Here is a 227107-nt window from a genome sequence, read left to right on the forward strand (position 1 = left end):
TCTCCCAAAGTGCTAGGAAAACAGGCGTGAGCCACCACACCAAGCCATGACTCTCATAAGTGCTTAAATTGGCCAGAGCTAAATGAACATGCCAGCTTCGGAGCTGATTCCAAAGCCTGGTATTTTTCACTACAAGACATTGCATTTATGTGAAAGTATTCATTCATTGTTGTATTCCACTGCTGAATTTTTTTAAATCTGCCTTGAATTATACTTTTGTATATATCTGCCTCTGTCACTAGATTCATCTAAAGTGTATGAAATAGGTCTTTTTTAGGCTGTGTTCTAATATCTCCTACTATAGTTCCTGCATTCAATAGAACTTTTAAACATGTTTATTGAATTAAAAAAGGAATAAGAAGCCGGGCGTGGTGACTCATGCCTGTAATCCTAGCACTTTGGACAGTCAAGGTAGGTAGATCACCAAAGTTCAGGAGTTCGAGACCAGCCTGGCCAACATGGCAAAACCCCATCTCTACTAAAAATACAAAAATTTGAGGGGAGTTGGGAGCAAAAAAAGAAAAATTAGCCAGACATGGTGGCTGATGCCTATAGTCCCAACTACTTGGGAGGCTGAGGCAGGAGAACCACTTGAACCTGGGAGGTGGAGGCTGCAGTGAGCCAAGATTGCACTATTGCACTCCAGCCTGGACGATAAAGTGAGACTCTGTCTCAAATATATATATATATATATATATATATATATATATATATACACACACACACATATATATATGTGTGTATATATATATTTAAATATATGTATATATATAAACTTTAAAAAGATCTGCTTCTTACCTATTCTTCCTTTCAGAGATGAGTTTTGAAACTTGTGGAGGTGAGAATATTGAATTTTCAGAAAATTGTGCCCATGAAGGAATATTGGATGACGCATGTTTTCTCATCCACAGAATAGCTCAAAGGGAATGGACTTTAAAAAAACAAGGAGTAACTAATAATTAAGAAAAACAATAATACTGGTGGCGGAGCGGTGGCTTAGCCTGAGCTGGGCAAAATGGAGTTCGAGGCAGATACACCAGCCCAGTGAACCCAGCTGTCTTCCCCTATCTGACCGTGGTGCTTTTGGCCATCGGCATGTTCTTCATTACCTGGTTCTTTGTTTACGAGGTCACCTCTACCAAGTACACTTGTGATATATATAAAGAGCTCCTCATCTTCTTGGTGGCCTCACTCTTCATGGGCTTTGGAGTCCTCTTCCTGCTGCTCTGGGTCAGCATATATGTGTGAGCGCCCAAGGGTAACAACCAGGTGGCTTCACTGAATCCCTGCTTTTGTAAATTACTTTTTTTTACTATTGCTGGAAGTGTCCCACCTGCTGCTAATAATAAAGGCAGATATATGGCAAAAAGAAAAAAAGAAAGAAAGAAAGAAAAGAAAAACAATAAAAAATAAAAAAACAAGGAGTAATCATATTAGATGTTTGGAAGAAACGGCTGTGCCACATCCAGGAATATCAGGGAGCTCTGTGACCTGGTAAATATTTAGAAAAAGACAGACATTTACTTCTTGGAAATGTTTGAGACCAGGTTTAAATTCTGAACCAAAATAAACACTTCACAGAGGTCCTCCTTGTGATTTATTCTACAATACACTGAGGTGAAATGAGAGGAGACTTCTAAGCCTCAGCCCCTCCCAAGTGAAGTGAAGGTCAGCCTGGAGAATTATGCCACTGAGCCCAGTGTCCCCCTTGGGAAAGAAGAATTTACACATTGTTTACTGCTGGAATTCTGTGACTAGGAAAGTGGGCTTTTCCCATCCTCTCCCCTCCCCAAAGTAACTAAGAGTGAAATTGGAGTGCCAGGATGAGAAACAGAGATTCCAGGAGCAGCCCTGAAGGGTTTTCTGCCTCCAAGAAAAGACCACTGGATGTTCGCTTAGAAATCCAGCAACACCGGGCCTGGCACAGTGGCTCACGCCTGTAATCCCAGCACTTTGGGAGGCTGAGGTGAGTGGACCACCTGAGGTCAGAAGTTTGAGACCAGTTGGGCCAACATGGTGAAACCCCATCTCTACTAAAAATACAAAAATTAGCCAGGCCTGGTGGCATGCACCTGTAATCCCAGCTACTTGGGAGGCTGAGGCAGGGGAATTGCTTCAACCCAGGAGGTGCAGGTTGCAGAGAGCTGAGATTGTGCCATCGCACTCCAGCCTCGGCAACAAGAATGAAATTCCAGGGCCAGGTGCGGTGGCTCATGCCTGTAATCCCAGCACTTTAGGAGGCTGAGACAGGTGGATCATCTGAGATCAGGAGTTCAAGACCAGCCTGATCAACATGGAGAAACCTCGTCTCTACTAAAAATACAAAATTAGCCAGGTGTGGTGGCTCATGCCTGTAATCCCAGCTACTTGGGAGGCTGAGGCAGGACAATTGCTTGAACCCGGGAAGCAGAGGCTGCAGTGAGCTGAGATTGCTCCACTGCACTCCAGGCTGGGCAACAAGAGTGAGATTCCATCTCAAAAAAGAAAAAAGAAAAAAAGAAAGAGAGCGAAAGAGAGAGAGAGTGGAAGTCAGGAAGTTTGGAAGGAAGGAAGGAATAAAGCAATACCTATCAATAGATCAAATTTTTATACCCATAAATTCATCCCACGATAAAAATCCTGGCTTCTATTACACATAATAAACCAGAGTACCTGTGGCAGAGAGCTCCAAATTCAATGTTCTGGACTGTTGAAGTTAAGGCTCATCATGGAGCATCCCTTTCCCTAGATTGGATCCTAAAACTAGATACCATCTAGATGGGACATAGCAGGGTTTACCCTGGTAGGTGGAGATCAGAACACAGAGCCACCCCAAGGTCCCACCCACCTCTCAGAGCCTATATGGGGTAAAGTTAAGCTCAAAAGCTTTACAGACAGCCTACCTGGGTTCAAATCCTGGTTCTCCTGTTCACAAAGCAGCCCTCAGTAGATTCCTCATGATATGTCTACCTCAATTCACTATCTGCAAAGTGGATATAATAATATTTCTTTTTTTTTTTTTGAGACGGAGTTTCACTCTTGTTACCCAGGCTGGAGTGCAATGGCATGATCTCGGCTCACCACAACCTCTGCCTCCTGGGTTCAGGCAATTGTCCTGCCTCAGCCTCCCGAGTAGCTGGGATTATAGGCACGCGCCACCACGCCCAGCTAATTTTTGTATTTTTAGTAGAGACGGGGTTTCACCACGTTGACCAGGATGGTCTTGATCTCTTGACCTCGTGATCCACCCGCCTCGGCCTCCCAAAGTGTTGGGATTACAGGCGTGAGCCACTGCGCCCGGCCAATATTTCTTACTTATAGAATTATTGTGAGAATTAACTGAGATGGTGCATGTTAAGTGCTTACAAGAGTGCCTAGCACTAGTGATCAGTAAAGGTTAGCTAATGTTATTATGAACGAGGAAGGTACCCTAGCCGCTGTCTTGCCTGTCTCTTAAGAGACAAATCAATTCTCTCAGAGGCTTGAGGGCTTGTGTGCCTTGGGTCAGTACCCATTCATCCCCTCGCCTTCCCTTTTCACTCAAGTACTCAGGTCAGTCAGTCGTTGGTTTCCCCAGAGAATCAGTGGACATTTAGAAGCAGGCTTTTTTAGAGACTGACCATCTCACGTTAACTCTTCACATCTTCCTGCTGTCCACCTGTGAGGCCTAGCGTGGCTTCTCCGAAGAACACTGCAGTTGAAAGGAAAGGGAATCAGAAGTTTGACAGCCACACAGTTCCACTTCAGCTTCTTCTCCTCTCTCCCTTCTAGTCCAGAAACCAGCCCACATCCATAAAACAGCAGCTCCTGCTTCAGAGCCATCCACAACACAACAGACTTCCCAGGCCTGGGAATAAAGACTGTAGTCCCTTCATCCTCTAAAGCCTTCCTGGGCCAACTGCCAAGAGCCACCTTCAACCTGTCTGAGCCAGAGCTAGCAGCTCCAACGGACTCTCCTGGTGGGAGCTGCTTGGAGCTGTCTCTCTCAGGTCACAGCCAGCTGCTGCCCAGATTCTATTCATTCTCACATTTCACACACCAAACCTGGCATAGCCAAGCTGAATCTCATATTTCCTTGTGTCTCCCAGGTACCTGAAGTCAGGGACTCAGCTGTCATTATTTCCATGAAGGAGTGGGTATGAAATGCATTCAGTCAATCATCTGCCATTTATCAAGCACCTACTGTATGCCCCTAGCTTCTGTATGAGGAGTTACAGCCCAGTGTGGATAGCTAATATCAGGGTTGTAAGATCTACGAAAAAGGTAATTGCTGGTGTCTGTTTGAATTTTTGCCCTGTTATTTCAGAGTACTGTAAAACTCCTCTGATCCCTAAGCTTTGCATCAGAGGCTTAGACATTCATTATCTCCCTGGGTGGGGGTGGAGAGGTGGGGCATGGTCCAGAACCCAGCATAGTGCCTGGCTCAGGAATGTTGGTTGGGTAAAATCAAAGGTAATATCTTGCTCTCACCAGTTTATTTTATTTTTACTTACTTGTTTGTTTGTTTATTTATTTTTTTGGAGACAGGGTCTCACTCTGTCATCCAGGCTTGAGTGCAGTGGCTTGATCTTGGCTCACTGCAGCCTCTGCCTCCCAGGCTCAAGTGATTCTCATGTCTCAGCCTCCTGAGTAGCTGAGATTGCCGGCATGTGCCCCCAACACCTGACCAATTTTTGTAATTTTAGTAAAGACAGGGTTTTGCCATGTTGGCCAGGCTGGTCTCAAACTCCTGATCTCAGGTGATCTGCCCTCCTTAGCCTCTTTAAGTGCTGGGATTACAGGCTTGAGCCACAGTGCCTGGCTGCTCTCACCAGTTTAGATTAGGTAGCCCAGACCTCATCGATACCAGCTGGGTGTCAGGGGAGGGGTCCTGAGAGGGAGAAGTCATGAACCCTGCTCTTAGGAGGTAGACAAGACAAGAGAGACCCTTATGACAGGTGGGCTCTCAGCTCTAAGCTCAGGTGACAGCCCTGGGGAATAATACAAAAAGTCTTGCTTACCGTATAGTCACTTTTTTTTTTTTTTTTTTTTTTTTTTTTTTTTTTGAGACAGAGTTTTGCTCTCATTGCCTAGGCTGGAGTGCAGTGGCACAATCTTGGCTTACCACAACCTCTGCCTCCCAGGTTCAAACAATTCTCCTGCCTCAGCCTCCCGAGTAGCTGAAATTACAGGCATGAACAACCATGCCCAGCTTTTTTTAAAATTTTTTTTATTTTTGTATTTTTAGTAGAGACAGGGTTTCTCCATGTTGGTCAGGCTGGTCTCTAACTCCTGACCTCTTGATCCACCCTCCTCAGCCTCCCAAAGTGCTGGGATTACAGGCATAAGCCACCACACCCAGCCTAGTCACCTAGCTATAAAGTGTAGATCAAACTATTAATGTTCTGGCATCCTATCCTGATAAGTAAATATATACCTTCATAGTGATGTTGGAGGCCAGGTTTGGATTTAGAACTCCTTGAAGTCCCAAGCTACAATGTGCCCCAGTCCTGGCCCTCAGTCCATTGGCTGCCTTCTCTTCCCTCTCCCCATCTCGCACTGCAAAGGGCCTCACATACATGTGTAGGCACCCCAGTCTACATATCCAAGCTTTGTCACCCAATTGTCTGACAAACAGCTGTCCTTTGGCCACTATGGGCTGAATGTTTGTTTCTCAAAAATTCCTATGATGAAACTTAATTCCCAATGTGATAGTATAGTTGTCCTTTTATATCTGTTAGGGATTAGTTTCAGGATGCCTGAGGATACCAAAATCCACAGGTGCTCAAGTCTCTCATATAAAATCGTGTACTCCAGTCTGGGCAACATAGTGAGACAACCATCTCTAAAAATAAAAATAAAAAAATTAGCCAGGTGTGGTGGCACATGCCTGTATTTCTAGCCATTCGGGAGATTGATGTGGGAGGATCACTTGAGCCAGGGAAATTGAGTGAGCTGTGATCACGGCACTGCACTCCAACCTGGGCCAACAAGTGAGACCCTGTCTCAAGAACACAAAACAAGGCCAGTCGCGGTCAGGAGTTTGAGACCAGACTGGCCAACATGGTGAAACCCCATCTCTACTAAAAAGAAAAAAAAAATTAGCTGGGCATGGTGGCAGGTACCTGTTATCCCAGCTACTCGGGAGGCTTGAGGCAGGAGAATCACTTAAACCTGGGAGGTAGAGGTTGCAGTGAGCCAAGACTGCACCACCGCACTCCAGCCTGGTGAGAGTGAGACGTCTCAAAAAACAAAACAAAACCCACCAAAAACAGCGTAGTATTTACACGTAACCTCCTATGCACATCCTCTTGCATAAACTTATCTCTATATTACTTATAATATCTAATACAATGTAAACACTATGTAAATAGTTATACTATATTGACCTTGTTTGTATTGTTTTTTATTGTTGTATTGGGGGTTGTGTTGTTTTTGTTTTTGTTCAGTCGTTTGTTTGTTTGGAGACAATGTTTCACTCTGTTCCCCAGGCTGGAGTGTGGTAGTGTGATCTCGGCTCACTGCAACCTCCATCTCCCCGGTTAAAGCAATTCTTGTGCCTCAGCCTCCCGAATAGCTGGGATTACAGGAATGTACCAACACACCTAGTTAATTTTTGTATTTTTAGTAGAGACGGGGTTTCACTATGTTGCCCAAGCTGGTCTCAAACTCCGGAGCTCAGGCAATCTGGCTGCCTTGGCCTCCAAAAGTTCTGGAATTACAGGCATGAGCCACCATGCCCAGCCTGTTGCTATTTTTGAATACTCTGTTTTCCATCTGAGGATGCAGACCCCAGGGATATGGAGGGCTGACTGTATTAAGGTGGAGCCTTTTGGAAGGCGATTAGTCGAGTAGGATTAGTGGGATTAGCTTCCTTATAAAAGAGGCCAAGGGAGCTTGCTTGCCCTTCCACCATGTGAGTTTACAGTGAAAAGACACCTGTCTATGAGGAAGAGGGCTTTCATCAGACATCGACCTTGATCTTGGACTTCCAGTCTTCAAAACTGTGAACAAGAAATTTCTGTTGTCTGTAAGCCACCGAGTCTAAGGTACTTTGTTGTAGCAACCAGAGCAGACTAAGATAACCACGTCTTAGACCTACAAGTGTGCACACCAACAGCAGAACTCTTGGAGCCCAGAAAGCAGGGATCCAGGAAGTGGGCTTGGCAGATAATTCTGGGGTCCTAGATATAAGAAAGGTGATCTAAAGTCGGGCATGGTGGCTCATGCCTGTAATCCCAGCACTTTGGGAGGCCGAGGTGGGCGGATCACTTGAGGTTAGGAGTTCGAGACCAGCCTGGCCAACATTGTGAAACCCCATCTTAAAAAAAAAAAAAAAAAAGGTGATCTAAAAGGAGAAAGGACACACCCCATTGGTCCTGTAGACTGTGTGCCCTGTAGGGAAGGTCGTGGTGGCAGAAAGGCTCAAGCAGGGACTTCTGAAGTGGGAATCCAGAGCACTGACCCCTGCTTTCTTGCAATGGGGTTTTCCAGGCTGCAAGCTGACAGCAAAGGCGGTCACTTCCCTGGCCTCTGACACTGGTTCCCTTCTATCTCTACCCTGAGGAGTGAACAGGAAACAAGTAGACCAGACAAACGAAAAAATACTGTTTATTCCACACAACTACATCAAATGCTTCTTCCCCATTCTCCTCTCCCCTTGCCACCCCTCCAGCCCTCAGAAGGCTTTGCCTGTGCTGGGAACAGTGAGAACTTCAGTGTCAGAGCCTGGTCCATGAGGCAGGAAGGAAATCTGGGCATGGGAAGGGAACTGGATTTCCAAGAACACAAAAACGTCAGGGTCTCGCATTCCAAACTCATGTGTTCCTTAGTCCATTTGGCTGAATTATTTCCCTGGACTTCACCTGGATAAAATGCCATGGTTAGAGCAGGGGCAAAGGCCCCAGCTGATTCACCAGGAAAGTTTTGGTCTTTCTTCCATTTAAAACAAAACAAACAAAACCCCACACAGTTAAACCACTTCTGTCCATTCTCCTCTTTCCATAGTAAGGGAGACACTAAGTTCTGGCTTAAGTTCAGAAGATGCTTCCAAAACAAAATGTTTACCAACTCCCTTCAGAACCTGATGCTAACAAAAAAAAAATAAAATAAACCCACTTCCTAGGTGAGAGGTTTGGGCCCGAGCTGCCTCCTGGGGAGTCTTACACTGGGGGAGCAAGGGCAGAAGTCATAGGCCAGCGAGCTCTGCTTTGGGTACACATCAGGAAAACCCTGCACCCCCATGCTTGGGGAATTCAGCCGCAAACCTCCCAGCCCTGCTATTGTTCTTCTGAATGACCAACCCATCATTCCTGCAGAGGAGAAATGGTTTCATTCTAGCTCAGCCTTGGGAAGATAGATTTAAATGAGGGAGGGGCTGAGAAAGAGTGGCCAGCCTTAATTTAGACCAGTGGTTCATGATTGTTTTCCCGTCATAACACAGGACAGATGGCGTCCTCCTGCATGTCCACCACCACAGACACACCCCGGATGATGTGCTATTCCCAGGGTACCAGCTGTGAACCATTTGTCGCTCTCAAAAAAGAAAGCATACCTGAATGCAAGCATCTGAGCATGAAAACCTGCATCTCTCTGAGTTGTTTTTTTTTTTTTTTTCTTTCCCCAAGACAGTCTTGCTTTGTCACCCAGGCTGGAGTGCAGTAGTGCAGTAGTGCAGTCTCAGCTCATTGTAACCTCCACCTCCCAGGTTCAAGCAATTCTCTTGCCTCAACCTCCCAAGTACCTGGGATTACAGGCATGTACCACCACACCTGGCTAATTTTTGTATTTTTAGTAGAGACAGGATTTCACCATGTTGGTCAGGCTGGTCTTGAACTCCTGACCTCAAATGATCTGCCCAGCTCAGTCTCCCAAAGTGTTGGAATTACAGGCATAAGCCACCACGCCTGGCTTAATTTTTTGAAGTGTAAGTCACCAAATCCTTTATAAGCTCTGGAACTTAACTATTCTCGCTGAAAACTAGTTTACAACACCCCTCCCAAATGACTTTGTTATCTCATTGAGGAAGGTCGATAACCCTGAACTAGAGTGTGGAGCCTCTCTGTTGAGACATGCTCTCCTGGGAAGCTGGGTCAGGCAAACTGCCCACTTGCTTCCTCACCTCTGCTACAATCTGGCAGGCATAGTTTGTCCAAATGCAGCAGGCACGCAAGCACGTGTGTGTGTGTGTGTGTGTGTGTGTGCACACGCGGGCAACACTTGCATGTGCTAATTCAGCACACTAAGAGTGTGGCCACGCTGGCATTGCAGGGGCTGGGAGGGACCAACAGTAAGTAAGAAAGGAAGCAGCACACCAGAGGAAGCTAGGCTAGGAGGTGACTGAGCACCAGTGACTGACAGAGGTGGTGATGCGCCCCCGCCTGTCAGTGGCTTCCTCAGGGTCTATTATGGGAGGGGCAGTGGAAGCAGCTGTTAGAAACCAGCCTCTGTGCTGGGCGTGGTGGCTCACACCTGTAATCCTACCACTTTGGGAGGCTGAGGTGGGTGGATCACCTGAGGTCAAGAGTTCAAGACCAGCCTGGCCATCATGGTAAAACCCCATCTTTAAAAAAACCAAACCAAAACAAAACAAAAAACAGCCTCTGTAAGGATAAGAGTACTGAAGAGAGGGGTGGTTGACCCGCATGACTTGGGGCCCTTTACGGATGGTCTACAAAGCCAGCCTGTGCTCATCTAAGCGAATCTTAGTTCTCTCCTGACTTCCTGGAGTTACATACTGAATTTTAGGGGCTGTCCAGCCACAATGAGGCTGGAAACTCACTTAGCAGCTTGGATGAGAGCCAGCCCCCAAGGTACCACAGCTATCTTGTCTAGAGGCATAACCCAACCTGATCTAGGGGTGTTCTTGGCTCAGAGGACACTGAGGGAATTGCTGAGATTTGACATAGTCATGGTCTGAGACTTGACAAAATGAGATTTCTCCTCCAGTATCCAAGGCTTAAAGTTACAAAGAAAATTAGAGTCAAGTCGACTTTCACAAGAGACCTTCCCAGACTCCATCATTTATTCATGGATGCTGTTCTTTCCCCCAGGGCCTTGCTGTCTGGTTTATTGTCTAATTTGCTGCTTTTGAGAAGGCCTCAGCATTGGGTTGGGAATGGGTGTGAGGACAAGAGAAAGTCAGAGAAAGTCAGCAGCCCTTTCCTTATTTATCTCCAGAGTTGCCTGTTTGCTTGGGCAGTGGGATTTTCCAGGCTGCAAGGTTTCTTCACCCAAGATCTTTTTTGTGGGAGGGACGGCCATCAACAGAGATTAGATTAAAATCTGAAAGAATGGTCTTATTTTCTAAATGTCCAACCTGCTGCAGACCCAGGACAACTCCAGGACAGGTACAGTTCACTGCTGCTTCTTCCAACGTGGATTGCAAAAGAACACGTTCTGTTTTAGTGCAAATTTCTCTGCAAAGGGACCAGGGAGAGGTGGGAGAGAAGAGCCCATGTTCTGGCCCCAGGGGGTTGGGAACCTTCTGACCTTGAGGTCAAGGCAGACCTTGAGTCTGACCTTCTGAGCAGCACGTCACACTTTTCTGAATTTTATCTCCTGGGTCCTTTCTGTGCGCCTGCAGGCAAAATGTGTGGGGAAGGGCAGTGTGAGGCTGTGGTTCCACTGGATGAGTTGTTATACCTGCCACACTAACACAGAAGAGCAAAGGAGAAAAGAAGGTGGAAAGAGAATGCCATCAAAAGCCGACCTAATGGCCAGTGGTCCTTAGGAGCTGCTATAGCCCTGCCCCAAAGACAGTGAGTTTCTGGTTCCCCACCAGAATTCACCCATCAGAAACCATGCTAGCAAAGTGCTTCTCTAAGTGACATCACAAATCCTCTTCTTTGGAGCAACCAGTCCAGAACGTGGAGCTCTCATGTGGCCCCGTCTGGCCTCCCCATGATGTGAGATACGTGGGAGAGAAGAGGGACATTGACGCACATGCACACAGTGGAGTCTCATGACCTGGGGCGAGCACAGCTGCACGTGGCAAAATGACAGGTGCTGTCATGGCAGTGGCGGCAGCCGGATGCCAAGGAAAACAGACAAAGTGCTAGAACACAGGGCCGGGGGCTGAGCTCTAAGGGATCTGAAAGACGTTCAGCTTGCTGGTGTTCTTCAGCGTCTGGCGCCGATTGCAGAACCAGACACGCACGACCTCACGGTCATAGTTGAGCTCCTTAGCAATTTCAGTGATCTCCTGGCCTGTGGGCAGCGGGTTCTTCTCAAAATAGGCATTGAGAGCCTCTATGGCCTGGGGAGTGAAGGAGGTGCGGCGTTTGCGTTTCTTGGAGGGCTCGCCTCCTACAAACTCCATCAGGTTCTGCTGGCCTTCCTGGTTCCGCAGTTCTGCTTCATTAAGCCACTTTTCCAGCACTGGCTTTAGCTTCTGGGCACTCTTGGGTGTGATGTCCAGCTTCTCAAACCTGTGGGCAACCCACACCCAGGAAGAGGCAGGCAGTGAGAGCATCTGGGTCTCTCTGGCACACCCCACACCTAAGTGTAGGCTCCAGCCTCAAGGGGCCGCTCCGCTTGGGGCTGGTGAGACCATACCCAGTGCTCCCCTCACCACCTCCGCCAGGATCCCTCTAGCTTGGCCAAGCCCAGAAACCTCAGACCCTCTGATGCCCCCGGTCCTAACAGGGAGACCATTTCCATGACCTTGGCTCAGTCAGTAGTGCAATAATAATAATCCAAATGCTTTATGAACAACCATTCTAGACTGTTCACCTAAATGAATGAAGTCCTTTGAATAGTCACCTTGGGAGGCCGCCAGTCGCACTCCCATAGCGGCATCACTACCAAGTCAGGCCACTCTTTCTGGCTGAGCCTGGATGTGGCAATAGGATTCTCCACAGAATTCTAATGCTCACTCTAGTCTGACCTATGGAGCTGGCAGGCAGATGAAACCTTTCGGCCTCTACCCCTCCTGGTGCCAAAACCAGTTTATAAGTGGCTTACAGAAACCTCAGCTGTGTTACTTTATAGTCAAGCCTTGTAAGAAGGGGGATGAGAGCATGATGAGGTGTGGTGGGTTACAGTTAAGGGCCAGGAGAGAATTGTTCCCACTTCTGCGACTAATTTTACAGGCTGTACTCCTTTCCTGCTAGAATTCCTCAGTGGATTAGGGTCTTGGGTTCCCAAAAGAAGACCATTTTAATGGCCAGGATTGGAGGATAAACTTCATAGAGCCTCAGAAGAATAGGGTCAGTCTTTAACTACCCCAGGTGTTCATATCTACCCTGAAGGCGGTCTTCCTTATCTGGAAGACTGGAGCAAGGGGTCATATGGAAAAGGGGCAGGTGCTCAGGTTCCCATGAGTGCCCAGTGGCACCAGGCAGCTGAGCAGTTCCTAATCCTGTCTAGGGCCGTCTTACTCACCGGCAGATGGCTGACTGGCTGTAGGCTGGACCTTCTGTTGCAGTCAGAGCCTGACCCACCTGGGTCTGTGTAAGGCCCAGAGAAAGCCGCCGTATCTTAAAGTTCTTAGCAAACTCCCGGATCTCTTCTAAATTGATCCCATCCTCATCCAGACTTGGAGTATGTGGCTCTAGGCCAGAGGGAGGGAGCAGGGATGAGTGTGTAAGATGGGAACCATCCTTGCTTATCTAGCTCATTGGTCAGGACTGATGCAGTAGCGAGAGATGAGGACATCTGGCAAAAGGCTCATGCACCCTCAAGACCCTTATTACCTTTGTCCCCAAGACAAGCAAGACTTGAAGAAAAGGGGCCTAAACCCACCTCTCCAGGGGTAAGGAGCTATTTTGAAGTTCTTCCAGCTCTAACTGCTGACCCTCCCCCATTCTCCCTAGGCCTAGGCTCAAACACACCTGTTGGTCACCCACATTCCTCAAATACTGGGTGAGAGACCGCAGTGGAGACAGCTCATGGCTCAGCCTCTCCAAGAGGCAGCCAGCCATCCAGCTAAACAGCCTCCACTGTCATTGTGCCCAAACTCCACCTCAATAGGAATGGAAATAAAAAAGCCCGTGCCTGCCAGGCATGGTGGCTCATGCCTGTAATCCCAGCACTTTGGGAGGCTGAGGCAGGTGGATCACCTGATGTCAGGAGTTAGAGACCAGCTTGACCAATGTGGTGAAACCCTATCTCTACTAAAAATAGAAAAAAATTAGCTGAGTGTGATGGTGCGTGCCTGTAATCCCAGCTACTCGGGAGGCTGAGGCAGGAGAATCGCTTGAACCCAGGAGGTGGAGGTTGCAGTGAGTGGAGTTTGAACCACTGCACTCCAGCTTGGGCAACAAGAGTGAAACTCCATCTCAAAAAAAAAAAAAAAAAAAGCCAGCCCCTCACATTAGGCTTCTGCCCTTCCCATTTGGACCCCAGGATGTTTACCAAGGAGAGCAGCATCTGAAGGGGTTGGGGTGCCCAAATAAATGCCTCCCTACTTGTCCATACTCCTCCTCCAGGAGCCACTTACTGGACACCAACTGGCTGACAGTGGGGGTCTCTGAGCAGGTAATTGGGATAGGAGCAGAGGCAGATGGCTTGGCTGCTGGAGCTGGGCTGGCGATGACCACAGCAGGCTGGGGCACTGTTGGTGTGGGCTGGATGGGCTGCACCTGTGAAAGGAGAGACAACAAGGCTTGCTGCCCTCTGCCAGGCTCAGGGAGCTGGACCCTGGGTGACCACAGGCAGGGCAAAAATAGGCATGAAATCCTCACAAATGCAGGACACTCCCACCCGGGCCCTATCATAAAGCAAGACTAGGCTGGGCATGGTGGCTGACGCCTATAATCCCAACATTTTGAGAAGCCAAGGTGGGAGGATCACTTGAGGTTGGAAGTTTGAGATCAGCCTGGGCAACATAGCAAAACCCTGGCTCCACTAAAAATACAAAAATCAGCTGGGCATGGTGGTGGGCGCCCTTACTAATCTCAGCTACTCAGGAGGCTGAGGCAGGAGAATCACTTGAACCTGGGAGGCAGAGGTTGCAATAAGCCGAGATCGTGCCACTGCACTCCAGCCTGGGTGACAGAGTGAGACTTCATCTCAAAAAAAACAAAACAAAACAAAACCAAAAAAACAGAAACACGCAAGACTAGAAGCTTCTTATTAACACCCACCCAATAATAACGACTCAGTTATACTAAATGAGCACAGCAAACCTGCCCTACCAACGCGGGGCTTCACACCCACCTGTGACACAGGTAGGTGAAAGGCTCAGAAAAGGTTCAGTACACTTGGCAACAAGTGCCCACGCTTGGGATAACTGCTTCCAAATCTCTGCCCTCACAGAAGCAGCCTCAACCTACTTAGAGCCTCTCAGGCCCCAAATGCGCATGAATAGGGAAACTGATAGATGGCTTTTAGTATCTCTCCACCATGAGAGACTGTGTAGACGCCGAAAAGGAGAAGGTATACCTCTTAACTACTCTGATGTCTGAGTCACAACCCGAAGTGAAAAAAGTAAGGTGAAAATCAGTTTTGGCCAGGTATGGTGGCTCATGCCTGTAATCCCAGCACTTTGGGAGGCCAAGATGGTTGGATCAGGAGTTCGGGACCAGTGTGGCCAACATGGTGAAACCCCATCTCTTACTAAAAATACAAAAATTACCCAGGCATGGTGGCATGCACCTGTAATCCCAGCTACTTGGGAGGCTAAGGCGGGATAATCGCTTGAACCCAGAAGGCAGACGTCACAGTGAGCCAAGATTGCGCCACTGCACTCCAGCCTGGGCAACAGAGTAAGACTCTGTCTCAAAAAATAAAAAATAAAAAATTTTAAAAAAGAAAATCAGTTTTTATGGAATAATGCCTTTACAAAATACATACGAATTTCCAGAAAAACAAAATCTTGAGGCATATTAAGTGACCTTTCAAAAGAAATTGTCTCTGGAGATGGAATTAAAAGAGCTTTTTACTGTTTACATTACACAAAATATTAGAATTTTTGTAAAAATCACCTATCATGTTTGCAATCAGGAGAAACAATAAATATATGAAAGTATTTGGTACGATTTAAAAAACAAAAAGCTTTCTAGGAAGTACAGATTTCTCCAGGATGGTCCTGTTTCCTGGATTCTACCCTGGTACGTCTCAAGTCCATTGCTTCTTCATCCCCAGGGCCTTTGCCTTAGTTCAGAGCTCCTTGCCTCTCCCTGGAGCTGTTTAAACTGCCTCACCACAGTCCAGTTTGTGACACCATGTGAATAACAGGGATTTTTTGTTTTGAGATGGAGTCTCACTCTGTCACCCAGGTTGGAGTGCAGTGGTGCGAACTCGGCTCACCACAAACTCTGCTTCCTGGGTTCAAGTGATTCTCCTGCCTCAGCCTCCCGAAGAGCTGGGATTAGAGGCACCCACCACCACACAAAGCCAATTTTGTATATTTAGTAGAGATGGGGTTTCACCATATTGGTAAGGCCGGTCTCGAACTCCTGACCTCAGGTCATCCGCCTGCCTGAGCCTCCCAAAGTGCTAGGATTACAGGCGTGAGCCACAGCACCCAGACTATAAAAGGGATTTTTTTTTTTTTTTTTTGAGACGGAGTTTCGCTCTTGTTACCCAGGCTGGAGTGCAATGGAGCGATCTCGGCTCACCGCAACCTCAGCCTCCTGAGTAGCTGGGATTACAGGCATGCACCACCATGCCCAGCTAACTTTTTTTTTTTTGTATTTTTAGTAGAGACGGGGTTTCACCTTGTTGACCAGGATGGTCTCGATCTCTTGACCTCGTGATCCACCCCCCTTGGCCTCCCAAAGTGCTGGGATTACAGGCTTGAGTCACCGCGCCCGGCCTATAAAAGGGATTTTTTAAAAAAATGCATTATCTCAGCTGGGCATGGTGTTGCATGCCTGTAATCCCAGTATTTTGGGAGGCTGAGGTGGGCCGATCACTTGAGTCCAGGAATTTAAGACCAGCCTGGGCAATGTGGCAAAACCCTGTCTCTACAAAAAATACACAAAATAGCCAGGTGTGGTGGTGCGTGTAGTACCAGCTACTGGGGAGGCTGAGGTGGGAGGATTGATTGAGCCTAGGAGCAGAGGTTGCAGTAAGCCGAGGTCACAGCACTGCACTCCATCACTTTTGGCAGAGCAAGACCCTGGTCTCAAAAAAAAAGCAAATCTGATCAGCCATTTCCTTGCTAAAGCAGTTCCCCACTGCCTGATGATGGTAAAAAACAAGAACTACTGTTTGTTTTTCAAGTGCTTTCTGTGCGCCAGTGTTCATTGCCTATGTATGATATATCCTTTAGTGTTCATAACCTTCTGAAGTTGGTACCCTTATGATCCCTATTCACAGAGGAAGCTAAGAGGTTCTGCACAAAGCTTGGATGTGCATACTACATTTGCAAACCACTGGCCTTATTATCACTTGAGAACTTAGAAATGCAAACTCTTGGATCCCACTTCAGATCTACTAAATAAGAAACTCTGTGGTGGGACCCTGGAATCTTCATTCCAGCAAGCCCTCCAGGGGTTCTGACGCACAGGCGTGAGAACTGCTGCTCTGGCATGCCGTACTTGTTGCAGTTCCTGAAGGTAGAACACTCTCACACCCAACTCCTCCCTTTGTATCTTTAGAGATGGGGTCTTGCTGTGTTGTCCAGGCTGGAGTGGAGTGGCTGTTCACGGCCATGATCATCGTATACAGCAGCCTTGAGCTCTTTGCCTCAAGTGATCCTCCGTCTCAGCCTCCTGAGTAGCTGGGACTACAGGTGAGCACCACCACGCCTGGCTTCGTCTCTTTATGATGGTCCAACGTCCCTTACCTATGAAGCCTTGCTAACTCCCAGGTTTGTAGAGAGCTCTTTTCTCTGGGGCCCCAAACCACCTTATTTGTGTGTCCCTCTGAGTTTTTCTCACTGACTTGTAACTGTCTCTAATATCAAGCTATCTAAGGCTAGGAGGGCATCTTATTCATCAGCACTTGGGAAAAAGCAGGCACTCAAAAAATACTCCTAGAATGAGCAATGAGTAAATCAAAGCCACAGTGCAGAGTGGAGGGGTGGAGGGATGGAGGGGTAGAGAAGGGGGTACAAAACTGACTTTCCAGGGCTTTTCAGAAGGTTGTTCACCCTAAAGCTGATCCTGGCCCAGTCTACTTTGACAATCACCTACCTCCCTGACCTTCTTAGAACAGCACTGGCCTCTGAGGGCACATACACATATTTGATTGTGTGTGAGTAGGGGGTCTCGTGGTGCTGTTTCCCTGGAGATAACCTGTGTGGACACAGGTGGGCTTTCTACTCAGGGACCTCCCCAACTTTAGGAGGTACCTGGCTCTCCTAGGAGTTTCAGAAGACACTGTCTTCTGAAAAAAGACACTGCCTGACAGTCTGGAGGGACACAGCCGTGCCAAATAGCAGAACCTGCCCCACCCCCCACCCCCCCCCAGCCCTTGTACCTCACTCTTAGCAGGGGACTCAGGTGTGCTTGGCTTCCGGACAGCCACAGGTGGAGGCAGGGGGCTGCTGGCCAGGGTTGCAATCACCTGGCCCTGGGCGTTCAACAACAGTTGGGGGGTCACGGCCTGGACCTGGAGGCTTTGGGCTGGTGCTGGAGCCGCCACACTAGCTGAGTTCACTACCCATGGAAGGGTTCCAATAACCTGGGAGGAAATAAGGCAGGGACCCCAGGAGTGAGGATAGCGTCCAGCTCCACCCCAAACCCAAATCCCCACACAGCCAGGGAAAGAGACTAATGGACAAATCACTCAACCCGCTCTGGCCTGTTTCTGCATTAGCAAAATGCACGATTCACACTCTAGAGGCTACTTCCTTTATTACAGCCTCAGAGCTATGGTGGAGCAGGAATATGACTGGATATGGATTCAGAGAGACTCGCCTTGTTCTGCCACATTTTAGCTGTGTGGCTTAATTGCTCTGAACCTCAGCCTTTTGTCCTGTAAGATGGGAATAAAAATCTCCATCTAGCCAGGTGAGGGGGCTCATACCTGTAATACCACCACTTTGGGAGGCTGAGGCAGGTGGATCACGAGGTCAGGAGTTCAAGACCAACCTGGCCAAGATGATGAAACGCTGTCTCTACTAAAAATACAAAAATTAGCCAGGTCTGGTGGTGGCTACTGGGGAAGCTGAGGCAGGGAATTGCTTGAACCCAGGAGGTGGAGGTTGCAGTGAACTGAGATCACGCCATTGCGCTCCAGCCTGGGCAACAGAGTGAGACTCTGCCTAAAAAAAATAATAATCTGCATCTAATAGATTTGTACTCCAAACGAAGTGAGATGATGTATAAGAAAGCACCTAGCACAAAGCCTGACAAGATGGGTGCTCCGGCCGGGCGCGGTGGCTCAAGCCTGTAATCTCAGCACTTTGGGAGGCCAAGGCGGGTGGATCACGAGGTCAAGAGATCGAGACCATACTGGTCAACATTGTGAAACCCCGTCTCTACTAAAAATACAAAAAATTAGCTGGGCATGGTGGCGTGTGCCTGTAATCCCAGCTACTCAGGAGGCTGAGACAGGAGAATTGCCTGAACCCAGGAGGCAGAGGTTGCTGTGAGCCGAGATCGCGCCATTGCACTCCAGCCTGGATAACAAGAGTGAAACTCCGTCTCAAAAAAAAAAAAAAAAAAAAAAAAAAAGATGGGTGCTCCATAAATGAAACCCCCACCTAAAGTGAGTACCTCCAGGACAGGGAGGTTGCTACACCCCTGCCCGGCTTTAGCACTGGCAGAAAGCCACCACACGGGAGATAAGAACAACAGCTTGACATCTGTTCAAGTTTCTATAACCCACAGCCCACATCCTGGCTGTCTTCCCCTGGCCAGCCTCTCCACAGTCCCCACCCTCCAGCCCTGTCTTTGGCCACTTGCCTGTCCCTGAGCATTGGTGAGGATCTGACTGCTGATCCCTGGCATGCTGGGAATGGCGCTGGTAATGACTGGAGCTGTAGTGAGGGAGCCCAGGATCTGGGTCTGTCCCCCAAGTGAAGCAGCACTGATCTGTGGGTGGAGGAAGAGCCTTGCTCAGAAGCCAAGGGGTGAGAAGAGCCCTGGGCAGAGGGAAGAGGGCACTGGGGTAGGTAGATGTGAATGTGGGCTTCAGGCCCATGTCTACTGGCTGGATGGTTTCCAGGGCTAGGGGCTGCAGGGGTCAGCAGGGAAGGGCGGGGCCGCAGTCATGGAAAAATAACTCTGGTTAATCTTTCAGGCCAGGCCTGGGAGGGCAGAAGGGCCATACTGGAGAGGCTGATGTGATCCTAGTCACATCTAACAGCTCCCACTGCCAAGCCAGGAGCCATACTGGACAGACACCAGCATAGAGCTATAAGCTCTGGCTGCACCTTAGTGACAGCCCACAAGTTTTCAATCCTCAGATGTCATCCCACCCTCCAAGCCTGGTCCAGTGGTTGAGGTTCTGAAGAATGTGCCCAGCCCTCTTGGCAGAGGTTGTCTGCTTTTATCTGGGATGGACAGGCTGGCAGCTGCGAGGAGAAGGCCTCAGAGGGAGCCCATCTCTGCTGATGTGTTGGAAAAGGGCTGTTTTCAGGGGGGCTCGTCCTTCACTGTGGGAAGGGTCAGTTCCACCCTTGGCCCGTGAGTCCGTCCATCCCTGGTCAGCCCTGGGTGAGGGCAGCAGCTTACGATTCCTGGGCTAAATGCGAAGCCTGCAGGCTGGACGGTGATCTGTGTGGGGGTGTCCACTGGCTTGGGAGTAGGGGCAGCAGCAGTGGCAGCAGTGGGCTGTGGGAGGATGGCAGGTGTGGTCTGCAGCAGCGGCTGGGTCTGGAACAGCGTCTGGGGCTGGGCTGGTGGCCGGGGTTGGGCCGTCGAGGAGGCCTGTACCGGTGGGGCAGCTTGTACGGGTGCCGGCAGAGCGGTGTTCAGCACAGCAGCTGCTATGGAGCAAGGCAGAGACAGAGGTGCTCAAACACCTAGCCACTGCCCACAGCGGCTCCAATCCCAAGGGATCTGGCACAAGAAGGAGAGGGGGTGGGGGCAGTGGGCACAGTGGGGCAGGCGGCCATGATTCCCTTGATCCTTGAAGGGCTGGCACGTGCCAGCATCTCTCATTCCCCCCTCCCTGGGGCCAGGAGATGCGTAGGTTCAAGAACCAGACGTTGACTCTTCTCGAATTCCTTCCCAGGAGGCTGGTCATGGGGTGAGTTCTGGCGCAGGGGGAGAGGGGCAGTCTCAGACAGCTGGCTGAAGTAAAACAGGCCTGTGGGGCCAGCGTGGTGTCACAGCCTACAGTCCCGAGGTGGTGCAGCAGCTCTGTGGCCAGGTGCCTAAGACACCGGATCCGGACTCCAGGGCGGTTGCCCCGGGTGGGCCGCAGGTTCTGAGTCCAACATGGCAAGCACGCGTGCAGGGGTGCAGTGGAGGGTGGTGGGGGGCCTGGTGCAGTCCTGGGAAGAGTTGCCGTTACCTTGGAGACCGGCTAAAGGTGGCTTGAAAATTCCCCCCGTAGGAGAAGCAGCGGTCAGTCCTGGGAGGGCAGCCACGGTTGCTGTAGGAATTGTCCACACGGCCAGCCCCTGCTGACCAGCCACTTGACCTGCAATACTGATGGGGATAAGAAGAGGTTGAGTAACTGCCCCTGCTGGAACCATAACTCCTGTCAGAACTGTGGCTAAGTTTTCCTGAGTCAAGACCTGCAAAAGCAAACAAGATTTCAAAAAGAAAAGAAAAAAATAAAAAAATCAACATTGACAGCGCGAACACTGGGTCTCTGAGACCCAGCTGAGCACAAACAAAGCATTCTGAGGGCGATGGGGCAAAGGCCACATGAGGACGGGGAAGAGCCAAACCCTAGCTGGAGGCCCAAACGTTTGAGGGGGTGCCTGGTCCGACTGTCCTGCCTCCAGAGAAGTCGCTCAAATCCAGGGCAAGGCGGCCCTGTTCATAGGAAGGGAAGGGGGCACAGGTCTCCCACATCAGAGTCTGCTGCCTGCCAGGCCTTCCTCGGGCCCTTGCTGACAGGCCAGGGAGCAGAGGCTGATGCAACCAGTGGTCAAGGGCCCACAGAGGCCTCCGAGAAGTTTCTGATGGACCAGGCCCTTGGCTGGATGCCTTGGAGTCAGGGCATGCAGGGAAAGGCACAGAGAACGCTGTCTGCCTGCAAGATCCTGAGGGCAGCCTCTCACGGTGCTGGGGCCACTGCCTGGCTCTAAATGAGGACTCTGAACAATCCATTAACTCTTTCTAGGCACCCACTGGAGGGCCGGCAAGGGTATTCATTCAGTCATTCAATAAACAAAAACTCTGGCTGCATGAAAGAGTTAATGTTATTTCTACAATCCTGGCTGGACCCAAGGAGATGATCCGGCAAATGCAGATCCCCTTTTCCAAATGCGCCTGATCTAGGCAGGGGTGAGGCTGGAGGTGCCTAGTAGGAGAGTCCCTCCCTCGAGCCACAGCCCCTTCCCCGTCCTGCCCAGTGAAGTTCCCAGATCCCATGGCTTCCCCATGCTGGCTGTCCCATGCCCCACTCCTGCCCTCGACCCTCTGTCCAGCTCCGGGGGCAGCCCTTACCTGGGGGGCAGCTTGTACAGCCAGTGGTGTCAGGGTCTGCGATGCCTGAGGCTGGCTTGGGGCTTGGCTGAAGGTGGCAATGGCAGGGGCAGGGCTCGGAGGGATCCCCGGGGGTGACTTCACTTCACAAGGCATTGAGAGAAAGAAGGACAAGGATTGAACCTGACGTGAGTGGAAGGGTCACCGCAGCAGTACATGACATCCCATCTGCAGCCTGAAGCAGTGACCCTCCGTCCCATGCTGCATTGCTACAGAGCCCCAGATCGATCATTGGCCTTCCCTGGCCCATGAGACAGCTTCCTGAATGCTACAGTAGTGAGGCTAGGAGGCTGGGGAGCCCTGTGCCAGCTCTGGAAGGTTAACCACCCCTTTCCACATCTAGCTGAAGGAGATATGTGGGTGAGTGTTAGCCCTCATTTCCTGGCCCTGTAAGAACTGTCACATTGTCAACAGAAGGGCCTGAAGCACACAGATGTCAGGGAGGGCTGGAGCTAGAATTGATGGGAGCAGCTGTCTTTGGTTCATCCAGCCACTGAATCACTGTTTGCCCTACCTCCAGGCTACTTTTTGATGCAGCTGCTGGCTTGGGGAAGGTGCAGGAGTTCCTGAAGGGCAAAGTCCTGCAAGCAACAGTCCCTGAAAATTGGTCAGGTCTGTGCTGCACTACAGGATCACAGGGGCTTTCCAGGACAGCCAACTTTTCTCTGCTATTTCCTGAGATCTAAAGTCAAGTGAGCAGCTTCGATGAGCTTCTAAAGGAACTCCCTGTGACCTGCAGCTTTTTGCCTGTTCTTGGTACCTTGGCCTATGCAGGTACTGGGGTACCCCCACCAGGAAACTTCTTCACAGCCACACAACAATGAGGAGAAGGGTTATTATTTAATATATGGTGAGTTAAAAGGAGCCTAGGAGTTGAGTGATGGATATTGGACCAGACAGTGGCTTCTTTTTAAAATTTTTTTTTTTTTTTTGAGATGGAGTTTCGCTCTTATTACCCAGGCTGGAATGCAATGGGGCAATCTTGGCTCACTGCAAACTCCGCCCCCAGGGATCAAGGGATTCTCCTGCTTCAGCCTCTCAAGTAGTTGAGGTTACAGGTGCATACCACCACGCCTGGCTAATTTTTTTCTTGTATTTTTAGTAGAGATGGGGTTTCACAGTGTCGGCCAGGCTAGTCTCAAACTCCTGACCTTAAGTAATCTCCCCACCTCAGCCTCCCAAAGTGCTGGGATTACAGGCATGAGCCACCATGCCTGGCCAGATTAGTGGCTTCTTAACACTGCTAGGCATATATTTCTAGGCTTTAATCTGGGTTTACTGAATCAGAATGTCCAGGAGTGGAGGCTAGTTACCTCGCCTCTCTTTTTTCCTTTAAAGCTTCCCCTGCGATATGGCCAAGAGAGGGAACCACTAAATCACATAACTGCAAGGGTCTGTCCAACCCTGCAGTCCTGGCCCATGTTTCAATTTGGGAAGGTGGCCACCTAACTCAGGACTATACTGTTCACAGCATATAACAATAAAACCCAGGTAGTTTAAGGAATTAAAGAGACACCAACAAAGGCCTTATAAAATAGTAAAAGAAAACAAAATAACAGGTTTATCTCCTCTGTGGAGGGAAGATACATTTCTAACTACTGAAAAAAAACATCAGGCTGGGTGCAGTAGTTCATGCCTGTCATCCCAGCATTTTGGGAGGCTGAGGAGTTGCCAGACCAGCCTGAGCAACAGAACAAGAATGCTATCTCTACGAAAAAAATAAAAATGAATTAAAAAAATAAAACAAAAAAATCAGCAAACATAAAGAGAGCCTGAACATATGAAAAATCTTAAAACATTTTGTTGGACAAAATGCAAGAAAAGATATCAAATGAGAAAATGGGAAAGTGACAAACATAAATGATGAAAGATTACCCTCTAAAGAAGCAAAATATTCGTTTTATTAGGGCATATTTAGCAGGACCACGGAGTCCAAGGTTTTATATACATTAGGGCTTCTACTGCTTCCTGCTAGACTGTACAGAAAGACTAAAGGAACTCACAGAACCATCACCAATGTACCTGCTTCTCCACAGCACCACTCAATAGTTTTATTTGGTTTTGTTTTTTTGAGACAGGGTCTCACTCTGTCATCCAGGCTGGATGGAGTGTAGTGGTGCGATCTCAGCTTCCCAGGCTCAAGTGATCCTCCCACCTCAACCTCCCGAGTAGCTGTAACTATAGGCATGTGCCACCACTCCTGGCTAATTTTTTATCTTTTTGTAGAGTGGGGGTTTTGCCATGTTCCCCAGGCTGGTCTGGAACTCCTGAGCTCAAGCAGTCTGCCTGCCTCAGCTTCCCAAAGTGCTGGGACTATAGGCATGAGCCACCATGCCCACCCACCAATATAGGTTTTATCACCACTTATTTATTTCCTGGCCTAACAGGGATGTCACACTTTAAAGTCAATTACTTTTTTTTCTCATTGATAGCAAGATTTTTTATTTTTCCATGAAATGACTTCCTCCTATGTTAATAATTAATTTCCCTTCAAAGGGAGTTTTATTTATTTTATTGTTATTATTTTTTGAGATGGTGTCTTGCTCTGTTGCCCAGGCTGCAGAGCAATGGTGCAATCTCAGCTCACTGCAACCTCTGCCTCCTGCTGGGTTAAAGCGGTTCTCCTGCTTTAGCCTCCAGAGCAGCTGGGACTACAGGAGTACACCACCACACCTGGCTAATTTTTATACTTTTAGCAGAGATGGGGTTTTACCATGTTGGCCAGGCTGGTTTCAAACTCCTGACCTCAGATCTGCCCGTCTAGGCCTCCCAAAGTGCTGGGATTACAGGTGTGAGCCACTGTGACTAGCCTCAAAGCAAATCTTAGTAGACTATATCACACACAAAATTTTTTAAATGACCAATACAAAAACATTCAAAGCAGCACTGTTTATGAAAATAAAAACCCAGACAATTTGACAATGGCCAAAACCAGAAGCAGGTGTGTGACTCTATGTCAATAAAAGACACACATACATGAAATTATGTGGTGGTGTCATACTACTTAGTCTACCTTTAGTGGCCACACCAATAAAAACATATACGCGTGACAAAGACTGGATAGTAATTTAGAGTGACACAAACCAATAGATTCTGTTTTCATCCTGAAAAAGTTTCCTGTTACTTAGTTTTGTCTTGTTTTATTTTTTATTTTATTTATTTATTTTTGAGATGGAGTCCTGCTCTGTCACCCAGGCTGTAGTAAAGCGGCATGATCTCAGCTCACTGCCACCTCTGCCTCCTGGGTTCAAGTGATTCTCCTGCTTTAGCCTCCCAAGTAGCTGGGACTGCAGGCATGTGCCACCAAACCTGGCTAATTTTTTTGTATTTTTAGGAGAGTCAGGGTTTCACTGTGTTAACCAGGATGGTCTCAATCTCCTGACCTCGTGATTCGCCCACCTCAGCCTCCCAAAGTGCTGGGATTACAGGCATGAGCTACCTCGCCCGGCCTGTTTTGTTTTAATAACAGGAAACCCTTCCTCTTCTTCTGTTGTTTTTCTTTTTTAATTTTTTTCTCACTCTGTCACCCAGGCTGGAGAGCAATGGTGTGGTCTAGGCTCACTGCAACCTCTACCTCCCAGGTTCAAGCCACTCTCCCGCCTCAGCCTCCCAAGTAGGTGTGACTACAGATGGGTGCCACCACACCCGGCTAATTTTTGTATTTTTAGTTGAGACGGGGTTTCACTATGTTGGACAGGCTGGTCTCAAACTCCTGACCTCATGATCCACCTGCCTTGGCCTCCCAAAGTGCGGGGATTACGAGCGTGAGCCACTGCACCAAGCGGGAGACCCTTCTTCACACTGCACACCTAGAAAGTTTCCATCACTCTAAGCTGGCAGCTTAGGTGGTGCCATCAAAATACCTCCCTTAGCTGCTTGATGACACTAAAATTCCTTTACAGAGGAGGAGCCTTTTGTGAAAGGCTTAGACACACAAACCCCTGGAAGAAGACACACACTACACAAACACTCATGAAAATTATTGATTTAGGATCCATTTCGGAGAGCGGATTTGGATAAGGAGCAGAATTCAGGCACCAGAGGAAATGAGCTATGAAGATGGATAAATGGGTGAAAGGGAAGTGAGGGCACAGTGAATACACTTGAGAAACCTCCCCTGTTTTCTGAAAAGGGGTTCCACTCCACAATGACTATGCTGAATGGAAGGACTGGCAGACGCAGGGTCCTTGTCTTCCCTGCCTGTTCTCCAGGGCACTGCCCCTTGGGAACAGGTGATGACCCATCCTGGCCTCAACATGGAAGCAGAGCATTTCCAGGCTGGGGAAAAATGGTCATGTCTCTTGTCATTCCTTTATCCAAAAAGAAAAGAAAATGACTAGGGTTACTAGGGTTCCAAGGAATTCACATACTGATGTGAAGGTAGAGCAAGTAATGTGTGTTCATGCGGTTTTCTTGCTAAGGAGCTGTTGCTCTCTGAGGTTTGCCTGTTCTCACTTGCTTTCTTCTTGGCCCACCCCCACCAGTCCAGATCTCCAGTCAAGGGATGATTTAGGGTGTTCTGGGGAAACTGAAAAAGGAGGCCCAAGGCTTCCTGCAAAAGGAGATGACTACTCTGCAAGTGTTAATGAGGAAGGCTGATGAGAGGGTGCCCCAAGGCCAGGGAGCAGTGCCTGATCCCTCACAGCTCAGCCTCTTCCACAGCCCAGGCTGTCTCACTGAATACTGCAAGAGAATCACGCTCACACCTTAAGGTCATCTTTGGAGAGGGATATCACCTATAAATCGATGGGGTTCTACAAAATCCTACCTAATCTGTATCTTTAATCTGAGGCACGTAAGATGCCCTCCCATCCTCCTCCACTCCTGGGACTTCCCAGCTCTGCTACAAAAAAGACTGAGTTGGAAAGGCTGGCAGGATCCTGAAGGTCCAGTCCTCTCTGCACTGGGCCTCAGAATGCGGTTTAGATCTAGGGCCCCCTGAGGTTGATTCAATCCCCTGAGCTGAGTGCTGCCAGTCTCCTCCCACCTCACCCTGATCCATCCCAGTTGAGGCCTGGAAGTGACTCAAACTAGATCGAAAGCTCCAGAAACAGTGTAGAGGAGCCCTGACAGCTGACCACAGGCACAGACTGTGGCCAGAGGCTGTCCAGTGGGCAGGCAGACAAGACCCTAAAACCACCTGGGCCCCAGGGACTCATGCTGGCTCCCCAGGGACTCATGCTGGCTCCCCAGGGACCATGGGACTCAGGACTCAGGTGGAGCAGTACCAGGTGGGGGCGACGGCCTCGTACCAGTTGCCTCTACAGAGGAGCCCAGGTTGTCTGGCCCAGCTTCACCAGCAGCTTGACCGGCTTCAGCAGGGTCTCCACTCTGGGAGCCCTCAGCAGCCACGCCCTCCAGTCCTTTGCTCTCTTCCTCAGCAGGGAGCTGGGCATCTACTCCAACTTCCAGCACTCGGATGGTCTCATGACCTGACATCACGATGACCTGCAAGCAGAGGATGGAGACACTGCTGGGGGATGGGCTGGTAGAGCCACAGGATCCAAAGCTCTGGGTGTGGCTGGGGGAGAGAAGGGAGGGCACTTCGGGATGTAGACCTTCTGTCCAGAGGGCTGTGTGCTCTGTGAGAATTCCAGGGAAGGAGCTGCTGAAGGAAAGCAGGCCCTGGTGACAGGGAGAAGCTAGAAAATGGCCCGCCCCCAGAGCCAGACCATTTGGGAGCTAATTTCTCTTTGTTCCATCTCTTGGACTCAGTGCAGGGAGTGGTGGATGGCCTATCCTACAACTTGGAAGGATGCCCTCTGGGCAGCTAGGATATTGGCACGTGGCTCTGAGGGCTCCTAACATGGTACCCACAGCTTAAGATGGGCCAGGAAGCAAATCCTTCTTCACTTCCCTTGAAACTATCTGAAAGTTCCCAAAAGATAAAGGGATGGAAAATGAATGCTTTACAATGCTGAGTAACTTTTATGGCCCATGATTCCTTTATTTCCAGAACTCTGGAGTAAAGCCTCAATTTCCCTGCAAGCTGAATTCCTGAAACAAAGGTCAAGAATCCATAAGAGGCAGGCTGTCCTTCTCTGCCTGGCGCCGTTCCTGGACTGCAGCTTTTTATCCTGTGGGCCTGTGGCTCCTGTCCTGCCACCTGCTGTGGGCATGCTCAGACCTCAAGGGCAATCTCCATGCATGAGCAATGCCGGCGAACCTTGAGCCTCCTCAGAACACTCGGTCTCCCTCCCATGCTCAGACGCCCCACACTGGCTCTTCATCAGCAGCACAGTAGCCCTGCCAACTGCGCCATTCAAGAATCAGAGACAAAGTCTGTAAATTAAACAACTTTGTGTCAGGCCTCTCTGCAACTGGCCTGTTCCTGAAATCACTCTCACAACGCGCTCTTGAAGCCTGAAAGTGGATCCAGCCAAACTGGGCTGGAAAAACTGATAATGTGACCCATCAGGAGAATATCAGATGAGTGAATACATCCCAAAAGAAGCTCTTGTGCTGCCTCCAGCTTGCCCTATGAGGGACTTCACTCCAATTTCAGAAAAGTTCATCCTTTTTTTTTTTTTTTGAGACAGAGTCTTGCTCTGTCACCCAGGCTGGAGTGTGGTGGCACGATCTCGGTTCACTGCAACCTCCACCTCCTGGGTTCAAGTGATTCTCCTGCCTCAGCCTCCCGAGTAGCTGGGATGACAGGCATGAACCACTATACCTGGCTAACTTTGTATTTTCAGTAGAGACGGACTTTCTCCATGTTGGCCCAGCTGGTCTTGAATTCCTGACCTCAGGTGACCCACCACCTTGGCCCCCCAAAGTGTTGTGATTATAGGCGTGAGCCACCATGCCCGGTCTTTTTTTCTCCTTTTAAAAAATGACATAGTCATTTGCAAAAAAAACAAAAAAGAAAAACTAAAGAGTAAATTACCTGATGTCAAAACTTTCCCCATGTAAACTTAAACATGTGATGTACATTTTGATTTCACATCTTTTTTTTTTTTTTTTTTTTTTTTGAGACGGAGTTTCGCTCTTGTTACCCAGGCTGGAGTGCAATGGCGCGATCTCGGCTCACCGCAACCTCCGCCTCCTGAGTTCAGGCAATTCTCCTGCCTCAGCCTCCTGAGTAGCTGGGATTATAGGCACGCGCCACCATGCCCAGCTAATTTTTTGTAATTTTAGTAGAGATGGGGTTTCACCGTGTTGACCAGGATGGTCTCGATCTCTTGACCTCGTGATCCACCCGCCTCGGCCTCCCAAAGTGCTGGGATTACAGGCTTGAGCCACCGCGCCCGGCCTGATTTCACATCTTAAAGTCACAGCTTAACTCCCCAAACTCAGGCCCTGAGAAATCTTAAGTGGCAAGTACCTCTGGACAGGTGAAGTGGCCATGAACTCTGGTAAGAAACAGATAATGAGGGGCCCTGTGGAGTCTTCCTCCTTTGCCCACACCCCTCACTCCATCACCCTTACCCCCCACTCTTCCACCCCAGAAGATACCTGCTCATTGACAGTCAGAGATGACTCTGATCCAGCTCCAGGATCCATGGTCACTTGTCAGGGTTGGGTGGGGGCCAGCCCACACCTAGCACATCCTGGGTAAGATGGGATTGGAAAGGCAAAGGCTGATGTAAACACAGTAATACCATTTCTATACCATCTAGAAAAGTCAGAATAGAATCGTAAGAAGACAGAGAAGCTAGGTTCTCCCAAGTATCTGTAGAAGTAAAAAAAAAAAAACCCAAAAAACAGGATTCTTTTTTTTTTTTTTTTTGCAGCAGTGTCTCACTCCGTCGCCCTGGCTGGAGTGCAGTGGTGCGAGCTGTGCTCACTGCAGCCTGAGCCTTCCAGGTTCAACCGATTCTCCTGCCTCAGCCTCCTGAGTAGCTGGGATTACAGCCATGGGCCACCATGCCAGGCTAATTTTTGTATTTTTAGTAGAGATAGGGTTTCACCATGTTGGCCAGGCTGGTCTTGAATTCTGACCTCAAGTGATCTACCTGCCTCGGCCTCCCTGAGTAGCAGGAATGAGCCACCGCACCGGCCAAAAAACAGAATTCTAAGAACTTTAAAGTGCTGCATTTCCTACAGCATCCTAGGAGAATCAACATTGAGAAGAACCAGGAACATCTGGGCTTAAGGTGAGGAGAGTAAAGAAAGGGCCAAGTATCTTCCCTGGGGCTCCCCCAGTCCAATGGGAGAGAGCACACCCAGTAGAACCCAACGTGAATCTGACCCTGACACTCAGAACCTTAGACTCAGGTAAGAAGCAAGACAGAAATCTGGGCAGATTTCCTGGAAGAGATGGTAAAAACATAAATTAAGCCAGGCGAGGTGGCTCATGCCTTTAATCCCAACACTTTGGGAGGACAAGGCAGGTGGGTCACAAGGTCAGGAGCTCAAGACCAGCCTGGCCAACATAGTGAAACCTTGTCTCCACTAAAAATACAAAAAATTAGCCAGGTGTGGTGGCGGGCACTTGTAATCCCAGCTACTTGGGACGCTGAGGCAGGAGAATCGCTTGAACCTGGGAGGTAGAGGTTGCAGTCAGCCGAGATCACACCACTCCACACCAGCCTGGAGACAGTACAAGACTCCATCTCAAAACAAACAAACAAATTAAGTAATTAAATTAAATTAAAATAAATTAAAGTGGTCTCCTGGAGCATTTAGTAAAAATTTTAGTATTTGTATCAAAGTACAGAGTAGGGCGAGACTCAGTCTCAAAAAACAAATAAATGTTCAAAATAGGTAGAGATGGGGAAAAAAAAGAAAAAATATATAAAATAAAGTACAGAGTAATAATTTAAAAATACAAATATAAATGCAGATCCCTAGACCTTTTCCCCTAACTACTCCAAGAGAGTCTGATTCAGTGGAGAAACATCACAGAATCACCCCTCAGGCGACTCTCTGACAGCGGCCCACAGACCACAGTGGCCTGTAAGAGAGGAGGTGAGACATCCCAAATGTGAACAGCCTGCCCTATGCAGTGAGGAGTGGGCAAAGCCCTCATGTGAGGACAGGTTGTCTGGCTGGAGCCACAAACCACAGTCATAAGAAATAAAGAAAATAGGTTGGGCACAGTGGCTTATGCCTGTAATCCTAGCACTTTGGGAGGCCGAGGCAGGAGAATTGCTTGGGTCCAGGAGTTCGAGACCAGCCTGGGCAACATAGTGAGACCCCGTCTATTATTTTAAAAATAAATATAAAAATAAAAATAAAAAATAAAAAAATTAGCTGGGCATTTGTGGTGCATGCCTATAATCTCAGCTACTCAGGAGGCTGAGGTGGGAAGATCGCTTGAAACTGGGAGGCAGAGGCTGCAGTTAGCAGTAATTGGTACACTCCAGCCTGGGTGACAGAAGCAGACCCTGTCTCAAAAAAGAGAGACAGATAGAGAGAGAGAGAAAAAAAATAAATGAGGCAAATAGGTTTAGACACTTTTATAGGAAAAAAGCAATTAACATTTATTTTGAGTGCATCTTGTATGCTAGGCATTTTATGTAACACAAATTGCTTGCTGTATTACTCATGCCAACTCTGGGGGCGTGGGGAATGGGGGACATTATTATCTGCATGCGACAGATGGGGAAACAAAGCCCAGAGGGGTGTTCTGGAGTCACCTTTCCCTTCTGCTATGGTCTGAATGTGTCCTTCCCCCCAAATTCATGTGCTGAAATTCTAATCCCCAAGGTGATAGTATTAGGAGGTAGGGTCTCTGCAAGGTAATTAGGAATGGGATTAGTGACTGTATAGACAAGGCCTGAGGCTGGGTACAGTGGCTCATGCCTGTAATCCCAGCATTTAGGGAGGCCAAGGCAGGTGAACTGCTTGAGCCCAGGAGTTCGAGGTAAGCCTGGGCAACATGGCGAAACCCCATCTCTACGAAAAGTACAAAAGTTAGCTGGGCGTGGTGGTGCGTACCTGTAGTCTCAGCTACTCAGGAGGTTGAGGCGGGAGGATCACTTGAGCCCAGGAGGTTGAAGCTGTGGTGAACTGTGATTACGCCACTGCACTTCAGCCTGTGCAACAGAGCGAGACCCTAGTGTGAGAGAGATATTTTCACCCCTTTGACTATGTGAGGACACAGCAGGAAGGCTCTGTTAATGAGGACATGGGCCATCACCAGACAACAACACCCTGAGCTTGGACTTCCCACCTTTGGTGCTATGATAAATTTCTGTTGTTTGTAAGCTACCCAGTTCATGGTATTTTGTTAAAGCAGTCCAAACAGACTAAGATAAATTCACATTCCATACAATTAACCATGTTAGCCACTTTACAGTGCACCATACAGTGGAATCTGGTACGTTCACGCCTGTGCCAGCATCACCACTGTCTAGTCCCAGAACATTTTCAGCAACCCAAAAGGAAACTCCATATCCAGGAATAGTCTTTCACCTTCCACTGCCACCACCCAAGCCCTGGCAACTACTGACGTGCTTTCTCTACGGAGTGCCCTATTCTGGCTATTTCATATAAATGGGATTAAAGAATATGTGGCTTTCTGTGTCTAGCTTCTTTTACTTAGCATGTTTCCAAGGTTCATCCACGTTGCAGCATGTGTCAGAATTTCATTCCTTTTCATGGCAGAATAATCTTTGCTTTTGAGATGAAGTCTTGTTCTGTTGCCAGGCTGGAGGGCAGTAGTGCAATCTTGGCTCACTGCAACCTCCACCTCCCAAGTTCAAGCAGTTCTCCTGCCTCAGCCTACTGAGTAGCTGGGATTACGAGCGCACGCCACCATGCTCAGCTAATTTTTGTATTTTTAGTAGAGGTGGGGTTTCACCATGTTGGCCAGAATGGTCTTGATCTCTTGACCTCATAATCCACCCGCCTTGGCCTCCCAAAGTGCTAGGATTACTGGCATGAGCCACCATGCCTGGCTGGCTGAATAACATTCTATTGTATGGATATACTACATTTTGTTTATCCGTTCATTGGTTGGTGGATATTTGGGTTGTTCTAACTTTTGGCTAGTGTGTATTACGACTATTAGGGATAATTTTTTTTTGAACACCTGTTTGCAATTCTTTGGGTATATACCTAGGAATGGAATTGCTAGATTATCCCTTGGGGTTTTAGCATCTTCATTGCTTGGCAGGATGTTCCCTGATCAACCAGGTAAGGAGAATCCTGAGGTTCCTTCCCTCCTCTTCCCTCCCTAACCCCTCTAGAGTGGGGGTCAAGGAGAGGGCAAGCAATTCCAGATACCTAACAACTGAAGAAGAAAAGAGGAACTGAGCCTTCCCCTTTCAGGTAGGACCAGGGGGTGCAGGAGGGGCAGAGGAATTTTCTGGAAGAACTGCTGAGCATCCACCTACCTCACTGGGGCTCTAGCCTCCTTCTTGGGTGATGTCTCCCCTCAGATTTTTTTTTTTTTTTTTTGAGACAGGGTCTTGCTCTGTTGCCCAGGCTAGAATGTAGTGGCATGACCATGGTTCACTGCAGCCTCAAACTCCCAGGCCCAAGTGATCCTTCCGCCTTAACCACCAGAGTAGCTGTGACTACCTATGGACAGCTAATTTTTTTTTTTTTTTTTTTGGTAGATATGAGGTCTCACTATGTTGCCAGGGCTAGTCTTAAACTCCGATCCCCCAGATTTTGTACTTGGCAGTCTTCCATGAGTTTTTCAGAGAATTTGGCAATTTACCATCACTTGTGGCTAGGAATTGGGATGAGCTATGAAAGTTGTTAAATATAGAAGTCATTTGCAAAGAAAATAAGAGGACGAGACAAAATTGAAATGAAAGCTATGCAAGGTGAATCTGGGTGCATCACAGCTTGATACATACGTTTCATGGGGAGAAGAATTTTCCAATTCCAGAGAAGGTCACTAGGTGTAAGGCAGCAGTAGCCAATCATCGTAGAGCAGCAAGCCATCTGCTCGAGAGGAGAGTAAAGCCTGCTCATAGTCTCACTGTGGCCTCTGGCTCTTTGCTGCCAACCATGGCCACTCAAAAGAAGTGGTTGAACAGGGGCAAGTGTCCACCTTGTGACTGTGTATAGTAGGATTCAAGTAGTGCTAAGGCTTGGGTGATTTTGATATCCCTCCCACCCTTAAGATTTTATGAGCTATGAGGACCTGAGTCCTTGGTGTCTGGTCCTTTAAGCCAAGGGCAAAGTCCGTCCTGAGACAGAGCCTCTAGCCACACCTAAGCCCACTCCAACCCACCAGCCAGATTTCAGCCCACCAGAAATCCAGGCAGAGCAGAGTCCAAGACCTCCCTTGTTCAGTCCATCTCTCCCTGTCTTACCTTTAGATGGCTCCTATTACACGTGTATGTGATATCACCTCTCTGACAAGTAGACACTTAGCATTTTGACTCTGAGCTGTGCCCTGTGTGTTCCCCTTGCTTCGTATCTATGCAGACTCTCCTCTGAAACTGCTCCCATCTCCTTGTCAGGAACTTTCCAGGTTTTTTTCAAGCCTCAGCTGTGGCTGGGTTCCAGTGACTAGAAAGCCATCTTTGGTTTGCTTTTTGACCATTTCCCCAGTGACTGCATAAATAGCACATCTGGATGGACTCCTCTGAGCCCATGATGCTATGTAGTGCCCACAGCCTGAAGGCCAAGAGGGAGAGACAATCAGCTGTCTGTTTCAAGAGAAGGAGCTCCTGTCCCCGTCCCAGCGGTAGAATCCCAAAACATACACAGATCATAGCAGAGCTGCTCTGGTTAAAGCTGGGGTGGGAAGCAGAGCACGCCAAGGGCCCTCTCCTTTGCCTTCTTTCTCCAGTGAGTTGGGTTTGAAAAACCCCTGGATGGGGCCTGGCAAGGCACTCTGGTTGGCTAGCAAACGGTTCACTTACCCCTTGTTTTCCTTGCTAACATCTAAAAACCCAGGCAGAGCTGAGCACAGTGGCTCATGCCTATAATCTCAGTGCTTTGGGAGGATCATGTGAGTTTAGGAGTTTGACACCTTCCCAGTCTCTACAAAAGATTAAAAAAAAAACAAAAAAAAAAACTAGGCTGGGCGCGGTGGTTCATGCCAGTAATCCCAGCACTTTGGGAGGCCGAGGCTGACGGATAATAAATTCAGGAGATTGAGACCTTCCTGGCTAACACGGTGAAACTCCATCTCCCCTGAAAATACAAAAAGTTATCTGGGAGTTGTGGCACGCACCTGTAGTCCCAGCTACTTGGGAGGCCGAGGCAGGAGAATCGCTTGACCCCCCAAGGTGGAGGTTGTAGTGAGCCAAGATTGTACCACTGCACTCCAGCCTGGGCTACAGAGCGAGACTCCAACTCAAAAAAAAAAGAAAAAAGAACTAGCTGGATGTAGTGGTGCATACCGGTGGGAGGACTGCTTGAGCCCCAGAGGTCAAGGCTGCAGTGAGTTGTGATCATGCCACTTGCACTCCAGCCTGGGTGACAGAGCAAGACTTTGTCCCAAACAAATAAATATAAAAACAAAACCCCAAGCAGTCTCAGGGGTAAAAGGAACTGCGAGTGCTAAGGCATTTGTAAACCCTGAGAATCCAAAGAGGTCCAGGGCCGTGCAGGATTTTCAGTGGGGAAGAATGAACCAGAGAACCTCGTTTTACCTGTCATTCTCCTCTGGACCTGCTTTGAGTTTAGAGCAGTATTCTAAGATACACAGGAGGACTGGGAAATCCCAAACAAATCAGAACTCCCTAAAATAGCCTGAGATCCTAGTAGAAGAAATCCTTAAATGCCTAGGCCGGTGTGGTGGCTCATGCCTTTAATCCTAATACTTTGGGAGGCCAAGGCAGGAGGATCACCTGAGATCAGGAGTTCAAGACCAGACTGGCCAACATGGGGAAATCCTGTCTTTACTAAAAATAGAAAACTTAGCTGGGCGTGGTGGTGGGCACCTGTAGTCCCAGCTACTCAGGAAGTTGGGGCAGGAGAATTGCTTGAACCCCGAAGGTGGAGGTTGCAGTGAGCCGAGATTGCGCCACTACACTCCAGTCTGGGCGACAGAGTGAGACTCCATCTCAAAAAATATAAATAAATAAATAAATAAATAAATAAATAAATAAAATGGTGATTAAATAAGCAAGCCCTATGGGATTATTATGATAAGATCATGTAAATGAAATGCTTAACATGATGCTTTTACCACAATCATCTTCATTTTTTTTTCTTTTCTTCTTTTTTTTTTTTTAAAGACAGGGTTTCACCATATTGGTCAGGCTGGTCTTGAACTCCTGACCTCAGGTGATCCACCCGCCTCAGCCTCCCAAAGTGCTAGGATTACAGGCGTGAGTCACTGCACCTGGCTAATCATCTTCATTTTTATATATATGTACATAGAGGCAGAGAGAGGTCAGGTGACTTGACCAAGGACACTGGAGAGTCAGTGGCAGATTCAAACTTCAAGTCTCTGTCCACCCCCCCAAACCCCATCCTTCTGACACTACACAGAGCCTCCTCTCAGGAAACAGAAGGCTGATGGGGATTGCTCTGGCCCCCAAGACTCAGGAGACACTAGAAAACAGAGGATCTCAATTCTGCTCCAGACCGGCCCCTACTCCTACATCCTGAACCATCAGCAGAGCTAACAGTCTTGCCAAGCTGTTGTCAGACCAGCTAGGCACACACACAGAAGAAAGAAAAAAAGAGTAATGAGGTGACCAAAAAAATAGGAGAGTAGAGCCAAGCGTAGTGGCTCTTACCTGTAATCCCAGCACTTTGGGAGGTGAGGTGGGCGGATCACCTGAGGTCGGGCATTTGAGACCAGCCTGACAAACATGGAGAAACCTCATGTCTACTAAAAAGACAAAATTAGCCAGGCATGGTGGTGCATGCCTGTAATCCCAGCTACTCGGGAGGCAGAGGCAGGAGAATCACTTGAACCTGGGAGGCAGAGGTTGTGGCAAGCTGAGATCATGCCATTGCACTCCAGCCTGGGCAACAAGAGTGAAACTCCGTCTTAAAAAAAGAAAAGAAAAGAAAGAAGGAAGGAAAGAGAAAGAAAGATACAAAAAGAGAAAAAAAGAGAGAGAAGAAAAAGAGAAAAAGAAGAAAAGAGAAAGAAGAAAGAAGGAAGGCAGGAAGGTGAAAAATGAAAAGTTGGTATGTTCCTAGTAGACTGTAAACTTCAGGAAGGCAGGGCGCATGTGCTTACCATCATATCCCTGGTACTTAGGATAATATCTGGTATATAACCGGGTTCCTGAATATGGGCTGAAAACATTTAAGATACGAGGTCATGTCATAGCCACATCACTTAGCCTCTTCATATTTCCTGCCTTTTCCCTCAAAACACACACACCATTTCAAATGTTTTGGCTCCATTTCCCATACTGGGGCTACTTAAAAATGATTTCAAAGACGTAGTATAGGCTGGGCATGGTGGTTCACGCCGATAATCCCAGCACTTTGGGAGGCTGAGGCAGGCAGATTACTTAAGGTCGGGAGTTCAAGACCAGCCTGGCCAACATGGTGAAACTCCCTCTCTGCTAAAAATACAAAAATTACCCGGGGAATGGTGGTGTGTGCCTATATTCCCAGCTACTTGGGAGGCCGAGGTGGGAGAGTTGCTTGAACTCGGAAAGTGGAGGTTGCAGTGAGCCAAGATCATGCCACTGCACTCTAGACTGAGTGACAGAGTGAAACTCTGTCTCAAAAAAGAAGAAAAAAATTCAAAGATGTAGAATTGAGTTCTGGAGAACCCAGGCCACACTGACCCCTTCCTAAAGAGCCCATCCAGTTTCTCATTCCTGGCCTTCCTCCCTTGGCTAGTTTCTCCTGGATCCCACTCTCTTCTGCCTCATAAACCCTCATTTTGACACAGAGCATGGGATTTAAAGGCAGAAGACCCAGCTTGAATACTGCTTCTACTACAGGTAGTCCCTCTAAGCCTCAGTTTCCTTATCCAAAATGGAATCAAATTATAGTAACCATCTCATGGGTTACTATGAAGATTAAATTAATAATATTCACAGAAGGCACTTAAAACAGGGCCTAGAATGAGGCAAACACTATATAAGTGTTATTATCATTGCTATTATTTTGAACTGAAGTAAAGTAGGCACATAAAGATGTTTTAAATTATAAAGCATTTTTAAAATGTAAAAGATGGCTGGGCGTGGTGGCTAACGCCTGTAATCCCAACACTTTGGGAGGCCCAGGTGTTCAAGACCAGCCCGAGCAACACAGTAAAACCCTGTCTCTACTAAAATACAAAGAAAATTAGCCGGGTGTGGCAGCATTCATCTGTAATCCCAGCTACTTGGGAGGCCGAGACAGGAGAATCACTTGAACCCAGAGGTTGCAGTGAGCCAAGATTGTGCCACTGCACTCCAGCCTGGGTGACAGAGCGAGACTCCATCTCAAAAGAAAAAAAGGGAAAGATTACTCCGATAATTTTATGGTGAGTATATCTTGGGGACGAGAATATAAACTTATCCCAAATTCCTTCAAAATGCAGATAAACAAACACTACAATAGCAAATTTCTTCTGACTCACTTTTCTTTTCTTTTTTTGTTTTTGAGACAGAGTCTCACTCTGTTTTCCAGGCTGGAATGAAGTGGCATGATCTTGGCTCACTGCCACCTCTGCCTCCTAGGTTCAAGCAATTCTTCTGCCTCAACCTCCAGGGTAGCTGGGACTACAAGCGAGTGCCACCACGCCTGGCTAACTTTTGTATTTTTGGTAGAGATGGGGTTTCAACACCTTGGCCAGGCCGGTCTCAAACTCCTTACCTCGTAATCCACCTGCCTTGGCTTCCCCAAGTGCTGGGATTACAGGCATGAGCCATGGCACCTGGCCCTTGACTCACTTTTCTTAACTGCCAGGAAGTATTTCCAGGTACAAAACAGAAGAAATGGCTATATATATACACACACACACTCACGCACAATCACTTCATGGTATTACCTTGTTTGTTTTCATGTTTAGCATCTACTTGTCCACCCCCAAAATAAAAACTCCATGATAGAAGTTTTGTCTGAATTGTTCAGAGCATGGCAGTGAGTGGGTACTTTTGTTGAACCAATGAAGAAATGAAGTTCTACAGCAGATAAGCGAAGTACCAGGTAATAAAAGTATCACTTTGAACACCTGGACTTGAATCAAAATGGAATTATTCCTCAGAAGGCCTCTGCCAGTCAATGTTGGCTACCTTAGATTGCCAAACAAGGGGCGTGGGATACATGTATATGAACAATTGGAGACCAGCCCTCTACTTTTGGAACAAGGAATTGGGGAAAGGCAGATGAGGTTAAAAATCTCCGCAAATGGCCGGGCGCGGTGGCTCAAGCCTGTAATCCCAGCACTTTGGGAGGCCGAGACGGGTGGATCACGAGGTCGAGAAATCGAGACCATCCCGGTCAACAAGGTGAAACCCCATCTCTACTAAAAATACAAAAAATTAGCTGGGCATGGTGGCACGTGCCTGTAATCCCAGCTACTCAGGAGGCTGAGGCAGGAGAATTGCCTGAGCCCAGGAGGCGGAGGTTGCGGTGAGCCGAGATCGCGCCATTGCACTCCAGCCTGGGTAACAAGAGCGAAACTCCGTCTCAAAAAAAAAAAAAAAAAAAAATCTCCGCAAAGAGCCTCTTTCCTTTGGCCCAGGAAGGCTTCCTGAACTCTTCTGATTTCCCCCTGCCCAGCAGCAGACGCTATTCTGTGACGGTTTTAGGCTTCCATTCGGGCTAAGCGGGCCATTCTGCCGCGAAAGTGAAGGTTACAGGGTATGCTGGGAGCTCCTTTGGCCTTGCCAGGTGAGCTTGCCCAGAGAGCCTACATCAGGCCTGTTATTATGACTATTTATTAATAATAATATCGTTATTAAATATTTATGAAGTGCTCATGCTCTGCCCGATGGTGACTCTCCCATCACTGCCCCACCCTTCCAGCAACGCCCGGGTCCCTAACCCCGAGTCCCACCGGTCATCCCAGAGTTTGTTCATTCAGGAGAATTGTGACAGGCCACCCTGGCAGCCCCAGCTGTCCCTAACCGCCGGGAACCCAGGCGTCCGTGTTCTCCAGCGGGGCAAGGATCCTCTCGTCGCCGCTGGGTCTGTGTGCAGAGCGTCCCCTGTGGTCCGAACCCCACCAGGGTTCCAGGAACAGAAACGGGGAGGGGCCAGGTCCAGGTTCCCCACCGGGTCCACCTGGCGGCCGCCCTCTCCGCTCCAGGTCCAGGGCGGCCCGCGGGCGGGCGAGGGCGCGGCCCTCGGGTGTCCGGCCCCAGGCGGGCAACCGCGCGCAGTCCGGCTCCCACAGCTCCCCGCCGCCCCGGCCCCGCATCCCGCCGCCCCGGCCCCGCGGCTTCTTTTCTCTTTATCATAAATATATAAATTATGCTAATTACGGGCATTGCATATTAACCAAACCCGAAACCTCCCCTGCCCGGCCCCCTCCCCCTCCGTGCAAACCCCTCCCCGCCCAGGACCCCGCTACTTACCCGAGCCCGAGCCCGAGCCCGAGCCGCCTTCGCCCCGGGTGCCCGGCGGCCACCAATTAGAGATTCGTCTCACAGCCCGGGCCAGGGGGCCGGGGCCGGGGCCACGGCGGCCGCCGCCCGCAGACAAAGAAGCCAGTGCGGCTTGGCTGGGCTCGGCTCGGCCCGGGAGCTGGTCGGGACCCGCCGCCGCCCCCGGGCCCCTAGCCTGGGCTGGGCAGAGCCGAAGGGGGTTCCGCGGGCTGCGCCAGGCGGAGGGGGACGGCCGGGAAGCGGGAAGGGGAAGGCGGGTGGGGGTCGGTCAGGTATATATTTTTCCTCGTTCCCCCCTTCCACGACCCCCCCTTATCCCTCCCCCCCTTTTTCCCTCCTTCTGCTACTTGGATTTTTTTAGCTGCTGCGTCATGAGCATAATTTATGCAAAGAGCTTTGCCGCATGCTGCACCGCCCGCGCCAGCCGCCGGGGGCGGCGGGCTGGGCGGGCGGTCAGGGAAGGGAGGGGAGCGCGGGAGCCGGCAGCGAGGGGTGGGGGTTGGGAGGGGACCCTCGGGCCCTGGCCTAGCGGGAGGCCTGGGAGGCTCTCTCTTGGGACAGGGATGGACGGTCAGTGGGATGGTTACTCAGCACCTTCGAGATGCCGCGGAGGTGGTTTCATTTTGCAAGGTGCCAGAGTGGGAGCTGGAGTCCGGACTGGGGACCCTCCATGCCACAAGGCATTCAGCCGAGGGTTGGGGCGGTGACTCCCTGCCACCGCCTTTCCTCTAGGTAGTCAACTCCTCAACGTTGAAAGTCTAGTTTATGTTTCTCTCTCCCTCCCGAGAAAGGCGGGGGAGTGGGCCAGGCATGGTGGCTCCCGCCTGTAATTCCAGCACTTTGGGAGGCCGAGGCAGGCGGATCACCTGAGATCGAGAGCTCACGACCAGCCTGATCAGCATGGAGAAACCCCGTCTCTACTAAAAATACAAAATTAGCCGGGCATGGTGGCACATGCCTGAAATCCAGCTGCTCGGGAGGCTGAGGCAGGAGAATCGCTTGAACCCGGGAGGCAGGGGTTGCGGTGAGCCGAGATCGTGCCATTGCATTCCAGTCTGGGCAACAAGAGCGAAACTTGGTGCCACTGCACTCCAGCCTGGGCAACAAGAGCGAAACTGCATCTCAAAAAGAAAGAAGAAAAGAAAAGAAAGAAAGAAAAGAAAAGAAAGGCGGGGGAACTCAGACATCCCTCAGCTAACGTGGAGAACCTCTGAACAGCTGTGGCCTGGCACCAAAGCAGCGAAGGGCCCCAGGTCCCTCACCCAGTGGCAGCCCTGGGCTGTGTAGTCTAAAAGCAGCTTTCCGCCCTTCTTGTCCAAGTAGACAAGGAAATGTGAACAGAATGACAAAGTTCGGTGGAATGGTGAAAAGCCTCTGTTAGCTTCTGAAGGTAGAGAGGGGACCAGAAAAGGGATGGATGTGGGGGGCTGAGGGAAAGCAGATTGGAGTAGCGGACATATGAGAGAGGAAAAAGTTGCCAGACCAAAGTGGAAGAGTGGGAATGAGGGGAGAAGAACTGGGAAGGAAGGAGGCTCTATAAATCCAATGAATGTGGATCCCAACACAGAGGCCACCTGCTGTCTCTCTAGGCTGTTTCCCCTCCCACCCTCCCGGGATATTTGGTGGTCTGATGATAGCTAGAGGTAGATGGGTTAGAGGCAGTGTGACAATGTAAGTGGAGGACTCAGTCCTCCCCAGGACTGCTCCGTAAAGCCTCCTGGTGGAAGGGTATTCAATGGCCTGGCCTCCTGGTTAACCTGGCCAGTGGAGCTCAGGCTGTGTCAGCTTGCTGTTTCCATCTGGGAGTGAGCAGGTATTGCTGGCAGCAGACTTATGAGTAACCAACGTATTACGTGCATGTATATATGTATATACTTAGGTTTTAGTCCCAACTCTTCCACTAGCAGTCCAGGCAAGTAATTTAACTTCTTCATTACTTATAAAACAAGTTTGTGAGCCTGTATGTGAAAAAAAGAAAGAAAGAAAGCTGCAAGCTCTATACAATTGTAAGGGTGTCATTCCCTGTCCAGTAGTTTGAACTCATTTTCATGGCCCTGTGAAACTCTACTACGAGACCTGGTATTAAAGTTCTTGGGGTTTTTGTTTTGTCTGTAGTCCCTGTGGTCTCTCTCCCTGAACTCAATTCTTTGAGGGCACTGGTTGTGACTCATTTTTGTACACTTTTTTTTTTTTTTTTAACTGGGGGTGGGCCTGCCTCTGCTGCCCCCAAGGGGGTGGAGAGACGGGGGCCCCCCATGTACAGTACTCTTTATGTGAAGAAGGGGCTCAGTAGTGCTGCTGAACTTTGTCACATGAAGGTTGAAACTTTTAATCTATGTCACTTGGTTTGGTGCTACATAAAGATAGGGCAAAGGCTTTGGATGCCACGGATATTAGCAACAGTTTGAAGAAGGAAATACGGATGTGATCAGAGTAGTTCAGGGAGACATACATAAAAATGTTAATTGGTCAGGTGCTGTGGCTCACGCCTGTAGTCCCAGCACTTTGGGAGGCCAAGTCGGGCAGATCACCTGAGGTCGGGAGTTCGAGATCAGCCTGATCAACATGGAGAAACCCCATCTCTACTAAAAATACAAAATTAGTCGGACATGGTGGCATGTGCCTGTAGTCCCAATTACTAGGGAGGCTAGGCAGGAGAATCATTTGAACCTGGGAGGTGGAGGTTATGGTGAGCTGAGATTGTGCCATTGCACTCCAGCCTGGGCGACAGAGCAAGACTCTGTCTAAAAAAAAAAGTTAATCATGATTTTCTTTACATTGTATACACTTCTGCAATGCTTAATTATTTAATGAGCATATTTTACTTCTTGTTTATTTAATTTCGTATTGGGGCATAACATGTACACAGTAAAATATACAAATTTTATGTATACTGTGACAAATTTTTACATGTATTTACATATTACACGTGTATATATGTGCGTGTATACATATGTACACATATACATACATATATACATGTATATATATACGTATACACACACACACCCATGTAATCCCCGCTGAAAACAAGATATAGAGCCTTTCCAAGACCTGAGAGGATTCCCTTATGTTCCTTCACTGTCCACAAATTCCCAAAGTAATCATTCTGATTTCTATCAGCATAGATTATTTTAGCTGATCCTTGAACTTCTCATAAGTGGAATCAGATAGTATGCACTCTTTTGTGTTTGACTCCTGTCACTCAACAATTTTTTTTTTTTTTTTTGAGACGGAGTGTCGCTCTTGTTACCCAGGCTGGAGTGCAATGGCGCGATCTCGGCTCACCGCAACCTCCGCCTCCTGGGTTCAGGCAATTCTCCTGCCTCAGCCTCCTGAGTAGCTGGGATTACAGGCACGAGCCACCATGCCCAGCTAATTTTTTGTATTTTTAGTAGAGACGGGGTTTTACCATGTCGACCAGGATGGTCTTGATGATCCACCCGCCTCGGCCTGCCAAAGTGCTGGGATTACAGGCTTGAGCCACCGCGCCCGGCATTTTTTTTTTTTTTAGATAGAGTCTTGCTCTGTCACCCAGGCTGGAATGCAGTGGCATGATCTCGGCTCACTGCAATCTCCCTTCCCAGGTTCAAGAAATTCTCCTGCCTCAGCCTCCTGAGTAGCTGGGAATGCAGGTGTATGCCACCACGCCTGGCTAATTTTTAATACTTTTGATAGAGACAGGGTTTCACCATGTTGGCCAGGCTGGTCTCGAACTACTGACCTCAAGTGCTCTGCCTGCCTCGGCCTCCCAAAGTCCTGGGATTACAGGCATCAGCCACCATCCCTGGCCTCAACGTATGTTTTTGAGATTCATCCATGTTGTTGAATGTAGCAGTATTTTTTTGATTGCTGTGCAGTGTTCCATTGCATAATTATACCACCATTTATCTATTCTATTTATGGGCATTTGGTTGTTTCCTGTGTGGGGCTCTTAGGAGTAAAACTGCTATGAGCATTCTTGTACAAGTGTTTTGGTGAATATATGCACTTATTTCTTCTGGGTAAATACTGAGGAGTAGGATAGGTTTGGGGTATATATTTAGCTTTTGTCCATACTGCGAAATAGTTCTCTATAGTGTTTGAACCAATTTATATCTATCAGCAATGTATGAGAGAGTTCTAGTTGTTCTACATCCTCACCAGTATGTGGTATTGGTAGTCGTCTTGCAATAAAAGTATATTACATTTTTAAAAAGATATACTTTTTTTGGTTCACACCTGTAATCCCAGCACTTTGGAAGCTCAAGGCAGGCAGATCACCTGAGGTTAGGAGTTCGAAACCAGCCTGGTCAACATGGTGAAACCTCATCTCTACTAAAAACACAAAATTAGCCAGATGTGGTGGCGCATGCCTGTAATCCCAGCTACTTGGGAGGCTGAGGCAGGAGAATGGCTTGAACCCAGGAGGCAGAGGTTGCAGTGAGTGGAGACTGCACCACTGCACTCCAGCCTAACTCCATCTGAAAAGAGAAAAAAAAAAAAAGCCTGGGCCCAGTGGCTCACAGCTGTAATCCCAGCGTTTTGGGAGGGCTGAGGCAGGTGGATCACGAGGTCAGGAGTTCAAGACCAGCCTGGCCAATATAGTCAAACCCCATCTCTACTAAAAATACAAAAATTAGGCCGGGCGCGGTGGTTCACGCCTGTAATCCCAGCACTTTGGGAGGCCGAGGCGGGTGGATCTCGAGGTCAAGAGATCGAGACCATCCTGGTCAACATGGTGAAACCCCGTCTCTACTAAAAATACGAAAAATTAGCTGGGCATGGTGGCACGTGCCTGTAATCCCAGCTACTCAGGAGGCTGAGGCAGGAGAATTGCCTGAACCCAGGAGGCGGAGGTTGCGGTGAGCCGAGATCGCGCCCTTGCACTCCAGCCTGGGTAACGAGAGCGAAACTCCATCTCCAAAAAAAAAAAAAAAAAAAAAAAAATACAAAAATTATCCTGCTGAACACCCTAGAAAAAAAAAATACAAAAATTAGCTGGGTGTGGTGGCATGTGCCTGTAGTCCCAGCTACTCAGGATACTGAGGCAGGAGAATCACTTGAACCTGAGAGGTAGAGGTGGCAGTGAGCTGAGATCACATCATTGTATTCCAGCCTGGGTGACTGAGTAAGACTCCGTCTCAAAAAAAAAAAATTTTTTTTTAGACTGGGTGGCTTATAAACAACACAGATTTATTTTTCACAGTTCTAGAGGCTGGAAAGTTCCGTATTAAGATCAGTCCACAAGGACTGATCAAGATCAAGGATCAGCTAAAGTAATCTATGTTGATAGAAATCAGAATAATGGTTACTTTGGGAATTTGTGGACAGTAAAGTATTTAGTATCAAAAAAAATTATAGACTAGGTGGCTTATAAACAACCTAGATATATTTCTTACAGTTCTAGAGGCTAGAAAGTTCAGTATCAACATGCTGGCTGATTTGATTTCTTGTGAGGGCCTGCTTCCTGGTTCATAGCCATCCTCACATGGCAGAAGCAGGCTAGGAAGCTCTCTGGGGTTCCTTTTATAAGGGCATTGATCCCATTTATGAAAGCTCTGCTCTCATGACCTAATCACCTCTCAAAGGGCCCACCTAATCCCATCACATTGGGGGCTAGCATTTCAACCTATGAATTTTGAGGGGGACACAAACATTTGGTCTCTTGTAGGCTGGGACACAGCAAGAGGTGGGGAAGAATTGTACAACATGAGGTTGGACAGGGAGGCAGATACCAAATCAGGTAGGCTTGGCCACATATACCTCTAATCTTTCTAATTGGGTCCCTTTTAGCTTTGCAAGCTTTGCAAATTCAAGATTTACCTCCTCCAAGAAGCCTTCCTGTATAATATATACCACATTGTTCTGATTAATGTTATTTATTTATTTTATTTTTTGAGATAGGGTCTCACTTTTTCACCCAGTCTGGATGTAGTAGCCGCCTCATCTTGTCTCACTGCAGCATCAACCTTCTGGGCTCAAGAGATCCTTCTGCCTCAGCCTCCCAAGTAGCTGTGACTACAGGTTATGTGCCACCATGCCCAGCTAATTTTTGTATTTTTCGTAGGGATGAGGTTTCACCATATGCTGCCCAGGCTGGTCTTGAACTCCTGGGCTCAAGTGATCTGCCAGCCTCAGCCTGCTTAAGTGCTGGGATTACAGGGTTGAGCCACTGTGCCCAGTCAATATTACTTTTTAAATTATATTATCGTTCTAATAACTTCACATGTGATTTATAGGCCATTCCTTCCCTCCCTTTCTTTCTCTTGCCTTTTCTTTCCTTTCTCTCTTTCTTTTCCAGACAGGGTCTTGTACTGTTGCCCAGGCTGGAGTGCAAGGGTGTGATCATGGCTTACTACAGCCTCAGCTTCCTGGGCTCAAGTGATCCTCCCACCTCGACCTTGAGTAGCTGAGACCACAGGCACAGGCCACCATGCCCAGCTAACTTTTTTTTTTTTTTGTCGAGACAGGGTCTCCCTATGTTGCCCAGGCTGGACTTGAATGCCAGAACTCAATTGATCCCACCACATCGGCCTCCCAAAGTTCTGGGGTTACAGGTGTGAGCTACCCACACCTGGTCCTTGCTCTGTTTCTTGAGCATATACATTATTCAGCTACCAGATGAATGACAGGGCCATACGTTTTCTCTTTTACCTGATCTCCTCAAGCACTCAGCATATGAGGGATGCTCTGTTGACAGTAAGAGTCCTCCTGGGCACTATACCTAGAAAACTTCTGAAATCAAATCAGATAATCCCTGGGGTCCTATCTTCCTTGGCATGAGAACTGAGCCAGATCCAGGTCTTCATAAACTTGTCATGGGGCAACCAAGTGTTAACCAGAATCCATGGATACTGTCCCAAACACCTTCCTTATCTCCATAGTCAATCTTGTGCCTCGAAGTCTCTAACCAACAGCTAAAGGGCACCCACTGCTGTTGCTAAGGCAATAAAGCTAGGGCATTAAGCAGGGGACTCAGGTTGGTTAGCAGAAAAAACCTCTCAGCTGTGAGGAGAGGAAAGGCAGCAATGCATTTCTAAGGGCCAGTGGGCCAGTTTTCATAAGACAACAAAGCAGTTGTCAGTCTTGGCTGCTCATATTGAAGGCATGTGAAGAGATCGGGCCACGGTGGAGAAGATTCCTGATGCTGTTAACAATGCAAGGATATCTTAAGGTGAGAAGCCAGAGTTTTTGACAACTTATATGTGACAAGGAGTATGCTTGTGCGCGCTCCATTTTTTATAGACCTCCACCTCTCGCCCTGAAATGCATATATTTTAATCTATTTACTTTAATTTTAGCAATGATGTAAAACTGTATTGCTGGGCTGCTGTCATTGTCTCTGACAGATCGCCCTACCACCTCAAAGGGTAAATACGAATTTTTTTCATAATTTTTATACAGTAACAAGGTGAGGAACATTTTAGCTCATAAATTATTTACCAAACCTCACAGGCATAATAGGCCGTGTGCATATTCATCAGGCTATCATCCATTATTCATAAGAAGTTCACTTCAACTGTTGGAAGAAAATGAGGTTGTTGATTGAAATGCCGAAGAAATGTGGGCTTTTGTACTCCCCCCTTCTCTCTCCCATCTGAGTAAGTCTGGAAGTTTCCATCAAAAAATGATATTACAGGGAAAAAAAATGTTATTCCTGACAAGTGAATATGTAGATAGAGGGAAAGCAAACGTGAAGTAGGAAATAAACGGGCAGAATCAACCACTATTCATTGAACTCAAATAACGTCCTCTGACCCCAGCTTCCACATAAACTGTGCCCAAGGGAACCCCTTTCTTGCAACAAAAGATCAGCTTCAGCAAATCTGGTAGAGTTGTTACATATACATATAATAATTGTTTTTTGAGACAGAGTTTCACTCTTGTCATCTAGGTTGGAGTGCAGTGGCGCAATCTCAGCTCACAGCAACCTCCACCTCCTAGGTTTAAGTGATTCTCCTGCCCTCAGCCTCCTTGAGTAGCTGGAATTACAGGCGCTTTCCTCCATGCCTGGCTAATTTTTGTATTTTTAGTTGAGACAGGGTTTCACCATGTTGGCCAGGCTGGTCTCAAACTGCTGACCTCAGGTGATTTGCCCGCTTCGGCCTCCCCACGTGCTGGGATTACAGGTGAGCCACCACACCTGGCCAGTTATTGCTTGTATTAACTAAGATACAGGTTGCATTCTATGGCTTAGGAAGTATTTATTATCTTCTTATTTGACCCTCATGCCAAGTCTGTGAGATAGGAATAATTTTCTTTTCCCTTTTTTTTTTTTTTTTTTTTTGACAGGGTCTTACTCTGTCACCCAGGCTGGAACACAGTGTGCAATTACAGCTCCCTGCATCCTCTGCCTCTCAAGTTCAAGCGATCCTCCCACCTCAGCCTCCTGAGTAGCTGGAACTTCAAGCACACACCACGCCTGGCTAATTTTAATTTTTTTTGTAGAGTATCCCTAAGTTACCCAGGCTGGTCTCAAACTCCTGGGCTCAAGCTATCTGCGCACCTTGACCTCCCAAAGTGTTGAGATTCCACTGTGTCTGTGGAACAATTTTCTTTTTTTTCTTTTTTTTTTTGAGACAGAGTGTCGCTCTTGTTACCCAGGCTGGAGTGCAATGGCACAATCTCGGCTCACTGCAACCTCCGCCTCCTGGATTCAAGCAATTCTCCTGCCTCAGCCTCCTGAGTAGCTGGGACTACAGGCACGCGCCACCATGCCCAGCTAATTTTTTGTATTTTTAGTAGAGACGGGGTTTCACCATGTTGACCGGGATGGTCTCGATCTCTCGACCTCGTGATCCACCCGCCTCGGCCTCCCAAAGTGCTGGGATTACAGGCTTGAGCCACCGCGCCCGGCCGGAACAACTTTCAAGATGCAAAAACAGCCTTAGAAAACTGGGAATGATGAGAAAACTGTGACTCATAAGTTAAGTGATTTGTCCAATGCTGATCAGATTATGAGGAACAGAACTAGGACTGGAACCTAAACTTCCTTCCACATCCCATGTTTTGTTTATTTGTTAGAGTCTTGCGATATTGTCTGGTCTCAATGTAGGCTGGTCTCACACTGCAGGCCTCAAGTTATCCTCCCTGCCTCAGCCTCCCTAAGTGTTGAGATTACAGGTGTGTGTCACCATGCCTGGTCCATATCCCATACTTTTTTTTGACACAGAGTCTCACCCTATCACCCAGGCTGGAATGGAATGGTGCAGTCTCAGTTCACTGCAACCTCTGCCTCCCGGGTTCAAGTGATTCTCCTGCCTCAGCCACCCGAGTAGCTGGGATTACAGGCATGAGCCACTATACCTGGCTAACTTTGTATTTTTCGTAGAGACGGGGTTTCTCCATGTTGGCCAGGCTGGTCTCAAACTCCTGACCTCAGGTGATCCGCCTGCCTCAGCCTCCCAAAGTGCTGGGATTACAGGTGTGAGCCACTGCACCCGGCCTACATCTTGTATTCTTTTTATTCTGTCTTGTGCGGAGGAGGAGGAGGTAGCCTAGAAGCTTCCTTTTCTAGGTAAAGGGGGAAGCAGTGTTGATTCTTTATTGTGTTCTGATAGCCATTGTCACTACACACTTCTTGTGTTTTCATCTTCTCCTGCTGCATTTTAAAGCATTTTCACAGTAAGTAATTTGGCATAATAAAACATCTATATAGCAAAAAAAAAAAAAAAAAAAAAAATCCTCTGGATGGTAAAACCCACCATTCCCAAGATACAGGTATTTTACAGTGTTCTCTATGAACCACTGATTTTATTTTCCTTTTTTAGTATCTTTATTATTTCTGTGGAATACAAAAGCAATATAGGCCTGATCACACTAAACAATACAAAGTTCTGTACAATGGAGAATAACAAACGTCCTAGCTATGGACAGGTGGCATATGGACTGCCTTGACTGCCAACCTCTACAGCCACCTCCATTTCCCAGGAAAAAGTGGGAGATGTTGTGATCAGGTCAGACCCATGGATGTAGGTTCAGATCTGGGCATGGTCACTTACTGGTAAATAAAAAGCCATGGTTTCCTTATTTGTAAATGGGGCTAATGCCTACTCCAGGTTTTTGTGTTAAGCGAGCTAATGTATATAAAATCCAGGTGTCAGCATTTTCCTCCATTTTAAGGGTCACTTTCCTCAAATATATTTAAAGAAGTGGAATGGGAAGCAAGGTTTGTCTCATGCCTTTCCCTCGAGTCTTCCCCCTGACCCTGTCTTCCGTTATGCCTTGGGCCACTTACTTGCCTGCTGGTCACAGCCTAGAACTCCTAGTGTGGTTCTCTAAATGAAAGACACCTATATTCACAGTGGGATGCAGGTGTGAATTCTTTCCATCACAACTGCACAAGGTTGTTCTTTTACTAAAGTGTTGGGGGAACAACTAAAGAGAATTACAATAGTGGAAAGTATTAAAACTTTGTTTTTTTGGTTTTTTTTTTTTGAGACAGAGTCTCACTCTTGTCGCCCAGTCTGCAGTGCAGTGATGCGATCTTGGTTCATTGAAACCTCCAAATCCCAGGTTCAAGCAGTTCTTGTGCTTCAGGCTCCCGAGTAGCTGGGATTACGGGCATGCGCCACCATACACAGCTAATTGTTTCTATTTTTAGTAGAGATGGGGTTTTGCCATGTTTTGTTTTGAGAAAGGGTCTTGTTCTGTCACCCAAGCTGGAGTGCGGTGGCATGATTACAGCTCACTGTAGCCTTGACCTTCCAGGCTCAAGCGATCCTCCTGCCTAGCCTCCTGAATAGCTGGCACCATAGGCGCCTGCCACTATGCCCAGCTAAACTTGTTTTAACTTTCCCAATAATTGAAGTGAAAAGCACCCCCAAGTTCAACCTTTATTAGGGAGTATCAGGCCTAACCTGGCTCTCTGTCCTCAGATCTGCTTCCCTCACTAGGAACTTGACCCTCCATTCTTTCCTGGGAAGCCCCAGGCCCAGGCTTCCTCTGGTTCCTCAGCTATCCCCAGAAACACATTTCCCCAAATCTGACATATTCGGTCTAGATTCTGGATTTAAGACTAGAGGGGTGAGAGTGTGTGTGTGTCCTGGTGCAACAGGGAAAAGGTGCCACAGCAGCCTTGTGGGAATGAGCTTTGGCATACAGTCCCTCCAAGTAGGACTGTCTCAGGGAGGCTGGCACCCCAAGTGCTGATCCCCTCCAGACAGACAAAGACACAGATGAAGCTCTGCTCTTCTGAGTGACCTGGGTAAGCTTTGGTATCGAACTACTGGCCTCAAGCAATCCGCCTGCCCAGACCTCCTAAAATGTTGAGATTACAGTATGAGCCACTGTGCCTGATCTTTCTCTTTTTCTGACTTTTTTTTTTTTTTATTATTTTTTTAGAGTCAGGGTCTCACTCATCACCCAGGCTGGAGTGAGTGCAGTCATGCGATTATAGCACTGCACCTTTGCACTCCTGAATTCATTTAATCCTCTTACCTCAGCCTCCCTAGTAACTGGGACTACAGGCCTGTGCCACCATGCCCGGCTAACTGCTTTATATTTATTATGCAGAGCAGTGTTAGTGCCTCTCCTACAAGGCCTGCCAGGAATAAGAAATGAGGGTCTAGTGTGCGTGATGGAGTTTCACTCCATTGCCCAGTTTGGAGGGCAGTGGCATGATCTCTTCTCGCTGCAAACTCTGCCTCCTGGGTTCAAGCGATTCTCATGCCTCAGCCTCCCAAATAGCTGGGATTACAGGTACATGCCACCACACCTAGCTAATTTTTCTATTTTTGGTAGAGATTGGGTTTTACCATAATGGCCAGGCTGGTCTTGAACTCCTGACCTCAAGTGATCCACTCGCGTCAGCCTCCCAAAGTGCTGTGATTACAGGTTTGAGCCACTGTGCCTGGGCCTAAGCCATATATCTTATAATAGCTGTTCCCTTAGTTACACAAAGACTAGATAAAGCTTTGAAAAAGTTGCTTCAAAGAAGCTGGGTATGGTGTCTCACATCTGTAATCCCAGCATTTTGGGAAGCCGAAGCGGGTGGATCACTTGAGGCCAGGAGTTCGAAACCAGCCTGGCCAACATGGTGAAACCCTGTCTTTACTAAAAATACAAAAATTAGCCAGGTGTGGTGGCAGGCACCTGTAATCCCAGCTATTCAGGAGGCTGAGGCAGGATAATCGCTTGAACCGAGGACGTGGAGGTTGCAGTGAGCCAAGATAGTGCCACTGCACTCCAGCCTGCGTGACAGAGCAAGACTCCGTCTCAAAAACAAAAAAAAAAGTTGCTTCAAGGAGTGACTAGGTTCTTTCACAAAGCTCCACCTCCTTTTCTGGGCTGGGAAATAGGTTGTTTTGTTCTTCTGGTTACATAAGTGAAGAGCACAAAACATGGTAGGTGTTGAATAAAGGTACATAAACAACTGTAGTCAACCTAATTAACTGGGACTAGGGTAAGCTTGTCCAACCCGAGGCCTGCAGGCCACATGTGCCCAGGACAGCTTTCAATGCAGCCCAACACAAATTTGTAAACTTTCTTAACATATTATGAGGTTATGAGATTTTTTGGTGATTTTTTCGTTTTGTTTTTAGCTCATCGACTATTGTGTTAGTTTATTTTATGTGCAGCCCAAGACAATTTTTCCAATGTGGCTCAGGGAAGCCAAAAGATTGGATACCCTGGACTAGGGGGCCCTGCAGGAAGAGTCAATTATCATTCTCTGAGTCCTCCTATCACAGCTTACCCATCTCCAGTGTGGCACTTTCCAAGTGCTGCTGTAATTTTCCTTTCAGCATCTGTCTTGCCCAAGGCACATTAAGATTCATTAGCTGTTGGCTGGGCACAGTGGCTCATGCCTGTAATTGCAGCACTTTGGGAGGCTGAGGCTGGCTACTCCCTTAGCCCAGGAGTATGAGGACAGCCTGGGCAACATGGTAAAACCCCATCTCTACAAAAAAATACAAAAATTAGCTGGGCATGATGGTACGCACCTGTAATCCCAGCTACTCAGGAGGCTGAGAGAGGAAGATGGCCTGAGCTTCTGAGAGCAAGGCTGCAATGAGCCATGATTGTGTTACCGGATTCTACCCTGGGTGACAGAGCGAGACCCAGTCTCAAAAAAACAAACAAACAAAAAGGCTGAGCACAGTGGCTCATGCTTGTAATCCCAGAAATTTGGGAAGCTGAGGTGGGCGGATTACTTGAGGTCAGGAGTTGAGAACCAGCCTGACTAACATGATGAAACCCCATCTCTACTAAGAATACAAAAATTAATTAGCCAGGCGTCATGGCAGGACTGGTAGTCCCAGCTACTCGGGAGGCTGAGGCAGGAGAATCACTTGAAACCAGGAGGTGGAGGTTGCAGTGGGCTGAGATCTTGCCACTGTACTTTAGCCTGGGCAACAGAGCAAGACTATGTCTCAAAAAAAAAAAAGAAAAAAATTCATTAGCCCTCATCTTTGGCTTTTCCCTTTTCCTCGTCCCAACATTTGTCTTTAAAAAACAAAACAAAACAAAACAAAACAAAACAAACAGCCTTACTGAGGTTAGTTGACAAAAAATAAACTGCTCATGTTTAAGATGTATACCCAGCAGGGCGCAGTGGCTCACACCTGTAATTCCAGCACTTTGGGAGGCCGAGGTGGTCAGATCACCTGAGGTTAGGAGTTTGAGACCAGCCTGGTCAACATGGTGAAAACCCAGCTCTACTAAAAACATAAAAATTAGCCAGGTGTGGTGTCAGGCATCTGTAATCCCAACTACTCAGGAGGCTGAGGCAGGCAGAAGAATCACTTGAATTGGGGAGGCAGAGGTTGCAGTAAGCTGAGATCACACCACTGCACTCCAGCCTGGGTGACAAAGCGAGATTCTGTCTCAAAAAAAAGGCACCCCCATGAAACCATCACCACAATCAAGGCAATGAGCATGTATTCATCAGTCCCAGAACTGTCCTACATTCCATTTGTAATCTCCCTCTTGCCCCTCCCGCTTCCCGTCACAGCAACTGCTTTTTATCACTATAGTTTGTATTCCTAGAATTTTATATAAATGGAATCCAAAGGGCACTCATGCCTATAGTCCTAGCTACTTGAGAGGCTGAGGTGGGTTGAGTGCTTCAGCCTAGTTCAAGGCTGCAATGAGCTATGATCACACCTATGTACTTCAGCCTGGGTAATATAGCAAGATCTCATACCTAAAAAAAAAAAAAAAAAAAAAATTCTATAGTATGTATTCTTATTTTTAAAATCTGCTGCTTTTACTGAACATATATTATCCACGTTGTTTTGTGGATCCATAGTTTATTCCCTTCTACTATATAGCATTAAACTTGTTGATCCTTTCACCTATTGGTAGAAATTTTCATTGCTTCTGGTTTTCAGATATGACAAATAAAGTTGTTAAAAATATCCATGTATAATCTTTGTGTGCTCATGTACTTTCATTTCTCTTGGGTAAATACCTAGGAGTGGAATGGCTAGATCATTTGGTATATGTATGCCAAACTGTTTTCCAAAGTGGTTGCACCATTTTATTCTTTAAAAAAAATTTTTTTGAGATGGAGATTCATTCTTGTTGCCCAGCCTGGAGTACAATAACACAATCTTGGCTCACTGCAACCTCCACCTCCTGGGTTCAAGTGATTCTCCTGCCTCAGCCTCCAAAGTAGCTGGGATTAAAAGTGTGCGCCACCATGCCCAGCTAATTTTTGTATTTTTAGTACAGATGGGGTTTCACCATGTTGGCAAGGCTGGTCTCTAACTCAGGTGATCTGCCTGCCTTGGCCTCCCAAAGTGCTGGGATTACAGGCATGAGCTACCGCGCCCGGCTCTGTCTTTTTTTCTTAGGACCAGCAGTTTGCCCTAACAGAGGTTGTATCATTTTAGATTTTAAACAGAAATGTGTGAGAATTTCACTTGCACCACATCCTCTCCAACACTTGATATGGTCAGTCGTCTTTTATGCTTTTTAATTTTTAAAAATGTAAACCGAGATGGGGTCTCACCATGTTTCCCAGGCTGCTCTTGAACTCCTGAGCTCAAGTGATCCTCTTGATTAGAATTATGTGCTAGGATTATGGCTGTGAGCCACTGTACCCTGCCCAGTCTTCTTAATATTAGCCACTGTAATAGGGAAGCCAACATTGCTTTAATTTTTGGACAAGGTAAGTATTCACATGGTTCATTTTTTTTGTTTTTTTGTTTTGAGACGGAGTTTCACTCTTGTTACCCAGGCTGGAGTGCAATGGCGCGATCTCGGCTCACCGCAACCTCTGCCTCCTGGGTTCAGGCAATTCTCCTGCCTCAGCCACCTGAGTAGCTGGGATTACAGGCACGCGCCACCATGTCCAGCTAATTTTTGTATTTTTAGTAGAGACAGGGTTTCACCATGTTGACCAGGATGGTCTCGATCTCTCGACCTCGTGATCCACCCGCCTCAGCCTCCCAAAGTGCTGGGATTACAGGCGTGAGCCACCGTGCCCAGCCAATTTTTTTTTTTTTTTAATGGAGTCTTGCTGTCTCCCAGGCTAGAGTGCAGTGGCACAATATTGGCTCACTGCAACCTCTGCCTTCTGAGTTCCAGCGATTCTCCTGCCTTAGCCTCCTGAGCAGCTGGAATTACAGGTGTGCACCACCACACCCAGCTTATTTTTTGTATTTTCAGTAGAGACAGAGTTTCACCATTTTGACTATGTGGGTCTCAAACTCCTGACCTCAGGTGATCCACCCACCTCAGCCTCCTAAAAGGTTGGGATTACAGATGTGAGTCACCGCACACCTGGTCTCAATTTTTTTTTTTTTTTTTTAGAATTGCTATGTCATCCAGGCAGGAGTACAGTGGTGCCATTATCCTCACCGTAGCCTTGAACTCTTGGACTCGAGTGATCGTCCCACCTCAGCCTCCCAAGTAGTTGGGACTATAGGTATGAGCCACCATGCCATGCTAATTAATGTGGTGTTCTTTTTTTTGAGACAGAGTCTTGCTCTGTTGCCCAGGCTGGAGTGCAATGGTGTGATCAGCTCACTGCAACCTCCGCCTCCTGGGACCAAGCGATTCTCCTGCCTCAGCCTCCTGAGTAGCTGGGATTACAGGCACCCGCCGCCATGCCCAGCTAATTTTTTTGCAGTTTTAGTAGAGACGGGGTTTCACCAGGTTGGCCAGGCTGGTCTCGAACTCCTGACCTCAGGTGATCCACCCACCTTGGCCTGCCAAAGTGCTGGGATTATAGGCATGAGCCACAGTGCCCAACAACTGATGTATTTTTGTGTGTGTGGAGATGGGGTGTTGTTATGTTGCCTAGGCTGATCTCAAACACCAGGCCTCAAGTGATCCTCCTGCCTTGACCTCCCAAAGTGCTGGGATTATAGGTTCAAAAATTTTTATTTTCTCCTCCTCCTCCACCCTCAAATATTTTTAAAAATCTAAAAAGTATATAGTGAAAAATATCACTTCCACCTTTATCTCACATTCTCTACTCTCTCTCCCCTTCTGTAATCATTTTTATAGGTATTTTGTGTCCTTCCAGAATTTATTTACTCAAATTCTAATGAATATTTTTGGTTTTCCTGTTCTTTGACATAAAAAGTATATTGGCCAGGTGTGGTGGCTCACACCTATAATCCGAGCACTTTGGGAGGTGGAGGCGGGAGGATCTCTTGAGGCCAGAAGTTGGAGAGCAGCCTGGCCAACATGGTGAAACCCGTCTGTACTGAAAATATAAAAATTAGCCAGGTTTGGTGGTACACACCTGTAATCCCAGCTACTTGGGAGGCTGAGGCACAACAATCACTTGAACCTGGGAGGTGGAGGTTGCAGTGAGCCGAGATCATGCCACTGCACTCCAGCCTGGGTGACAGAGTGAGACTCTGTACTAAAATAAAATAAAATAAAACATAAAATTTAAAAAAATGTGTCATACTAAGCATATAATTTTGAATCTTCCCGTTTTCATTTAAAAAACACCTTGGAGTACTTTTTCATTCTCTGTTGCGGCCAAATAGTATTTTATTGCATGGATGTACCAAGATTTATTTTTCCTGTTTCCTATCGATGGTGTAGCTCTGGCTACACCAAACTGTTTCATGCCCTCCCCGCTATAAGCCCTCCTACCTCTAGGCCTTTGCATAAGCAGTTCCCTCTTCCAGGAACCCTCTTCATTTGCTTAACTTTCACTTACCCTTCAGATTTCATCTCAACCATCACTTGCACCAGGAAACCTTCCCTGACAACATCAGAATAGAATAGGTGCCTCACTTATGTGTTCTTCTGACACTCCATGCTGTCCTTACATCAGCACTAATCATACTATGTTACCATTATATGTTCACTATTCTGTCTCTTTCATTAGGTAGACCATAAATTCCATGAGAGTAGGGACTATACCTGTCTCTTCATTATTATTTCCCTAGTCCTTGTCACAGGGCCCAGCACATAACAGGTGCTCAAAAAATATTTGTTAATGCAAGAAAGAACATTTGAGGCCGGGCGCAGTGGCTCACGCCTATAATCCCAGCACTTTGGGAGGACGAGGGGGGTGGATCACGAGGTCAAGTAATCGAGACCATCCTGGTCAACATAGTGAAACCCCATCTCTACTAAAAATACAAAAATTAGCTGGGCATGGTGGCGCGCACCTGTAGTCCCAGCTATTCGGGAGGCTGAGGCAGGATAATTGCTTGAACCCAGGAGGGAGAGGTTGCGGTGAGCCAAGATCGTGCCACTGCACTCCAGTGTGGGTAACAAGAGTGAAACTCCATCTCAAAAAAAAAAAAAAGAAAGAACGTTTGATAAACGACCAAATAAACATCTTCGTCTCGTTGGGGACCCATGAGAATGAAGAAAATGTCAAAATTTGGTTCCTGTCCAAGAAAGTAGCCAGTTACTACTACTTTTTTTTTTTTTTTTGGAGAGACGACGTCTTATGTTGCCTAGGCTGGTTTTGAACTCCTGGCTCCAGCGATCCTCCTGCCTAGGCCTCCCAAAATGTTGGGATTATAAGTGTGAGCGGTTGCACCCAGCCACCATTTACTTCTTAATTCTACCTGCCAGAGAAAAGAGCAGCCTGGAATACTTTCATTTTTGCTGATAATCTCATTTGGTTCTGCCCTGGTTTTTCCAATGCCCAGGTCCCACGGTGACAAGCAAAATACCCAACACCCAGTAAAGTAGGCTCTAACAAATCTGAGAGCAGCTTACATGAGACAGAGCTAGGCCTAGGAGAGTTCCTGGGTTCTAAGAGTTAACCCTTTAATTATTGGACAATGGAGGTGGAAGTATCGCTTGAGGCCAGAAATTCAAGACCAGCGTGGCCAAACACAGTAAGACCCTGTCTCTGTATTAAAAAATGAGGCCAGGCCTGGTGGCTCACGCCTACAATCCCAGGGCTTTGGAAGGCTGAGGCAGGCGGATCACCTGAGGTCAGGAGTTTGAGACCGGCCTGGCCAACATGGTGAAACGTTGTCTCTACTGAAAGGACAAAATTAGCCAAGCATGGGGACGGGCACCTACTCGGGAAGCTGAGGCAGGAGAATCACTTGAACCTGGGAGGCGAAGGTTGCAGTGAACCGAGATCACGCCACTGCACTCCAGCCTGGGCCACAGAGGGAGACTCCATCTCAAAAAAAGAAAAAAAAATATTTTTTAAAAAAAACAATAGCTGCCTAAAGGATGCCATCTTTGCCCTTAAGGATAATTAAGTCAGAAAGCAAAGCCATACACAGAGAAAATATGCACAAGGCATCATACAGGTCACCACGGCCACAAGCACTCCATGGGTACTGCGAGTATGTCAGTTTCAGTGCAGTTGTTGCGGACTTTACGGAAAACAAAACCTCTTCCTATAAGTGAAAAAGGCAGCGATAAACGGGAGGACCGGCCGACAGCTTGTCTGGAGCAGACAGGGCGGCGAAGATTCAGTGCGGGTCTCATTCAGGAAAGGATACATGTGAGCTGGACTGGCAAAATAAACCTTAACGGAGCTGAAGCTTAAGCTGGGCTTGGAGAGGAGGGACGCATGATAAACTAAGGTTTGGGGAGCCAATTTCAGGCAGTGCGAGAAATTTGGAGAAATCTAAGCCCCTAGTGGAAGGCTGCCAATGTCAGGTGACCTTGAGTGAACGCGTGTAGGTGGAAAAAGGTTCCGGGGAATGTTAGCACCGTTCTTCCGCAGAGCGTCTAACAGAGCTGGAGACGACAATACCTGCGTTTGGTTTTTCTCCAGCTGAGGGACACCAGTAGGGGGTGAAGGACAGGAACGAGCAGGGGGTAGGGCCAAGACGAGTGGGTGGGACCGCGCGGACCCTCCTGCAGCCGACTGGAAGCCCAGCGCAGGGGCGGAGTTTCCGGCGGCAGCACCACTTGGGCGTCGGGTGACGCTAGGCGGACGGACTATCACGTGACACGGAAGTGGCTCCGAACAGGAAGAGGACGAAAAAAATAACCGTCCGCGACGCCGAGACGAACCGGACCCGCAGCCACCATGAACAGCAAAGGCAAGGACAGAGGGCGGTAGAGGCCGTTGGGGGAAGTACTGCTGGCCCAGAGTGAGCCGGTCCGGGGCCCAGGGTCACCAAACGCCGGGCTTGGGGTGGGCTGCGCCGCGCTCCTCCGCGGGCTGCAGTCCACGGGGCTGCGCCTGACGCCTTCGTCATCTTAAAATTACAGCTGCTGGTTGCCTCCTGGCCCTTTCTCCATAAACTCTGTGGCGCAGTTTGGAACTGCGGGCTCGGGTGGTGGGGGGGCTTGACATGATGGGCATCCGTAGGAGCAAATAGAGCGTTAGCGCAGGCATTCGCATAGGCCAATGGAGAGCCCGCGGAGGCGGGGCGCCGCGCTCCGGAACCCCCCCGGCAGGGCCCGAACTTAACTAGTGAGTTGCTGGAGTTGATGCCGGGGCCGGGGCCTCCCCACGTCTCTTTTCTCCTTACCTTCGCACCCCCTCACGCTTCGCTGGCGGTGTTTCTGTCAGAACATGATTCTCATAACCCAGGAACAGGCTGTTGGGGGTGGGGGGGAAGGAATCGGGGAAAAAAAAAAAAAAACAACAAAACCCCGAACATGATCCCCCGCTTTTTCAGTGAGGACATTCCTCCTCACCCTTCAGCCCTGCACTTTTTTCCCAGTCTCACGGTTCACTTCCATCATTCACTCCCTTTGTTTGGAAGTCGACCTTGAATAGTAATCTGTAAGGAAAATCAGAACTATTGTTGTTACCCACGAAGACTGGTGTGGTTGTAGACAGGCTGTGGAGACTACCTAGAGCAGAGGCACCCTTGGTACGCCAGAACAGCAGCAGGCCAGAACCTCAGGAACAGGTGCACAGACCTGTCCTGCATTCCGGAGGGAACTTGGGCCCAGCTAGACTTTCCCCTTACATCGGAATGTTAGTAAAGGCAGTGAGCAGTGCCTCTCCTGTGGGGTCAGAATCCAGCACCTTCCATTATAAGGGTGCAGAGACAACGCATATTTTCTTAGGTCCGGGAATCAGGCCCTCTGGGGCAGACTATCTGCAAATCCCCTTCCACTTGCTCCTGCTGACCTGCCTCATTTTGGTAGCTCTGTGTAGTTAAGCAACCTACATTTATTTCTTGTCTTCCAGGTCAATATCCAACACAGCCAACCTACCCTGTGCAGCCTCCTGGGAATCCAGTATACCCTCAGACCTTGCATCTTCCTCAGGCTCCACCCTATACTGATGCTCCACCTGCCTACTCAGAGGTGCGTCCAGTTTGCCATACTTGAACTAGCTGAGAATTCTCTTAGAGTGGTCCTTTAGTCCTTGGCTAAGTCTCACTTCACCTATTTACTCTTCACAAACAGAAGAAAATGGTCACACGAATAATCTGAAACACTATGTCATTTGGCAAATTTTGTCGGAGTTGAAAGTGCATTATTTGATGATTTTGTGTTACTTGGCACCAGCTGAGGTGCAGGAGATGAATTCGCATTCTGTAATCCCAACCTTAGCTTTAGCAGGAAGTGATCCAGGAGAATATTAAAGGCCAGTGGAAAGGCAACTTGTATAATCTCACACAAAAAGTATAACCTGCACAAGGAGAACTAAGAATTGGCTTATTTTAAAACAATTCTGTAAGTGTGAGGGGAAAAAAAAAAGAATTGGCTTATTAAAGAGATCTCAAATAGGAATGTCATAAAGTAACATTTTGCCTTCTCTTCTGCCTCTTCTAGCTGTATCGTCCGAGCTTTGTGCACCCAGGGGCTGCCACGGTCCCCACCATGTCGGCCGCATTTCCTGGAGCCTCTCTGTATCTTCCCATGGCCCAGTCTGTGGCTGTTGGGCCTTTAGGTTCCACAATCCCCATGGCTTATTATCCAGTCGGTCCCATCTATCCACCTGGCTCTACAGTGCTGGTGGAAGGAGGGTACGATGCAGGTGCCAGATTTGGAGCTGGGGCTACTGCTGGCAACATTCCTGTGAGTATGACCTCATCAGAAAAAACTCAGCCCTTGTGTGTATTTTAACTTTCTGAAATAACTTCATACTCATTTTCTCACCATTGGATGGTAGTTACCAGTGTTGGTGCAACTACTGACATCCAGTACTCAGAAAGTGTTTGAGGAGGCAGGAGAACTGTGGCAAGTGAGTAACGTCTCACTGGGGACTGCGTGAACCTGATTCTTTTGTTTTCATGTCTATCAAGTCCTGCTTGCTGCTTTTCCAGTTTATTTTGGTACACTGAACTGGTCTAGTAATGCTCATTATTCATTCCATAAGCATTATTCCATATTTGCCATCAGCTTGGTGTTGTACTAGGCACCCTGATAATGAAAAAGTAGAATGTATAATCTCTAGTAGGGAGCTTTTAGAAAGATAGTACCAATTTTAGTTATCATTTTCTCCTACTTAATTCCCCAGTGCATGGGATTTAGAGCCCAAATGGTCCTTGCTAAGACCATCTACTCAGTAACTACATGCTAGAGATGAGGTGAATATGTGTCATTAGAGAGCCTTCAGTTATCCAGTAGTTTATTCAAAAACTATGTAGGGGCTGGGCTTAGTAACACTCACCTGTAATCCCAACGTTTTGGGAGGCCAAGGTGGGTGGAGCACCTGAGGTCAGGAGTTTGAGACCAGGCTGGCCAACATGGTGAAACCCAGACTCTACTAAAAATAAAAAAATAGCTGGCATGGTGGAGGGCACCTGTGATCCCAGCTACTTGGGAGGCTGAGGCAGGAGAAGGGCTTGAACCCAGGAGGCGGAGGTTGCAGTGAGCCGTGATCATGCCAATGCACTCCAGCCTGGATAACAAAGTCAGACTCTGTCTCAAAAAAAAAAAAAAAAAAAAAAAAAATTAGCTAGGCATGGTGGTAGGCGCCTGTAATCCCAGCTACTTGGGAAGCTGAGGCAGGAGAATTGCTTGAACCTGGGAGGCAGAGGTTGCAGTGAGCCAAGCTCCTGCCATTGCACCCCAGCCTGGATGACAGCAGTGAGACTCCATCTCAAAAAAATAAAAATTAAAAAATTAAAAACTATATGGGGACCCTGTGGGATTCTAACATGGACCTGGCACCCTGTCCCTGTTTTGGAAATGTGAGTAGGGCAGTGGTTCCCTACCCTCGAAATGACTGTTGGTCTGGCTGTTCATATTCACAAGGTAGTCCTAGGCTTCATCTTAGAGCTGGAACCCTTTGAATGAGTGGTAGGCTCCCTTTCCTGTTTTTATCTTTGGGTTCACAGAAAATACAGACTTACTTTAGAACTCAAATTGATAGCAGAACTAGCTCCTGAAAATGCTGTTAGCACACTGCCTTATCCTAACAGGTCTTTGCTTCCCCTGTGTCCCCTTCCCTTATATTCAGCCTCCCTGTGCCCATTCTATTATGTCCTTTCTTTTCAGCCTCCACCTCCTGGATGCCCTCCCAATGCTGCTCAGCTTGCAGTCATGCAGGGAGCCAACGTCCTCGTAACTCAGCGGAAGGGGAACTTCTTCATGGGTGGTTCAGATGGTGGCTACACCATCTGGTGAGGAACCAAGGCCACCTTTGTGCCGGGAAAGACATCATATACCTTCAGCACTTCTCACAATGTAACTGCTTTAGTCATATTAACCTGAAGTTGCAGTTTAGACACATGTTGTTGGGGTGTCTTTCTGGTGCCCAAACTTTCAGGCACTTTTCAAATTTAATAAGGAACCATGTAATGGTAGCAGTACCTCCCTAAAGCATTTTGAGGTAGGGGAGGTATCCATTCATAAAATGAATGTGGGTGAAGCCGCCCTAAGGATCTTCCTTTAATTTCTTTGGAGTAATACTATACCATACTGGTCTTTGCTTTTAGTAATAAAACATCAAATTAGGTTTGGAGGGAACTTTGATCTTCCTAAGAATTAAAGTTGCCAAATTATTCTGATTGGTCTTTAATCTCCTTTAAGTCTTTGATTTATATTACTTGTTATTAAATGGAACGCATTGGTTGTCTGCCGTTTCCTTTCCATCCCTTGCCCCACCCATCCCATCTCCAACCTTAGTCTTCCATTTCCTCCCGCCAGTCTCCATTGAATCAATGGTGCAGGACAGAAAGCCAGTCAGACTAATTTCCTTCTTTCCTTGCGCTTCTCCCCACTTGTCATCTTTTAACTAGTCTTTTACAAGGATCCTCTGAAACCCCCTCTGTGCCCCAAGCACAGATCCCATTACTTCTGCTTTCATATCTCCTCAGGCGAAAGTGGAGGGTGCCTTTCGGGCCCTCATAGGTTGTCTCTGCATACACGAACCTAACCCAAATTCGTTTTGGTGCCAGAAAAACTGAGCTATATTTGAACAAAGTTACCGTGCAAACTGTACTGTGAACAACAGTTGGTTTAAAACACGAGGGGCAAGGAGGAGGATGCATTTCAAAAGCCTGATTGATGTGTTTAGAGCCAAATTAAGAGGAGTTTTCAGATCAAAAATTGGTTACCATTTTTTGTCAGTGTCTGATGCAGCCACTCATTCGGCTCCCCAAAATTCCTAGACTGGGTTAATAGGGTCATATTGTGAATGCCTCACTACAAAATGACTTGAGTCCAGCGAAATCTCATTAGGGTTAAGAATATTTCAGGGATCCTTTAATGTTTTGATTTTTGTTTTCTGAAATTGGATTTTATTTTATTTTATCTTATAATTTCAGTTCATCTAAATTGTGTGTTCTGTACATGTGATGTTTGACTGTACCATTGACTGTTATGGAAGTTCAGCGTTGTATGTCTCTCTCTACACTGTGGTGCACTTAACTTGTGGAATTTTTATACTAAAAATGTAGAATAAAGACTATTTTGAAGATTTGAATAAAGTGATGAAGTTGCATTACACCTCACTGCAAGGATTCTTTACTTAGCTTGTTTTTAGACTTCTATTTCTTTATATCCCATCTAGAATTCAGCCAGGTGCTGCTGTTGCTGTTTCCTTTGATAAAGCTTTGAAATAAAGGCAGGAGTACAAGCCTAAGACTTGACCATTTTCATGAATTCCATTCCAGATGTTCAACTTTTCACCATTTTACTTCCTAACCTCTTTCAAATTCTGGAATATAAGACCTAAACTTAGAAATGAGGGAACCATTGATTCTCCTAACTTCCTCTAAAGTTTGGCTTGAAAATGTTCTGGTACAGCAATTTGTATACGTTCAGGATGACCTTCAGTTTCTCCAGTGTTCTATGTGGAGAAATACTGAAAACTCATGGAATCTAGGCTGCCAAGATAGATTCCTCAGCTTATTTATTTTTGAGACAGCGTCTCTCTCTGTCGCCTAGGCTGGAGTGCAGTGGCAGAATCTTGGCTCACTGCAACCTCTACCTCCCAGGTTCAGTGTTTCTCCTGTCAGCCTCCTGAGTAGCTGGGATTACTGGCGCCTGCTACAACACTTGGCTAATTTTTGTGTTTTTAGTAGAGAAAGGGCTTCACCATGTTGGCCAGGCTGGTCTCAAACTCTGATCTCAAGTGATCTGCCTGCCTCAGCCTCCCAAAGTGTTGGGATTACAGGCGTGAGCCACCACACCCGGCCAGATTCTTCAGCTCTTGGTCTTACCTTGGTTGGGTTTGAGCTTGGACAACAGAGGCAATTCATTAAAACTTCAAAGGAGATCTAGCTTAATTCCAAAGTGAACAATATCTGACGAGCTAATAATTTATAATTTAAAATGTGACTTTTAAACATAACTCATTTTGAGACTAAGCAAAATCTAAGAAGCCTCTTGGCTTCATTCTGAGGATACACTGGGAAAGGTCGTAGGTTGATTTTTCCTGGTTTCCTTTGTATATATGTAGATGGGATTCTGGGAAATTCTGGCCCTTGCCAATATGGAGGCTTAAACCAACTCATTTCCCAGGGTACGTTTCTAATAATGTTCCTCTGGGACAAGCTTCTCTGTACCATCTTTTTCTCAAACCCCTGAGATAGTTCTGAAAACTTCTAGAATTTCCCTAGGGTTCTTATTGTTTGGGAGAGAACATATATGTAAAGGAGTTAAATAGGGAAAAGAAAATATCAAAAATGATTTAAGGTAAGTCAAAATGTAAAGGTATTCTTGCACATGAGAATCTCATTTCCGTAGCAATGAAAATTTTAATTTGGATAAAAATCACGTAAGCATGAGGTTGCTGGGGAACATGTGAAGGAGGGGCTCAGATGAGGGGATGTAGCACATTTATCAGGAGGTAAGATCTCCATAGCTTCCTACCCCTCCTGGCCTAGCCTTTTGCTGTGGTATCCAGCCTCTGGGAAGAACTTGTATGGAGAGCATCTCTACTGGAGCTATCATTAGGTGACCAGGTAGGGGACAGAGTGGAGCAGCTGATCATCCTAACTCTCCTCTCCAACCTGGGAAAAAAGATGACTGGGCACATATTCAGCTGTCCCCTGGTATAGTCCCACCTTATTGGCCAGCCACAAACCACCAGCTCTAATAAGACGGCCAGGTTAAAGACACTGGAAGCAGCTTTCTCCACATCCCTGGTCCCTTGAGTCAGTGATGTCAGCATCTGGGACTGCGACCTGGCTGGAGCTTGGATTTGCCCACATCAATCAATGCTTCTCCCTGGCTTCAGAGAAAACTTTCCCGTAATAAGCAGTCAATGAGTTAGTGCTGGAGCCAGGAATAAGCTCCTTGGGGCCTGGGAGTCATTAGATGAAATATTCCTCCTTCTCTCTGCTCTTAACCAAGTCACTCTCCATCTGGACAACAGCACTAGGCTCGCCTTCTGTAGGTTCATAGGTGACGTAGCTGCCTTTGTTCTTGTACAGGTAAAAGAAGATCAAGATCACGACTGAGAGCAGGATGAGGAAGACCACGGTGATAACAACTTGGAAAGGAGAGGGAAAATGTAGAGATGTTTCAGGATTGAGGATGTCTCAGTAATTCCTGGAGCCATCTGTTTAGATGATTTCCTCACTGTTTTCATAAAGATGGTCTTGTTTTCGTTAACTAGTGTCCACTTCCATCCAAACCCATGTTCCCCCACCAACCTTGATTTCCATGGCTCATAACAGCTGGAGTCTCTTGGTGCTTAAGCTAAGGACATATGCTTTTGATTTCTGACAAAACTGAACTCCCTCCCAAACCAGTTCCTGATTCTTACGATAGAAACGGGAAGCAGGAAACAGGAAATAGCTTATCCTAAACAGGAAGTGGTTTCTCTGATCCTCCCCCTCTTCTTCACCCACTCAACCAACCACGTATATCCTTGTCCCTACCCACGTACTCGAGTGTAATGTCCGTATGCGTATCTATTTGTGGCCATCTCCCAACCTATCATTTACTGGCAGTGCCTCTGACAGAACCCTCTGAGTCTTTTATAGCTCTGTGTGTGTGTGTTTTAGATAACTTACAAGCCTGAGTGAGCCCATTAATGGATTTGGTCAGGCTCTCTCTGGTGAGAGATGCCCTTGATCCACAAGGTCCCTTGGAGTTGGCTTAGAGTCTATTACCTGCAATGAGCGCTGTGCTGGCTCCATCTTCCGGGGACAGGGCTTCAGTGGGCCGCAAAATTGGGGTGGTCACCAGTTCTGGAAAATTTAGAAAAGCGGAAAAGGCAATGGAGAGAATTCATTTGTTTGAAAGCGTTATGTTTGGCCTTCAAATTTCACCAGCCCGCCTTCTTCCCTATTCAAAAGTTTATCATTTAACTCCTATAGTAAATCCAAATAGAAAATCCTGGAGAATGGAGGAGAAAACTAACCACCACCCAAAGACAACATGTGGATGGATTTCTCCCTGCATAACATAGTGGTTAAGAGCAGGGGCTATAGAACCTGTCTGACTGGGTTTCACATATGAACTCTGTCCTTTACTCGCTGTGTGACCTTGGGAAAATTACCTAACCTCTATCTGCAAAATGGAGGTAACAACCTACTTTAAAGGGCTGTTGTGACATTGAATAAGCCATCATTAAGAATGCGTATTTCTACATAAGTGAGATCAAATGAGATGTACATGTGCACATAGATTATATAGCATGTACATACATTTAGATTATATAGCATGTGCATTTTCTTGGAGCATTCTTACAAGCTCTTTGTAAACATTATTTTAACATAATGAAATCATGCTCCGCTCCTATTAAAAACCTTTCTCTACACTTCCAGGATAGGCCCTGCAATTTGTTTTTTTTTTTTTTTTTGGAGAAGGAGTTTCGCTCTTGTTACCCAGGCTGGAGTGCAATGGCGCGATCTTGGCTCACCGCAACCTCCATCTCCTGGGTTCAGGCAATTCTCCTGCCTCAGCCTCCTGAGTAGCTGGGATTACAGGCACACACCACCATGCCCAGCTAATTTTTTGTATTTTTAGTAGAGACGGGGTTTCACCATGTTGACCGGGATGGTCTCGATCTCTTGACCTCGTGATCCACCCGCCTCGGCCTCCCAAAGTGCTGGGATTACAGGCTTGAGCCACCGCGCCCGGCCCAGGCCCTGCAATTTGAAAGGTTCTGAAACAGGCCTCTCCCCTACTCTAAAATAGATCCTGTACCCTCTCCTGCTATGGGTTTATTTTTTCTTCAGAATGTGAAAGTCCCACCCTAAAGTCATACCCAGGGACAGAACAGGACAAAATGAGTGGTCTCCAGAAGTCCCTTTTAAGTGTTTACACAGGAAGTCAGGAAGCCCTTCCGTTCTTTCCTATTAGCATTTTAATGTAGCGGTTACTGCAGGATAGAGGTCTCCCGGGGAAAAGCAGCTGGCTGACCCTGGCATCACCCACAGGAGGCACCCGGACCTGACTGGCATCCCATAAATAGCAACACTCACCCACTGCCTCCTCTTTGCTAGGCCCTGTGTTAGATGGAAGGTCGAGCAAAATAGAATGGGCCAGCTTCCCGGGCTCACCCTCCACTGCATCCCACAGCTTGCACAGTTAGGAGCTGCCGTCAGTGCACTTAGGAAAGCACGCGGCCAGCCGAGGGGCCTTATCTAGTCTTCCAGCCAGGAGCGACCTCCCCAGGGAGGAATATCTGAGCTGGGAGCTAAAGCAGGGATAGGAGTTTGCTGGGTAACAGGGATGGGGCAGATTCTAGGCAGAAAAGAGCCTGGGTCGAAGCTGTGAGATGGGGTACTGAAAGGCCAGCATGGCTGGAGCAGAGTGAGCATGACTCCCATCCAGTGCCTGACACATTCAGGTTTCCATCCCGAGCAAGTGAAATGAGGGAATAGGCAGTGGTCTGGCGGGCAGTGCTAAGAGGCACCAAGAGTGTTGAGGGGTCTCTCAGCAAGGGCCTAGGGGAGCCTGATGAACCATCCTGGTCCCACAATAGAGAAAGCAGAGGCAGGCTGTCCAGGGTGCTTCCCCCTCCCAGAGCGCCAGGCCAAACCTTTCTCCACTGGTCCCCACTCTTTGTCTAGGAATGGTGGCACCCTCAGCCACTCTGCGGCCTTGGGCAAATGGTTATTGTGGTGTTTTATACACACACACACACTCTCTCTCTCTCTCTCTCTCTCTCTCTCTCTCTCTCTCTCTCCCTCCAGGTTTTCATCCACAGTTCCTGGCTCTTAATTCCCACAGACCCTGTCAGTCTTGTATTATGATGTGGGTATATTAGAACGCAGGAGTGGGCCTCAGGAAACAGAATCTCTCCAGCCTTCTCCTGCCCTCCCTTCACTTGCCTGAAGACAGGACTCTAATCTTCCCCTGCCTTCCAATGGTGGGTCCTAAGATCCTCATTCCAGAGGGAGAAATTGGGAAAGGAATGCTGACATCATGAAGCTTCCATTAAAAACTTAAGAGGACAGCTGGGCACAGTGGCTCACGCCTGTAGTCTCAGCACTTTGGGAGGCTGAGGTGGGTGGATCAAGAGTTTGAGGCCAAGATGGTGAAAGCCCATCTCTACTAAAACTACCAAAATTAGCCAGGTATGGTGGTGGGCGCCTATAATCCCTGCTGCTCGGGAGGCTGAGGCAGGAGAATTGCTTGATCCTGGGAAGTGGAGGTTGCAGTGAGCCGAGATTGCACCACTGCACTCCAAACTGGGTGACAGAGCAAGACTCCCATCTCCCCCCACCACCAAAAAAATCCAAGAGGACTGGGCTCAGAAAGCTTCAGCATGGCTGGGCAGGGTGGCTCATGCCTGTAATCCCAGCACTTTGGGAAACTGAGGTGGGTGGATTTCCTGAGCCCAAGAATTTGAGACCGGCCTGGCAAACATGGCGAAACCCTGTCTCTACCAAAAACACCAAAAAAGAAAAAAAATTAGCCAGGTGTGGTGGTGTGCACCTGTAATCCCAGCTACTTGGGAGACTGAGGAATGAGAATCGCTTGAGCCTAGGAGTGGGAGGTCATGAGCCAAGATTGTGCCACTGAACCCCAACCTGAGTGACAGAATGAGATCCCACCTAAAAACAAAAGCAAACCCCCCAAAAAACAACTAGCAGAACATGCAGAGGTTCCTGGAGGATGGTGCAACCAGGGAGGGCATGGAAGCTCCGCCTCCTTCTCCATACTCACCCTACCTGTGTCCTCATTTGTATCCAATGCAATAACCTTTATAAAAAACCAGTAAACGCCGGGCGCGGTAGCTCAAGCCTGTAATCCCAGCACTTTGGGAGGCCGAGGCGGGTGGATCACGAGGTCGAGAGATCAAGACCATCCTGGTCAACATAGTGAAACCCCGTCTCTACTAAAAGTGCAAAAAATTAGCTGGGCATGGTGGCACGTGCCTGTAATCCCAGCTACTCAGGAGGCTGAGGCAGGAGAATTGCCTGACCCCAGGAGGCGGAGGTTGCGGTGAGCCGAGATCGTGCCATTGCACTCCAGCCTGGGTAACAAGAGCGAAACTCCGTCTCAAAATAAAAAATAAATAAATAAAAATAAAAATAAAAAAAATAAAAAACCAGTAAACACATTGTTTCCCTGAGTTCTGTGAGCCACTCCAGCAAATCAATTGAACCCCAAAGCCGGCGTTAGCAAGGCTGGGAACTCCAACTTGAAACTGGTTGGTCACAAAATTTGGAGGCCGGGACTTGTGACTAGTGTCTGAAGGGAGGCGCAGCCTTGGGGACCCAGCCCTCAGCCCTCAGTGTTTGTTACTATCTCCAGGTAGATAGTGTTGGAATTGAACTGGAAGACACCCATTTGGTGTCTGCTGCGGAACGGATTGCTTGCTGGTGCGGAGAAATTCTCAAATATTTAGGGGTCACAGAAGTCTTCTATGTTGACTGTTGTGTTGTGAGAACTGAGTAAAAATGATTTTAGAGTTTGTCTGAAACAGTTATACATATATTTTTTTTAGACGGAGTCTCTCGCTCCATTGCCCAGGCTGGAGTGTCATGGTGTGATCTTGGCTCACTACAACCACTGCCCCCTGGGCTCGAGCGGTTCTCCTGCCTCAACCTCCTGAGTAGCTGAGATTACAAGTGTGTGCCACCATGCCCAGTTAATTTTTGTATTTTAAGTAGAGATGGGGTTTGATCATTTTGGCCAGGCTAGTCTTGAACTCTTGGCCTAAAGTGATCCACCAGCCTTGGCCTCCCAAACTGCTGGGATTACAGGTGTGAGCCACTGTACCTGGCCTATACATTTTGATTCATTCATCCATTCTCATCTGTTACCCATAGGAACTACATTAACCAACACTGAAGGTCTACTGTGAAGACTAAATGAGAGAACATGTAAACAACATATAGTAGCTACTACTTAAATATTATTTAAGGTGACTTTGTTCATATGCTTAGCAATTAAAAGGAAAAGCTGGCCAGGCACAGTGGCTCATGCCTGTAATCCTAGCACTTTGGGAGACCAAGGTGGGAGGACTGCTTGAGGCCAGGAGTTTGAGACCGGCCTGGGCAACACAGCAAGCCTCTGTCTACTATATATATATATATGACACACACACACATATGCATTAGCCAGGTGTGGTAGTATGTGCCTGTAGTCCCAGATACTCATGAGGCTGAGGTGGGACGACTGCGTGAGCCCAGGGGGTTGAGGCTGCAATGAGCCAGCACTGCACTGCTGCATTCCAGTCAGTGAAACCCTGTCTCAAAAAAAAAAAACAAATAAAAGGGACAGTTGCTCTGGGTTTGAATTCTACCTAAGCATATGACTAGGTGACCTTGAGGAATTTACTAAACCTCTCTGAACCTGTTCCTTTTTTTTTTTTTTTTTTGGTAGAGACAAGGATCTCACTATGTTGTCCAGACTGGAGTTCAATGGTACAATCTTGGCTCACTGCAGCCTTGACCTCTTGGCCTCAAGCAATCTTCCTGCCTTGGCCTCCCAAAATGCTAGGGTTACAGGCATGTGTTACCAGGCCTGGTGGTAACCTCAGTTTTTTGATCTGTGAAATGGGAGTGTGGTATACAGCTTCTAAGATAGCTCACAATGATTTCTGCCTCCTGGTATCGACACCCTTGTGCATGCCTCTCTTCTCGTATACAAGTTGAACCCAGTGACTTGCTTTTTTTGAGATGGAGTCTTGCTTTGTCACCCAGGCTGGAGTGCAGTGGCACGATCTTGGCTCACTGCAACCTCAGCCTTCCAGGTTCAAGTGATTCTCCTGCCTGTAGTCCCAGCTACTCAGGAGGCCAAGACAGGAGAATCACTTGAACCTGGAAGGCTGAGGTTGCAGTGAGCCAAGATCGTTGTCTTGAACTCCTGAACTCATGATTCCCCCCGCCTCAGCCTCCCAAAGTGCTGGGATTACAGGTGTGAGCCACCATGCCTGGTTATCCAGTGACTTGCATTTAACAGACTATGGCAAAAATGATGGCATGTAACTTCTGAGATTAGGTTATACAATACTGTGACTCCCATCAAAGAGAAGCCCTGAAGTTCACTTTCCTCCCCAAAATCTCCCAGGGCTGCACTCCATCTTCCTACCCTTGATCCAGAGTTCTATACAGTTGTTCCTAGTTTTGTTTTCTTTAAACATTTGAGAATTTAGGATGTACAAAGCATTGAGAAGATTAATGTATGTCAGAAGCTTGAAGATAAGTAATTTCTGCTCAGTTATCAACAATAATTTACTTTGTACATTAGGCTGAGTGTGGTGGCTCATGCCTGTAATCCCAACACTTTGAGAGGCAGAGGCAGGAGGACTGCCTGAGGCCAGGAGTTTGAGACTAACCTGTACCATATAGTGAGACATCATCTCTATTTATTTTTTTTTAAAGAATATATGGAGGAGGCCGGGTGCAGTGGCTCACCCTTATAATCCCAGCACCTTGGAAGGCCAAGGCAGGTGGATCACTTGAGCCCAGGAATTAGAGACCAGTCTGGGCAACATAGCCAGACTCCCATCTCTAAAAAAAAAAAGTTAGCCAGGCATGGAGGCACACACCTATAGTTCCAGCTACTTGGAAGACTGAGGTGAAAGAATCATTTGAGCCTAGGAGGTCCAGGCTGCAGTGAGCTGTGATAGCGCCACTGCACTCCAGCCTGGGTAACAGAGTAAGACCCTGTCTCAAAAGGAAAAAAAAAAAAAAAAAAAAAAAAAAGGATAAAGGTGGGAAGAAACCAGATGATCACAATTAAATACAGACAGTTATGCTACAAAGTGCTGTTTCCATATGAACTAGCTCAACAGTGATAGATAACTTAGGGGAATGATGTCAGTGTAATGCAGAAGTCATGTTGGTTTATATGTAACTTCTTTATTTTTAGTTTATTTTCAGTTATTTATTCTTTAATTTTTAAAACTTGAGCAGCCCCTAAAACCAAAAGTGGTTCAGAGGACTCCCCACCCTCTTTAGCTTTAGTGTTTAACATGATCGGAAGCAAGCTTTCTCACAGTTAGAGAACATTTTAGCAATATAGGAAGACCTTAAGAAAAAAATTAAACAGAATGCCTTGCTGGGATGCAGCTACTGGTTGGTTTCCATTAATATGAAGCCATCTGGTGAAGCAGAAAGTGCAGATGAAGAAAGGTGCAAATAAATTTACCTCAATATTTAAAAAATGGCAAGAAGGCAGACCCTACATCAGATATATATATATATATCTATAGATATATATATCTGTATCTATCTATATATATATATATATATATTTTGAGACGGGGTTTCGCTCTTGTTACCCAGGCTGGAGTGCAATGGCACGATCTCGGCTCACCGCAACCTCCGCCTCCTGGGTTCAGGCAATTCTCCTGCCTCAGCCTCCTGAGTAGCTGGGATTACAGGCACGCACCACCATGCCCAGCTAATTTTTTTTGTATTTTTAGTAGAGACGGGGTTTCACCATGTTGACCAGGATGGTCTCGATCTCTCGACCTCGTGATCCACCCGCCTCGGCCTCCCAAAGTGCTGGGATTACAGGCGTGAGCCACCGCGCCCGGCCTATATTTTTTGGATCTAGAGTCTCTCTCTCTCTCACCCAGGCTGGAGTGCAGTGGTATGATGTCGGCTCACTTCAACCTCTACCTCCAAGGTTCTAGCTATTCTCGTGCCTCAGCCTCCCAAGTAGCTGAGATTATAGGCGCATGCCACCACACCTGGCTAATTTTGTATTTTTTAGTAGAGACAGTTTTGCCATGTTGGCCAGGCTGGTCTCAGACTCCTGACCTCAGGTGATCCACCTAACTCGGCCTCCCAAAGAGCTGGGATTATAGGCATGACCCACCATGTTTCCTTTTTGTAGATGTAGATTCCAGAGAGCCTTCTTTTCTAATAGATACCATTTCATCAAAAATAAAAATCTGGGCTGGGTACAGTGGCTCACACTTGTAATCCCGGCACTTTGGGAGGCCAAGGTGGGCATATCACCTGAGGTCAGGAGTCTGAGACCTGCTTGGCCAACACGGTGAAACCCTATCTCTACTAAAAAATACAAATATTAGTTCCACATGGTGGTGGGTGCCTGTAATTTCAGCTGCTTGGGAGGCTGAGGCAGGAGAATCACTTGGAGGCAGAAGAAATCACTTGAACTCAGGAGGCAGAGGTTGCAGTAAGCCAAGATCATGCCATTGTACTCCAGCCTGGGTGACAGAGCAAGACTCCGTCTCCAAAAAAAAAAAAAAAAAAAAAAAAAGAAAACACACACCCAAGGTTATAGGCTGCAAAGGAATGACTAGGACTCTAGGACTTAAGGTTCATTTAAGGTTAATGCTAGTGGAGATTTAATCTGCCAACATTTTTATTGGGGCTGCTATTGTATTTGTGAGGGCTCTGGTTACAAAGTTCCATAAGTTTCGAGTGGTCTGCCCTAAACCCTGGCTTTTTTTTTTTTCTTTTTCTTGTAAGCCCTCTTATTTTCAGTAATGCGATTTCAGAATGTGAGTCTTTTAAAAAATGCACATAAGGCCGGGCACGGTGGCTCACGCCTGTAATACCAGCACTTTGGGAGGCCCAGGCGGGCGGATCACAAGGTCAAGAGATCAAGACTATCCTGGTCAACATAGTAAAATCCCGTCTCTACCAAAATATAAAAATTAGCTGGGCGTGGTGGTGCACATCTGTAGTCCCAGCTACTCGGGAGGTTGAGGCAGGAGAATTGCTTGAACCCGGGAGGTAGAGGTTGCAGTGAGCTGAGATTGCGCCACTCCACTCCAGCCTGGTACCTGGTGACAGAGCGAGACTCTATCTCAAAAAAAAAAAAAAAAAAAAAAGCACATAACATTTTATAGCAGAAAGGCATATATTAGAGGCCATCAGAGACAAGAATAATGTCAGGAAGCTCTATGTAACTCAAGAGGCAAACACATTTGAAAGACAATTTTAAGAGCATTATATTTGGAATAAGAACAAAGAAAAAGCTAGGCTTGTTGTTTGGGCCTGAAAGGGTCAGGTTGGAGGTAACAGAAAAAGCAGAATTCCCTCAGGCCTTTTCACCTCTGTCTCCTATCAAAGAGAATCTTTTTTTTTATTTTTTGCACTAAGGAGCAGTATAGCCTTAGGGGACATACATACAGTAAGTGAGCTCAAGTGAAGCAATGAAACCCAGCAAGTACCAGGCTAATCTAAAAGGGACCGGATGACAGCCAAGGGCACTGCAAGAACTAAATGGGATTTCTGTTGGTGACACAGGAGCTTCTGAGAAAGAGAAAGGGGTTGGGAACCTGAAGAGACAAGGAAGGAAGGTGAACTGTGTAAAGAAATGGTGAGCTGCCGGTGGCTCACACCTGTAATCCCAGCACTTTGGGAGGCCGAGGCGGGTGGATCATGAAGTCAGGAGTTCAAGACCAGCCTGACCAACATGGTAAAACATTGTCTCTACTAAAAATACAAAAATTAGCCAGGTGTGGTGGCACACACCTGTATTCCCAGCTACTTGGGAGGCTGAGGCAGGAGAATTGTTTGACCCTGGGAGGTGGAGGTTGCAGTGAGCTGAGATTAAGCCACTGCATTCCAGCCTGCGTGCAGAGAACGACTCCGTCCCCCACAAAAAAGAAAAAAAAATGGTGAGCTTTATGTGATTCCCCAGCAAAGTTCCAGGACACATTACAATAGCCTGTTTGAGGGGCTTTGAACTTGAAATAGCAAGCATTAGAAATCAGAATGGGACCCGGGCGCAGTGGCTCAAGCCTGTAATCCCAGCACTTTGGGAGGCCGAGGCAGGCAGATCACAAGGTCAAGAGATCGAGACCATCCTGGTCAACATGGTGAAAATTACTAAATTACAAAAAAATTACTAAATTACTAAAATTACAAAAAATTAGCTGGGCATGGTGGGGTGTGCCTGTAATCCCAGCTACTCGTGAGGCTGAGGCAGGATTATTGCCTGAACCCAGGAGGCGGAGGTTGCGGTGAGCTGAGATCGCGCCATTGCACTCCAGCCTGGGTAACAAGAGCAAAACTCCGTCTCAAGGAAAAAAAAAAAAAAAAAAAGAAATCAGAATGGGAATACTGAGAGCAAGCTGGATCAGACAAGCTGCACAGCCTTCTTAGACTGAGATTTCAGGTTTCTTGTCAGGGTAATTAAACAGGAATTCCACAAGAATGTATTGAGTGTATACTGTGTGCCAGGCTCTAGGCTTCTATCAGTGAACAACACAGGCAAAAACCCTTACCTTCAGAGTTCCTGCAAAGATTAAACAGAATTACCCTGCAGTCTCACTGCTAGGATGCTGGATATGATCCCGAAATCCCACTTCTAGGTGTATTCCCAAAAGAAACAAATGGCCTTCAACTGATACTTATATATCATGTTTATAGCAGCATTATGCAATAGCTAAATAAAAGGTGTAACAACCCAACCCAAATGTTCGTCAAGAGATAAATGGATAAACAAAATGTGGTATATACATATCCTTAAAAAGGAAGGAAATTCTGAAAAAAAAAAAAAAAAAAAAAAAAAAAAAAAAAGGAAGGAATTCAGACATATACTACCACATGGATGAACACTGAGAACATGACACTAAGTAAAATAAGCCAGGCACAAAAGGACAAACATCTCACCCTGGCCAGCATGGCAAAACCCCATCTCTATTAAAAATACAAAAATTAGCTGGGCCGGGTGACAGGTGCCTGTAATCCCAGCTCCTTGGGAGGCTGAGGCAGGAGAATCACTTGAACCTGGGAGGTGGAGGTTGCAGTGAGCCAAGATCATGCCACTGCACTCCAGCCTGGGCAACAGAGCGAGACTCCGTCCTCCCTCAAAAAAAAAAAAAAAAAAAAAAAGAAAAGAAAAGAAAAAAAAAAAAATAGTGAGCTTGATGTGATTCCCCAGCAAAGTTCTAGAACACATTATTACGGCCTGTTTGGGGAGCTCTGAACTTGAAACAGCAAGCATTAGTAACAGAATGGGACTACTGAGAGCAAGCCCAGGCAACAGAGTAAGACTGTCTCAAAAATAAAAACAAAAATAAATGACAAACATTGTATGATTCTACTTATATGAGGTGCTTAGAACAATCAAATTCATAGAGACAGAAAGCACTATGGAGGTTGTAAGGGGCTGGAGAAGGGGAAAATGGGGAGTTAATGTTCAATGGGTACAGAGTTTTAGTTTGGGAGGATGAAAAAGTTCTGGAGATTCATAGTGGTGTTGGTGAAGGTATAGCAACGTGAATGTACTTAATACTGCTGTACTGGACACTTGAAAATGTTTAAAATGGTCAGTTTTATGCATGCATAATTTTACCACAATAAAAAAAAAAACCCTCTCTTTATACAATTAAAGACAGACAATAAATAAAATAAGTAAAAGATATGCTATATTAGATGTTAACTAGCACTATGCAGAAAAATAAGCAGAAAAGGGGATGGAAAGCTGGGAAATGGGTGAGAGTTGCAGTTTTTGTTTTGTTTTGTTTTTTAAGATGGAGTTTTTCTCTTGTTGCCCAGGCTGGAGTACAGTGATGCAATCTCAGCATGACGCAATCTCGGCTCACTGCAACCTCTGCCTCCTGGGTTCAAGCAATTCTCTTCCCTCAGCCTCTGGAGTAGCCGGGACTACAAGCGTGCACTAACATGCCTGGCTAATTTTGTTATTTTTTGTAGAGATGGGGTTTTCCTATGCCCAGGCTGGTCTCAAAACACCTGGGCTCAAATGATCCTCCTACCTTGGCCTCCCAAAGTGTTCGGATTATAGGCGTGTACCACCCTGCCTGGCCCAGGTTTGTATTTTAAAGCAATGTTTCAGGCCAGGCGTGGTAGCTCACACCTGTAATCCCAGCACTTTGGGAGGCCAAGGCAGGTGGATCACCTGAGGTCAGGAGTTCGAGACCAGCCTGGCCAACATGGTAAAACCCCGTCTCTACTAAAAATACAGAAAAATTAGCCAGGCATGGTAGCACATGCCTGTAATACCAGCTATTTCGGAGGCTGAAGCAGAAGAATCACTTGAACCCAGGAGACAGAGGTTGCAGTGAGCTGAGATCACATCATTGCACTCCAGCCTGAGTAACAGGAGTGAAAATCCGTCTCAAAAAAAAAAAAAATAAATAAAAAAGCAATGTTTCTTAAATTTTGTTGTGCATAACAATCTCCTACAGATCTCGTTAAAATGCAGATTCTGATTCAGGAGATCTAGGGTGGGCCTGATTTCCAAAGACCACACTTGTGAAACCTTAAGACCACCATGAGGACAGGAAGCCCAAAGTTGCCTGCTGGAGGATGAGAGGCCTTATGGAGGAAAAGCAAGCACCCCACGCTCAGCTGACAGCTGGCACCAACAGCCAGACATGTGAGGGAGGCCATTTTGGCCCTTCTAACCTAGCAGAGCTTCCAACAGCAATGCATGATTGAAACAGGGATTGATTTGAAAGGATCCCTCTAACTGCAGTGTGGACAATAGGCTGTGGGAAGGTGGGATACACGTAGAAGCAGGCGGTACCTCACACAAGGGCACAGTTGCATCTACCAAAGGGGGTGCCTTTTTCTTTTTCTTTTTTTTTGAGACAGGGTCTTGCTCTGTTGTCCAAGCTGGAATACAGTGGTGTGATCTCAGCTTATTGCAGCCTCTGCCTCCTGGGTTCAAGTGATATTCCTGCCTCAGCTTCCTGAGTAGCTGAGATTACAGGCACGCACCACCACACTTGGCTAATTTTGTATTTTTAGTAGAGATGGAGTTTACCATGTTGGCCAGGCTGGTCTTGTGAACTCCTGACCTCATGATCTGTCCCGCCTCAGCCTCCCAAAGTGCTGGGATTACAGGCATCAGCCACTGCATCCGGGCCCTTTTTCTAATTTGCATGACAGCATTGCTTGCCTTTGCAGCAGCTCAGTGAGAAAGTGGTGGGACTCTGAATATAATCTGAAGTAAAGACTGACAAGATTGGACACGGGGTGGAATCAAGGATGAAGGCATGGAGTTATGTGAGGGGGAAGCCTGTAGAAGGAACACATTTGGAAGAAACATGATTGCTTACTAGATATCAAAGTTCAAATGTCAAGACTAGAATTTTGGGGCCGGGTGCAGTGGTTCACACCTGTAATCTTAGCACTGTGGGAGGCCGAGGCCAGAGGACCACTTGACCTCAGGAGTTCAAGAGCAGCCTGGGCAACACAGTGAGACTTCATCTCTATTTTAAAAAAAAATTATATATACATATGTATGTTATATATATGCGTGTGTGTGTGTGTGTCTGTATATATATATATATATATATATATATATATATATGAGGTTGAAAAGTCATTAGATACTTAAGACCATAGACTGAGTGAGATCACCCAGGAGTAAGTGCAGATAAAGAGGACCCAAGACTGAGCCCAAGGAGACTGGGGAGCAGCAGCCAAACAGCTTTCCCCATGCAGAGATCACAAATGACCTTTACCAGAGACGTTTTGGTGAAGTGCTGAACACAAACCTGTAATTTAGGGTGGGTTCAAGAAAGAAATGGAAGGAGAGGAGCTGGAGGCAGAACATAAATAAACGCTTACACAAAATTGCTCTGTAAAGGTGAGCCAAGAAATGAGGCTGTGACGGGACGGGAAAGGGAGTGGGAGTTCAAGTTCGTTTTTCGGATGGGAGACACGCCAGCATGTTTGCATACAGGTAAGAATGACTCAGGTGAGAGAAACAACTGATGAGGCACAAAAGTCTTTGAAGGAATGAGATCTAGAGCACAGAGGGGCTGGCTGCAGACAGCAGCAGAGATGGTGCCATTAGCAGGAAAAGCTAGAGTATATGGGCACAAATGCAGGCAGCAGGTTCCTGGTAGGGGATGGGAGCCTTTGGCAGTTCTCTCCTGACAACTTTAATTTGTTCAAGAAAATAGGATCTTAACTGGGCCCTTGGCTTGTGCCTATAATCCCAGCACTTTGAGAGGACGAGGTGGGAGGATGACTTGAGGCCAGGAGTTCAAGACCAGCCCGGGCAACAAAGTGAGTCCCTGTCTCTAAAATTAAGATTTTTAAATTTCAGATGGAGTCTTGCTCTGTCACCCAGGCTGGAATACAGTGGTACCATCTCAGGTCACTGTAACATCCCCCTCCCGGGTTCAAATGATTATCTTGCCTTAGCCTCCCAAGTAGCTGGCATAACAGATGCCCGCCACCACACCTGACTAATTTTTGTATTTTTAGTACAGGTGGGGATTCACCATATTGGCCAGGCTGGTCTTGAACTCCTGACCTCAGGTGATCTATCCTTCTTGGCCTCCCAAAGTGCTGGGATTACAGGTGTGAGCCACCGTGCCCAGCCTACCCAGCCTAAAATAAGATCTTAACTGGGCCCAGTGGTTTGTACCTATAATCCCAGCACTTTGGGAGGCTGATGTGGGAGGATCTCTTGAGGTAAGGAGTTTGAGATCAGCCTGAGAACAACATTAGTGAGACCTCTATCTCTACAAAAAAACCCAAAAATTGAAAAAAAAAAAAAAAAAAAAAAAACCAAAAAAACCACCAATAGCTGACCATGGTGATGCACACCTGTAGTTCCAGCAGTTTGGGAGGCTGAGGTGGAAGGATTGCTGAAGCCAGGAGTTCAAGGCTGCAGTGAACTATGATTGTGCAATAGCACTCCAACCTAGGTGACAGACCCTGTGTCTCAAAAAATAAATTAATTAATAATTATAAAATAGGATGTAAGATAATCAGTTGAAAGTGAGGATAGGGAGGGGCTTAAGGAGAACTGAAGTTGCTGCATGAGTAGATAGCATCAGAAAACATAAGATTATTTACAGGCCAGGCACAGTGTTTCACTGTAATTCCAGCACTTTGGGAGGCTGAGTTGGAAGGATCACCTGAGGTCGAGAGTTCAAGACCAGCCTGACCAATATGGTGAAACCAGTCTCTACTAAAAATACAAAAATTAGCTGGGCATGGTGGTGGGCACCTGCAATCCCAGCTACTCGAGAGGCTGAGGCAGGAGAATCGCTTGAATCTGGGAGGCACAGGTTGCAATGAGCCAAGATCACGCCATTGCACTCCAGCCTGGGCAACAAGAGTGAAACTCTGTATCAAAACGAAACAAAACAAAAGACTATTTATAATATTCTTGTGGACAAGGTAGGGAGATACAGCCTGGCTATAAGGCCTAAGTGAGGCAGTAATTGGTTGTCAAGGAAAGAAGTGATGCCAGTCTAGACAGAGATTCTTTCACCGGGGTTTAACCTTAGTTGGTTTTGAACTAATATTGTTATGTCAAATCATGCAAGGGCCAAAATAAGGCCTTTATGTAATTCAAAATAAAAATTATTAAACCATAAAACAAGCATAAGAAAGTCCAAGGCTGGGTGCAGTGCCTCATGCCTGTAATCCCAACACTTTAGGAGGTCAAGGCTGGAGGATTACTTGAGCCCAGGAGTTCAAGGCCAGCCTAGGCAACATGGGAAGACCCTGTCTCTAGCAAAAAAAAAAAAAAAAAAAAAAAAAAGCTGATACTTGAACTGTGAGGAGGGTTCAAGAGGATTGCACCACTGCATGCCAGCCTAGCTGACAGAGTCAGACCCTATCTCAAAAAACATATATTGAACTTAAAATTCTTTTTTTTTTTTTTTTTTTTTTGAGGCGGAGTTTCACTCTTGTTACCCAGGCTGGAGTGCAATGGTGCGATCTCGGCTCACCGCAACCTCCGCCTCCTGGGCTCAGGCAATTCTCCTGCCTCAGCCTCCTGAGTAGCTGGGATTACAGGCATGCACCACCATGCCCAGCTAATTTTTTGTATTTTTAGTAGAGACGGGGTTTCACCATGTTGACCAGGATGGTCTCGATCTCTTGACCTCGTGATCCACCCGCCTCGGCCTCCCAAAGTGCTGGGATTACAGGCTTGAGCCACCGCGCCCGGCGAACTTAAAATTCTTGGCAAGACTTTTTTTTCTTTCTTTTTTTTTTTTTTTTTTTGGTGTTATGCTTTATTGGTGCCTTCTACACAGGCTGAACTGGGCGCCCTTTGGGTAAATGCAGATCCTACAGATCCAGAGAAGATTCAACAATTTTTAAATTTTTTGTACAGATGGGGTCTCATTGTGTTGCCCAGGTTGGTTTTGAACTCCTGGGCTGAAGTGATCCTCCTGCCTCAACAACACGAAGTGCCAGGATTATAGGTGTGAGCCACTGTGCCCGGCCCTGATGAATTTCTTAAAGTCTTCAAAGCTAGAGGGGCAACCAGTAAACTGATACACAGAGACAGATTTCAAATGACTGAAGAAATGCACCAAATTGAACAAGATGAGAATTTAACAAATTCCTCACTCTTAGGTTCAGGAAGCCAGCTACTCACAGAGAATGGGGAAGCTATGGCTTAGCAGCATCATATGTAAAATACTTAAAGGGGGTCCATAAAAAAACCACTGACACCAGAGGATATACTCCAAAACAGCAGCAGCAGCTACTGTGTAATTCTTAATGATTTTAATTTTCTTCTTTTTTTTCGTAGAGACAGGGTCTCATTCTGTCATCTAGGCTGGAAGGTAGAGATGCAATCATAGATCACTGTAACCTCAAACTCCTGGGCTCAGGCAATCCTCCCACCTCAGCCTCCTGAGTAGCTGGGACTACAGGTGTGTGCCACCATGCCTGGCTAAATTTTTTTGTTTGTTTAGATGGAGTCTCGCTCTGTCATTAGGCTGGAGTAGCCCGATCTCGGCTCACTGCAACCTTTGCCTCCTGGGTTCAAGCAATTCTCCTGCCTCAGCCTCCCAAGTAGCTGAGACTACAGGTGCCCACCGCAACTCTGGGCTAATTTTGCCTCGCTAAGTTTTAAAGATTTTGTAGAGATGGAGTCTTGTTATGTTGCCCAGGCTGGTCTTGAACTCCTGGCCTTAAGGGATCCTGCCACCTTGGCCTTCCAAAGTGCTTGGACTACAGGTGTATGCCTGATTTTTATTTTCTTTTATATGCTTTCCTTTATATTCCAAGTTGCTCACAATGATAAATAATTACTTTTATAATCATAAAAAATTAAAAATTGCTGTTATTTTAGGCATCAGCAATATAAACATGGTCTAATAACGGAGGGGATAGTACTGCTCTACTTTGCACCACTCCTAGAATGCTGAGTTCATCTAGGTGTCACGATTGTTTTTTTTTGTTTGTTTGTTTTGTTTTTTTGAGACAGGGTCTCTGCTAACTGTAACCTCCACCTCTTGGGTTCAAGCTATTCTCCTGCCTCAGCCTCTCAAGTAGCTGGGAGTACAGGCGGGCACCCCACCATGCCCTGTTAATTTTGTATTTTTAATGGAAACACAGTTTCACCATGCTGGCCAGGCTGGTCTCAAACTCCTGGACTCAAGTGCTGGGATTGCAGGCATGAGCCACCACACCCAACCTGAGTGTCACCGTTTTGAGGTGAGCAGGCAAACTATATCAGATAAGGAAAGCTTGAAAGAGAAAGCCCAGAGAGAAAAAAAGGGAGTCTAGAACTAAAATTCTGTCTTCCAACACGCCAAGGCATGACCTGTACAAGAGAATGAACAGCAGAAACTGGAAGAAGACAGATGTCTCCCCAACAGAAGGAAGAGCAAAACTGGACAAAAACGAGGTGGCACCTTGGAGAGAGAATTCTTAGTACAGAATGAACTGAACTAGCTAAGCATCAGAGCCCCTCTCAGCCTTAACTTTTGAATTTTTATAAATGGAAAGTGTTCTATTAGAATTCTCATTAAAACCAAATTTTAAAATAAAAAATGTAGACGTACTTAGGATGTCTATCCGAAGAGGAATGATGAAATAAATTACAGGCCATCCATTCTGGAAACAGTTGCTAAAAGAATATGGTAGATCTACAATTTTACTGGGACAAGACATATCATTAGATGAAAAAAGCAAATTGCCAGGTGGTATATGTAGTATAACTCCATCTTTGTTTAAAAAAAAAAAAGAAAGAAAGAAAAGTATCTTGATCTAAAAGTCTTAACAAAAAAAAAAAAAAGTAAATTGGCAGGGTGCAGTGGCTCACGCTCATAATCCCAGCACTTTGGGAGGATTGCTTGAGGCCAGGAGTTTTGAATCCAGTCTGGGGAACATAGCGAGACCCTTGTTCTCTATATATTTTTAAGTAACATTTTAAAAACCCCTATGCATATATATGTTTGTACATAGAAAAGGTCTAGAAAGCTATTTTCTGAGGGGCACGTATTACCTTTTTTTTTTTTTGAGACGGAGTTTCGCTCTTGTTACCCAGGCTGGAGTACAATGGCGCAATCTCGGCTCACCGCAACCTCCGCCTCCTGGGCTCAGGCAATTCTCCTGCCTCAGCCTCCTGAGTAGCTGGGATTACAGGCACGCACCACCATGCCCAGCTAGTTTTTTTTGTATTTTTAGTAGAGATGGGGTTTCACCATGTTGACCAGGATGGTCTTGATCTTTCGACCTCGTGATCCACCCGCCTCGGCCTCCCAAAGTGCTGGGATTACAGGCTAGAGCCACCGTGCCCGGCCACGTATTACCTTTTAAATAAAAGAACACGCTTGGCGAGGTGGCTCACATCTACAATCCCAGCAATTTGGGAGGCTGAGGCCAGAGAATCACTTGATCCCAGGAGTTCAAGACCAGCCTGGAGCCGGGTGTGGTGGCTCAAGCCTGTAATCCCAGCACTTTGGGAGGCTGAGGCGGGTAGATCACAAGGTCAAGAGATCGAGACCATCCTGGTAAACAAGGTGAAACCCCGTCTCTACTAAAAATACAAAAAATTAGCTGGGCATGGTTGTGCGTGCCTGTAATCCCAGCTACTCAGGAGGCTGAGACAGGAGAATTGCCGGAACCCAGGAGGCAGAGGTTGCGGTGAGCTGAGATCGCGCCATTGCACTCCAGCCTGGGTAACAAGAGCGAAACACTGTCTCAAAAAAAAAAAAAAAAAAAAAAAAAAAAAGACCAGCCTGGGCAACATGGCAAAACCCTGTTTCTACAAAAAATACAAAATTAACTGGGAATGGTGGCATGCACCTGTGGTCCCAGCTACTTGGGAGGTGAGGTGGGAGGATTATCTGAGCCTAGAAAGGTTGAGTCTACAATGAGCTGTGATTGAGCCACTGTACTACAGTCTGGGTGAAATTGAGGCCCTGTCTTGAAAGAGAGAGATAGAGATAGAGATAGAGATAGAGATAGAGATAGAGATAGAGATAGAGAGAGAGAGAGAGAGAGAGAGAAAAGAAAAGAAAAGAAAAGAAAGACAAGGCAAGACAGAAAGAAAGACAGACAGACAGACAGAAAGAAAGAAAGAAAGAAAGAACAACCAACAACAAAATAAACTAAGTTCAGGAAAGCTCCTGGCATCAAAGGGGGAAATGCCGTATAACTTTTCTTCCCTTCTCTCCTGTTTCTACCCCGTTTCTTTGTCCAAACAAAGGAATAATTATTAAATGGTGCTACGGTCTTTCCAAACCTTCCCTGCTCAGGTTTGAAAAGACCATAGCACAATTGTAAGTGGAATGTCAAAACAGAGGGACCATAAGAATGAAGGCCCCACCCAAATCCTAACCAACAGCAAATGACCTTCAAGATCTATTCTGTTCACTTACTCATTTTTTTTGTTAACCCAGATACTGGTTGGCTTTTTTGTGGCCCTTGTTCCCAGGCTGAGCTAAATCTCTTATCACTGAGGCATCAGATCTTTTGCCACCTGAGTCTGCCAGCCTACTTATTTGCTCTAGACCTGCCCAACAAAAGGCGGCTCCCCCAGTTCTTTCTGTGGGACGCCACCCGGGAACTCAGCTCCCTTCCTTCTGCTTTCTCTTTCATGCGCACCAGCCAGTGGGGTGGAATGAGACCTTAGAAAGCAGTACACCGTGACAGAAAGAACACAGGCTCCGCAAAAAATCAGACTTGGTGCAAATCCTGCCTCTACCATTACTAGCTGCATGGTCTTGGGAAATTTCTTTCTTTTTTTTTTTTTTGAGATGGAGTTTCACTCTTGTTACCCAGGCTGGAGTGTAATGGCGCGATCTCGGCTCACTGCAACCTCCGCCTCCTGGGCTCAGGCAATTCTCCTGCCTCAGCCTCCTGAGTAGCTGGGATTACAGGCACGCGCCACCATGCCCAGCTAATTTTTTGTATTTTTAGTAGAGACGGGGTTTCACCATGTTGACCAGGATGGTCTCGATCGCTTGACCTCGTGATCCACCCGCCTCGGCCTCCCTCGGCCTCCCAAAGTGCTGGGATTACAGGCTTGAGCCACCGCGCCTGGCCGGGAAATTTCTTTAACCTTTGGAAATTTCATGGTGGCTCATGGTTGTAATCTCAGCACTTTGGGAGGTCAGGGCGGATGGATCACTTGAGGTCAGGAGTTTAAGACCAGTCTAGCCAAATACTGAAACCTGGTCTCTACTATAAATACAAAAAACTGGCTGGGCATAGTGGCGCATGCCTGTAGTCCCAGCTACTCGGGAGGCTGAGACAGGAGAATTGCTTGAACCCGGGAGGTGGAGGTTGCAGTGAACCAAGATCGCGCCATTGCACTCCAGCCTGGGTGACAAGAGCAAAACTCCATCTAAAAAAAAAAGAAAGAAAGAAAAGAAAATTCCTTAACTTCCCTGAACTTCAGTTTTTCCTTTTGCAAAATGAGAATAAAACCTGTTTCACAGGATTGCGGTGAGGAATAAGTGCAATGAAAAATGCTGCTTTGGGAGACTGAGATGGGAGGATCACTTGGGGCCAGGAGTTTGAGACCAGCCTGGGCAACATAGTAAGACCTTATCTCTACAAAAAATTATTTAAAAAAATAAAATAAAGAAAAATGCTAAGAGTCTAAAAAAGGGTGAGGACAACTAGGCAATAGCTGCTGCAATTAATTATCTGGTGGTAAGAGATGAGCTTTACCTGGCAGGGTGGGCAGAGCCCACAAGGCACGGTTGCACTCTGCTGACTCACACACTGGGCACAACAGGCACAGTGCCCAGGGCGCACAATGCTTCTAAAGGCCCTTGAAAATGTTTTAAATGATTTTCTTTTTTTTTTCTTTGAGATGGAGTCTCACTCTGTCACCCGGGTTGGAGTGCAGTGGTGTGGTCTTGGCTCACTGCAGCCTGTGCCTCCTGGTTTCAAGCGATTCTCCTGCCTCAGCCTCCTGACCAGCTGGGACTACAGGTGCACACCACCACGCCTGGCTAATTTTTTAATATATATATGTATTTTTTTTTCTTTTTTTTTTTGAGACAAGAGTCCTGTGCTGTTGCCAGGGCTAGAGTGCAATGGAGCGATCTTGGCTCACTGCAACCTCTGCCTCCCAGGTTCACACGATTCTCCTGCCTCAGCCTCCCGAGTAGCTGGGATTACAGGTGCCCGCCACTGAGCCTGGCTAATTTTTTGTATTTTTAGTAGATATGGGGTTTCACTATGTTGGCCAGACAGGTCTCGAACTCCTGACCTTGTGATCCGCCTGCCTTGGCCTCCCAAAGTGCTGGGATTACAGGCATGAGCCACTGCGCCCAACCTAATTTTCGTATTTTTAGTAGAGGCAGGGTTTCGCCATGTTGGCCATGATGGTCTCAAACACCTGACCTCATGATCTGCCTGCCTCGGCCTCCCAAAGTGCTGGGATTACAGGCATGAGCCACTTCACTTGGCTGATTTTCATTTCTTTTATAATCAGAAGGAAAAGCACCAAACTTTTAGGTCAAAGAAATATTAAGATTGTTATATTACTCAATTACTAATTATAAATATTAATTATATATTAGTATTATCATATTCTTCCTTACACTGATGCGGTTGTAAAATCCAATTTTTAATATTTGTTTTAAATGAAGGAGGAGCCCACAAAGATAAAAGTGCTCAGGGCCCAGGGAAGTTATAATGTGGCCCTTACTTTCAAGGCTCCTGGAGGATATCTCCATTAGGAAGTCTTTACAGACTGGGGAAAAGGGATGTGAGGGAGGAATAGGTGGGAAGGTGGGAGAAGAGAGACGCCAAGGTAGGGGTGGAAGGAAAGAGCTGACCCTTAGTGATCCCATCATTTAAGGGATAAGCTTTCTTCCTGTCTGTGATTTATCTTCTTTTGTCTGTTCCTGTCTCTGAACTTACATTTGTTTGGGCCTAGTGGGTAGGAGACTCACCTGAAACACCACTTTACTCACGTCACTCACTGGATCAAGAATGCAGCCAGGTGAGGCGGCTTATGCCTATAATCTCAACAACTCAGAGGCAGAGGCGGGAGCATGGCTTCAGGCCAGGAGAGTGGCCTGAGCAACATAGCGAGACCCTATCTCTACAAAAAATTTGAAAAGTAGCCAGGCGTGATGGTGCATGCCTATAGTCCCAGCTGCTCAGGAGTCTGAGGTGGAAGGATCCCGCAAGTCCAGACGTTAGAGTCTGTAGTGAGCTAAGATTGAGCCACTGCATTCCAGCCTGGGCAACACAGCAACATCCCATCTCTTTATACATACATATATATATATATATATATATATTTTTTTAAAGACAGTGTTTCACCATGTTGGCCAGGCTGGTCTTGAACTCCTGACTTCAGGTGATACACCCACCTCGGCCTCCCAAAGTGCTGAGATTACAGGCATGAGCCACTATGCCCAGCCAATCCCATCTCTTAAAAAAAAAAAAAAGAGGGCTGACTCAACAATCAATTAAAAAAATTTTTTAAAGGATATAAATATACAACTGAACAACAACAAAACAACTCAACTAAAAAATGTGACAGGACTTGAACAGTCATTTCTCCAAAGATATGCAAGTGGGCGATCAGCACATGAAAAGATGCACCACACACTAGGGAAATGCAAATCCAAACCACGATGAGATACCACTTCACACACCTTATAATAACTACTATCAAACAGAAAGTAACAAGTGTTGGCAAGGCTGTAGAGAAACTGGAACTTTTATGCATTGCTGGTAGGAATATAAGATGGTGCAGCTACTGTGGAACAGTAAAAAAAAATTAAACACACAATTACCACATGATATAGCAATTCCCCTTCTGAGTCTACATCCAAACAACTGAAAGCAGGGTCTCAAAAGATATTTGTATACCCACGTTTATAACAGCATCAACAGCCAAAAGGTTGAAGCAACCCAACTGTCCATCAAGGATGAATGAACAAAATGTAATACATACATACAACAATATGATTCAGCCTTGAAAAGGAAGAAAATTGTGACGTGCTGCAATACAGATGAACCTTGAAAATATTATGCTAAGTGAAGTCAGCCAGACACAAAAGGACTATGGTATAATTCTACTTACATGAAGCACCTAGAGTAGTCAAATTCATACAGACAGCAAATAGAATGGTGGTTGCCAGGGGGATGGCGAGTCAGTGTTTAATGGGTGTAAGGTTTCAGCGTGGGAAGGTAAAGTTCTGGAGATGGATGGTGGTGATGAAAGTGAATTACTTAATACAGTAGTTCCCCCTTATCTGCGGTTTTGCTTTCACAGGTTTCAGTTACCCGTGGCCAACTACAGTCCAAAAACATTAAATAGAAATTTAATAGAAAAAGAAAATTCCAGAAAAGAACAATCCATACATTTTAAATTATGTGCCGTTCTGAGTAGTGAGATGAAATCTCATGCCCTGCTCATCCTGCCTGGAAAGTGAATCATTCTTTTGTATCCATGCTATACATGCTTAGTAACTGGCTGTCACCATATCACAGCCCTTGTGTCCAAGTCACCCTATTTCACATGATAATGGCCCCAAACCACAAGATAGTGATGCAGTTTGGACCTGCCAAGAAATGCTTCCTTTAAGTGAAAAGGTGAAAGTTCTTGACTTAATAAAGAAAACAAATTGTATTCTGAGGTTTCTAAGATTTACAGTAAAGATATTTACTCGCTTAAGATATTTTAAGCGAGAAAGACCACTTTCACCTAACTCTTATTATAATAGTTATACTTGTTCTGTTTTATTATTATTGTTAATCTCTTACTGTGCCTAATTTATAAGTTAAGCTTTATCATAAATATGTATTTATAGGAAAAAACATAGTGTAGATGGGGTTCAGTACGATCTGAGATTTCAGGCCCCTACGGGGGCTTCTGGAATGACTCCCCTGTGGATAAGCGGGGACTACTCCACCACTGAACTGCCTGCCCAAAAATGGCTAAAATGGTAACACCTGTGCTATGTTTATTTCACCATAAATTTTAAAAAAGAATAAAAGGCTGGGTGCGGTGGCTCACACCTGTAATCCTAACACTTCGGGAGGCTGAGGTGGGCGGATCACTTGAGGCCAGGAGTCCAGGACCAGCCTGGCCAACAAGGCAAAACCCCCTCTCTACTAAAAGTATAAAAATTAGCCGGGTGTGGTGGCGCATGCCTGTAGTTCCAGCTACTCGGGAGGCTGAGGCAGGAGAATTGCTTGAACCCAGGAGGCAGAGGTTGCAGTGAGCCAAGACCGAGCCATTGCACTCCAGCCTGGGTGACAGAGCAAGACTGTCTCAAAAAAATAAATAAATAAAATAAAATAAAAAAGAAAAAGTAAACAGCTCCCCTTTGCCAAGGTTCTAATCCCTCAGTTAGCAGCCAAGGTATCACCTCTTTTTCCTTGTAAGCAGGCTTATTCTGGAGGCCCTCTGCCCTCCCCCTTCCTGAACATCCTCCAGGGTAAATCGTCTCGGTGGCTTCTCACACGGTATGAGGTATTCTACCTCTACCTAGAGCAGATACACGTGAAAACGTATTCTATCCTTCTCTAAGATACCTGCTGTGCCCCTTTGTAAGAACTTTGTCCATCTTTCAAGGGCAAGGCTCAGATCCCCTCCCTCACCCATTCATGAAGCCTTTGCTGACCCATTTCTCCCTTCTACTTCCCCCACTCCTTTTTTATGAGACAGGGTCTTGCTCTGTCAACCAGGCCGAGTGCAGTGGCATGATCTTTGCTTACTGCAACCTCCATCTCCTGGACTCAAGGAATCCTTCCACTGCTCAGCCTTCTGAGTAGCTGGGACCACAGGTGTATACCCCCATGCCTGGCTGATTTTTTGATTTTTTTGGAGAAATAGGGTTTTGCAATGTTGCCCAGGCCTGTCTCGAACTCCTGGGCTCAAACAATCTGCCTGCCTTGACCTCCCAAAGTGCTAGGATTACAGGCATGAGCCACTGCACCTGGCCATTTCTCTCTTTTATCTCTTCTCACCAGACAATTAAAAGTCTGAAATGTGTGCATTACCAGTCACAGAGGACACTATCTTAGACTTCCATTGCTGTCAGTCACCTGTTTCCACATCAGTAAAAGCAGGGATTGTCTTTCCTTCCTTCCTTCCTATCCTCCTTCCCTCCTTCCCTTCCTTCCTTCCTGCCTTCCATTTATTTTGTTTTTTTGATGGATCCCACTCTGTTGCCCAGGCTGGAGTGCAGTGGCACAATCTTGGCTCATCTCTGCTCCCCAGGTTCAAACAATTCCCGTGCCTCAGTCTCCTGAGTAGCTGGGATTACAGGTGTGCATCACCATACCTCGCTAATTTTTTTTTTTTTTTGTATTTTTAGTAGAAAGGGGATTTCACCATGTTGGCCAGGCTGGTCTCGAACTCCTAACCTCAGGTGATCCACCTACCTCAGCCTCCCAAACTGCTGAGATTACAGGTGTGAGCCACCACACCCAGCCTCTTTCTTTCTTTTAAGTTAGAGATGGGTCTCGCTATGTTGCTCAGGCTGGTCTCAAACTTCTGGCCTTAAGGGATCCTCCTAAGGGGTAGTGCCAGAACTGGCCCACATCCATGAGACTTCAGATTAAAACTGAACTAAGGAGCACACTCTAGTTGCCTCCTGCTTCCTCCCAGGCCTTTCCCGTGTGAGGCGGGCAGAGAGAGGTGGGAGTCTTCCCACCTGGGCTGAGGCTTCCAGGACTGGTCTGGGGAAGGGGATGTTGAACAACTCACTTCCACTGGGATTAGGAAAGGCCTTCACCTACCTCTCGGAGAAGGAGTGGTCAGGAGGCTGGTCATTGTCACTAGTGGTTGAGTTCCTTGGAGAAGAGGCAGATCTGTAGGAAGAGGGGAAAAGACAGGAATGTGCCGGGTGGGTCCCTGGGGCTTTCAGTCCTGGAAATCCCAGGAAAGCCTCTGGCGCCAGGTTTTCCTAGGTCCCTTCCCCCCTTCCTCTTGTCCTCTTCTGGTTTTCCTGAGTACCCCATCAGGCTCCAGGTACCACGCTCTCCCCTGGAGCAGGTCTGAGGCCGCACGCACTTGCGGAGGTGGGTGTTACCTTCGTGCGCTCCCTCCCGATCCTTTCACTGGGCCACGAAATTTACCTAGGACATCTCTCCAGGCCTGAGAAAGTCAGGCAAAGGTTCGCAAATCAGCGGCGGACCCAGTTTCGCCAAAGCGCGGTAACAGGTACCCTGGGATTCCACAGTCCGGCGTTCTAGTGACGCCGTCCACCAGGTGTCAGGAGAGGGCCGGGAAGCTCAGGACCCGCGCCCAGGCTCCGGGGCGGAGGGGCGCAGCGCGGTAACGCGGCCGGGACCGGGAGGCGAAGGCCGTGGGCCGCCTTCTGGCTCGCCTGGGACGCCGGGCTGCCGGACTGGGCCGCCCCCTCCGGGCCTGCCTTTGCCGTTCAGGGCGCCGTCCGCGCACAGCCTGCCGAGCCTCACTTAGCGCAGCCCGGGCCTCGAGCCCGGGAGACCCTCGACGCCCCTGCGGACGCGGCGGGCTGGGTCGGTCGTCGCCCCGCGGCCCCGCCCACGGCCCCGCCCCGAGCCCCCCGCGTTACCAGCACCTGGCGGGGCGCCCTGCGCGGGGGGCGGCCGGTGTGTCCCGCAGCCGCGTTCCTGCCGCCGCGACCCTCGGCCCCAGCCGAGCGCTGAGCTTTGGCCGCTCCGGGTTTCGGTTCCTGCCGCGGCCGAGGTGGCTGCCGCGCGTGTGGACGACCCGGCTCTGCGGCGCCCCCGCCCTCCCCTCGTGCTCACCTTTCCAGTCCGACGGGCTGCCGGGGAAGGGACGGCGCCGCTCCGCGCGTCCTTTTGAACTCGACGGGGGCGGGCACCGCGGAGCCGCGCAGGCCGGCGGAGGCCGACCGAGGACCCCGAGCGGAGGGAGCCGCGGCGGCGCGCGGGGCTGGCGTAGAGGCCGGAGGGGGTGGGGGACAGGCCGACGGGGTGGGACAGGAAAAGCGGAGAGAATCCGCCCTCTGCAGGTCCCCTCGGCTCCCCCGGGAGGAAAGGCTGCCTGCCCTTCTCCGATTGTCACTTTACCCTCTATCCGGAGCCGCTTCCTCTCTCACCCCGACGCTCTGGTGTGGGACGAGATCGGAGCCGCGGGCTAACTGGGATCCGTCCCATTTCCCTGGGCTTGACGTTCTCTGAATTTTCAGCTAATGTGGAAAGTTACGGTTATTTGCGTTTGTTTATCACTTGCTCACATAGGTCTGTGTCCCGAAGCTCGGCAGATGAGCAAACTTGGCCAGCACACCCCAGGCCGTGAAGCAGGGAGGTGAAGCGGGGAGAGCCACAAGCCTCACCCGGGTCTTCCCAGCTGGACGTTCTCGTGGGGCAGCATTGAGCAGCCGTCAGGAGTGTCATGGACTTTGGATTCAAACAGCCCCAGCTCCTCTGCTTGCTAGCTGGGTGACTTTGGGCAAATTACTTAATATCTTGAAAATCTGTTTCCTCATTCCTAAAATGCGAGGCAGAAAGTGATCATGCCTATAAAGCCATCTCATATCCATGGTTCTAGAGCATGGTGAGCACCTCAATTTGAATAATGAGTACCATGCTTTAGCTACCTCTTGACTCACTCGTTTGCGGCAGGAAATGTTCCCAAATTAATCAGAATTCAGTGACTAAGAGGATGTAATAGTATAGAACACAGGCACTGGAATCAGCTCTGCTGTGGTCTTGAACAGGTTGCTTCGGTTTCATTTCTCTTAGCTGACAGAGTGACTGTTGGGACGAAATGAGTTAGTAAATATATACTGAAAAGCATTAGAACCTTGCCTGGCACATAGTAAGTGCTCAGTAAAGGCTATATATTGTTACCTTGGCTTCCCGTTTAGGGTTGGAACCCTGTGATTATTCCTTCCCTCCCAGTGATACAAACTTCTGTGCTTATTTCACGTTCTGTAGGTTTGTGAACCAGCATTTATACAGAAATACTTTCTATAGAAAGGCATCATCAGATTGTGCATGTTAATCCGGGGAACAGACTGAAAGAAGGTCTCAGAGGAGAGAGGCATAAAGGGAGAAAACAAAACAAAGCCATAAATAAAGCAAGAGTAGTTGCTTTTATTCCTTCTTTTTTTTTTTCTTTATTTTTTTATCTCTCTTTTTTTAAAATCTTTTTTATTTTTATTTTTTGTTGCTTTTATTCCTAAAGAGTTCGTTGATAAAAGAAACCAGAGGGCCGGGTGCTGTGACTCATGCATGTAATCCCAGCTCTTTGGGAGGCTGAGGCAGGTGGACCACCTGAAGTCAGTAGTTCAAGATCAGCTTGACCAACATGGTGAAACCCCTTCTCTACTAAAAATACAAAAATTAGCTGGGTGTGGTGGCACACACGTGTAATCCCAGCTACTCGGTAGGCTAAAGCATGAGAATTGCTTGAACCTGGGAGGCAGAGGTTGCATTGAGCCATGCCATTGCTATCCAGCTTGGGCAACAAGAGCAAAACTCCATCTCAAAAAAAACCAAACACAAACAAAAAACAAAAACAGAGGAGGAAAACAACAAAAAAGTGATGAAACTCATTTTATGTAAATATATTTTGAGAAATATATGTAAATATATGCATGGGAAAATGCCAATCCAACCAAGAAAGGCAAAGAAAGTGACATGCTGACTACACATATGTAACTTAATAAAAGAAAGGTCAGCCGGGCTTGTCCTCAGATAAGAGAATATCCAAGAGAAAAAGAAATTCAAATCCTGGAGGGCTAAATCCAAAGGACAACTGCTGGCATTGACATACTCTAGCTGACCACCCTGATCAGGAATTCCAGGAGAGGTTGAGATCATTCTTGTACCTGGGTTTGTCTCTTTCACATTTTCTATTATGTGTTAAAGATTGTTCAGAACTACAGACTCAGAAGCTATCTGGCTCAACTGACTCTACTGGTCTGCTGTCACTTTCACAATTTTGACAGTTGTTAATAATGTTCCCTCAATAAGCACCTTTTTATTTCTCTTTAAAATGTAACTGGCGGGGTGGGGTGGCTCATGCCTGTAATCTCAGCACTTTGGGAGGCCAAGGCAGGCGGATCACCTGAGGTCAGAGTTCAAGACCAGCCTGACCAACATGGTGAAACCCCGTCTCTTCTAAAAATATAAAAATTAGGCAGGCATGGTGGTGCATGCCTGTAGTCCTCACTATTCAGGAGGCTGAGGCAGGAGAAGCGCTTGAACCCAAAAAGTAGAGGTTGGGGTGAGCTGAGATTGCACCACTGCACTCCAGCCTGGGCAACAGAGCGAGACTCTGTCTCAAAAAAAACAAAAAAAAATCCGAAATAACTAAAATAGTATAATTGGATTGTTAGTAACACAAAGGATAAATGCTTGAGGGGATGGATTCCCATTCTCCATGATATGATTTTATTATGTATTGCATGCTTGTACCAAAATATCTCATGTACCCCATAAATGTATATATCTACTATGTACCCACAAAAATTAAACATTAAAAAAAAGTAATCTTAAAAAGTTTGCTGATACATGATACATTTTTGTTTTGTTTTGTGTTTTTTTTTGACAGGGTCTTGCTCTGTCACCCAGACTGGAGTGCAATAGTGTGATCTTGGCTCACTACAACCTCCGCCTCCCGGGTTCAAGTGATTTTCTTGCCTCAGCCTCCCAAGTAGTTGGAATGACAGGTGGATAATTTTTTGTATTTTTAGTAGAGATGGGGTTTTGCCATGTTGGCCAGGCTGGTGTCGAACTCCTGACCTCAGGCAATCCACCTGCCTCTGCCTCCCAAAGTGCTGGGATTACAGGTGTGAGCCACCATGCTCAACCTGATACATGATTTTTTTTTTTTTAATGTAGTCACATACTTCATTTTACTTTATTTTTTGAGATGGAGTCTCACTCTGTCGTCCAGGTTGGAGTGCAGTGGTGTGATCTCGGCTCACTGCAACCTCCACCTCCTGGGTTCGAGCAATTCTCCTGCCTTAGCCTCCAGAGTAGCTGTGATTACAGGTGTGCACCACCACGCCTGGCTAGTTTTTGTATTTTCAGTAGAGACAAGGTTTATCTTGTTGGCCAGGCTGGTTCAAACTCCTGACCTCAAGTGATCCGCCCACCTCAGCCTCCCAAAGTGCTGGGATTGCAGGCGTGAGCCACTGAGCCTGGCCAACATACCTCATTTAAGAAGTGTAAACATACAGAAAAACAGGATCCAATAGGCACATGCTCAGCATGCAGTCTGGTGTAAAATAAAGACTATTGTAAGCAGTGTGCGTATTATGCTCTTTGCTGTGTGTGCTCTCTATCTGGATGTCATGTCTCAATTTCTCTGCATGTCTTACCTAAATTGTCAGTATGTCCTTCAAACTGCTGGAGGGCAGGGACTGGAGGATGCTCTTGCAATTAATTCTATATAGAGAGGCATACAGACAGATGATTAACGAAGCCTTGTGGCGGTGAAGTACCAGTGTTCTCCAAGGATTAAATGCTAAACCTCAGAAACTGCAACAGCCATCCTTTTGTCAACAGACCTCAAGGGGCCTCAGGGGAGGGGACAGGAGACAGTCACCTCCACCCAGTTTTATTGGCCTTCAGTCCCATCTTGTGCTGCTGCCAGGATGGCAGTTTTTCCCCTGCACAACACTACCATTTTGTCAGTCAGGGTAAACAAGCTGTTCCCCAAAGGGCCCTATCCACCCTAGGTAAGCACACTGGCCCTATCCCCTGCCTCCTTGGAGCTTTTAGTAGGGCCATATGCAAACAAAGTGCCAATCTCAAAACTGAGCAAAAGTTTTCACTTCAGGTGTGCCTCTATTGCAGCAGTTACTGCTTGTCTGCCTCGCCAGACTGTAAGTCCCTAGAAGTCTCTGGCACATGCCAAAGAGGACCAGTCTCCTGAGGAGAGGAGGGAAAGCCGTGGAGAGAAAAGAGTTGAGGGCCTTGTGCAGCTAGGGGCCTCTATTGCCAGCACTTTCCCTGTATCACTCCCATCAGTGATTCTGAATGCCAAGGGAGTGGAACACCTTTTAGGAGAGCTATGAAAAGGGACAGGCAGTAGGGCTTTTATCATTTGAAGAACAACTCTCCTCTCGGGAAGTGCAAGCTTCTCTTCCATTACTGCTGTACACAGTAGAGATCCTTTGAAGATGATCCTTCTTTTTTTTTTTGAGACTGGGTCTCACTCTGTTGCCCAGGCTGGAGTGCAATGGTGTGATGAAAGACCACTGCAGCCTTGATTTGGGCTCAAGATATCCTCCTGCCTCAGCCTCTGGAGTGGCTGGGGCTACAGGTATGTGCTACCACGCCTAGATAATTTTTTATTTTTTGTGGAGATGGGGTCTTGCTTTGTCACCCAGACTGACCTTGAACTCAGGCTGAAGCAATTCTCGAGCCTTGGCCTCCCAAAGCAAAGATAATGCTTTTTAAAGAGTAACATCAGTTTGGCCATCATGGTGAAACCCCATCTCTACAAAAAATACAAAAATTAGCCAGGCATGGTGGTGGGTACCTGTAGTCCAGCTACTCAGGAAGATGAGGCAGGAGAATTGCTTGAACCTGGGAGGCGGAGGTTGAAGTGAGCTGAGATAGTGCCACTGCACTCCAGCATGGGCAACAGAGCAAGACTCTGTCTCAATAAGAAAAAAAATAATTTGCCCTCCTCATTGTGATCCCCTTCTATCACTGGTCTTCTCCTCATAGGCACTAACACGTCTGGTAATAGTGCCAGTCACAGTTCGCCATTTCCCTGGCCATAGGATGGACACATCATGCAAACTGGGCCAGTTAGATTCTTTCTCTATGGAATGTGGATCTAGAGACGACACAGTGGCAGAAGGTGGCAGCTGCTGGAGGGGCTGTCCACACATTCCTGACATTCCTGCTGCAGATATTCTGGGGCTGGTTCTTGTTCCTGCAGCCTGATTCTTTTGCCTCTGTGAGCTGCCTGATATCCTTCCAACATATTCTTTTTTTTTTTTTTAAGACAGGGTCTCACTCTGTTCCCCAGGCTGGAGTGCAGTGGTGCAATCTCGGCTCACTGCAACCTCTGCCTCTGGGGTTCAAGCGATTCTTATTGCCTCAGCCTCCAGAGTAGCTGTGACTACAGGCACACAATGCCATGCCCACCTACTTTTTGTGTTTTTTGGTAGAGATGGGGTTTCATTGTGTTGCCCAGGCTGGTCTCAAACTCCTGAGCTCTGCCAGGAGCTCTGAAGCAATCTGCCCACCTCAGCCTCCCAAAGTGCTGGGATTACAGGCATGAGCCACTGCAACCGGCCCCAACATATCCTTCTTTTTCCAGACAGAGTCTTGCTCTGCTGCCCAGGCTGGAGTGCAGTGATGGAATCATGGCTCACTGCAACCCCTGCCTTCCAGGCTCAAGCGATCCTCCCACCTCAGCCTCCCAACTAGCTGGGACCACAGGTAAATGCCACCAGGCCTGGCTAATTTTTTGTAGAGACAGGATCTCACTACGTTACCCAGGCTGGACTTGAACTCCTGAACTCAAGCAATCCTCCTTTGCTTCCCAGTGCTGGGATTACAGGTGTGAACTACCATTCCCAACCCCAACATATCCTTTATTGCTTAATTTTGTCAGTTTGTTACTTGCAACCAGAGAACCCACATGAATGTACTTCCTTCTGTAGTCACCGTTACAGGGAATGACAACATCACCAAGTTCTAGTCTTTCAAGCCTACTTTAGATTAATTCCTGGCTGAGTGTGGTGGCTCACGCCTGTAATCCCAGCACTTTGGGAGGCCGTGGCAGGTGGATCACTTGAAGTCAGGAGTTTGAGACCAGCCTGGGCAACATGGTGAAACCCTGTCTCTACTAAAAATACAAAAATTAGCCAGGCGTGGTGGCATGTGCCTGTAATCCCAGCTACTCGGGAGGCTTAGGCAGAATAACCACTTGAACCTGGGAAGCAGAGGTTGCAGTAAGCCAAGATTGCACCATTACACTCCAGCCTGGGAAACAAGAGTGAAACTCCATCTCAAATGAAAAAAAAACAGGGGGAAAAATTCCTTAAAACCTGTTTTCATCATGTGTCTCCTTCTAGCCCATCACTAAATCTTGCCCATTCTGCTCCCTGCTCAATATTCTGTCTTGTTAACGATCTTATTTTTACACCCCCTCCCCATCATTGTTTCCCTCATACCTAGTACTAGTACTCAGTGCTTGGTAGACAGCTGATGCTCAGCAAATGCTTGCTGAATGGCTGAACGAATGGTGAGATAATCTCCCCTAAAAACAAGAGCAAAGGTGGAAGGGTTTTGGCATTTATGTGTGCTTATAAAGGTGACAGGACTTCAGAGCTATTTTAAAAAAATGTTTTCACAACTATTTCCATAGAAAGTAATGATAGGACTTGAATCCAAGACTTCCTTTAAATTTTTTTTTTTTTTTTTGAGACGGAGTTTCGCTCTTGTTACCCAGGCTGGAGTGCAATGGCACGATCTCGGCTCACCGCAACCTCCGCCTCCTGGGTTCAGGCAATTCTCCTGCCTCAGCCTCCTGAGTAGCTGGGATTACAGGCACACGCCACCATGCCCAGCTAATTTTTTGTATTTTTAGTAGAGACGGGGTTTCACCATGTTGACCAGGATGGTCTCGATCTCTTGACCTCGTGATCTACCCGCCTCGGCCTCCAAAGTGCTGGGATTACAGGCTTGAGCCACCGCGCCCGGCCTAAAATTTTTTTTTTTTTTTTTTAGATAGGGCCTCCCTCTGTCAGGTTGGTGCACAATGGTATAATTGCGGCTCCTTGCAGATTCAACTTCCCAGGCTAGAGTGACCCTCCCTCCTCACCCTCCTAAGTGGCTGGGAGTACAGGTGTGCTCTACTATGCCTGGCCTAGTTTTTAAATTTTTTGTAGAGATGGGGGTCTCTCTGTGTTGCCCAGGCTGGTATCAAACTCCTGTGCTCAAGTTATCCTCCTGCCTCAGCCTCCCAAAGGGCTGAGATTAAAGGTGTAAGCCACCAGACCTAACCCTTTAAAGATTTTTTTAAAAAATAAGAGATGGAGATCTCACCATCTTGCCCAGCCTGGTCTCGAACTTCTGGGCTCAAGCAATCTTCCCCGCTTGGCCTCCCAAAGGAATCCAGGACTTCTGACTCCAAATATCTTGCAATTTCCAGGATATGATGATGATTATAAAACTTTGTATCCTTTCTCTTCACCTGCGGTTTCATATCTTCCTCTCTTGTGCTCAGACCCTTACTTATACCAAGTACTAGATTGTAAACACTAGATATAGCTCTAAAATGTTATTACCCCTTTCCAAGTGTATCTGCTTATCAACCAAAGTGGGGAGGACATGCAGGATTATGAAGAAGAGTCTGTGGCCCTTGGTATCATAAAAGAATTACAGTCAGAGCCGGGCGCGGTGGCTCAAGCCTGTAATCCCAGCACTTTGGGAGGCCGAGGCGGGTGGATCACGAGGTCGAGAGATCGAGGCCATCCTGGCCAACATGGTGAAACCCCGTCTCTACTAAAAATACAAAAAATTAGCTGGGCATGGTGGCGCGTGCCTGTAATCCCAGCTACTCAGGAGGCTGAGGCAGGAGAATTGCCTGAACCCAGGAGGCGGAGGTTGCGGTGAGCCGAGATCGCGCCATTCCACTCCAGCCTGGGTAACAAGAGCGAAACTCCGTCTCAAAAAAAAAAAAAAAAAAAAAGAATTACAGTCAGGAGTTAGGGTGAGCTGGGGTCAGGGATGTGACTAAAGCTTTCTGAACCTGACGCAGAATCAATAACCGTACCTAAGTGGAAAACAGTGTGCTGAGTTGGAACAATGCCCTGTGTCAAATAATCCACAGAGAGTCAGAATCAGACTTTATTTAACAATCTGAAAATGTGTTCTTCTGGCTTTAAGTCTTGCAAAATTAGTCATAAGTCAAAGACAGATTTGTTCACTATACTCTGAGTATGTGTGGTGATGTCTCTGTGTAAACAAGTGTCTGTGTCTATAGATACTTTTGCTTTTTATTGTGATTATAGCTTCACTTTAATGTATAAAGTCTTTTTTTTTTTTTAGATGGGGTTTCACCATGTTGGCCAGGCTGGTCTTGAACTCCTGACCTCAGATGATGCACCCACCTCAGCCTCCAAAAGTGCTAGGATTACAGGCGTGAGCCACCGTGCCCGGCTTAAAGTCTTATTCTAATAATGCTAAAACCTGAATTTAATATTCCCTGAGTCTAATATTCTCTTCTCCCCAGCCTGCCTCTCTCCATTCCTCCCATAAGGCTGCTCCCCCACCTCCATTAATGCCAGGTCTTTAGAGTGCACCAGCATTCCTACTGAGAACCCAGGGATGAATGCTGGTTCTTATATCCCTCTGACCTATACCCTCTGGTTGAAGAGCTTCTCTGGGGAGGTGTGGGTGGGGAGAGTCTCGGCAGTTTCTCTTCAGAGCTGTGCATTTTCACTTGTAGAATCCTGGAAAGTAAACATGATTGTGTTAGGTGTTGACCTGCCTTCCCACCAACGACTTATGGAGGGGTTAAACTCAATTTGCTTCTACTGAATTATACTTCATGTAATGCCACTGGCCTCTTTTGAGGGAGGCAATGTGAAACTGGTTGTTGGGATTATTGCAAAGACTTGTTGCAGATATTGTTCATTACATCATCTCTTTATGATGATTCACAGGAGAATTTTCTTTTTTTTTTCTTTTTGATACATAGTCTTGCTCTGTCTCCCAGGCTAGGGTATAGTGCCACAATCATAGCTAACTGTAGCCTTGAACTCCTGGGCTCAGGTGATCTCACTTCAGCCTCCAAGTAGCTTAGACTACAGGAACACACAACAATTCCTGGCTAATTTACTTAAAAAATTTTTGAAGTTGGGTGTGGTGGCTCATGCCTGTAATCCCAATACTTTGGGAGGCTGAGGTGGGTGGATCATTTGAGGTCAAGAGATCGAGACCAGCCTGGCCAACATGGTGAAACCCTGTCTCTACTAAAAATACAAAAATTACCTGGGCATGGTGGTATGTGCCTGTAATCCCAGGTGCTCGGGAGGATGAGGTAGGAGAATTGCCTGAACCTGGGAGGTGGAGGTTGCGGTGAGCTAAGATCATGCTACTGCACTCCAGCCTGGGCAACAGATTGAGACTCCATTTCAAAAAATATATATTGTTGCCTAGAATGGTCTTGAACTCCCGGGCTTCAGTGATCCTTCCACCTCGGCCTCCCAAAGTGTTGGGGCTACAGGTGTGAGCCACTGCACCCAGCCTCTTTTTCATCTTAGTAGGAGTTGCTGTTCTCTTAAGGAATGAGCATCATTTCTGGTGAGTTAGATCGTTAATATAAAAAAAAATTAAAAAAAAAAAAGAAGGAATGAGCATCATGAATTGGGTTAACTGACAGGATTTTCTCTTCTTGGATTTTAGAAATCTGGAATTAGTTTCACTGTCATCCTTAGGTAAGCTTATTTTATAGAATGCATTTTTTGTACTTGCCTAATTCAATGGCTCCATTTGCTATCACTGTCCTGTCTGATATAATTTTCTGCTATATGTTGTGTGTGTATGTTAATAAATATAAATACATACAGCTCATGTGCTGCATAAGGACATTTTGGTCAACAGTGGACTCTATATACAAAGGTAGTCCCATAACATTATAATGGAGCTGAAAAATTTCTACTGCCTAGTGACGTGGCAGCTATTATCAACATTGTAGCCTTCATAACATCACAGCCCAATACATTATTCACATATCTGTGATGATGCTGGTATAAACAAACCTACAGCGATGCTAGTTGTAAAAAGTATAGCAAATGCATTATGTACAGTATATAATATTGATAACAATAACAACTATATTACTTGATGCGTCTAATATACTATACTTCAAAAAATATTTTTCTATATATATTGTTTTTGATACAGAGTCTCACTCCATTGCCCAGGCTGGAGTGCAGTGGCACAATTCCGGCTCATTGCAGCCTCCATATCCCGGGTCAAGGGATTCTCATGTTCTTGTGCTGCAGCCTTCCAAGTAGCTGGGACTACAGGTGTGCACCAACACGCCCAGTTAATTTTGTATTTTTAGTAGAGATGGGGTTTCACTGTGTTGGCCAGGCTGGGCTTGAACTCTGGGCCTCAAGTGATAAGCCTGCCACAGGCTCTCAAAGTGCTGGGATTACTGGCATGAGCCACCACGCCCAGCCTACAATACATTTTATTATTATTTTAGTGTGTATTCCTACTTTTTTTTTTCTTTTTTTTTTTTTTGAGACAGAGTTTCGCTCTTGTTACCCAGGCTGGAATGCAATGGCGCGATCTCGGCTCACCACAACCTCTGCCTCCTGGGTTCAAGCAATTCTCCTGCCTCAGCCTCCTGAGTAGTTGGGATTACAGGCACGCACCACCATGCCCAGCTAATTTTTTTGTATTGTTAGTAGAGACGGGGTTTCACCATGTTGACCAGGATGGTCTCGATCTCTTGACCTCATGATCCACCCTCCTCGGCCTTCCAAAGTGCTGGGATTACAGGCTTGAGCCACCGCCCCCAGCCGTATTCCTACTTATTAAAAAAAGTTCTGCTTATTGGCTGGGCATGGTGGTTCACGCCTGTAATCCCAGCACTTTGGGAGGCTGAGGTAGGCAGATCGTGAGGTCAGGAGTTCAAGATCAGCCTGACCAACATGGTGAAACCCCATCTCTACTAAAAATACAAAAATTAGCCAGGTGGGTGGCACACACCTGTAATTCCAGCTACTCAGGAGGCTGAGGCAGGAGAACCACTTGAACCCAGGAGGCGGAGTTTGCAGTGAACCAAGATCATGCCACTGCATTCCACCCTGGGCGACAGAGCAAGACTCTGTCTCAAAAAAAACATTTTGCTTATTAAAAAAAAATTAACTGTAAAACAGCTTCATTTGTGGTAATGCTCTCAAGATCTTCTAGTGGGATAAGATCTAAAGGTAGAAGACAGTGATATGGATGATCCTGACCTTAGGCCAATGTATGTTTGCGTGTGTTTTTTTTTTTTTTTTTCCTTTTTCTTTTTTTTTTTGAGACGGAGTTTCGCTCTTGTTACCCAGGCTGGAGTGCAATGGCGCCATCTCGGCTCATCGCAACCTCCGCCTCCTGGGTTCAGGCAATTCTCCTGCCTCAGCCTCCTGAGTAGCTGGGATTACAGGCACGTGCCACCAGGCCCAGCTAAGTTTTTGTATTTTTAGTAGAGACGGGGTTTCACCATGTTGACCAGGTTGGTGTCGATCTCTTGACCTCGTGATACACCCGCCTCGGCCTCCCAGAGTGCTGGGATTACAGGCGTGAGCCACCGCGCCTGGCTTGTTTGTGTGTTTTTATTTATTTGTTTATAGATGGTGTCTAGCTATGTTGCCCAGGTTATATTTGGACTTGTGGGCTCAAGTGATCCTCCTGCCTCAGCCTCCTGCATAGCTGGAACTACTACAGGTACATGCCACCACACCCAGCTCTGTGTCCTGGTTTTTGACAAAGTTTCAAAAAAATAGAAAAAGTAGAAAAAATGTAGAAAAAAGCTTACAGAATAAGGATATAAAGAAAATATATTTTGGCCAGGAGCAGTGGCTCACACTTGTAATCCCAGCACTTTGGGAGGCCAACGCGGGCAGATCACCTGAGGTCAGGAGTTCGAGACCAACCTGACCAACATGGAGAAACCCTGTCTCTACTAAAAATACAAAATTAGCTAGGTGTGGTGGCGCATGCCTGTAATCCCAGTCTCTACTAAAGATACAAAATTAGCTAGGTGTGGTGGTGCATGCCTGTAATCCCAGCTTCTTGGGAGGCTGAGGCAGGAGAATCACTTAAACCTAGGAGGCAGAGGTTGCTATGAGCCGAGACAGCACCACTGCACTCCAGCCTGGGTAAGAAGAATGAAACTCTATCCGCCGGGCACAGTGGCTCAGGCCTGTAATCCCAGCACTTTGGGAGGCCGAGGCGGGTGGATCACAAGGTCAAGAGATCAAAACCATCCTGGCCAATATGGTGTAACCCTGTCTCTACTAAAAGTACAAAAATCAGCTGGGTGTGGTGGCACACACCTATAGTCCCAGCTACTTGGGAGGTTGAGGCAGGAGAATCGTTTGAACCCAAGAGGTAGAGGTTACAGTGAACTGGGATTGTGCCACTGCATTCCAGCCTGGTGACAGAGCAAGAGTAAGACTCCGTCACAGGAAAAAAAAAAAAAAAAAAAAAAAAAATAGAATGAAACTCCATCTCTAAATAAATAAATAAATAAATAAAATATATTTTAATAGTATAGCCTAAGTGTATAGTGTTTATAGAGTCTACAGTGGTGTACAGTAGTGCCCTCGGCCTTCACATTCACTCACCATTTACTCACTCACTCACCCAGAGCAGCTTCCAGTCCTGCAAGCTCCATTCATGACAGTGCCTTATACAAGCATACCACTTTTTATTTTCTATACGATATTTTTACTGTACTTTTCTGTGTTTGGATACACAGATATTTACCATATTTACCATGGTGTCACAACTGCCTACAGCATTCAGTACAGTAACATGCTGTATAGGTTTGCAGCCTAGGAGCAATAGGCTATACCATACAGATGCAAACAATATCAAAATCGCCTAATAATGCATTTCTCAGAGCATATCTCTGTTGTTAAGCAACACATTACTGTATAATACACATATTACTTTTTTTTTTTTTTTTTTTGAGATGGAGTCTCAGGAGGAGCTCAGGAGTTTGAGAATACAGTGAGTTATGATCATGCCACTGCACTCCAGCTTAGGTGACAGGGTGAGATACTGTCTCTAAATATTTTTTTTCTTTTTTGAGACAGAGTCTGGCTCTGTTGCCCAGGTTGAAGTGTACTGGTGCAATCTCGCCTTGTTGTAGCCTCTGTCTCCCGGATTCAAGCAATTCTTCTGCCTCAGCCTCCTGAGTAGCTGGGACTACAGGTGAGTACCACCAAGCCAGGCTAATTTTTGTATTTTTAGTAGAGACAGTTTCACTATATTGGCCAGGCTGGTCTCAAACTGACCTCATCATCTGCCTGCCTCCACCTCCCAAAGTGTTGGGATTATAGGCGTGAGCCACTGTGCCCGGCCCTGTATATATATATATATATATATATATATATATATAAATATCTTAACCCCTTTAACTCCTGAAATAATTTGAGATTTAATTAAATACATGCCTAGGAGATAGGGCTAGGTCAGGCATAGGGAAATGAGCACAGAGACACCCTGAAGTCCCAGTTCATTCTTGCTTCCTCTGGTTCCCACCTGCTTGACTGCCCTGAGGGTATGGTTCACTGCTGGATTCATCTTGTATCCTGTGGTGAGGATTCCAGCCTATTGCCAAACCCCGGTCAATCTAATGCCCAATCTGTTCTCTGTATATCTGGTCTTACCTCTTCTTGAGGTTCGGGTGCTGTGAGGTTGCTCTTGTTTGGTACCATGGAGACTTCAAGCTGGTCTTGGCCCTACAAAGAGAAGAATTCTGCCAGTAAGAGGTGGCTCAACCTTTCCAGACTCTCAGTATAGAAGTGTCTTCTGTGCCTTATACTTTACAAGGGTCTCATTATTTGTACTATTACCAAGGGCAAACATACAGTGTTGTTTCACCAGAGCCTGAGGGCATTGGGAAAGGCTTTCATCCATCCTTTTTTACAGATGAAGAAACTAAGATTCAAAGGGTAAAAAGACTTGCTGCAACAGGAAACCAGTTATTTGGATTCCAGAGTTGTTTCCATGATCAAACACCATGTGATCTATGTGACATGGTGTAGATGTGTATCTATATGGGAGTGTGAGGTCTTATAACTACTACCTGCCACTTTTAGATGAACCTTCCTCAAGAACGTACTGCAAGTTTCGCACTCAAGTGATCCTAATCCATGATAAGCAGTTAGGAGAAGCAAGTGGTAAAATGATTTCTTTGGGAAAAATTTTAGATTCTGAGATGGGAACCCAAAGTATAGGAAGCCCAGTCTAGGCCATGTGTAGGGTGCATGCCTGTAGTCCTGCTTCCTCAAGAGGCTGAGGCAGGAGAATCACTTGAGGCCAGGAGTATCAAGGTTGTAGTGCACTTGTGAATACCCACTGCACTCTAGTCTGGGCAACATAGCAAGGTCATCTCTAAAAAACATAATTTTTTTAAAAAAAGAAAGCCCTGCTTAGAAACTTATATGCTAGGGAAAGACCTTGTGAGGTTTAAAACAAGTTTTTTAAAAAAATGAAATTTAGGCCGGGTGTGGTGGCTTATGCCTGATCCCAGCACCTTGGGAGGCCAAGGTGGGTGAATCACAAGGTCAGAAGATCAAGACCATCCTGGCTAACATGGTGAAATCCTGTCTCTACTAAAAATACAAAAAATTAGTCAGGCATGGTGGCACATGCCTGCAATCTCAGCTACTTGGGAGGCTGAGGTAGGAGAATCACTTGAACCTAAGATGTGGAGGTTGCAGTGAACCGAGATCACATCACTGCATTCCAACCTGGGCGACAGAGTGAGACTAAACAAGAAATTTAATTCACAAACTATAAAATCCATACTTTAAAAGCAGAACCAATCTTTTTTTGTTGTTTTTGGGTTTTTTTTCTTTCTTTCTTTTTTTTTTTGAGAAGGAATCTGGTTCTTTCGCCCAGGCTGAAGTGCAGTGGCATGATCTTGGTTCACTGCAACCTCTGCTTCCTGGGTTCAAGTGATTCTCCTGCCTCGGCCTCCCAAGTAGTTGGGATTACAGGCACCTCCCTGCCAACACACTCAACTAATTTTTGTATTTTTAGTATAGATGAGGCTTCGCTATACCAGGCTAGTCTCAAACTCCTGACCTCAAGTGATCCACACGCCTCAGCCTCCTAAAGTGCTGGGATTACAGGCGTGAGCCACGGCACCCAGCCAACAAAACCAATTTCAAACAGTCTGAGAACCACTTGAAAGTCCATGATTTCTTTTTCAAGGACATTTTCTTTCTTCTTACTCCCTCCCTTTCCAGGTCATGAATTAGCTCAAAGGTGATGTTACATCACCTCCCAGAAAGTTATCAAAACCTTCCATCTCTCTGAGATGATTCAAATGGTAAGAACAGATTTTTTTCCCAGTAATTTTTTTTTCAGAAATGGCTACGTTTTTCCCCACTTATATTCATATTTACCCATTTTTACATGTGATATGTCTATAATTCTGCCTGAGAGAAAATTTGATTTATATTGCATCCGCAAGAGAAGTGAGCATATCTTGTAGGACACAGGCTTCAGAGGATTAATGACACAAATAGGATAGGACCTAAGAAGCTCTAGTTGCTTAATTCTAGAGGAAAAATATTTCTCCTTAGCCAGTGACCAAAGCAATCCCACCAGAGAGGCTAAGAGTAAGGAAATATTATAAATCTCAAATACAAGGAGACAGACTCAGAGGAAAGGAGAGTGTGTCCTATACCTCTTTTCCAGGGAGGACAGTGTTACTAGCCTGTTCCTTAAAATGGTCAGAAAGAGCCTTGGCGCCCATTAAACTCTTCCTTTCCAAAAGATCAGCCCAAGAATGCAAGCTTGTTTTATTATTCCCCAGAGGCAAACAAAAGGTCACTCTATTACTGTCTCCATCTAAAATCATATAATACATTGCAAAGTCAAACTGAAATCAACTCAACCATTGAGTTGCTCTTTTCAGTGCAGAAAAGTGAGAAGTGGCCATACTTTACCTACTCAAAACCCTGCATTTATCCTGCGCTGATTCACTGCCACATGTCCTGCCTATCTCTCTCCATCAGCACAGCTGCCTCAGACTAGAAACTGACCAAGGAAAAGTTCTTTTTATTATTAATTTTAAAAAGTCTTTTTTTGAGATGGGGTCTCACTCTGTTGCCCAGGCTGGAGGGCAGTGGCGCAATCATTGCTCACTGTAGCCTCAGTCTCCCTGGGCTCAGGTGATTCTATCTCAGCTTCCCAAGTAGCTAGGGCCACAGGCACATGACACCATGCTTGGCTAATTTTTGTAGAAATGAGTTTTTGCTATGTTGCTCTGGCTGGTCTTGAACTCTTGGGGTCAAGGGATCTACTAACCTCAGCCTCCCAAAGTGCTAGGATTACATCCACTTTGGGAGGCTGAGGCACTGCACCTAGTTCTTTTAATTAAATTTTTTTTTTAAAGAGATGGGATCTCACTATGTTGCCCAGGCTGGAGTGCAGTGGCTATTCACAGATGCGATCATAGCATACTATGGCCTTGAACACCTGGGCTCAAGTGATGTACCTCAGCTTCCCAAGTAGCTGGGATTACAGGCTTATACCACTGAGCCTGACTTGAGGAAAAGTTTTACATCTTGCTCTGTTAGGGCCATCAGTGCTTCAAGTGAATCAAGACTGAGGGTATCTGAAAGATACACTTCTGGAACAGGAAAAATAAATTTTAATGTGTAAAAAAAATAGGGCATAATCATGTAGATGACTTAGACTTTTAGTACCTCGGAGGAGTCAGCTGAGACAAGCTTATTATCCTTTTCCTTGTCTTCCATCGTCTTTGCCTCTCCAGGCTCTGAAGCAATCTGTGAATCAAAGTGAACAATGGAGGAGAGAGTCCCACACCTTCCCACCCTGGAAGCCATCCCTGTACCCTTGGTCCATGTTAGCTCCTCTCAGATAGCAGGAGACTCCTGAGGTAGCCTCTGTCAGAAACAGGCAGTAGGAGGATGGTGTGATCTGGCAAGTGCCAGAAATGACACACGCTTCTCCCAGATATCCACATGGCTCATGTGCTAGCATTCTTCATTGCTCACGTGTCACTGCTGACCACTCTATAAACTTGCAACTCAGCTCCCACTCCCTGTGCCCTTCTCTACTTAATTTTTCTTCATTTCACTTATTAGTACTAGGTTGTAATTTTATTTATTCTTTTTTTTTTTTTGGTCTATCTTCCTGCACTAAAATGTTAAGTCCCAGGAAGGCAGGGAATTTTGTTTCATTCAGTATCATACCCCACCTCCTAGAAAAGTGCCAGGCACATAGTAGGGACTCAGTAAGTAATTGCAGAATGAATGAGTAAATCTTGGTGTCATCTAGTCAGACATCTCACCATAATCCTCCCTACAATGTACCTGACTGGAGATCATATATGCTTAGCTCTTAACATCAAGGAAAGAGAACTAATTCTCAAAGTGGCCCATCCCATATTTATTTTTTGACAGCCCCTTGTATCTCCTTTGCCTTTCACAATATTTTTTTTCCATCTCATTTTAAAATGGACCTAATTGTTGAAAGTTCTTGTATTGATCTAAAATGTATCTTAAAAAAAGCCTTTATACACCGGGCGCGGTGGCTCATGCCTGTAATCCCAGCACTTTGGGAGGCCGAGGCGGGTGGATCACGAGGTCAAGAGATCAAGACCATCCTGGTCAACATGGTGAAACCCCGTCTACTAAACCTACTAAAAATACAAAAAATTAGCTGGGTATGGTGGTGCATGCCTGTAATCCCAGCTACTCAGGAGGCTGAGGCAGGAGAATTGCCTGAACCCAGGAGGCGGAGGTTGCGGTGAGCCGAGACCGCGCCATTACACTCCAGCCTGGGTAACAAGAGCGAAACTCCGTCTCAAAAAAAAAAAAAAAAAAAAAAAAGACTTTATACATAGCATCTGCCTCTGCCCTCTGGAGTATCACAGAACAAGTCAAATCCCTATATGATAGCCTTTCTATGTAATGTGACTAGAATATGACTTGAGGCCGGGCATGGTGGCTCACACCTATAAGCCTAGCACTTTGGGAGGTAGAGGTGGGAGGATCACTGGAGCCTCGGAGTTTGAAGCCAGCCTGGGCAACATTGAGAAACCCCATCTCTACCAAAAATACAAAAATGAAGCAAGTATGGTGGCATGTGCCTGCAGTACCAGCTAGTTGGGAGGCTAAGGTGGGAAGATCACTGGGGCCCAGAGAGGTCAAGTCTGCAGAGAGTTGTGATCGCATTCCAGCCTGGGTGACAGAGTGAGACCCTGTCTCAAAAGAAAGAAAGAAAGAAAGAAAAGAATATACTTGATTTACAGATCCTTTACAGAACTAGTTGCTTTCCAATGGGTTGGCATCTCTCCATTTTTTTTTTTTTCAAAAGCCTTTTTTCAAAAGGGTCTCACTCTGGTGCCCAGGCTGGGGTGTAGCAGTACTCACTGCAGCCTCGACCTCATAAGCTCCAGCAATCCTCCTGCCTCAGCCTCCTAAGTAGGAAGCAGCCTTTTCAAAAGGCTGTTCTTTTTGCTTTACTTCCCTCTGTGAGTTCTTTTTTTGGGGGGTGGGGTGGGGGGGTGGGCTAAGTAGCTATCCTCTGTGAGTTCTTGCTTCTAGGTCTTCTCATTAGAGAAGATATACCCTGGAAATCTGCTGCCATTTCTTTCAGGGTCTATTTACCACAGTCACAGGTATGATGAATTGAAGTGAGACCCACCCTCCTACTTCCATTAAAGAAGGTAAAGCTCAGGATTTTAACTATTGGTTCTTTATTTTTAAAATGTTATTTATTGATTGTTGTTTTTTTCTTTCTTTGGTATTTTGGTTTTTTTTTTCTTTTTCTTTTTCTTTTCTTTTCTTTGAGATACAGTCTCACTCTGTTGCCTAGGCTGGAGTGCAGTGATACGATCTCGGCTTACTGCAACCTCTGCCTCCTGGGTTCAAGGGATTCTTGTGTTCTTGTGCTTTCTAAGTAGCTGGGACTACAGATGCCACCATGCCTGACTAATTTTTGTATTTTTAGTAGAGACGGGGTTTTATTGTGTTGGCCAGGCTAATCTTGAAAGCCTGACCTCAAGTGATCTGCGGGCCTCAGCCTCCCAAATTGCTGGAATTATAGACATGAGCTACCACGCCTGGCTTCAACTATAGGTTCTTTATACTAGGAACTCCCAGAACTTGGAGGAAAAGAAAGAAATTAGTAAGAATCTGCTCATAACACTACTAGCGATAACCCCCTTAGAGAAGTCAATTACCCTAAAACTAGATTACAAAATTAATTGTTATGAAGACATGAAAAAATCCCCAGAACCAAAAAAGGTGTCCAGGAGTATTCTGACTATAGTAAAGACGACCTACATGGAGGTTATAAAAGGGTATAAAGACCCTACTGGAGCCAGGTGCAGTGGCTCACGTCTGTCTTCCCAGCACCTTGGGAGGCCAAGGTAGGAGGATCACTTGAGGCCAGGAATTCAAGACCAGCCTGAGCAACATAGGGAGACCCTATCTCTATGCGGGGAGGATCACTTGGGCTTGGAAGGTCGAGGCTGCAATGAGCTGTGATCGCACCATTACACTCCAGCCTGGGTGCCAGAGTGAGACCCTAGCATGCAGGCATGCATAAATAAATAATAAAAGACCCAACTAGAACTACTCTTACCTGAGATGTTATTAAGGCGGGGGAGGTGCAAAGTTCTTCAGGGTTCTGGATGTTTTCATTTTCTTTGGCCTCAGGAGTTCTTACTGGCTTCTCTGGTGGTTCTGGATTAGGAAAGACCTCTAGGGAGGTCCTAGGACTTGGAGTCCCACTCCCCAGGGAGGCCCTAGAGCTGGTGGGTGAACCATCTCCAGGGGCTGGAGGGCTGGAGGGTATGTTCCCTGAAGAGGGCCTGGGGCTTGGAGTAGCCCTGGGTGGGGGAGGCCTACAAGGGGGTGCTGAGGTTCTCTGGGTAGAGGCTCTCTTATTTGGTTGTTCAGATCCTTCACTTGCAGTGCGGGTTCGAAGGATGACTTCTGCGGCAGATGATGAAGGCTGCCCTGAAGGGCTCAGGGCTCTGCCTGGTGATGAAGTTGGGGAGTTGGGGGGAACTTCCTCCTGGGACTTGGCACTTTCAATGGCAAGAGAGGGCTGGGCCTGGGGGGGGCCATTGCAGGCTGGTAGAGGCTCTTCTTCCTCAGAGGAGCTTGCTTCGGATCCTTCCTTCTCTATTTCCTCATCTTCTAAGAGCTCCTTGATCTCAGAATTGCCTTCCCCCTGGGCTGCATCAGGTGCCAGATCTTCAGTTGCTGAGATAAATTCATTCTCACTCTTCGAGGAAAGGGTAGAGGAACTAGTAGGTGAGTTAAGTGGACTGGAGACCGTAGATGGTCGAACTGGGGGAGAAATCACTAAAGAGCGCCTGCTGCCACTAAAAAGGAAGGGTGTTCAGATTCAGAACAGCTAAAAACCAGAAGCAATGTAAATATGCAAAAATAAATTATGATGCATGTAATAAAAAACCAGAATAAAGCAATTTAAAATGTTAGAAAGTTTGCATAGTTTACAATAACGCTTACAGAGAGAAGCAAAAAAAGGCCACAATTTTATCTATAACATGAACTCAATTACGTAAAAATATAAAAATATGTACAGAGAAAGACTGGAAAGAAACACTGCAAAATGTCAGCAAATATTTCCTCTGGGGCAAAGATAAATGGGTGATATACAGTTGATCTATGCAGATTTCATATTTGTGAATTAACCTACTTATTTATTTGGAACCCCCAAATCAATGCTTGTGGTGCTTTCCCAGTCTCTACTGGACACGTGCAAGTGGCGAAGAATGAGTTGCCTGCCATACACTTTCCAGATGAAATCTAACAAGGCAACCATGTACCTTCTTGTTTCCATTCTCAAACTGTAAACAAGTGTCCTTTTCACCAGGTTTTCCTAACTTTGAGCTTTTTGTTGGTGATTCTGCTGCTTAAAATGGCCCCCAAGCTGTAGTGCTAAGTGCAAGAAGACTCTGATGTGCCTTCCAGAGAAAATACATGTATTAGGTAAGCTTCATTCAGGTATGAGTTACAATGCTGCTGGTCGTGAGTTCAATATTAATGAATTAATAATATGTATTAAATAAAGTGTCTTTAAACAGAAACTCACATAAAACAAGGTTATGTTTTGGGTAGTTGATAAACCAGGGCCTCACAGAAACCTGTGTTTCCCCTATGAGCAGTGGTTCAATGTTCAGTGTGTGTGGCAACTTTATAAAACAAAACCACCACGAACAAAAGAATCAATTATAACATTTATCAAGTACCTACTATGTGTTGGATGCCATGCTTGTCCTTGAGCATTCAGAATTAGAATCCTGAATATACCAGCAAACAAAACCTAATATAGATCAATTTTTTTAAAAAGGTCAACAACCTAATTGAAAAATAGGAAAATGATATATAGGAAAGTCATAGAACAGGAACCTTATATGGCCAATAACATGAAAAGATGCTCAAGGTAACTAGCAATCATGAAGCTGTGACTTAAAACTGCAAAAATATTCCATTTCATACCCATGAGCTTGTAAGAATGAAGAAGTCTGACAATTTCACATGTAGTGAGAATGTAGACTCATGAGGGCTTTCACTCACGGCTGATGAGTAGTAAACTGGAACAACCACCTTGCAGAGCAATGTGGCAATATCTCATAAGGGTCGAGAAGCCCCCATGACAGATCTTATGACTCAACAATCCTGCTCCAAGTATAGGCCCTAAAGAAACTCTTGATAATATTCGCAGGGAGAAACGTAACACATGTTCATCACAACATTATTTATAATAGCAAAAACCTAGGAAACAACTCAAATGCCCCAAATTAGCAGGAGGATGAAGAAATAAATCATGAACTAGGCACACAATAACAGCTATAGAAAGGAAATAGCAGAACTATTATAGCTACATGTAGCAATAATGAAAAATCTTGCAAACAATACTAAGAGAACAAAAGAAGTTGCAGAAGAATACATACAGTATGTGTCCATTTATATAAAGCTTAAAAACATGGAAAACAATATTTTATGTATGCATGTATGTGTAGAATAATACAATGTGTGCATGTTACATTTAGTATTTATTACTATATTTAGTATTTATTTCCATGCATGTTGTTTTTTTATTTCTTTGCAGGTTGTTTTATTTTATGTGTGAAACATACATGCACACATAAATAACACACATGACCCTTTAGTGGGGTCAGAAACAGAAAATGAATAGGGAAGAAATATTGGGAACTTCAGCTATATTTACAACAGTCGATTTCTTAAATTTGGTGGTAAGTACGTGGCTATTTGTTGTGTTATTCTTTATACATTTAGTATGTCTGAAATATTTAATTTTTATTTTTTTAGAGACAGGGTCTTGCTCTGTCACCCAGGCTAGAGTGCAGTGGCATGATAATAGCTCACTGTAGCCTAGAACACCTGTGCTCAAGCAATTCTCCTGCCTCAGCCTCCTGAATTGCTAGGAATACAGGTGCTCATCACTGTGCCTGGCTAATTTTTTTTTCTTTTAATCTTTTTTTGTAGAGATGAGATTTCACTACATTGCCCAGACTGGTCTCAAAACTCTTGGTCTCAAGTGATTCTCCTGCCTCAGCCTCCCAAAGTACCAGGATTATAGGCCTTAGCCACCATGTCTGGCCTAAAAATATTTAGTAAAAAGCAAAATAATTTTTATAGGAGCATAGTACAAACAACAAACATCATCATGTACATCCACATAAAGCATGGGTCAGGATTCTGGACTAGAGATGAGGATGTTGAATACATTCACACATGGGACATGTGAAGCAGAAAAGAGTCTTGAATGGTGCTCACCTTGATAGTCCCTTTACCACGAAGACTTTATTGGAATGTTGCTTCTCCAGTTTGCTCATCACGTCATACAGGTTGTGGTTCAGCTAGAGCCAGTGAGAAAGAAGGAGATGCTAGCCAACTGGGAACCCGAGAGTACATATCCCTTCTCCCCTCCCCTTCAGATGGTTTCCCAAAATAAAACCCCTCCCTTTCAACTCCAATCTGAATTCCTCTTGTCTGTCTAGCACTAGAATCCAGATCCTGTCCTGCTACCCCCGCTTCCTTGTCTTTCTGTGTTCTAAGTTCTACCTCTTCCAACAGACTGGCAGCTGTCTCAATGCAGGGTCCGTAACTCATGTCTGATTTGAGGTTCTAGCTTCTCACAGGTGATCCAGGGAATGAAAACTCATTTTTAATATTAATTAGGCAAATCACACTTTAGCCAAATAAACTATGGAGAGTGATATGTGTAGCTGTGCGTAAATATAACTAACATTGTAGTAGCAAAGAATCTTGGAATCTCAGGCCTAGAAAAGACCTCATAAGTTATGTTATATGGCTGGCTGTCACTGACAGGATTAGTCTTATTTGAGACCAACCACCTGAGAAACTGCCTTCCCTTAAATAGTCCCTAGCAACAATAGAGATTTGACAATGGGGTTCCCCATTTCAATTCTTCCTTCCATAGACCTAACCTCCTTTATTCATGCTAAAGCTCCAATTTGGATGTACTTATTCAGTTGTTAAGGGAGATGAAAGGGCCCTCTGATCGTGTATATATGTGCTTTAATATTGTTAAGTACACAATCAAGTGCTCTTATTTCATCACAAGATAAAAGTCAAAATTTGTGGTGTCAATTTAAAGAAATTATGTAAGTCAAGGCTACCTTCATATTTACTAGAAGACACACCTAGGAGTCTCAATTGGCCAGATGCTTCTCACCTTGCTCATTTCCCTGTAGAAGACATCCCTCAAGTTGGAAATGTTTTGAAAGATGGTCACATAGCAGCCAATACGACTATTAGGAAGCAAAACAACAAACACATATGGGTAAAGCATAGGAAAGGAGTTCTTTGTTTGAAATACAAGGTAGGACCTTGAGCCAAAACCAGCCACCACCAAGGCTCCTAAAAGAAAACCATCCCATATCCCACACTCAGGATGTTCTGGGATCTGTATTCATCAGAGCTGGGCCAGGAACACACCTGATTCTTCGGAGCAGGAAGGCCAGGGGAGACAATATCAGCTGAGGTTGACACCAAAGTTTAACAGTTTCATGGAGTTACTTGATTTGGGCTCTTGAAGGACCAAATCAGTATGAAAGGGCTTTGAATAATTTTTTAAAGAGCTGTATTAATATAAGCCATCTAATTATTACAGCAATAATTATTCTTTCCCTTTAAGAATACAGGACTTCTACACCTGTATGTACATTAATGGAATTCTCCTGTAAGTGAATCAAGGAAGTATACTTTTAAACTATTAAATTTCATTTCTAGGCCAGGCACGGTGTTTCACACCTGTAATCCCAGCACTCTGAGAGGCTGAGGCAGATGGATCATTTGAGGTCAGGACTTTGAGACCAGCCTGGCCAACAGGGTGAAACCTGTCTCTACCAAGAAATACAAAAATTAGTCAGGTGTGGTAGCACATGCCTGTAGTCCCCACTACTCAGAAAGCTGAATGGGGAGAACTGATTGAACCGGGAGGCACAGGTTGCAGTGAGCCACCCTCCAGCCTGGGTAACCGAATGAGACCCTGTCTAAAAATAAATCAAAAATGAAATTTCAATTTTATTTTAATTAGGAGTCACATAATGTTTTAGAATACACGTATTCATTAAAAGGCTCCATCCTATGTACACTAATAAGTGACAATATAAAATACTCTGACTACAATTGTATTAATGCATATCTTGTACAATTAAAAGAAAAAGGGATACAAATGGAGTTTCTGCTCAGATTTCTCTTTAAATGTGAAAAATTTGGCTGCATTTGATGGCTCACACCTATAATCCCAGAACTTTGCGAGGCCATGGTAGGCGGATCACTGAGGCCAGGAGTTTGAGACCAGCCTGGGCAACACGGTGAAACCCCATCTCTACTAAAAAAAAAAAAAAAATTAGCCAAGTGTGGTGGCACATGCCTATAATCCCAGGTACTCGGGTGGCTGAGGCACAAGAATCCCTTGAACTAGGAAGTGGAGGTTGCAGTGAGCTGATACTGAGTACCACTGCACTCCAGCCTGGGCGACAGAGTGAGACCCTGTCTCAAAAAAAAAAGTAGGGCGTGCAGGAATTTAAATCTAAAACACTTTTATCTGCCTACCGTCAAGGCACACAAGGTGCCTTGTGTGAAGCAAAGGTACCTTTTCTGAATTCCAGTCATTACCTATTATAAAGAATGGGCAGTTCCTCCAGCAGTTCTTGATTCAGATCTTCAAACACAGTCTGGGCTTTGTTGAACTCTTCCTCTGCCTAAGTGGTTAAAAGAGACAAGACAATTGCCCTCAATTCTGAACCCAGGACTACAGCATACCTGCTTCACCCTCTGCATTTTTTTAGGCACTAGCCTTACGAGGAGCCATCCCTCTCCTTTCCCTGACCATGCCCTCCTCAGCCTCAAGACTCTGACTATCCTTACAGCATCAGTGTCAGAAGAAATAGATTTCCTTCAGGACACTTGATGCCGAATTTATAATTTCCCATAATCACCTTGGCCCAGCCACCTGCTACCACCATGGGGAGAGAGAGAACAGGAAGAGTTTACTAGTTTTTGTTGCTGTTTTCATTTTACCTTGGCAGTCTTGGCCTCATCTTTCTTCTTGGCATTCTGCACTGCTTCCAGGTGATGTCGGGCACTATCATAGTCCACGAGCTTCCGACCCCGCTTGGCAATTCTCTCCTGATCAGGGTACCAAGAAAGAGCGTGGATACTCACTTTTTAGTGGCCAGGATATAGGTAACAGAATACCAAGCAGAGAGTATGATTCGCGGGTCCTATTATCAAATTTCACTTTTGTTTCCCCCCCACGGCGCCCCAGATTGGGGCTATTATGGTTTTGTTTTCTTTTGTTTTGTTTTTGAGACACAGTCTCACTGTGTCACCCAGGCTGGAGTACAGTGGCACTATCTCGGCTTGCTGCAACCTCCACCTCTTAGGTTCAAATGATCTTCCTGGCTCAGCCTCCCAAGTAGCTGGGACTACAGGCACCTGACACCATGCCTGGCTAATTTTTTATTTTTTGTATTTTTAGTAGAGATGGGGTTTCACTATGTTGGCCGGGCTGGTCTTGAACTCCTGACCTCATGATTCACCCTCCTCAGCCTCCCAAAGTGCTGGGATTACAGGTGTGAGCCACCACGCCTGGCTTTTGTTTTTGTTTTTTGAGACAGGGTCTTGCTCTGTTGCCCAGGCTGGAGTGCAGTGTTGAGATTTCAGCTCACTGCAACCTCTGCCTCCCAGATTCAAGCAATTTTTGTGCTTCAGCCTCCCAAGTAGCTGTAATTATAGGTGTGTGCACCAAGTTCAGCCAATTTTTGTATTTTTAGTAGAGATTGGTTTTTGCCATGTTGGCCAGGCTTGTGTCAAACTCCTGGGCTCATGTGATCTGCCTGCCTCAGCCTCCCAAAGTGCTGGGATTACAGGCATGAGCCACCACAACCGGCCCAAATTTCATTTTCTAGTAGGGTTGTGTGCCCATGGTATGATCTCCCTCAGTATCTAGGAAGAATGGGGGATTCGCAGAGGGAGATAGAGTAAGGGGAAATCCTGCAGAGCATGTGGAAATCTGTAATATATATATATATATATATATATATATATATATATATATATATATTTATATATTTATATTTTTGCCTCCACCTCCCCCTGTATTAAATTTTAGTATTTCCTATGAACCCATTATAAACTAGTTCAGCCTCCAGGAGAAATGACCTTGAGAGTCACATAAAAGTGAAAGTCTGGAGTTTTGGGCCTTAGTCCCAAATCTGCCATTCATTAGCCTGTGGCCAGTGGCAAGGCACATTTCTTTCGGAGGCTCAATAGCCCCATCTGCCCTTATACAACTGTTATTTGAAAGATTGAATGCTGAATACAAAGTGCTTTGAAAGCTCTAAAACACAATAAAAGCCATAAATTACTATGAGCACTGAGAGAAAGTCTACTCAGTCTTATCCAAAAGATAAATTATACCAGGGAGAAGCAAACTATGTTATTGAATCGTCTCATTCTCTCAGTCACAGAATTTGAAAAGATTTTTAGCAATTATGTGGTCCAACTTCCCGTGCAACACATGAGGCTTCTCCACAATATCCAAGATAAGAAGTAGTTTGACTTCTGTTTGTCCAAACAACAGACAACTCACTATCTTTGAGTCTATTTCATTTTGTTTTTGGAAAGCTTTAACTATTAGGAACTTAAGTCAGCCTCCCTCTAACTTCTTCCTCTGAATCAGCACAGTGCCTGACAGAGTAGGTGTTTAATAAAAACTAGTGCCGGGCGCGGTGACTCATGCCTGTAATCCCAGCACTTTGAGAGGCTGTGGTGGGCGGATCACTTGAAGTCAGGAGTTCGAGACCAGCCTGACCAACATGGTGAATCCCTGTCTCTACTAAAAATACAAAAATCAGCTGGGCATTGTGGTGCATGCCTGGAATCCCAGCTACTCCGGTGGCTGAGGCAGGAGAATTACCTGAACCCAGGAGGCGGAGGTTGCAGTGAGCCAAGACTGTACCATTGCACTCTAGCCTGGGTAACAGAGCAAGACTCCGTCTCAAAAAAAAAAATACTAGCTTAATGAATAGATGGACTCTAATTCTGCTTTCTGGAAGAGTTTAGAATAGGCGAACTTCCTCTTTTACCCAACAGACTTTCAAGTATTTGAAGATAACTATCTGATTGCTCCATGTTTCCTCTTCTATACAATAAATATCTTTAGTGCCATCAGCTGTTTGTCACAGCTAAAAGGGATGCCTCTAACTTGGATCTAATTCAAAATCAGTGCAAATATAGCTCACTGAAATCTAAGTTTATTTTATGTATTTACTTATTTTGAGACACCAGCCTCTGTCAACCAGGCTGGACCACAGTGGCATGATCTCAGCTCACTGGAACCTCTCCCTCCCCAGCTCCAGTGATCCTTCAACCAGCCTCCTAGGGTAGCTGGGACTACAGACACGCACCACCACACTGACTAATTTTTTTAGTAGTTTTTTGGGGTTTTGCCACGTTGCCCAGGCTGGTCTTGAACTCCTAGGCTCAAGTGGTCCTCCTGCCTTGGCTTCCCAAAGTACTGGGATTACAGGTGTATGCCACTGCACCCAGCCTTGAAATCTAAGTTTAAACATAAACTTCACACTACTTCCAACCTTCTATCCTAACCTCTTGTCTAACCCTCAACCTTAATCTTTCTCCTAACTTACCCAAACTTCATTTCTAATCATGAAGCTCTAATTCTACTTACAATGCCTAACCCAATATGTTCTCTAACCTGGATTGGGCCATCCACAACCCAGACTTGGTTCTGTACATTGAGTACCTTAATCTCGCTGAACTGGGCGACGTAGTTTTCCATGGTCCTCACAGCCTGGTCGGCCAGTTTTTCCTCATAGTCCTCCCAAAGGAGATCATTATTCTGTGGGATGGAGGCAGAGGCTAGTGAAGGCTCCACTTCCTAACCACAACTGTCTACCAGGGAAATATTCAAATTCTTCTTGCAAAAAACTTCTTTTTTTGTAGCACTGTATTTAGAATATCATGTTGGATTTTGGGGAATAGTCAGAGGAAGAAAAGAAACAGCCCCTACCCCAAGGAACTGCTCTATGGGGATTAAGAACAGAGCACAAGGTCAAAGCCTTGGACTCCAGAGCTTAGATGGGAAAGTTTAAGAGTATATAACTGCATGAACTTTGTTTTAAAAAAACAACCAATCTTTAGGAGCTAAAACTTCCCATAATGTTTTAAAGAGGGGAAGAGGGTCAAAATTAAAGGAATCCACAGATTAGGGAAAACTTGTTTTTATCTTCATAGTTGTAGCTTCTTCCTACCACCCAGTGACTGAGCCTATACAAATGCACAGTGTGAAATGGCTCCTTTGTTCTCCTATTTTCTTGGATAGAGAAGCTAAGCTGAGGTTGAGATGCAAACAGGAGTACCCGCTGACAAGTTGTGAAACCCAAGCCACTCTTACCCCTACGATGGCCTTCAGCTCCTCGTGACCATCCCACTCGTTGCTGTAGATCTCCTGTAGGGTTTCTGACACTCTTTTTGAACTTTCATGCATCACTGAAAGGAGAGAATTCAGTCCCACCACCAAGTTCCCCAACAGTGTTGGTGTAATCACATGGGTGACAAATCAGTGGGTTCAATTCAGAAGGACGAACTCAGAAGGTTTGGGTTATGTAAGTGAGGGAAGCTGGATGGGCTGAAAGGAAAAGTCACTCTTCCTCGGCCCACAAAGTTCCAGGAGTCTAAATAAATGATAAAATGACAAAAATCTGGGGGTATGGTTGTTGTTTTCTACCCCTAAACCTCTTAGTAGCTATATAAATGCCCTCTGAATTATCCCATGCTGCAATACCCACCTTTGACTGCACTAAGGAAATTCTTCAGGTCCTTGTATAGCTTGTGGCCTTCTGCCTGAATGAGAAAAGTACATTTGGTGACTAAAGAGACTGATATTTGAAAAGATGCTCCTGAGGTCAAAGTCAAAAAGTAGGTTAAAAGCAGAAATCACACTTGGAATTTCTTCAAATATTCACAATTTTTGTAAGTTAGCCTTTACTTTCTTTATCAACATGTTCTAGGTTGTCTCTTTTGTATTAGTTTTTTTTTTAGACAGAGTTTGGCTCTTCTTGCCCAGGCTGGAGTGCAATGGCACAATCTCAGCTCACTGCAACCTCCACCTCCCAGGTTCAAGTGATTCTCTTGACTCAGCCTCTCGAGTAGCTGGGATTACAGGCGTGCACCACCACACTTGGCTAATTTTGTATTTTTAGTAGAGACAGGTTTCTCCATGTTGATCAGGCTGGTCTCGAACTGCCGACCTCAGGTGAACCACCCACCTCAGCCTCCCAAAGTGCTGGGATTACAGGAGTAAGCCACCGCGACAGGCCTTGTGTTAGTGTTTAAGATGGGGGCTTGCTATAGCTCCCATTACACTGGCATGTCTTCCTTCCAGTGAATAAGAGCCTGTATCCAAGTTCCTCTGTTGAAATGTAAGAGGAACTGTGTAACACTATCTATGCCATCTTCTGGCTTGCACCCTCCTCTCTGGGTAGATAAAGTGCTACCATTTTCATAGACACCAGGCCTTCTTCTTTCTCTGAACCCTCACACAGACATTCCTCCCCTCCTCTGATATCCTTCTCTGCCTTGCCTCACTTTACCCTTCCCTTCCATCAGTCATCTGCTTTATGCTACTCCAAGGAGCCCCGCCATTGCCTCTCCTCCTGTTCCCACCCAAATGTCTTTAATCTATCTATCTATCTATCTATCTATCTATCTATCTATCTATCTATCTATCTATCTTATTCCTGCTTCCATCTTTGCTCCAGTGTCTGAAATCTCATTTTTTAGGCTAGTTCAGATAAGGGCTCCTCCTCCCTCTAAAAAAGAAGGAGAGGAAGGTGTCACTTAGAGTTAGAAGTTTAAATCTCAATCTGATAAATGAACTGTTTTGTTATAACTCTGACAAATGTTCATTTAGCCTCTGCTTCTCAAATACTTCTCTGCTTCTCAAATACTTCCAGGAACTGGAAACCGACATCTTGCCTGAGACAGTATCACTTCATTCTAAACTAGCTCTCTTAAAACTTTTTCTCGGCCAGGCACAGTGGCTCACGCCTATAATCCCAGCACTTTGAGAGGCCAAGGTGGGCGGATCACCAGAGGTCAGGGGTTCGAGATCAGCCTGACCAACACGGCGAAACCCCATCTCTACTAAAAATACAAAAATTAGCCGGGCGTGGTGGTGGGTGCCTGTAATCCCAACTACTTGGGAGGCTGAGGTAGGAGGATTGCTTGAACTTGGAATGTGAAGGTTACAGTTAGCTGAGATAGGATTGTGCCACTGCATACCAGCCTGGGCAACAGAGCAAGAGTCTATCTCAAAACAAACAAACAAACAAATGAACAAACAAACAATTTCCGATTAGTCTTCAGTTGGTCTTCTGTACCCACAGAGCAGATCTAATTTCTCTTCCATACATGTTTGAAGACATCTTTGACGTGCCCTTGACCAAGTCTTTTTCATAGGTTTCCTCAACTGTTCCTTATGGTATTTAGAGCCCCTTCCCATTTTGGTCTCCTTCCTATGTATAAACTCATTTTGAAGAGTTGGGTGGGAATTTAAGGCCTGAGAGCTGACATTCTGGAACCTGACTTCAGGAGTGTAGGGATGGACTGAGAGGTGCAGCCCACTTCAAGGGTACTCTACGGGATCAGCCAACAGGTCAGAACAAACCAGTTCTGGGGATGGTATACCTAAAAACCAAGCTGCATTATTCAGTACACCATAAAACACTTGTGAATTTGTTCATTTGTTATTTGCTGTATTCATTACTTGATAGGCTACTAATGATACCAAAAATATAAAAAATTATGAAGCCGAGCATGGTGGCTCACGCCTGTAATCCCAGCACTTTGGGAGGCTGAGGCAGGTGGATCACCTAAGGTCAGGAGTTTGAGACCAGCCTGACCAACATGGTGAAACCCCATCTCTACTCAATACAAAAAATTAGCAGGGCGTGATGGCACATCCCTGTAATCCCAACTACTCGGGAGGCTGAGGCAGGAGAATCACTTGAACCTGGGAGGTGAAGGCTGCAGTGAGCCGACATTGCGCCACTGCACTCCAGTCTGGGCAACAAGAGTGAAACTGCCTCCAAAAAATTAATTAATTAATTAATTAATTATGGGAGAAAAAAAGGAAAATTCAGAAAATTCTATCTAGTGACAAATTTTTTTCCTGTGGAAATCTTTGGGGAAAGGTCACTATTACTTAATTTCAGCAGCAGAAAATTTAGGTCTACTTGGTCAAATCAACAAAGAAAACTGGACTAGTTATTTCATCCATTTTCATTGACCAAATATTAGATCAAAAGTCCCTCTCAAGGGCTGAATGTCAGTTGGAAGGGACATGAGGAAACAGAGAGTCCTAAGGGAGTGAAAGGCACTGTCAGAGAGGTACGGAACTGGGATTGTGTGCTGTGTTATCATAGGAGGATTAAGAGAACACCATAGAAACAATCAAGGAAGTAGGCTGGGCATGGTGACTCACACCTGTAATCCCAGCACTTTCGGAGGCCGAGGCGGGTGCATCGTTTGAGGTCAGGAGTTCAAGACCAGCCTGGCCAACATGGTGAAACTCTGTCTCTACTAAAGATACAAAAATTAGGCCGAGTATGGTGGCTCACACCTGTAATCCCAGGACTTTGGGAGGCCGAGGTGGGTAGATCACTTAAGGTCAGGAGTTCGAGACCAGCCTGGCCAACATGGTGAAACTCTGTCTCTACTAAAGATACACAAATTAGTCCGGGTGTGGTGGCGGACACATGTAATCCCAGCTACTTGGGAGGCTGAGGCTGGAGAATCGTGTGAACCTGGAAGGCAGAGGCTGTAGTGAGCCAGAATCGCACCACTGCACTCCAGCCTGGGCGAAAGAGCAGACTCTGTCTAAAAAACAAACTATATCAAGGAAGTGTCAGATGCTACAGATAGGTTAGAATGCAGGAAGAATTGGTAAAATTCACTGGATTTGGTAATATGTCTCTGGTGACCTTGAGAAACACTTTCAATAGCATAATGGAGACAGATTCAGTCAGTTAACAGAATTCAACATTCAGAAACACTCAGCATTTACCAGGAAGGACATCTCACTTCCTCCTTGCTTTTTATTCACAGAAAAAAAGCTTAGATAGACTAATATGTTAAATGTACACAACATCTTTTTTTTTTTTGAGACAGAGTTTCGCCCCTGTTGTCCAGGCTGGAGTGGAATGGCAGGATCTTGGCTCACCACAAGCTCCGCCTCCTGGGTTCAAGTGATTCTCCTGCCTCAGCCTCTAGGGTAGCTGGGATTACAGGTGCTTTCCACCACGGCTAGCTAATTTTTTTTGTATTTTTAATAGAGACAGGGTTTCACCATGTTGGCCAGCCTGGTCTTGACTCTCAACTTCATGTGATCCACCCACCTTGGCCTCCCAAAGTGCTGGGATTATAGGCGTGAGCTACTGCACTTGGCCATCATAACGTCTTTTTTTTTTTTTTAAGATGGGGTTATACCATGATGGCCAGGCTGGTCTTGAACTCCTGACTTCAGTTGATCCACCCACCTCGGCCTCCCAAAGTGCTAGGATTACAGGCGTGAGCTACTGCACCCAGCCCACAATGTCTTTTAAACATGGATAAGATACGTGGGTAGAAGTTTGAGAATTTTGAAAAGGTGACAATTAAGGTTTTAAAGAGCCTTGAAAGAGTTTTGGAGATTATAAAAATTAATAAGGATTTAAAATTACTTATTGAAGGTAAAAAAAAAAAAGACTCAATTTTTTACTTCATAAAAATTTTGTTTCAAAAATAAATATAACAAAATAATAAAAACTGTTAAATTACCTTGCACAGTCCGGGTATGGTGGCTCACGCCTATAATCCCAGCACTTTGGGAGGCCGAGGCGGGAGGATCACCTGAGGTCGGAAGCTCAAGACCAGCCTGGCTAACACGACGAAAGCCTGTCTCTACTAAAAGTACAAAAATTAGCCGGGTGTGGTGGCACGTGCCTGTAATCCCAGTTACTTGGGAGGCTGAGGCAGGAGAATCACTTGAACCCAAGGAGCGCAGAGGTTACAGTGAGCTGGGATTATGCCATCTACAAATAAAATTCCTATTTTTTTTCCCATTAGTTCTCATATGACCTGAAAAATCAGATCAGTAATTAAGGCAACCATGCATAAATGCATACTGTTCAAAACTAGGGGTACTCTTTCTGTCACAGCCTTCTGCTGTGAAAATGGAATGCCTTCTGCTCTCTGCTGTAGCTCACAAAAGCCCAGCTCCATTTCTGTGTTTTGGAATCAAGCCTTTTAGTCAGAAAATTCTCCTTTATGATATTGCTCTTTCTTTTGAGAAGATGAAGTATGAGTGTGTGTGTGTGCGGGGGGAGTAGTGGTGTGGAGTGAGGGAGGAAGGGGAAGATAGGACAGCACCAGATTTCATTTTCTTTCTCTGACCTACCTGTCCTCCCCTGGAATATTTCCAGGCTGAATAATCCCAATATCTTTCTCCTCTCCTGACAGATGTGACTTGCATAGTCTTGGATTCTTGCTTGTCTGGGAGTCAAGAAACTTGGCTCTACCACCAACTAGCAAGTTATTCCACTTCTCTGCTTTCCATTTCTTCATCTATAAATGCAGGGCAGCCGGGCGTGGTGGCTCACCCCTATAATCCCAGCACTTTGGGAGGCCGAGGCGGGTGGATCACGAGGTCAAGAGATCGAGACCATCCTGGTCAACAAGGTGAAACCCCGTCTCTACTAAAAATACAAAAATTAGCTGGGCATGGTGGCACATGCCTGTAATCCCAGCTAGTCAGGAGGTTCAGGCAGGAGAACCACTTGAACCCAGGAGGCAGAGGTTGCGGTGAGCCGAGATCACGCCATTGCACTCCAGCCTGGGTAACGAGCAAAACTCCGTCTCAAAAAAAAAATGCAGGGCAAGACCAGTTCTAGGTCTAAATCTTATGATTTTATCACTTCTGCTCTCTGAATCCTTGCTAAGTTATTGGCATTGCCATAAAGAGTGTGAGTCAGTCCTTCCCACCCATTATACAAACAGTCCCAACCCTGTTAATGAACCACTCACACCAGAAGTTTGTCCTCAGCAGTCAGGTGGTCGGAGCTAGGTCTAAGAGACTGGGGTACTGGCCGGGTGCGGTGGTTCATGCCTGTAATCCCAGCACTCTCGGAGGCTGAGGTGGGTGGATCACCTGAGGTCAGGAGTTCAAGAGCAGACTGTCCAACATGGCAAAATCCTGTCTCTACTAAAAATACAAAAATTAGCCAGGCATGGTGGTGCACACCTGTAATCTCCAGCTACTTGGGAGGCTGAGGCAGGAGAATTGCTCCAACACAGAAGGCAGAAGTTGTAGTGAGCCAAGATCGCACCACTGCACTCTAGCCTGGGTGACAAAGAGTGAGACTCCATCTCAAAAAAAAAAAAAAAAAAAAAAAGGGAGAGAGAGAGAGAGAGAGAGAGAGAGAGAGACTGGGGTACTGAGGATGGAGAGGGTTGTTATCCTGGGGTTCCCTAGCGGAAAATGGACTCAGACACTCACAAAACAAGTGTAAATAGGATGCCCAAACCTTGACCACGTGCTGAAAAGTGCTTGGTTTAATGTAGATCCAGGAAGGAAAGACGAAGCTGGATTAGATTTGATTTTAAAGGTAATGAATTGGAAGCAGCTATCACTACCAGAAATAACAGGTTAAAGTGCTGCTTGAGGAAAAGGATCCTTACCATGTAATACACTCTGAAGAGAAGGAATGGGGGGAAACAAGTAGAGCCTCAAAGAAAAACTACCTATAGAAATGCGATCAGGAGTGTGGGCAAGTGGCAAGATGTTGAAATTAGGCTGGGAAGTTTGGGACTCATAAGACAAGCTATTAATAAAAAGTTTACCTGCAAGCTGACTGTGGATGAGAGATAGGGCACATGACCAACTGGTTCAGCTTCTGGAACACTTCACTCACACCTGTAATCCCAGACCTCAAGGAGTCAGAGTCAGGAGAATTGCTTGAGCCTAAGAGTTTGAGACCAGCTTGGGCAACATAGCAAGACCCCATCTTCACAAAAAGAAAAAAAAACCCTTGACCTTGTCCTTTTTCCTCCTGTGTGTCTTTGCCACCCCAGGTCAGATGTGTCTGTATTGTCATTGTCTTCCTCTTTAAACTGAGAGCCTTGTGGGGAGGCATGTTGGCTCATTCATGTTGAAGTCCCAGCACCTGTGTTAACAGTGCCTGGCATTCAGCAGGTGCTCATAAAATGTTTGTTAAAAGGGCTGGATGTGGTGGCTCATGCCTGTAATCCAAGCACTTTGGAAGCCAAGGCGGGTGGATCACCTGAGGTCGGGAGTTCAAGACCAGCCTGACCAACATGGTGAAACCCCAGTCTTAAAAAAAAAAAAAAAAAAAAAAGAAAACTAATTTAAAAAAATGTTTGTTAAATGAATTTACCAAGAAGAGAATTTCAAAAGTATGTTCAATCAGCACTTATAGATGTATCATTCTCTTAGTCAAGAAGTTTTTCCTTATTTATTTTATTTTTAAAATAGAGACAAGGTCTCACTATGTTCCCTAGGCTGGTCTTGAACCCCTGGCCCTTCTGCCTCAGCTTCCCAAAGTGTTGGTATGACAGGCATGAGCCACTGCACCCAGCTAGAAGCTTTTCCTTCTTCCCCACCTAACTCCATTTCATTTATCAAACATGCTTTCGCCTCCTTAAGTGATGTTTAAATGGTGGGCTTCCACAGGGAATTCTGAGGGGATTGTCCCATTGGTTCTTGTTCTTCCTGATGGCTCTACTTCATTTCTTACCTCTTCTACCTACACTATCTGCTCTTAGAGAGAGGACAGAGGGACAGAATGGGCCGAGAATCAGAAACCTTCCAAAGTGGGTGTCAACTTACTGATTCTTCTTCTTTCATTCTGGAGTTGGAAATAGAACAGTAATAAGAGTTGAGAAGAGGCCCAGGGAGGCCTCCTAGTGAAGCATAGTGAAAAAAGCTGAGTTTAAGTCTAAATCCTGGCCCTGCAACTTATATGCTGTTACTTTACTATTAACATCACACAAAAAAGGAGACAACCAGACATTATGTGCCTCCTGATGGAAGAATACAGTAACACCTATTAAGTATTCTTGCTGTCAAAACAAAAACTTGAAATCTCATCAAGCCTCTAAATGTATCAATTTACAGAAAGTATGGAAGGCATAGGAACATATTAGACAATACCATGGGAATTCAATCAGCAAAATATAGACTGTAGGAAATTTCAGGACAAACAACCTAGTATCATCAACAAATAAGCTGTAAGAAGGGAGGGATTAGAACACAGATTAAGAGATATAACCTTAAATCCAAGAGACTTAAACATGTCAGTGAGTTGCTGATTTAAACAAACCATAAAAAATGATGAAGACGCAATCAGGGGAATTTGAACATTGAAAAGATATTTTATCATATTAAGAAATGATTCTGGCCAGGTGTGGTGGCTCACACCTGTAATTTCAGCATTTTGGGAGACTGAGGCGGGCGGATGACCTGAGGTCAGGAGTTCAAGACCAGCCTGGTGAACATGGTGAAACCCTGTCTTTAAAAAAAAAAAAGAAAGAAATGATTTTAGGCCAGGTGTGGCGGTGGCTCACACCTGTAATCCCAGCACTTTGGAGGCTGAGGCGGGCAGATCACCTGAGGTTGGGAGTTCAAGACCAACCTGACCAACATGGAGAAACCCCATCTCTACTAAAAAGACAAAAAATTAGACTGGCATGGTGACAGATGCCTGTAATCCCAGCTACTCAGGAGGCTGAGGTAGAAGAATTGTTTGAACCCCGGAGGCGGAGCTTGCGGTGAGCTGAGACCGCACCACTGCACTCCAGCCTGGGTAACAAGAGCGAAACTCTGTCTAGAAAAACAAAAAACAAGAAATGATTCTAGTTTTTTTGTTAAAAGATAGCACTAAAACTTACATTTTCTTGGACTATTTAATCAGAAATATCTGAAAAGATATTTGTGTGACATTCATAAGTGAAAAAGGCAAGTTACAAAACCATGCGCATGGAATAATCTCACTTCAGTAAATCTCACATTTAATTATTGTGGATATACTTAGATATCATACACATACATAGCAAAGTAATTGTAAAGATATAAAATAACATAGCTGTAGTTTAGGAAGATGTAAAATCATAATTGTTTTGTTAACATTGTTTTCTTTTCCCTTTTTTGTTGAGACAGAGTCTCACTTTGTCACCCAGGCTAGAGTGCAGCGGCACAAACAAAGCTCACTGCAGCCTCAACCTCCCGGACTCAGGCAATCCTCTTGCCTCAGACTCCCAAGTCGCTAAGACTATAGGAGCATGCCATCATGCCCAGCTAATTTTTGTATTTTTTGTAGAGATGGGGGTTTGCCATGTTGCCCAGGCTGGTCTCAAACTCTGAGCTCAGCACTTTGGCCTCTCGGTGTGCTGGGACTATAGGCATGAGGCACCATACTGGGTCTATTATTGCTTTTTAAATTCATTTTTTTCCTTTTTCTTGATGTTCTTTGGGGGATTTTTTTTTTTTTTTTTTTTTGAGACAGGGTCTTGCTCTGTCACTTAGGCTGGAGTACAGTGGCACAATCGTAGCTTACTGCTCAGTAGTTGGGACCACAGGCATGCACCACCATGGCCAGCTAATATTTTTTATTTTTTGTAGAGGTAAGCTATCCTGTGTTGCCGGGTTTGTCTCAAACTCCTGACCTCAGCAATACTCTCGCCTCAGCCTTCCACTGGGAGGTGTGAGCCACTGCACCCAACCATTTACTTTCTGATTGTTGTAATGAGTACAAATTTTATTTATACTGATTTATTTACTCATTTTTGAGACCAGATCTTCCTCTGCTGCCTAGGCTGGCATTCAGTGGTATGATCACAGCTTGCTGCAGCTTGGAATTCCCGGGCTCAAGCAATCCTCGTACCTCAGCCTCCCAAGTAGCTGGGACTACAAGCATGTGCCACCACACCTGGCTAATTTTTGTATTTTTTTGTAGAGACAGGGTCTTGCTATGTTGCCCAGGCTTATCTTAAATTGCTAGGCTCAACTAATCCTCTGGCTTTGGCCTCCCAAAGTACTGGGATTACAGGCATGAGCCACCATGCCTGGCTAAGTAAATGTTTTATAGAAAAACATTTTGAGGTGTTACAGCAGTATTGTGGTTGCATTTTAAAAGTGTTCTATCTTTAGAGACTGATCATAAATTATTTTTTTTTTTGAGACAGAGTTTCACTCTGTCGTCCAGGCTGGAGTGCAGTGGTATGATCTCAACTCACCGAAACCTCCACCTCCCAGGCTCAAGCGATACTCCTGCTTTAGCCTCCCAAGTAGGTGAGATTACAGGTATGTGCCACCACGCCCAGTTAATTTTTGTATTTTTAGTAGAGATGGGGTTTCACCATGTTAGCCAGGCTGGTCTCAAACTCCTGATTCCAGGTAATCTGCCCTCCTTGGCCTCCTAAAGTGCTGGGATTACAAGTGTGAGCCACTGTGCCCGACCTAATAATGAAATTTTTATGGATATGTAAATGTTGTTGGAATAAAAATGGAATCACTAGTGTTTAAAAAAATAATCCCTGATTATAAAGCCAGGGAAAGCTAGGAAGAGGAGGTTCTCATGCTTATATACCTGATAAGAATTATCACAAAAGACCCTATGAAAACCACAACCTTGCACAAAGACCATCACAACCTTATACAAGAAATATTTCTGCAAGGACTTCTGCCCTGCAACTGCTGTTCAACCTTGGACTGGCATCACCCTTGTTACTGATCTTTGTAGCCAAGAATAATTATTTTCAAACAATCATGTAACCTCATTTTTTCCTTTGAAAACATTTGTCTTCCTTTACTTCCCTGAATACCTCATAGTTCACTATGGTATGCATATTCCCATTGCAACACTATTCCCACATAAATATCTTTTTCCCTTAGACAGCCTCCCTCTGTTTGTTACTTAGGCTGGATGAAATGATATATCTGGAATTTGCTTCACAATAATCAAGGATAGGAGAAAGTAAGTGGAGACACAGAGGAAACACGATTGCTCAGGAGTGGATAAATTATGGAAGCTGAGTGATGAGTATGTGTGAATTCATTATACAAGTTTATCTGTCTTTGTACATATTTAAAATATTCCCTTTAAAAAAAAGTTTATCCGCCAGGCATGGTAGCTCGTGCCTGTAATCCCAGCACTTTGGGAGGCCAAGGCAGGCAGATCACAAGGTCAGGAGTTCAAGACCAGCCTGACCAACGTGGTGAAATCTCTACTAAAAATACAAAAATTAGCCAGGCATGGTGGTGCACACCTGTAATCCCAGCTACTCAGGAGGCTGAGGAGGCAGGAGAATCACTTGAACCTGGAAGGTGGAGGTTGCAGTGAGCCAAGATCACGCCACTGCACTCCAGCCTGGGTGACAGAGGGTGACTCTGTCTCCAAAAAAAAAACAAACAAACAAACAAAAAACGTTTTGTGTTGTCTTTATCCATGATTTCTGGAATTAACTTCTAAATCTTGTGTCTCTGCTATTCATGGTGATCCCCTCAGACTATACCTAAATTTATGCTAAAAAATATGACTCAGGATGGTGGCTGGCTAGGCTGGAAAAATCAACCCTGTAACTACAGAGTTGTGGCTCTGAGACAGGTGATGTCAGCCTGACCTCTGCAGGAGGAAGGGGAGCTAGAGATAGATTTAATCATGTAGCCAATGATTCAGTGTATAAAGAAACTGCAATAAGAACTCCAAGCACCTGAAACTTACTACATCAATGTGCTGTGAGGGTGACACAGGAGCTTCATGTTTGTAACCCTTCTGGACCTCACCTTATGTGTCTCTTCATTTGGCTTGTTCTGATTTGTATCTTTGTAATAAAACTTGAGTAGGTAGAAGGAATTCCCAAATGTATAGTCAACTGGTCAGAAGTGCAGGTGTTCTGGGAACCCTGGAGCTTACAGCTGGTGTCTAAAAGGAGAGCAGTCTTATGAGGACTGTGCCCTTAACCTGTTAAATGTGACGTAACTCTAGATAGTGTTAAAATTGTATTGTGACTGGATAGTCTTAAGTTAATAACTCCTGCCGGGCGTGGTGGCTCAAGCCTGTAATCCCAGCACTCTGGGAGGCCGAGGCGGGTGGCTCACGAGGTCGAGAGATCGAGACCATCCTGGTCAACATGGTGAAACCCCATCTCTACTAAAAATACAAAAAATTAGCTGGGCATGGTGGCACGTGCCTGTAATCCCAGCTACTCAGGAGGCTGAGGCAAGAGAATTGCTTCAACCCAGGAGGCGGAGGTTGCGGTGAGCTGAGATCGCGCCATTGCACTCCAGCCTGGGTAACAAGAGTGAAATTCCGTCTCAAAAAAAAAAAAAAAAAAAAAGTTAGTAACTCCTTTCCTGTATAAAGAGGGGATAGCAATCTCTAAGGCTAATGTAAAAATTAAATGATACAATGCATGTAAAGCACTGGACCCAATGCCTTGTTCATGGTAGATGGAAAGGCGAACATCCATGGAGGTTAAACCTCTGGCATGCCCTTCTTCATGTAAATTTTCTACATGAAATTATCCAGGCCAGGCACAGTGGCTCATGCCTGTAATCCCAGCACTTTGCGGGGCCGAGGCAGGAGGACTGCTTGAGCCCAGGAGTTTGAGACCAGCCTGGGTAACATGATGAAACCCTGTCTCTATTTTAAACAAAAAAGATTGAAAAAGAAATCCCAATTGAAATAAACAATGAGAATTGGAGGTTTGTTGGTGGAAATGCTAGGTTGAAGATAGAGGTATTATTTTAGGGCTCAGGTGTGGTAGATGTAGTGAGTAAAGAGGCAATGAGAAAAATGTGGGGCTACTGATAGGAGAGGAGCCCTAGGGTGGGAAAGAGGCACTCTAGGGAGGTGAATAAGCCAAAAACTAAAGGGGCAGGGGCTCACTTTGATGCTGTGTAAGGGACCTGATGATGCCATTGTACCTGGGCAGTCCTGAGGGGAACAATTAAGAGAAAAGAAAATTTCTGGCTGGGCATGGTGGCTCACACCTGTAATCCCAGCACTTTGGGAGGCTGAGGCGGGGGAATCATGAGTTCAGGAGTTCAAGACCAGCCTGAGCAACATGGTAGCAACATCTCTGCTGAAAATATAAAAATTAGCCGGGTGTGGTGGCTCATGCCTGAAATCCCAGCTACTCAGGAGGGAGAGGCAGGAGAATTGATTGAACCCTGGAGGCAGAGGTTGCAGTAAGCCGATACTGTGCCATTGTACTCCAGCCTGGGCGACACAGCAAGACTCCATCTTAAAAGAAAAAAAGAACATTCCTTTGTTCCCCAAAATGACAGCAGCAAGAAAAAAGGTAAAGTCCTTTTATTATTTTTTTATTTATTATATATATTTTTTGACACAGAGTTTTCACTCTTGTTGTCCAGGCTGGAGTGAGGTGGCTCGATCTTGACTCACCACAACCTCTGCATCTTGGGTTCAAGCGATTCTCCTGCCTCAGCCTCCTGAGTAGCTGGGATTACAGGCGCATGCCACCACGCCTGGCTAATTTTGTATTTTTTAGTAGAAATGGGGTATCTCTATGTTGGTCAGGCTGGTCTCAAACTCCTGACGTCCGATGATGCATCCGCCTCAGCCTCCCAAAGTGCTGGGATTACAGGTGTGAACCACCACGCCCAAGCTTTATTTTTATTTATTTATTTTTTGAGATGAAGTTTCGCTCTTGTCACCCAGACTGGAGTGCAATGGCGTGATCTCTGCTCACTGAACCTCTGCCTCCCAGGTACAAGTGATTCTCCTGCCTCAGCCTGCTGAGTAGCTGAGATTACAGATACCTACCACATGCCCGGCTAATTTTTTATATTTTTAGTAGAGACAGGGTTTCACCATGTTGGCCAGGTTTGTCTCAAACTCCTGACCTCAGGTGATTCTCCTACTTCAGCCTCCCAAAGTGCTGTTATTACAGGCATGAGCCACCGCGCCTGCCCAGTAAATTCCTTTAGTTTACCGAGGAAGGATAAGCAGCAGGTCACGCTGTAGCCCTTAACCCTAGGGGGAAGGGGGCTTGGTCGGGATGTTTTCCAGTTTGTAGAACTTCTTGTTCTTCTGCCACTCAGCCCTTGTGTCTCCTTTCTTCTTCCAAGCCTCTCTTCCCCACCCTCCAGATTACCTGTTGTTGGTAGAAGTTGTTAGCGCTTTGTTCAAATCGTTCATCTTTGGTTTCTACAGTTTTCCCCAATTTCTGCAGCACCTGGAGATATAAGTCAGAAAGGCCCATAAGGTTATAGTCAAGTCTCTCTTACCTGTTGGCCTCATGTGACCCTGGCTTCAGCCAAGAATCGCACTTATAACTGAAGGACTGTACTCTTACTAGACCAACAGAATTAGGAATGTAACAAACTGCTGAAAAAATAATCCTGTTTTATGGTTCTTTTCAAATTAGGGATAGCTCTAGAGGGCAGGTAGTTGTGAGCTAGAGAGTATATATTCACCTAAAGCCCAGAACAAATAAGGTATATCTGGCCAGGTGCAGTGGCTCACGCTGTAATCCCAGCACTTTGGGAGACCAACAAGGGTGGATCACCTGAGATTGGGAGTTCAAGACCAGCCTGACCAACATGGAGAAGAAACCCTGTCTCTACTAAAAATACAAAATTAGCTGGGCGTGATGGTGCATGCCTGTAATCCCAGCTACTCGGGAGGCTGAGGCAGGAGAATCGCTTGGACCTGGGAAGTGGAGGTTGAGGTGAATGGAGATTGCACCATTGCACTCCAGCCTGGGCAACACAGTGAAACTCTGTCTAAAGAAAGAAAAGAAGGCCGGGCGCGGTGGCTCATGCCTGTAATCCCAGCACTTTGGGAGGCCGAGGCGGGTGGATCACGAGGTCGAGAGATCGAGACCATCCTGGTCAACATGGTGAAACCCCGTCTCTACTAAAAATACAAAAAACTAGCTGGGCGTGGTGGCGCGTGCCTGTAATCCCAGCTACTTAGGAGGCTGAGGCAGGAGAATTGCCTGAGCCCAGGAGGCAGAGGTTGCGGTGAGCTGAGATCGCGCCATTGCACTCCAGCCTGGGTAACGAGAGCGAAACTCCGTCTCAAAAAATAAAATAAGGCCGGGCGCGGTGGCTCAAGCTTGTAATCCCAGCACTTTGGGAGGCCGAGGCGGGTGGATCACAAGGTCGAGAGATCGAGACCATCCTGGTCAACTTGGTGAAACCCCGTCTCTACTAAAAATACAAAAAATTAGCTGGGCATGGTGGCGTGTGCCTGTAATCCCAGCTACTCAGGAGGCTGAGGCAGGAGAATTGCCTGAACCCAGGAGGCGGAGGTTGCGGTGAGCCGAGATCGCGCCATTGCACTCCAGCCTGGGTAACAAGAGCGAAACTCTGTCTCAAAAAAAATAAATAAATAAAATAAAATAAAATAAAAAATAAAGAAAGAAAAGAAAAGAAAGAGAAAGAAAAAAGAAAAAGAAGGAAGGAAGAAGAGAGAGAGAAAGAAAGAAGGAAGGAAGGTATATCTTTCTGAATGAATGTCATTGTTATTATTATTATTATTTTCTCTGAGAAAGGGTCTTGCTCTGTTGCTCTGACTGTAGTACGGTGGTGCAATCACAGCTTACTACAGCCTCAACCTCCCTGGGCTCAAGCAATCCTCCCACTTTGGCCTCCCCAGTAGCTGGGACCACATGTTCACACCACCACCCAGCTAATTTAAGAATATTTTCTGTAGAGACAGGGTCTCACTATATTGTTCAGGTTAGCTGAACTCCTGGGCTCAAGTGATCCTGCTGCCTCAGCCTCCCAGAGTGCTGCAATTATAGGCATGAGATGCCAGGCTGGCTGTCATCATTAATATTTAAAGTGGTTTTTTTTTTTTTTTTTTTTTTTGAAAAGGAAGGAGGAGGGCATTATATTCAAACAAGTATTAATGAGAAAAACGTAAAATGTGCATGGCTTTTAAAGGTAAAACATGAGCCTTGAAGACATTTTTTACTTGAGAGACGGTTTTCAGCTATAGCCATTGATTCCTCTAGATAGATGAGGTAAGTGAGAGGTTAGGCCAGGAACAACTCCCTCCTGAGGGCTTTTGTGGAAAGCTTTGAGAGGCCCTGATATAATGCATCTGAAACTTGGCTGGACACAAATGCTATCCATGTCTCCCGCCTCTCAACTAGAAAACCTGAGAGTCAAACCATCATACTGATGTCAGTGCTAAAGCAAAAGTCATGTGGATTAATAAGACCCAGTCTCTGTTCTCACAGGACACTCACTTATAAACAGGCAATTACATGTAGTAAGAAATCTCTGAGTCTTCTGCCTATAACCCCCATCTTGGAAGGAGATGCCATCATCCTGCCATGCCCAAGTTAGAATCCCAGGAGTTGCCTTCAACTACTTCTCCTTCATCCTCTTCATGGAATCCCTCCCCATGTCCATCTCTAGAAACCATCCTATTCCCCTAGTCTCACTGCCACAGCCTTCACTGTTTATTACCTGGCCTGCTGCAGTAGATCTACCATGCTGCTGCTTATACCCTTCTAATGGTTCCCCATTCATCTGTTCAACACATTTTTATTAAATGGCCAATATGGGCTGGGCCCAGTGGCTCACGCCTTTAATACAAGCACTTTGGGAGGTCAAAGCAGAAGGATCGCTTGAGGTCAAGAGTTTGAGAACAACTTGGCTAAAAGGGTGAAACCCTGTTTGTACTTAAAATAAATAAATAAATAAATAAATAAATAAATAAATAAATAAGCTGAGCATGGTGGGAGGCTGAGGCAGGACAATCACTTGAGCCTGGGAGGCAGAGGTTGCAGTGACCCAAGATCATACCAGCCTGGGCGACAGAGAGAAACTGTCTTACAAAAAAAAAAAAAAAAAAAAAAAAAAAAAAGGCCCAATATGTTATCTTTAAGTAATGGTTCAAATCCTAGCTGTATGCAGGTCCTAAGGATCTGACCCTGCATTAAGCCTCACTTCTCATTCATACTCCTCCTCTCTGCAGGTCTCCTTTCTTAACAGTTTTTTCTCTTTTTTTTCCTGTCTTTTTTTTTTTGAGACAGAGTCTTCCTCTGTCCCCGAGGCTAGAGTGCAATGGCACTATCTCAGCTCACTACAACCTCTGCCTCCCGAGTTCAAGCGATTCTCCTGCCTCAGCCTCCAAAGTAGCTGGGATTACAGGAGCCTGCCACCACACCCAGCTAATTTTTCTATTTTTAGTATAGACTTAGTATAGACAGGGTTTCACTGTGTTAGCCAGGCTGGTCTCAAACTCCTGACCTCATAATCCGCACACCTTAGCCTCCCAAAGTGCCGGGATTACAAGCATGAGCCATCGCACCTGGCCCCCTAACACTTTTTTTTGTTTCCTGAATAAGCTAAACTGTTGTTTGTCATAGATGCTGGTCCCTTTTTCTAGAATACCTTTTCCCACCTTGTCTGCTAGGTAAGTATCTTACAAAACCCAGTTCATACCCTGTGTCTTTTGTGACACTTATCCACATCCACTTCATTCCACCGATCGATTATTATCTCCCTCCCAAATGCTTGCAACTTCTCTGTCTTGTATACGGTTCTATTATTGTTTTATTATTTCTACTTATTTGTTTATTCTCCTAAACTATAGGGTCCTTAAGGGTTAGGTACTTGCTTGGCTCATTTAGATTTCTGTGTCCAGCAACTAGATAATTAATACTTGTAACAGGAAGGAGAGAAAGACTGATATAGGAGGGGATGAATGAGTGAAGCCTTGGAGTAGGATTTTGCTAGACTGAAATAGAGTATAGGGGCCAGGCACAGTGGCTCACACCTGTAACCCCAGCACTTTGGGAGGCTGAGGCAGATGGGTCACCTGATGTCAGGAGTTTGAGACCAACCTGATCAACATGGTGAAACCCCATTTCTACTAAATACAAAAAAAATTAGCCAGGTATGGTGATGCATGCCTGCAATCCCAGCTACTTGGGAGGCTGAGGCAGGAGAACTGCCTGAACGTGGGAAGCAGAGGTTGCAGTGAGCTGAGATTGCGCCATTTTGCACTCCAGCCTGGGCAACAGAGCGAAACGCTGATTTAAAAAATAAATAAATAAATAAATAAACGGTGAGGGTAGAAAGAGGATTCCAGTTAGAGAATACAGCATCAGCAAAATCATAGGAGTACACAGCTTCACGAGCTGGTTCGGCATGGCTGTTATGGGGAGTAGTGGGGAATAAAGCTAGAAAGAGAGACTGGAGTTTCATTATGAAGGGCTTTGAATGCCATGCAAGAGTACCCAGATCTGGGGAGTGTGGCAGGCTCTGTGGAAAGACTCTGATTCATATCTCCATTCTTTTTTTTTTTTTTTTGAGACGGAGTTTCGCTCTTGTTGCCCAGGCTGGAATGCAATGGCGCAATCTCGGCTCACTGCAACCTCCGCCTCCTGGGTTCAGGCAATTCTCCTGCCTCAGCCTCCTGAGTAGCTGGGATTACAGGCACACGCCACCATGCCCAGCTAATTTTCAGTATTTTTAGTAGAGATGGGGTTTCACCATGTTGACCAGGATGGTGTCAATCTCTTGACCTTGTGATCCACCCGCCTCGGCCTCCCAAAGTGCTGGGATTACAGGCTTGAGCCACCGCGCCCGGCTCCATTCTTTTTTTTTTAAGAGAAGTCTTGCTCTGTTGCCCAGGCTGGAGTGCAGTGGTGTGATCTCAGCTCACTGCAACCTCTGCCTCCTGGTTCAAGTGATTCTCCTGCCTCAGCCTCCCAAGTAGCTGAGATTACAGGCGCCTGCCACTATGCCCGGCGAATCTTGTATTTTTAGTCGGATTTCACTATGTTGGCCAGGTTGGTCTTGAATTCCTGACCTCAGGTGATCTGCCCACCTTAGCCTTCCAAACTGCTGAGATTACAGACATAAGCCACCTCACCTGGCCAGTATCTCCATTCATAACTCAGGATGTGTCTCATTCCTGGAGCTCTTGCTGTAGTGGTTAAGATCAAGCACTCCGGAGTTAGACAGATATGAACTCCTATCTTGGCCTTTCTACTTACTGACTCTTCGTCTTCAGGCAAGTCACTTAAACTTTTGAGCCTCAGTTTACAGAGCCCCCTGTCTCCCATTAAGATAATATTTATGTCCTAGAGTTGTTAGGAGATTAAATGCTATTTGGCACGTAAATTGCTTTCTCAGTGCTGCTCCACAGAAAGCCCTCAATATATACTCACTGTCATTATGTTTAGTTTTGCTTCCTTGCCTGTAAATGGTTGTATTTCCTTTTTAATTTTGCCGTATCTGTTTGTGTCTGTCTCTAACTCCACCTCACTTGTCACCCAGCCCTGGATGTACACAGTCTGCCATCCTCTCTGGCTCCACCCCTCTCCCCCTAACAAAACACTGTCCTCTGCCAGAAAGTTGCAAAACCACCTTGTTTAGTGGTAAGTGCAGCTCTTAACTTCCTTTCTGCTACCCCTCCCTTCCTTTGCCCCTGTTTGGTTCTTCATAGGTAGAGAAGATAGAAAAAATAGAAAAGAGAAAACTGAGTCTAGAGTCAGTGTAGGGGATGACTGGGGCAGACCAGTCTCCCCAATCCCCAAAAGGCTCAAGGCCAAAAGGCCTGGAGGGTATGGGGTCGGGGGGTACTGTGAGAAACTTCCCCACCTTCCAACTTGGAAAGTGAAAGTGTGTTACCACCCTGAAACATACCCCAGTGCTCTGCAGCTGAAGTAATCTGTTGCCATAAGCAACAGGTACATGTTAGGGCACTGACACTATGTCATAGGTGTTCTTCCTCAATGAATGACCCTTGAGGGAACAGGGTGCACAGATGCTGAACAGATGTTTGTTGAAAGAATGAATAAATCCTACTTTTGGATCACTTCCTAATGAAAGCCCATATAATGCTAATCCCTAAAATTTTGCTTTGAGAATTCTGCCCCAATGTGCCTGGCCTGGCAGCTAAGTTAGAATACAGATATTTAAGGAGAAACAGCCAGAGCAAGGCAAGAAAGCAAATGTGGCAAAATGTTAACACTTGGTGAACCTGTGTGAAAAATATTCCAGTGTTCATTGATTGATTTTAACTTTCCTGTAGTAGATCAGGTTTAGGGGTGGAAATAGAGCTTTAAAAAAAAATTACGTCTGGGTACGGTGGCTCATGCCAGTAATCCCTGCACTTTGGGAGGCCAAGGCACAAGGTGGGAGATTGAGACCTATCATGTTTCAGTTAATCCCCTCGATTGGGGTAGTTTGCATAGGGGCTGGATAGTCGATGACATTATAAAATTTTGCTAAAAATTTTCTTAGGTGCAGTAATTTTATTGTGTTATGTAGGAAATATTTATTTATTATTCATTTTGTGATAGAGTCTATCTAGTTCTATTGCTCAGGCTGGAGTACAGTGGCACAATCTCAGCTTACTGCAACCTCCATTTCCCGGGTTCCAGTGATTCTCCTGCCTCAGTCTCCAAGTAGCCAGGACTACAGGCACACGCCACCATGCTCAGCTAATTTTTATACTTTTTGGTAGAGATGGGATTTTGCCATATTGGCCAGGCTGGTCTCAAACTCCTGACCTCAGGTATCTACCCACCTTGGCCTCCGAAAGTGCTGGGATTACAGGTGTGAGCCACTGCACCCAGCCGGAAATCTTTATTTTTAGGATATATGATAAAGTAAGCTTTCCTTAAAAGGTCGTAATATATTTTTCTAGCCTTTTCTCTGACCACTCCCTGTGCTCCAGCTCAGCTGTTATTTCTCACTCCAGGCTTCATGCGCTGCTTATGCTGGCATTTCTCAGCTAAAATGCTCTGACCACTTGCCTGAAAAACTACTAATCATCCATAATTCCTCTTTCAAATTCAGCCTCCACTATAAAACCTCTTGATTCTCCCCAATCTTTTTGTCCTCTGAATTCCTTTAAACCTGCATCCCTCAAGTCACTTATATTATTATTATTATTATTTTACCTAGATTGTAAGCTTCTGGCAAGCAAGTATGTCTCCTACCTCTAAATTCCCTGCTGGGTCCAGCCCAGTACCCGGAACAAAGGAGTTTTTCTGTAAATATTTGTTGAATTAAATCCTCTGGGATTTAAGTTGAGTAGATGTCAACAGAGAAGACCATCAAAGGAGTGGTAAACAATGCCCCTTCCAGGGGGATCTGAGAGGTTTGCCATGAGAAATCACAAGCAGATGGTGAAAGCACTACTATAGTTTGAAATGTGAAGATGTATCATACTAAAACACACACACACACACACACACAATAAAGCCAGCTTAAATTCAGTCTCATGTTGAGTTTGGCCGGGAAATGGAAAACAGACCAAGAATGTGTCATCCCCATTGTGTTTAATGGTCACCTGACCTCCACTCCCAGCTTTTCAGAGGATGCCCGAACAAAATGTGCTTCTACCCCTGAGCTCTGCTCCTGAGAGAGGATCAGCAGGAAGTGGGGGAGGCACAGATGTTGAGAGTGGCTTATCAGGAACATTGTAAAGCAGCAGGCTGAGGTTAGGGTTCAGGGGCAGGACACCTGGGTTTCAGTCATATTTCTGCTACTTACCAATCTCTTTTGAGCCTTGTTTCCTTATTTCTAAAACAGAGATGCTAATAACCTGCTTAAAGGGTAGAACAGATGAAAGGAGATCATACTGCTAGAATGTTGGCTCCATAAAGGGAGAGATAATCACTTTCTTACATCCCTGTCTCTAATCCGTAACAGGTGCTTGATATTTGACACATTTTGCTATTTGACACATCGGCTATTACTTATTACTCAGAAGATTAAATCCAACTGCTTGCAGAAAAATCAAAAAGTGTTGCAAGGAATGCTTTGATTTTAGTGCAAATTTCTCCCTCTTTATCTTGCTCTCAACAACTTCTCAAGACTCAATCAAGGACTGGCTTCCAGCTGACAGCTGACCTCCTGGCATCCCAAGCCATTTCCAACTTACCCAAGTTCAACCTCTGTCTACCCTCGTGTCTAGTCTGGGTTCAGAATATCTTGTTTTCTGCATCAACTGGGAATTCCCCATGGCAGATTTGAGTTTGCTCCTCTTTTTCTGCCTCCTCAGGGTTCAGGCCAGAAGAACCTGAGTGACTGGTTCTCTTTGGAAAGTATTTGACTCTGAGTCAAATGTGACTCCTTTTCAATATAGTTTTCTTACTATATTGAGTTTCATCAAGAACATCAACCCTCTCGTTTTACAGGCCCGAGAGCTGAAGCCCAGAGCAGGATATTATTTAGCCAAGGTTTGGAGTCCATGCTTACAAAGGAGTGAAAGCCCAAAGCAAGGTCATAGTGTTGACAAGAGGCTAAATGAAGACAGAAGATGCAAGAGTGAAATACAATCAATTGGTATGTCTTCTTTATAAATTTTTTTTTTATATAAATTTTTATTTATTTTTATTTTTATAAATTTTTATTTTTATTTTTTGAGACAGGGTCTCCCTCTGTTGCCCTGTCTTGAGTGAGGTGGTATGATCACCGATCACTGCAATCTTGACCTCCTGGACTCAAGCGGTCCTCCCACCTTGGCCTCCCAATGTGCTAGGATTACAGGAGTGAACCACTGTGCCTGGCCTGTATGTCTTTTTAAATTTACTATTATTCATGAGTGTTTTGTCTTTTAGGGTTTTTGTTTTGTTTTGTTTCAACCACATTATGGCCTCCTCATCTCCAGTACTTCCTGCTCGCCCACACTGTTTCTAGCTAGGCCTTCCCATAGGCACTGCTCTTGGGTCTACCGGATTTCTAAGCCTTCAGAGAGGCTCAGACTAGGATCAAGGTGAAGTTGGGGTAAGTGAAGTAACGAAGTCTGGCTACACAAACTCTTCCCCTTTTCCTCCTCTCTTTCGCATGACCTCAAATGATAGAAAAAGTATACACAGTCCCTCCCTTCCATTCTGGGCTCTTAAAGTCAGGAGCTACATCTACATTCCATCCATTCTTTGCTGATAAACCAACTTGGGAGAGCTGGTTGCCCTTAAGCCTTCCCAGGACTCAAACCAGTATTCCACATTTAGAAGATAATAGAGATATTTAATTCTTTTCTTTTCTTTTCTTTTTTTTTTTTTTGAGACAGAGTTTTGCTCTTGTTGCATAGGCTGGAGTGCAACGGCACGATCTCGGTTCACGGTAACCTGTGCCTCCCAGGTTCAAATGATTCTCCTTCCTCAGCCTCCAGGATAGCTGGAATTACAGGCATGTGCCACCACTCCTGGCTAGTTTGTATTTTTAGTAGAGACCGGGTTTCTCCATGTTGGTCAGGCTGACCTCAGGTGACCCGCCTGCCTTAGCCTCCCAAAGTTCTGGGATTACAGGCGTGAGCCACCACGCCCAGCCTAGAAGATGATAGGGATATTTCAGTTGTTAAGCAGAGCTGTTCATCCAAATGCTTCTAAGTCCATCAGCTCTTAGAAAACCAAAACTTATCTGTTGTAGAAGGCAGGCTGGGCTTAATAATGACAGAGACAGAGACAGAGACAGAGACAGAGAGAGAGAGAGAGAGAGAGAGAGAGAGAGAGAGAGAAAGAGAAAAGAAAAACGTCCTTCTTGTCTCTCCCTGGCTGACACGTCTTCCCCAACCGCCTTGTCTACCAGGATGTTGGTAGGTGGAGAGCAGAAGTTCAGATTAGAAGCAAGATAATATTCTGGACAGGTAGAAACAAAAATGCCATCAAAATGTGTAGAGAGTGTCCCCAGGATCTAGACTGGCAGGCAAGTAATAGATGGGCAGCCTACCTGAATGCCAGTGCTGGGGCAGGGCTACCTGGCACTAACCAAGGATGCACTCTGAACACAGATGTGGTTCATCATCCTGGGAGGTGTCCTCCCCCACGCCAAAAGGAGGGTGCAGGAAGCAGATATAGGCTCCTGCTTACATCAGCTGAAACACCACCCAGAGGCCAGGCAGGGTGAGGGAGGGGCAGAACTACGAAGGATTATTCTAGCCTTCGGTGGACTCCCCGTCCAAGCTAAGAGAGGGTGCACCCTGGCACCCGCTGCATCGCTGTCTTTGACTGGGAAAATTACCCTCTGAGGAAAATCACTCTCCAGTTTCATCAGCTGTAAAATACCAATTCTGGATTGCTAGGACAAAACTTGAATCAAAGGTGGCCACCGTCGTCAGTTCCTTTCTTTCACCTTTCCTGGGTCAGCCTGAGAGTCGTCGAAGGTTCTGCCAGAGACCGTGGTCTCCCCAGCCACCCTCATTCTTGCCTAAGATCGGGTGGCTGTCTCCGTTCTCTCTCCAATCTGCCAATTTTCATGGAAGCCCACTCCCCACTCCCGTTTCCCAGGAAGAGCGGGAGACCCTACTCGTCCGCCCAGGCCTTTCGGGGCCCCTGAGCGCCCCGCCCGCCCCTCCTGCCCACCGGGCCTGTGCCTTGGCTCCCTGAGGGCCGGACAGACGGCGAGGCCCGGCCGCCTACCTTCTCCTGGGCCCTGCTGAACTTCTTCTGCACCTGCTTGGCGAAGAGGCCGGCCGCGCCGCCCGCCTTGCCCTCTGCCATCCTGCCGGCTCCCCGGGGGCCGCCGCCTGGCCCCGCGCCCTGTGGTTTTCTGAGGCCCCCGAAGAGGAAGTGCGGGCTCCCGGCATGCCTCGCATCCGGCCCCGGCCCTGCGCCACCCCAGGCCCTGCGCCACCCCTGGCCGCCCCCTGCCAGCCCCGAGGCCCGCCCTGCGGCCTAACGCCGTCCTCCCCAGGGCGGCCGGGGCAGCCCGGCTCGGAGGGGCGGGACGGGGCCTGCCCTCAGGCGGCGCTCGCTCGAGGCCGGCATCGGATCTCCAGCCCTGGCCCGGAACCTCGGCCTCGCTGAACCGGGTCCTCCGCAATGGGCCGAGACTCGTTCGCTCCGGAAAGCCAGTTCCCAACACAGTGAGCACTGGAAAGTAACCGCGGCCGCAGGGTAGACAATGGTGTGCGTTCCACTCAGCGACAGGACTTACAGTATGGAAACGCGTTTAGGTTCTGAGGATATGCATGCGAGGCCGCCGTTAAACTGCGTTTCTTGCTCCAGGTTGCAGTGTAGGCTCTAAGCCTGGAGCTGATAGGGCTAGAGTGCAGAAAACGGGCAGGACCGTCCATGCGGCTTTGAAAGGGGGGAACGGGGCCGGGCATGGTGTAATCCCAGCACTTTGGGAGACCCAGGTGGGTGGATCGCCTGAGGTCAGGAGTTCGAGACCAGCCTGACCGATGGTGTGAAACCATGTCTGTACTGAAAATACAAAAATTAGCCGGGCGTGGTGGTGGGCACCTGCAGTCCCGGCTACTCAGGAGGCTGAGGCAAGAGAATTGCTTGAACCCTGAGGCTGAGGTTGCAGTGAGCCGAGATCAAGCCACTGCACTCCAGCCTGGGTGACAGAGTGACACTCCATCTCAACAACAACAACAACAACAACAACAACAACAAACTGAACTGGAGATAGAAACGGGGTGGGGGTCTGGTTCTTAGGCCAGGGAAGGACCGCATTGAAAAAAGGCTGAGGAGGAGAGTATGGACGCCCATGCTGGGGATAGGGAGCAGGTTTTTCTAGTCGGAGTACAGTGTACTGGATGGAGGCAGAATGTGAACGCAGCCACAGATTGTGCAAAGCGGGGTGGGGCTGTTGAGATGACAACTATTATTTCTCTAGGGAAAAGTTCTCCAAGAAATTCCTCCCTGACTTGTTTGAGGGGATAGCTGGAGATCAGTATGCCAGGCTTGGAGGAACCACGTATTCAGATTTTACAGGGCAGGTAAAATTTCCTCAAGGAAGGGAAGAAGGTCAAAATAACACTTCTTAAGGAGTGGAGGGGGAAGATACAACCTGACACAAAATCACAAGCCCTTGTATGCTATTGTGTTCCTGTTCTTTCCCCAAAACAGTCATTACTGCACTCAAGGTCAACTGCGTGGCAGGCATTGCTGGGTGCTCTGAAACTACAGAGGAATAAAATGCAGTCCCTGACATTAAGATGCTTAAAGTCAGCCGGACGCGGTGGCTCAAGCCTGTAATCCCAGCACTTTGGGAGGCCGAGGCGGGTGGATCACGAGGTCAAGAGATCGAGACCATCCTGGTCAACATGGTGAAACCCCGTCTCTACAAAAATACAAAAAATTAGCTGGGCATGGTGGTGCGTGCCTGTAATCCCAGCTACTCAGGAGGCTGAGGCAGGAGAATTGCCTGAACCCAGGAGGCAGAGGTTGCAGTGAGCCAAGATCGTGCCATTGCACTCCAGCCTGGGTAACAAGAGCGAAACTCAGTCTCAAAAAAATAAAAAAGATGCTTAAAGTCAGGTCGGGGCAGTGGTTTACGTCTATAATCATAGCACTTTGGGAGGCCAAGGCAGGTGGATTGCCTGAGCTCAGGAGTTCGAGACCAGCCTGGGTAACACAGTGAAACCCTGTCTCTACTAAAATACAAAACATTAGCCAGACATGGCCATGTACACCTGTAGTCCCAGCTACTTGGGAGGCTGAGGCAGGAGAATCGCTTGAATCCAGGAGGCAGAGGTTGCAGTGAGCCAAGATTACACCACTGCACTCCAACTTGGGCACAGAGCCAGCGAGACTCCTTCTCAAAAAAAAAAAAAAAAAAAAAAAAAAAAATGCTTAAAGTCTGGCCAGGTGCCATGGCTCATGCCTGTAATCCCAACACTTTAGGAGGCCAGGGAAGGTGGATTGCTTGAGCCCAGGAGTTTGAGACTAACCTGGGCAACATAGCAAGATCTTGTCTCTGCTAAAAATACAAAAAATAATTGGGCATGGTGGCACACACCTGTAGTCCCAGCTACAGGGAGGCCAAGGTGGGAGGATCACCTGAGCCAGGGGAGACAGAGGCTGCAGTGAACCTTGATGGTGCCGCTGCATTCCAGCCTGGGCAAAGAGTGAGACCCTCACTCAATAAATAAAGAATAAATATTAATAAATAAGTATATATATAAAGATGCTTAAAGTCTGGAGATGGAGATAGGTGGTAATCAGGTGATTATAATACATTGTGATTAATTCATTTATAGAGATGGATACAACATTTTCTGGCAATAGGTGATCAGGGTTGGTTGGTTTGTTTGTTTGTAGGCAGGGTCTTGCTTTGTTGCCCAGGCTGGAGTACAGCAGTGCCATCGGGACTCACTGCAGCCTCTACCTCCCAGGCCCAAGTGATCCTCTCACCTGAGCCTTCCAAGTAGCTGGGACTAAGGTGTGTGCCCGCCACCACTCCTGGCTACCCAGACTAATGTGGAATTCCTGAGCTCAGGCAATCCACCTGCCTCAGCCTCCCAAAGTGCTGGGATTATAGGTATTAACCATCGTACCCAGCCAGGTGATTAGGGTTTATTTTGGATTTAGCTTTGGTGATGTCCTGGAAGAGACAGGGTGACAAAAATGGAAGGACTTGATATTGGATGGGGAAGACTGGGGAGAAGCACGGAGAATAGCAGTACTGCAGGAACGCTGAGGTAGATGGCAATGCTAAGTATGTCACTAGCAGAAGGAGGCCAATACCTGTGTCCCTCCCAGGACTACATGGCATCCACAGCAATGCAACCCAGCCACTGGCTCCTAAGAAACTCTGTTTAGTGCCAATATCTTGCAAACTGAAATTGATGGTCACCAAATCATGTAGTGTTAGAGAAGAAACACCCTTAGAAGTTAAGTAGATAGTGAAGTTGAGTCACAGAAAGGGCTGACGACTTGCCTAAAGTCACCCAGCTCCTCAGTGGTAGAACTGGGATGGGAACAGACTCAGCCTCTTACAGCACATGCGGTGTTCTAGAGGCCTCTGCTGAGCCTGCCAATTCCAGGGTCTGTCTCAGCCAGTTTCTCCTTCTGCAATGTTTAATACCCTAGTCCCTCTTGTCTGGTCTTCAGTGATTGACATGAAAAGCTGATTCTCATCCTTTTTAGCCTTCCCCTTTCAGTTCCCCCTTTGCCTTCTCATAGGCCACACTAACAGACTGGGCCTTGGCCAGGATACAGCAGAATTATCAGTTTCCCAGTTCTCTGTAGTTTATAGAACCCTGGATCCGGTTGCCTATTTTAGTCCCAGCCTTGAAGTGCTGATTCACACTTAGTTTGAGGCCCTATGTTGCTGTCGCCTCTTCCTTTCTGTTTTGTCTCTTCCCCTCAATCCTTTCCTTTCTTTGTTTAGTATCTTCTCTTCTCTCCTTTTTTCTATTCTTAGTTCTCCAGTCTCTTTTTTTTGAGACAGGGTCTCACTCTGTTGCCCAGACTGGAATGCAGTGGCGCAATCTTGGCTCACTGCAGCCTTGACCTCCCAGGCCCAAGTAATTCTCAGTTCTCTCCAGTTTCCTTTCTAATTCGTCACTTTCTTGTTTTCTTTTCTTCTCTTTTTTTTTTTTTTTTTTGAGACAGAGTTTCACTCTTGTTACCCAGGCTGGAGTGCAATGGCACAATCTCGCAACCTCCGCCTCCTGGGTTCAGGCAATTCTCCTGCCTCAGCCTCCCGAGTAGCTGGGATTACAGGCACGCACCACCATGCCCAGCTAATTTTTGTATTTTTAGTAGAGACGGGGTTTCACCAAGTTGACCAGGATGGTCTCGATCTCTCGACCTCGTGATCCACCCGCCTCAGCCTCCCAAAGTGCTGGATTACAGGCTTGAGCCACCGCGCCCGGCGTTTTCTTTTCCTTTCTTTCTCCTTCTTCTTCTTTTTTTTTTGAGGCAGAGTCTTACTCTGTTGCCAGGCTGGAGTGCAGTGGCACGATCTCAGCTCACTGCAACCTCCTCCTCCCCAGTTCAAGTGATTCTCCTGCCTTAGCCTCCCGAGTAGCTGGGACTACAGGTGCATGCCACCACGTCCAGCTAATTTCTGTGTTTTTAGTGGAGACGGGGTTTCACCATGTTGGCAAGATGGTCTTGATCTCTTGACCTCATGATCAAGAGGCCTCAGCCTCCCAAAGTGCTGGGATTACAGGTGTGAGCCACTGCACCCAGTCTCTAATTTCACTTTCTTAGTCTGCTGGTATCTGTCCTGGCTCCGAATCTTATACTTCTATCTCTAGTGTATCCTAGTAGTTGCCATCACCCAGTAACTTGGGGTGGGCACTCATTTTAGGCACTGAAAGGGGAAAACAAAAGAAGGATGAACCCATGGTCTACCTGGGAAAGTTAGGGCACATTCAGTCACTTGGGAACTTTTTTTTTCTTTTTGAGACAGAGTCTTGCTCAGGCTAGAGTGCAGTGGTGCGATCTCAGCTCACTGCAACTTCTTCCTCCCGGGTTCAAGTGATTCTCCTGACTCAGCCTGGGATTATAGGCTCATGCCACCACACCCAGCTAATTTTTGTATTTTTAGTAGAGACAGGGTTTCACCATCTTGGCCAGGTTAATCTCAAACTCCTGACCTCATGATCCACATGCCTCGGCCTCCCAAAGTGCTGGGATTACAGGTATAAGCCACTCTACCTGGCCCACTCAGGAACTTTTTAAAGTACTCTGTGCCTTTGAATATAAAAAATATGCATAAGAATAGGGCAGATGGGCAGATTAGTGGATAGGTAGATCCTAAAGTAACCCAAAATAGGTAATGTAAAGCTACTCCCACTGGACTTGGGTTGCAGACTGGTAAAGGTAGCAGTGAGGGGAAGAACCAGCACACAGATGTGGTGAAATCCAATTTGGATCCTAAAACTGCATTTCTTCTAATTCAGTGATCCCCAATATTTTTGGCACCAGGGACCAGTTTTGTGGAAGATAATTTTCCACAAACCAGGGTGGGAGATGGTTTTGAGATGATTCAAGTGCATTACATTTATTATGTACTTTATTTCTATTATTATTACATTGTAATATATAGTGAAATAATTATACAACTCACCGTAATGTAGAATCAGTGGGAGCCCTGAGCTGGTTTTCCTACAACTAGATGGTCCTATCTGGGGGTGATGGGAGACAGTGACAGATCATCAGGCATGGGGACTCCTGCTCTAGAGGGCTGAATTATAAATAGAAAGACACAGTATAGGAACATGTATCTTGTTTTATTTGCTTTTAGAATGTTTTTCACTTGTCGATTGCAAGTCCTGTTGCAGATCTAAGAACCATTTTGGGAAGGTCATTGGACTCAGGAAATTGTTCAGTTGGAGGCAATGACCTGAAGGAAACACAGTTAATGTCCACAGTCAGTAAATCCTGCCTACATCCCTTCTTGTTTCCCCAGGGCTCCCAGTTAAGTATGGTTTTGTACTGGGTTTATGGGAAGTTGAGATGTCGGGGACAGGGAGGCAGGAAGTCAGCCTCAACTGTGATAGGGCGGCTCCGTATTACAGGTACATACCCAGAACACAGTGGCAAGGACAGACCTTGAAATGGCCATGAGCCATGATTAATGCACAAGGCTCCAGAATGTGTTTGAAGGGTGGAGGACACAGTGAGATGTACTGTGTGGCCTCTCCACCAGGTCAGTGTAGGCAGAGTCTCACCTAACTCTCAAGCATTATTTAAGGTGGTAAAATCACTTTCAAAAATTAGAGCAGGCCAGGGACAGTGGCTCATGCCAGTAATCCCAGCACTTTGGGTGGTGGATGGATCACTTGAGGTCAGGAGTTTGAGACCAGCCTGACCACCATGGTGAAACCCCATCTTTACTAAAAAATAATAATTAAAAAAAATTAGCTGGCTATGGTGTTGCATGCCTACAATCCCAGCTACTTGGGAGGCTGAGGCAGGAGAATCACTTGAACCCAGGAGGCAGAGGCTGCAGTGAACCAAGATCACTCCACTGTACTCCAGCCTGGGTGACAGAGTGAGACTCTGTTTCAAAAAAAAAAAAAAAAAGTTAGAGCAAATTCGCATAGTGTCCTTAGAAAGACCTTGTGGGGGCCGGGCGCGGTGGCTCAAGCCTGTAATCCCAGCACTTTGGGAGGCTGAGGCGGGTGGATCACGAGGTCGAGAGATCGAGACCATCCTGGTCAACTTGGTGAAACCCCGTCTCTACTAAAAATACAAAAAATTAGCTGGGCATGGTGGCGCGTGCCTGTAATCACAGCTACTCAGGAGGCTGAGGCAGGAGAATTGCCTGAACCCAGGAGGCGGAGGTTGCGGTGAGCCGAGATCGCGCCATTGCACTCCAGCCTGGGTAACAAGAGCGAAACTCCGTCTCAAAAAAAAAAAAAAAGAAAGAAAGACCTTGTGGGAGAGGAGGTTGGTGCCTCCTTCCCTTGCCCAGGAGCACGCAGGCCTTTCTGAACCTGATTTCCCTGGGCTTTGACTTACGAAGGCACTGATATGTCCCTGGTTCAGATCTGATGTTGCCACATTCTTACAGTAAACAATACAGTGACATCCGCTCTGTGGGTATGTGGAAGGGAGGGAATTCAGATGGCAGCATTATTGAGGGAAGGTACACTATGGAAGGAGCGGAAGGAAGTAAACACACGAATATGATAAGGAAGATGATGGCTTGCCCAGTCACTTTTGTTCCCCAACCCAGCCAGTGTGTGGGTCTCCAGGTGACCCCATTTCAACCCATTATTTGAGAGGACTCACATTATTTATCCAGGAGATGTAAGCAGAGACCCGGGTGAAGACTGTAGGCTTCCTGGAGACATTACAGCCCTGGCTAGACACAAAGCTGGTCACTCCGTGGACAGAATACCTGCCATTCACCAAGCAATGGAGAGGGCCTCCAGAATCACCCTGCAGGGAGGAGAAGCAGAGTCCTAAAACTCCAGATCTTCGGGCTTTTTCTCACGCTCTGCCCACCCCCCATCTCTGCTTGTGAAATTTGGTACAGTTTTAAAGCTCCCATGCAAATCTCCACTTCCTTCATGTCCCCACAATCAAAATGAATCTCTTCTTACTTTCTAAACAACCACAGTACTTCTTCTCTTTTGCTGCACTTATTTCGCGTTCTGCCTTGTATTTTGGTTTCATAATTTGTTTCTACCTCCCACGCATGTCTATGAGCTTCCTGAGACAGAAACTCCTACCAAGATCTTTCCTCGCCACACTAGCATAGAACTTTAAACATCTAAAGTTCAGTCGCTTTTATTGGCTTAAATTGAATGTAGGCTGGCAAAAATAGGACATTCTAATAATTTCTTTATCACCAGCATTTAGACCATCTAATAATTTCTTTATCCCCAGCATTTAGACCAATGGGTATAATTAGAGCAAGTATTTAGACTTGGTAGTCAACACATGCTAAACTAAACTGGAATGAAGAAGAAAGTGATGTACTAGGTTACATGCTCAATCAGGGCAACCAGGATTTATGGGATATGATCTTGCCTCCTTTCTTACTCAGCTTCCAGAATGCCAGGTCCATAATGCCACACATAAAATGGGAAGATACTTCTCTGAAAAATCTGAACAGCCAAGAGGAAAGACCTAAAGACACTGACATTGGAGGTCCTCCACTAAAATGGCCTAGCCAGATCACCTGACAGATTCCACTATTGATGAACCCCACCGAAGGCTCAGAGCTACCAACCAGCCCACCCACTCTGGATAAAAATACCACTCCCACTGTGAAATAAAAGCGGATGGTTAAGTAAGGATCACCAAACATCTAAAGAATGTCTCTAATATAAAAATAAAAATTGCAACAAAGAGTCAAGGAGCTAAATAAAAAATGAAGGCAACTGGCCGGGCGTAGTGGCTCACATCTGTAATCCCGAGCACTTTGGGAGGCCAAAGCGGGCGGATCATGAGGTCAAGAGATCGAGACCATCCTGGCCAACATGGTGAAACTCCATCTCTACTAAAAATACAAAAATTAGCCGGGTGTGGTAGTGCATGCCTGTAGTCCTAGCTACTTGGGAGGCTGAGGCAGGAGAATTGCTTAAACCCGGGAGGCAGAGGTTGCAGGTTGCAGTGAGCCGAGATTGCGCCACTGCACTCTGGCTTGGTGACAGAGTAAGACTCCATCTCAAAAAAAATAAAAAAAAAATACAACCAAGACTATGTAGGGAGAAGAAAACAAGCAATAAAATCAGGACTAATAGGCCAGGTGCGGTGGCTCACGCCTGTAATCCCAGCACTTTGGGAGGTCAAGGTGGGCAGATCACCTGAGGTCAGGAATTCAAGACTAGCCTGGCCAACATGGTGAAACCCCATCTCTACTAAAAATACAAAAATTAGCTGGGCTTGGTGGCACATGCCTGTAATCCCAGCTACTTGGGCGGCTGAGGCAGAATCACTTGAACCCAGGAACTGGAGGTTGCAATGAGCTGAGATTGCACCACTGTACTCTAGCCTGGACAACAGAGCGATACTCCATCTCAAAAACAAACAAACAAACAAAAAAACCATGACTAATATACCAGAAGAGCATGCTACTAAATCGACCATTCAGAAAGCAAAAAGAGCCTTTGGAAATTATAAATCTGATAGATTTAGAAATGAGAGACTGGAAGAGTTGGAACGTAACAAAATATAGAGAAAAGAAGAGGACCAGATTAGGAGGTAAACATGTGAATAACAAATTCTAGAAGGAGAAAAGTAAAAATGGAGTGGGAGGAGATCACAAATAAACATTTTCTGAATCAAACGTCTGGAGTTTCCAGGAAAACCCACCTATTAAGTGTCCTTCACAATCAATGCAAATAGATCCATACAGACTACTAGGTCAAGAGAAGATGATACAGGTCACTTAACAAGTTAGTGGAGAGTGTGTAAGGTTGAATTAATGAAAAATTGACTATATTAAGCAAATGAAAAAGACAATTATTAACATGGATTTAAAAAGTAGTGCAGCAAGGGCTGACCATGGTGGTTTATGACCGTAATCCCAGCACTTTGGGAGGATGAGGGAGAAGGATTGCTTAAGTTAAAGCCAGGAGTTTTGAGACCAGCCTGGACTACAAAGTGAGACCCCCATCTCTATAAAAAAAAATTTAAAAATCAGCTGAGTGTGGTGGCATGTGCCTGTAGTCCTGGCTACTCAGGAGACTAAGGTGGGAGGATTGAGCCCAGGAATTCAAGGTTGAAGTGAGCTATGATTGTGCTAATGCAGGCGTCCCCAGACTTTTTACACAGGGGGCCAGTTCACTGTTCCTCAGACCGTTGGAGGGCCGCCACATACTGTGCTCCTCTCACTGACCACCAATGAAAGAGGTGCCCCTTCCTGAAGTGCGGCGGGGGGCCGGATGAATGGCCTCAGGGGGCCGCATGCGGCCCGCTGGCCGTAGTTTGGGGATGCCTGTGCTAATGCATTCCAGCCTGGGTGACAGAGTAAGAACATATCTCTTAAAACAAAAACAAAAACAAAAACAAAACAGTCATGCAGCAAATGAAAAGTAACCTAGAATATATTACATGATTCAGTTGTAAATAGCATTTTATATAATCATAGTGAATACCGAATGTTGATCTAACCAAAATATTTTGAGAGGTTGAAATGGTGATCAGAAAATGTCATGCTTGGAAGGCAGGTATGTGTATATAAAAAAGAAAGAGATTCACATCTGCCATACTGTTTGAACTGAAAAATAGCAATGTAAGTATGTAATTTTAAAGATATAGAGGTAGACACCAAAAGAATCAGCTGAAGAGTTAAAGTGGCCTCCTGTGAGGTGGGAGAACTAGAGTAGCTATTCTTTTCCATTATTGAGACCCATAATCTTATTTGCCAATTTAAGCTTCAATAAAAAGTAAAACTTGGGGCCAGGTGTGGTGGCTTACACCTGTAATCCCAGCACTTTGGGAAGCTGAGGTGGGCAGATCACGTGAGGCCAGAAGTTTGAGACTAGCCTGGCCAACATAGGGAAACCCTGACTCTACTAAAAATGTAAAATAAAATTAGCCAGGTATGGTGGTGCATGCTTGTCATCCCAGCTACTCCGAAGGCTGAGGCATGAGAATTGTTTGAACCCAGGAGGAGGAGGTTGCAGTGAGCTGAGATTGCACCACTACACTCCAGTCTGGGTGACAGAGCAAGACTGTCTCAAAAACAAGCAAGCAAACAAAAACATAAAACTTAAAAAAGAATTAGGAAAAGAAAAATTTCAAATTGGGATAAGTATGTGTGTGTGTGTGTGTGTGTGTGTGTGTGTGTGTGTGTGTGTGTGTGTTGAGACGGAATCTTGCTCGGTCGCTCGGGCTGGAGTGCAGTAGTGCCATCTTGGCTCACTGCAACCTCCGCCTCCCAGGTTCAAGTAATTCTCCTGCCTCAGCCTCCTGAGTAGCTGGGATTACAGGTGTGTGCCCCCACACTTCGCTAATTTTTTTTTTTTTCGAGGTGGAATTTTGCTCTTATTGCTCAGGCTGGAGTGTAATGGCACGATCTCGGCTCAATGCAACCTCCGCCTCCCAGGTTCAAGCAATTCTCCTGCCTCAGTCTCCCAAGTAGCTGGGATTACAGGTATGTGCCACCAGGCCTGGCTAATTTTGTATTTTTAGTAGAGATGGGGTTTCTCCATGTCAGTCAGGCTGGTCTTGAATTCCTGACCTCAGGTGATCCACCCGCCTCAGCCTCCCAAAGGGCTGGGATTATAGGCATGAGCCACTGAGCCCAGCTGTGTTTTTTTGTTGTCGTTGGTTTTTTTTTTGAGATAGAGTCTTGCTCTTGTTGCCCAGGCTGGAGAGCAATGGTCCAATTTTGGCTCACCACAACCTCTGCCTCCCGGGTTCAAGCGACTCTCCTGCCTCAGCCTCCCAAGTAGCTGGGATGACAGGCATGTGCCACCTTGCCTGGCAGCTAATTTTGTATTTTTAGTAGAGACATGATTTCTCCATGTTGGTCAGCCTGGTCTCGAACTCCCAACCTCAGGTGATCTGCCCACCTCGGCCTCTCAAAGTACCAGAATTGCAGGCATGAGCCACTGCCTTGTTTGTTTTTTTAAAGACAGAGACTCTGCCCATGCTGAAGTGCAGTGGTATGATCATAGCTCACTGCAGTCTCAATCTCCTGGGCTCAAGCAATCTTCCCACTTCAGTATCCCAAGTAGCTGGGACCACAGTGTGCACGACCTTGCCTGGCTAATTTTTTAAATTTTTGCAGAGACAGGGTCTTCCTATGTTACTGAGGCTAATCTCTAACTCCTGAGCTTAAGTGATCCTCCCACCTCAGTTTCCCAACGAGCTAGGATCACAGTCATGAGCCACTGTGCCTAGCCAGGGGTAATTATTTTAAAGTGGAACTACCTGTACTCCATCCCAACTGCTGTTTAGGAAAGGATGTTTTCTTTAGATTATTGTATTCAAAACGATCTAAATCTCTTCCACCTAAATTCGATTAGGGATTTGAGAATATTTCAGGGGCTAGAGGAATGATAGAGAAATGAATTGTATATAATACTATCGTCTTGTGCTAATTGACCTGAAAAGAGACCAAGCTTCTGAAGAGATGGAGGGAGTGGCTGAGGATTTTAGAGCTGAAGGAAGAGTTGCAAAAGAACTCAGTGGGAATGAGCTGATTGAAATGGGAGGTTCTAAGTAAATCCACTCCTAGGAGAAGGGTTGGAGACCCAGAACTCTGAAAGCCCAGAAGACACACTATTTGGGAAACTGCAGTGGGGACGGACCTGGGGACACAACTGCCTCTGAGAACTGTCAATTTGGAATGGCAGCCAGAAGAAAAGTACTCATTTTTTAGAGCTCAAGGCTTAAGGGAGAGCACAGGCATGTGTATTCATGCAGAAAGACTATACCTTAGGAGGTTATAGGTGAAGCTGGCTGATGAGGCCCTAGAAGATGTTGCATTATGCATTAGTCTCTCTATTTTCCCTCTTATTCCCATGTAGAGTCCCTGGGATACAGGAGTTTTGTTTTGTTTCATTTGAGATGGAGTCTCACTCTGTCACCCAGGCTGAAGTGCAGTGGCCCGATCTCGGCTCACTATAACCTTTGCCTCCCAAGTTCAAGCAATTCTCCTGCCTTAGCCTACCAAGTAGCTGGGACTATAGGCACCCACCACCACGCCCAGCTAATTTTTATATTTTTAGTAGAGACAGGGTTTCACCATATTGGCCAGGCTGGTCTTGAACTCCTGACCTTGTGATCTACCCGCCTTGGCCTCCCAAAGTGCTGGGATTACCGGTGTGAGCCACCACACCCGGCCAAATACAGGAGTTTTAAATGTTAATATCAGGAAAGTCTAGGGCAAACTAGGATGAATTGATCACTTTATGTCCATGGTTCTTTGCATTCACACACACAAAAAGCCTTTTAATCCTTTCATTTTATAATTTCAGACAGCCTACCAACCTCCTGCCAGCTTCTCTCTCTCCTCCATCTAGTCTGGACCTTGCAGTTGATCTGCAATCCTGTCCTTTTACCCCAATCATGCAGGAAAACTGAGTCTTTGAGTAAAACAGAGTGAATCATATACCCATGTGCTCATTGGGTAGTCTCCATGGTCAGCCAATTAGCAACATCTTGGAGGACAACCCTCCCATTCACATTAACTCTTCCAGACGCATACAACCCTTGCCCCTTCATTTTCAGCAGTCAAGTTGACTCCTCCTAGTTCATGAGTAACTAGAAGCAGTAATGTAGAACACCTGCCAACGCCCAGCCACCAAATCCTGCAGACTTTTCCATGTCTGTGTGCACATCTGATATCCCTCTTCCTGTTCAGAGCCAGCTCCATCTGTGCTCTTGGTTCCATTTCTTTCTTCTCCTCTCTCTCTCTGCAGGATTCTTTCCTCTCTGCGTATTTATGGACCCAGTTTTTTTCTCTTTTTTTGAGACTGAGTCTCTCTCCCCAGGCTGGAGTACAGTGGCGTGATCTCGGCTCATTGTAACCTCCACCTCCCAGGTTCAAACAATTCTCCTGCCTCAGCCTCCTGAGTAGCTGGGATTACAGGTGTCTGCCACCATGCCCGGCTAATTTTTTGTATTTTTAATAGAGACGGGGTTTCACCATGCTGGCCAGGCTGGTCTTGAACTCCTGACCTTGTGATCCGCCCACCTTGGCCTCCCAAAGTGTTGGGATTACAGGTGTGAGCCACTGGGCCTGGCCAAATTTCTTTCCTTAAAAGATGCACCCCTTCCATGACTTGCTGTCCTTAAAGCTACCAGACTTCTTTTGTTCTCTTTTTTCCTCTTTTGAGACAGGGTTTGACTCTGTTGCCCAGGCTGGAGTGCAGTGGTGTGATCATAGCTCACTGCAGCCTCAAACTCCTCGGCTCAAGTGATCTTCCCACCTCAGCCTCCCAAGTAGCTGAGACTACAGGTGCACACCACCACATCCAGCTAATTTTTAAAATTCTTGTAGAGATGTTGTCTCCCTATGTTTGCCAGGCTGGTCTCTAACTCCTGGGCTCAAGCCACCCTCCTGCCTCAATCTGTCAAAATGTTGGGATTACAGGCATGAGGCACTACACCCAGCCGGTTATATTTCTGGTTGCCTCTTTATTCCTTACCCTTCAAACAAGCCTCTGCCCTCACCACTCCACTGAAACTGCTCTTGCCAAGAATACAATTGCCAAAGTGGCCACTTTCAGCTCTTATCTACTGTGGCTTCTGGCTGAATTGTGTATTATGTGATATCTGTCATTACTTCCTGAGATTTCATAACACCCTTATTACCCGGTGTTTATCTCATATCTACTTCTCCTTTCTTAGATCCTAGTAGTTTCTCTGTCGTCCACCTATCCCCGAAACACTCAACTATTGATGTTCTGACAGTTCTTTCCCAACCCACTGCTCTTTTCTCATTGTACAGTTTTTCCCTGAGATGGGATCTGATTTTTTCTCAGTGGGTATCTCTAGCCCAGCTCTTCCCTTAGGCTCCACTTTTTCTATTTAACTTCTTGGCCAGGCACAGTGGCTCATGCCTGTAATCCCAGCACTTAGGGAGGCTGAGGTCAGGAGTTTGAGACTAGCCTGGCCAACATGGGGAAACCCTGTCTCTACTAAAAATACAAAAATTAGCCAGGAAGTGGTGGCGCATGCCTGTAATCCAGCCACTCAGGATGCTGAGGCAATAGAATCGCTTGAATCCGGGAGGTGGAGGTGGCAGTGAGCTGAGGTCATGCCACCGCACTCCAGCCTGGGTGACAGAGGGAGACGGAGTTTCACTCTTGTTGTCTTGGCTGGAGTGCTGTGGCGCCATCTCAGCCTCTGCCTCTGCCTCTGAGGTTCAGGCGATTATCCTGCCTCAGCCTCCTGAGTAGCTGGGATTAGGTACATGTGCCACCATGCCTGGCTAATTTTTTGTATTTTTAGTAGAGACAGGGTTTCCCCATGTTGGTCAGGCTGGTCTTGAACTCCTGACCTCAGGTGAACTGCCCGCCTCGGCCTCCCAAAGTGCTGGGACTACAGTTGTGAGCCACTGTGCTTCGCAAAAAAAAAAAAAAAAAAAAAAAAAAAATTCTCACCAGTTGCTATACCTGAATGTCCCACTGGGATCTCAGACAAAGCTTGTCCAGAACCAAACTCATTCATCATCTTCTCTCTCAAATCCTGTAAATCTTGCTTCATTAACGCTCTCCCACAAATCACTTACACCAGTTGCTTGGCTGTTGTTCCAGATCCTTCTCTTTCTCTCCTCTGGTTCCTATCACCACTGCCTTAATTCAGGCAAATTTCTTCCAAATTTCTTGCCTAGATCATTGCAATAGCCCCCTAGGCAGTCTCCCTGCCTCTCTTGCCCTCTTCAAAAGCATGCCTAGAGAACACTTCTAAAAGGTGAATCTGGCTGTGCTAGTCTCCTGTTTAGAGGTCTTCGATGGCTTCCCGATGCCCAAGAGATACAGTATATGTCCCCAAGCATGGCATTTGAAGCCCTGAGTTGTGCGGCTCTTGCTTGGCTCTCTGGTCTCATCTCCTGACATTTCCTAATATGGTGGTAGCTTCTGTTTTAGCCCAGGTGTCAGCAAACTTCTTGTTAGGGGCCAAATAGTGCATATTTCAGGCCTTGCAGGCCATACAGTTTTGGTTGCAACTACTTTGTGTTGTAGTACAAAAGCAGCCATAGGCTGGGCATGGTGCCTCACACTGATGATCCCAGCACTCTAGGGGGCCACGGCAGATCCTTCCGGATCGCTTGAGGCCAGGAGTTCAAGACCAGGAGTTCAAGACCAGCCTGGGCAACACAGTGAGACCTTGTCACTACCAAAAACAAACAGAACAGGGCCGGGCGCGGTGGCTCAAGCCTGTAATCCCAGCACTTTGGGAGGCCGAGGCGGGTGGATCACGAGGTCAGGAGATCGAGACCATCCTGGTCAACATGGTGAAACCCCGTCTCTACTAAAAATACAAAAAATTAGCTGGGCATGGTGGCGCGTGCCTGTAATCCCAGCTACTCAGGAGGCTGAGGCAGGAGAATTGCCTGAACCCAGGAAGTGAAGGTTATGGTGGGCCGAGATCGCGCCATTGCACTCCAGCCTGGGTAACAAGAGCAAAACTCCGTCTCAAAAAAAAAAAAAAAAAAAAAAAAACAGAACAAAATTAGCTGGATGTGATGGCATGCGTCTGTGGTCCTAGCTACTTGGGAGGCTGAGGTTGGAGGATGATTTGAGCCTAGGAAGTTGAGGCTGCAGTGAACCAAGATGGCCCCACTGCCCTCTAGCCTCAGTGATGGAGCTAGACCTTGTCTTTTCAAAAAAAAAAAAAAAAAGCAGCCATAAACAATTTATAAATGAGCAACTGTGACTGTATTCCAATGAAATGTTATTTATGGCCACGGAAATTTTAAATAGTTTTCATGTGTCATGACATATTATTATTCTGATTTTTTCCTTTACCATTAATAAATGTAATAATCCCAGCCTGGGCAACGTGGTGAAACCCTGTCTCTACCAAAAATACAAAAAAATAGCTGGGCATGGTGGTGTGTGCCTATAGTCTCAGCTACTAGGGAGGCTGAGGTGGGAGACTTACTTGAGCCCAAGAGGTGGGGGTTGCAGTGATGGCACAATTGTACTCTAGCCTGGGCAACAGAGAGAGAACTTGTCTCAAAAAAAAAAAAAAAAAAAAATGGCCGGGCATGGTGGCACACGCCTGTAATCCGAGCACTTTGGGAGGTTGAGGTGGGCAGATCACAAGGTCAGGAGTTTGAGACCAGCCAGTTAGAGACCAGCCTGGCCAACCTGGTGAAACCCCATCTTTACTAAAAATACAAAAAGTAGCCGGGCATGATGGTGTGTGCCTATAATCCCAGTTACTCAGGAGACTGAGGCAGGAGAATTGCTTACAACCGGGAGGTGCAGGTTGCAGTGAGCCAAGATTCTGTCACTGCACTTCAGCCTGGGTGACAGAGTAAGACTCCTTTTCAGAAAAAAGAAAGAAAGAAAAAAAAAAAACCACACACACACACACACACACACGTATATATAGTATATATAGAGAGAAATAGAAATGTAATAACCATTCTAAGCTCATGGGCCATACAAAAACAAGCAGTGGGCTAGATTTGGCTCGTGGGCCTCCAGCCTCTGCCCTACTCTAGCCTTAGGGAATGGCCCATAATTCTCCATGTACTCTGGGTTGCTTCTTGGCCCCATGCCTTTATTCATGCTGTTCTCTCCCTCTGAATATCTTTTCTCCTTTTGGCCTAGCCTATTCCTATCTACCACCAAGACTCACTACAGATTCTACTTTCTTGCGGAAGGCAGGTGTTTTCTGGCTCCAGGAGGTAGAGGTGAGTACCTACCCTTGGGCAGTGTACATCTTATTATGAACACTTAACCACATGGTATTACAATATTCTATTGTATGTCTGCTCCTGTAGTTTCTTTACTTGATGCTGTTTGATCCATCTTTGTATCCTTAGCACTTAGCACAATGCCTGGCATATAGTAGATATATAATGAACAGTTGTTAAACTGCATTAAGAAATCTGGGGTGGGGCATGGTGGCTGATGCCTGTATTCCCAGCACTTTGGGAGGCTGAAGCAGGAGGATCACTTGCGCTCCAGAGTCTGAGACCAGCCTGGGCCACAAAGCAAGACCCCATCTCTATATTAAAAAATAATAATAAAAAAGAAATCTTTAAGATGGTTTATTGCTGATTGATCTCATCAAAATAGGGGAAGGTTATATTTGTTACAAATAATCTATTATAAAATTATTTTGTGGCCAGGCATGGTGGCTCACACCTGTAATCCCAGCACTTTGGGAGGCTGAGGGGGGCGGATCACGAGGTTAGGAGATCAAGACCATCCTGGTCAACATGGTGAAACCCCGTCTCTACTAAAAATACAAAAATTAGCTGGGCACGGTGCTGCACACCTGTAGTCCCAGCTATTCAGGAAGCTGAGGCAAGAGAATTGCTTGAACCTGGGAGGCAGAGGTTGCAGTGAGCCGAGACTGCACCACTGCACTCCAGCCTGGCAACAGAGCGAGACTCTGTCTCAAAAAAAAATTATTTTATGCACTTTCCCCTATCAAACTCACCTGTACATAATGTCAGAAATACCACTGGGGCAAAGGGATGGTGGTAGAGGAAGTACAAGAGAAGTTGGACTAACGGGTCGGGGGCAGGGTGCTGCCTTATACACCATCACAACCACCCCTCCAGGCCCAGCTCCATCACTGTTATTAATCTAGGTAAATTCTAAGAACACACACATATACCAACAACAACATACAAATGTTGGGCCACGTACAAGCTTTGAAGTGAGGGCATAGAGCGAGATCAATTTTAAGGTTCCTTTCAACTTTGAGGTTCTGTGAGTATAGAGTTACTAGCACAGAATCATTCTCACTTACATGCCAGAGTAGAAAGTTGAGTCTATGTAGGACCAAGAGTAAGTGTGGAATAGGGAGGTGAGGAAAAGGGGTGGAAGGATAGGCAGAGAGTGGCAGGACCTGGGGTGGGACATCTGACACCCCTGCACGTGTTCACCTGGCATCCAGAGCGAATTCCGTCTCCACCAGCACACACCATGGTGTTCTTTACAGTGGAGCCCCAGTAGGAGGAGCTGGAGCAGATGGCGTAGTCCACAGAGGGCAGGTAAGCCTGCTGCAGGGTCTGGGCCAGCTGCCCATTGGCTGAACAGGACACACAGCATTGGCGGTTAGCTCCAGAAGTTGTCCAGTGGACAAACCTTCCACCCCTGCCATACCTTCCCAAACTCTGGCGAAAGCTGAACTCAGGCCACACTCCTTCTCTCCACCTGTTGCTTGTGGTGGATCCTTCTGTCTTCTCTCTTTATACGGTCACACAGGACCCTTCCTTTCCCTGAGGGAGGCAGCCTTGCTTACTGTACCTAGGCTCCAAGCCACCAGCCCTACTCCTGCTTCTTCTCACCCGTGGATAACTTAGTTGGGTCATGGAATGGTCTTATTTGTGATTTATCTGTCTGTTCTGCTTCCTCCTTACATGACAAGCTCCATGGAGCAGAATTGGGATTGTGCATGCTTGTTTCCATTTCTTAAGATCTTGGTGCAGCTTTCCCTTATCTTGCTCTTTTGACTTTTGAAAGGCTCTGCACTTTTCATTTGGACTGCTACAAAACTCTCATGTTACTGGTCGAGAAACTGGACCAGGGCTGGATTACCAGCTCATGCCTGTAATCCCAGTACTTTGGGAGGCTGAGGCAGGTGGATCACTTGAGGTCAGGAGTTCGAGACCAGCCTGGCCAACAGGGTGAAACCCCATCTCTACTAAAAATACAAAAATTAGCTGGGTATGGTGGCGGTGCCAGTAATCCCAACTACTTGGGAGGCAGAGGCAGGAGAATCACTTGAACCCGGGAGGTGAAGGTTGCAGTGAGCCAAGATTGTGCCACTGCACTCCAGCCTGGGCTACAGAGGGAGACTCTGTTTCAAAGAAAAAAAAAAAAAAAAAAAAGAAGAAAAAAAGAAAGAATGTTGGATACAATGAGTTCTCAATTTCTCTTCAAAGAATCAGTATGTTAGTATGTTCAGTTCTTTGTCCTCCATTTTAAATTTAACTTTCTCATAGTTTTAGCAAACAACCTTTTCTACCAGTTCTAATCAGTAGTTCACATCTGTTCCCCTGGTCATCTACTTTATCCTGATTCGCCCTGATCACCTGCTTTCACCTGATTCACCTTTAGTTAACCTGTTTTGTAACTAAAGGTGTTTAGTTAATCTGTTCCTGACAAACTGCTCACCCCGCTACTCTGGCTCATACTGTTCCTTTTAAAATAGCCAATTGGAATTTGCTTAGATTGTGCAGTCCAACCCAAGCCAACAGGGGAACAGCACAGCAGTAGGGACTACCTGCATCAGGGATAAGAATCTCCTTCCCCTCCCCTGTTTGGGTGTGTGCTCGCCATTGCTCCATCTGTGAGATGCAACCTTTTATAGAAGTAAATTGCCCTGCTGAGAAAATTTATATTCAAGTGCCACTTCTTTTGCAACACCAAAAATTTGCATATAATAGAAAGAAAAACAAAAAAGAAAGAAACTGGACCACAATAACATTAAATGAACTGAGATCAGAAGCTGGATTTGAACCATGTGTCTCTCCTAGCTCCAGCTTTTCCCAGTAGACTCACAGCCCAGCTACTTGGGAAGCTGAGGCAGGAGAATCATTTGAACCTGGGAGGTGGAGGTTGCAGTGAGTTGAGATTGTGCCACTGCACTCCAGCCTGGTGACAGAGAGAGACTCCATTTCAAATGAGTGTGGTGGTGTGTGCCTATAGTCCCAGCTACTTAGGAGGCTGAGATGGGAGGATCACTTGAGCCTAGGAAGTGGAACTTGCAGTCTGGGCAACAAAGTAAGACCCTATCTCAAAATAAATAAATTATTATTATTATTATTTTTTGAGACGGAGTTTCGCACTTGTTACACAGGCTGGAGTGCAATGGCGCCATCTTGGCTCACCGCAACCTCCGCCTCCTGGGTTCAGGCAATTCTCTTGCCTCAGCCTCCTGAGTAGCTGGGATTACAGGCACGCACCACCATGCCCAGCTAATTTTTTGTATTTTTAGTAGAGACGGGGTTTCACCATGTTGACCAGGATGGTCTCGATCTCTTGACCTTGTGCTCTACCCACCTCGGCCTCCCAGAGTGCTGGGATTACAGGCTTGAGCCACCGCGCCTGGCCATAAATAAATAATTTTTTAAAATGAGGGACTGGTAAAAAAAAATCCTCTGTGGTAAAGTCTTTTTTAGATCTGAGTCTATGAGTCTCTCAACTATTAAACAGCCCATTCTTAGCTTGATTTAATGCTTCAGTTAATGTATATATGGTTCCTTTAAAAGCTCAGCTACCTAATCAAGATTCTTGTGGTGGATGGTGCCAATGTAGGCTACTTACTCCTGGTCCTGCCCCAGCCTGTGATGTAGCAGGGACTGTTGTTAGCCAGGATGGTTCCCTCCTGGGGCAGAACACCCAGCTGGACGTAGCTATTGAGGGTAACGCTCTGGGCCAGGCGCAGCAAGGCGATGTCATAGCTGCCGGAGAAAAGGAGACTGTTCACTCATGGGATCAGCCCTTCCCTGAGGTCAGCATATGCACTAGCCCTCTCTAAGCATTTGTGTCCCCGTGGAATTGGAAACTGATGACTTTGAAGAAGAAGGAGGGGGCTCACTTGCTAAGCCTCAAACTAGAGCAATTACAATTTAACATGTAAACATTCTATGTGTAACAGCAGCATCTGCTGGTGAGACATTGGTATTGCAGCCTAGCGCCAACCTTTGAAACCCAGGGAAGTAGAGAATGGGGGAATCTGAAAGAAGCAGAGTGGCATGATCTTGGTGGCAGAGTTCTCAAAGAAGAAAAACGTAAAAGGCTGAATGGCTCTACAAGCTCAGTAGAATATTCCAATTCCTTGAACCCATCCCCACCTCCACGTGCTATAGAATTGACCACTATTTTAACGATTTCTTTTCTAGAAGTTTACAACTCAACTTGCAGTTTTCCCGTGTAAGATTCACTTTAGGGCCAGGCGCGATGGCTCACGCCTGTAATCCCAGCACTGTGGGAGGCCAAGGCGGGAGGGTGGCTTGAGCCCAGGAGTTTGAGACCAGCCTGGGCAACATGGCAAGACCCTGTCTCTATTTTAAAAAAAATTAATAATAATAAAAAGATCCACTTTAGGAAATTTCCTTTTGCTGATGGAACCTATTCTATAATATGAATAATAAATAACAATTAAAAAAAACCCATGAAAACAGAACATTAAAATTTGTAGAGAAGGGGCTTTAGGTAATACAACTGTGCAAACCAGCCTGGACCCAACAAATCCTAAAGATCTTCGAAGATTCTCAAGCCCTACAGAACCTGAATTCTCTTTTTCTTTTGAGACAGAATCTCACGCTGTCACCCAGGCTGGAGTGCAGTGGCATGATCTGAGCTCACTGCAACCTCTGCTTCCTGGGTTCATGTGATTCTCCTGCCTCAGCCTCCTGAGTAGTTGGGATTACAGGTGCATGCCATCATGTCTAGCTAATTTTTTTTTTTTTTTAATTTTTAGTAGAGACAGAGTTTCACCATATTGGTCACGCTGGTCTCAAACTCCTGCCCGCCTTGGCCTCCCTGTATTGGGATTACAGGCATAAGCCACCATGCCAGCCCAAAACCTAAATTCACGAAGTCCTGCTGGATGAACAAACCAGCTGATTGCTTCCTCCAGGACATGGTGCCCTCTCTCAGGCTCAGCTGGGCTCCTAAACTAAAGGCCAGGCCAGGAGCCGTGGACTAGGTTTCAGGCCGTGCAATCCCTCCAGCCCTCTGAAAGACCAGGTGAAAGCAGCCAATTATTGTCCAGTCAGCCCTCCACCACCCAGCCCAGGGCCGGCTTGGACTTGCTCCTACCCGGCAGCCACGTTATTGCTGTTCCAGTATGGATGCACCACGATCTTCTGAACACTCACGTACTGCTCAGTGCCATCATTCTGGCTCAGGTTATGGTCTCCAACCACCACACGGAAAGTCAATGAGCTGGAGTAACAGAAGGAAGCACTGAATCATCCAGGGGACTCAAATCTTCTCTTTCCCCCACTTAGAGAAAAGTTGGAAAACCATCTTTCATTTTCTTTTATTTAAGAAAATGTCTTCTTCTTTTTTTTTTTTTTTTTTTTTTTTTAGAGAGAGAGATGGGGTCTTGCTGTGTTGCCCAGGCTAGCTTCAAACTCCCAGGCTCAAGTGATCCTCCCACTGCAGCTTCCCTAGTACCTGGGGCTACAGGTGTGAGCCACCGTGCCCAGGTTTTGTTTATTACATTTAGGACAGGAACCCATCTTTTCTGGTCCAGGGAGAGGAGGGATGTAAGACTCTCCAAAATGAGAAAGTAACAAGCTCTTTCATTCCCTAGCTGACTAAGTTGTGGAAGTGAAAGATACTACCATCACTTCCATTTTCTCAGTTTAACATCGTAGGCTGAGTATCTTGTAATCTGGGAGAAGTATAGTGCGCCTAAATGAAATAATGGCTCTTGGCCACCAAGATTTTGAGGGAAGCTTAGACTTCTAGGCTAGTAGTTCTTTTTTTTTTTTTTTTTTTTTTGAGAGGGAGTCTCACTCTATTGCCCAGGCTGGAGTGCAGTGGCACAATCTCAGCTCCCTGCAACCTCCACCTGCTGGGTTTTAAGCAATTCTCTCTGCCTAAGCCTCTCAAGTAGCTGGGATTACAGACACTCGCCATCACACCTGGCTAACTTTTTTATTTTTAGTAGAGATGGGTTTTCGCCATGTTGGCCATGCTGGTCTTGAACTCCTGGCCTCAGGTATCCACCCGCCTTGGCCTCCCAAAGTGCTGGGATTACAGACGTGAACCACCGCGCCCAGCTGACTTCTAGGCTAGTAGTTCTTAAAGTATGGTTCCTGGGCCAGCAGCGTGAGCATCACCTGGAAACTTGTTAGAAAAGCAAATTATCAAGCCTCACCCCAGACCTACCAAATCAGAAACCCTGCTGGGTGGGGCCCAGCAATCTGTGCCTTCCAGGTAATTCTGACACATGCTCAAATGTGAAAACCAGTGCGCAAGACAAATAGGAAAAAATAGTCACCATTCAGACGTTGACTAGACACTTACACACTTACTCAATCCTCACAACATTTCTACAAAGTAAATGTTATTAGCCCTTTTTAGAGATAAGAGAATGGGGGCATAGTTGCGCAAGGCTACACAGCTAGAATTTGGTGGAGCAACATTTGAATTTGAGCCTGCCTGACTCCAAAATTTGTACTTTTTACCATGCTACCTCCCCGCAGGCCCCTGAACAGGAAGGGGGCAACTGCCCAGCCCCAGAAGTACTGTCCTGAGAAGTCAAAGTTATGTCATCCTTCAGAAGGGTCAGCCCCTCCCCCTTCCCCTTCCCCTTCCAGGGGCCCAGGAAAGCTGGTGTTTGTTTTTCTTACGAGTCCACGCAGTGAGCAGCTGTCATCACCCAGTTCTGTCTGATGAGGGTCCCTCCACAGGTGTGATACCAGGAACCTCCAGACAGGTACTGGAGGGAAATCTAGATGGGGAGGAAAGAAAGATGGAATAGGTCGGTATTTCTCAAAAGGCTTGGTCCTGGGTCAGACACAGTGGCTCATGTGGAAGGCTGAGGTGGGAGAATCAACTAAGCCCAGGAGCTGGAGACCAGCCTGGGCAACATAGTGAGACCCCACCTCTCCAAAATTAAAAATAATTAAATAAAAAGGGTTTTGCCTCAAACTACATGTCACCTCCTTAAGGTCCTGCTGTCCTTCAAAACATTCTCTTTCTGGGTGAGGGATGGCAAATAGGTTTCTTCTGACCTGCCAATTGATACTGATTGGTTGATAGGGGCCCCCTGGCCTGTGGCATTGATAAGGGGTGTGTAGATGTTTCTGGGGTCAGCAGGAAGGGATGCTCCATCGTTTGGTAATGTTTGTGCTGCACACGGATGAGGGAACATGCTGTATCTGGCATTATTTCTCTAGGTTGTTGCAATGGACCTAGAATCCAGGTCCTTCTATCTCTGTTCTCTCTTAAAGAAGAACTGTAGCCAAAGGTTTGGTCTGTCATCTAAGCCCCTACAGGCTGAGGTTTCCAGAGCTCTGCCTTCAGTGTTTTCAAGACATCTCCTGTCTCCCCACTTCAGATACTACTTAGAAATACCAATGGGTGGCCAGGAGCACCTGTAATCCCAGCACTTTGGGAGGCCGAGGCAGGCAGCTTACCTCAGGTCAGGAGTTCCAGACCAGACTAGCCAACATGGTGAAACCCATCTCTACTAAAGATACAAAATTAGCTGGGCATGGTGGCAGGCACCTGTAGTCCTAGCTACTTGGGAGGCTCAGGCAGGAGACTCGCTTGAACCCAGGCGGCAGAGGTTGCAGTGAGCTGATACTGCACTCTAGCCTGGGCAACAAGAACGAAACTTCATCTCACTGCAAACTCTGTCTCTGAGTTCAAGTGATTCTCCTGCCTCAGCCTCCCGAGTAGCTGGGATTACAGGCGTCCGCCACCACGCTCAGCTAATTTTTGTATTTTTAGTAGAGATGAGATTTCACCATGTTGGCCAGGCTGGTCTTGAACTTCTGACCGCAGGTGATCCACCTGCCTTGGCCTCCCAAAGTGCTGGGATTACAGGTGTGAGCCACCACACCCAGCTGGGATGTTCATTTTTATTAATTCATGTCTCTTCTTCTAGCACCTCACATTATGTAATAGCTCTATTGCTGAAAACCGGGGCTCAGACTTTTGTAAACTAAATCTAACTCTGCAGTGATTCCTCTCAAAGTGTGGATCTTCACCAGTTAATTTGCCAGGATTACACATTTAGATTGCCTAAATCAGGGCCCAGCTGCCCTGTTAGGAAAGTGGAAACTCTTTAAATAGCCAACTAAGCAGCATGCTGTGTGTGTGTGTGTATATGTGTGTGTGTGTGTGTGTGTGTGTGTTGTGCATGTGTGCAAGCATGCGTGATACATGCAGTGTGGAGTGGTGTGCGCGTGAGTTTCAAGGTATGTGGAGTCCAAGGCGCATGTCTGGCACCCAGTCTTTCTTGTGTGGTATAAGTGCTGTCGCTGGGAATATAAATGTATCTTGTGTTTGGGTGTGTGCCTTGAAGAGGGGGTGTAGTTGGTATATAAACCCCTCCTCCAAGCCTTTTGCATTGAGAAAACCACCTAAGCCTGATCCCACCCATCTTTAAAATCTAGAACCTAGGTAGCTGGAGAGCTGCTTGTTAATAGGGACATGCACAGGCACACACGATACTCCAGGCCGTGCACCGAACTCTTATTTGGGTGGAAGTCTGGGGCTGGGAAGGAACACCCACCTGAGAGGGCCAGGAATTCCTCCCGGCCTCAGTCCCTCCGACTACCCGGGCGTTGGTTTCCGGAAAGTCCTGGGTGCTGTGTCCTTTGTGGGGCAGAAGAAAAGTGAGTGATGACTAAGCATGGGGTCAGCCAGGGGTAGGGGTGGGGGGGTGGCGGTTGTGCTTTGAGGATTGTTAGCCTTGTCTGCAAATTCACAGCTCCTCTCTCACGAACGAGGGGCCCAGCTGTGAGTTCTCTGAGCCCCTTTTGAAAGCAGTGGTGCCTGGGTGCCTTCTATTTCCCCCAGGTATTCTCAGAACTCTGGCATGCTATGAGGGACCTCTCTCAAACCACCAGGCTAGGCCCCAGTGGCTCTCTGTGGTCTCCTCCTTGCTCAAGATCACCCCTTGGCCTGAAGAGTCCCCCCTCCTTGACGCCCCAGCCCCCTAATGCTTTGGCAGGATTCTCCAGGGGCCAGGGCCTGCAGTGCACACCCCAGCCAGGTACCTGTTGAGGAAGTCTTCCTGTCAATGGGGGGTAGTGGGGAAGCCCAGGGACCCACCCCACTACCAGAAGAGGCTTCTCTCTGCTTTGTGGCTCGGGGACCCGTCACCCAGAGGGGCCTGAGTAACCAGTGGCCCTGACCCACTCTATCTTGGCCTCCAGGAGAGTAAAGATTTTGCTAGACCTGAGTAAAGTTTTTGCTAGTCCCACCCACCCTGGATTAGCGTGCTGGCCTGGGCTTAGGAAAGTCTTGCTGACCCTCCTGCCCAAGTCCCCTCCCTGTAGACCTCAGGCCACATGATCCACTTACCATAAAGGACCAGGGTTGCGAACACCAGGAAGCGCAGCATGTTGCCAATGGAGTAGCCCACTGGCCTCTTGCATGGACTAAGCCCTCTTTATACTCCTCTTATCAGCAGCTTTGCCGACCTTCTTCTTGCCAACTGGCAGGGCTGAGGGTGGAAGGCAGGGAAAGTCACAGGTGACATGGAAATACAAATGAAAATATTTCTTTTCAAGTAAACGAATTTATCTGTTGTTCAAAGACAGAACAAGGCCAGAGCTGAATTAATCATCTGCTTTAAGTTGAAAAGCATCCAACAAACTCTTTCAGAAATAAGATGGAGAACCAGGGCTGGTTTTTCACTAAGCGGGTACTCATCATCCGTCATAGCCTCATTGTCCTCAGTGGCACCGTAAATGCAGAGACTTGCCCTGTGCACTAGCAGCTGGAGGCCAGGGGGATGGTGGAGGAGCGGGGAGTGGTTAGCAAGGGCAAGGAAGACATAGCAACTCTTTCTGTCCAAAGAGGGAGAAGGCACATGCCCCCAGCATGCAGATATAGGTGTAAATGTAGACACAAAAGCCAAGCAGATGCAGTGGAGAGAATCTGGAGGAGGAAAGTACTGAGAAACAGGTTTGGGCCGTCTTGATGGAGAGCCAAGAAGGGGCTCCCAGAGGAGAATGTGGGGCAGGGCAGAGGAGGGGTCCTCGGGATATGAAGACTGTCTAAGGGCTATGAGGGTAGATGGAGGGTGGAAGGCAGAGGGAGCAGGAGGGGAAGAGCCGAGCTTCCTGAAAGAGATAAAGGCTCTGTCCCTCATAGCCTGTAGAGGAAAGAGAAAGGAGTCTCAGTGTGCCTTGAGGTGGGCAGAGGACCCTTGGGTTGGCCACAAAGTGATCAGAGCCACTGCAGGCTCCAGAGCAGAGGACTGTAGGTGCAGCTGTGATGGTGGCAAAGCACAGGGTTTGGAATTAGGCAGGGAGAAGCCGGGAACCTAGACAGAAGCAGGACAATCACCTGCTCACCCGGGGCTTTGTTGCCTAAACACACCCGAATCCAAGCTTCGTGGCTACATGGGTGGGAGAGGCCTGGAAAAGGCTGCTTGAAGGAATCTGCACACTTTTCAGGGTCTCGAGCTGTTCAGGGGAGTTGCACTTTGATGCTCAGATAACTTGAAGGGCTTGCTCTCCAGCCCACCCTCCAGCATTCTGGCACAAAGTGGACCTGAGGGAAGAGGGCTGAGCTGTGCCAGGGAGCCCAAGGCCTCCTTTGTCATTCTCCTCCCACTTCCCTGCTTCCTCTGGCCTCTAGCCCCAGGATGAGGAGTACAAGAGGAGGCTTGAGGGCCTCCTGAAGGTTACCTCTTGACATTACATACTCCAAAGTGGTGAACCTTTAACAGCAGGGATGCCAGGAGCAGTGGCTCATGCCTGTAATCCCAGCACTTTGAGAGGCTGAGGCAGGTGGATCATCTGAGGTCAGGAGTTCAAGACCAGCCTGACCAACATGGTGAAATCCCGTCTCCACTAAAAATACAAAATTAGCCAGGCATGGTGGTGCGTGCCTGTAATCCCAGCTACTCGGGAGTTGAGGCAGGAGAATCACTAGACCCTGGGAGAGGGAGGTTGCGGTAAAGTGAGATTGGACCATTGCACTCCAGCCTGGGCAACAAGAGTGAGACTCTGTCTCAAAACAAAAACAAAAACAAACCAGAAAACCCAGCAGGGCCAATTTCATATCCACTTCTGTACCCTTGGCCTAGTCCAGAGAAGCCCAATCTGTATTTGCTTAAAAACCAAACTCTAGGACCGATGTTAAGGGCCTCATAACTGGGGCCTAATCTCCCATCTAGTCAGACTCTTTAAATTCTTTTTTTTTTTTTTTGAGACAGAGTTTCGCTCTTGTTACCCAGGCTGGAGTGCAATGGCGCGATCTCGGCTCACCGCAACCTCCGCCTCCTGGGTTCAGGCAATTCTCCTGCCTCAGCCTCCTGAGTAGCTGGGATTACAGGCACACGCCACCATGCCCAGCTAATTTTTTGTATTTTTATTAGAGATGGGGTTTCACCAGTTGATCAGGATGGTCTCGATCTCTTGACCTTGTGATCCACCCGCCTCGGCCTCCCAAAGTGTTGGGATTACAGGCTTGAGCCACCGCGCCCGGCCCAGACTCTTTAAATTCTTACTCTTAGGGCCGGGTGCGGTGGCTCATGCCTGTAATCCCAGCACTCTGGGAGGCAGAGGTGGGTGGATCACCTGAGGTCAGGAGTTCCAGACCAGCCTGACCAACATGGTGAAATCCCGTCTCTACTAAAAATACAAAAATTAGCCAGGCACGGTGGTACGTACCTGTAAACACAGCTACTTGGGAGGCTGAGGCTGGAGAATCGCTTAAACCCAGGAGGTGGAGGTTGCAGTGAGCCCAGATCATGCCACTGCACTCCAGCCTGGGCAACAGAGCAAGACTCCATCTAAAAAAAAAAAAAAAAAATTCTGTCTTAGAGTTAGGCATAGACAATGCCTTAAATTTTTTTTCCCTTTTTTTTTTTTTTTTTTTTTTGAGACAGGGTCTCATTCTGTTGCCTATGCTGGAATGCAGTGGCATTATCTCAGCTCACTGCAGCCTCTGCCTCCTGGGCTCAAGCAATCCTCCTGCCTCAGCCCCTCAAGTAGCAGGGACTACTGGTACCAGCCACCATGGCCGGCTAATTTTTGAATTTTTTGTAGAGTCGAGGTTTCACCATGTTGCCCAGGCTAGTTTCGAACTCCTGCACTCAAGTGATCCATCCACTTTGGCCTGCCAAAATGCTGGGATTACAGGTGTGATCCACTGCACCCAGCCAGACAATGGCTTAAATTTTGAGGCAGTGAATTTTTTTCTGACACTGCACTCTGATTCTAGGAATAAATTCTTTTGAAGTAAACATTGGTCAGGCATGGTGGCTCATGTCTGTAATCCCAGCACTTTGGGAGGTCAAGGCAGGAGGACTGCTTGAGGCCAGAAGTTTGATACCAGCCTGGGCAACATAATGAGACCTGTCCTAAAAAACATGAAAAAATTAGCCAGGCATGGTGGCACATGCCTGTAGTCCCATTACTCGGGAGGCTGAGGTGGGAGGATCCCTTGAGCATGGGAGGTCAAGGTTGCAGTGAGCCATGATTGCGTCACTGCACTCCAGCCTAGGTGACAGAACAAGACCCAGCCAAAAAAAAAAAAAAAGACAAACAGGCACAATAATAAATGTTCAAAGTCGTGGGTTATAGTATAGTTTGTCATAAAGCTTGTTGCAAAATTGGAAAAAACCTAAGTATTCATTAACAGAGGAAGGCTGAATAAATTGGTTTTAATCCTGCTATAGAATACTATGCAGATTTTTTTTTTAGACAAAGTCTCTCTCTGTTGCCCAGGCTGGTATGCAGTGGCGTGATCACAACTTTACTGCAGCCTCAACCTTCTGGGCTCCAGCGATCCTCCTACCTCAGCCTCCTGAGTAGCAAATTTCGCTTTTTTTTTTCTTTTTAGCTGCAATAGAGAAAGACAAATTTCACTTTTTTAAACCGCACTTTTCTATATCTGACTTTTCTCCACAGCATTACTTTTTTTAAAAAAATTGAGTCTTACTCTGTCACCCAGGCAGGAGTACAGTGGCACGATCTGGACTCCCTGCAACCTCCGCCTCCTGGGTTCAAACGATTCTCCTGCCTCAGCCTCCCGAGTAGCTGGGATTACAGGCACGTGCCACCACACCCAGCTAATTTTTGTATTTTTAGTAGAGACGGGGTTTTGACATGTTGGCCAGGCTGGCACAGTATTACTTTTGTAATTAAAAATAAGAATAAATTCTGGGACATCCAGCTATTTTTGGCAATGGCCCCAGTACTCTTCCTGTGGGAAACAGATCCCCAGAGGGGCCCAGCCCTTTAATCCTAGAGTGAGAGGCTCCTGGAACCAGGAGATAGCAGCACAGGGCTGGCTGCAGGGTTTTAAGAGGTAGGGGCGTTAGGTCAGCTGAGAGTGGTCAGAGGGGTGGGTGGTAAGGAAGAATACGGGTATTGTTAGGGCCAGGCTAGGCTTGACTAAGGGGAAGGCCATGAAGCTAGTTTCTTGTTTGTTTGTTTTTTGAGACAGAGTCTTCCTCTGGCTCTGTCGCCCGGGCTGGAACACAGTCTCGGCTCACTGCAACCTCCGCCTCCCAGGCTCAAACAATTCTTGTGCCTCAGTCTCCCCAGTATCTGGGATTACAGGTGCCTGCCACCATTCCTGGCTAATTTTTGTATTTTTAGTAGAGACTGGGTTTCACCATGTTGGCCAGGCTGGTCTCAAACTCCTGACCTCAAGTGATCTGCCTGCCTTGGCCTCTCAAAGTGCTGGGATTACAGGGATGAGCCACTGGTTCCCGGTGGAAGCTAGTTTCTTGAGCCTTCCTGCCACTCCCATCAGTGCCCTCTCCCTCTTCTCTACCACCTCCCTTCCCTAGTCCCAGACCTACTCTCCAGGCACAGCCTGTGTCTCCCTCCTGCTGCATCTCCCACTCCCTGGGAGTAACTCCTGGCTGACTGTGCCTGGGAAGTGCTATGCTATTTGGGGGTAGGTGGAACCTTCTTGGCAAAGCTGAGCACCTTGGTTGGGCTATGGGAGCCCATATGATTGGGCTGGGGAGCTGTGGGGTGATACCACAGACAATATGAGGGCTACTGGGATCCATGCTGGATGTTTAATGCAACCAAGAATAAGGCTGGGGTTAGGGTCCATGACTCCCTGTGGGTTACCAGACCTACCAAAGCCTTTCTCGATTGGGCCCCAACCAACTCTTCTACGGGGCTGAGTTACCCAGAAGGCACAGTAGCTGCAGTGCTCAGGGCCTACAGAAATGTCTTAGCTTATTTTAAAACCAGAAGATATAAAGTAAATATAATCAGCCTGGATTACATTCATCTTTATACCAACATAGTTATAAAATTATTTTTTTTCTTTTTTTGAGACCGAGTCTTGCCCTGTTGCCCAGGCTGGAGTGCAATGGTGCAATCTCGGCTCACTGCAACCTCTGCCTCCCGGGTTCAAGCGATTCTCCTGCCTCAGCCTCCCGAGTAGCTGGGACTACAGGTTTCCATCACCATCCCGGCTAATTTTTGTATTTTTAGTAGAGACAGGGTTTCACCATGTTGGCCAGGCTGGTCTCAAACTCCTGACCTCATGATCTGCCTGCCTCAGCCTCCCAAAGTGCTGGGATTACAGGCATGAGCCACCACACTCAACCCAAAATTAATTTTTTTTTTTTCTAATGGATCAAGAGCTGTGAAGGCCAAAGGGCTTAGGGGTCCTGAAATTCATGATGTAGCCCTGATCTTCCAGCTTCTGCACTCATTGCTCCTTCACTCAGACCCACTGTGGCTACATGTCCTCTGTGGCTTTGCTCCTGCCGGGCTGCTGCCTGTGTGACATCTCTGCTTATTGAGCCCTTCCCATCTGAAGACTCATCCTCCGAGGTCTTAGGTCAAACACTCCCATCTTTATGAGGCCTTACCTGCTTCCCTCAGTGGAAGGAATTGCTCCTTCTAACTCATCCAGCACCTCTTGGAGCATCTCTAGGCTTGCCGTGATTTTCCTACGTTTAGCGTGTGAGTTCCACAGGGAGAGGACCTAGTCTCATGCCTCACTCATGTCTCACGTCTCCACATGCTTGACACAATACACAGGCTAGATTTAGGGCCAGAGAATGTTTGGGGACACAAGACAGTGGCTGTAATCGAACATTTCAGATGTGTGTGGTTCTTCATAGCCCAAATCAACTGATTCAGCTAAGGGACAACGCAGGCAAGAGGAACCCAACACGTTTCCTTTAGCAATGCCAGAAAACCTTTATTTCCTCCGAGACCGCTCGTCCAATTCTCTTCTCTTTCCAGGAACTTTTTCCCTTCCCTACTCCAGGGCGTACCCTGGCCACTCTCTCCTTTCCTTTTGGCTGGCCTACCCCAGAATGTCTCTTGTATAGGGTCCAGAAGGCTCTCAGGGACCTGGGAGGGCTCCTGCAGGATTGAGTTGTGTGGGAACAAGAGGCAGCTGTGGTCCCATAGCACCCTCATGTGGTGACAGCCTGCTATTGAAAGTCAAAAGAAGCCTTCCCGGATGGAATTTTCGTCCTCTGCGCAGACTCTTCTTGCAGCAAAAGAGCCATATGCAGTGGGGTCTGCTCCCCATCGGGGCTTCACGTGGGCCCAGCAGTGGATCAGCCTTCCAGGCACGCTGAGCTCTGCACACTTCTCCTGCCGCCTCAGGCTTTCCAAGACCCTCCTGAGCCTTATCGGAGTCCTTACCCTCAGGGCCGCTGACGGCTTGCTGGGTGACCTTGGACAGATTCACTTATCTGGACTTAGTTTCAGAATATGAAAGTGATAGGGTTGGGCTACACGATTTTCACATTGTGCTTCCAGACCTTTAGAAGTTAGGGGTGGGAGGCATTGCCTGTCCCTCTCCCAATTTCACTCACACTACTTTGCTTTTTATCTACCTTTTACATAGGGCTTTGAAAAAAGGGATCTGGGATAAACTTGAGAATCACTGGCTCCAGGAGCTTTCTTTTAACACTAACATCCCAGGAGTCCTAAGTGTGCTCTCTCCACAATGGATACCTGGCTCTGTTTTTCTTTTTTCTTTTTTTTTGGAGACAGAATTTCACTCTTGTTGCCCAGGCTGGAGTGCAGTGGTGCTATGTTGGCTCACTGCAACTTCTGCCTCTTGGGTTCAAGCAATTCTCCTGCCTCAGCCTCCTGAGTAGCTGGGATTACAGGCATGCGCCACCACACCAGGCTCATTTTTGTATTTTTAGTAGAGATGGGGTTTCACCATGCTGGCCAGGCTGGTCTTGAACTCCCAACCTCAGATGATCTGCCTACCTCAGCCTCCCAAAGGGCTGGGATTACAGGTGTGAGCCACCGCATCCACCCCTGGCTCTGTTTTTCTAGGCTCTATGGAGGCGACCCAGCTAGAAATGATCAGAATGGAGGAAGAGGGAATGAAAAGGCTGGTGGCAAGTGGTCTAGTGTTCTTGTGGTACAGTGGAAGGAGCCCTGGCTCAGCGCTGAAGAGCGAGCCTCAGTCTTGGCTCCAGCCATCTGCTAGCTATGAGACTACAGACAAGCCCCTTTACCTCTCTGTGTCTCAGTTTTCTTATCTGTAAAATGGGCACACTGGTTTCTGTCCTGTCTTTCTCACAGATTATTGTACAGATAAAGTAAGATAAAGGACACCTGTCAGAGAGCTATCTGTAAACAGTTCTACAAACTTCAGGTAATATTAGCAAGGGAGGCTCGCTTAGACTTCTAATCCATCTGTTAGAATATACTTTTTTTTTTTTTTTTTTTGAGATGGAGTTTTGCTCCTGTTACCCAGACTGGAGTGCAATGGCATGGTCTCGGCTCACTGCAACCTCTGCCTCCTGAGTTCAAGCGATTCTTCTGCCTCAGCCTCCCAAGTAGCTGGGACTACAGGCACCTGCCACCACACCCAGCTACTTCTTGTATTTTTAGTAGACACAGAGTTGCACCATGTAGTCCAGGCTGGTCTCAAACTCCTGACCTCAGGTGATCCGCCCACCTGGGCCTCCCAAAGAATTAGGATTACAGGTATGAGCCACTGTGCCCGGCCAGAATATGGACTCTTCACTGGACTCTGCAGGTACTTTGGATGATCAAGGAATCAGGACATGGCTGTAGAAGTACTTTTCCTTTCCTTTTTTTTCTTTTCTTCTTCTTTTTTTTTTTTTTTGAGACAGAGTCTCACCTGTTGCACAGGCTGGAGTGCAGTGACATGATCAAGGCTCACTGCAGCTTCAACCTCCCGGGCTCAAGCAATCCTCCCACCTCAGCCTCCCGAGTAGCAGAGACTACAGGCATAAGCCACTACGCCCAGCTATTTTTTTTAGGGGTGGGTAGCGATGGGGTCCTCACTATGTTGTACAAGCTGGTCTCAAACTCCTGGGCTCAAGCTGTTCTCCCACCTTGTCTTCACAAAGTGCTAGGATTTCCAGTGTGAGCCACTGTGCCCAGCCTGCAGTATGTTTCTTGAGCTCAGCATTGCTGCCCTGGACCCTCCAGTTGCCTTTCCTGCTTCGGAAGCCTCCGTTTCTAGGACAGAAGGAAAACCCCAGGCTAAATATATGTCCTAATGGTCTCTTCTGTCACTGTGAAGGAAAGAAAATGGGCCCAGTGTTGTTGCAAGGAGTAGGAAGGTCCTGCCTCGCCACCCAGTGGGCTTAGAAGTCCATCTTTAAGGCCTCCAGAGAAGCTGGTGATCAGGTTCCCAGACATCAGCAATCCTGTTTCCTGAGGGGCTTGTGGGGGCTCTCTCTGGGGATGATCTGGGTCCTAGACAAAGAGCCACAACTGATGGGGGTCCCTGGGATTGCAGGGGGCCATGGCTGGCTTTTTGTCCTGGGATGTCAGGCAGGTACCAGATCCTGAGTTCCTGATGAGCTGATCCTAAAAGATGACAGAGCAAAGGGTCAATCTGGGCCACAGACTCTAACAATGCTACCGGGGACAATGCAAGGGGGTACAATTGATGAAACGCCAAGGGAACCCCACAAAGCAAAAAGAGGACACTTCCCTATTTCTTTCCTGCCATCTCATGAGATGAATTCCTGAATTCCCACCTCTATCTGGTGCCAAATCCCCATCCCCAGCTTCAAGCTCAGTGGAGGAAATGGTGAAAGACAAGACCGTGGGCTGAGAAAGAAATGCCTTCAGGGCTTCCCCCTCCACAGATGGCCAGGCTCAAAGACCCAGGGCCACTGCTCCACCTCCAGCGTTCTGCCTTGGGTTATGTTTAGACTGCTCCCTCCCCTGCAGCCTCAAGGCTAGGGTTCTCTTTCTTCTTTTTTTTTTTGAGACAGAGTCTCGCTCTGTCACCAGGCTGGAGTGCAGTGGTGCTCTTGGCTCACTGCAACCCCCACCTCCCGGGTTCAAGTGATTCTCCTGCCTCAGCCTCCCAAGTAACTGGGATTACAAGCACATGCCACCATGCGCAGCTAATTGTTGTATTTTTAGTAGAGATGGGGTTTCACCATGTTGGCCAGGATGGTCTCGGTCTCTTGACCTTGTGATCCACCCGCCTCGGCCTCCCAAAGTGCTGGGATTACAGGCGTGAGCCACCGCGCCCAGCCAGGTTCCTCTTTCCTACACTGGGGTGGAGTAGGGAGGCTCACTAGGGTCGAGCTCAGCATGGTGGCAATTGCATGTGGTGTAACAGAAAGAGCCCGTGCTTTCAAGTCAGATCCATCTGGGGCTGAATCCCAGGCCTGCCATTTATTAGTGATGGATCTTGGCTCAGTCACAGACATGCTAGGCTTCCTCCGGCTCCGACTCATCTGCAGAAATGGGGACACTTCCTGCTTGGAAAGAGCCTCTGAAAGATCAACCAGACCCAAGTATGTGAGTGCCTAGCTTTGAGTCCGGGACACAGAGGACAAACAGGAACCATGAATGACTCTTCACCTTCATTTAATTGGGTTCAGCCTAAAAATGCTTGAGCCATGGCAGAGCTAGCCACAAACCATAACCTCTGACCCCATCTTTCCATCGGTCATCACCAAATACCCTTTAATACCCTTTCAGTCCCAAGAACCCTGCCTGTGGCCATGCCCATACTCACTTACCTTATACATTGCTCTACTCTACCCCATGGCATCTCAGGAAGAAAATGAAGAAAATACAGAGGGGCCAATATGGCCTCAAGTTCATTTTTTCTTTCCCTTCTTTTTTTTTTCACCCGTCTTGCTGTCACCGAAGCTGGAGTGCAGTGGTAGGATTGGCTCACTGCAACCTACGCCTCCCAGGTTCAGGCAATTCTCCTGCCTCAGAGTAGCTGGGATTACAGGTGCACAACCCCATGCCCAACTAATTTTGGTATTATTAATAAGACAGGGTTTCACCACGTTGGCCAGGCTGGTCTCAAACTCCTGACCTCGTGATCCGCCCACCTCGGCCTCCCAAAGTGCTGGGATTACAGGCGTGAGCCACCATACCCGGCCTCAAGTTCTTGATTCTGAGCTTTATGGACACCGACTCACCTGGGTCAATTCCCATTCCTCGTCCTTGGGGACCTGGCTATTCTTGCCAGTGAAATGACAGTTCCACAGGCCCAGAGCACCCTTGCTGGCATGTAGACACAGCTGCTTTGCGATGTTGTGACGAAGGTCCCTCTGAGTTGTGTACTCAAAGTACTGGAAATCAAGACAAGAGAAGCAAGTGGAGAGTTTGGCCCCAACCTTGCAAAGCCACCTGCCCTGAGCTGTCAACCATGCATGGTCTCCTGGGGAGGAGAGTGAATGTGAGACCATGCCAAGACTTGACTCATTTATGTGCTGCCTTCAGGATTGTTACCATATCAGGGCTATATTAGAAAAATAGCTACCATATATATATGTGTGTATATGTATATCTTTTTTATGAGACGGGGTCTTGCTATGTTGCCCAGGCTGGTCTCAAACTCCTGCACTCAAGTGATCTTCCCACCTTGGCCTCCCAAAGTGCTGGGATTACAGGTGTGAGCCACTGCACCTGACCAATATGTTTTCTTTCTTTTTCTTTTTCTTTTTTTGAGACAGGGTCTTGCTCTGTTGCTTAGGCTAGAGTGCAGCAGCATGATCACAGCTCACTGCAACCTCGAATTCCTTTGTTCAGGCGATCCTCCCACATCAGCTTCCTGAGTAGCTGAGACTGCAGGCGTGTGGCACCACACCCAGCTAATCTAAAAAAAATTTTTTTATAGAGATGGGGTGTCTTGTGTTGCCCAGGCAGGTCTCAAACTCCTAGGCTCAAGTGATCCACCCTCCTCGACCTCCCGAAGTGCTGGGATTACAAGTGTGAGCCACCGTGCCTGATCACATTTCCTTTAAATTAGATTAAAATTAAATTTAACTTAGACTCATTTTAAGTAACATCTGTGAAATCATGTGATATGCTTGTTGTATTTTTGCTATGAAATTACTATTAAAATAAAAAATGTTCTCCAACGCACCACCAGAAATCACTTTGCAGGTCAGTGGTACAGGAAACTGCTCTAGGATGACTGTCTTCACCTGCATACGCCAGCGGGCTTGTTCAGCATCCCACACCACTCCTTTCCCTGCTCCGGCTCTGTTTTTAGTGCCTCTCACTTACTAGGTGCTGGTGGCATTCAGGGTAGATTGAGGGGTAGGGGATGAGGAGGTTGCTAGTTATGCCTCAGGGAGGTGCTGGGGCATGGGGTAAGTTTCCAGGGTGCCAGGTAACTGAGATGTCACTAGGTGGTTGTTTTGGGGGCACTGTGATGTGGTAGGATCAGAGTGGTAGCTTCTGGGCAGAGGATGCATTGAAGATAGAAGTTGAGCATAGGTGATGGGATGTGCTCGAACATTTTCGATCCTCACTCCTAAATGTACCCCAGCGCTGGCCTCCTCCAGCAAGCCTCCTCTGATGAGCAACCCTCCCTCCCATCCCCTTCTCACACCCAGCACCGATGCCTCATTCTCTCTGGATGTCCCTTCTTCAGATCTTGTGTGTGTTATGCCTTCTCCTCTGACTGGAAGCTTCCTGAGGGCAGGGATGGTATCTCTTTCCCACAAGTCCTCAGGAAAGGACTCTTTAGGGTAGAGAAAGGGAGCCAGTGAGGAGAGGAGATGCTCTGGAGATGGGTGGGCTGCATACCTGGTTGCCACCAAGGCCGTGGCAGGAGTACATGATAAGAGGCTTCCCCCCACGGTTGTTCTCACCCACATCTAGGCACTGGTTGGTACCGAGGTTCTTGATCTGCAGAGGGATGAGCAGAGAGGGGAAGCAGGATGACACAGTCAGGGGGTTCCTCATATGTGGTATGGGGCCCCACTGGAACACCAGTCAACTGTAACAAATCTGCATGGCTGGATTTCCCCTCTGTCATTTAGCTCCTCTGCATTAATCCACATGCCTAGAGATAACAGCAAAGTGAGCTGCAGAGCCCGAGGCTGGAAAGGGCAGGACTGGACACCTCTGTGGGGCGAGCGGGGAATCTCCCAGGATGCCAGCTTCCTGGAGGAAGCCCTCAGCAGGCGGGAGTTCCCCTATAAGCAGTGGTTCTCAAAGTGTAGGACCACCATGGAGACTTGTGAGAAATGCAGGTTTTCAGATCCCCCCCCCCAAGTCCTGAATCAGGATCTCTGGGGATGGGCCCTAGGGTTTTACCGCACCTCCCTGGTGATTCTAACGCATGCTAATGTTTCACAACCACTGCTTGTGGGTGGTTCCCCCTTTTTTTTTTTTTTTGCTATCTCTAGAAGCCCCAACATGGCCTCTCAGTCCTCCTCCTGGATAAAGGAGGGTGCAGGGTAAAAGTCAATTCTTGTTTGTCATCCGTTCATGGGGTCAGTGGTCGCGAACTTCTCCGAGGGGTGCTATGGTGATGGGCAGACAGGTTGGTTCTTAGGACTTACGGCGCCATAGAAGGTGGGCGTCAGGTCAGGAACAAACATCTCTGGGTAGACATTGTGCAGGTACCAGGAAAAGTTGTGACAGTGCAGTTGTTCCCTCAGCTTCAGTCGTTCCGAAATGTCACCGAAGGATTTCTGTCAACCAAGCCAGCCCCCCAAGGATCAGTTCCACTAGTCTTTTTGTATTTTTTTTTTTTGAGACAGAGTCTCACCTTGTCACCCAGGCTGGAGTGCAGTGGCATGATCTCGGCTCACTGCAACCTTCTCCTCCTGGGTTCAAGTGATTCTCCTGCCTTAGCCTCCCTAGTAGCTGGGATTACAGGCGCCCACCGCCACACTTGGCTAATTTTTATATTTTTAGTGGAGACAGGGTTTCACCATGTTGGTCAGGCTGATCTCGCACTCCTGACCCCAGGTGACTCACCTGTCTTTGCCTCCCAAAGTGCTGGGATTACAGGCTCAAGTCACCGCACCCGGCCAGTTCCACCAGTCTTTGATTTTCCTGTCTGGGCTGAAGTAGCGCAGACAGCATGGAGCACCTGGGGCTACTGACTCTCAAGCTCATTCCCCCTCAGGACCTATAGAAGCTACTGGCCCAGCCTCACATCCAATCCCAACCCCCCACCTTAGCTTTGGGGTCCCCTGCTTATCAGTCCATCTCCTGTGATTCTGCAGACAATTATGTCCCATTCCCCAGTGCCCACGCTCTCAGAGCCATTTCTCCTGTAAGAGGAACGGCTCCCTCAAATCTCTTTTCCTTCCCTTCCCCTAAAGGATGCAGAGACTCTATGTGTAGGGATAACATTCTCTGGCTTTTGTTTTGTTTTGTTTTGTTCTGAGGCGGAGTTTCGCTTTTGTTACCCAGGCCAGGCTGGAGTGCAATGGTGCGATCTCGGCTCACCGCAACCTCCGTCTCCTGGGTTCAGGCAATTCTCCTGCCTCAGCCTCCTGAGTAGCTGGGATTACAGGCACGCGCCACCATGCCCAGCTAATTTTTTTTGTATTTTTAGTAGAGACGGGGTTTCACCATGTTGACCAGGATGGTCTCGATCTCTTGACCTCATGATCCACCTGCCTCGGCCTCCCAAAGTGCTGGGATTACAGGCTTGAGCCACCGCGCCCGGCCCATTCTCTGGCTTTTGAAACCTTTGTGCCCTGTGGCCTTCTCCTGGGCTCTAGCTCACAGGGTCCTGAGGATGAAGGGAGGTGCTAGAGGTAGAGATGGGGTGGGCCCCAGCCATTAAGCCCATGAACAGGGTTTGGGCCTAATGACCCAGACCTCTGAGATGACCTCAGAGAGGTCATCTAAACCTGTCCAAGAACCATTTCCTCTCACCTCTTGGGCCATCTTTGCTGCCTGCAGATTTCTCCTATAGAAAATCTTCTTGTAGCTGTCCATCCAGACCTCTGCCAGGCGCACTTGATTTCGAGCAATGACATTGGTGCCCTTGGGGAAGGTGTGGGGGCTCTTGGTCCGGAACACATGGCCTACGACAGAGCAGGGGATGATCTCCAGCTGGCCCCCACACTGCCACACCTGATGAAAGGAGACAGGATGAGGTCTTCAGTGGGCTGGGTGGGACAGTCTCCCTCCAAGCAGCTCGATTCTATTTCCAGGACACTGGACCCCAGGTCCAAGGACTTGCTCTCTCTCCCTGGAAAAAAGGACACTGACCAGGCTTCTTCCGAGGCCATGACTACACAACCCCAGGCTTCCTGATGATTCACTCTGACTTAAGCAAAGGGAGACTGCTGGGTCCTATGTTTATCAGAGCCCACTTTAGGGAAAAGCCTGCTGGTTCATTTTTGTTACTTGTGCCTGTACACCTACTCTGAGCTCTGATCACCTCTTCCTCTTCTAGGACCAGGTCAAGGAAATATGTAATTATCCTCTAAAAGGTACTCATTCATTCATTCAACCAAGGATGCACGAAACCCTGGCCACTGCGTCCTGTGCTACATGGTAGACACACAGAATAGAGAAAGACCCCACTCCCCCAGAGCTCAGTCTAGTTGCCGAGGTTAAAGGTACCATTAGTTACTTTTTGGCAGCAAAGTGCCTGGAGTCCAGGAGATACTCAACTTTCAGAAGCTGTGTGGAACTGTTTTTGAAAACTGTTTCTGGCTTTTTGACCCGGAAATGGGAGTTTATCAGGTGTTACTGGAAACTCAAGCTTTCTCAAACCAGAGCACCAGAGTGTTAATAGCAAGGATAGTCGGTTGCCAGATGGCCAGTGGTGGCCACCTGGGCCCTAAGATACTGGCTGCCTAGCAGAGTGAACAGAGGTCACAGGCTCACTGAGGACCCTAGGATTGGGCTACTGGGAGTTGGGGTGACTGGCAGGTGACCCCTCTCTATGCTGGTGGGCTGGCTGAAGACATCCCTCCCACTGATTTCTTCTCTTGGGTTTAGAAGGGAAGGTATGTTGTTAGCAACAGAAATACATCGTTTTAGTAACAGTAGGCATCAATTATGTGCTTAATACGCATCAGGCACTGTGAGAGTTGACTTCATTAATGAGCTCATCTGCTTACTAATTACTTTTCCACAGCATGGGGATGTGCATAGGTTTCATGGAGAGGCAATCCCTTCTTCCTAACCTAATCCTGATTTGCATAATTCCTGTAATATCTCAGAGTTCTGGGGTCCACCAGAGTTGGGGCCACCATCTTCTCTGACCGTTATGAAGGGCTTGTTGAGCATAGGCAGAGAAACTTCAAAGGTTAGCAGGGCATGTGTCCTTTGAACTGGGAAAGGGAGCCTCATTTTTCTAGAAAAAGGATGATGACTGGTTACTGGTAAGTTTCTTTTTTTCTTGCCCTAGTTGTGAACATACTATTTCTATCTTCACCCTAACCCTTTTCTCACAGACATCGTGAAAGAGTCCCTAGTCCCCAGATGTCCAGTCCGTATGACCCCCACTATTCCTTCCCTCTGAGAAGTTGTGCCCAGTAATTTGTTTTGAACTGTCCAAGCTGACTGCCCAAGCCCTAGTGCCACGGACAGGGACGGGAGCAGAAAAGAGGCAGAGCCACGTCGGGAAGTAGCCCCTCGTTCCAGGTCAGTTCCAGATGGGATGTCCCTGACGCCACCGCTGCCTGAGAGATGCTTCTCAAGCTGTCCCCTGGGATGTTGTGGTTTCCCCCGAAGCCCTCTTCACTCTCACCCGGAAGGACATTTCCACGTTCTCCCCTCCCCAGATCTCCATCTGATTATCATAGGTACCGATGTGCTCAAAGTAGGACTTGGAGATGGAGAAGAGGCCACCAGCAAACGTCGGGGATCTGGAGAGACAGAGGGAGAAGCGTGTGTGTCTTATGGGAGAGGAAGAGCAGTGCCTGGTAGAGAAAGCTGTTTGTGGACTCCCCTCCTCACCCACCTACTCCTCCTTTCCTCTTTCTCAGGACGTGCAGCCCCTCGTCCACTAACTCACTCATCATTTAGATTTTACTCTGTCCTCTTCCTCTTCGAGTACCAGGTCAAGGAAATATGTAATTATCCTCTAAAAGGTACTCATTCATTCATTCAACCAAGGATGCACGAAACCCTGGCCACTGCGTCCTGTGCTACATGGTGGACACACAGAATAGAGAAAGACCCCACTCCCCCAGAGCTCAGTCTAGTTGCCGAGGTTAAAGGTACCATTAGTTACTTTTTGGCAGCAAAGTACCTGGAGTCCAGGAGATACTCAACTTTCAGAAGCTCTGTGGAACTGTTTTTGAAAACAGGCAGGATTCAAACCATGAATGAATGAATATTATCAGCTGGGCTGACTTCATTCTGTTTCAGGGTCCTGGCCCTTCAGGGACTATAAAGCCACAGTTTTAGTAGGCGCCTCGCCACGGTGATTTATACTGCATGAGAAACTTTAGATTTGGGGAGAAGTTGCCAGTTACTCCTGGCAACGGTGGGAAGTCAGGTGAGATCAAGCTCCATTTGGGCTATAGGGAACATTTAGAAGATTATAAAAAGATTCTGACTTTCAGACACAGGCAGGGAAGTGTGGACTCAAGATAAATGGACAAAAACATCTAATTCCTAGAATTTCGATACCAGGTTGCTCCTAAGAGGGACTGGGCTAAGCGTTAGGTAAGTATAAGCGAGATGGAATGCCGGGGTGGGGCCGGGGAGACAGGGCCAGGAGCACAGTCATCAGCTGTTGGCGTCTGTGTCTGGGCCAGGCTGGCATGGCTAGGGCTTTGCTGCCCTCAGTGGGCGGCTTCATGTGGTACAACCACACAGAAAGGTACAGAAACCTCTGTAAACCCAGAACCTATCCAGGCACCTTACACACAGCTGGGGCTCCATCACTGTTCATTCGGCTGATCCACTGAGGTGACTGCCCAGGAGCCTGACCCTGGTGTTACCCTGTGGTTGCTCTTGTCTCCCGGAAGTTGGCTCCTGCAGTCGCTTTCTGGAAGGAATTTCAGCTGGGGAACCCTCGTGCTCAGGCTGGCTTCCTGTCACTGGTTCTGGCCTCTCCCAGCGGTCCTAAACCAGCCCAAATAGCACCTGAGAGGCTCAGGGAGTGCCGGAACTGCAGAGAAGCGCTTGGAAGCCAACCTGCTTCCTCCCCCCAGGCCCTGAGTCCTGTCTTTGAGAGGGTCTCCCAGACCTAGAAGCCACTGATGGATTAGCTGTGAGGACAAACCCTGCATGGGAAGCTTCACTGTAAATTCACAACCACAGGCAACCCTAGTAAACACCCTGTCTGTCCTGGCCTACCCCGAGGGTCCTCCGGGTCCTCTGCCGCTCCTCTTAGGCTCTGGTTGGCTTGAGATGGGAGGCCGGGAGGGGACCGTCAGCAGTCCTCCTGGGGGGACACTACGTGAAGAGCCTCGGCAAGCCATGTGCACTACTGGGACATGTGGGTCAGGGAGCAGATTCATTCCTCAAACACTGGAGCTTTGTCTTCCAGTCATTTGGGCTTGGACATCGAAGCCTGTGACGTCAGTGAGGGTGAGGGCCAGGTGCCCTCTTTCTGACTGTGCCGCTGTGTGCTTGGTCACTGGCTTGGTGGTGGGGGTGGGGATCTGCTGCTGTGCACACCAAACAAAAGGCATCTATGAAACAAGTGTGGAGTCAGTGGGAAGTTCCAATTTCTTTTTTCTCTTTTGCCTTTTCCTTTCCTTCTCTCCTTCTCATGGAGACAGAGCAGCTGGCTGTTCTGGATCCGGGGGATTTTTCCCTGTGGCACTCATCTGAGTTCCTTTCTACCAGGACTCTGAGCAGGTGTTTTTTTCTATTCTTTTTCTTTTTTAAGAGGTAGGGTCTTGCTATGCTGCCCAGGGCTCAAGGAATCCACTGAATCCACCTCAGCCTCTCATCCAGCTAGGATTACAGGTGTGGGCCACTGTGCTTGGCATGGGCAGCATTTTTTAAGATTCTGGGCACGTGGAGAGGAAGAAGCACTAATCCTTTCCACCTTTCAAACCTTCCCTCATCTCTGGCTACTGTATCTCCAACCTCTGCTTCCCTCCATCCCTGATATATATTCAGTTGACCCTTAAGCATCCTGGCCAGTCTAGGATAACATGGTGCAAATAATCCCAAACCACAGGCTATGCTAAAGGTCCCTCCTCAACTTGGTTTGTCTGAGACAACTGTTAATACACTTACAGGCCGGGCATGGTGGCTCACACCTGTAATCCCAGCACTTTGAGAGGTCGAGGTGGGTGGATCACCTGAGGTCAGGAGTTCAAGACCAGCCTGGCCAACATAGCAAAACCCTGTCTCTACTAAAAATACAAAGATTAGGCAGGTGTGGTGGTATGCACCTGTGGTCTCAGCTACTCAGGAGGCTGAGACAGGAGAATCGATTGAACCTGGGAGGCGGAGGTTGGAGTGAGCTGAGATCACGCCATTGCACTCCAGTCTGGGTGACAGAGTGAGACTCCATCTAAAAAAAAAAACAAAAACAAAAAACCCTAAAACTTACAGTCTCCAATAATATCAACAGGCAGTGTGGGGTGGGGGGAGGACAGGGTGGGTGTAAAAGAGGAAGGTGAGTCCAGTGGGCATTAAACAGTGGGCTGACTTCCACTGTTTACCCTATAACCCAAGGGTTGGCATACCAGAGCCTGAGGGCAAAATCTGGTCTTGCTGCCTGTTTTTAGAAGCCTCTGGGGCAAAAGATTATTTTTATATTTTTTAATGTTTGTAAAAAAGTAAAAAATAAATAAAGAAAAATATGCAGCAAACAATATGTGGCTGGCAAAGTCCAAAATATTTATCATCTGGCCCTTCACCAAAGTTCAGGGCAACTGCTACAAACTTCACACTACAGAAAACCTGTCTATTTTCTTTCTTTTTTTCTTTTTCTTTTTTTTTTTTTTTGAGACGGAGTTTCGCTCTTGTTACCCAGGCTGGAGTGCAATGGTGCGATCTCGGCTCACCGCAACCTCCGCCTCCCGGGTTCAGGCAATTCTCCTGCCTCAGCCTCCTTAGTAGCTGGGATTACAGGCGCCCACCAACACGCTCCGCAAATTTTTTGTATATTTAGTAGAGATGGGGTTTTAAAATGTTGGCTAGGCTGGTTTCAAACTCCTGACCTCAGGTGATCCACTTGGCCTCCCAAAGTGTTGGGATTACAGGCGTGAACCATCCCGCCCAGCCTCTATTTTCTTTCAGTATATTCTCAGTCTTTACAAAGACAGTGATCTGGGGGCACACACTGGCCCCTCTTATTACAGAGGCTATTCCATAATGGCCTCCATCACAGCTCCTGCCTCATTTGCAAGCATGGGCCATGTCCTTTTCTGTGTAGGGAGGAATAAACTAGATAAAGAATGTAAAGCCCAGTTCAGTGCCGGGCACACGGTAAGTGTGAATAAGAGCAAACTGTCATGGTGTGAGGCTGTGCAGTGCCACGGTCAGGGCCAGACAGGCCGGGAAGAGTGTCCTTGCTCACCGTTGCTAGCTGCATGATCTTAGGTCAGTGTTTATCACTATGAGCCTTAGAGTTCTCACCTGTAAACCAGGCTCATTACTGTACCTACTTCATAGGGAGTGAGGATGAAATACGGTATGTCAAGTGCTTGATAGAGCACCTAACAAATGTTGATACGAGATGGCGCAGGTTCCTGGAAAGGGGTAGGACTGGGCCAGGCTGGGGGCTCACCAGGCTTCGGTCCTTACTTGATGGGGTAGGTCTCATCCTTGCGCCTCTGCTTCTCATGTGGAGGAAGTGTTTCCCAGCCAAAGGTCAGGCTCCAGTCAAAGTTGCCTCGGCTATGGACTCTGCCCCTCTGGACGGGCTTGGCGAACTCGAAAGTATTAAGGTCGATGGTGACGATGTCTGGGCTCACCACCACCGTCTTGTCCTCAGCGATTCGAGCCAGGAGGGGCTCCAGCCAGCCGTGGAAGCACTCACCTGCAGGTCCCAACCAGGAGGCAGCAGTCAGTGTCCTACCTACAGCTGAGCCCAATCCACATCCTGGGGCGGAACACCTAGGAGGGTAAGAGACCTTCCACCTACTCCTGGGTTACAGGCAGAGAAGGACAGCAAGCCTCACAGCTGCAGGGAGCACACAGAGTTCCTAAAATCTTCCTACCATCCCGCTACCACCAAAGGCGGAGGCAGCTTTGGCAGGGAGACTGGAGGTCTTGGGAGTAGTGTGGTCCACTCAGATGACCCAAAAGCATAGGGAGGCCCTGGATCGTATCTTCAGGGTTCCAGCCTGCCCATTGGATCAGCCCTCCTGGCTCATGTGTGGATTTCAGAAGAGAGTGCTCCCTCTCCCAGAGACATCTGCATGTCAAGCTTCAGCCCCAATTGTAGAATAATTATCTCTTTTTTATCTAGCTCTTTGAGATTTTCAGCTTCTGCATATGTTACTACATTTGGCGCTGAGAGTAATAGTTCTGTTGGGTAAGGTTGGTGTCCTCATTCCTATTTTACCAATGAGGAAATTGAGGCTGTTAGTGGCAGGGTCAGAATGTAAACTGAGAATTCTCACTCCAAGTCTAGAGCTTTCCCTGATATATATCACCACTCTTAGGGAAAAGACTTCACCCTCCACAGCAGTGGGGCAGTGTTTTGGTTTTGGGCAAGAGGGAGGCCTTCCTGGCTCCATGTGGCCCTATGAGAACGCCCTAAACAAGCCAGTTCTCAGTCCTAACAGGAGGCCTCTCCAAGGGGCCGAGCTCAGAACAAGGTGTAGATGGGGAAGGATGAGTGTCTGGGGCCCCAGAGCACACTTCCAGTGATTTTGGGGTCACCGGTTGTTTTAGGGCTGTTTGTGCCTCTTGATGAAACATCCTTGGGATTGGGGTGAGAAAGGGGTAGATGAAGCTGGAGTGAGTCCCAAGCCTCCTTTGCTCCTGCTGTGGCCCCAGCTCATTCTGGCAGGGAGGGAGCCTCCAGGTTACACCCAGGCTGGCACCCTGGTACTCACAGTGGGCATCCAGGAACGTGAGCACCTCCGCCTGTGCCACGCTGGCTCCCAGCAGCCGGGCGGTGATCAGCCCCTTCCGCTCCTCCTGCCGCACCACCCTCACCACCTGCAGCTGCTTCACGTACTGCTCCAGCTTCTCCTTTAAGTGCTCTGGAAGGGACAGCGTCATTGTGGCCAGTCCATCACTTTGTTGGATACCCAATCCCCTGTGGGCACCAACCCAGGGGCTCTCAGGTCTCCGGCAGGCCTGAATTTTAGCCCTCCCACACTTGCTGCACTGAGCCATTCCACCGAAGCCGGGGCCGGGGAAGGAAGTGAACAGGGCAGATGGGGAGGGGAAGAACAGAGCCTGGCCTGTGGTCAGACCCGCCTCACCAGAGCACTGGCTCTGCAGTGCTGGGTCCCATGCCTGGGCACCTGGGCACCCTCTCTAATGTCAGGGACAGCGCCTTAGAGTTGTATTTCTGTGGTCACACATCAAGTACAAACTTTTTTTTTTCTTTTCTTTTTTTTGGAGACAGGGTCTTACTCTGTCGCCCAGGCTAGAGTGCAGTGGTGTGATCTCGGCTCACTGCAACCTCCACCTTCTGGGCTCAAGCAGTTTCTCCTGCCTCAGCCTCCCGAGTAGCTGGAATTACAGGCTCGCAAAGCCACGCACGGCTAACTTTTATATTTTTAGTTGAGACGGGATTTCACCATGTTGGCCAGGCTGGTCTTAAACTCCTGGCCTCAAGTGATCCACCTGCCTTGGCCTCCCGAAGTTCTGGGATTACAGGCATGAGCCACTGCACCTGGCCCAAGTACAAACTTCTGATAGAGGCTGCCTCCCTCAGTCTCTCCACCCTCAGCCACCATCTTCCACAGCTGCGATTTCGCAGCTCCACTGCACTGTTTTCCAGTGTCTAGGATTCCAGGCTCTTCACAGTAACCATACACAAATGGTGACTCACTCCTTGCTTGCTGGATCAGCAGCAGGATCTCTGACTCTAATTCCCTCTGTAATCTCCTCTGCAGATAGAATTCTTTAAGGTGAAAACATGCCCAGCAGCTTTTAAATTACATTAAGAAAACACTTGCACCCAGCGCCTACCATGGGCCAGGTACAGTGGCCAGCCCAGCCAGCTTGATTATCTGTCCTAAAGAACAAGCCACCCAAAAGCAAGGCTGACCAGGAAACGGGCAATTCCAGGGTGGGTGGGTCCCACACAAGGGCCAACTCTCCTGGATTTGAGGAGCCGGAAAGCTTTTTGAAGGGAAGATGTCTCTACTGAGACCTCCAGCTCCTTTCAAAGAGGGATTTACTTCATAGACCTGTAATTTAGTCTGAAAACCTCAGAGCATTAACAATAGCTCTATTCTGGCTGGGCGCAGTGGCTCACTCCTGTAATCCCAGCACTTTGGGAGGCTGAGGCAGGCGGATCACTTGAGCCCAGGAATTTGAGACCAGCCTGGCCAACATGGTGAGACCCTGACTCTATTAAAAATACAAAAGTTAGGCTGGGCATGGTGGCTCAAGCCTGTAATCCCAGCACTTTGGGAGGCTGAGGTAGGCAGATCACCTGAGGTTGGCAGTTTGAGACCAGCCTGACCAACATGGAGAAACCTATCTCCACTAAAAATACAAAAGTAGCCAGGTGTGGTGGCGCACACCTGTAAACCCAGCTACTTGGGAGGCTGAAGCAGGAGAACTGCTTGAACCCAGGAGGCAGAGGCTGCAGTGAGCTGAGATCGTGCCACTACACTCCAGCCTGAGTGACAAAGCAAGACTCATCTCAAAACAAAAAAAACAAAAAACAAACCAAAAATAGCTCTATCCTGAAACAGTCCATCTCGAAACAGACCGTATTCCAAACCTTACTGTTTTACTAACTGCCATCTTGGTTTATCTCTGCCATGGTTCTGTTCTCTGCAGAATGACGCTGCCTGCAGTTTCAGATGTGGGGGACAGATGTGACAATTGTGTGTCCTTTCTCTTTTGGACTGTGGGATCAGCCCAGAGCTTGGGCCTTGCTCTGAATGCAGCATTCTACAAACTGCAGGTCCTGAAATCAAGCAGCTTAGGGGTTGCATGCAATTGATCTCCCGCAAATGCATGCACACATGCACATGATAACCCAGCACTGAGCTGGAATGTGCGCCCGTGTGGGTGAGGCAGGTGTCTTCATGGTGACTTCCTCATTTAATCTTCCTTATTTAATCTTTTTTTCTTTTTTTGGAGACAGAGTCTTACTCCGTCACTCAGGCTGGAGTGCAGTGGCACAATCTCAACTCACTGCAACCTCTGCCTCCTGTATTCAAGTGATTGTCCTGCCTCAGCCTCCAGAGTAGCTGGGATTACAGGTGTCCGCCACGATGCCTGGCTAATTTGTTGCGGAGATAGGGTTTCGCCATGTTCGCCAGGCTGGTCTCAAACTCCTGACCTCAAGTGATCTGCCCACCTCAGCCTCCCAAAGTGCTGGGATTACAGGCGTGAGCCACTGTACCTGGCCAGCTTTTTCCTTCTTCAATCCTACTGGATAGACAGGGGATCCCAACAAGGTGTTCTTTTATTAGTGGATTCTTCAGGGGGTCATCTGAGGAGGGGGCTGTATCTCACTCTAGGAATGAGGAGGCCTCTTATCTCTGGAGGCCAGAACCTCAAGAATAAAAATTAGCCTCATACAGCCCAGCACTGACTCTGCAAATGTCTGCCAATACGCTGCCAGGTGCCAGATGCTGCTCCGGGTAGGGAGGGGCCTGGTCTGGGTCCTGTCCTCTGAGACTCCTAGGGCACCTGCAGCCCCCAGTGCCGGGCCTGACAGGAAGGAAGGAGGCAGCCCAGGCTCCTCAGCATGGCTGCTGATTCCCCAAGAGCTCGCCCCGCTCTGCTCACAGGAAGTTCACCGCAGTGGAGATAACCCAGGGACAAAACGCCATAGGAAGTGGGTTTTGTGGTGAGAGACAGTGAAGCACTGAGCTGTGAACCTCAGGGGGCCCGCGTGCACTACAAAGCCTTTCTCCCACGCCTTCCTTCCAGTCTGGCGCAGCCGGACCCAGGAATTCTCAGCCTGAGAGGCTCCCAGTCTCTGGCCTCAAGCCCTTCTGGGGAGACAAATCCCCTCAGAAATGCCTCTTGTGACAGTCCTCCACCTGTCCCACCCCAGGATCTACTGGGCAGACCCAGAACTGAGGACACCAGAGCTGAGCATGGCTGCATTGGTGAGCCCAGACACACTCTCATGTCCCCCCCCCCCCACCCCCGCTGACAGCCTTCCAACTTAAGTTCAATACCCCACTACCCCAACCCAGCTTCACTCCTCACAACTCAAGTCCACAGGACCCCAGGACCCCAACACAGACACCACACTCAGTCCTGTGATCTGAAATACCAACTACATGCAGATGGCTCCCGGGCCTTCCTTCCTGACCTTGCCATCTTCACTTGGATATGGAACAAAACAGAAAATTCAACATATGCCCAAAATGAGCTCTGGATTTCCCCCACAAATCCGCTCCCCCAGCCTCTCTCACATCAGTACACGGTGCCAGCATCCCTCCCGCTGCTCTAACCTGGGAGTCGTGCTAAATTCCCCCTCTTCTCCCCTTCTACAATCAGCACATCTGCAGGTACTGCCAGCTCGCTCTCTCCCTCCCCACGGTCACTGCAGCAATCATGTCTGCTGCTCTTCTGCTTTCTAGACCACCCTCCTCAATCTATTCTTGACACGGCAGCTACTATGAGAAGCAGAATTCTCTCTAAAAATCATAAATCAGCCCAGGCATGGTGGCTCACGCCTATAATCCCAGCACTTTGGGAGGCCGAGGCAGGCGGATCACAAGGTCAGGAGATCGAGACCATCCTGGCTACCACCGTGAAATCCCATCTCTACTAAAAATACGAAAAATTAGCCGGGTGTGGTGGTGGGCACCTGTAATCCCAGCTACTCGGAAGGCTGAGACAGGAGAATTGCTTGAACCTGGGAGGCGGAGGTTGTGGTGAGCCAAGATTGCACCACTGCACTCCAACCTGGTCAACAGAGCAAGACTCTTTCTCAAAAGAAAGAAAGAAAGAAAGAAAATAAATAAATAAATAAATAAAAATAGCTCATGCCTGTAATCCCAGCACTTTGGGAGGCCGAGGTGGGTGGATCATGAGGTCAGGAGTTCAAAACCAGACTGGCCCACACGGTGAAACCCCACAATTAGCCGGGCATGCTGGCTCGTGCCTGTAATCCCAGCTACTTAGGAGGCTGAGATAGGAGAATTGTTTGAAGCAGGACCTGGGAGGCGGAGATGGCAGTGAGCCGAGATCGCACCACTGCACTCCAGCCTGGGCTACAGAGCAAGACTCCATCTAAATAAATAAATGAATAGAAAAAGAAAATTAAAAGAAAAAAATAATCTGGAGCTGGGTAGTGGTGATGGCTGCACAGTAACATGAATGCATTTAAAATCAATAAACTGTGCACTTAAATGGTAAAGATGATACATTTTATGTCGTGTGTCTTTTACTACATACACATGTGAAAAATCCAAGCACTGCCCATGGCTTACAGTGGTCTCACAATTAAGTCCTGCTGAGCTTTTAAAAATTTTTTTATTTTGCTGGCATGGCGGCTCACGCCTGTAATCACAGTACTTCGGGAGGCCGAGGTGGGTGTATCACTTGAGGTCAGGAGTTTGAGACCGGCCTGGCCAACATGGTAAAGCCCCCTCTCTACTAGAAATACAAAAAATTAGCTGGGTGTGGTGGTGGGCACCTGTAATCCCAGCTACTTGGGAGGCTGAGGCAGGATAATCCCTTGAATCAGGAGGCAGAGGCTGCGGTGAGCCAAGATCGCGCCACTGCACTTTAACATGGGTGACAAGAGTGAAACTCCGTCTCATAAATAAATAAATAAATTTTTATTTGTTTAATTAATTAATTAATTTATTGAGACAGCATGGAGAATTTGTGTTTCGTCTGCCGCAGCCTCCCAAAGTGCTAGGATTACAGGCCCGGGCCACCCTGCCTGGCCTGCTGGCCTCCTTACATCCACTCCACCAGCACTCTCGCTCACTGTGTTTAAGCCACACTGCCTTTTTCTGCCTCATTAACCAGTCAAGCGTCAGGCCTCTGTGTCGGCTGCTCCCTTTGTGGAGAGCACTAAGAATAGCCTTTCCTGGCTACTCCAGCAAGAGCTCCCTAATTACTCACTCACTAGCCCATTCGCCTACATTCTTTTCTTTTTTTCCCTCTAATTTAGTTAAACTAATGGAGTGTGCCAGACCGGGAGGGAACCCTGGATGCAGACTTAGCTACTCAGGAATGAGGTCTGTGCCCTGCTTCTGACTCAGAGGTGGGGAAGAAAGAGCCACCCAGCTCAGCATGGGGCCTCCTCCCCCACAGTATCAAACGCCTGGAGACTCACTATCATGGGCTGCTGCTGGGTGCCTGGAGAGGAGGACAGAGAGTGGGGACATTGTATTTCAGCAGAGACACAGACCTGTTTGTGTGTGTGTGTAAGGAGAGCTGGTTAATCTGCGCAAACAGTCAAACGCGTAGGAAATTTTATCCCGCTGTGGACAGCAGAGCTTTCTGACCATGGACCTGAGGGTTTTTTTCCTCATTTCCTCACTGAACTGAATGTTGCTTAAAGTATCTCTAGAGTCTGAAAGCCTTCTGGGTAGGGTTGTTTATCCTAGGGTCCACAAATTCCCTGGAATTACATGCAAAAATGTGGATGTTGCATACTGTTGTGGGCAGTGCTGTATACTATTCTAGGGATTTTAACAGATTCTCAAAGGAGGCCAGGACCCACACCTACACACACACACACACACACACACACACACACACACACACACACACACACAAAACAACTAGCTTAGGTTTTTCAGGCAGGTGATTGTTTTGCTTTTGTTTTTGAGACAGGGTGTTGCTCTGTCACCCATGCTGAGTACAGTGGCGTGATTAGGGTTCACTGCAGTCTTGACCTCCTGAGCTCAGGTGAGCCTCCCACCTCAGCCTCTCAAGTAGCTGGGACCACAGGTGCATGCCACCATGCCCAGCTAATTTTTTATTTTTTGTAGAGACAGGGTCTTACTATGTTGCCCAGGCTTGTCTTGAACTCCTGGGTTCAAGTAACTTTCCCACCTCAGCCTCCCAAAGTGCTAGGATTATAGGTGTTAGCCAGTGCTCCCTGATCATGCAGATGATTTAGAGATGTTTGAATTGAGCATGAAGAAATGAACTCAGAGAGAACTGGCCTTAGGAGAGTCCAGAGCAACAAGTCCAGAACAGTCAGGGAGAAGGTGAACATGTAAGGTGGCCTGCTGGAGACCAGCACTTTGGAGGGGCTGCTGGGGTTACTGGCAACTCTGCCCTACTGAACACAGGCTGCTCTGCCTGTTAGATGCTGCCTGTACCAGCCTGGCATTATGTTGCTTGTCTAGCTGGTCAGAGGAGTTGCCTACCTGGGCACTTGTAGCTCATGGACTCACAAAATTTGGGGTGATAAGTTAACAGTTTAGAACCCCTATGCTCAAGGCTGTGGGAGCCCACCTCTTGCATCAGCATGACCTGGATGTGAGACATGAAGTCAAAAAAGAGCACTTTGGAACTTTAAGGCTTAATGAGTGCCCTACTGGATCTTGGAGTTGCATGGGGCCTGTAGCCTCTTTGTTTTGGCCAGTTTCTCCCATTTCAAATGGGCGTATTTACGCATTGCCTATACCTCCATCGTATCTAGGAAGTGACTAACTTGCTTTTGATTTTATGGGCTCATAGGGGAAGGGACTTGCCTTGTCTCAGATGAGACTTTGGCTTTGGACTTTTGGGTTAATGCTGAAACGAGCTAAGACTTTGGGTGGGACTGTTGGAAAGGCATGATTGTGTTTTGAAATGTGAGGACAGGAGTTTTGGAAGGGGCTAGTGGTGAAATGATACGGTTTGGCTGTGTCCCCACCCAAATCTCATTTTGAATTATAGGTCCCATAATCTGCACATGTGGTGAGAGGTAACTGGATCATAGGGGCAGTTTCCACCAAGCTATCGTTGTGACAGTAAGTTGTCACGAGATCTGATGGCTTTTTAAGGGGCTTTCCCCTTTTTTTTTTTTTTTTGAGACGGAGTTTCACTCTTGTTACCCAGGCTGGAGTGCAATGGAGCGATCTCGGCTCACTGCAACCTCCGCCTCCTGGGTTCAGGCAATTCTCCGGCCTCAGCCTCCTGAGTAGCTGGGATTACAGGCACGTGCCACCATGCCCAGCTAATTTTTTGTATTTTTAGTAGAGACAGGGTTTCACCATGTTGACCAGGATAGTCTCGATCTCTCGACCTCGTGATCCACCCACCTCGGCCTCCCAAAGTGCTGGGATTACAGGCTTGAGCCACCGCGCCCGGCCGGCTTTCCCCTTTGGTTGGCTCTCATTCTTCTCTCTCCTAACGCCTCAAGAAGGACATGTTTGCTTCTGCTTCTGCCACGATTGTAAGTTTCCTGAGGTCTCCCCACCCCTGCAGAACTGTGAGTCAATTCAACCTCTTTCCTTTATAAATGACCTTGAGTATGTCCTTACAGCAGTGTGAGAATGGACTAATACACTCCAGTATAAGGGATTCAGGTGAAAGAGCTTCCAAAGGATGGGGAGCATAGGACTGGGAGGAGAAAGAGAATGAAAGAACCCAGTTTGAGAGGAAGGATTGCTGATATGCTTGCTCCCATTCCATATACCCATTCCATTGCCACAAAGATTCCCTAGAGACCACTGCCAAGCTCCTCCCATCTCTGCCAAACTCTTCACCCTTCCCTTTCCAGAAGCCTAATCTATACATTCCTTGTCCACTAGATCCTGTCATTGCATCCCTGATACTTGCTTGCCTTGATTTATTTGTTAATTTTTTTTAGAGACTGGGTCTCACTCAGTTGCCTAGGCTGGAGTGCAGTGGTGCAGTCAAGGCTCACTGCAGTCTCAGCCTCCTGGGCTCAAGCCTCTCACCTCAGCCTTCCAAGTAGCTGGGACCACAGGCACACGCCAATGTGCCCAGCAAACTCTTCTATTTTTTGTAGAGACAGGGTCTTGCTACATTGCCCAGGCTGGTCTCGAACTCCTGGCCTAAGCTGCGGCCTCCTCCTGCGGCCTCCCAAAGTTCTGGGATTACAGGCATGAACTACTGTGCTTAGCTTATTTTACTTTATTTTGTATCTTTTTTTAGAGACAGGGTCTCACTCTGTCATCCATGCTGGAGTGCAGTGCTGGAATCACAGCTCACCACAGCCTCGACCTCCTGGGTTCAAGTGATCCTCCCACCTCAGCCTCCCAAGTAGCTGGGGCTACAGACACATACCACCATGCCTGCTAATTTTTTTTTACCTTTTCTAGAGATGGGATTTTGTTATGCTGCCCAGGCTGGCCTTGCTTTGCTTTGTAATTGCTGCCAAGTATCTGTCCTCCCTGGGAAGATGTGAGCTCCCTGAAGAAATGAACTCAACAGAGCTCACACTCAGCCCTTTCTTCCACTCCCTTCCATAGCCCCAGTCCTCTTTTCAGCCTAACCTAGAGGCAGGAGGGAGGCTGGGGGAGGGCAAGGACAGGTAGCAGCTCTACTCGAGTGGGTGCCTTCACTATTGGGAGTTTGAGCACGGGAGGTCAACCTGGGAGAGCCCCAGACACCACATGCCTCCTGCGAGGAGGGCTCAGCTTAGGGAGACTCCCAACCTAAAGGTGCCTCAGTCCCACAGCCTTTCCTAGTTCCAGCCCCATCATCTCCTCCTCTCAAGAGTATAAGATCTTCCTCTCCAGACTGTGAGTCTTCTGCCTCTCTTCCTGCTGATTATCCTCCTCCAAAGCTGCCAGCCTTCTGAAATGAGGTCACAATTTTAATGACTCCTCCTTACTTTTTTTTTTTTTTCGGAGTCTCGCTCTGTCGCCCAGGTTGGAGTGTAGTGGCACAATCTCGGCTCACTGCAACCTCTACCTCCTGGATTCAAGCTATTCTCCTGCTTCAGCCTCCTGAGTTGCTGGGATTACAGGTATGCACTGCCACGCCCAGCTAATTTTTGTACTTTTAGTAGAAGTGGAGTTTTATCATGTTGGTCAGGCTGGTCTCAAACTCCTGACCTCGTGATCCGCCTGCCTTAGCCTCCCAAAGTGCTGGGATAACAGGTGTGAGCCACCACTCCTGGCTTTTTTTTTTTTTAAATAAAAGCTTTTAGCATGACATGAATGTCAATTCAACAATTTTTTTTTTGAGCACTCTGTCTCAGCCTCCCAAGTAGCTGGGACTATAGGCACATGCCACCATGCTAGGTTAATTTTTGTAATTTTTATAGAGACAAGGTCTTGCCATGTTGCCCAGGCTGTCTCCAACTTCTGGGCTCAAGCGATCCACCCACCTTGGCCTCCCAAAGTGCTGGGATTATAAGCGTGAGCCACTGTGCCCAGCCAATTTAACATCTTTTAAGTCTCATTTCTTATAACAAAGAAAGAGAGCTTCAGCCACACCAGATCTCTTTAGCAAACAGATTCATGTCTTTAGGACTGTGCTTATGCTGTTCTCTTGTGGGAATGCCCTTCATCCACTCTTCTCTCCTAGACACTCATCCTTTAAGGCCCAGCTCCAATCTGGCCTCCACTGAGGACCAGCCCTAGCCACATCAGGCAAAAATAGCACCTCTTGGCTACATACTCCAAGGTGCATTGTCCCCATACCATTAATAAAATGGAATACATACTTATAGTCCTCTCACTTGATGCCAGCCACTCTGTGGCACACGAATCTCATTTATGACCTATATCAGATCCCTAACCCCCCATGTAAGGGAGTCAACTGCTCTTTTTTTTTTTTTTTTTTTTTTTTTTTTGAGATGGAATCTCGCTCTGTAGCCCAGGCTGGAGAGCAGTGGTGCGATCTCAGCTCACTACAACCTCCACTTCTCGGTTTAAGTGATTCTTCTGCCTCAGCCTCCTGAATACCTGGGACTACAGGCACATGCTGCCACACCTGGCTAATTGTATTTTTAATAGAGATGGGGTTTCACCATGTTGGCCAGTCTGGTCTTGAACTCCTGACCTCAAGTGATCTGCCTGCCTTAGCCTCCCAAAGTGCTGAGATACCAGGCATGAGCCATCATGCTTGGCCTTTTTTTTTTTTTTTTTTAGATGGAGTTTCACTCTGTTACCTAGGTGGGAATGCAGTAGTGCAATCTCAGCTCACTGCAGCCTACACCTCCTGGGTTCAGGAGATTCTCATGCCTTAGCCTCCCAAGTAGCTGGGTCTACAGGTGCATACCACCACACACGGCTAATTACTGTTCGTATTTTTGGTAGAGATGGGGTTTTACTATGTTGGCTAGGAGTCTCAAACTCCTGACCTCAAGTGATCTGCCTGCTTCAGGCTCCCAAACTGCTGAGATTACAGGCTTGAGCCACCGTGCCCAGCCTGCCCTCATTTTTTGAAGAGGAAACAGGTTCAGGGAGGGCAAATGCTTGTCCAAGGTCACAGAGCTAGGAAGGGACAGAGCTGGGATTTGAATTCCTGGGTATTGGACTCTGCAGTCCATGCCCTCACACCTGGTACAGGAGCATCACAGCCACAGCAGTGTGGCTGGTGTCGTAAGAGGTCTTCTGACCTATGGGGTTGTTAGTATTTTTAGGGCAGGATCTGTCTCATTTGTCATGTCACATTCAGCTTGCTCTTCCACTCCCTTCCACAGCCCTAGTCCTCTCTTCAGCCTAACCTAGGGGAAGGAGGGAGGCTGGGGGAAGGCAAGGACAGGCAGCAGCTCTACTGGAGTGGGTGCCCTTACTATTGGGAGTTTGAGCACAGGAGGTCAACCTGGGAGAGCCCCAGACACCACATGCCCCTCTGCCTGGGACAGATGAGACATGAAACAGATCCCCTCTGCCTGGGTCAGAGCCAGGCACATAGTACTCAGTAGATGTTTATGGAATTGAAGGCTGGAAGTTTGGTGAGCAACCCCCCTTAGGCAAAAATGGCTGATGGGGGAGTCTTCAAGAGCAGAAGAGTGGCCGGCAGGTAGGAAACAGAGGTGAAGTCCTGTCCCTACCCTCCGCCCCAGCTTTCCCAGCATTTCTGAGTTAGGGTTGGCCGTGGCAGCCTTCAGGGAGTCTTGAAGCCAAAGCTGAAAAGCCCTTGGAGCTCTTTGGCTGAGGCGTGAAGGAAGCATGGGCTACCTGTCCCCCACCTGATTTCTTCCTGCTCCTGGCCTTTATGATGAGCTGTGATGCCAGGCAGTGGGCTGGGAGGTGGTGCCTGCTCTGTTGAAAGACCTGCTTTCCTCCTTTGAGTGCCCAGGGGAGACCCCAGCCCCCTCCTCTGGGCCCCCCCAGCCTCACCCTCAGTGCTGGCATCATCCACTAGTATGATCTCCTTGAGCAAGATGGCAGGCGTGGTGTGTAGGACGCTGTACACTGTCCGCAGCAGCGTGGACCAGGCCTCGTTGTGGAACACAATGATGACGCTGGTGGTGGCCAGTGGGGGACAGCGCCGGAACTTCTGGTCCACACACCTGGAAGTATGAAAGTATGAACAAATTTCTCCTGAGCCTTGAGAGTGCCTGGTGTGGGAGGGCCCCATCCAGAGATTCCCCTAAACCATCCTCCACTCCTCTGAATGGCCACCTACATTCTCTGTAGCAGGTGGGAACAGCTGCTCCCCGTTCCTGTCTCCCTCAATATCTGCCACCCACCCTCAGCCTCTGCAGCCAAACCACTTCAGAATCCATCCCCGCAGAGCTGGCGCAGTGCCCCAGCTGTGATGCTGAGGCTCCTCCACCCGCTTCCCTCCTCTGCTGTCTGCTCTCAGACTAGGAGTTCCCAGGGCTGGTCCTCTTCCTCCGTAATATGTGAACTGCATAAAATGTAATCGAATCCAGAGGTCCCAGAGGGCTAGGTAATAAAGGCCAAATTTGACATCTGAGAAAAGTGACTATGATTTCCATACTCAATGAAAAGAAACGGCTCTTCCCTTTACAATGTACAGTTCCTCTTTAATCCCTCTCTCATTAACTCCCTGTGATCTGACACTGCTCTCACAGCCAACTTCCTGCAAACTTTCTTCAATCCTTATCCACTCCAGCCACTCTGTGGCACGTGGCCACGCTGCTACCTTCTTGACACTCCATTTCAGGAGAATATGTGAATCCTGGATCTCAAGGAATCATGTGACCTAACACCCTTTTCTGACCTCTGCTGGTCAGAGGATTTCTTGAGGACCCTCCAGAGAGATTCCCCGGCTTCCTCCACTGGCTGCTGTCACAACCCAGTACTCTTCTCTCTCTCTTTTTTTTGAGATGGAGTCTGGCTCTGTTGCCAGGCTGGAGTGCAGTGGCATAATCTCAGCTCCCTGCAACCTCTGCCTCCCAGGTTCAAGCGATTCTCATGCTTCAGCCTCCCGAGTAGCTGGGATTACAGGCATGCACTACCATGCCAGGCTATTTTTTTTTTTTTTTGTATTTTTAGTAGAGACAAGGTTTCACCATGCTGGCTAGGCTGGTCTTGAACTCCTGGGCTCAAGTGATCTGCCCACCTCAGCCTCCCATAGTGCTGGAATTACAGGCATGAGCCACTGTACCTGGCCCCAGTGCCCTTCTCTGTTGAGGAACTCCTGATAGCTCCAAGTGGCCCCCTGTTCTAAGGCTATAATACTTGGCTCAAGTCTCAAGAACCACAGGTTCACAGCTCTAAAGACTCATGAATCTGGGGATGAGGGCTGCCATTTGAGAAGAAGCCAAATAGGGTATAACTCTTTTTTTTTTTTTTTTTTTTTTTTTTTTTTTTTTGAGGCGGAGTTTCGCTCTTGTTACCCAGGCTGGAGTACAATGGCGCGATCTCGGCTCACCGCAACCTCCGCCTCCTGGATTCAAGCAATTCTCCTGCCTCAGCCTCCTGAGTAGCTGGGATTACAGGCACGCGCCGCCATGCCCAGCTAATTTTTAGTATTTTTAGTAGAGACGGGGTTTCACCATGTTGACCAGGATGGTCTCGATCTCTTGACCTCGTGATTCACCCGCCTCAGCCTCCCAAAGTGCTGGGATTACAGGCTTGAGCCACCGCGCCTGGCTGGGTATAACTCTTAAGCTGGAAAAGACAAAGGCTAAGTGAGAAAGACATCCTGTCTTTAACTTGAGGATCATGGGAAGGCAGCCATGGAGGCATGAGAGGGAGAGACTGCCGCTCAAAGATCTAAGTGCTATCTCACTGTGCAAGGTTAAGGCTATAAACTTTAAATAAAGGTTGGAATCAATTCGCGGCCTTGCGGGCCTTCATGGAGGAAACAAGGAGGTGTGAGGATATTTCTGACCACCAGGGCTGCTGTCAAGAAAAGTCCCCTCTCCAAACAGCTCAGCATTAGAGTCCCACAGTCTCTGGGGCAGGCCTCAGTAGAGGGGAAGACTATGGAAACCACAGCCTGCTATCAGCTCTCCCCAGTCACCCCATGCCAGGTCCTGGGGCCAGGCTGAGTCCCCTCCTCTGCATCATCTCACTTTCACAACTGCGCTTTGCTCTAACAGGTCTCCCCGGGCCTCTGGCCTGACCCTTGCACCACAACCCCTGGGATCAGCATAGTTGTTCTGGGAAAGAAGTGAGGCACAAAGGAGATCCTTGCCCATATTATAAAATCACTTTCTTCTTTTTTATTGTTTGAGACAGAGTTTCACTCCTGTTGCCCAGGCTGGAGTACACTGGTGCGATCTCAGCTCACCACAACCTTCACCTCCCAGGTTCAAGCGATTCTCCTGCCTCGGTCTCCTGAGTAGCTGGGATTACAGGCATGCGCCACCAAGCCCAGCTAATTTTGTATTTTTAGTAGAGATGGGGTTTCTCCATGTTGGTCAGGCTGGTCTCAAACTCCTGACCTCAGGTGATCCACCCACCTTGGCCTCCCAAAGTGCTGGGATTACAGGCACGCCTGGCATAAAATCCCTTTCAAGGCTTTCTCGAGCCCTTGACCCGTGGCCCTGGACGGACCAGCCATGCCTTTAGCAAAGCCCTGGTCTCCCCTCAAGGACTGAGTGCTACTTACTCAGGGGGTCGTGTGTCTGGCCCCAGGGACCTCTGCAGGGAGATCCGGTCACTGGCAAAGGCATTGAAGCAGTGTTTCTTAAAGCCTTCTTCCTTTTCCTGGGTCTCCAGGGGGGTCCACTTTCTTTTCTGAAATGCTTTCCCATCTGCCCCAGGGCCATTGGGGTCCTGTGGTGGCCGTTCCCAGAAGGGCTTCAGTTCAGCTGGGGTGTAGAACCCAGGAAGGCAGGACTGGTTTGTGGAGAACAGAGTCTGCTGGGGCTCTGGAGCCCTGATTTGGAGCTTGGGCATTGAATCTCTAAGGTTGTTCACGGCCTCCAGCATGAGGTCCAGGACGTGATCCTTCTGGCTCACCAGGGACTTCAGCCATGGCTTCTCTGTGGCCTGCTCCCTGCTGCTCACATCCCTCTGCAGGAGGAAGAGGAAGAGCACAAAGGTGCAGCCCACCATGGCCAGGCGCAGGGGCATGTGGCGTCTGCGGAGGAGCCTCATCCTCCAGAGCCAAGGAGGACCCCAGCCGCGTTAGCTCCTAGTCCTGAGCCCAACACTGGAAATTGCTTGATACGTCGTGGTGGCCACAAGCTGGGGCCTCAGCCTGAGAAAGGAGGGGATGAGAGAGAAGTGAGCCAAGACAGGGTAAGGAGGGAGTCGGGTGCTGGGGGTTCGAGGCCAGGCTCTGTTGCTGAGTGGTGGCATCACCTTAATGACCACAACTTTCCCATGTCTAAATTTCCTTCATCCGTAAAAGGAGGAGACTGGAGGCAGTGTTTCTTTCCTGCCCTAAGATTCTAACATTCATGGACCTGGAGTCACTGGAACACTGAAACACTACCTGAGATTTAATCATTAAACTCATGAGATTTCATTGTTAAACTCATGAGATTGAATTCGTTATTAACTGCTTTGGGAAACAACTAGGTATTACCAAGCAAAATTTAAAATGAGCACAGCCTGAGCCAGCAATTCCACTCCTCATTTTATATCCCAGACAAACTCTGGTACATGCAAACCAAGAGGCATGTGCAAGAACATTTATAGCAACACTGACTAAAATGGCAACAAACTGGTAAAACCTATAAGTCCACCAGCAGAATGGATAAATAAAGTGGAAAATACCCAGACCATGCAGTTCTCTACAGTGATGACAAAGAATGAACCAGTTCTCCATGCAACAACGTGAATGTGATGTTGGATGAAAAAAGCAAGTGACAAAAGGATACATAGTATGATTCCACTTATAGAAGATGTATAATCACGCTAAAACGAAACAATATCTTGTTCATGAATACAAATATGTGATAAAGCTATAGAGAAAGCTAAAAAGACCAGCCTGGCCAACATGGTGAAACCCCGTCTTTACTAAAAATATAGGCTGGGATCACGCCACTGTGCTCCAGCCTGGGCAACAGAGCAAGACTCCGCCCCCAACATCCCCCCAGAAGAGAAAGCTAAGGAAATGATATAATCAGTTTCTGAAGGTGAAGAAAAAGGAACAGGATTAGAGATGGGTAACAGGGGACTTCGAAGTGTTTTTTTCCTCGAAGTGGATGATGGCTGCTGGTGAACTGTAATTCTTTATACCCTACACATATTTTATAACTATTTCTTGGCCAGGCATGGTATAATCCCAGCACTTTGGGAGGCTGAGATTCAAGGATCACTTGAGCCCAGGAGTTCGAGACCAGCCTGCACAACATATCGAGAGCCCTTCTCAACAAAACTTTTTAAAAATTAGCAAGGCATAGTGGTGCACACCTGTAGTCCTAGCTGCTTGGAAGGCTGAGGCAGGAGGATTGCTGGAGCCCAGCAGGTTAAGGCTGCAGTGAGCTATACTCAAGCCAATGCTCTTCAGCATGGGTGACGGAGAGATTCTGTCTCTAAAAAAAAAAAAAAAGGTACGGTGGCTCACACTTGTAATCCCAGCACTTTGGGAGTGCTGAAGGAGAAGTGTTGAGTGCAGGTGGATCACGAGGTCAAGAGATTGAAACCAACCTAGTCAACATGGTGAAAGCCCGTCTCTACTAAAAATACAAAAATTAGCTGGGTGTGGTGACACATGCCTGTAGTCCCAGCTACTTGGGAGGCTGAGGCAGGAGAATCGCTTGAACCCGGGAGGCAGAGGTTGCAGTGCGCCGAGCTCATGCCACTGCACTTTAGTCTGGTTGACAGAGTGAGACTCTGTCTCAAAAAAAAGAAAAAAAAAGTTATCTGTATCTACTCATATTTAAGAAAAAAGAATTTAACAGATTTCATGACAATACATTCTTGGCAGGGCTGGGCATGGGTGTTCACCAGCCTCCACCCCCAGGCATGTGGATCTACGCCCGGGAGGATGAATGCTTGCAGAGCTTTCCGTGTGGAATTCTGGACACATAAGCTCACTGGTTAAGCACTAGACATTGGTGGCAAAGGACCTGGGCACAGATTCCAGTTCTTTCTCTTCTAGTAATAGCACCTACCTCCTAGGGTTGTTATAAGGATTATGTTCCTTCCCCAAAAAATTCATGGACAAAGCTTAGCAGTCTCTGCACACGGAAAGTTCCCACAAAGTGTTAGTTTTGATCATTAGCAGCTGTGTGACCCTTGGGTGATTTACTTAATCCCTCTAAGCCTCAATTTCCTCATCTATCAAGTGGGGGCAACTAATACCTAACTCACAGGGTTGTGGGGAGGATTAAATCAGATAATGTAGGTAAAACGGTTGGCAGAGGGCACCTGTCATATACTAAGCCCTCAATAAATGGTATCAATTATTTTGATCCCTGCTTCACTACCCAGCAATTATCCTCAAGCACCTGGCCCTTAGCTAAAGCCACGTTCGTTACTCCCTGAATGTTTTGCTTAAAAGTAAATCTGGCTGAACTATTTAATGCTATTGTTTTTTTGTTTTTTTGGTTTTTTTTTTGAGACGGAGTTTCACTCTTGTTACCCAGGCTGGAGTGCAATGGCTCGATCTCGGCTCACCGCAACCTCCGCCTCCTGGGTTCAAGCAATTCTCCTGCCTCAGCCTCCTGAGTAGCTGGGATTACAGGCACGTGCCACCATGCCCAGCTAATTTTTTGTATTTTTAGTAGAGATGGGGTTTCACCATGTTGACCAGGATGGTCTCGATCTCTCGACCTCGTGATCCACCCGCCTCAGCCTCCCAAAGTGCTGGGATTACAGGCTTGAGCCACCGCGCCCGGCCTTAATGCTATTGTTTAAATGCATGAGCTCTTGCCTGTGGAGAGGCCTGGTGTCTGAGATCTTGGGAATATGTGGCCATCACGATCTCAAGTGGGGAGCTGGATTCACTCTGGACTGAGGTACAAATGTGGCTTTTTTTCTTTTTGAAACGGAGTTTTGCTCTTGCTGCCCAGGCTGGAGTGCAGTGGCATGATCTCGGCTCACTGCAACCTCTGCCTCCTGGGTTCAAGCAATTCTCCTGCCTCAGCCTCCCCAATAGCTGGGATTACCACCATGCCCAGCTAATTTTGTATTTTTAGTAGAGATGGGGTTTCTCCATGTTGGTCAGGCTGGTCTCGAACTCCTGACCTCAGGTGATCCACCTGCCTCAGCCTCCCAAAGTGCTGGGATGACAGGTGTGAGCCACTGTGCTTGGCCAAATGTGGCTTTTATAACATCAGATTCAGCAGTACCATCAAAAATCAAACAAAAGAAATCTCTTTGAGCATCTACTTTGCATTAACTAATGTCTAGGAGATAGGAGAGATTTGTTTATTCCACCAGTATTTACTGAATACCTGCTGTCTGCCAGATAGTCTGCAAGAGGAGGGGGACACACAGAGACATGCAAGGCCAGCCCTCAAGGATCCTACACTCAATTGGAGGTGTCGGATTTTAAATAGAGATTACCCTATGAGAAGCAGAATCGTGCTGAAGGAGAAGGCATGAAGAAATGCAGCAAATGGGGGAGGGTAACGTCTGTGAAGAAATCTCCTGGGGGAAGAAACTTGGGGGGAGCACTGACTGGTCAGTAGGAGTCAGTTAGGTGAGGTGAGCACATTTCAGGCAGAAGGCACAGTACCTGCAAAAGCCTAGAGATGGGAGGCAGCAGAGCGAGTCTCAGAACTGCAAGCAGTCTGGCATGGTGGGAGAAGCAGACATTGGGCCGGCAGAGGTGGCTGAAACCAAGTTATGAGGGCCTTGTTCATCATGCTGAGGAGCGTTTGCCCTTGACCCAAGGCATGGGGAGTAAGGAAGGGTTAAGCTGCGAGCGCTGCATTACAGGAAGAGCAATATGACAGTGGTGGAGGGTTTCCGTAAAGGGACCTGCTTGGCAGCTGGATGACCCATTCCGGGTCTGACCCAGGAAAGTTATTAGCAGCAGGGATGGAAGAGGGAGGATGTGGTGCCAGGAAGACTCCCTTGGGTGATGGGGTGGGACAGTTTACCTCATCTGGTACACAGAAGGACACAAAGGCTCAATTCCTTTCCCCAAGGGATTTGAAAACCTTGTCGGAGAACAAGAACTGGTAGCACCGAGCAGGTCAAGGAAGCACCTGTCCAGGGGGATCTCAGGAGCAGGAAAAGGACCTTTCACTGAATACCATCTTGCACTCTGAACCCTGACTATACTACTTATTCAAAAATTACTAAAATCAAAGGAGAATAGCACAGAGAGTAAGTGCTAAGCTGAGAAAGGTCGAGTTCCCTGTGGGCTTGAGGAAGCCTTCAGGGAGGAAATGGGAATCCAGTGAGCAGGAGTTTCTTGTCACAGGGATTGAGCTATGCCGGGGCCAGGACAGGGGAAGATTCACTAGAGCTAGACACCTCATCATTCTGGAACTGTCCTGGCTAAGCCCACACAAACACAGAGGCCTGCAGAATGGGGGAGTATATGCCATGACAACTTTGATCGGTCCGCAGGCTGCATCTTCCCTGCTACCTTCCCACTCCAGCACAAGGGAGCACAGTTAGAAACAAAGATGTGGTAACATTGTAGTTATTAGCTGTTGCCAGTGCTCAAGACTCACCCCCCTCCAGGAAGGCCTCCCTGACTGATTCACTCAGAATCACCCAGGTTACTCCAACTCCCTCATCCTGGCAGTGCCTCGTGGTCCCGTGCAGTGGGGTTTGTCTTTGCTCCTTTTTATTTTCCCTGGAGAAAGAAATCTAGGGTTAAATTAAGCTCTTCCTAGGCATCTGCTCTCTAGATCCTGTCTGGCTGCCTGAAGCTTTCTCTCTGAAACCTGCAGTTCCTCAAGGTACTAACCACATCCTGAACCGAAACGAGACACCTGGGATTAGCCTTGGTGGTGAGGGACTTGCTCTCTAGTTTGTTTGCTCAGCATGAGGGCAACAGGAAAGAGTCCCTTAGAAGAGACCCAGAATCCAGTGGGAGCCACAGGACTTTGGGGTTAAGGATTTTTGCTCCCTGTGTAGGAGATGATTCCCAGAAGTGTGGTTAGCAAGGTCTTGGAGGTCACCCCTCTGCCAGCCTTGGAGAAAGAATAGCTACTGTGATAGTACCGTGCCAAGTGCAGAGCTTCACGAGATCTGCCCCCGGTGTCTTGCGTAGCTCCCTGACCTCTGGGCTCCCACACCTGGCCTCCTGCTTTCCTGGCAAGTGTGCTCTTAGCCCCCATCCACTCATTTCCCTCTCGCTGTTGCTCAGCATTTCTTCCCAAGTCTTCTTCCTCCAGCTACCCCTGGGCCTGCAACTCCTCAGACCATCTTGGCTTCAATGCCAAGATGACGCTAGGAATCCTCTGAGAAGCCTGCCTACATTGAACAAATGGGACTTGCTTCCCTGGCCCCATCAGCCAGAACACAAACTTACCTTCTCTCACTGGTGTAAGGAACTGAGGCTTTACCCAGCCCAGCTTGTATCAAACTGCTGATTACAATCCACTGCGATATTATAAAATAAATTTAGGGTGTTGCAAATCAGCATTCAAAAAATTCTTTAAAAGACCAGTTAGGGCTGGGCATGGTGGCTCACACCTGAAATCCTAGCACTTTGGGAGGCTGACGTGAGCAGATCATTTTAGGCCAGGAGTTCAAGACCAGCCTGGCCAACATGGTGAAACCTCATCTCTACTAAAAATACAAAAATTAGCCAGGCATGGTGGCAGGTGCCTGTAATCCCAGCTATTTGGGAGGCTGCGGCAGGAGAATAGTTTGAACCTAGGAGGCGGAGGTGGCAGTGAGCAGAGATCATGCCACTGCACCCCAGCCTGGGCAACAGGAGTCCCCCAGCCTGGGCAACAGAGCAAGACTCCATCTTAAAAAAAAAAAAAAAAAAGGCCAGAAGACCAGTTAGCTGGGCGTGGTGGCACATGCCTGTAATCGCAGCTACTTGGGAGGCCACGTCTGGAGGAATGTTTGAGCTCAGGAGGTCGAGGCTACAGTGAGTTTTATGTTATGATTGTGCCACTGCACTCCAGCCTAACAGAGCAAGACCCTGTCTCAAAAAAAAAAAAAAAAAAAAAAATTGAAATAAAAAAAAACAGAATAGAATGAAAAAGAAAATATCAAAGTGCATCACATATCACAAGCAACATAGGTAAGTATTCCTTTTTTCTTTTTTTTTTTTTGGAGATAGGGTCTCACTTGATTGCTCAGGCTGGAACGCAGTGGCACAATCTCAGCTCACTGCAGCCTTGACTTCCTGGGCTCAAAGGATCCTCCTACCTCAGCCTCTGGAGTAGCTGGGACCACAGGTGTGTGTCACCACAACTGGCTAATTATAATTTTTTTGTAGAGATGGGGGTCTCACTACATTGCCCAGGGTGATCTTCAACTCCTAGACTGAAGCAATCCTCCTGCCTTGACCTTTCAAAGTGCTGGGATTATAGGTTTGAGCACCAAGTCCAGCCTGAAAAATAAATTTTTATTTTAATGTTTGTTTCAGTCTATTAAAGATACACACTGCCTGATACAAAATTAAAATGATAAATTTGTTATTCAAAATTCATACAACTAAAGACAAGTTTAAATGATTAAATTTTCAAGTGATAGTTTTTTATTATTTGTAGAATTTATGCTTGTAATATGATTAAAGTATAAACTGCCCTAAGATTTTGGGGATGCCGTGTTACATATATACAGAGACTAGGTCTGGCTGTAAAGTATATTTCTCACTTTGCTCCAGTCATAGAAGTTTGAAAGCCAGTAACACAGTCCAAACCCCCCAGTTTATATTCTAGCTCCCCTCCAAAAAGCCTTCTCAGATCTCCCAGCAGAATTCATCTCTTCCTGCTTTGCCCTGTTAGGACTCGAGTTTTATTTGTACTCCAGTCTCATCATAGCCCACCTTGTGTCGAAGGAATCTCTTCTAGACCTCACGTGTTTGTGGATTCCTGGACCGAAGAGGCCATGCTATTTTCAGCTTTTTATCACCTGCAAAGTTTAGCACAAGTTTTACACATAGCAGGTGTTCCATAAACTTTTTTTTTGGAGACAGGATCTTATTCTGTCACCCAGGCTGAAGTACAGTGGCATGAACACAGCTTTCTGCAGCCTCGACCTCCCAGGCTCAAGCAGTTCTCCTGTCTCAGCCTCCTGAGTAGCTGGGACCACAGAGGTGGATGCCACCCGATCTGGCTAGTTCTTTTTTTTTTTTTTTTTTTGAGACGGAGTTTTTGCTCTTGTTACCCAGGCTGGAGTGCAATGGCGCGATCTCGGCTCACTGCAACCTCCGCTTCCTGGGCTCAGGCAATTCTCCTGCCTCAGCCTCCTGAGTAGCTGGGATTACAGGCACGCGCCACCACGCCCAGCTAGTTTTTTGTATTTTTAGTAGAGACGGGGTTTCACCATGTTGACCAGGATGGTCTCGATCTCTCGACCTCGTGATCCACCCGCCTCGGCCTCCCAAAGTGCTGGGATTACAGGCTTGAGCCACCGCGCCCGGCCTGATCTGGCTAGTTCTAATAACTCTTGTCAAATGAGATGAGGCTGGAGGGGTTAAATGTGGAGCACTGGCTTCACTAAATGATGTTCTCGATGCACTTACTGCAAGAACTTACTGCACTTACTTGAATTACAGGATAGTCTGCCATTACACATTAGCTTGCTGTTTTGACCAGGTCTGTCTGTGAGTCTAACACCCTCATTTTATCATCAGCGAGGCCAGAGTGGTTAGGTGACTTCTCTAGCAACACACAGCTAGCTAGTGGCTCCCAGGAATAGAACCCGATCTCTCAACTCTTAGCCCACTACTCTGTTTACCACACTCATACCCTTGGAAGTTGAATGGGAATTTGGGGACCAGGCCTGTACTCCCTGAGTCTCCCCCACTCCACCTGTTGATCCCCTTCCTGGCATTTGCCCTGCGCCCGCTCAAGGATACAAATGCTTTAAAGATGCGGAAACTGGAAGTCCCAGGCAAAGTCTTGGCTTTTGTGAATGCCAGTCAGCCACCCAGAACACGCCCTAGCTGGCCAGGTGGCCTCTTTGTAACAATGTTTCTTTCTGTTTATCAGCTGAGCTGGTCACCTCCTCAGACGTGGCAGCAGGAAGCAAGCAGTCCTCACCACAGGGATATTTGCTCAAGTTACTCAGAGGAGGGCTCAATTACAAGTTTCTTCGGAAAGTGATGACTGTCACCACTCTCACCACGGGCACAGGTGTGTGGAGCTAGACATCATACTGGGGAGGGGGCAGGTCAATTTCAAGCTACTGGTTGGGGAAATGGGGCTGAGAGGCTGTTTGGCCCAATGACTGTCCTTTCTTCCTCACAAGCACTTTCTCTCCATCAAACACACACTCATCTCCAGTCCTCCATCCATACTCATGCTGTGAGCAGAAGAGCAAATTATCTCCTCCAAGCCCTCCTCCCACCTCTGACCCTTTTGATCACAGAATGTGGGAGGTTTTTACTTTTCCCCATAATTACACCTTCAAGACACTTCAGCTCTTTTCCAAAACTCAAGCTGCAATACTGTGGCTCATTTTCCCAGGAAGATACACTGAAAATTATTTCTGTAGCTAGTCTATCAAGTCCCCCCCATATATGAAGATTCATTTTATGTTTGCACAACTTTTTTTTTTTTGTGGAGATGAAGTCTCACTCTATTGCCCAGGCTGGGGTGTAGCGGTGCAATCTCGGCTCATTGCAACATCTGATTCCTGGGTTCAAGCGATTCTCATCCCTCAGCCTCCCAAATAGCTGGGATTACAGGCACCCACCACCACATCTGGCTAATTTTTAAAATCTTTTTTAGTAGAGACAGGGTTTTGCCATGTTGGCTAGGCTGGTCTTGAACTCCTGACCTCAAGTGATCCGTCCACCTCGGCCTCCCAAAGTGCTAGGATTACAGGCATGAGCTGCTGCGTCCAGCCTGTTTGCACAATATTTTAAGCTTAAATTACCCAAACATGGATTTTTGATTGAAAAGCCCAACCCACTGCTTGGCATGTGGTAGGCACTCAGTTAATATTTGTTGACTTATTCCAAGAACAGGTCACCAAAATCAAAATACTATGCCACCAAACAGGAGGTTCGACAGTTCACAGGTTTTTCACTGGAGGCCCTGCAGGCCCTGCCAGGTGGGGCAGAGGTGTGCAGCGGTTCATTCCTAGGAGTCCAGAGGTGAAGGAGGGAGGGTTCCAGGTGAGGATGATGTGGGATTCTCTAATCACCTCGCAGCCTTGGTGACAACCAGACCGGGCTTGAGGGGGGCAGTTGGGGTAAAGGGCAGATAAGGGACAGTGAAGTAATGAGAAGCGCAGAAGACAGGAGGGGTATTCCTGAAGGCTTCTTGGGCCAGTGTTCAGACTGGGAAGTGGGGGTTCATGGGAGAGAAGAGAACTGAAGTTTTGACTGGGTGAGGTAGCTCACGCTTGTAATCCCAGCACTTCGTGGGCCGAGGTGGGCAGATCATGAGGTCAAGAGATCGAGATCATCCTGGCCAACACAGTGAAACCTTGTCTCTTCTAAAAATAGAAAAATTAGCTCGGCATGGTGGTACATGCTTTTAGTCCCAGCTACTTGGGAGGCCTGAGGCAGGAGAATCACTACCCGGGAGGCGGAAGTTGCAGTGAGCCGAGATGGCGCTACCGCACTCCAGCCTAGCGACAGAGGGAGACTCTGCCTCAAAAAAAAAAAAAAAAAAGAAGGAACTGAATTTTTCCTTCTCTCCTCACCCCCCAAGTCCGCTCTTGGCTGCAGAACTTTGACCTGGGGCCACTGGCTACTCAATATACCATCCCCTGAGCTCAGGGTCTGTGCCCAGCTTCCTAAGCTAGCCAGCCTTCCCAATTTCCCCATTGCTGCCAGGAGCATCGAAGTCCATGAAACAAGCCAGCCCCTGTCCCACTCCCAGACATGTCATTTTTAATCCCTTCTCAAGTTCAGGTTCACCCCACGCCCTGCTTCCAAGTCCTGCTGATTCATTCCCTGCCTCCTGGTTTCTCCCCATCCTCTCTGCTTTCAAAACCTTCATTTGAAATTGCGCCTTTATCAACCAGCATCTGGAGGATCAGCAGGAGCTGCCTGCCAGCCTCCTTTGCCTAGGGCCGCTCTCTCTCTTTCACAATCAGGACAGCGTATTCATATTCCTTGAGCGCTGTTTGACTGGCAGAAACACAGAGGCCTGGCCGGGTTGCTTCCTGTTTGCTGCTCACCCTCAAGCCCGACCAGATGCTTGGCACTCACTCACGGGCTACCTTTTCCTCCTCAAAGCCTTTCCCTTAGATTCTTGATGAGCAAGCCATTTTCTTTTCTTTCAGATTCTTGCTAGAGACTCCCCTCTTTCAAGAAGCCTTCCTAGACTGACGTGTGTCTCGCTGCCTTAATTTCTAGGTGTTATTTGTTCCCAGGTTTCTCTGCTACCCATGCTTTCCCCATGTAGGACTTCCCACTAAATATCATGGAGAAGGGAGAACCAGCAGGCCCAGATGCTAGACCACCCAGATCGTGTTTTCCTTCTCCTTCCCAGTCCTTGAGTCTTGGTCCCCAAACTTTAGTCTCCAGAATGCTCTTCCTGACCAATCTACCTGGCCTTCTAATCCCTGTGGCACCTCTCTGCCCTGAGACGTATGGCAATGCTATTTTGCTAGTTGTCTGTCCTTCATTCTCTATTATATGCAGAGCTGAGGACTGCATTGCTTTCTTCTTTCAAATCTCTACCTAGGCCTTAGGACCAGGTTGCTCAGAGTACAAGAGAATAACAAGAATAACACGACCCCACAGGGCTCTCAGGTGCCACAAAAGTCCTCTAACAGTCCTTCTCCTCCCTGGAGTGAGCTCATCCTTGTTCACCACACGGGCCTTCTACACAGCACAATTACAGCATTGAGCTCGACACAGAGACAGGCACTGCCCTGCACGTAACCTCCTGTTTATTCACTCTTGTCCTCTCATCCCTATCAAATGAGAATGAATATTTGGGCTTTTCCAGAAAGGGGCAGAGGGCTGCGTAAAAAGTGGAGTTCGGCGGGCGCGGTGGCTCAAGCCTGTAATCCCAGCACTTTGGGAGGCCGAGGCGGGTGGATCACGAGGTCAAGAGATCGAGACCATCCTGCTCAACATGGTGAAACCCCGTCTCTACTAAAAATACAAAAAATTAGCTGGCCATGGTGGCATGTGCCTGTAATCCCAGCCACTCAGGAGGCTGAGACAGGAGAGTTGCCTGAACCCAGGAGGCGGAGGTTGCGATGAGCCGAGATCGCGCCATTGCACTCCAGCCTGGGTAACAAGAGCAAAACTCCGTCTCAAAAAAAAAAAAAAAAAAAAGAAGTGGAGTTCGGCTGGGTGCAGTGGCTCATGCCTGTAATCCCAGCACTTTGGGAGGCTGAGGCAGGTGGGTCACCTGAGGTTGGGAGTTCAAGACCAGCCAGACCAATATGGAGTAACCCCATCTCTACTAAAAATACAAAATTAGCTGGGCGTGATGGCACATGCCTGTAATCCCAGCTACTCCTACTTGAGGCAGGAGAATTGCTTGAACCTGGGAGGCAGAGTTTGCAGTGAGCCAAGATAGCGCCATTGCACTCCAGCCTGGGCAACAAGAGCAAAATTCCAGCTCAGAAAAATAAATTAATAAATAAAAAATAGAGCTGAGTTCACCCAAGCTGTGGCATGGACATATCCAACCTGGTCTTAAGCATCACTTCCAGGCTAGAGATGTGGGGACACACCCGTAGGCACCAGAAGATGTTAAGGACAATACCATCATCATTTTAAATATTATTGCCAATATGTTAAATCAAGTTACAGCTATCTTCTCGGTTTTACACAGAAGGAAACTGAAGCCCATGAAGGTCAAGTGACTTGACCAAGGTCACACAGCTAGAAACACAGCAGAGGCAGAATTTGCATTCAGGCTTAGGTATCTCCAAAGCTCACTCTCTTAACCAGGACATCACATTGTCTTGCATTTGACTGGTGCTTGGAGCTTTGCCAGAGTCCTTCATATACACCTTCTCATTTGCTCCCCACCCAGGGAGTGTGTATGTAATTTGGCTAAGGTTATACAGTGAAGTTAGTGATAGGGGTGAGTCAGCTGCCTGCCTCTGTGATACTCACTGCCTCCCTGTACTGAGAAGCCCTTAGCCCTAGGGTTAGCTGCCCCTCCTGGTCCTGAGGTCTGCTCGAGGCAATGGTTGCATGGACTAAGTTCATGCTCATATTTCCTGTCCCCATTTCTTCTAGCTGAACTTGGGCTAATATGTCTCTGACCTCAGAGGGCACCTGACACGCATCAGGGCCTCCCCTTCTCTGGCCTAAGGTCTTTCATGCTGCTACGTGTAGGAGTAAGCTGTTCCAACTGTGGGACTGTGGGCAGCATTACGGAGGTGAGGACATCTTGAGCAGCCCAGTCTCCTGCAGACTTTTCTCTTTCCTTTGAGAGTCCTGTCCTGTTCTCTGCCCTGGGCCCCCTGTAAGCAGCTTTCTCTGGTTATCTCTGGGTTCCTAAAGTGCATGGCGTCATTAAGGAACTGGAGCTAGGGAAATGCCTGCAATGCTACTGGCTTCTGCTAGGCAACTGGAACTAAAGCATATTTTCTTTTCTTTTTTTTTCTGAGACAGTTTCACTCTTGTTGCCAGGCTGGAGTGCAATGGTGTGATCTTGGCTCACTGCAGCTTCCACCTCTCAGGTTCAAGCAATTCTCCTGCTTCAGCCTCCCAAGTAGCTGGGATTATAGGCACCTGCCACCACGCCCATCTACGGTTTTGTATTTTTGGTGGAGACGGAGTTTTGCCATGTTGGCCAGGCTGGTCTTGAACTATTGACCTCAGCTGAACCACCGGCCTCAGCCTCCCAAAGTGCTGGGATTACCGGCATGAGCCACCACAGGCCACCAGGACCAAAGCATATTTCAAACCTCTCACCTGACCTGGTTTTCATCATTACAGGAATTTGCCTGTCTCATTCTTCTTACCTTTCCTCTGATGGGAAGGGAGACAGCTCATCTGTCTGGAGCGGAGAACAGACACTGTATGGTGCATGCACATCTCTGGTAAAAGGAGCAAAAATCCTCGAGGCTCTTTGGTGTGTCCAAACTACGAACCTCACCTAGTGCCTGCAAACTGTGTGTGTGGGCCTGGAGGTGAGCTCAGAGCATAGAGTTAACACCCTTTCTGAGAGTGCTGCAATGCGTTACCCGCTGCTAGAAGGGGTCTGTTGTAAGCTTTGCTGGCAAACTGACCGCCACTCACCCCTATACACAGAAGAGCCCCATCCTACCCTCTGCTGAGGTCTGGGTCTGGGATGATTGGCCCTGGATGCAAATAAAAACTGTTTCTCCAGCCGGGCGTGGTGACTCACACCTGTAATCCAAGCACTTTGGAGGCCAAGGCAGGCGGATCACCTGAGGTGCGGAGTTCAATACCAGCCTTACCAACATGGTGAAACCGTCTTTAAAAATAAAAATACAAACAAACAAACAAAGACCTGTTTCTCCTTTTTGTCAGCCTGGGAATCTGAACAACTGAGGAAATAGGGAAGTCGGTGACAGTCACAGTCATGAACACCCAACAGATTCCATTTCCCCACAGCACGAGGCCCGATCCTCCCCACACCCAAAACCTCGGGAGGGAGTCAACCCAGCAGGGCTCAGACCGACCTCCACCAGCGAGGCTTCCCCTCACTGTCCCCTTCTGCTCAGGCGCAACGTGGCAGGGCAGGAGGAAACCTCTCTGGAAGAGTTTCCGTACCAGAGCACAGGGGGTGCTCCCGATCTGGGGAGACGGGGCACAGAGGGAATGCGGGGCATGGATGGGTGAGGGGAAGAGAGTGTAGAGCCCTGGCTATGGCTTGTCCCCCTCTCACCCCTCCAAGTTCCAGAGGTCTGGGCTCCTCATTCATCTCATAAACGCCAAGGTGGAGGGGGGGTCCTACCGAGGGAGGAGCTAGAGGCCACCGCGACCAGCAGAGAGCGAAGGCAGGAGGGACCAGCCTGGCCCAGCCCCTTCGTTTTACTGTCGGGGGTGGTGAGGAGGAAGAGGAAGAGGCTTAGGCTGGCGGTGGGGGAGGTGGGAAGCGAGCTCCGCCGGAGGGAAGTCCGAGCAGTCGGGGAACTCTGGGGAACCCTCCCGGGGAGAGGGTCGCGGGTTCCTTCTGCCGCTTACCTGTCGCGCAGAGGCAGAGCCGGAGCCGCGCGGCGGGGCCGCTCGCGGGTTTCCCCACCGGACGGCGGGGAGGGTGGGGCCGGGGCGGGACCTCCCCCGGCTGCCCGGACGCGCCCGCCCCGCCCCTCCAGGGCCAGGTGCAGCAGGTCCCGCCGAGTCCCCAGCGCTGCTGCGGGCCCAGGAACGCCCGGCGGCCGGGCAGAGGGGCACCCCGGCTTCCCCGCGTCTCGGCACGCCCCGGGGGTGCGATCTCTGCGGCCAGGCTCTCAACAGGGAAAAAGATTGGAGGGTGCCAGGCACCCCAAAGACGACAGGCTAAATTAGCAGAGCTTCGGGCGGCGAGTGCATGGAACCAGAATGTGCTGCGAGCCCTCCGGGAGCGCTCGGAGGCGGGCGGGAAACCGCGGCGGGGCGGCCAGGGGCCCAGGGCTCCGGCCCCAGGTTTGCTTCTCATTTGCCCTCCATCCCACAGGAGCGCCCATTCCGTGTTCCATGAGCTGTGCTAAGGACTCCCAGCGTCAGGTATCAGGCGAATCCCAACCCCAACGCTCATGAATACCTACTACGATTGTTCCGGATGTACCGAGCAGGCAGCGGCTCACACCGCAGAGGGTGATTCTCAAAGTGGGACCCCCACCAGCAGCGCCAATTAGCATCATCGGAGGACTTCTTACAAATGGGACCCATCGCAGACCTAAATAATCCCTCGGGGTGATTCGGGTGGATACTCGAACCCTTGGGCTGGAATGAGAATCCTGGTAAACCCCCTAAGCCAGTGTTTCGAATTATGCCGCCAGGGCCTGCGCTGCTCACTGGTCCTCTCAGCTGCCTCGTGTGCTGCAATCTTTTGGTGCCTTATCTTAGCAACAGAGAAGGAGAGCGCATGACTCCAAATATCCAGTAATTTGAAAACTTTCTATGGTAGAAACTTCGACCACTAGTTTAGTTTCTCATTTGTTTTGACATTTAAATAAATTTGCCTTTCTCTTTTCTTTATTTTCTTCCTCTGGGTCTCGCTCTGCTGCCCAGCCTCCCTCCCTCTTTTTCTTTTCTTTTTTCCTTCTTCTTCTTCTTTTTTTTTTTTTTTTAAGATGAAGTTTCGCTCTTGTTGCCCAGGCTGGAGTGCAGTCGAGCAGTTAATTTTATATTTTCAATAGAGATGGGTTTCTTCGTGCTGGTCTCGAACTCTTTTTTTTTTTTGAGACGGAGTTTCGCTCTTGTTACCCAGGCTGGAGTGCAACGGCGCGGTCTCGGCTCACCGCAACCTCCGCCTCCTGGGTTCAGGCAATTCTCCTGCCTCAGCCTCCTGAGTAGCTGAGATTACAGGCACGTGCCACCATGCCCGCTAATTTTTTTTTTTTTTTTTGTATTTTTAGTAGAGACGGGGTTTCACCATGTTGACCAGGATGGTCTCGATCTCTTGACCTCGTGATCCACCCGCCTCGGCCTCCCAAAGTGCTGGGATTACAGGCTTGAGCCACCGTGCCCGCCCCGGTCTCGAACTCTTGACCTCAGGTGATCTGCCTCCCCTGGGCTCCCAAAGTGCTGGGATTACAGGCATGAGCCACCTCACTGGCCTCTTTCTCTCTTTCCTCCCCCCCTCTCCTCCCCTTCCCACTTTCTCCCTACCCTTCCCCTCCCCTTCCCCCTCCTCCTCTCTCTTTCCCTTTCTCTTTCTCTCTCTTTTTGTTCCTCCTCCCCTCCCCTCCTTTCTCCTCCTCTCTCCTTTTTTCCCAGAGTTTCACTCTTGTTGCCCAGGCTAGAGTGTAATGGCACTATTTCAGCTCACCACAACCTCCATCTCCCAAGTTCAAGCGATTCTCCTTCATCAGCCTCACAAGTAGCTGGGATTGCAGGCATGTGCCACCACTCCTGGCTAATTTTGCATTTTTAGTAAAGATGGTGTTTCTCCATGTTGGTCAGGCTGGTCTTGAACTCCCGACCTCAGGTGATCCGCCCACCTCAGCCTCCCAAAGCGCTGGGATTACAGGTGTGAGCCACCGCGCCTGGTGTCATTTCTTTTTTCCTGGGGCTGGACACTCCCTGTACAGGTCCAACCTACCTTCTTTGCTCTGTCCTTCCTCCACCTCTGCCCTGTGATCCTCAGGGCTTATGTGATCCTGACTTGACTCTTGGTATGACCTTAGTCAGGACCCAACCTGATCTGAGTTGAATGGCCCCTATTCCTTCCCAGGACAGGGTCATGACCATTACCCCCAGCCTGGAGCTCCTAATAGGGCAGGGCCCAGCTTCCCAAGAAGTAACAGCAGTCTGTTTTGTGCTTTGCATTCTGCAAGCAAATTGCTCATCTGATTTTACTTCAGCTGACTCTGATTTTAGACGTGACTTTGAATTCTCAGAATAATTAGCTGCCTAATTTGGAGGTGCATGTAGTCTGCAGGATGTGTGACCCACCTCTAATGTGTCATGCACCGAGCTGTTCTCCCCTAACAGGAAGGACGGTGCAGGCTTCCTCGCCGCCACTCCAGGGAGGTTTGCAGGTTTGCAGACGAGCCATGGAATAGTGACTGCAACCTCTGCCTCCGCTAGTGCAGGCAACTTTCAAAAAATGGTGTTTTAGGCTGGGGGTGGTGGCTCACGCCTATAATCCCAGCACTTTGGGAAGCTGAGGTGGGAGACCCCTTGAAGCCAGGAGTTTGAGTTCAGACTGACACAGCAAGACTCTGACTCTACGAAAAATCAAAATACAACAGACACGGGGGCCTCTTTGAGGGTGGAGGGTGGGAGGAGGGAGAGGATCAAAAACTACCTAGTGGGTACTATGCTTATTACCCGGATGACGATCTGTACACCAAACCCTTGCAACAAGCAATTTACCTATGTGACAAGCCTGCACATGCACCCCTGAACCTAAAAGTTTAAAAAAACCTATATTAATAGTGAAAAACTGAAAGTAAAAAATCTAGCTGGGTGTGTTGGCATGTGCCTGTGGTTCCAGTTACTTTGGAGGCTGAAGTGGGAAGATTGCTTGAGCCTAGGAGTTAGAGGCTGTGATTGTACCAGTCCACTCCCGTCTGGGCAACAGAGCAAGACCCTGTTTCTGAAAAACAAAAACAAAACAAACAAACAAAAAAACACCTAAAAACAAAACAGACCGGGTGTTCTGGCTCATGTTGTAATCCCAGCACTTTGGAAGGCAGGTGGATCACAAGGTCAGGAGTTGGAAACCATCCTGGTCAATATGGTGAAACCCTGTCTCTACTAAAAATCAAAAATTAGCGGGGCGTGGTGGCGTGCGCCTGTAGTCCCAGCTACTCGGGAGGCTGAGGCAGGAGAATTGCTTGAAACTGGGAGGCAGAGGTTGCAGTGAGCCAAGATCACCACTGTACTCCAGCCTGGCAACAGAGCAAGAGTCCGTCTCCAAAAAAAAAAAAAAGAAAATGTATCCGGTAAAAACTCCATTTCCCACCTCTCTCTAAATATCATCTCTCTATCTGCAGACACCATGTATGCATATGCATGACTGAGAGTTCCCATAGTGCTTCTGCAGGACATGTCTGATTCCCTTGGCTACAAAGACCCGGAATGACCCATTCTCAGGAAGTCCTGTGAGTTTCATTTTTTCCTCACAATCTTATTTTTATTTTTTGGCTGTTTCGATTCGGGTTTTGGGTGTTCTGAGCTTCACTTTTTACAGGAGTGTGCATTCATGTGAAAAGGGAAGGCAGGAAACCTAGAGAGGAACAGAACAGTAGAAGCGGGACGAGGGCAGTTCAACAGCCTCGCCCCTTATCTAGTCTCTTCCTTCCACAAGGTCCCTGGTGAGGGGATCCCCACCTCTGGGTGGGGCAGAGTGAGGGAGACCTGCCCTTGCGGGGAGGTGCTGTCTCCACTTAGCTAGGGGAGTGTGCAGGGGAAATGAACGTGCCAGGAAGGTTAAGAGGAGGCTCTCGGGTCAACCTCACCCTCTGTCATCCATACCTCTCATCTCCCTCACTCTCCCCTACCCTGAGGGAAACAAAAAGAGTCTCCTACTGCCTCCCTCCACCTTGTTTCCTATCTATAAAGTGTAGTTAATGATACCCAAGGTCGTTAATGCAGCTCAAGTGAGATAACATGTGAAAGTGTGAGAGTCTGGTCTTTTAAGTTATATCCGCCTGCTCTACTTCTTTCCTCCTTATCTACACTTCCTCCTCATCTCATTCCCGTGCTCAGGAGAAAAACAGTCAAAGCAGGAAACGTTTTGGGGAACCCCAAGCAGAACTGCTCCTAGTTGATAGGGGTTATAATAATAGCATGGTTACTCATGCGCTACAATTCACCCATCTCTGTGTGCCTCAACTTCCTCATCTGTAAAATGGATATGTTATTTTTATGATTGGGTTGTTAGATTAAATAAGCAAAGTGTTTAACGCAGCATCTGGTACACAATAAGTCAGTTGAAATTAGATATTAGCCATTATCATTAGCTGTTTTCCTTCTTTCCTTCCTCCATTTCTTCCTTCAATAAAATGCTTTTAAAGTGCTCCATATGTTAGCCTCTATGCTTGGTCAAGTGTGGAGATACAAGGATAATAAGTCACATCTCTCTCATCCAGACACCTGTAGTTCGTCAGAGGAGCCTGATACGTATAAAAAGGGCTATGAAAGAGCAGGGCTAGGACTAGGGTAAGGCAAGGGAGGCACTTCTCTTGAGTGCAAAATTTGAGGGGACATCAAAAAACTCAGTAACCAAGATAAATAATACTTTAATGCGGCCGGGCGCGGTGGCTCATGCCTGTAATCCCAGCACTTTGGGAGGCCGAGGCAGGTGGATCACGAGGTCAAGAGATCGAGACCATCCTGGTCAACAAGGTGAAACCCCATCTCTACTAAAAATACAAAAAATTAGCTGGGCATGGTGGCACGTGCCTGTAATCCCAGCTACTCAGGAGGCTGAGGCAGGAGAATTGCCTGAGCCCAGGAGGTGGAGGTTGCGGTGAGCCAAGATTGCACCATTGCACTCCAGCCTGGGTAATAAGAGCGAAACTCCGTCTCAAAAAACAAACAAACGAACAAACAAAAAACTTTAATGCAATATTTTGAAAACATCAAAATTAAGGCAAATAATGATGCACAAAGTGTCAAAAATGTAAAGAATCAGCCAGGCGTGGTGACTCATGTCTGTAATCCCAGCATTTTGGGAGGCTGAGGCAAGAGGATCACTTGAGTGCAGGAATTTGAGACTTGCAGGAGTTTGAGACTAGCCTGGGCAACATAGTGAGACCCCCATCTTTATTTTAAAAAGAAAAAGTTTCCTCCTAAGCCATATTGAAGCTTGAGGAAAAAAGAAAAATATGTACTCTCATACATGTTTTTCTGTATTTTTGAACGGTTATTTTTTCCTAGAGCATTAAAGTAGTTGAAAAAAACATTGAAAACTTGAAATATAGGTGTATTAATACTCACAGCATTACCTTAAATATTTATTCCAAAATGGAATTTATTATGATTTTACTTCAACCTTAATTATAATTTATTTAAGATCATTACTTAGTCAAGATAAATTGTCAAACATGGCAATCTCATAATTGAAAATGAA

The 227107-nt window shown here is 47.2% G+C and overlaps 6 protein-coding genes and 1 long non-coding RNA gene across 22 annotated transcripts; 1 reads left to right on the top strand and 6 right to left on the bottom strand.

Moving 5' to 3' along the window:
• Positions 1-7544: 7544 nt before the first annotated feature.
• Positions 7545-40283, bottom strand: POU6F1 (POU class 6 homeobox 1). 4 transcript variants are annotated; one of them, XM_074402641.1, is made up of 12 exons: positions 39797-40283; positions 31341-31438; positions 28914-29008; positions 26711-26906; positions 21420-21541; positions 20314-20539; positions 19530-19783; positions 18759-18887; positions 17329-17532; positions 13400-13541; positions 12343-12511; positions 7545-11387 (listed from the first exon to the last, which is right to left on the bottom strand). In XM_074402641.1, exons 3-12 carry the CDS (start codon positions 28959-28961, stop codon positions 11042-11044), a joined length of 1836 nt encoding a protein of 611 aa, XP_074258742.1. In that variant the 5' UTR covers positions 28962-29008; positions 31341-31438; positions 39797-40283; the 3' UTR covers positions 7545-11041. The 4 variants fall into 4 exon arrangements, with proteins under 4 accessions (XP_074258742.1, XP_074258743.1, XP_074258744.1 ...); XM_074402642.1 differs by having other exon boundaries at positions 31341-31458; XM_074402643.1 differs by lacking the exon at positions 39797-40283 and adding an exon at positions 33212-39706.
• Positions 40284-59130: 18847 nt separating this feature from the next.
• DAZAP2 (DAZ associated protein 2) lies at positions 59131-64071 on the top strand. Of its 2 annotated transcripts, none has more exons than XM_039472416.2 (4): positions 59131-59247; positions 60354-60472; positions 60944-61189; positions 62615-64071. In XM_039472416.2, the coding sequence occupies exons 1-4, from the start codon at positions 59235-59237 to the stop codon at positions 62741-62743; spliced, it is 507 nt and encodes a 168-aa protein (XP_039328350.1). In that variant the 5' UTR covers positions 59131-59234; the 3' UTR covers positions 62744-64071. The 2 variants fall into 2 exon arrangements, with proteins under 2 accessions (XP_039328350.1, XP_039328351.1); XM_039472417.2 differs by having other exon boundaries at positions 60944-61112.
• Positions 64072-65299: 1228 nt separating this feature from the next.
• SMAGP (small cell adhesion glycoprotein) lies at positions 65300-92940 on the bottom strand. Of its 3 annotated transcripts, none has more exons than XM_039472248.2 (4): positions 92860-92940; positions 91864-91935; positions 66682-66759; positions 65300-66056 (listed from the first exon to the last, which is right to left on the bottom strand). In XM_039472248.2, exons 2-4 carry the CDS (start codon positions 91895-91897, stop codon positions 65878-65880), a joined length of 291 nt encoding a protein of 96 aa, XP_039328182.2. In that variant the 5' UTR covers positions 91898-91935; positions 92860-92940; the 3' UTR covers positions 65300-65877. The 3 variants fall into 3 exon arrangements, with proteins under 3 accessions (XP_039328182.2, XP_074258747.1, XP_074258746.1); XM_074402646.1 differs by lacking the exon at positions 92860-92940 and adding an exon at positions 92670-92852; XM_074402645.1 differs by lacking the exon at positions 92860-92940 and adding an exon at positions 92203-92639.
• Positions 68662-76473, bottom strand: LOC141585119 (uncharacterized). Its single transcript, XR_012518444.1, has 2 exons — positions 71843-76473; positions 68662-71710 (listed from the first exon to the last, which is right to left on the bottom strand). It is a non-coding gene; the product is annotated as an uncharacterized LOC141585119 (long non-coding RNA).
• A 132-nt stretch (positions 92941-93072) lies between the features above and the next one.
• BIN2 (bridging integrator 2) lies at positions 93073-145944 on the bottom strand. Of its 5 annotated transcripts, none has more exons than XR_012518443.1 (14): positions 145806-145944; positions 135558-135638; positions 122171-122225; positions 121777-121871; positions 121126-121221; positions 118380-118487; positions 117975-118060; positions 116527-116602; positions 115605-115687; positions 112414-113161; positions 109506-109586; positions 106452-106523; positions 101418-101507; positions 93073-93831 (listed from the first exon to the last, which is right to left on the bottom strand). XR_012518443.1 is itself a non-coding variant. In XM_039471938.2 (13 exons), exons 1-13 carry the CDS (start codon positions 145884-145886, stop codon positions 101478-101480), a joined length of 1692 nt encoding a protein of 563 aa, XP_039327872.1. In that variant the 5' UTR covers positions 145887-145944; the 3' UTR covers positions 101018-101477. The 5 variants fall into 5 exon arrangements, 2 of the variants coding, with proteins under 2 accessions (XP_039327872.1, XP_074258745.1); XR_012518442.1 differs by having other exon boundaries at positions 101412-101507; XR_012518441.1 differs by lacking the exon at positions 93073-93831 and adding an exon at positions 99225-99310 and having other exon boundaries at positions 101412-101507.
• Positions 145945-151348: 5404 nt separating this feature from the next.
• CELA1 (chymotrypsin like elastase 1) lies at positions 151349-179439 on the bottom strand. Its single transcript, XM_003939169.3, has 9 exons — positions 177729-179439; positions 172232-172373; positions 171438-171520; positions 169546-169646; positions 168002-168127; positions 166502-166638; positions 164116-164261; positions 152868-153017; positions 151349-151473 (listed from the first exon to the last, which is right to left on the bottom strand). Exons 2-9 carry the CDS (start codon positions 172269-172271, stop codon positions 151456-151458), a joined length of 801 nt encoding a protein of 266 aa, XP_003939218.1. The 5' UTR covers positions 172272-172373; positions 177729-179439; the 3' UTR covers positions 151349-151455.
• A 100-nt stretch (positions 179440-179539) lies between these two features.
• GALNT6 (polypeptide N-acetylgalactosaminyltransferase 6) lies at positions 179540-221623 on the bottom strand. 6 transcript variants are annotated; one of them, XM_074402648.1, is made up of 13 exons: positions 221566-221623; positions 214306-214391; positions 212024-212148; positions 207049-207642; positions 204360-204532; positions 193044-193193; positions 191785-192019; positions 187814-187931; positions 185983-186183; positions 184650-184781; positions 183889-183990; positions 182271-182423; positions 179540-180681 (listed from the first exon to the last, which is right to left on the bottom strand). In XM_074402648.1, the coding sequence occupies exons 4-13, from the start codon at positions 207537-207539 to the stop codon at positions 180568-180570; spliced, it is 1869 nt and encodes a 622-aa protein (XP_074258749.1). In that variant the 5' UTR covers positions 207540-207642; positions 212024-212148; positions 214306-214391; positions 221566-221623; the 3' UTR covers positions 179540-180567. The 6 variants fall into 6 exon arrangements, with proteins under 6 accessions (XP_074258749.1, XP_074258751.1, XP_074258752.1 ...); XM_074402650.1 differs by lacking the exon at positions 214306-214391; XM_074402651.1 differs by lacking the exon at positions 212024-212148.
• Between the last annotated feature and the right edge of the window lie 5484 nt (positions 221624-227107).

This window comes from Saimiri boliviensis, chromosome 7 (assembly GCF_048565385.1).
Source record: "Saimiri boliviensis isolate mSaiBol1 chromosome 7, mSaiBol1.pri, whole genome shotgun sequence".
Lineage (NCBI taxonomy): Eukaryota > Metazoa > Chordata > Mammalia > Primates > Cebidae > Saimiri > Saimiri boliviensis.

Bases quoted from the DNA above. Each gene is read 5' to 3' on its own strand.
- DAZAP2 (XM_039472417.2), top strand. The intron at 60,473-60,943 runs GTGCGTCCAGTT...TGCCTCTTCTAG, and splicing joins CTCCACCTGCCTACTCAGAG to CTGTATCGTCCGAGCTTTGT. The intron at 61,113-62,614 runs GCTCTACAGTGC...CTTTCTTTTCAG, and splicing joins CGGTCCCATCTATCCACCTG to CCTCCACCTCCTGGATGCCC.
- BIN2 (XM_039471938.2), bottom strand. From the start codon at position 145,886: ATGGCAGAGGGCAAGGCGGGCGGCGCGGCCGGCCTCTTCGCCAAGCAG. The intron at 118,488-121,125 runs GTACTCAATGTA...TACCCTGATCAG, and splicing joins CCCAGTTCAGCGAGATTAAG to GAGAGAATTGCCAAGCGGGG. The intron at 113,162-115,604 runs GTGAGCACCATT...CTTCCTTTTTAG, and splicing joins GTGGTAAAGGGACTATCAAG to TGGCAGCAGGCGCTCTTTAG.
- POU6F1 (XM_039472386.2), bottom strand. From the start codon at position 28,961: ATGGATCCTGGAGCTGGATCAGAGTCATCTCTGACTGTCAATGAGCAG. The intron at 26,907-28,913 runs GTATCTTCTGGG...CTCTGCTTGCAG, and splicing joins CTCTGACTGTCAATGAGCAG to GTCATCGTGATGTCAGGTCA. The intron at 11,388-12,342 runs GTGAGTAAGACG...GGTTGCCCACAG, and splicing joins AGCCAGTCAGCCATCTGCCG to GTTTGAGAAGCTGGACATCA.
- GALNT6 (XM_003939171.4), bottom strand. From the start codon at position 207,539: ATGAGGCTCCTCCGCAGACGCCACATGCCCCTGCGCCTGGCCATGGTG. The intron at 193,194-204,359 runs GTGAGGCTGGGG...TGTCCCTTCCAG, and splicing joins GGATGATGCCAGCACTGAGG to AGCACTTAAAGGAGAAGCTG. The intron at 192,020-193,043 runs GTGAGTACCAGG...TGGGACCTGCAG, and splicing joins CACGTTCCTGGATGCCCACT to GTGAGTGCTTCCACGGCTGG.
- CELA1 (XM_003939169.3), bottom strand. From the start codon at position 172,271: ATGCTGCGCTTCCTGGTGTTCGCAACCCTGGTCCTTTATG. The intron at 166,639-168,001 runs GTAGGAGCAAGT...TTTCTCCGGCAG, and splicing joins AGCAATAACGTGGCTGCCGG to CTATGACATCGCCTTGCTGC. The intron at 164,262-166,501 runs GTAAGTAGCCTA...TGTCCTGTTCAG, and splicing joins AGGCTGGGGCAGGACCAGGA to CCAATGGGCAGCTGGCCCAG.
- SMAGP (XM_039472248.2), bottom strand. From the start codon at position 91,897: ATGACCAGCCTCCTGACCACTCCTTCTCCGAGAG. The intron at 66,760-91,863 runs GTAGGTGAAGGC...TAAATTTTCCAG, and splicing joins GACCACTCCTTCTCCGAGAG to AACTGGTGACCACCCCAATT. The intron at 66,057-66,681 runs GTAATAGACTCT...CTCCTTTCCAAG, and splicing joins CAGCACAGCGCTCATTGCAG to TTGTTATCACCGTGGTCTTC.